The 288,358-nt window shown below is 38.4% G+C and overlaps 3 protein-coding genes and 1 long non-coding RNA gene across 6 annotated transcripts; 2 read left to right on the top strand and 2 right to left on the bottom strand.

The window, feature by feature from the left end:
• Nucleotides 1-47,774: 47,774 nt before the first annotated feature.
• On the bottom strand, nt 47,775-82,687 carry lrrc38b (leucine rich repeat containing 38b). Its single transcript, XM_067430984.1, has 2 exons — nt 80,519-82,687; nt 47,775-50,084 (listed from the first exon to the last, which is right to left on the bottom strand). Exons 1-2 carry the CDS (start codon nt 81,144-81,146, stop codon nt 49,837-49,839), a joined length of 876 nt encoding a protein of 291 aa, XP_067287085.1. The 5' UTR covers nt 81,147-82,687; the 3' UTR covers nt 47,775-49,836.
• On the top strand, nt 76,389-79,281 carry LOC137058327 (uncharacterized). Of its 2 annotated transcripts, XR_010900652.1 has the most exons (3): nt 76,411-76,786; nt 77,187-77,663; nt 77,751-79,281. It is a non-coding gene; the product is annotated as an uncharacterized lncRNA (long non-coding RNA). The 2 variants fall into 2 exon arrangements; XR_010900651.1 differs by having other exon boundaries at nt 76,389-76,786; nt 77,187-79,281.
• Nucleotides 82,688-123,652: 40,965 nt separating the features above from the next.
• On the bottom strand, nt 123,653-287,996 carry ephb2b (eph receptor B2b). Of its 2 annotated transcripts, none has more exons than XM_067430810.1 (16): nt 287,846-287,996; nt 212,204-212,289; nt 203,479-204,163; nt 164,009-164,164; nt 161,782-162,117; nt 143,950-144,074; nt 142,568-142,730; nt 140,556-140,664; nt 140,231-140,295; nt 137,700-137,822; nt 137,368-137,615; nt 133,348-133,563; nt 133,105-133,254; nt 130,288-130,481; nt 127,656-127,811; nt 123,653-126,506 (listed from the first exon to the last, which is right to left on the bottom strand). In XM_067430810.1, the coding sequence occupies exons 1-16, from the start codon at nt 287,898-287,900 to the stop codon at nt 126,398-126,400; spliced, it is 2,976 nt and encodes a 991-aa protein (XP_067286911.1). In that variant the 5' UTR covers nt 287,901-287,996; the 3' UTR covers nt 123,653-126,397. The 2 variants fall into 2 exon arrangements, with proteins under 2 accessions (XP_067286911.1, XP_067286912.1); XM_067430811.1 differs by having other exon boundaries at nt 212,210-212,289.
• On the top strand, nt 245,706-248,968 carry LOC137058643 (PE-PGRS family protein PE_PGRS33-like). The gene is made up of 2 exons (XM_067431994.1): nt 245,706-246,942; nt 247,051-248,968. The coding sequence occupies exons 1-2, from the start codon at nt 246,413-246,415 to the stop codon at nt 247,754-247,756; spliced, it is 1,236 nt and encodes a 411-aa protein (XP_067288095.1). The 5' UTR covers nt 245,706-246,412; the 3' UTR covers nt 247,757-248,968.
• Nucleotides 287,997-288,358: the final 362 nt, after the last annotated feature.

Genomic DNA, 288,358 nt, shown 5'->3' with positions numbered 1-288,358 from the left:
GGCCCACCCTTTGCAGCTATGACAGCTTCAGATATTCTCTGAAGGCTTTCCACAAGGTTTAGTGTGTTTATGGGAATTTTTGACCATTCTTCTATTTGCGCATTTGTGAGGTCAGGCACTGATGTTGAATGAGAAGGCCTGGCTCGCAGTCTCTACTCTAATTTATCCTAAAGGTGTTCTATCAGTTTGAGGTCAGAACTATGTGCAGGCCAGTCAGGTTTCAAACCACCAAACTCATTCATCCATGTCTTTCTGGACCTTGCTTTGTGCAGTTGTGCACAGTCATATTTAACAAGAAGGGTTAATCTCCAAACTGTTCCCACAAAGTTGGGCGCATGAAATTGTCCAAAATGTCTTGGTATGCTGAAGCATTAAGAGTTCCTTTCACTGGAACTAAGGGCCCAAGACCAACCCCAGAAAAACAACCCTACACAACATAACCCCCCTCCACCAAACTTTACTCTTTGCACCGTGCAGTCAGGCATGTACTGTTTTTTTGCCAAGCCTGCCAAAGCCCGACTCATACATCATATTGCAAGACAAAGAAGCATGATTCGTCACTCCATAGTAGACGTCCCCACTGCTAAGTCCGGTGCGGTGTGCTTTACACCACTGCATCCAACACTTTTAATTGCATTAGGTGATATAAGGCTTAGATGCACTTTGTGGCTGAGTTGAATTTTTTTTATTTCAACCACTTCCATTTTGTTATAATACCACTAAAAGTTGACCCTGTTATATTTAGTATTTTAAAATGAATATGTTACTTACTGTTGCCTATAAGTGTGTGCTCCAAAACAATGACACAATTTGCATTTAGAAGATTCAAAACTTATAGTATCTCCCTTCCGCCAATATCAACAATTTTGATGACATCACACTGCACTTCAGCTTCTCATCAAATTTTCTGACCAATCAAATGCTCTCTAGAATCTGAAGCGTCCCACCCCCAAATAGACGGTAAAGCTGGGGCTGAAATCTGTCTTATTTTCCACACATTTAATATTTTCTACATGGTGAATGGCACATAGTGCACTATATAGTGGATAGGAACAATTCAGACAAGTAAATGTGCTTTTGTTTCAGGCGAATGACGTCTGGATTCAAGTTAGTTCCACATGCACCGCCAAGCACACACACACACACTATCTGTTCCGGTGCAGAGACATGAGACTAGAGCACAGAGTGGATCATATCCAGACCACAAAACTTATCAGATCCATTTGAATTCTGCACAGAATGCTATTTTTCAAAGCAATATGGAAGAGATTATGATCAGAAAAATTTAAAGATTAGGAGAAAAATGCAGTTTTACAGAGCCGAAAGGCTCTAGTCAAGCTGTGATTTAAACTTAACATTATTGGGTATTTTTAAAAAGGGGTGGAGTTGTCCGATACGCCCACCGTGTCTCCCTGTTTCAGGGTAAATTACCTCAACACATTGAATAATGCTGCATGTTTCAAGGCACTTCAGTGGACCTTTAAAGAGTTAAAGAGTACTTCAGAAGAGTTGAAATATTGATATATGGGCAACTTTTATCATATTTTTATAGTGCTTTGTTTCTTTTTTATACTTTAAAGCTTAGTATACATTAACATTAAAAGAGCAACCAGTAATTTAGTTTTTTCTTATAAAAAAAATCAGTCATAACATTTTGGAACAACACGAAGGTCAGTAAATCAAGGGAAAATTTAAATTTTGGGGAAAACTGTGCCTTTAAGATGTATATTCCTAATCTATGTCCTGATGTGTGGTTTTAGCAGAGAATGAACAGTTGCATGTTCCCATATCAGACACTACACCTGGTTGTATCAGAGTACACAATGCTATGCTAATGCTTCCTCTATAGATGAAGCATACAGAAGAGCAGTGTTCTTATCAGCAAGCATCTTTCCTATGAGCTGTGGTTAACTTCCACTCCCGCTATATCTTTTTTTTATTAGTGTCGCTTTCTGGAACACCGTTATCACTGTGGTAGATCAAAGCAGGAACAACAGAACCACGAACATCACAGCCAGGCGAGAAATTACATAAAGGCTGCGCCACCATGCCAGATCACGTCGGCTTTATGACCAGACTGTTTATTACATTCACACTTACATCTACTTACAAGAGCCTACCCCTTTGAAATTGCAATGCAGACAAAGACTTGACATTGAATATGTACGCTGATCTCTGTATGTAGTCACATGTAGTAATTTTTAATGCATGTGCGCTTTGCATATTAGTTATTAAGTAATTCACTCAAAAATGAAATGTCTCAATCAATTTACTCACCCTGTGACTTCTGCAAACCACAAAAGATTGGACATTGGACAGCACTGACTTTCACTCACACGTCTTTCAAAAATATCTCATTTTGGGTTTCAAATAAATAAGTGCATACAGGTTTGGAACAACATCAGGGTGAGTAAATTGCAACTTTTTTCTGTCTCTCTCTTTTCTTAATGCATCCATTATAGTGCTTTAGGGTACTCTATGTTATCATACCCATGAGTTTAGCCAGCCTAGAGGGGAAGAAAGAGATGTCCAACATGCTTGGAAACCAGAGGAAAATGCAAACAGACAGAGGGAGTGGGGTGCATGGGTTAAACACAGTTTATGATTTGGCAATGTATTCTGGGGTCTTTATGAAGGCCACCAGGCCGCAAATTAGGAGCCTCCTCTAAAAGTGCCGCTCCCAGATGGATCATTTCAGGCACGTTATTTACGACCCAGGCCACTTCCTTGTCAGTTATGCAACCATGCTCTGTTCTCAGGCATTGCACCAGAAAAAAGAAAAAAAACCGTCCCCCTTACTGCCAGAGTCCGGAGTTAATCAAGCTAGGACCATTATTGGGTCATGAAAAGGATACAAGCACTTCATAGCAAGCTAATGGGGGAAACAGCTTAAAGAGCTTATGCACACTTTAAACACGCAGATCGAGTCATGACTAAGTGAGAGACCAGATGTGTTTGAATGCCTTCAGTCATTAATAAACACAGACTCAGAGGTCTTCCAGAGGAAACAAAGAGAGTTACCTTTCTGTGACCTGTTGCACTGTGTTTGCTCCCGATGGATTTATGGGCCCCGTTTGATGTCAATGTAAGAACCCATGTGGGAACTAAATCAAAAAATGTGACAGATTTCTCACTCAGGGTTGCGCTCTCCAGATCAATAAATCTGTCACTTCAGACATCATTGGTCCTTTGGGGAAGACTTCTTCGCTAGCAATTGCTTTGAGATAACTGGGTTTACATGCAAAGACGTGTGGCAGCTCTGGTAATCAAATCGTCTGAGGTCAGGGCTCGCAAAAGAATATAAAGATGTCACAACCAAGGTACTCTAAATATGATTACACCAAAGCATTTCCTACCGCAGAATAAAAAATAAAGGTAATAGAGACTTGATCTCACAATTTTCTCGCAATTGTTTACATCTCGCAATTCTGACTTTTTTTCTCTGAATTTTGTAATATAAACTTGAAATTGCGAGTTATAAAGTTTATATACATCTCAAAATTCTGAGAAAAGTCAGAAATGCAAGATATAAACTCTTAATTCTGAGTTTATATCTCTTTTTTTTCATAATTGTGAGATATAAACATTATATTCATTATATATTACTCACAATTCCGAGTTACAAAGTCCAAATCTAAGGAAAAAAGTTTATATCAATTCCGAGTACATAGACAGCAATATAGTCCTCGTTTAGGCTGTCAGTCCAAATCCGATTTTTATAAATCCATTTCGAGCTACATTCATATGTAGTTTAAAAACACCTATTCAAATAGCATTTCTGGAAATCTTTTTTAAGTCTGAACGCTCTGGGCTCCATTTCCAGAGTCAACTATGGTCACAAGTTCCGTCGTTATCAACATAGTTCAACAAGTCTGTGTTTCCCAAGACCATCGTTCCAACAAACATTCTCCACCACCTGCATGACATGTTCATCCTACATGGTTCAACGACTAATTTGCAACAATGTGTTTCCAGAAAACAATCGTTACTAGCTAGTTCATTTCTTTAACGATGCATCTTTGGCAGTTCAGCAGCGAGTTATGTCGTTGTACGAAAAACGCACCCCTTATTTCACGTGGTTTAGGTTACTTTCACATGCCACGTAAAGGCAGATGTTATTATAGAAAACATTCTGAAAGCCGCTTCAGAAACATGGTTGTGTTGTTGCAAAGTTCCAGTTGAGCAGATGATAAATTTATAAAGGCATTTTGAGTTTTGAAACCAGCGGAAACGACAAAATAAAGCCACACATATAGCTTTGTTTATAGCTACTTTCATCTGGTTCTGCAAAGTGAGCCTCCGTTGACTGCGTGTGCACCTCATCCGTTTGGGGGTGTTTATTAAGCTGACGGTGTGAGCGGTAGTGTGCTTTGAGTGCTCGAGACCCTATTTTACATGATGGTGTGCAGCAAAAAAATTTGTAACCTTCCGCTCGGCTCCGCATCCGAAAATGCACAAGTTTGAGGCGAATCTAGCTGAGCATGTGTACCTGTCTACAATAATTCTCGCTGCTGTTTCCTGATGGTTTACAGAACAATTACTTCAATTCGCCCTCTGTCGTTTCAAAGAAACGTCACCCATAGGATTCTGAAGAGCAGTTCTAAAGTGTAAAGTAGGGTCGAGCTGGCATCTTTGCAGCAGGTCCCTCCCGGATAACTGACAATGGGCAAAGAGGCGGGACATGGCTGGAGCTGAGGTGACGGGATGACTAACAGACAGCAAACAAACAGCAATCCACCTGGCCACGCCCTTAATTATGCAGAACCTTAAGGCTTTGATTTATGATGCAAAATTAGCTATTTTTACTAAAACCACAATTTGTACCAGGCTGTAAACATTTTTTTTTCTGCTGAACATTTTAACATGAGACTTAATGAGATTCTGCTCCCTTCTGGAGCCTGTCCCTAGCGCTCAGTCGATGAATTGCAGTTTAAGTCACTTCCGTATTGGCTTCAAGAGAAAATGAGAGAGGATTCCGCTTGGTACTAACATACACATCATTTACACCGTTTTACATATAGAGTCTATACTAAAATGACATAATTTGAAATATTGATTTATAAAGTGAACGCCAAACTCTTGTCGGGCCAATCACATCGTGTATACAGTCAGTGGGCGGGGCTTAACATAATGACGGCAGAGTTGCACTTGCTTACTTCCAGTAAACACAGAAGCTGGTGAATTGCGGTCTTTCTAATCAGCTCTGACCGCGGCTCTGGAAGACTTGAGTTTAGCTTTTCTCTGAGAAAATAACAAAGAACGGCACTGGTCTCAATCTTAGTCATTCTTAAGAAGAGAAGATGTGTTCGGAGTTTTGCCGACTGGATACGTCGAAAGTTTAATCTGTCAACGAGCTCTGCTTCACCTTCGTTGCTCTGGTTGGTTGTAGCTATATCCAATTACGTGCACGATGTGCAGAGGGAGTTTGAAAGACAACCGTTTATCCCACCTTTCAGACTGAGGCCTTTAAATGGTGAGTTTCCAGACCAAACATCTTGATGTGGGTCTGGCTTGTCAGGCTAGTTTTACCTGTTAAAAGGTAGAGGCATAAATATAATAAAACTAAAGACTTTTCGGAGATATGAAGGATGCAATACTAGGTACTCAAGATTGACATGAGATTGACAGAAACTGAGTGCTTCACCCCTCCTTTAAGAGACAGCTTTTTCTGAGTTCTGGCTGCTGGTTTGAGATGATTGTTGGAGGCTGGATTGCCTGTCATACAAAAAGGTACATAAATTCATAAATGGGTTAAAAACACTTCCCTCTCCCAAGGCCGAGGATACACATCCGTAGGGGGTAAGGAGCGACACACAGCAACCAGTATCATCGGCACAGGAGCGCACATCCACAATGAGTCCCCGTTCTTAAAGTCCATCAAAGGCCAAAATAAATTCTGCACAATCGTCAGTATCCTGGCAGAGTGGTGTTCCGAGGAATTGGTGACACTAAAGTAAATTTCCCTCTTCTAACTCCACTCTCTCACACAAAGTTAGCTGGCTATCAATCTTCACCTCCGGAGGGCTTATTAGTCCAGAGAGAGCCAAACGGACCCCACACGTCACCACCTCTGAAAAACACGCTCTCCACTGCTCACCTTTTTTTAAATCTCTTTGTGCGCTCATTCACAAGTGGATACAATCAAGCAGTCATCTGATCACACAATGATGACACTCTACAATATGATACAGTTCAGTAACATCACACGAGGTATGTTTTCCTGAATACCAAAACGATTGAAAATAAGACACTTATATCATATGACAGTTCCATAAACAATGAATTAACATTAAAGCTACACTGTGTAACTTTTTTTAGGTCATTCTTAGCTAAAAACACTTAGTTATTTCAAATATATATGTGCTCATTAATGTATATTTACTTCTTTCAAGTAATAAAGTATTCTCTTCTCGTAAGTTTATAATATGCCATTGAAAATACATACGGGTGAGGGGTTCGAATGCCGGTCGCCATGTTGTCCCTCCATCTTGAAAGTTCATTAGCCAAAGAGGGACATACCCGTAAATTCAAGCTTCGCCTTTCGCGTTTAACACTTGATGGCACTCATGGACGAGGTCAACCTGGAAGCCATGTTAATCTTGGACTAAATCGGCCACCGTAGGAGTTAAAACGAAATCAGAATTGAGAGGAATCGAAATTAATATACACTGGATAGTCATATACCTTTACACCGCTAGATGGGGGAAAATATCACACAGTGTAGCTTTAAGCATTTACTTTTTAGATGCAATATTGACTGTTTTTGTTCCATTTCAGAGGTGAAAATAGTTCCAAATGAATGAATCAGCAACGAATCAATGCAATGACTCATTCATTAAGACCAGCTGCCACCTACTGGCAGTTTAGTTTCATGTCTTTCCAGCATTTTTTATTTGTTTATTCAAAAAATATTTCAAAATTATCTCATAGTTTAATGCAGTTTTAATTATTCAGTGTCAATGACTTTGATTGGTAACAGCCCTATAGTTTCTTATTGTAATTTATTGATCAAATTTAACAGTATAACATTAAAGCTGAAGCATAGCCTATTAGAGAAAAAAAGTGTTCTTTATGAAAGGTAAAAATATCACATGCATAATGTTTTGAGTCAATCAACAAATGCACTTATCTCCCGGTGTAAAAAGCATTAGAGAAAAGCAGATCATGTCAAACAAAGATGAGGCCATACTAACAGAACAAGCACATGTCAAAGACTTCCCAGTAGGCACTTGAGGTTACACGTTTGTAACCACACCCCACATAGACAAGACTACAAACTGGTTTTATAAATATTTATTTCTCAAAATAAAACAGTAAAAGAACACAAAACACTATGCAGTAATGACTTCACTTGTCCCAACAACCTCAATATGTTCAGAGATAAAATGCTTGTTTTGAGTAATCAGAGTAAAGACTGCTGGGTTGGGACACAGACTGGTAATGGGCTTGTGCTCACTGCAGACCACTGAGATCACTTGGTTGGGACACTGACTGGTAATGGGCTTGTGCTCACTGCAGACCACTGAGATCACTTGGTTGGGACACTGACTGGTAATGGGCTTGTGCTAACTTCAGGCCACTGGGCTTGACCACAGAATGGTAACAGGCTTGCGCCAACTTCAGTCCACTGAGGCCACTTGGCTGGAACGCAGACTGGTAGCGGGCTTGTGCCGACTATTTACTATATAGCTTAAGAGTCTGATAGTGGTATCCTCCATGGCCAACCAGAAATACAGCTACCATCTCAGCAAAAACTTGCCATCCAACACATACTAGTGATATTTTTTTTATTTTTTTCTCTGATTAAAAATAATTCATTTTCATTCATTTTTTCATTTTTTCATCATTTTTTAAATAATTTTTTATAACTGTTTTAGTTAACCTGTTCTTTTCTTTGGTTATCATCATTTTATTATTTTTAATTCTCTTTACATGGTATTCTTTTTCTTATGCATTTTTTAGCCCTATTTTAATTCCTTTCTATGTAAAGCACTTTGAATTGCCATTGTGTATGAAATGTGCTATATAAATAAACTTGCCTTGCCTTGCCTTGATTACTGAACAGAAAAACAGCACACAAACTGTTAAATCCCTTTTTTGGGATTTATTAAAATATATATTTTTTATTTCTTAATACATTTTAGCATTTAAGGGAGCGGTACTATGCTGGTCAAGCAGATATATATATATATATATATATACATATTAAAATCTAATTCATTCAATGAACAATGAATTCTAATTTGTGATTTCATAATGTTGTATGGCAAGCATATCCTTCATGTCAGTGAGTTACTGTTAGTTGATAAATCAAAAATAGTGCATTGCTCCTCCAAAATCTAATCTTATAATTCTTATCAGAACAATGATCAAAACACATATGGAGTAGATCAGGACCATTAAAACCCCCAAATCTTCACAGTAGTTTCCTCTGGGTTAAACGTATAATTCAGTAACATTAGGCTTTTGATTTACATGCTGTATAAAGTTTGATGATTGAGTTAATTTACATGTGTGTGTGTCACTGGAATAAAAGCAGAGGATTCAAGAGCAAGTGAACAATTATCTTTATTGATAATGCAAGAGTAGTAATAAGAGTCAGATGAAGATGTTGTGATGTTGTCGCTAACACTGGCAGCGCAGGGACCCAATGGACAACCCAGATCTCCGTGTCCATGCAACCATGTGTGAAGACCGCTGGTGAAGTGACGAATCCCGTGAGTGTGATCCTCCAGGTGAGAAGTGAGGCTAGATCCACAGCAGAAACAGAGAAGGTCAGGAAACATGCACCGGACTAATCCTCTGGAAACAGAGCAGAGCGATTCTGCGAGAGAGTAGCAGAGCGATATCCGTGCACAGGTAAACCCAACAGTCCTGCTGGAGAATAAGAGCATGCCACACACACACATCCACCTCTTTTGAACGTCGCCGTAGGACCAAAATATCTAAAATTGGTAATATGGCTCTCATATGACAAAAATAAAAGATGTCTTACTCGTCAAAATGGGCATTTTAATGTAATCGTATTCGTCCATTTAAGCAAAACAAAAAAAGAGAGCTCAGTTTAGTAATGGCATGTGTGTATGCGCACAGGAAACACCGTGAAAGTTTCTTTTGCGTCTTCTTGCATGCATGAATTGTTTAAAATCATTTGAATGTTTATGAAGACCGCAGACATGTTCTACCTGAAAGACTCAGGAGGCGAGAATAACATTTGAATAAGATTTAATTACAGTTATTTACAATGACAATGAGTATCACAGATGAAATGATAGTTCTTTGGCATAGGCCCCATCCAAAGTTCGAATCCGGTGGGTAGCGGATGCTTGCAGTTCCTGCCTGAAGATGAAGGTAGGAGTGGAGTAGCCTAATGGGTGGGAACAGAAATTATATCCTACAGATGACGAATAATGATTGGCTTGAAATGAATGACGTGACATTGGAGTCTTCCAGGTAGAACTAGGCTAGAGCTCTATAATTTCTTAGCCTGGATGCCAGCCGAACATTAGCCCCGCCCACAATTTTTTTAGGACGGGCAGTTCCGTCTGGCCTTGCTCCATATGCTCCATGGTTGCCTGCTAAAATTTGCACTCATGGGTCTATATATCACATAATAGTCGCTTCAACCCGCGGACATAGAACACCACCAGCGGGGGGAAAAAACGCAGACATGGCAACACAGTGCAGTTGAGCTCTGTTGACATTTGACAATGCGTCCCTTCGTTGCTCTGATTGGTTGTAGGTCTATCCAATTGAGTTCTTTCCTGGTTCGGTTGAAACACGCCTCATAATCACAGCCCAATGGAGCAGTTTCAGACTCATATTCTGATTAGAATTGAGTATGACCACGTCAGGCTACTAATTTCTAATGCTGTTTTTCTATTTCTAAAAAAACATGTATAGATGTACAGTGTCTCCAATCCACTTTAAAAAAGCTTTATAAACCTCATAGATCACTTTTTTTATTATTATTGCTCATGTTGTCTGGAATTTTTATAACAACTTACATTGTTTAAAAATTTTGATTTATGAAGAAAACATGTTCCTAATTCAGAATTCGCTCTGAATCCCATCTGGACATAGTCTTTGACAAAAATACGATTGTAACGGAGTTCGTAGTTATGAGACGAAGGAGACAACCGTTTAACAAACTTTAATAAACAAAACTCAAACTGAAAGTAAACACCCAGGCAGCCCCTCACAGACAACTGCCGGGCACACACATAATAAAACATGAACAAAACACAACGGAAACTCCAGGCCTCGTCCTCTCTCATCCTTCACTGTTGTCGCTCCTCCTTTTATGCGTCCAAGGTCCTCCATGAGACACGCGACCGGTGTAACACGCTGCTGGCGTCATTATCACTCACCATCGGACTTGTCCGTTTTTTTTGTTTTTTTTTGTCAAATCCTCATTTCACGTATTGATAATAAGGATGCATGAAGCTAGAATAAAATGTTTTTTAAAAATGGAAAGGGTTAAAGTATACAGTAAAAGATGTATTTCAAGTTTAAAAAATAATACCTAAATGGGAACATAATTAAAGTGCAAAAATAATAAGCTAAATAAAAAGCTATATGTTATTAAAGAAAACTTATACAGTATGAATCTACTAATATACTTTCATAAACTAAAAAATGTGCTGCAAGTATTTAACTACTAAATATACTTTATATAATATACTTTTAAGTAACTTTAAGTGTAACAGTTGTACATTTTGTGTACACGACTGGTTTACAACTAAATTTTGCATTTGTTTTACAATATAGGCCTACAAATTAATTCATTAATAGTTTACTAGTTAACTACTTTTCTGTCAGTATAAGTCATACTTACTGTAATTGTAATTTAAGTATATTTCTGAGATGTGCATAAAGTATATTTCTGAAAAGTAGCAAACATAAAAAGTTGACTGAAAGTATACTTTCTTATTTTTAGTTTAAATGAAGTATACTAGTAGCACACTTGAATAAACTTATTTTTGTAAGGGTCTACAAAATAACTTGATGAAGATAGAATGTTAATATTTGGGTAAACTATCCCTTTTAACAAACCACACCCATGAAAAGACTGAAAGCTTTGCATGGACCATGTCTCAAATCCCAAACACATGCAAGGAACTGAAAAGGTGAAAATAATGGATTTTAGTTGAAACTAGAGATAGATAAAATACAGAGAAACTAGAGAAAATACAGCTGGAGATGAAATTTAAGCAATGGATTTTATAGAGTTCAGGCCCAAAATAAGAATGTCTTGCCTTTTACAGGCCTATTATTGAACATGTCCCAAAAATAACAGATGCCCTTAGTATGAATCACTCTTCACTGCCATAATACTACTTACCCCACACACTCCAACACCACCCCAATTTTCACTCAAAGAATACAAGTACTTTTTTTCATGGAGGGCTTAGCATAGGCAGACCAGACTGTGTAAAGTCTAATATTTCTAGTAATCTGCATCTATTATACAAATCTATATACTTGTTCCTGTAGAGAAACAGATGCTTTGGATGAAAGTATTGTCAATTACATAAACATAACCAGGGCTTGACATTAACATTCGCCAACCCACCAAATGTGGGCTGATTTCAGCACTTACTCCTACAAGCAATTTTAGCAGGTTGAATTTTATTTATACATTTTCATTTGTAGTCTTTTAAGTCATTCCCCACCATTACAGGCTTTCCGTGTTGTCACTGTCATATGGTAGGGGGTGCTACACACCTTATGAAAGAGTCTGATCAAAACACAGGCGAAGAAGCAGCAGAAACAAGTAAAACTGAACATGTAAAATGCTGTTTTTTTTCATTAAAATAGAAATAAATGCATGAAGCTAAATATAACCTTTTTTAAGCGGGGAGGGGGATTATCAAAAATGCTGGTGGTGGCTGACAACAAAAAACTAGTGGGGAAAAGAGTTACAACAGCATTTGAAATAAACTCAATGCAATCGTAAAAAATCCCGATTCTAATACTTATTTTGCGCAGAATAAACAAGACCAGCTGCTATTTCTCACTCTCTCCTCTCTCTGTCAGCGAACTAACACACAAACCGACCTCCCACTTCTTTTATTTGCTCTGTATGATTATTGTAGGTGTTACAAGGCTTACATTTGGGAGTGGGATTGCATGTATTGCACATAATATTTACTCATTCCCACATATTTTGAGCTTACACCCAAACTCTGTGCATATGAGCTGCCTCTTAGTACTAAATTGAGTTCTTTTTTCATTGCTTATTGTGCTTAAACTGTCAAATACACACAAAATAATATCAAAATGATGGTCTTGGTGTGAATTTAAATAAACACAGTCAGTTATGTTTTAAGTGAATGTAAACAGTTGAAAGAAAACATGTAACAGTATAATGGATCTGTGTATCAGGCATTAAAGTGACAGCAGCCTAATTTACCTACTGCCAAATTATGAGATAATATTAAAATGGTAAATGGACTGCATTATATAGTGCTTTCAACAGACCCATGGCCACCAAAGCGCTTTACATATTGCCTCACATTCACCCAATTATTCACTGGTGGCAGTGTCAGCCATGCAAGGCGCAATCCAGCTCGTCGAGAGCAGATGGGGTTAGGTGTCTTGCTCATGGACACCTTGACACTTGGTCAGATGGAACCACCAACCTTCTGGTTTGTAGACCACCTACATGAACCACCGAGCCACTGCCGCCCTAATATTATATAATATAAAAGATATCTATATGGCAGTTTTCCCCATGGTATCAATGTCAAAACTGTGACTGGGTGGGTAATAATTTTGGAAATCTACTAGTCACAGTGGCTGGTGAACAAAAAAGTTAATCTCAAGCCCTAGTCTGAACATAACGCTTTGTGGCAATACACACTTTATTTGTAGAACTGGAAAGAAGATTGTCAGGTCATGATGGTACAAGAAGGGCTTCTCATTCTGTCAGGAGGAAGTGACAAATGAAACCCAACAAGTCCAAGCATTTTTTTCTTGTCATTGAAGCCACTGAACAGAAATAGCATGCATATTGAGATCTTAAGTCATATTGTGCAGGATATTGGACTTGTCTGGACAGAAATTCCTTTCGATTTTTCAACCTGTTAATTCAAAATTACAGTTCAAAAGAAACCAAATAAAGTAAGTTTCACAATGATTGAGTGTATTTTGAAACTCCCCTTAATTTAATTAACAGAATGATGGTTTCTTAACACTGCTGTAATCTTTGGCTGCTGGTTTTTTTAATCGGAATCAAACATAAATCTACACGACGGGGTGGAGATTATGGCTCCTTTAACAAGTGCAATATTTCTGAATTTACTGCACTTGTAACGATAGAAGGAAATGACTTTTGGAAATTGTACAAATGTGTATCAAAGCAAGGACCTGTAAACTGAAAAGAGTCTTGAAACCATACTACAAAGGCATCGGATCTTGGCAGCTCATGCCTCCATCTTTCCGAGTTGTCATGTTTCGAGTGATGTGAACTGAAGATGAAGACAACCATGTCATTTACTGGAGCAACCCAAAACCCGCTGCATGACCCCTTTCCCCTGGCTGCCACCGGCAGGCTGGATGGGGATGAGTTTAGCTGGGCTGGGGCTTGCTGGAACAGAGTCTTGGAATCCCCACATCTGGCTTATATCTGTGGCTTACGGTCATTTGATTTTTGGCTGATGGCTTCCAGCAGTTCCACAAAGGCTGGATTGTTCTGAAGACTCAGGGCTTTTCTTCTCCACTCAGCACTGGCGCCGGTGACCACAGCTGGGACGGCTTTTCTCAGACGCGGTCTCAGTCCCGCAAGGACTGGAGACAGGAAGGAGATGAGCACAGCCCACTCAATGGGGACACCAAGCTCCTATAGACCCTTCCAGCATTTACTGTAAAAAAAAGTCAAAATAATGTCAAATTATTTTCTGGACGCCCACCCTACTTTGATTTACGACGGCTATGATGTTCCAATAATTGAATGGATTTCATGTAGAGAAACTGTTGTTAAGGCTTAGACCAAGTCCCATTGCTCTGGTGCATTCCACCTCTTCAGACCCATCCTCCACTGTTTTTCTGCAGTGCATTGCAGGGCTGACAACTGGGTTCAACTTCAGGTCAAGCTCTCTGCTTGACAATGAGCAACCCAGTCTTGAATTGGAGCAGATCAGGCAGTTTTCCCATAGGGTTCTCACACACACTCAGACTAAGGGCTTAACTTAGTGGCCTTTCCCGTTTCACTGGCCATGCCACTGGAGATCTCAGCATTCTATCTCTCTGAAGACCTTTGTAGGCTTTGTAGACCTCCATCCGGCTGTGCTCTTTCTTAACAGCATCTTAACTTTCTTAACTTTCTTAATAGCCAGAACAAGGGCTATGTGAGAATTCAGTGGAAAACGACTTAAACCAATGTCAAATTATTTCTCATTGCTGCTAAAGTAATTCAAGTTTTTTAGAACAATTTGGCACACTGAAAAAAATAAAATGTTCTTAATCAGTACCTGTCTTGATGTTCAATACAAATATAAGAAATGTAAATATATATATATATATATATATATATATATATATATATATATATATATATATATATATATATATATATATATATATATATATATATATATATATATATATATATATATATAGATATATATATATAGATATATATATATAGTCAGTTAAGGGTACATTTACACAATGTGTCCTTAACTGACTCTTTCCCCGCCATTTATGGAAATTTCTGTAATATGTGAGAAGTTTATGAAAAATGTCAGAATTGTGAGATAAAAAAAATTGCAATAGCGAGAAAAGAGTAAATTACATTTTTTTATTTTTTCATTCTGTGGTGGAAAAAAGCTTCCATAGTTAAACACCAAATTAGCATATGAGAATGATTTCTTAAGGATCATGTGCTAAAGACTTATATATTTTAGATATATAGATTTTTTTTTTTCTATATTCTTTTGAAGATACAAAAGAATATAGAAAAAATACATTGTTATTTTCTGCATGTACATTTATATTATTTTAAAAATTGTATTAACTCTGGAAAAAAAAAACAGATTGACAAAATAGGAAAACTATAGCACTTTTTTCCCCCTCCATGATATCAGTTTCCCAGGAAATAAATTGACGAGACTTACTATAGTGACTGTAGCAAGAAAGAATGGCAGTAAAAATATTTTTAAAAGAAACGTTGTTTCTTTAGCTCTTTTGTAGGTATTTGCAGGACAGAATGTGCTGGTGCAGTCGAGCCAGCAGAGGACATGGATCCTACACATTTTGTGTGTGAACTCTGGCTGAACTCCTGGGTTACTGTTTCAGGCACGCTCTGACAGCCTCACCCCAATGACCCGGCTCGCGACTACGCAGTTCACCAAGAGGTCCCCTGTTCATGCACACCAGTCCCATCAACCCCCCACGCTACCCTTCCATTATGCCCCACTCTACCCTTTGCTCTGCTCTTCAGTTCCACTTCTCCCCCCTTCTGTTTGCCACAGTCAAGGAGATGGGAATCTGTCTTTGTTGGGTCTTTTAAAAATGGACACAAATGTAAAACAATTTGTTTTGCATACCAGACATACTGGTGACACAAACTCTTGCTGGGAAAAAGCGAGTTCAACGAAAGTTTAGATGTCATCTAAAGTGCAACATTTGCATACACATCAAGCTTTTAGTCCAGGATGTTCTTGTACAATAATATCAACAGATTTCAAAGGCTTGTCTTGCTATAAATGGATAGGAGAAAGAAATAAAACTTTGACCTTCATTTTAGCAAGTCAGGGTATGCTATAACTCAAGTCATTTATCTTATTTTCATAGGCAGTAAGATAACCACAATAAGCCTCCAAGGTAAAATTTTAATACAAAAGCAAGTAGAAATATAAAATAAAAAAACTCATCTGAGAATTTGTCGTTAAGAGAGGTGTCACGGTTTAAAACCACTTTTAAGAAAATCTTTTAGGGTTACTGTTTTAGGCTTAGCTTTCTGTTTGATGTGCTCAATCAGACAACGTCAGAAAAGTAAAATGGGATTACGAAGTTGGCAGCAGAAAAGTAAAAGGTTGCGTTTCAAAACCAAGACCAAACTTATTGCCCTGGATATATGAATGAAAAGCTAGATGAAGAAACCACATTTTCAGCTCAACCTGTGAAGGCAGAACTCCATGTAATACCAGCCAACACATAAATCAACTGCAACTGGGTTCTACAACACTAATGGCAAATAAAACAGCAAGAGAGCTCAACTTCTCCACTCACATCTTGATTGATGTCTCGCAAAGTTCACACTTTATAATGCCAGGACAATCTGTCTTCCGCAATCACTTAACTTAAACCTCAAAGGCAAAGGCGCTTCCTGCACTGTAAAAAAAAGTTACAGCCTGAACTGTTTAAGTACAATCGACTTGGACGTTTAAGTTATTTCAACTTAAATCATATTAAATTGACTTTTGAAAAATGAGTTGCATCTTGTATAACTTATTTTTAAAAAGTTGAACATTTCTTAACTTATTTTGATGAGTTAAAACAGTGTAAAAACACATGTTGCCATAACTTATTGAGCATATCATTTTTTATAGTGTGTGAATTGTATTAGTTTTGTTCAAAATAATGAATAAAAAAGTAATACAAATGTAATTATCATTAAAAATATATCTTAAAATTCTACTAAAAAACCTTTACTTTCATGCATTTGTTGGCTCTTGTGTTATTCATTATGTAATTTCATAAAAAAGCGTCTGCTAAATTATAAAATGTAAATGAATAAGAGCTTATTTATGTGTGACTCGCAGGCTTTTGCAACATTATATGTTAATTTTTATTTCTATGAATAGAGCCAGATTTTAAATTCACACACATCATTTTAAAGCAGCTTTTCAGTAGCTTCTACTGTGTGGTTGTGCATAAAAAAGCCTTTCAGCGAAGTCCCTCACAACACCTAATTTATTTTTTTATTTATTTTCAGTTTCTTTAATCACGAACATAGTCCTGAGCCCCAGGCTTCAGTCTTTGTCAATAAACGCCTGCTTAATGCAGAAACATGAGTTTCATTTGCAGTGTCACTATTAACTCACTTCTCTGTGTAAGCCAACTCCTCATCTCATTATCTCCCGGCCAACACCCTCCATTACTGTCCCGGGAGTGACATAATGGTATGGTCTACTTATTCAATCAAAAGGCTCCTGCTGGTCCCGTCTGTGCAAAGTGCCAGATAACTGAGGCCACCCCTGACTCCTGAAGCATTCAGTGACTGACTGTCTCCTCTCTTTCTTAACCCAGGGCAATATCTGTCTCCATCACCATATGGTCAAACAGACTCTCACCTGGAATCGACAACCTTTTAATATCACGTCGCAGTCGCTGCTTTAATGATGTGAACAAGCTGCTCGGGGCTCATTTGTTCTCTTTTGAGGTGAGACATTTGATAATTTTACTGATAAATTAATATTTCTATACTAGTTCATCTAAATGAATGATCCAAGTCCATGCAATCCCCATGCTCTCTGATTTAAGGCCAAAATGTCTATCAAAAATATAAAGAGGGTCAGTCAGTACTCTAAACATTTCTCCTTTTTTGGATATTTATTTAGTCATAGTCTCTTGGATAAAACAAGACATTTTAACTAACAGAAAATAACATAAATCGATTGAAAGGCAAAGTGACACATTATAATGTACAGAATGAAAAATGAATATTAATTTGCTAAAGCCTGCATTTAACAGTGCTATTAAATTATTAGTGTTTTTAATTATTCACTTTTAACAGAGTGCTAAATCATGGATATAGTAGTATGTAAAAAGGGGGGACAAAAGGATAACCGTTAACAATAAATGTAATATTGACCGATAACAAATGTGTTTTGCATCGCTATAGGGATCCCAAGAAGACAAAATGCTGTACTATAAATGTCATGCTATGAAAAACACATGAAGAGGTGCAATACATTAAAACCTTCATCCAAAAGGCTGTAAATGAATTCTCAAAATATTTTCCCAGCATTCTCAATTCAGAGAAGTTATACCATAACATGTTTGCATTAGAGGGTCCTGAGGGGCTCCCTTCCAGGTCTCACGGCCTCCACAACGAGCCCCTTCCACCATGCGTCGTTCCTCCAGTCAGCCAGGGAAAGACCTGAACTTGAGATGACCCTGCTGAGCGAAATCCCCGTTGGGTTCATCTACAGGCCACTGCATCGTTCCCTCCCGTCCTTCCCCCAGCTCCACTATCATTCCTTGAAATTCCTATTTCCTTTGGTCTTGGAGTTGAATTCAATAGACATCTGCATAGAGGACAGCCCCCTCCGCCCCATCGCTATCACTCCAACCCCCACCCATCTAAATGCTGTCCCTCAACTTGCAGCCACTCCGTCTGACAGAAGGATGAGATCTAACGTGTTTACCACACCCCCATGACACCGCCGATTCTCTTCCCCGACTGCAGGTCTCCTGTACTGACACATGTATAGTGTTTGTTATTGTCAGTGCAGGCATGCATGCATACATGCACTCCTGTCAGCAAAAAGCTCTGAGTCAGTGCTGTGCATGAGGGCGAGCGTTTGCACCTCATTAAAAGAAGGGCAAAGGCTGCTGGAAAATCAAGAGTCAACGGAGAGGAACTTCTCTCTTTCAGCACTCTTTACATGTGGTTCAAGTTACCAGTTTCCAAAGCTTTTTTCGTCACCGCTCTCTTTCAAAGAGAGACATCAGAGGGTTTACTAAAGAACTATTAAATATTTCTCAGAAGCAAAGTAGCAGAAAATTAATATTTGATGTTAAAAGAATGTTTTGGGTTCAATACAAGCTTTTTCGTTGCAGTTGTGTTAAAATATTAAGTAATATTTGAATTCTGATCATTTAAAAATATATTTTATTGTTTTGTTTGCTTGCTTTTGAAAAAAGTCCTGCATGCTTACCAAAGTTACATCTATTTAATGAATAATACTGTAATAACAGTAATATTGCGACATATTATTACAATTTATTTATTTTTAATAATATTATTGTATTTATATTGTAACTTATTCCGATGCTGACAAAATTTTATTGGAGCAAGCAGCCATTACTCCTGTTTCCTGCATATGTATACAATTATATATAGGTTTTATTAAATAAATATTATTTATTTATTTATTTATTTTATTTGTATATATATATATTTTTTTTTATTAATTTATTTTACAGTGTGCTTGTATAATTTATAATACCTGGCCTGTTCCACTTCCACTGTTAATGTGTTACTTTAAAAAAAAAAAAAAAAGTTAGTTATTCACTTTTATTATTAAATTGGCAATTGATATTATGCCAAAAATGCTGTCCTTACAGCTTAACTTCTTTTGAACCCGGAACATTGCTTTAAGCATCACTTAAAGCAAGTCATTTTAATCATCTGCACATGTTGCTTTAAAGAAATGCTTTCTTTATTCTCTTTTAAATCGATATGAGAAATCTGTGGCAAATCACTTTGAAAGTCTGGAGTAGGATCCATTGAGAGGATGCTGCAGTGAGGGAAACCATAGCCATGCTCTGCTTAGATGAGGGTGTGGGCTGAGCGGTGATTAAAGACAGAGCCATGAGTGCCTGCCCGAGACTTGGGAATGCTATTAACAGAGAGTGCCAAGCAAACGGCCAGCAAACTGCTGCAGACTTTTCCAATTAGCTCATAAAAGACCTATCACAAAGCAAAGTCTGGTAGGAATAGTCTCAGAGAATGGACTTTCATAGCAAAGCAGGAACATGCTCCCCAAGAGTCCTTCTAAACCCAACCCCCTCAGAGAGAAGAATATAGGCAATGAAAAAGATATTTTAGTTACCTTCTCCCTGACTAAATTGCTCCTGGAGAGCAGAGTGAATTAATACATCTTAAAATGGCCCTTATGAAAATTGGATTTCCATTAAGTACCGTAGCAAGGAATTTTAACAAGGTAAAAGGCCAATGTCTTGGCAGCCAATATATGCTTTTTCCTGCCATTAGAAAAGTCTAGTGCTCATAATAGGTGCAAATTAGAGTGTTTTCACAAAATTAACCTCATGGCTGTCGTTAATTTAAAGCAGATAAGGCATTGCTATTAAATGCCACAGTAATGGGAAACGTCTCCGTATAAGAACAGCACATGACTCACAAAATATATTCAGTGCATAAAAGAGGACAAATCGATTACAAAGTGTGTGATTCTTCAATGTCCACGGACAGAAAAATAGATTTTAATTAACACTTGGACGTTATCCTTTGTCATTTAGCCTAATATAGCCTCCAATTCTCTGTTTAAACTAGGAAAAAAGCCAGACGAAGGACATAAACGATCTACAACACTAGCATTAAATCAGCAGATATTCTTGAACTTCGTTCATTTATTGCCAATTTCTGTTTGCAAGGAAGGTTTTAAACTTTATTCATATTGAAAACATCTACAACCAAAAATGAGCAAATTGACAACATACAAACTGATTTAAACGTATATAAATAAAAGATTCCAAGGCTATAATTAATTTATTTTTTGGCAGTTGCACCTTCTTGTGGCGCTATCAGTTTACTAATGTTGTCTTGACGTCATTTTCCTGCGACTGTAAAGTCAGTCACATGGCAATTTAGGCTTCAGGTGATTGCCCTAAAACAACCTGCATGATTCTGCCGCGAGAAAGACGACCGACTTCCAAACAAAGTATATCGAGGGTTCTGCACCAGCTAATCAAGTAAAAAATAGATTAATATTTACACCAATAAGCTTTAAAATCTCACTGTTCTCAGAGATCTCATTTTTAAGAGTGCTTTTTTAATGTATGACAGTTCTTGCTCAGACAGGTCATAGAATTGAAACCTCTCTTGTGCTTTGCTTCCACTTTGTGGTGACATTGAGTTTTGCAGCCTTAGTTACTTATCGCAGTACATTAGGCTATATCTGTATACAGTGCAAAACTATTAGACCGCAAATACAGTCATAACGGAACAGTCATAATGTTTAATAATGGTCATTCAGGACAGCAGTTGCAGACCAACTGTTTCAGACCAGTCTGCAGAACCATACATTACAGGCCGACAGCATAAGTCTAAAACAAACTTCCGGTCTGAGACTGCATGCTGACTTACAATGTTTTGATCTCAGACTGAAAATTACGGTGGACATTATAGCGATCGTCTGCGCATGTAGCTATATATAATTTCCAGTAAGAATGTATTTCTTTTTTGTGAGGCTGAGCTGTTTCCATATGTCATCATCTAACTAATGCATCACAGCTCCGTGGACCAGCACTAGAAGAATATATAACCTTCCATTGAAGCTGCTTCCATTGCACCATAACTTTGACTGACGTGGGTCATCACCCGATCAAATTTTAATGTGTAGTGATTGAACGGCCACGAGGCCCAGCAATTGCAGAAAGTGAAACACTGCAGACAGTTAATTTAGACAGCTAACGGGTAGTTCACCCAAAAAGTTAAAATTCTGTCATCATTTACTCTCCCTCAAGTTCAACGACGTGCAGGGTGAGGTGCTCAAATGTAACCCAGATAGCAAACTGACTCCGGCACGGATCCGCCCCGGAGTCTTTTGCTATCTGGGAAAAAATATGCAAAAGCTAGCTTATTTATAGTTTTCATTCACGTGACTGTCCTGGAGCCAAAACCTCTATAGAACTGCAGAATATGTACGTTTTGGGCACTTTTATGATCCATAGAAGTGTGCCATTTGGGATCCATCCATAGGCACACTGTGTTTTGTTTTGAACTCATTGGTTGTGTTCAGTTATCTATTAATAAAGTCCGTTAAAGTCAGTTATCTATTAATAAAATCTATTAATAGCATGAACTGTTCATGAGGTTTGTATATAAATGTATTATTGCATTTAATTTCTTCCAGAATTCTAAAAATAGCTTCTTTTCTTTTTTTCAGTTTAACTGTTTTAATATGACCCAATAAACCTAGCTTTGCAGGTTTACACTAACTGAGTCTGCCTAGCCTACCACAAGGTGCCGTCATATGGTACAAATAATTTGGAGCTTCAGAACACAAGGGGGCAACCTTACATGAAAACAGTTCATCCAGCTATTTTCAAGATTTAATAATAATAATAATAATAATAATAATGCATAAATGAATAGAAGAATTTCCCTGGCTGATAACCAAAAGGTTAGTGCTCAATTTGGACCTCACCTTAATTAAAATCTGAGATATTTGAGATATTACTAAAGACATGGTTTACTCAATACTGAACACATGCTCTCTTTTATACCTCACGTTCCTAATTTATAAATCAAATTTCCAAATGTTCTTAAGCAGCTTTCAGTGTAGACTTTCATCCACACTTCCATCCACGTTCTTCTCAGAACCTAAATCTGTAGTCCCTGAATACATTTCCTCAGCTCAAGGCCGGTGTGCTGATTTCCAATTGCTATACTTACTGTATAAGGCTGTTGATATAAGTGAATGTGAATTTTTTTTTTTTTTACCAAGGTTAAGATTGCTGTGGGTTTGTAAGACCTCGGGCCCCTATAATGGTGCGTTCTGGCAGATGTGATTAAGCTCTCTGACATACTGCATAAGTCTGCCTCTCTCTTACACATACACAATTTCATTTACACTTACATACGCAGTGTTTGGGTATGGATTACACTTGTTTATTTGATCTCTGTATATGCTGTGCTACGCATTTATAGGGTAGTCGTACTGTTTATTTCAGGGAGAAATAATGAACAAATGAAATATGAAATTAAACAAGGTGAATGAGCCAATTTTTAGTGATCACTCGGTTCTGCTTGAATTAAGGAGCATTTTCCAATTTTAATGAGGTGACCTGCATTTTATTAGTGGTAAAATCCAATAAAGGTGGTTATTAATGACCAAACAATCCTTTTTGCACTATACTGTAGTTATTACATCTGAAGCTATGTAACAAAAACATTAAATGTTAACGTGTAAATCATATTTACCCTCAGTTCTAAGATCACTGTGCTGCAGTGATCTGTCAGTTTGATTGACATCAGGGCTGAATCAGGGTTTTTGTCCCCATAGTGTAGTGACATTCAGCTAGTCTGACAGCACACAATCTAAGACAAGAGCCAGTAACACGATTTCTCTGGGTTAGATTAGCTTCAATCATCTTTCTAATTCTTTTAGTGTCAATAAATGGGGAAACAAATGCACTCAGTGAATTTCTGAACGAAAAAAAAAAAAAGTGATTGGCAGCATCTGAAATTGCATATTTTTCTATAGTAGGCACAAAAAAAAAGTATGTGACAAAATAAGTCCAAATTCGCACTACTCATAAAAAGAGTAGTCAGGCAAAAAGTAATCAGATGACCTACTACCGAGATTCTGAAGTGTGCGTAAGATGGACACATTGGGCAGTCCAATACCCACACTGGCAGACTTGGCCACTTGAGAGCACGTGCACGTGACAGGAAGTAGTGTGTAAGACTGTTCCATGTCTGAAAAATATCAATGCGCTGTACACCTAGAGCACATTAAGGGCACTCATCATACACTTCATGCAATTTGATTCCAGGCGTGACCCAAGTGTTTTTTGCTGGTTTCAGACCAACGCAGTTATAATTTTCTATAAACTTCCTATGAGCATGCTGGTCTGAAAACAAGGTGTTCAGGTGCATTGTATTTAGCTCCACAGAAACACGATAGCTGCTTACTAAAGGAGCTTATATATATATATATATATATATATATATATATATATATATATATATATATATATATATATATATATATATATATATATATCCACTACTTTCCCGAACTCTGACCTTTCCAATGATCGCTATGGCAATGTAGAACACGCCGGTAACGAACTTCCGGTTTACGTTAGTCTGTACTGTTATCAGCTAAACGCTTGTTGTATTATCAGGATTCAGGAGTAGACTTTTACAACAACGCTTCAGGCAAAATGATCACATGTCCCAGATGGTCGCATGGATCTGACTATCTGACAAGAACTTACTAATATCTGTAGTTATGCGGCGGAGACATTTTGCCACTGTGGTAGGCTTGGCTGTTCCTATAAACCACGCGAGAGTTACCTTCCGTCCATGCGCCTGTAAATCGATTTTATTTTATTATAAATAAAGGTTTATTTGTTTCTAGTTATTAATTGTTCACCCTCATCCGCATTCACCCATCAAATATGAGCCCGCGCCGCACTCGGTTGTGCTGGGTCCCGCGGGAGTGCAGGTCCCTATTTTTAGGCTGTTAGAGCGGTATTGCTACACATTAAATCTGTAAATTATTGAAATATAAATATTACTTCTACATCACAATTCTTGAGTTTATTTGAAGTTTGTTGGGCATTGAATGGAGTGCGTGGGGTGCTAGCAACATGTCAAACGGGTCCGTTTATGTTGCATGGCTTATGGAAACAAGTAACGTTAGGTTTCGGAGGTGTGAGACCCAGACGCTCAGCGGCGCTCAGCGCTCATTAACTCTGGCTCGAGCAGCCTTAACTCGGCTTGTCCTTCTGACGACTGCCGCTGCCTGGCAGAAGTCCCTCCCATGACGCAAATTCGCGTTTGTTGTGTAGGGAATGAAGCGAAAAGAGTCAAAATGTTCACGCGTCCAAGTTTGCGCGAAATGCACTGTTTATTCGCCACTCACGTCTGGCGTGAACGCAGCATAACTGTTATGTATGCTAAACCGGAACTGAGATACCGTCAACCGGAAGTTTCGAGTGTCATGGCGATGCCCACTAAGACTTGCAGGAAAGTTGTGGATATGCTGTGATAGACATCGTAGGTAGGCGTAGATCAGCTGACAGTCTGATTCGAACTTGAATAATTTGACCTACCAGCATCAGATCCTCTCCCGTGGTCTCGTGGGATAGTAAAGTGCCCATCCAAATACCCACAATTGTGTTTTTTTTTTTTTGCTTGACAAATTGTCTACTTGCATGATGTATTTACAGAATTTGGCCAAAACGTTCAAGCGTGTGAAGACCACAAGTTTTTTAAGATTTTTTTTTTTGCTCAGTGGGACACACTTAAATCTCTGCACCTCTGGGTCTAAAGGGAAAAAAAATTGATGAAAGAAAATGTTACAAATCAGTGTGTCACTCGCCGATGTGATGACGTTCAAAAGACCCAAACAGAAAGATGTTTTCCTTCTTAATGACACCGAGCGTCCGATTTGATTATCATGATTCAGAAAATGAGCAAATGAGATCTGGAGTTTTTTCCACTGTTTATTTGCTACCAAACTATGGTCTACGGTCTACCACCAGATCTATCAGATGAGAAAACAGTAATTAAATTCAAAACAATATAAAACATGTTTGGTCCCTTACTAACTATTCTAGTTGAAATGTACGCCAAGCCCTACTGTAGTTTGCAGCTCAACCTATTTCTGTCTCTTCCTACTTTTCTTACACACTTTCATAGATACACTCAGAGGGGACATGCGACTTTGCATCATGTGCTAATTAGCTCAGACAGGCCTCTGAAGAGAGCCAGAGAATGCTGAGTGAGACAGGAGCACAGCCAAAGCCAGGCCACTCGCCGGTGTGTAGTTTTCACTCCCAAAATCTAACAAAATTGAAGGCGACGTTATCAGCCTAATGGTTTTGTGGCAATTGTTATGATTTAATTCAAATGTTTTCACATTGAAATGAATGCATCTTTTCCCATTTGCTGTTTGCATCAATAATGTCATGAAGCCATAATGAACCTTGCTATTTTTAGAAAGAACAGTTTGCACATTGTCATATTGTGTAATTAGAGCTAAATTAGAATGAGGTGCAAATGCATTCAGAATCTTGCTCCATCAAATAGGAGCACCTCGTTCCCAGCAGCAAGCAAGTAACACAGACCTCACTAACTGAGAACATCAAAATAGTAACTTAATCCTAATATATCTATTTGTACATATATGTGTTTGGCTTGTAGCCTAAAGGGCTTCCAGGCACGGCACATTAGCTGCCGTGAAGTTATTTCGTTCTAAGTTAATTTGCCTGAGTTTTTTCTCCTCTCGCTTTCAAGCATGCTTGCACCACCCGCCCACTGTTTGTTATTTACATTTATTTTGTATTCACCCATAATTCTCTTCTCTTGCTCTGGGCCACTGTAGCAGAGTCCTAATTACACCAGATTCATGTGCACCGAGGTGGGAAAAAAACAAAGTTGACCTTTTCAGGTATATGCGCTTCTTAACATGCTTTGCAACTTATTGTAAGGCTCGGGGAAATAAAGTAAAAAGGTGTAGATGATATTAGATCTTCAATAGAACAGCAAGTACGTAGTTTGAGTGTCTGTTTACCCTCATTTAATAGTTAAATCTTGGAGACCTTGACATTTATAGCGTAAAAAGGTCCTTGCTGAAAAGACAAGTATTTGTTGTGCCTATTTGACTAATACAGCCAATGCTGTTCAACTTCAAAACTAGCTGGCTCACCATGGAGACCTTGCTGGTTAAGTTGTAACCAATTTAAAAAAGGAAGGTAGTTAAAGGACTCTTACTTTGAAAAAAGAAAAAGGTAGTACCTACTATTCCCCACTAAAGGTCGTTTTCTCCGCAATTAATATAGTAATAGACAAAGGAAGTAAGAAGCCATTTGAGAGCGAGTGGAGAAAAAACCAAGGGGGTAATCTAGCGCTCGGAAAGCGTTCCACCCCTAGTGGCGGCCATTGCTAACCAAGCCATCACCTGCTGTTAGCATCCCATTGACTCCCATTCATTTTTGAGTCACTTTGACAGTGAATAACTTTACATCTGAGACGTTTAAAGACTCCATTTGTGCATTGTTTATTTCTAAAGAAACACGACAATGCATAAAAGGCTCCGTTACCTTGTATCTTACACTATCGCCCCGCAGAAGCTGTTTTTGTAAAAATAGGCTAACGATTGCGTCATAACCAACGCGACTCTGTCGCACAGTTGAGAAATTACCGTATAGACCTGAGGAGACGCTCGCAGGCAATCTTTTACTGTCTATGAGGCAGTCGGGGGGACGTGGAGACATAAAGTCTGATAAAGTCAAGCGGGAATAATGGGGAGAAGCCCATAGTGAGCCAAAAGCAACGGGAGAAAATATTTAAACAACGTGATTCAGATTTCACTTTCCACAACTACTAGAAGACTTACAACTGTCAGACAGGAGGCTCACGTCACATCTACGTCGTCAAGCTCAGTCTGAGCCTGCGCAGTTCGCTCAGCCATCAGGAAGTGAGCGCCCCTTGGTTGACTTCATTATTTCGCCGTTGACGTCAATGGGGTCACTCTGTCCATTTCTTTTACTGTCTATGGAAAAAACCGTGGTAGATTCAGAGCACATCTATCTTAAAAAATGATTAAATAGAGAAAAAAGTTATTTTCCGGTGATTATCAGTGGGGATCTTTCACACTCAAAGAAACACTCACACTCAACACTTTCACACTCAAAGAAACTCCGGTGAGTGTTCCTCTGTTGTTGCTCTGTAATCGTTTATATGTGTTCAATTCATGATTTGTAGTAAGAAATATGATCAATAACAAACATGATGAATGCATATTGAAATGTACATGTTACGAAGACATAAAGATTGTTTTGTCATAAAACCAATCGGAGTTATTTAAATGTGATGTTAAAATCAAGTGCGTCACAGGCCAATTGATTTGGGTCATGCAAACAAGGCCATTTTGTGATAGTGTGCTTTGTAAAATAAGTTAAATTAATGCAGATTAAGAAAAAAGAGTAATTTCATCTTAAATATCATGTGATTTATATCTGTTCTCAGATTAAGTGAATGTGAATGAGTGATGTTCTCTGCATTGTGCAGGTTGTTTTTTTTTGTTCCTGTTGTTGATGCATAGGCCTACTATGGAGTCAACCTCGGACCATTGTACGGCGAGCCAACAGTACCTAACGGATGTCACAACGCAACTTCTTGATTTTCTGGATTGACATCAGTATCCTAAATCTGTCATCAATTCCTGAATACAGTTAAGAGAGTACAACACGCACACTTTGGATAATTTGAGCGAAACTAAGTTTAAAACTACCCGGGTGGTAGATCTTTTTTTTCTGTCACGTGACTGTTCTATTTTTTTCCTACTTTTTCAACCTCTTCAATATTTTTTCCCGAAGGATCTGACTTTTTCTTGAAAAAAAAAGAGACAATTAAAAAAAGACACCTAGAACATATGGAAAAGACTGAATTGTTTGGGAAGACATATTTTATTTTCCATAGCAAACAGGCCTGATTGTGTTTTCTGTTACATTTATTGTACAATTGCAACTGTCGTTTCAGTGGACAGTATTGAAACAATACAATACATTTTTTTCTTCTTCACAAGTAGTAGTGAAATTGCTGTCTCAAATCCTCTTTACGAACTTAGATATTATGTGTCATGTTACTGTGCCCAAATTGACCTGATCTGTTCATTTATAACTACTCATTAGAGTGCAGTTGCGCAAGTGTTGCAGTGGCCTGGAAGGAGAACAGAACAGATAAAACAGAGATAGCATTGTCTCTGTTACATTGTCTCTGTATCGTTATATAGGCTAATTGCTATATTACAATTCTAGCATACTTTGTTGTAAATGACAATGCCTGACAGTGTCACTGCTAAATACTCGTTATATTTTACTACATACAGTACATTGCATATTGATTCCGCCATGTTTACACACCGCCCAACTCATACAGATCAGGGGTTTAAGAAAATCCCCAACTTCCCACTGGTATTTACGACTTCGTGGTGACGTTCATGTGCGTTCAACTTGTAAATACAATCTTTACTAAATTAATTGAACGCACCAAGGCATTGTGAAGTTATTGACGGGTCTTCATGCTTTGTTAGTTATTTGCATGTTGCAAGTTTAATCTGACCTATAATAATATGCATATTAATTTATCACTACTGCTCAAAAGTCTGGGGTAATTTTTTAACACTTGCTCAAGGCAAATGTTTTATTTATTTTTTTCAGATAAATATTTTTTTGTAGTCTCACATTGCCAGAAGGTCTTGACTCTATCGCAGTTTTCATTGGCCAAGGACCCACCAAGAGGACATTTGACTGACATACTTTCAAGAACGTTGTGCAAGTTTACTGCAACAATGGAGCCGCGAAAATTCAGCGTTTAGTTGATCCTGATAAGTGGTCACTGTAACCATTGTAAACACGGCGGTGTTCTTTTCCACAAGGGAGTTTGGCGTCACGGCATTTGTTTCAAAGCGGACTGCTAAAGAACGGAACGCACACGTCCTGTAGAATTCAACCAATCAGATGGTGACTTCGAAACTCCTTAAGTGTTTTCAAGTGGCAACCTCCCACAGTCTCTCTTGAAGCCAATACGGAAGTGACTTAAACTGCAATTCATTGACTGGCCACTAGGGTCAGCAGAATCTCACTAGATGGGAGCAGAATCTCATTGAGCTCCATGTTAAAATGCTCAACTTTAGAAAAAAACATGTTTACAGCCTGGTGCAAATTGTGGTTTTGGTCTAAAAATCTAATTTTGCCCTTCATGACAACTGTGAGGGGGTTTATAACTAATTAGTTTACATTATATAAAGTCTTAAAGGTTTGCATAATTAAGGGCGTGGCCAGGTGGATTGCTGTTTGTCTGCCGTCTGTTAGTCTCGGCTCCGCCCATGTCCCGCCTCTTTGCCCATTTTCTATTATTCGGCAGTGACGCACAATGATGTGCTGCTAAGATGGCAGCGGCCCTACTTTATGCTTCAAAATTGCTCTTCAGAATCCTATGGGTGTCGTATAAAAATAGAAAACAGTTGAAATAATGCTTCACAATATTACTGTATATTACTGAACAAACACATGCAGCCTTGGGCACCAGAACAGAATATTCTCCGCTACTCTTTTTTCACCAGTGTTTTTTATTTCATTATTAGTTTTCTGAACATGCAGTATGTCAAAACAAAGAACAAACATCTGCTTTTAAACAACAACAAAAACTTCTATCTTCATGCATTCCTTATTTCTTTTTTTATCAACACTTAAATATGGGTAATGTGCATTAAAAAAATAAACATTTAGAGCAAAAAGCTCTAAAATCGTGTTTTTGTCAAAGACTTAGTCAGGAAAGGATTCAGATCGATGATCAAAGTAAAGTCCATCAACACTCCAAAGCTTGCTCAGTCCTATAGCTCATCCTGAGTAAACATTTCCTTTGGTGACATTATAGGCAGTTTTAATTTATACACTGTTTTATATTGATGATCTCTTTATTGTTCATATCCATTTGCCTACATATGATATATCACTTGTTTCTGCTACTTCCTGTGTTTTAGTACACTAATAGCGCTCCTACCTTTTAACAGTAAAAACACGGAAAGCCGGAAATTCCGTTTTGGAAATTGGCGGAGAAAGAGTTAAAAACATTAAATATATTACCAACCTCAAACTTTCCAATGGTGGCGTATTTACATGCTTTGTAATGTCAAAAAGCATAAAAATTCATTTTAATTTTATTTTTTTATAATGGGGGAGGAATTATAGCTTTCTTAACTTTTGCTTTGGTTGACTGAAGTTAACCTAATATAGTATTTTTGTTTAATTAGTTTGCAATCAAAATTATTGCAGTATGTCCCTAGACCCCCTGCTGTACAGTTTGCACATTGTAAATTCAACACCTGTCTTCATTATGTAGTTACTCTGCTTAATTTCAAATGACAACCTCTGCAAGTGTAGATACACACATTTAATTGTTTTTAATAGCCCATAATTACAGTGCTGAATGATTAAATCCAGATTGCTGAAACACATTCAAATGTATAGGGGCGATTAGTCTCATAGCTCATTGAGTGAGGGTAATTTCTGAAAGAAAAATCATTAGACAGTATGTAAGAACAAGAGCTCCTGGCCAGTTCGCAATGTTCCATTTACCTGTTCTTTAATGCAGACTCAACACTTCTTAACTAAGTTTAAATGGGCCATATGAATCTATGCTCTATTTTCAAAAGCTTTGGGAATCAAAGATGTTTGCTTGCACACTCCAACAAGTTTGCTTCTCCTAGTTAGTAAGGTGATATACTTTTCAGAAATGCAGAAACAGCAATAACAGTTACACTTTGGGGCCTATTTTAATGACCTGAACACATGGTCTAAAACGCTTGGCGCAAGTGCACTTATGGCGTGTCCGAATCCACTTTTGCTAGTTTAACAACAGGAAAAATGGTCGACACCATTATATATATATATTCTTGCATCTCAGGGAGAATATTTTTTAATTTCATATATAATATATATATAAGGGTTGACAATAGATATATATATATAAGGGTTGTATATATATATATATATATATATATATATATATATATATATATAAGGGTTGACAATATATATATATATAAATAAAGTAACTTGTAATCTGATTTACTTTTAAAATCAAGTAATCTGTAAAGTAACTAAATTACTTTTAAAGGAGTCAGTAATCAGATTACTTTTTCAAAGCAGGATTGCCAACTCTCACGCATTTGGTGTGAGACACGCTTTCAGGCTTTGTGTCACGCTCTCACTCCGCCCAACTCAATCGCACGCCAAACTGCCAAACCTGCTTTATATTAAACAAAGCTAGGCCCTTTTTTAAAGCTACACTGTGCAACTTTTTTAGTTTATTCTTAGATAAAAACACTTAGTTCTTTCAAAAATATATGTGCTCATTAATGTATATTTACTACTTTCAAGTAATAAAGTACGCACTCCACTCTATGCAGTTTGGCTTTAGAGCCAATTATTCCACCGAAACTGCTACTTGCTTCCTAACTGAAAACATCCGAGCTTTGTTGGATCGAGGTGGCGTTGTTGGTGCTGTTTTTCTGGATCTCAAGAAGGCTTTTGATACTGTTAATTATAAAATCTTGTTGACAAAATTAGCCAGTTTTAATTTTTCCCCAGAAGCACTTCAATGGATTGAGTCTTACCTCACTGACCGCTCCCAACATGTTAGAGTCAAGTCATTTAAATCAGCGGCCCTCAGTCTATCCACTGGGCTTCCTCAAGGATCAAATTTAGGACCTTTGTTGTTCTCACTTTATATAAATGATCTCCCGTCTGTCTGTCCTGATGTTTCTGTTCAGATGTATGCTGATGACACTGTAGTCTATGCTCATGGCAGTAACATCTCTCAGGTATATGAGAAGCTCACTAACTCCATGGTTAAAATCACAGCTTGGTTAAAAAACTCTTGCTTGCTGTTGAATGCATCGAAAACAGTAGCAATGTTTTTCAGCAAGTCAAAAAATAACTACACTGCTGAGCCTGATGTCTTTGTCTCAGGGGAAAGGCTGCAGATTGTGTCAGAATATAAATATCTTGGGGTTCTAATTGATTCAAAGCTTTCATTTAATTCACATGTAAAAATGATCTGTAAAAGAATCAAATTCAATGTCAGTAAATACAGACACATTCGCCATCAAATGTCCACACAGGCAGCAAAAATGTACATGCACTCTATGATTTTCTCACATATGAATTATTGTTTACCCATTTGGTCACAAGCTAGTGTCACATCTCTGAAACCTCTTCAATCACTTTACAAACAAACTGTAAACATTTTGGATAAGAAACCGTGCATTTCTCATCATTGTCCAATATTACAAAAACACATATTATTTAGCTGGGAAAACATGGTAAAATTTGCAGATCTATGTTTTTTCTATAAAATTATTAATGGTCTATCATCCCCTCCACTACGTCAGTTTATTAACATTCGAACGACTGATTATAGCAGAACCAGAGGTGCAGCGAGGGGAGATTGTATTATTCCTTTTAGGAAAAGTGTATTTGGCAAAACAGCTTTTTTTGTTCGAGCTGCTACTGAGTGGAACCTTTTAAGATTCAGATAAAGCAATGGTTAATAGATAATCAGAGCTGTCAACATTAGCCCAATACTAGACCTGTTTTCGCTGCCTCCTGCTTGCTTCTTGCTTTGTGTGTATGTGGTCATGTATTTGTCTGATGTTGGTCCGTGTTTTTACTGTACATCTTTACTTAGTGCTTGTTTAAATTGTATTGGATTGTATCCACCGGAACACGATCCACCGGAATAGAGACCACCAGAACACGATCTACCGGTACAGGGACCTCCGGAACACAATCCACCGGAATAGGGACCACCAGAACACGATCCACCGGAATAGGGACCACCGGAACACAGTCCACCGGCATAGGGACCACCGGAACACGATCCACCGGTACAGGGACCTCCGGAACACGATCCACCGGAATAGGGACCACCGGAACACAGTCCACCGGCATAGGGACCACCGGAACACGATCCACCGGTACAGGGACCACCGGAACACGATCCACCGGCACTGGGACCACTGGAATATGATCCGCCAGTATAGGGACCACCGGAACACGATCCGCCGGCACTGGGACCACCGGAATACGATCCGCCAGCATTGGGACCACCGGAACACGATCCGCTGGCACTGGGACCACCGGCACAGGGACCACCGGCACAGGCACGGAGGGAGACTTCCTTCTCCTCCTCCGTTTCAGGACCACTGGAACACGATCAACCGGCATCGGGACCACTGGAACACGATCCACCGGCAGCGGGACCACCGGAACACGATCCACCGGCAGCGGGACCACTGGGACCACTGGAGTGGGGGCAGAGGAAGCCTTTCTCCTCCTACGCCTCGGGGCCACTGGAGCAGGGACCACCGATCTTGGGACTGCCAGGGCAGGGGCCATCTCCCTGGCAGCTCTCTCCTGCTGGCAGGCGATAGCTTCCACCATTGCCTCAAATGTGCCTCCGTCATATGCCCTTCTGAGCCACCACTCCATGGGCTCATCTAGGGCATAATTAAAAAGGTCCTTGAGTGCAGAGTCACTGAGCCTCAGCCCCTTGGCTGTCTCCAGGAACTTCTTTGCAAAATTCCTAATCTCCATTCCCTCCTGGTGAAGTAGGTGGAGGACTCGAAACCGTAGAATCCTTTAATAGTAAGGACAGGTGGTGAGCGATTCCGGAATCGAGTCCTCTCTCTGCTGAGTCCTCAACATGGTTGGATCCTTCTGTCACGTCTAAACACGAAGTAAAACTGGTGCGAGGACTCAGGTGCAGAGAAAGATAATTTATTACAAAATAAACATAAACTCAAAACAAAACCCACAAGGGGGAAAAACACATAATCATAAAACATAAACCAAAGACTCAAACCAAAGGAATCACGGGGAACTGGGAGACGTAGACGAGACATACACAAGGATCCAACCCAGACTGACAAACACAAGGAGATTATAAAGGGAACAAACAAGGCAGATAATGAGGGAGAACAGGTGGGGCAAATAAACCAATAAACAGATAACAAGAAGGGCGGGGTTGACAGTAGCACATGCAAGACATGACAAAACCCACATGTGCACACAAGACAGGACAGGCATGTGACATTATATAAGCAGACACAAGGGAATATTAATGAATTCAAGCACATATAAAATGATATGACCCAAGAAATGTTTAAAATAGTGCTAAAATAATGCTAAGACACCCCTCCAACCAGAACTTAAAAGTTGACACCCTGCTGTGGCAACACTGCCCACGGAAGAGATATATGTATATCCCTCACAGCCTCGCCTTCATTCCGATTCATAAAAATCAAAGATGGCCCTGCTTTGACTAAGGTCTATAGGCAACAATCAAATTTTTAAAAGTCATCCCCAGTTTATTAGAATCCAATGACCATAGCATCCTTTTATTCAATATGTTCTTTGTGATTGAGCAGAAGGCTTGTGAAAGGACATGCTTTTGATGAATGGCTAATAGATCGACCTCATTAAGAATGACAATACTGATTGTGAAATGTGGTTAGTCTCCCTCTCTCTTCCTGTCCGTCTCCCTTCCTGTTTTCCCCTGTCCAATCAGTTTTGCCACGCTGAATTAATCTGAGAAAGACGAGCAGACATCAATCACATTAGAGGGATGTGGCCTCGGAGGAACATCCTATTAAAGCTCATTCACGTTGTACAAGGCCACATCCACCATTTTCAAGCCAGACAAAATAGTGTCAAAGCTTGATAGATGATTAGAGCGAAAACCAGACGGCAAAATTTTAATCTGACGATTACCCGCAATCTCCCTGTTGTTTGTACAGGCTTTGTTTCCTACATGCGTGTGATATGTGCATTGATGGATTCCTTTTCTCCCTTCAAATGTCAGGTTTGTCAGGGGTCAAAATGTCAGGTTGTTGAAAGGTATGCGCCAACTTCCCACACGCATGATTCAGGTCACATGCGCTTTTTGCATCATAACAAAGCTGTCCTACGCCCTCAATCTGTCAGGAGCGAATGGGAGGTCTGCTCTCTGGTGCAGCTAGACATCTGTAATCCATCTTCTTCATGCAAATGTGAGAATTTCATGCAATATATGTTATGAAAGTAGACTTTAGGTTATTATTCACAAGTCTCTGTATATGTAATTCTGCTATCGTTTTCAAATCTGTCACTGTGTGATATTTGCACAGATGGCGACTGTGGAGAGCATGTGCTCGAGCAATATATCATATAAACGTGTGGTATTTTGATGCCACTAGTGTGTATGTTAGGCTGTGTGTGATCAGGTTTAGGTCAAATAATGTTGTCCTTTTTCACTCACTTGCTCATCTCTTGTGGTCTGTAGCTTTAGACCCTCTGTACACACTCAAACACACACTGCTCTTGAACTACCAGACCTATTGATCCACTTGTTTGTGTATAATTCTCGGTCTTATTTTTTCTCTTTTCCCTCCTACCGTTGTCTTCCCAGCGGTCTACCGTGTCTGTCACCTAATGAACCACCCCATCAGCCTAATGCACTCAATCAATATTCATGAATTCATAGCATTCCTCTGCGGTATTTGCTTTATAGGCGCGCGCATATATTGTATTTGTGTACAATATATTTTATATATTTGTACACCATATTTGTATTTTAAAAGAATAACACTTTACAAGAGGTCTCATTTATTAACATTAGCATACATTAACAATGTATTAATTAACATGATAATTATCATTCGTTAAGAAATACAGCTGATCATTTTTATTCATGTTGTTGGTTCACTGTGCATTAACTAATGTTAACAAATACAATTTAGTTTTTTAATATGCAACATTTAATAAATGTTGAATTTAACAATAACTGAGATTTACCAATGTGGTAACACTTTACAATAAGGTTGTATTGGTTAGCATTAGGTAATGTGTTAGTTAACATGAATTTACCATGAATAATCTCTGTTCAGCATTAATCTTAACTCACACATTATTACATCCATTGACGTTAGCAGTGCATTAGTTAACATTAGTTAATGCATTAGTTAACATGAACAACACCTGTAGCTTTACTGTTTTTGTCTGTACATATTTATATTCATTTACGTAGCAGTTGACACACACTAAGGATGAACATTAACTCAACGTATTACTCTAAAGGTAAAAAATGCTGTTGTGTACCATATCAGCATGATTTAATAATAAGGTATTGATTTGGGCTGTTGGTAAACATATTTCTATCGTGGAATCCATCTGAATATCAACGGATAGGTTCATATTTATACACACTTTACTATCATTATATACATTCAACAAAGCATTTATTAATGGATTTTGAGGACCTTATTAAGTGTACACTATTTCAACATTAACTGATGTGTTACTAACATTTGTAGTCTCTTTATTAACATGACTTACACATTTATTATTATTTAATGCTTTTTAATGAACCTACAAATGTAAGATTAACTGCTGAACAGTGTTGTTATTCATGGTTAGTTCATGTTAACTAATGCATTTACAAATATTAACTAATACAATCGCATTGTAAAGTGTTACCGTAAAAGCAAAAGTTGTAGGCTATTTGTTAAGTATCAGGGACACACAATAAACAGCTGTATTTTTATTAACATTAACAAAGATTAACAAATACAGTAACAGATGTATTGCTCATTAATAGTTCATGTTAGTTAATACATCAAGTAATGTTTACAAATGAAACCTTATTGTAAAGTGTTAACATTATCTTAAATAAAGAACTTGACCCGAACTTTGTAATGGTAAATAAATTACAAATGTTAAAAAGAAAAATGCCAATCTTACCATTTTAAGCATTCTGACCTGTAAATGAGGATGGAGGAGCAAGTTACGGCCTCAGAGGCTGCAGTGCGGTAGCTTGAGAAACCTACTTTACCTCAAGTTTAAGCTCAGACCAGCAAGCTTTTGCACAAAGATCTCTCTAGAGGTGTCCGCTTCTTTCTTCAGCATTCCTCGCTGCAAACCTCAGAGGTTTCTAGGTCATCTTATTTCTAATTCACTTCACATTGTTTGCTGGGGGAAGACATTTATAATGTATATATGCACACTTACAGTGTTGAAAGTATATAAATTAATACGCTGCTGTTCAAAAGTTTTTAATCAGCAAGATTTTATGTTTTTGAAGAAGTCTCTTATGCTCACCAAGGCTGCATTTATTTTATTAAAAATACCACAACAAAAAAAGAACAGCATGTATTTTAAATAGAATATTTTGTAACATTATAAATGCTTTTAGTCAATTAAAAAAATTAATGCATCCTTGCTAAATAAATGTATTCATTTCATTAAGCCCCCCTACCCCAAATGTTTTTTTGTTTTGTTTTTATGGTAGTGCAATGTTGCAAAAACTTTCTATTTCAGATAAAAACTGTTCTTTTTAACTTTATGTTTAGCAAAGAATCCTTAAAACTGTTATTTTACATTTTAATAATATTTAACATTATTATTTTTTCCTTCTTTTTTATCAAATACATGCAGCCTTGGTGAGCATAAGGGACTTTTTTAAAACAAATTGAATGCCAGTGTAATTCATAATATTCATAGATTATAGATTTATTTTACACTGTATTTTATTTCTGGTTTGCTCAACGATCTTATACATTGCGTTTGTGTCTATATAAGTTTTCTGTCTATATGGTTCTGAAATGTGCTGCACTGAATACTGTAAGTAAATAAATATGTAATATTATTGCATTACTATTTCCGGACTTTTTTATCATTGGTGATCTGGCGAAAGTGGGGACATTATTTTAAACAGACCCTGCAAAATGCTTAGTGTATATTAGTTGTTATGAAAAACGCTCACTGTGCCATTTTACAGAGAGAGAATAGGATTTCATTTACATCTCATGTCTACTGGCTACTCATGCACGTAAAATCCTGAAAGTATTAGGCCTACGTTCGAGAGAGTGTGAGTGTGTTTGTGAAAAATAGAGGTCACGCCATCTTAATCGGAAGAGACTTCACTGTAGTGCGTTTTGTGAATCACAACTAATGAGAAGAGACTGAAAGTGACCCTGAGAACCTCCTACCTGCTCTTTAGCACTGAATATAGAATCAGGAGATGGAACATAATCAGACAGATCTCCTGAAAATGGAACTTCCTTAGTGTGCGCAGGACAGACAAGGAAGCAAGTGCAAACAGCTTCGCCCGTGACTCTTCCCGCCTCTCCCTCCTAGCTCACGCTTCGCCATCCCACCGTGCAAGCCTCTGGCCCTGTAGCCATGGTAACCAAATGAAGTAAATGCTTGCAGGAGGGCTCTCTTTTTCCACCCTTTATTGCCTAAGTATTCTCACCATAGATTTTTTCTAACATCAAGTTTATGGAGAGCCCACTTGCGTCACTGTATTACTTTATGGTGCTTTTCGAAGTCATTGAAGAGCCATGTGGACAAAATCCAAACAGTGAAATCAGGGGCTGACCATCTGGTCCATTATAAAACAGCAGTGTGGGCAAACACCTGTGTCACATGACCCAAATGCATGCCACTTCCTCGCCACAGCTGTAATCTACATCAAAATACATTTTGTGAATGCAAACACTGACTTGGAAATTACATTAATCCATTTGTGCATAGAAACTTATACAAGAAAAGTGGTTGTGAACTGCTCAGTTTGCATACATACTCAATTAAAGTTTCACCCAAAAATGAAAACTATCCCATGATTTAATCCCCCTCAAAGCATCCTATGTGTATATAACATTATTCTTTCAGACGGATAAAATCGGAGTTATATTTAAAAAGTCCTTCTGAAGCAAATCGATGCGTTTGTATAAGAAAAATATCCATATTTAAAAGTTTATATAGTAACGTTTCGGCCGATCGCCTTCCATATTCAATTTATGGAAAAAGTGTTGAAAGTGCCTCTGCAGATCAACAGGCTTACTCTACTAGTTACGCTTGTCAGACGTCCCGTACGCATCTTGAACTGTGAGAAGGCACTTTCAACACTTTTTCACGGAAGGTGATCGGCTGGAACTTTACTTATTTTTGTTTTAAATATGGATATTTTTCTTACACAAAGGCCTTTATTAACCCCCGGAGCCATGTGGAGCTGGTTATTTGACGGATAGATGCATTTTTTATGGACTTCAAAAACAATGCAACAATTACTGCTATTTTAAAGCTTGGATTAGCCAGGACTTTTTAAATATAACACTGATTGTATACATCTGAAAGAAGAATGTCATATACACCTAGGATTTCTTGTGGCTGAATAAATCATGGGCTAATTTTCAATTTTGGGTGAACTATCCCTTTAAGGTTTCACAAGTTTTCATATTTGGTTCTCTATGATAGATTTAAGGAATAGTTCACCCACATTTAAATGTACTCACCTTCATGTTTCAAATCTGTTGTGTTCTCACTGAAAATCTTGCCTTCTGATGCAATTGTTTTCTTCAGATTTGATTTGAGAGCAACCATAAACAATAAAAGGGATACTTTTCAACCAATTATGACTTACATTTCAGTCTGTTCAGATTCATTGCCTTAGAAGACTTACAATAGCCCTTAGTCATACAGACTACCCTCATGCTGCATTTTATTGATTTATTTATTTTGTCTTTTTTGGAGCTTGACAGATGTGGTTACTATGGACTGCTGTTGTATGGAAGGGCTGCTTGAAGATGATTCTGAATAAAAAATAACAGTATACAGTTTAAAAAGACATGAGGGTGAGTAAAAGATGTAAATATATATGTGTCAATGGTCAAAATATTTGATTATAAGCATTCTTATAAATATCTACTTTTATGGTCCTCAGAAGAAAGAAATGCATACAGATTTGGAACAAAATGAGGGTGCTCACAATTTTCATTTTGGGTGAGCTATCCCTTTAATACACAAAGTTCTGAATCAATATTAATTTCAACACCTGTTAAGTGACAGTTGATTTTTTTGATAGGTTAACTTCCCTAAATGCAGATCAAGCCAAACAAGCTGCTATTGATTACCGAGCCCATTAGAAGTTCTCTGTGCTCCGGAAAGACTGGACATGACTGGACAGTTCATTTTCACCCGTGGAATGATGTCACAAATGGTAATACTGGGGTGTGAAATTATGTTGTGGCTGAGCCCTTAGCATTTAGTACCCAATTTCACATTCATTGTCACTAAAATGACAAAAAAAAATCCATTACAGCTATGGCTAATCAAACTTACTTGAGTATCACTCAAACACGTCTGTTTCACAGAGATACATTGCTGTTCATAAGAAATGGTAAAACATTTTTCTTTTAAAGAAATAAAAGATCAGTCGAAAATAGTTTACTGTTTAATATGATATTGTATTTCATGAACAGTGCACTGCCATATGGAGTAAAAAACAAAGTACTGAATGATGTCGCCATTGGGTCATGCTGGAACAACTCTCATTTCATTTCTTCCCTTTTTTGTACTGTAACTACATAGTAGTTGGTTTCTAGGTACATGGTGTTCAGTTAAGACTGAGAACAAATATACTCCACGTTAACACACATCTTTACTACATCGCTCAGTGCGACAGTTGTGACACAGGATATGACTGATGCTTTTCAAATGACACATAATGAATTGATAGACAGATGGTACAGCGATGAATGAGTATTTTACTTGCAAAGTTACAATTGTAGACAATGAAGCAAAGTATTGATGTAAATTTCACTGCAAATATGAAATGAGACCTGTAAAATCAGCTGTTCTGTTTGTAAAAACTTTTAAGTCATGGGTTCCTTCAGGAATTTCAAATGAATTAGCAGGTTTCAATTTATGATTTTAACTTTCTTTAGTGTGCATGGAAAAAGGTCTGCAAATTTCAGTCCATTGGGAGTTATTGAGCTCTATCAGTAAGCACTAGGGGTTGATTGGGACACTTTTTCATTTAAGTCATTTTAAGTCATCCAATCACCCTAAATTCACCCTATTTCTGAATTCCCCGAAACGCCTCATCTTGAGTTTTCTTCCGAGAATGTACTCATCACAATATTCTTTATGTAAACATTTCTGGCCCAATGGCGGCATATGCAAAAAAGGGTGGGGGCAGGGTGTGGGTGAGGCCTGGTTGAGTAGTTGGCGTTAGTAATCTTAGTAGTCATCATTTAGGCTTTGTGATGAAAGTCGAGTCGACGTTGACCAGTCGTTGATGACATCATAAATGAACAAATAAGCCTGAATCTTACATTACATTTATATGAATGTATTAGTGAGAGAGATCGCTTGTGAATTAATTCTACCTGGTAGCTTCTCTCTACTAATAGTGAAGCTGTGGGTTTAAATTACTAAGCAATATATGCTAGAACTTTTCAGTTTCTTAGCTATTTTATTGATAAATCACAGAACGGTGTACTGAATGTTTATGTGTGCGCGATCTGCACTGATATATGTGACTGTGTGTGTGTGTGTGTGTGTGTGTGTGTTACAATGCAGCAGCAACTTAGTTTAGAACGGTGATTAACTTGCGTGTATAATCAAATATATCTTGTGGGGCACTCTCAGAGTATGCATTTATTGGTCAATTTAAATCTACACTATGTAATTTTTCCATCTGCTAGAGGGCGCCTATTCAAAACAAAGGCGTAGTTTGATGACGCCAAGTTTGAGCACAGAATCTTGGGACATGTGGTCTTCACCTCACAGACGGTGGAAAATAATCGGGCTAGGACTCGGGTAGAAATCATGTTCATGGATGCGATTATTAACATATTTTAGTATGAAGCAGAGCAGGAGCGAGTGTTGAGGAGCTGAGCAAGGCCGCTGGAGCAATTGTTGCTGAACACAGCTTGTGGACAGGCTGCACAAGAAACAGGACTTTTATTATGACGGGACACAGTTACAGGCGCCATTTCCGCTTTTCTTCCAAATTATGTTAGGACGTTACTCTGTGCGTTCGCTCAGCGGCTGCTGTGACACTTCTTGCACATTCTGCCAAATAAAACTGGAAACCAAGGACAGGGGCGGAGCGGGGGGGGGGGGGGGGGTTATTTTGAGCTTAAGCCCCGAATGTTTTGTCAAAAGCCCCGAATCTTTTAGTTAGTTAAAGGGGGGGTGAAATGCTGTTTCATGCATACTGATCTTTTTACACTGTTAAAGACTTGGAATCCCATACTAAACATAGACAAAGTTTCAAAAGTTAAGGTGGACGTTTGATGGGAGTATTTCTTTGTCAAAAATACTACTTCCGGTTAGTCATAAGTTTCGGCAAGTTTTTTGAGATCATGCGTCCCCATTGACGTTAGTGGGGGCGGAATTTCCTTGTATGGGCCTTACGGACAATTCTACCGGAAGCGCGTGAGAGAGAGCGAGGGAGAGAGCGAAAGCAACAGGCTATGCCCATCAAAACGCTGGTTTGTAGGATGCTGGACAGGTGACAATTACACATAGCACATAACAATGTCACCAAAAAAGTGGGTTTTTGGTTGCCAGACCAAGACAGTCCTGCACAGATTCGCCAAAAACCCCGCGTTAAGGCAACAGTGGATGTAATTTGCTTTTCCGGATCAGCAACTGAGTTGCACGAATGTTTATATCTGTTCGCTTCATTTCGGTGCCGACTGTTTCATAAACAAGGCCCAGCTTGACGCCGGCTTTTCCAATCGCCTAATGCTGAAGGATGGAGCAGTCCCAACGATAAAGGTCCTAACGTTAGAACCGCAGGCTGTGAGTAAGAGTGCTTCAAATGTCTGTGTCTTTGCCTATGCTCATCAAGTAGCCCAAACATGATCACGTATAGTTAATTGATCAATGGAGCATGCGATGTGTAGTGCGTGTACATTTGTTTAGCTGGCCACTATATGTGTAACTTTATGTTTGTGTATTGTAAAAGCACTCCAAACAACAATACACAAAGGGGGGAAATATGTTGAACTAAATAAGCACGCTTCTTCATTCAAATGCGCTACTATTCCGTGTCTATCTATGTAAACACTAGCCTGCGGTGCAAAACCAGTCCGCTTACTAACGTTACAATTGTCTACACAAACCACGCGTAAACACACAAACACACGTGCACAACTGCACTTCCCACATGTACACCTTCAAAGACAAAAATACGACGATATAATTCAAGTATAAATATGTAAATAACACAAGCCGCTAAGCATATTATATAGTTAGTGTATAACTTGTAACTTACCACATACAGACGTCCTGCTCTAGTCGTTTTTGCTGCTGCTCCTGTTCAACTGCAGCCTCTGGGTCTGATTCCGGATCATAGATGTATGGCTGTATCTGATTAAAAGCCATATTTTTTTTTTGAATAAAGTTTTTTTACCGCTGTTAGGGATGACGCTCGACTCAACACACAGCGCGCTGCTGCACACGTCATTATTTAGCTCCGCTCACACGACACGCCCCCACCCGCTCGGCTTTTTTCGGAAAGACTCGGAACAGCGCATCTTTCTTATATAATTATTAAAAAAATAAAGACTTTTCGGAGATATGCAGGATGCAATGCTACTCTATAGGTACTCAAGATTGACATGACACTGACTGAAACTGAGTGTTTCACCCCCCCTTTAAAAAAAAAAAAAAAAAAAAACTTAAACGTTGCTTCATTTCCTCTCAGTCTTTCAGACTGGAGCGGCAAAAAATTAAACAAAAGCTCCGTGTGGCGGTCGCCAATGCATCGCACATCACTCAGCTTGTTTGCCAATGCCAACTAACGAAAAAGAATATACATCATCTTCTTCGTCGTTGTCATCAGGGATTGGCGGGCTTTTGTATTTCACCGGCGTCGTAGTTAACTATTGTTAACATGGACATTACACATTTTTTTAAAAGGAACACTAAACCTCGACGGCCAGAGAGAGATTCTGCGTCAGACGAAACAAAGTGTTACAGGTTTGTGAATCCGCTGTTGTAACACTTGAGTTACATGACTGTATTGTTGGCTAGCTAGAGTTAACGTTGGGTTTTACTTATTAAGGCGAGACACGACAGGTGAAAACATGAGATTGAGATTTTGGGCAACATGTAAGCTTTCATGTCAAAATAAAAAAAGGCAACATTACACATTTAAGGTGGTTATTTCATTATATTTTGTCACCATGCGCCTTTAGATTTCTACCTGAAATCATCCAAAGTTATTCTAACGCGAGCTCCCGTGCCGTCTCCATTCACAGAAGCATGTCATGCCTGGTATCATAATAAAGCTCTCCGTCTCACACGCAGCGCTGTCTAATCCAAATATGGGCATTTCCTTTGTAGAACTAACCAACCGCGAAAGTTTGCAGCCGAAAACCACATCTGATTGGTCATGGATTCTGATGTAGCAAATTTGTCAGCTAAGCACAAAGTAAACCTAACTGAACTCTAAAGATTAATAATGATGTTTACACCAAATTCCAATTTTACCTATGCAGGCTAACTTAAAAATAGTCAGATAATGGTTGCCTTTTTTATTTGCCAGGGGTGAAAATTAGTCATCCTTAACATTTTTGGTGTTTTGGATTCACTACAGCTGGAGAACAGTTAAATACAAAACTACAAAAACATTTTTTTTTACTGAGTAGCATAATTTTCCCAGATAGTATATAGATTTTTAGGCATTATATTATCTTAAACAGCCTGAAAAATAGTGCATTTAGCTGATGTAAATGGGAAAAAAAATCTCCCCGGGGGAGTATGCCCCCGGACCCCCCTAGGTTTGGGCTAAGCCCAGAATGTTTACATCGTCTGGCTCCGCCCCTGACCGAGGGTAACGCAGATATGACGCAGTTGACAGGCGACTCCCTCAGCCTTCCTAGTTCCTTGGTTGAAATAGCAATTTTCTCATTATTTAACAAAAATAGGAAACATTTGGGATATTGTAAGAACTCAACTGAACAAAATATATAACACTGGCCTGGTGGTTTTTAGATATTTTACTGCAAAAATACTACATAGTTTACCTTTAAAGACAGAAATTAAAATTGTCATTAATTACTCACCCTCCCTTAAGACCTTCGTTCATCTTCCGAACATAAATGAAGATATTTTTGATGAAATCCAAGAGCTCTCAGGCCCCTCCATAGACAGAAATGTAAAGAACGCTTTCAAGGCCCAGAAAGGTAGTAAAAATCTTTATTCAAATACTCCATGTGACTTCAACCTTATGTTACTGAAGCGGTGAGAATAGTTTTTCGTGCAAAAACAAACAAAAATAATGACTTTATTCAACAATTTCGTTCTGCCTGTGTAAGTCAGTTTCTGTTGTAAATACAGTGCAGCTCCAGCGCATACATTGTGGCGCCAGCATCGGCTGTCGTAGATCTCGAGAGCGCTGCATTATTTACAACGGAAACTGATTAGGAGACTGCACAGACTAGAACGAAATTACAGAATAAAGTCATTATTTTCACACAAAGTATTCTCGTCACTTCAGTAAATTAAGGTTCAACCACTGGAGTCACATGGAGTATTTTAACAATGTTTTTTATACCTTTCTGGACCTTGAAAGGGTTCATTAAATGTCTAGGGGGAGGGGCCTAAGAAGCTCTCGGATTTCATCAAAAATATCTTCATTTGTCTTCCGAAGATGAACATGACATGTCAATTCACATGTTTGGAGTAACACGAGGGTTTAATGTGTTTAATGACAGAACTTTAATTTTTGGGTGAACTATCCCTTTAACTGATTGGAAAGAGAGCGTAAATGTGGACTTAGAAGATTTATTATCCTGTTGCGCCCTCTGTAGGCCATGATCAGCGACTAGTCAATGTCGAGCTTAAAGCATCATGGCAGAATATTAAAATCAACTAGTCTGTGCAACCTCTAGTAGTGTGTTGAAACTCACGGTTATGGTCGGCGTGACATTTCCAAAACATGCACTAAGCAGTTGACTTAGTTGACGAGGCCTGAATCCGATCTGAGGATATTGGAATAGATGCGTTTTTTTCCTGATTACATGTTCACGTCATATCCGATCTGTGCTACATGAGAGGGAAAAAAACGGAATTGGGTCACTTGAACCATCCAGTGTAAATGCGGCCATAGAGACCAGAACTAAACAAAGCGTTGCTGACCAACTGAGAAGAGAGGTGCTGAAAAAAAAATTAAATATGTTTTTTGAACACTCAAAGCATGAACATGATCTATAGTTTCTAGACCCAAAGAAAATAATTCAAGACTTCTGCTATTCAAAAACTTGTTCGAAATTCCAACAGGAAACCATGTAGAGGTCGGCCTACAAACTGAAGTCATGACTAAACAGCTCCATTGTCATGGCATATGAAGTGTCTATAGCATTTGTTTATAAACAGAATTTTTATTGATAATACCTCATTTAACTTGCAAATACATACAGCTATAAATATTTGGGTATATATATATATATATATATATATATATATATATATATATATATATATATATATATATATATATATATATATATATATATATGAAAAACAATCATTCAATATGACAAATATTATAGCTGCAGGTCTGATTTCTGCTGATGATACCATGCTACAGTCTAGCTTTGAAAGATTGTGCATATGGTCAACCGTGTCCTGACACTGAAACATTTACACTACATTAATATGCATTCGTGCTTCTTACATCCAACACAATATGATGGCTGGGGTTGTGCGACTGGAATAGAATTCATTTAAAATAAGACGGCTATTGAATCACAATGATTTCTTTTTCCATCCCCAACATTTCACAGATCCAATTAATTATTCATGCTCTGCAAAAATGAAGTTGTGATACCTGTCTGGGAAGGGGAAAAGCTATATATTCTCAAAATAGCACATCCAGAGCATCTGCTAATGGACAGCAAGAGGGATGGGGAAAGATATTGGAATATTAATGAATGTGATTAATTGTGCAAAAGACATTAATAAACTAATTCTTAAGACACATGAAGCCCTTTTAAATAAGGATATGAATGAAGCAAGATGTAGAAGTAGTTATAAAGGAAAACAAAAACAATCAAATGTCTTTTTCTGACATTCGAAAATCGTTTACCCCATACGGTCTCCTGACAAAATAATATTCATGGAATAGACAGTATTGATGGAATTGACATCATGAACAGAAATGTATGCCATTTAGTTATACACTGTATTATTATTTTTAGTTGACAGACACAAGACAGCAATCTGAAGACACATGAATGTACAGTGACCTCAAAACATATTTGGACACTTACAACATACTAACATACTTCCCTTTTCTGCAATTTTTAGCAATTGCTTTTTTCCACCATTTTTTCTATTTTATTTTTATTCTGTATAAATGTAATTTAAATCTTCATAAATAAACAAATAAATTTTTTTTTTTAATGAATTATTGTTTTTCATTCCTCATCATTCCTTCGGGTGACTTTGACCTAAAAACATTTTTTATTTCTTTTTATTGAGTGTTCATCAGAGTGGTCCAGTATCTTAGGACTTTTGTCACACTTGAACCAAAAATAAAGCTTTTTTTACTTGATTCAAGGAGTTTATGTGGTTTAGTGGTTGTAATAAAAAAAGGTAACAAATCCTTCCCTCGTGGGTCAATTTGAATCCTTTAGGAATCAATGGAATGGGAGGAATGCTTCAGTTAAAACAAAATAATGCTCAAAATTAAAAGTAAACTAAAAAAAAAAAAGTTTTACAATTTCTACACATTTATCTGAATTCATACTGAAGAGAGAAACTCAAGAACTGATTTAGGACCCAGTGGAATAGCACATTTGCTCCACATAGAGCTATACAGTAAAGCCATCTAGTGGCAAGAGTCATGAAATATCATGTTATATTATCATTTTTTTCCACAAGAGGTTGGCAGAGGCACCCAACTTGACCCAATGTGAGATATTTTGAGCTAATTTGAACTGGCTATACATAGCCTGACAAGCCCGACCCATATCAAGATGTTTGGTCTGGAAACTCACCATAGACAGGGCTCAATCCGAGGGGCGGGATAAACGGTTGTCTTTCAAACTCCCTCTGCACGCGATAGGATAGCGCTTCCACCAACCAGAGCAACATGAAGGTGAAGCAGAGCTCGCTGACTGATTAAATATTCGCCGTATCCGGTCGGCTAAACTCCGAACACATCTTCCCTTTTTAAGAATGACTTCAGTGCCGCTCTTTGTTCTTTTCTCAGAGAAAAGCTTAACTCCAAGTCTTCCAGAGTCGCGGTCAGAGCTGATTCAAATGACCGCCGCCGTTCGCCAGTTTCTGTGTTTACTAGAAGCACGCAAACGCAACTCGGCCGTCGTCATTATGGCCCCGCCCGCCGACTCTATACACGATGTGATTGGGCCATCCAGATTGTGAGGAATACAGCTCAGAAGGGTATTGAGAGTTCCTAGACGACACTTGCGGGCAAATTAAATTGGCTGCCGCTAGGGTGCGTCTATATTTCTAGGCTAGGCTATACATGTATTGGAGAGTTATTTTTAAATTTAAGTTGAAAGAAAATAAATTAAATTATTTATAAATAAAATGTTGATAAAGTCATTTAAAGGTACATAAAATCCCCTTAAAATGCATTAAAAATAGAAACAATATTATCAAAATGTAATGATATAAGCTTTTTGGACAAAAAAAAAAGTATAATTTAGGGCTTTGGGTCATTTTAACCCACAAGAGAAGGATTTGTTACAGGACGCAAGGAGAGGATGTGGGTTAAACTAAACACACGTTTTTGTAACATTTTGCGCTTTGCTTGGTTTAACCCTTTATGTATTGCGATGACACTATATAAGTTTGACTTAAATGTCCAAATACTGTTTAGGCCCACTGTATTCCTTTTTCAAATATACCTTTAAGACATGAATAATACAATGACAATTGTAGTATGTACTTATCTCTATCCCATAAATATTGTCTTTAGTCACATTAAGGGTAAATATGTGAGTAGTACCATAATTACGCTAAATAAATGTAATCTTGCTAAGATCACAGATCTTCTTTAACGAAAAATAAATCTATATTTCAAAACACATTAACCTCAGTCCCTCAGTCGAAGCGTTCTTTGGCAGATCTGGGCTTAACCAGTATACCTGGTGGTTTGAGGGCAAGTGTAACTTAGGTAGAACCATTTTAAAGTGCTGCATTTGACACGGCTATTCACATTAAGCTATATTCTAAACGTTCAATTTCAGGTAATACTTTCTAAAATCTCTCTAAGCTCATGTTATATTTCCTCATCCTTTCAAAATTGAAAGAAAATGGCTTCCATCGCATATACTCGGCTGTATAAATCTGAACCATTTGACTTCTGACTCACCTAGCATGACGTTGTATAGCTATTCTTCGTCATCAGTGTTTGTCTGAACCATTGCTGCCTACCTGGCTAATTTGGCACAATCAACAAGTAGCACAGTTGTATTCTGCTAACTTTATATTGACTACATGAAGGGAAACTCTACGGAAAACAGTATTCAACAACACTGAGGACTCTACTGCGGGACAGGATCTCAAAGAATTTCCTTCAACAAGTAAATCCCTGGATGTTTGCATACTAAGGCTTACTTTTATACCAAATATCCTTGGATTCTGAGGTTACTGCATCCATACTAGTCACTTTATTAGCGCTGCCACTATCAATCAGGCTATTTCTGCTCAAGTTCCACCTGATGTCTGTTCAGTCATGCTGTTTGTTTGAACTCTGTCAAGAACTGGCAGCTCTGAATCATACTGAAGGTCGTCCAGGCTCCCCTCTCATTCTTCGCTCTCCTCTTCGTCTCCTTTAGCGCCCTTGCTCCAGCGCTGAAAACAGTGGACGGTGGATGCCAGGAAGAAGCTGGCCATGATGGCGGCCACCGAGACAGAGATGCCCGAGAAGATGATGATGAAGAAATCAGTGAGGGTGAGGGTGATCTGGCACTCCCGAAAACTGTCCTGGGAGAGCTGGCTGAGAGGCACACGGCGTCCATCGGTGGGCAAAGAGCACTCCATACCTTCTATGCCTGTTTAAGAAACACAAAAACATAATACATATCTTAGTAAGTATTGTATTGGCTCCACATTACAATAGTTAGATTAATGTACTTAGTTTCCATAAAACAAAGTTTTATGAAAAGCAGTTGCTTAGACAGATTTAGGCCTAAAAGCACAAGTGTAGGTCTTCATCTGACTGTGCACTTTCCTGCATGGGCTGTTGGACGACTGGAGTATAAGATTGGTAAAAGGGCACATTGAGCAAGAAAGTAGTTAATTCAAACAATTTCTCATTCTAATTTTCGAGTCAGAAAGTTTTAATGTGGCTTAACAGCCTAGATTTAAAGTTAAAGAAACGTTTCTTAAGCTGTAAATCAGCACATTAGAATGATTTCTGAAGGATCATGTGACACGGGGCTCTAGGCTCAGAATTTTTGGTCTGAAACCAGACCAGAGCGCTGTCAGATATACAGCAAAAGGTGTAGGACTGTATCGATTTTGTATTCCTTAAAAAAAAAAAAGTAAATATATCCAGCAGGACCTGTGGGTGAGGAGGTTAAAGCGAGTTGACGTCGTCAAAAGTAGTGCTACAGAGAAGTATTCTCAAAAATGTCCATCTACAAAATCATAGCAGAGCATAATTATCTTCAGTGGAAATTCGAGACAAATATTAGTAAACTTAAGGTCTCTTTTGAAGATCAAATTCATTGCCAGTTACTGCCTGAAGTAAAAGTATTATACAAGGAAGAGACAGAACTTCTAGTGTCATGTAGGCTACTGATCATATGTCAATGGAAGAAACAGGAAAAGCAAAACAGTTGTAGCAGGATTTGGATTGGATTGATCATTACCGCAAGTTTAGTTTGAGTGAATGCCTAACGTTAGCTGAGTAGTGCTATAGTCTACAGCGCGCTATCCTTTTGACCGTCAGAAGCTCCCGTCTGTGCCATCTGATCCGACTCAGAACAACAGAAAACAATCATAGCCTTTTTAGTTAGATAACAGGGAAATAGACCAACTACCAGAGCCTAACATATTGTAAGTCAAATGTTACAGGCCCCGTGCAGAGGGCCGTGTTTGCAGATTAGAAAATTCCTGTGAAAACAGGAAGAGAAATGAGGAGACAGAAGCGAATGCGTGTGTGTCGCGCACAATCTCCAGCAATTGTTTATTCAATGTTTTTTTTACATTGTAAACCAATAAAACTGTATCAATAAAATATTTTCTTTTTTTCCTTAATGTACATCTGTCATTATTTTTCCCTCTGTTAAAACAATGCACATTTCACATTTACCTTTTTTTACCTCTTTTTTCACAAACATACTTTTGAGCTTTTCACTTTACTTCTTTAAATCTACTCAAACAATTTAAGAGGCATTTTATGCATAAACAATCATCACATGACTGAAAATGTAAGTAACTGTATATAAACCATACACATTTAACATCTGAGTTACTGATTTTGATAATCACATCTGCTACCATGCTACTGTAACATTAGTTTTCCCTTCTGCATTAAGCAGGAAATATTTGTATTACATTCGTTTGCACAGAAATGTCTGTTTAAAACATTTAACTGAAGAAGTGCATTGACATTTGTGCCACACATGAACTCTGACTAACCAACCACAAATATAATAGGGTTAAAGAAATAATGAACGAATAAACCTGGTAACTGGAGCCTGTGAATTAAATACATATCACGAGCACATGCGAGCATTTCACAAAATGGCGGATGCTCTACGCACATTAAATATATTCACACATCAGGACATTTATACACAATACCTTTGTAACATCAGCATACACATAGTAATTAAATGACTCATGGGCATATAGTTTTGTTGTAAAGAAAGTAATACCTGTGAAAACAGGAAGAGAAATGAGGAGACAGAAGCGAATGCGTGTGTGTCGCGCACAATCTCCAGCAATTGTGAGGGCGACGGCGCACAATTCTCCTCTGCGAATCCTCCGCTCACTTTCAAAATAAGAGTCCCGATCTCACTTTGCAAAAGAACAATGATTTATACTGGACATTTTACATATAAAATATAAGCAGAAAAAGGGTAAAATAGTGTATATGGAAAATAAACGTTTTCTTTCAAAAATCACAATACCCAAAATGTGTACATACTTTAGGGTGTCACATCCTCCCTGACAAAATGAAACAGGCTCCAGTTACAGAAACTCACAATACTCTTTCACCTTTTCTTTTCAATATACTGGAATTGTAGATGTGAAAGGTCTAAATGTGTTTATGTCAGTGTAAGGTGTAATTTGAAAGGAATGTGGTGCAGGATAAGGTGTTGTCCACACCGGTAAGTATGGTAGTGTATAAGCTGCTACACCGTTGAGTGCAGTTTGGGGTTGTATTGAGGGTTGACCCAGTGACTCGTATGTGAACATTCTCTTGGGTTTTCTTTCCCGTGCAGAGCGTCTTAGTATAACCGGATCCTCTTCCTCAGGATATTCTCTTGCATCACTCATCCGAAGACTCTCGATTTCACAGTCTTCTTCACTCATTGGTGAGAATATGGGGTACTGAGCAGGTTCATACACTGACTGACTACTGCTTTGGGTATCTCTCCCTTGTAATGACATGCGTCTTTGATTTTGCTCTCCACTTGCAGGTGCTGGTGGTGCCACTTCTACCAGAGGATTCTCCTGATTTGGTTCTGGACTTGACAGGTAAGTATTCTCCCTTCTAGGTTCGGCCCAACTTGAAGGAATCCTCAGCCAATACTCTCCAGCGTCATCCTCATCCGAATCAGCCTCTTCTCCACCGTGGTAAGCAAGCTCCTTGATCTGTGTCTCTCTGTCACTTTGTCCGTTTTGTTTCCGTTTCACAGGTTTCCCAGGATCCGATGGAGTTTCCACAGGTAAGTCATTTACCAACAAGAGCAGGTTTCGATGTAGAGTACGTGTTCCCTTCTTACCTCCGTTCTCAGGGCTCACCTTGTACACTGGGTTGTCAGCCACTTGCTCTTTAACCACGTAGATGTTTCTCTCCCAGTATGGTCTGAGTTTTCCTGGACCTCCACGCTCACTGAGATTCCTCACCAATACCCTGTCTCCGGGTCTTAACACAACACCTTTGACTTTAAGGTCGTACTGGGCTTTGCCTCGTGCACTTGCCTGCTTGCTGTTCTCACTCGCTATTTGGTATGCCTCGCCCATCCTTCTTGCCCACTGTTCGGCAAATCCTCTGGGTGTTTGCACCTCGTCTTCCTCAACTAGTCCGAATATCAAGTCAATAGGAAGGCGAGGATGACGTCCATACAGCAGGTAGAATGGGGAATACCCAGTTGACTCGTGACGGGTGCAGTTGTAGGCGTGTACAATCTGGGGTAGATGGTCTTTCCACTTTGCTTTCTCTTTCTCAGCCATTGTTCGGAGCATCTGCAGAAGAGTCCGGTTAAATCTCTCAGCTGGGTTCCCTTGAGGGTGGTATGGGGATGTTCTCGAATGACGCACTCCAGCCAATTGTCGGAGATTCCGGAAAAGCTCATTCTCAAACTCTCTGCCCTGGTCGTGATGTAGCTTTCCTGGGTAGCCAAAGCGAGGGATGTAATCATTGAACAATCGCTCAGCCGCTGTCCGTCCGGACTTATTTCTCGTAGGGTAAGCTTGAGCGAATCGTGTGAAATGATCAATGACAACTAATATATACTCATATCCTCCCTGACTCTGCTCCAGGTGCAGATAATCGATGCAGACAAGTTCCAATGGCGAGCTGGAAGTTATACACCCCATAGGCGCTCGAACATGGGTCACTGGTTTCTTTGCTTTGATGCAAGGGCACCTTCTGGTGATGTACTCCTCTACTTCTCTCTTCATATGCGGCCAATAGAACCTCTCTCTCATTAAGTGGATTACTCTTTCTTGGCCTACATGTCCCATCCTATCATGAAGTTGCTCCAGAGCAAGTTGTCTATACTTTGTTGGCAAAACCAGCTGTTTCCTTCCAGTCACATGCCTATACAGGCATCCATCTTCCAACGATAGCTTGCTCCACTCTCGCAAGAGTTTCCTGGCTGGACCAATCACTCTTCTCCTAGTGTCTTCATCCGGCACCTCATTTGTCTCTTTCATCTCCATTATCTTAGAGATCACTGGATCATCCCTTTGAGCTTTCGCGAGTTCAACCTTGCTTACAGGTGGCAACAAGGGGGTAGATGAGGATTGGTCTATGTCTGCGTTGGCCATTCTGAGTGCTGCAACCCAAGCCACATCCTTCTTCCTGGCGGCATGAGTCCCATCCCAGACTGCTCGTACCACCTCTGGGGACAGGTCCTCTGTGCACTCTGTGACATATTTCTCCATGTCAAGAGGAAGGCGTGATAGCGTGTCTGCATCAATGTTCGCTTTGCCAGGTCGATGCTTAATATCAAAGCGAAAATCTGACAGTTCTCCCACCCAACGATGGCCTACCGCATTCAGTTTTGCAGTGCTCATGACATAGGTCAACGGGTTATTGTCAGTGTAAATGGTAAAGTGAGGGGCATAGAACAAATAGTCTCTAAACTTCTCGCATACCGCCCACTTTAATGCCAGAAATTCCAGCTTCCCACTGTGGAGTCGGTAGTTCTTTTCAGCTGGAGAAAGGGTCCTGGAGCCGTATGCGATTACCCGTAAACCTCCATCCTGGTGCTGATAAAGGATAGCCCCGAGGCCCCTTTCCGATGCATCAGTGTGTAGCACGAATGGGAGGTTGAAATCTGGGTAAGCCAAGACAGGGGGATTCACCAGCATGTCAATCAGCTGGTCGAGTGTTTTCTGGTGCTCACTTGTCCATTCCACTGGCGTTCGAGAGGGCATCTGGGGCCCCTTTCTCTTCCTTTGACTGTACTGATTTGCTGTTGCCCCTGGCTGAGTCTGGAGTAATTCATAGATTGGTTTAGCCACACGTGAAAAGTCTTGTAAGAATGGCCGATAGTATCCGAGGAATCCCAGGAGTCTCCGGACCTCTCCTACTGTCTGGGGTCTGTTACTCTTGAGTGCCATCACTGCTTCAAGATCATGAGGATCTATTCTCACTCCTTTAGCCGACACCAGGCGACCCACATACCGGACTTCTTGGCGGAAGAGTTCACACTTCTCAGGCCTAAGTTTTACTCCATAGCGCCTAAGGGTCTGAAGAACTTTTTGGATTACTCCTACATGTTCCTCAAATGTCCGAGCATAGCACAGCACATCATCAAGATATGGAGCACAGCACTCATCTCGAAGGTCGTCCAGCATCTCCTCCATGCTGCGCTGGAATGCCGCAGGTGCATTGGACAGGCCGAATGGAATCCTCACCCACTCATATAGCCCCCAAGGAGTGATAAAGGCGGTCATGTGTCGCGATCCCTCGGCTATGAATCCCTGGTGGTAAGCTTTTCCCTGGTCGAGGATGCTAAACCAAGAATACCCTCCCAGGGTGTCAATCAGGTCTTGAATCCTCGGCAAGGGGTGCCTGTCTGGTACGGTCTTCCGATTGAGGAGACGATAGTCCACACACAAGCGCAGTGAGCCATCCTTTTTACGAACACATACTACTGGGGCAGAGTAAGGGGATTTAGATTTTACAATCCACCCTTTTGCCAGAAGGTCTTGGATGTAGTCTTTGACCTCCTTGAACAATGGCTTGGGTATGGAGGAATAGGCACGTTGTACGGGAATGTCATCTTTAAGATTGATGGACATTTGGAGACCCGGGATGCAGCCAACATCATTTCCATCCCGAGCAAAGGATGCAGACTCTTCGTACAGCATTTGCCTAACCACTGCTTGCTGATCCTCGTCCAAATGATTGAGACTGACAGGTGGGTGCCACAAGGTTGGGCTTTCATCCATCGTTGCCACAGATGCACCATGAACCTTCCAACTCGCCGTTGTTTCCTTAGAACTGTCCACTTCCAGCACCGTCTCAACAGGATGGACGTACCCTAGGGTTGTGTTGCGAGGCAGGGTAATGTCGCATGTAGAGTGATTGCCGATAGGGACTGCAATGTATGAGCTCTTGAATTCTAAAAGTCCTTCACCTATATCCAACTGCTCCAACTGCACATTGTCCTCATCTGGCTCAAACAGGGCTATTTTGCAAGACTGATCCATTTTGGGGGGTACCCTGCACTTTACCCATGCTACCTGACCTGCCGGTATCAAAACGCTGTCTCGGTTTACTCTCAACCGTCCCCACTGTCCGCTGTGCTCGGGAGTCTGCACAAAACTAACTAGGGTCTGGGCTTTCTCACTGGATACTGCTATTGTACTGGACAGCAATGAAACTAAGGTAGGAACTAAACGCTCTGGTTGACCCTGAATTAGCTCTTCCACCACATTAAAGCCGAGCAACGGCCTCTCGATTGGGATGTGGCTTACCAGAAAAGGAACATTAATTGAGAGGTCGGGGTTGTCGTTTCCTTGCAAGTTGACGGTAATGACAGCCCACCCATCAAAGGGTATTAGATCTCCATTGATGGCATAAACTTCTAACTTTTCTGTCATTCCCATTAGCTCCACAAGAGGCCTTACTTCTACAGTGGGTAAGTATTTGTCTTTCCAGACTCGATCGATCATGCTTACTTGAGCCCCGGTATCAAGTAAAGCGGTCACCGCGAGGCCATTGAGATTACACTGGGCCAGTGCTTTCTTCCCTATCAATTTAACAATAGTTTCTTTTTTTGTTCCGGGCGGCGATGGGCTGTCAAATTGCTGATACAATCCTGTGTCACTGAGAGTCTGGTTTTTACAGCACGGAGATGCTCTTGGGGATTTACATTTTACGGAATCAGATTTGGCCGCCGAAATGGAATCCTCAGAGGTTTGGGACATAAGAAACTCGGTCACTGGTCGTCCCTTGACAGTGGCCGTTTTCCGTTTCCCTGCGGTCTTTGTCTCCGGAGACATCCTCGAGCCCGGTGCCCCTCTTCGCCACAGAGAAAACAATGAGTGCAGTTCTGATGTCCGGCTTCAACACACTTGGGGCAACCCCGGAGTTTTGCTCCTCGCTGTGGAGGGTGACCTCTCACGAAACATTGACACGTATGTTCAGGTTGTGGCCTTAGTGTTGACTGGCGCATGGAATCTACCATACCGGTGAGTGCGTCGATGCGAGCAGTGAGTTGTATTATTGGGTCGTTTTTAATTTTCTGACCAGGCACCTCTTTTACTCCTCTGTCAGGTTCATTTTCAAGTTGGGCAGAGCTTGCATTGCTTTGCTTGGGACGAGTTACTGGACCCAACCTTCTCGCTCGCTCATTTTCATCATTAGTGATTTTCATCACATTTCTCACGATTGCTTCATCTGTAACACTGTGGTCAGCCAGCAGAGGTTTAAGCTCACTCCTTACATCTTTATACTTGTGCCCCAGGCCCTGATATACAGTATGAAGGAACACGTCTTGGATTGTGGCTGGGCTGTACCTCACATCTGTGTTAGACTGTTTGATAGCAAAGAGTATTTTCTGCTTAAGGCCTATTACCCTGTAGAGAAACTGTTGAGGGGTTTCGGTCTCCATCTGTTTTGCACACATAAGTTCCTGAAATAACTCTGTGCTGCTTTTGTCCCCTAGGTGTGACTGAAGGAATCTCTTAAGCTCTTCCACTGTCATATCTTCCTTATTCATAATCATTTCTTTGAAGTTACCTGGTTTGATGGCACGTAATATTCCCCTGACTAGTTCAGCTTCACTGAAATTCTCTTTAACTCCATCGTCAATCTGTCGACACACATTGGCGTATGTGATATCAGATGCATAGTCACCAATTTGCCCCCCCTGTATCCTAAATTCACGACGTTGCAGGCAGGAGAGGTCTCGTAACGAGACTAATTTTTCAGTGGTTCTCTGTGAGGTACATTCCACATTACTACTATTCAATGGCGTGTCACTGTTGTGTATCATGGGTGGGCTAGTGGTGGAGTACTGTGTATGTGGTGTAAGGTACTGAATGAGTTTTCTGCTCAGCTCTTCAAAATCTGAATGTCTGTCAGTAGGACTGATGCTGGGATTTGTGTCTAACCCTCTAGCTTTCCCCAAGTCAGATGTAGTTTTAAGTGGTTCTACATGTACAGTGTCTGTAGTGATCATGTGACCTGTAGAGGTGCGTGTATATGAAGTAGGTACAGGGCACACATCAACATCAACATTACTTTCAACCTCACCATGACGATGACAAGGCTCTGCAGCACCATGCTCTTGTACAACAGCCTCCACAGTCCCTTGTAAAACCAAAAGTTCAGTCATACCTCTGTCCTCTGATTCTAACAGGTGAGTGCTGTACATGAAGGCATTGATGTATTCAAGACAGCCCTCTTGGTCTTCAGCGTCAAGTTCGGAGAAGTCCCGTTCTGGTATTGGACCGATGCTTTTGGCGACTTGGAAAAGTTCAACAGCGGACAGGTTGAGTAGCCTTTTCCTGATGTCCCAGACCAGGCCTTTGCGAACTCGATCAGCCATGACGACCTTTTCTACAGTCCCTCGAGCCACTCGCGCAGTCACCAGCTTTATGGACCCCTCTCCTCACTGACGCCCTCGCCTAATGGACCACTGCATCAGCGTCCACACTCCGTTGGTCTTCAGGATCAGTTTTTATGGATCGACTTCCGTTGGCATCTGGAGCCGATCCCGGACGAGCCCCCACAAATCTGTTACAGGCCCCGTGCAGAGGGCCGTGTTTGCAGATTAGAAAATTCCTGTGAAAACAGGAAGAGAAATGAGGAGACAGAAGCGAATGCGTGTGTGTCGCGCACAATCTCCAGCAATTGTTTATTCAATGTTTTTTTTACATTGTAAACCAATAAAACTGTATCAATAAAATATTTTCTTTTTTTCCTTAATGTACATCTGTCATTATTTTTCCCTCTGTTAAAACAATGCACATTTCACATTTACCTTTTTTTACCTCTTTTTTCACAAACATACTTTTGAGCTTTTCACTTTACTTCTTTAAATCTACTCAAACAATTTAAGAGGCATTTTATGCATAAACAATCATCACATGACTGAAAATGTAAGTAACTGTATATAAACCATACACATTTAACATCTGAGTTACTGATTTTGATAATCACATCTGCTACCATGCTACTGTAACATTAGTTTTCCCTTCTGCATTAAGCAGGAAATATTTGTATTACATTCGTTTGCACAGAAATGTCTGTTTAAAACATTTAACTGAAGAAGTGCATTGACATTTGTGCCACACATGAACTCTGACTAACCAACCACAAATATAATAGGGTTAAAGAAATAATGAACGAATAAACCTGGTAACTGGAGCCTGTGAATTAAATACATATCACGAGCACATGCGAGCATTTCACAAAATGGCGGATGCTCTACGCACATTAAATATATTCACACATCAGGACATTTATACACAATACCTTTGTAACATCAGCATACACATAGTAATTAAATGACTCATGGGCATATAGTTTTGTTGTAAAGAAAGTAATACCTGTGAAAACAGGAAGAGAAATGAGGAGACAGAAGCGAATGCGTGTGTGTCGCGCACAATCTCCAGCAATTGTGAGGGCGACGGCGCACAATTCTCCTCTGCGAATCCTCCGCTCACTTTCAAAATAAGAGTCCCGATCTCACTTTGCAAAAGAACAATGATTTATACTGGACATTTTACATATAAAATATAAGCAGAAAAAGGGTAAAATAGTGTATATGGAAAATAAACGTTTTCTTTCAAAAATCACAATACCCAAAATGTGTACATACTTTAGGGTGTCACACAAACAGCAACAGTCACTAAAATAACTACTCAATGGTAGGCTGAGGCTCAATTAAAAATGATGGTAGTAGACTAGGGCTACATCTAGACCAAGGTCAGGCATTTCATGTATCGCTATCTGCTGAATTAGTTAATCAGTCCCTCAATAATCGTGTTAAATATGTCTGAATTCCAAGTAATTTACTAGCATTGCCATAGGAAAACTTTGGCTTTTGCCACCCGGAAGAAGGTCTATTAATGCTGTGACATCATGGTGAATGGTCAAATAAACAAGGCTTTCTGCCGCAGGTCTAACGGTCAACAGGCTGTGCTCCAGACTAACCCACAAAATGTAGACGTGTTACTTTAAAAAAAATAACCAGTCAAGATGTGGATTGAGGTAGGCCTGGTATTTTTATTTGACGAAAAACTTTTCCGGTTCTTTAAACGGATTCAGTGTATTTTAATTTTATTTTGATAATTATTTAGTGTAGGCTTTTTATGATTTTATTCTGTTTTTCTCTTTTGTCAGAAACGCTGCAGGTGCGTGAACATTTGATAATGTGAATCCAGGTTCTGTTGTTGAGCTGTTCTGTATGTTCTGCTGTTAGCACAGTAAAATAAATAAAAAATATGTTTTTTAAATGGAAAAAGTATTCCTAACGGGTCACAGACACTCGCCAATTGTATTTTTTACGGCTGTCAAAATGAACGTGTTAAAAACGCGTTGACGCAAATTCATTTAAACGGCACTCTTTTTATTATTGATTAACGCAGCAAGCATTTTTTGTTTGATCCGTGGCCTGTAGTTGGAGAAATTGAGATCAGCCAGACGTAAATGATGCAGCAGCAAACATTAATAGGGAAAGAAAAGGGTTAATAATAACATTACTCTGAAACAAGTGCAGTTATAGCCTACATAAGCTACCATATTTTCTGCTGAACTTTTATTAGAAAAGTGTGTTTTTTCACTGAACACATACTTTGCAGTCCGAGCGCGATGCACTGAAGCTCACTCTCGCTCATGTCCGGTAAATCATTAATACCATCACCACTTACAGTACATGTGTTTTACTGAATTAAAAACATAGCTACCATCGGATAAAACGCATACACATGTAACTTTTCTGAAAAAGAGCGATCCCGAGTCCGTGTTTCTCTCACTGTTCACGTGAATCGTGGCACAGTTCGGCACACACACACACACACACACAAAATACCGACAGTTCAATAAGGAACATGCATCTCTTAAAGGGGCCAAGCTATATTCCTAGTCGTGGAAAATGTACCTCCTCCAGGTATGGTGTGGTACTGGTGCACTCACAGGTCACAATTCAGAACAGCTTTCACATTACCAATTTTTTATACAAACTGTGCCCTGTTCTGAATTAAACTTCCAGTGTAAAAACTCCCTTTATTTATATTCTTAAAATGAGAGAAATCACTGCTTATTCTGAATGTTCAAGTTTAGGCTTAAGAGATATGAACTAGTTCTTTGAAAAACATTTGTGACCTTTGACACGTCTAGTCTTCATGCTCTGAGTATGGTTTCACTAATAATAAATGTACATTTGCGTAAAGCATGCATATTTGTCCATACCCATGTTGATTAGAGTATTAACATCTTAAAAACATATCAATTTAAGATACATTTAGAACTGATAAAAATGTGCGATTAAATTGTGATTACTCACGATGTAACTCATGACAATATGCGATTAATCGTGATTAAATATTTTAATCGATTGGCAGCCCTAGTTTTTTTATTTAATGCCAATTCACAATTCTAATCTCATCAGTTAACCTTTAATAATCGATTAATGAGCATCGGTTGTCGGTTGGGAAAATGAACCGGAATGAGCATCGCTAGTCAGGATACACAGTGCATCGCAGTTTGTTACATATGGGGCTGCATAGCTGCAGACCAGTCAGGGTGCCTTTTAGTTTATATCCAAGGACTGGACAATTTCACATTATAGCCATTTAGATCAGATTCATCTGACACAAATGGAAACCCTGGACTCGTTTCAAGAACTTTTTGAATTTTACACATGGAAATGAAATGGCAGGGGGCTTATGAGAAGGCCTAAAATAGCTCTCATGTTTATTTATGCCACTATTTGACCAGGACAGGAGTCAGACTGTCAGCCCTCACTCATTTAAAACAGAAGTAAAAGAGACACACACATGCACACACTCTCAGTGTGATCCTGTTGATTCACTGCTGTGTGTTAATGAGACTGAATCAAGGGCATATGAGACATCCACCGCACATAATCATGAAATCCACAGAGAGGAATATCCGACAACAGCTTTCAGCTGCGCGGAGAAATATAATCAACTCACATTATATAAATGTAAATTATATATTTGTGTATGCGAGTAGATGTTAATAAGAGTGTGATTAGGGTTTACACAGAGGAACCTTACAGAAAAAAATGCATCTTCATCTAAATGAGCGGAAAATAAAAAGAAATCAGAAAGGAAAGTAAATGATATCAAGGCTGGCTTGTTTTCTTCTATGGCTGAACGCTTAAATGCGAGACATAAAACAGCAGGAGCATGTCATGAGATCCAAAGATGATAAAACAAGCATTGGGCTTTTTCACTCATTTCTCTCTCTCTCTTTCTCTCGCAGTCAGAACGTGCAGTCTCACAGAAGAATGGGAGTGATGACATGTTCGCTCTCATTGCTTTTAACTGCCAGGTCATCTGATGCAGTGGAGCGTGAAGCTCTGTGTGGGAGATGTAACTATATCCAGAGCGAACTCACAGTTTGTGTGGGATAGCTGCACAACGGCAGAAGTGTGAATCTAGCTTCTCTCATTTTCACTTGCTCTGAGTCTGTACTGTAAAACATTGCAAGCATGTTACATGCTTCAACAAATAATTTACAGTAATTACTAAATTCTGCATTTTACTGTGAAATAGATAACCAAGATTAGGGGGAGACCAATAAGCTCAAATGGTGCATAATGTAAAACAATGAATAACAAGCAATGATGGGTCAACATATTTTTTACAATAAATATTCTGAACATTCTTACAAGGAAATCAATTCATGCATTTCAGGGAATACCCATAAATAAATGGATCAAGTACAAGGGCTTATAGGTATTCCTCTATATATGGGATTTTACCATGCAAGAAGAGCCGGTTATTTAACAGTTTATTAAAAAAAATTTAACCATATGGTGTTATTGGGGGGGGGGGGGGGGGGGAGCTACTATGCATTAACTTCACTATATATAGTATTTTATTGTAAAACAAAATGCTTAATTCAGCATTATTAAATATTCATTATTTTACGTTATTTAAAAACCATTCATGTAATATAATGAAGATTGATATTTTACAGTAACTATATCCAGAGCTATCCAGCTATATCAGTACATGGTACATGGTTTTTACTCATTACACAACATTTAAAAAAACTGATTCATGTTGCATGCAGGGTTGCCAAAAATTGATAAAAGATTTGCTGTGATGAAAAAGTGATGAAAGATTTGCTAGCTGTCATGGGAGTTCAATAGTAATTTACCATAATAGTACTGAAGTTAATTCCAATTCAACGAGATACTGTTATTTTACAGTATATAAAAGCATGATAAGTAGTAGCCGTCACATTCACAGTCAGATGTTTTACAGTGTGTATTAAACTGACGTGTAATTTCATTTAAAATGATTTGATGTAACAATTAAAGCCTGTGAAGACATTTTAAATATAGGTTGTCACAGTCATGGCCTCAGCCTCAGTCCTGACACCAGCCAGCCGTGAGCATCTATTGCAACTGAAACTCATGTTTACAGAGGAAACGTTCACAAAGGATCATTCGAAAAAGAAAACCTGTTGGCTAAAAAATCATGTACAATTGTGGATTTGATACAATCCACAGGCCTCGAGGTTGTCAAGATATTATATCCTGGATGATATTAGTCTGATATCATGTTCTTGTGGCATTAGTCACCAGTTCTCAATGACAACCAGGACTATCCATCGCCAATGTCACCTGTCCCTTACTATAGAGCACCATCGTCACAGGTCATGGGATTAAAGCCGCAATATGTTGCTTTGTAATGTTTTTTTTTTTTTTTTTTTTTGCTTTTGTGTGTAATCTAAGATCTGGAAAGTTAACTCATATTTAGTCTTTCACAAAAAAGATTTGTTCTATCGGACAGAGAAAACTGCTCCAGACCTGCCTAACATGTTTTTGGGGCACTTACATACACACTGCGACGCAAGTGTATTTTGCTAGTTTCCGCCCGACACAGTTATCATTTTCACGTATAGTGCCACGTTGTTTAAATAGCAAATGCACTTGTGCCCATCTGTTCGCCCATGGATTGTTGGCGCATTGCTATTTTTAGGCAGCTGAACTCGACTGTGCCATTGACCAACAAAACGCAGTATTTTATATGTAATTTAAAGGGTGTGTTAGTAATATACACCTAGGCGGATACACAACATGCTTACACTCTGCTTATTACACACAAACAGCAGCACACAAACAGCAGCACACAAACACAAACATTTTTAAATATAGCAAATCCGCCAAGGTGCAAGCGCAACTGGCTTTTAAAGGGAATGGGAGATGAGACTCTGATTGGTTTATTGCACGTTACACCCAAAACCTATGAATCATAAAGAGACTAGGTACAACACTTTTGGACCATTTTTTCCATTGTTAAACTTGCAAAAGTGGTTTCGGAAAGGCCTGAGTACCCCTACAGACCATGCACTTAAATAGTTGAAATAGGGGCCCTATTTTAACTACGGTCTGTAGGGGTACTTAGGCCTTTCCGAAACCACTTTTGCTAGTTGAACAATGGAAAAAATGGTCCAAAAGGGTTGTACCTAGTCTCTTAGATGTACTCTTAGAGAACCTTAGATGTTATTTCTGCAAATGTCTACAAGTAACCCCTCCTGTTCCAACCGCCCGCTCCAAGCGAGACTCGAACCCGGGTCTGCCGGCATGAGAATCGGACAGGCTAACAAGGAAGCTAAAGGCTGCAACCTCTAGCATCAGTCACTAGAGCATCTCTTGAGGTCAGTGGAGTGAGGTTTACTCGCACAGCGACTACTAGCTGGCCTCTGTTACATACGTCACAATTTCAAATATTAGCACAATGCCCACCTAAAGCAATATGTGGTGATAAAGCAATAAAGGTGAGGCTTCAGTATATTGTAGTGCTGTTACCATGTCGCAATTGTAGTAAATACATTTCTGAAACACGCTTGAGGCGTCTGTCCAATCACAGCGCACTGGATCAGCTATAGGGCTTTTAAGAGGGGTAGACTGTTTCAGACAGACTGGGAATGAGACTGCAGTGCTGCAGTAATGTACAATATATGAAAAAATATATGTTTTTGAACATTTTAAACATTAAAGTATTAAACTCATATATATATATATATATATATATATATATATATATATATATATATATATATATATATATATATATATATATATATATATAACCCAATAACAAAAAACAGAAACAACATCATATGGCGTCCTTAACAACTTTGTCATGGTTGTTGACATATATTAAGGAACATAACGTTGTTAATGTTTCCACAGAAACTGATATGTGGTGTTGTGTTAAATGACTAGCTTCCAAGATAAACACGTTCAGTGGGCTACATTCCCTGCAGGTGTAAGGCATGAAATGTTGAAATGATTAACCCACAGGTGGAAGTACCGGGGGAAGTCGAGCTAAGAGCAGGTGGGTGGATGATATGGAGACAAATGTAATGGAAAACCTCAAACACTAGAGTGGTGCATGCTTGGAGTTAAGCTTGTGTAAAAATCACTGTAATATACAAATTATACATAGTTTTAAGTCAAAAGGTTTAGGGGGTCAAGTAAATTAAGATTATTTGACAGCCTTGATTGTTTTTTAAATATTTTGCAAATGATAAGCAATTTATTTTTATTTGAACAATATTATTTTTATTAATGCACTTTGATAGGGTTTTTAACTTTAACTGCTGCTCCGACTGCTGCTTGTTTTTACATGATTTGGAAACGTGCTGTATTTCAATAACTATAACATACATGTATTTATAAAGTATATTTTAGCAACAACAAAAAATGCATCCAGTGACCTCACAGCATTTACATATGACTTTCTCTTTCATCTCTAAGTAAGAGTCTATGTATCAGCATATTGATTTTCACATCAGAAGAAGTCTAAATGTGAGCTTGGACAGTCCATGTGTTTTAGTGTCAGATTAACTCACTGGAGGATGAAGGCGATAAATGGCCTGCATTTATATTCACAGTTTCCTCACTCATTCACCACTCGGCTAACTTCAGACAGTGGCCTTTGGCACTTTAAGAGGCTATTCTCTTTGATCATGTGATCCTCACCTGTCTCTCCAGCTTGATTAATGTCTCTTAACGCTTCACATACACCTGCTCAATATAATTATTTTCTTCTATTTTCACTCTTAGGAGATGGAGAGCATAGGCTGTGTTCGGAGAGAGATGAATTAATCAATACTGTGTTGACCTCAGAGCATTGTGACCTGGTTATGTTTGGTAAATGATTTATTTCCGTCACACGTTACTGTACTTGCCTGGGCAGCCTGCTATATGGGAGCTTTATTTTGCAGACATGAGGTTTCTGAAATTTCAATAAAAATTATATGTCCTTGGGTGCAGTCCATGCGCCACGGTTCAAGGAGATGTTTGAACACGCTTCGAGATTTATATGTTGTGTTCATGGAGGGCACTAAATAGGCAAAAACAACTTGTCCTAAAGAGCCTGTGGAAATTTCCGATATGTTTGTTTTTCCGAATACAAAGTTCAAGTTTATTTAAAGGATCTGTTCTACTAAGGATGTTCTGATTGATACTGAGGTGTCAGCATGTTCCCCTACCATAAAAAAGTAAGCTGAAAAGTGGAGCAGCTAATATTATTCAGAGCCCTTAAAGGGGAGCGTTTGATTTTATTCAGAACATATAAAAGGGAAGAATGAGTCAGAACAGTTTAAAGGCAGTTTAAAAAGCAGTTTAGAGGGTTTCAATATGATAATTAGCCTGCGAAGCTAGCCTGAAAATCCAGACCCACATCAATGTGTGATGTTTGTCTGGAAACTCACCATTGACAGGGCTCAATCCGAGGGGCGGGATAAACGGCTGTCTTTCAAACTTCCTCTGCACACGATAGGATAGCGATACAACCAACCAGAGCAACGAAGGTGAAACAGAGCTTGTTGATAGATTAAACATTCGATGTATCCGGTCGGCAAAACTCAGAACACATCTTCCCTTTTTAAGAATGACTTCAGTGCCGTTCTTTGTTCTTTTCTCAGAGAAAAGCTTAACTCCAAGTCTTCCAGAGTCACGGTCTAAGCTGAAAGACTGCCGTTCGCCAGCTTCTGTGTTTACTAGAAGCACGCAAGGGCAACTCGGCTGTCGTCATTATGTTAAGCCCCACCCACCGACTCTATACACAATGTGATTGGCCTGACTAGAGTTTGGCGTTTACAGATCAGAAGGTTATTGAGAGTTGAGATGACACTCGCGGGCAGATTAGATTTGCTGCCACTAGGGCATGTCTAGATATAGGCTACTGCGAAGCCAGACCCACATTAAGATGTTTGGTCTGGAAACTCACCATTGACAGAGCTCAATCCAAGAGGCGGGATAAACGTTTGTCTTTCAAACTCCCTCTGCACGAGGATAGCGCTATAACCAACCAGAGCAACGTGACGCGGAGCTAGTTGATAGATTAAACTTCCACTGTATCCAGTCGGCAAAACTCCGAACACATCTTCCTTTCTTAAGTATGACTTCAGTGCCGTTCTTTTCTCAGAGAAAAGCTTAACTCCATGTCAGAGTGGAGGTCAAAGCAGATTCGAAAGACCGCCGTTCGGCAGCTTCTGTTTTCAAGAAGCACGTGGAATTGTCGCAATTCTGCTGTCATTATGTATAAAGCCCGCCTACTGACTCCATACACAATCTGATTGGCTTGACCAGAGTTTAGTTCTTCCAGCTCACAATCCAATGGAAAGTTGCTTGACTAGCCTAAGGTGCGTCTAGATTTCTAGCCTAGTGGATAAAGAATTTTATATTTTTATATTAATAGTATTTATTTTCCGATTATAAAATAGCATTTTTATATACATTTCTTCACATAAATCAACTCACTTAGCTTGTAAAATTTTCCATTTAATAATTTTGTACGGATCCTTCAAAAGTATGGGGGTTGGTAAGAAGTTATTGAAAGATTTCTCTTATGTTTACCAAGACTGCATTTATTTGAACAAAAATACAGACAAGAATAATATTTTGAAATATTATTACACTTTCAAAGAACTCTTTTTTATTTAAATATATTTTAAAATGTTTTTTGTTTTGTTTTTCTATGATGGTAAAGCAGATTTTTTTTTGCAGATTTTCTCTAGTCTTCAGTCTCACATTATCCTTCAGAAATCTTAAATGTGCTGTTTTGGTGTTTAAGAAACATGCTCAAAAATGCATCAACTGTAATATTTTAGTGGAAAAAAATATATTTTTTTCAGGATTTTTCCCCAGGATTCTTTGATGAACAGAAAGCTCAAATGAACAAACTTTTGTAATATTATAAATGTCTTTACTGTCACTTTTGATACATTTAATGCCACCTTGCTGATTAAAAGCACTATTTATTACACTATTATACATCTTTTTCTTCTTCTAATTTTTTAATCTTATAAAAAAATCTTACTGTCCCAAAACTTTTGAACAGTATCATTATGATACTGATTAAAATACATTAATATCCAACTAAATATGTCCCATAAAACTTCAGAAATCGAACTTTTACTTTGTTTACCCTGCCACAATCAATGTCTTGTTAGAGGAACTATAAAAATACAGGTATATGAATCAGTATACAGTATATTTAGGATAAATTACTTGTGTATTTTACTTCAGGTGCATGTTAACATTGTAAATGCTGTAAAAGAGACTAGGCCTTTTCACACCCTCGGCTGTGAAAGCAGAGCTGTGAACACTCAGTGGTCAGATTCCAGGATAGCGCTAAGAGGCCCAGAGGAAAACTATCACACTAGCTTGCTTCTAATGAGAACTTCTGAGACGAGCTGTGCCTAGACGCACTCTCTCTCTCTCTCTCTCTCTCTCTCTCTCTCTCTCTCTCTCTCTCTCTCTCTCTCTCTCTCTCTCGTGACTGTCAAAAGATAGTCTTCTGTCAAACATGTGTCCAGGATTTTCTCTGACCTTTCAACCTAAATAAGTTTTGCTACAGGGAGACAGCCTGGTTCTGTCAAAAAGAAATCAGTTTTAACATTTATTCTGACCCTGTTCTTTATTTGGGGTGCATTTCCAAAGAGAATGGTCTGTGCGCATTCCGCAAAAGCATTGCTAGCCAACTATAGTCGCAAGTTCCGTCGTTATCAATATAGTTCAACCAGTCGCATTTCCCGGAACTATAGTTCCAACGAGCATTCGCAAACAGCATCGCAAACTTGTGTGGTTGCACTTTAGCTTTGAAGGATGCAGCCTCTGAATTGAGACACACACATATATTACACACACACACACACACACACACACACACACACACATATATATAAATCTGTGTTTAAAATTATGTATGCTTTATAATTATGTATATATGTATTACATTGTATATATAAAATATATTTACAATGTAAAAACATGTATGTTAAAGCTGCAGTCCGTAACTTTTTGATGTTACTAAGCAGAACTGCATGCATCTTGAGGAAGAACATTGCAGCCGGAACTACTTCTCTCTGTTTATGTCTATGACGAGTCACGCAGTGACTGTGCTCCTCCGCAGCGGTTCCTACCAGACCGGTCTGAAATAGTCCCAATATAAACACTTTATATAATGATATAAGTTTTCAGAGTAAGATTAAAACACTATTCGCACAAAAAACACAAAAAAAGTTACTGAAAGCAGCTTTAATACACGGTAGTAAACATCAGTATAAGACACTCATTATAAAGTGGGACCAAATACCCTAATATCATTTACTTCTTTCCTGTATAGTGAACCCTGCGGCATTATACAAGGGAGTGAACGAGATAGGGATTCAAATGTCATCAAGCGAACGGCCAGGTGATTGCCGGCACTTGATGGATTACATTCAAAATTAGCGTCTGGTAAGAGGAATGAATGCTCCGGTGTAACACACTCTCTTGCCAGTGATTGATTTACTCGGCTGACGTGAGCCTGATATTGGAGTCTGGCATCGTCCCTATCTCCAACTCCATTCAGACCATTGACTGTAGATGCATGAATAGGCGGGTGTGCATTTCAGCATATTGACAACCTTGCCTGACCTCAGCTTAACTCTAGCTTTGCTCTCTACCTTGTAATACACTGCACAAGCACTCAAGGGCTCTCTTTGGAGGTACAAGTATGAGCTGTTTGATTGAGCTCTAAAAATGGTACTATTCTGCATGTATTAGCATTTAAAAAGAAAATCACTGGAACAGATGAAGCTCACACAAAGGTCAAGGGGAGGTAGAGAATTAGCAAGTGAGATATTATAGTAAAGAAGCTTTCGGTCCTGTGTCAGCAACAGCCATGCGTGACTCATTCAAATCAGGAGGGGTTTCCCTCGAACAAGGGACTCACACACATGGGATAGCTAACAGTGGTGCAGTTATACATACTCCGCATGCCTTTTGCAGCATAAAGCCTACAGTGAAGTTATTTTAGCATGCAAAAATAAACACTATCACACTTATGGAAACATGCCAGCAGCCACCAGCAGACATGACCCAGAGCTTGATTACAACCGCAGTGGGGGCAGAACATACCGCATGTATTTAAAAACAAACTATGTGCCGAGGATTTATTTGATCTCTGTTACATAATAAAGATATATCGTATGCAGAAAGTACAGCATGCCAGTCGATATGCAGCCTAGGACATGCCAGATGGTGGAAATTAATTTAATTATAATGTTGGTTTTTTTTGTGCCATTTCTGTCCACCTGTTTAATTTATTATAACAGGTTATATTTTGATCACTTGATTAAATAGAAGACAGTAGGCGGTAACCTAAAGTCTTTTATTCAAGCAGATTGTTTTATGACACAGAATGTGAATCAACTTGTTGAGGTCACGGGTTCAAGTCCCAGGAAACATTTACAGTTAAAGTGATAGTTCACCTAAAAGTGAAAATTACCCCATGATGTACTCACCCTCAAGCCATCCTAGGATTATATAACATTCTTCTTTCAGATGAATACTATCAGAGTTATATTTAAAAATGTCCTGGCTAATCCAAGCTTTATAGTCGCAGAGAATGGCAGCTCAGATTTTAAAGCCCAAAGTACATCCATCCATTATAAAAGTAATCCACACGGGGGTTAACGAAGGCCTTCTGAAGTGAATCAATTGTTTTTTCTAAGAATAAAAACCATATTTTACAGATTATAAAGTAAAACACATAGCCTGACGTGGTCATACTCAATTGTAGTCAGAATATGAGTCTGAAACTGCTCCATTGGGCTGTGATTATACAGACCAACAACCAATCAGAGCAACGAAGCGACGCATTGTCAAATGTCAACAGAGTTCAATTGCACTCTGTTGCCAAGTCCACGTTTTTTCCGCGGGTTCTTTTCTATGTCCGCGGGTTGAAGCGACTATTATGTGATATAGACCCTTGAGTGCGAATTTTAGCAGGCAACCTTGCCAAAATAACACACATTTTACACCCCAAACGCCATTTTTTCCCCGAAGAACCCCCCAAAAAGCTATTAGGGCTAGTAGTTGGCGCGTTTTGTTGTAAAAACTTGGCAACCCTGTCTGCACGCGAGCTGAAATCAGGCTGGAATACACGATCTTTGCCAGTGTTGTAAAATAATTTAATGATACACAGAGTACTTACCCAACATGATCGTCCTTTCTGAGAGAAATTGTGATGGTGAATGCATATACAAACAAGCTCTCTGTTTAGGATTCGATCAAATATAATTCTAGCCCCTTTGATGACGTGCATGATTACGTCACTGTTGATCATCTGTCCGTCATCGTCTAAAGCCCGCCCTGATGATTTCATTGGTCCAAACTGTTTCTGTTCGGGGATAATTACTACTCTATGGAGCAAAGCCAGACCGAATTGCCCGACCTAAAAAATGTGTGGGCAGGGCTAAGTTTGGCTGGCATCCAGGCTATAAAATACATGCTTTAGGATGCAATTTACGGAAAAAGTGTGACTAGCACAACAAAGTTTGCGGTTCACACCGCAAGTCCTAATGCTCAATTCTGATTATTTGCTCAGATCTGATTTGTTGTTTGGCTGTTCACATTACCTTTTAAAATGTGGCCTAAATCTGATTCCAGTGTGAACTGTTTCAGGTTTCAAACTAACCCTCATGTGCAAAAGAACAATATCAATTACATCAGACGCAGCACGCTGTTGCACTAAAGTTCGGGAGGTTATAGAGGAAGTAAGCATTTTCACTTTTATTTAAACATGTTTGTGTAATGGAAGTCATAACATTAATGAGCAGGTGCTGAAGAGGAGAAGAATGAAAAGAAAGAGAGCAAAATTGGTTATTTTGGCCTTTTGTCACCTTCCTTTGGCACTGAAGCCATGTTTTTCTGTGTCCCCGTTCTTCCATTTCATGTGCTTTAAAAAATGGAGCGGTTACGGTAGGATCCTTCTAGTTTAGCTTGAATTGAAGTATCTCCCCATATACTAATTAGGTCTAACACCTCACTCTCCCTCCACTGACTCGCTCCATCGCTGTTCTCCATATCTAGTCAAGTTTTTAATGTTACTGTCTGTGTCTGTTGTGTCTAGGGCTAACTCGCTGGTGCATAATTGTGACAAATGTCGACATAGATTGACATAAAATACACATCATATCCGCATTAAATCCGCTTTGGTTGTTCACACTGCGGCCGCATTGGAAAAAAACAGATCTGGGTCTGATTCAGGACCACATGTGTACGTGGTCTAAATCTGATTTGAAAAAATCTGATCTGGGCTAGATTTGAGTAGATTTGACTTCAGAAGATTTGAGTGACTTCTGAAGAAGTCTGACCTGGTCATTTGACCCCCAAAAAATCAGATTTGGGCCACTTTTGCCTGCAGTGTGAACGGGGCCAAAGGTCGTCAGATGTAGCGTAATGAACTGCAAGAGGCACTACACTTTCTTCGTAAGTTAAATACAGAAGGAGGTCTGCCGGAAGCTAGATATTTTACTGTATACATTTTTAAATATGGATATTTTTCTTACAAACCCATCAATTCACTTCAGAAGGCCTTTATTCGCCTCCTGGAGTTGTGTGGAGTACTTTTATAATGGATGGATGCACTTTTTGGGGCTTTACATTTTTGGCTGCCACTCACTGCCATTATAAAGCTTGGATTAGCCAGGACATTTTAAAATATAGCTTTGATTCTGATTCTCTTCTGAAAGAATACACCTACGATGGCTTGAGGGTGAGTAAATTATGGAATCCTTTTCCTTTTTAAGTGAACTATCCCTTTGATCTCACGGCAACGAATCATCTCAATCTGAGTGTGGTTTATAAGGTTTCTGTTAACACGTCTTGGGTGGAAAGAGCTGGTTGTAAAGCAGTTAAAACGAGTCCCTTCAGGTTCCTTTTTCACTGGTCAGGGCAGTCTGAGGTCACAGGTGATGTTAATTATAGATGCGCTTTGTTTTGTTTCAACCATGAGCAGTGATGACAGCAGTGGATCATGTTTACACTTGTTTCCCTCATAAAAGATTCATAGCGGAGACTGAGGCTGGACTGAGAAAGTTCCCTAAGCACATTCTCCCGAGGACACTTTGTGAACAAAGAGTAAAATAGTCCATTTTCACATGGATTTCATATTGTAAAACTTTTATCATGTGCATTGCTTAATCACAAGCAGGCATATCATGGGTCTACAAATTGTCTTTCTAAATACACGGTCACATTGTTAAAAAATATGCACAGTTGGTTAGATTAAGGGGGGCAGGGGTCATGGGCAACTCTTCTTATCCCACTCTCATTTCATAAATCGCATTTGATCCTCTTCATTAAACGAATTGATTGACACGTTTATGTTGATTTTATTAAAAAGGCACTTTATTCTTATTTGTATAATACAAGGCCGAGTGGATAACATCTGCTCACTTTCTGAACGGATTTAACTTCACAATATTTATCCATCTGTTAAATGACACGCCTAGTGACTAGCTCTTTGCCTTCATCTACCAGACATAGTTCAAAGGTCACAGAGTAACGGGCCCAATCATCCATTAAATCATTACATCATCCATTATCCAATGTAACCCACTCTGCCAGGCTGCCTAGTCTGTGTTCAGGGGCGTATGATCACATGTGCACATGGGAAATCAAAATGTGTGAAAGAGTACTAGCACAAACAAGCTGAGAACAAGCCTGTACTAGCTACACACCGGCCACGATAAGCGTAGAATCAATGGTGTCAATAAAAGCAGAGCCATATATGTCTCTGTCTATGTTTGTGTGCGTGTGTGTATGTGTGTGTGTGTGTACAGACACTGATCAGGCAGAGTGAATAACACTGAATATCTCTTCATCACGGCACCTGTTAGTGGGTGGGATATATTAGGTAGCAAGTAAACATTTTGTCCTCAAAGTTAATATGTTAGAAGCAGGAAAAATGGCCAAGCATAAGAATTTGAGTGATTTTGACAAGTGCTAAAATGTGATGGTGAGAAGACTGGATCAGAGCATCTCCAAAACTGCAGCTCTTGTGGGGTGTTCCCGGTCTGCAACGGTCAGTATCTATCAAAAGTGATCCAAGGAAGGACCAGTGGTAAACCAGTGACAGGGTCATGGGCGGCCAAGGCTCATTGATGTACGTGGGGAGCGAAGGCTGGCCTGTGTGGTTTGATCAAACAGACAAGTGGCTGTAGCTCAAATTGCTCAAGAAGTTAATGCTGGCTCTGATAGAAAGGTGTCAGAATACACAGTGCACCGCAGTTTGCTGCGAATGGGGCTGCAAAGCCGCAGACCAGTCAGGGTATGAAAACGCCAACAATGGGCATGTGAGCATCAGAACTGGACCACGGGGCAATGGAAGAAGGTGGTCTGGTCGGATGAATCATGTTTTCTTTTACATCATGTGGATGGCTGTATGTGTGTGTCGCTTGGACACTATAGTAAGGAGGAAAGCCAGAGGAGGCATATATATATATAATTTTTTTTTTTTTTTCTGCTTCTAACATATCAACTTTGAGGACAAATATAGACTTTAAAAATTGTTCCCTGTGACCGTTAGCTCAAGTGATTTGGTCTTGATATAAACCAGGCTTGGCAGTGATCGACTGTAATGGGCTCTCATCTATTCTGATTGCTGATGCTCACAGAGGATTATCTAGATACTCTCTACTCTCCAAACGAGTCTCCATCTGTCAAACATAGTGATGCCGCGTACTTATGTATTGAACACACAAATACAGATCGCATATAGTATGCTATTGAACTGAAGTGCATACTTAACATTTCAGCTGAACATCAGTTTGCATGATATGGTAGATAATTGCATCTGAAATGTGAATTGCAATGGCAGAGAGGTTGAGAAAAAAAATAGTCATTCTGGGATCCCACAATGTTTCTAATGAATATGACTATTTGAATATCTAGGGAAGACTAAGTCTAAAGCCCATTACCAAAATCAATTTTAAACAGAAAAAAAATAATGTCCATTTTTTTAGAAGCTATAAGAAAATTTGATTGGACCTGACCCAAGAAATCCTCTTTCAACCAGGCAATGCAAGATGTCTCTATGATAATGACAACAACACACGAAAGAGAATTAAGTGCACAGTCACAAAAAAGTACATAATTCAATTACTAGAAAGAATACAAACAATACAAATGGCCCTTTCTCAAAGATACGGAAATCAAACAAACAATATATTGACCTCTAAAGGCACTTTTTGGAATTCAATCAATCCATTAAATGCTTATAAATGTCACTAATAATAATGACTTTGAATTATCAATAATAGTATCATTAATTTAATATTGATTTCATTTTATTACGAGATATAATGAAAATCATGTAATTAATTTGATTACAATTTTTAATAGTTTGACAGTAAAAAAGTAAACAATGACCTAGAAACTCAACGTTGGGAATAATGTAGTGCTGATGATCTGAGATCAGAACAAATGTGAATTGCAGGATGTAACAGAGTCCAGAAAAATGGTGAGAGGATAATCTACAGTAATATTTTCAGTTTCTAATCCAGCAGTTTCTTTCCCTTATCATTTTTCTCATGCAGCTCGAAATAGAAGGACTGATAGTTCCTGCTGCTGGGAAATCCATCTTCTCATTAAGAGGATAATCCACGGTGAGCTCTGATAACGCAGATATGCATTTGCGAATTGTGTCTGACCAGCGCAAAGTATCTCGGGTGAGATCCGCGGTTCAACGTAAGGGTTCAAGAGGGTAATAAACCATTCCTCTGACAGCTACGACGTTTATTTGATTTAAAATTCCATTTTCCTAAACCTTGAGGCAGAATACACCATTTCATTATACACTACTCAATTTCTCCAGAGAATTTACTATCTCATATCTTCGTTTTGAAATGCAATGCACCAAGCATAATCTACTGTATTCAAATCAATAATTGCAGCAGTTGTTGATTAGATAACAACACATCAGTCACTAAATCTTAATGAATTAGGGTGATACTCTCATTCATCATATCATCGTAAGTGAAGTCCGTCTCTAGATAAATAAATTGCCTGTTAGGACTTGCTGTCCATGCACAGTCCAGGCGGCTCTTTATGTCCGCTCCAAAGGTCATTCTAGGCTGCTTGTGGTTAAAACCAGCTGTCCTGAACTATAAAACCAACTATCCTGAAGTCATAAGTGCATAGTAATGCAGAACTAAGTGGAAAACATGAGGTGAGATGTGCGCTCCTAACTCAATTTCAGAGTGCATCTACGGTGGGCCTGTTGGCGGGTACGCCGGAGGCCTGGCTCCGCTTTTGGCTCCCCGTCTGCTGCTGACGCTGATGCTGATGTGAGTTTGGCTCCCTTCTCTCGTACAATTCATTATTACCCTCTAATGACTGCTTTGAAAACCCATGATAAATGTATTTGTCAGAGCCACTGAGGGATCTCATATTTTACCCAGTGCACAAACTTCTTTTTAAAGACCAAACTGAAGTGGACATTAGCGAAAATAAGGACAATAGCACTGTGAAATGATAGTCAAGATGATTTTCTGTTCATTGTGCTTGCATCAGAAACTTTTACCAAAGACTAGGGCCTGGTTTCACAGACAGGACTTAGATTTAATCAGGACAATGGCCATAGCCATCTATGAGGTCACCAAGATATGGACCTCTGTATTTTTCAGAGGCATGCCATTATGCCACCTTCCTAATATTGTGTTGCTCTCCCTTTTTCTGCCAAAACAGCCCTGACTCATCAAGGCATGGACTCCCCTAGACCCCTGAAGGTGTTCTGTGGTATCTGGCACCAAGATGTTAACAGTAGATCCTTCAAGTCCTGAAATGTTGCGAGGTAGGGGCCTCCATGGATCGGACTTGTTTGTTCAGCAAATCCTACAGATACTCGATTGGATTGAGATCTGGGAGATTTGGAGGCAAAGTCAACACCTCATACACGTTGCTGTGCTCCTCAAATCATTCCTGGACCATTTTTGCTTTGCTGGAATCCTGCTGAAAGAGGCCACAGCCACCAAGGAAATACCCTTTCCATGATAGGGTGTACATGGTCTGCAACAATGCTTAGGTAGGAGGCATGTGCCAAATTAACATCCACATGGATGGCAGGACCCAAGGTTTCCGAGCAGAACATTGCCCAAAGCATCACACTGCGTCCGCTGGCTTGCCTTCTTCCCATAGTGCATCCTGGTGCTATGTGTTCCGCAGGTAAGCAACAACTCCGCTCCCCACGTGCATTGCCCATGACCCTGTCACTGGTTCACCACTGTTCTTTCCTTTGGACACTTTTGATAGATACTGACCACAGCAGAACAAGAACACCACAGAAGAGCTGCAGTTTTGGAGATGCTCTGACCGTCTAGCCACCACAATTCGGCCCTTGTCAAACTCTCTCAAATCCTTACACTTGCCCATTTTTCCTGCTTTTAATACATAAAATTTGAGGACAAAATGTTCACTTGCTGCCTAATATATCCCACCCACTAACATGCCGTGATGAAGAGAATTCATAAATTTGCCTTTCGCAGTGTCAGTAAATGGTGGGAGATGTAAGTAGCTAAACTAAACATTTTGTACTTGATAGCTGTTTTAGGATTTACATTTTTTTTAACAACCTACAAAAATAATCACTCAAACTAATAAAATTATAAGATAGTGAATGTGTAACGTTACATATTGTGAATTAATTTACTTAACTTATTTACCTAGTGTTCGTGGCCTTCAGTGAATATACTTGTCTAAGAAAATGCTTTATAAAATATAGGCTATTTATTAGTTGACCCTTTGTTTATTTTGTTCTCTGACGCAGACGAAAAGAAATTGAAAATAAATTCACTATCAGTCAAAGCTCAGCTTTAGGAGGGGAAGACACAGGGCAAGAGAAGGAGACTGAGAGAAAAAGAAAGCCTTAAAAAGAATGATGTAAATGAGGAGGGAGTGATGGAAATGAGAGAGTGATGAAATGAGGAGAGAGCAGGTATGACAAATATTCTACTGCCCACCAACATGGTTTTGAAAGCTATTTATTATAAAGAATTTTGGCCTTCAAACATCTTAAAATCCACATATGTTGATCAGCAAAATAAAACAAAAATTAGTATAATTTTATCTCACATTTTAGGGCTCACTGATTTTAAACTTCCAGCCCTGGCCAAGACTTGGGCTTTAGATAAAAAACCGGGCATTTGTATGTTTCACAGCACTCATGAGAACTGCATTTTATTAGCCATTGTGTGGTTACTTTACAAGGGCAGCTCTTAATTTCTCCTTTCGCTAAAGTAAGGTCATGTACACATGTAAACAAAGCGCAAGCAGCTCAGCTAAATAACACCTAATGGAGCTCTGGGGCTGAGTGGTGTTTGCCCATTAGATACAGTGTTTGTTCAGAGTTATCTATTTTCCATTTTATCCACAGAGAAATGATGAGTAGGACTGCATATACAATTTCAAGTTGTAAATCTCCCTGTCTTCTTGCAGTATAATCTAGCATGTAGATAGATTGAGGGAGATAGGATCATTTTATTCACCATCTGATTTATGGGCTTATGCTGCTTGTGAGTTTGATAGGTTACATGTATTGATGTATACAATATTTATTTAAACAGAATGTGAGAAATGTTTTATATGTATCGAGAAAAAACAAACAGATTAATGTTTTTGTATTTTACTTCATCTTATTATTTGTAAAATATACACTAATATGTATTTACTATTCAGTCTCTAAAGGAATTTATGTCTAACTTTCAGCAATATAAAGAGAGTAAATATGCTTCTTTCTAATATTTATGTTGATGAATATCAAATAAAGTGTCTAGTGGAAAATCTTGATTTATTTCACAGAGCTTTATTTATCAGAAAATGTACCAAATCTCTATATAAGCAGTTTTTTTTTTCTACTATTGCAACCCTTCTCCTATGAATGATGCTTGCTCTTTAATATTCTCTCTCGCACTCGGTCTCACAAAAAAAATGTATGACTATGTCTGAGTCTGGAGATTATACCTGAACATTTATCCTAAAACAAGCATCTTTTATACTGAACTACACTTTTAAACAGTACTATGGCTATATACCAAGGTACATTGAGGGTATTAATATCTTACTTTAATATACTGTATATTACGATACAAAATGATATTGTTTTTATGGTAGGATTATTATTTTTAAAAATAATGCTTGTGCCACAGTACAGAACAAAGTTACGGTCAATCATACATTAAATACCTTAAATGGACAGTTCACCCAAAAATTACAATTCCATTATCATTACAAAACTTCATGTTGTTCCAAACGTCTTTCTTCCAATGAACATAAAAGAAGATAATTTGAAGAATAGTTTTTGTACATCAAGTAAAAGTCAGTGGGTCCAAAACAACACAGGAACCCATTGACTTTCCATGTATGGACAAAAACACAGAGACAGTCTTACAATTATTATTCTTTAATGTTCCGCTGAAAAAAGAAAGCCATACAGAACATTACTGGAGCAACATGTAAGTGAATTAATTATATTCATATTTTTGAGTGAACTATCACTATAACCTCTGTGAACACTACCACAAACGAATCACAAATCAGTATAAAGAGGTTTTTCCATCACTGTAACCCCAATGAAAAGCAGAGCAATATCCCAGCAAGAAGCAATTGATGAAAGTTCCCATATAAATAGCACGTCCATAACCGACTGATATATCACACACACAAGCACGCTGGTCTGGGGGGAATAAGCAGGTGTTCGGCATGCGTAGCATGCCTAATGATCACAAACCACATCCCCATACGGAATGCATAATGTGAGCTCTGTAGAGGATAAGGGCACCACAGCATACTTAAACATCGCACAATGTTTTGGCACTGTCCTCATTTATCTGTCATTACTCTGGAAATCCCTTGTAGTCATTGAAGGGGTGGGAGAGAGCTAAATTTAGATCAGAGGAAGAGGTCCCTTGTTTAATCTGGAGTAATATAAATAGCTAAGAATCTTGTCGTACAGTAAGATTAATGCAACAGTCAGACAATGCTCAACAAGCTAAAATAGTTAAAATTCAAATTCAAGGACTTACCATTGGGAAGCTTGTGACTGTTTTCCACCAGCCAGGTAAATAAGTTGGCAAAGTTGCAGTTGCACACCCAAGGGTTGCCCTCTAACCTAACGACCCGAAGGGAGGGCAGCTGGCTCAGGGCACTCACCTGTAGCCCAGACAGGGCATTACGTTCTAGTTCTAGTTCACGCAAGGAGGTAAGACCCATAAAAGCATCTTCATTGACCATGCTCAGGTATGGGTTGTTGCCTAAGCGCAACTTAATTAGGCTCCTCGACTCTCCAAAAGTCCCTTTGGGGATCTCGGTTAGGTTGTTGCAACCGAGATCCAGGAAAACCAGCCTGGAAGAAGTGCTTAGGGTGCCCGGCTCAATGTGTGAGAGCGAGTTGTTGCGGAGGTCCAGGTAGACCAGGTCGCTGTAGAGCACAAGGAAGTCCGAAGGGATTCGTGGGATCCAGTTGTCCGCCAACAGCAGCCTCCGCACGTCCAAGGGGATCTCGTCCGGAAGACGGGTAAGTCCGCGGCCGCTACAGTCCACAGTGTGAGGGTCTGGGCAAAGGCAGGTGGCTGGACAATTTTCCCCTTGAGTCAACAAAGTGAAGGAGAGCAAGGCAAGGACAGGCTGGAGCCGGTAGACACATGGCAACATGGTCAAGAAAGAAGGGGAAAAGAGAGGGAATAGGGTTCTGGGGTGAAGGGGATCAGGGTCAGAGGGCAGGAGATTAGGAAAGGGGAGGGGAAGGGGAAATCGAGAAGAGAAATAGAGGAATCAGTGCCAGCGCAGGAGCATCCTGCCGTCCTGGGCAAGAAATCTTAAGGCTTGCACATGGAGCAGCTCGAGCAAGACGTGGACGCTGTTTTCCAAGAGATCATGTAGCAAGCAGCCCTGGAGTGATGAGCAGACTGCTGGCTTTGAAGGCACGAGGGGAGGAGAGAGAGCGAGCTGTGGGAGGGAGCACGAAAGCATGAGAGACTGAGAGAAAGGGGTGGAGAATTCAGCAGACAGAGGTAAACAGAGACCAGAGAGGCAGAATGAGTGGAAAATCAGAAGCACGGCAACGTGGAAGAGGAGGGAGGGGGGATCTTCCAGCCTCGAAATTAACCCGCGCTTGATCGAAGTCTGACACAAAAGGATTCAGCATAGAGAGGCTCTGCCATGGTGAGCAAAGAGTGAAATGTTTGCATCCCTCCATTTGTCTCTCAGCTGAGTGCAGGAATTCATGCTCGGCCGCCGACTGTTAACATGACCCTTGGCACTTTGGAGCCGTTGTAACTGAGCTGTCATGGTCCTAATGAGGAGAATTCCCACAGAGAATTATATGGCAGCGGTGCGCTCTTCCCTTCTCTTTCCTCTTCTTATCTCCCTTTCGTCTGGCTCCCGCGTGCCGTGCGATGCCCAGGCACGACTGTGTCTGATGAGAGGTTGTACAGCGCGGTTTTGCAGCTCTGTTGCTATGGTGAGGAAATCCGAATATCCACAAAGAATTTGTCGGCATGCAGATTAGAAACCGGCGTGGGGAACGGGGGAAGTCTATCAGCATGCTGGCTCACGGATTTCACTGCTTTTGTCCTGTGTTGTCGTTGTCGTTTAATATGGAGGGATGAGGAGACCATGCACTCAACACGTGATGTCACTTCCTAGTAAGATAAATGGTCACACAACTGCAACAGATTTTACTTGCATTTATGTTCTTGTGCTCTTCCACATTATAAAAATCTATCCAGGAGAGAAAAAAATTGGACCCACATAACAGATTCTAGTAATTCCCTAGGCTTGACCTTCATATGACATAAATCGATTTTCAAACCAATCCCAGAGTTTTTCAAAAGCGAGGCAAACACAGATTCAGCCCTGTTTTATTGTGTTTTACTAAACAGACATCAAAGTTAATAAGGGAAGATTCTGGATGCAAAGGGCACGTCTTCATTCATTTAGCTCTCGTCGGGCAGTTCACTCAATCATTGCTGCTTAAAGTAAAGGACAGCTAGACAGGATAAGACTCTCACACAGCTCCTTCGGCATCTCCAGACAGGCAAATGGATTTAGGGAAGCAGTATTCAGTCACGACACAAAGAAAACCAGGAAATGACATGAATTGTACAGGTGAAACATGGCATGGGGTCACAAACATGTCGGTCTGCACTCGAATAATGTTTTTAAAGTTGTGACCCAGAATGTCATATTGATTGTCACATTATATATATATATATATATATATATATATATATATATATATATATATATGTACAGTACATGACATTCAATTACACACAACTATAGAATTCACTGTTCAAACTGCCAAACTTTTATATATAAAATTGAAAAATAATTTTTTTGTTTTCAATATTTACTACCCTATTTTTTTTCCCTGTATTGAACTTACTTCTGTGAAATATGTCTGAAAAAAGGGAATAAAAAATTTGTCAAAATCAATGATTGATTGGATGTCATTATTTATGTTTTGGACTTATGAAATTCTTCCTTTGTGTGACTGGAATTTATTAGACAAATTCAATTCTATATTTACATCCAATGGGGGCATACAGTAATCCCTTTTTCATAATAAATGTGTGAGACGTTTACTATTATACACAAATTCCATTTTCATGGTTTCACTTTGGTTAACTCTTTTCCCACCAGCGTTTTTTTTTTTTTTTTTTTTTTTTTTTTAAAGCCACCGCCAGGGTTTTTGAACATTTTTACCAAAATGCAATAGCCCATAGAATATTTTGTTTTATGAATATCTGAGTATGCAATATGTAAAAAGACAGAGCTGACCCTCTTCTTTTAAACAAATAAAAAGCTGAGAAAATCACGTTTTTGTGAAAGACTGTTTCCAGATCAGATTCAGAGCAATAATCAAACACAGATGGAGGAGATGGAGTCCATCAACAGCCCTAATGCTTCACAGTCCTGTAGCTCGTCCTGGGTCCACATCTCATTCAGTAACATTAGGCAGTTTGGATTCATATGCTGTTTATTGATGATGACATGAAAACACGGATACCAGGAAAATTAGTTTTTTGGCTTGATGCGTTTTTTCATAAATAACGGAAAATTCTGTGTTTGGCGGGGAAAGAGTTAAAAGTGACTGCAAAATGAATGAATATCAATTGATATAGCATTCAGTTGCTTTCTTACCTATAACACACTGTATGTGGCCTCCTGGAAATACAGGCAGGATCTAAGGCCCTGTCCCAGATGGCACACTTTATATGCACTTTCGGTCTTGTGGACTAATGGCTGCCGCTTATGCATGAAGATATGTGGCCTCGATGCACACTTTTGCTGAGTCCGCAATGATTCCGGCTGTATGAAAGTGTGGACTCAAAACAGAGCAGTTCATACAATACAAAAAAAGTTAAGATGTATCTAGAACATTGGTCATGTCTTCATAATGGTGTATGCTCCCAAAGGTAAAGTTCTCTATTGAAATTCCATAGTTAACTTTGCATGCGTAAAATTAAGTCTCCTCCTGGTCCAAGGAAAGGAAGCCTTTGAAGGATCACTCAAATTATGCTCGGAATGAGGCCATATTACCATAAAACTGCACAATTAATTAGATGCCCATGGAAAATATGTAGGGGGTATGCATGTCTGTGACCGGGGATTGCAATCATTCCATTCCCTATGAATAAATACCACACTTTATATGGGCCAAGCAAACTCTTTTTATGACAGGCCACATAAAAAAAGAATGTCTTTAAATGGAAATATTTTTTATATATTAGGAGGACCATGTCAGATTATAAACCAAAGAATTCTGTTTCTCATTATTGATTTTTGCAACCGGTTGCCACGTAAAATCAACAAAAGTAAAGTAAGTTAAATAAGTAAAGGTTCTTCACCTACTTCCAGTTCTGCATGTACTAGGTAAGAAGTTTTCCTCTCCTTTGGAGAAAAAACAAATAGATACATATTAAAAACAATAGTGTGCCAGCATGACTATGAAACTCAAAACAACATATATGGCAAACCTTTAGAAAATTATAATTAATTGGCTAAAAATTATGTAATAAAAAGTATAATCTTATGTAAATGGGGTATGTGCAGCAATTTAATTATGAAAGAACTTATAAGAAGACTAGAGTACAAAGAAACATCAATGTGAGTTTTTTTCTTTCATTCAAGGCTGCAACACAAATATTTATTTTGGCAGACATGATTTGCTCTATATTAGAGAATTGCCAGTCTGCTCAGGTGTGCAGACAGCTGTAAATGTGGCCTCTGAGAACTATAAAACCAGGCCTGACCTCTCAGATCGATTGAGCTTGATTGCGTGCACATCATACAAATCGGGCATATTTAGTCTTTTGTCTCTTCTTCCTTTTTTTTTTGTTTTGTTGTAACTGTTGGTTATAATAAAACTAAAGACAGGACAGTTCTTGTTTTTTTCTTTGTTCCATGGCTCTCTTCTCCAAGGCAATGACAGGTCATGAAATATTACCTGCAACCTACAATGAGCAGTTCTTCCCTCTCTTATGGTTTTGGCTCTGGAACTGAGGTGCTATGCTTTGTGGGTGGATTTAGCGGCAGAAGATGCTAATGCAACGAATAGCTTGACTATTAAAACCGTTAACTGCCTAAAACTTTAGGAAAGTGAAAAGGCAATATTTTGTGTGCACTAGATTACGACATTAAATAAGACATTACTGAAAATGGCATGTGTCCTATCTTTGTGAAGATTGTTAAACTGCAGGTGTCATGATGAAAAGTAGGTTTTGCCAAATTATCTACTGATATTATAACTTGATGTTACAGCTCTTATACATAAAGAGGGTTGGGGACACCACAATAGCACATAGCTTTATAAATCTGTAGTTATCTGAAGTATTTATTGTTATTTTTACCTGAGAAGTGAGATTGTCATTCTAAACATGCCAACTGATCTAATTATCTAAAACAATTAAAAGTGTTAACTTTCAGAAATCAAAAGTCTGAATTAATGAATAATACCTAATTCCAAGAATTACTACAAAAAATATATTTACAGAGTGAACTCTTCATAGATATAGTGACAGCAGCCTAATAAACCAGTTGCTGTGATGACTATTAATGTTAATCAAAGAACAAAGGTAACGGAGAAGATTTTAACTTTAATAAAGATTAATCTATATTTAAATCATTATTTATGCAGCACATTTTAATAACTTTATTCAATTTCTATATTGCTCATACAGTGGGGCAAAAAAGTATTTAGACAGCCACCAATTGTGCAAGTTCTCCCAATTAAAAAGATGAGAGAGGCCTGTAATTTCAGGGTATTCTCACAAAAATGCGTATAAATACTACGAGTGTGCAATGTCGTGGAATGTATTTGCCAAAACTCATTTTGGCGTGTCTATGGCACGCTGTTTTTCGCGTGCATATGATACGCATTTTATGGCGTATTATACATACGAACCCCCCACCACCCTAAACCTACCCAAGCGCGTGTCATATATACGCCCCACCACCCTAAACCTACCGAAGCGCGTGTCATATATACGCCATAAAGTGCGTATCATATGCACGCGAAAAACAGCGTATCATATGCACGCCAAAATGAGTTTTGCCGTATACATTCCACGACATTGCACACTCGTACTATTTATACGCATTTATGTGTGATCGGGTTGGTAATTTTCATCATATAAAAGACAGAATGAGAAAAAAAATCCAGAAAATAACATTGTCTGATTTTTAAAGAATTTGTTTGCAAATTATGGTGGAAAATAAGTATTTGGTCCATAACAAAAGTTAATCTCAGTACTTATATATCCTTTTTTGGCAATGACAGAGGTCAAATATTTTCTGTACGTCACCACAAGGTTTTTACACACTGTTGCTGGTAGTTTGTCCCATTCCTCCATGCAGATTTCCTTTAGAGCAGTGATGTTTTGGCTGTTTTGACTGTCGCTGGGCAAAACGGATTTTCAAAGATTTTCTATGGGCTTGACTTCCTGGGACTTGCTAGGCCACTCCAGGAACTTGAAATGTTTCTCACGATACATGGCCCGTTCATTCTTTCCTTTACACGGATCCTGGTCGTCCCTGGTCCCAAAGCATGATGTTTCCACAACCCATGCTTCTCAGTAGGTATGGTGCAACTCAGCATTATTTCTCCTTCAAACACAACAAGTTTAATTTTTACCAATAAATTATATTTGTTTCATCTGATCATATGACATTATCTTCTAGATCATCCAAATGCTCTCTAGCAAACTTCAGACGGGCCCGGACATGTACTGGCTTAAGAAGGGGGACAAGTCTGGCACTGCAGGATTTGAGTCCCTGGCGGCGTAGTGTGTTACTGATGGTAGCCTTTGTTACTTTTATCCCAGCTCTCTGCAGGTCATTCACTATAGTGTGGTTCTGGGATTTTTGCTCACCGTTCTTGTGATCATTTTGATCCACACAAGGTGAGATCTTACGTGGAGCCCCAGATCAAGGGAGATGATCAGTGGTCTGTATGTCTTCCATTTTCTGCTAATTGCTCCCACAGTTAATTTATTCACACAAAGCTGCTTACCTATTGGAGATTCAGTCTTCCCAGACTGGTGCAGGTCTACAATTTTGTTTTTGGTGTCCTTTTTACAGCTCTTTGGTTTTGGAGTTTAGAGTCTGGAGCTTTGGAGACGGTTTGATGTTGTGGACAGGTGTCTTTTATACTGATAACGGGTTCAAACTGGTGCCATTAATACAGGTAATGAGTGGAAGACAGAGGAGCCTGTTAAAGAAGTTACAGGTCTGTGAGAGCCAGAAATCTTGCTTATTTGTAGATGACCAAATACTTATTTTCCACCATAATTTGCAAATAAATTCTTTAAAAATCAGACAATGTGTCTGTCTCTATGTGTGTACCTATGATGAAAATCACAGGCCTCTCTCATCTTTTTAAGTGGGAGAACTTTCACAACTGGTGGCTGAAATTTTGCCCCACTGTATATGAAGACCGTAGGTAAATGGGTTTATAATAAAGATTGTTTTAAGTTCACTTAAATTAATATCAGTTGTTTTTTTTAAAAAGCCTAATACATTTTTTAATTGATAGTTTTCAATGATACTATAATGTTGAATGTCTATCATTAATGTTAAAAAATACTTTTCTTCGAAACATCATAGCTGTATTAGTATCAGTGATACTGACATTCATTCATAAAAGATGCCCTTACAACAAATATTTAAATATCTAATTATCTTTAAGTTGTTTCTACATTTATTCAGACTAACTGTAAAATTATTACAATATAAAAATATTAAAAACCCCAATTTTTTTTTTTTTTATATAGACAAAGAATAATTATAGGAAATAAATTACTAACTCAGCAGACCCTTTGTATTGCTGATGCATTGATAAAGGGCAAGTCAACCAGAACTGCCCAGCATGAGACGATGAATGAGCTGGTTTGGGTCGGTATATGAGGGCCAGCTACTGGGAAGAAGCAGGCTGAAAGCTCCCCAGATGCAATTAAAGCCCTGCACATCAATAAGTAATGAATGTCAAGTGCAGCATGTTGTTTGGCTTGGCAGGGTGCTAGTGGCCCGTGGAGGCGGATGTCCAGTGCAGGATGGGCCGGAGGGTGGGGGTAACATAGAAACACCAGGTGTTGGTGGATGTTGCCCTTTTATTCTGTTGCAAGAGCAGCTTTTTAAGGGTTATCTCACAATAACGATAAGCATCTGGACAGAACTAGCTGGTCCTGGAACAGAGCAAAAGGGCAATGGTTTCCCAGAGGAGGGAAACAGAGGCTTTGGAAATATTTGAAATGTCACCTCCCTTTGAGCCGATCTCGGAATGTGGTGGACATTCAAAACGCTCAGGCAGCTGTCAAGATTAAAGCTGTGGGCAGAGTGAAAGGATACCAAGTTTGCTCCAAGTCGGGATAGTGCTTCGATATCAGGGATGAATGTGTTATCGCGAAGAAGAGCAGGTGACGGAAACGGACACATCTGATCCTGAGCCATGATAATGTTGATTCACACAAGTGTGCCTCCTTAAAGCGTGTTACATAACTCTTCAGTTACAGACTATAAACAAGAGATATATTACCCAGCAAAAGTGATAGCTTCTAAAAATAATTTTGACATTATCATGTGAATAAGAGCACAATGAACACAACTGCCACACAAGATGTATGTCATGTGCTAACATAGAGCTTCATAAATACAATCTCATCTCTTCCATCTTCTGGCAATCCATTACATTTCTTTGTGTACTCACTGTGGATACAAAACAGCAATAATCTAATGTCCTAAAGCTGGCGTACTAATGTCACTTCAAGTGTAATATACCTAAAAGACATTCTTATTCTTGAATGCTCTCAGAAGAGTTGTGTCTCAAGGTCAGCAGTGCATTGGGCAAATGAGCTCAGACAGGAGGCAGATGCAATGGGAAAACACAACAATCTCTGATATAAAAAAAAAATGCTTCAGAACAGATGTTCTTGCACTGAGTTTTAGTACAACTGTCAGTGAGATGCCTTCTTAAATAGACAGTGCACCCCAAAATAACAATTGTGTCATGATGTTATTATGCGCAAAGCTACCATAAGTGGAATAACACAGTACCATTATAAAATTTAGGGTCGGTAAGATTTGTTATGTTTATGTTTTTTAACAATAATGCAGTAATATTATACAACCTTAAATAACTGTTAAAATCAGTGCCGTAAAACCAGACATTGAGGGGGTCAATCCCAAATATTTGAAATTCTTGCACTGCTCTCCTGCACTTAATTACGCAGTGCTCTGTATGTCAGGATGACAAAAAGGATGACAATTTTAGTCTGGTCTGCCTCAGGTCTTACGGCGCTCGTCAATGTCAAAAATGATTGAGATGGCCAATCAAATCAAACTAGGCGGGGTTTACGTTCTCTTTGGCTCGCTCACAGTCTTCACACAGACAAACGCATCGATCTGTCACTTAATGCCGTTGCGGAGACTTCTTTCTGGTGAAATCACAAAACAAAATGCACACAAAAGTGTCCATGCTCTTAATATAATAATTGAACATCTCTGATTTTAATGGGGAGGAAATAAATAATAAAATAAAAAAATATATATTTTTGAGGGCGGATTAGAATCTGTAACCTTTAACAGTGTTTACACAAATTCTACCACCAGCCCACTAAGGAATTCAAATGTTAACAGCAGATCTATGTATTTATTTTCTAGCAGAAAGAACTCACTGTTCTGTTTCTTTATGCTTTATAAAAAATTTTTTTTATAGCTAATTCGTTTAATTACTGCATAATTAAGGGTGTGGCCAGGTAGATTGCTGTTTGTCTGCTGTCTGTTAGTCATCACCTCAGCTCCGCACATGTCCCGCCTCTTTGCGTAATTGTCAGTTATCCAGCACTGCTAAGATGGCAACGGCCAGCTCGGCCTTACTTTAGGCTTCAAAGCGGCTCTTCAGAATCTAATGAGTGGCGTCATGTACACTATACGGCCATATTTTTTTTTACTGTACGGGTACAGTCTACGGCCTCGGTTTAAATAACTGTTTAGAAAGAGAGTTTAACTTGAAAACCAAATCATTCAGACTAATTTTGTAAACAGGGTTAACTGATTAATTGAAACAGGGTGTCCGCTGGGTTTTAAAAAGTATTAAAAAGTGATAAATCCAAATTGTCAAATTTAAGGCCATTAAAAGTGTTAAATGTGGTCTCAGAGGTCTATGTAAATCTATGTAAATAATAGAAAGGTCGCTGATTAACACTTGCAATTCAGTGTCGTGATGGTTTTAAAAAATATTCTGAAGGTAGTAAAAAAGGTATTAAAAAGTAGTAAATTTAACTTAAGGATTGCTGTATACCCTGTGAAAAGATATTATTAAAATGACATGGTTTAGACCAGGGGTCCTCCAGAAGGTTCTAAGGGGTCCCCAGAAAATTTCAGAGAATAAAAAGACAAAGCAATTATGGATAAAGTCTACTCTACTGTTTAGTTTCTAAATGTTTCTCTCATTTCTTGTCGTATACATACTTTCCAGAATTGTAACCGTTTGCTTTTTCATCTTTCCCCTTTAAAAAAGTCTCCTTTATCTCGCTCACTGGGGTTGTAAGGCAAGAACATAAACTGCTTACATACATTTATTGTGAAAGTTGAAATGTTGAAAACAAAAATGTTTTATCGAAAATGTTTTTCAGGTTTATACATCCAAGATTATGTATAGCCAATTTAAGTTGGGAAACAATATGTTGTATTTATAAACGTCACACTTATTATTTATCTAACAGTTAAACTGTTTTTTTCTTACATAAAAATAGATGGATTTTAGGAAGGGGGTCCGTCATAAAGGTTCATCATATTTGGGGGTCCTTGGCATCATAAAGTTTGAAAACCCCTGGTTTAGACTACTTTGTGATAGTTTAATGGTGCTTTTTGAAGCTTGAAAGTTTCACCAGCAAGTTAAATGTTTTATATAATTTTCTTAATTTACATTCCACAGAAGACAGTCGTAGGTTTTGACAAGGATATGAGCGCAATTTCATTTTTGGCTGAACTATCTCTTTAACACTAACTAATTGGCATTGCCTGATAACATGCGTTTTGTTGATTGTGAGCCTGGTTAAACCTTTCCGCTTTTATTAACATTGCTTCGTCACTAGAATCAAGCAGAGACTCTGTGGCAATGCAAAGTGAAGCCTTGTTCTGGGATCACAGTGAGAGGAAATTAAAAGTATGGATTGTGAGGGTACCACATCGATTCCCTCGCGGTTGGGACGTACTGTCTCACTCTCTTTATCTGTGTCACATCTCAGCAGGGGGAATGGGTGCAAATCACTCGCCTCCCTCCACCACAGGAACACCGTTAGGCGAGAATGACACAGTCCGCCTTGAGATAAAAAGTACCAAAAAAAGGATAAAACAAACAGGGCAAGCTAGAGGTGACATCCATTTAGTTTCTCATTCCCTCATCACGTTGTTTGCCACCTGCCCTGCCGCCCGTCCCCTGAGTGTCCTCGTTCGTCTGTCTGGCTGTGGCTTGCTAGTCTTCGGAATTAGCGTCGTATTGCTGGAGCCGCATCTCAGCATCCTTCACACCCGTGCTATTACAGGAGGCGTTTATGTGAGCGTGACAGCCAAATGATGACAGGGCTATCAAAGTGAGCTCTGTGTTTTTCTCGGCTTCAGCAGATGTCAACTTCTTCAGTGCCACTGTATTTTGCTTCGTAAAGAGGCCACGTTTATTTTTTGCTAGTCAGTATATTAAAACAACAGCACAGTGTGAAAACAAGCAGTTTGATTGGTAAGGTGCAACCTTTTCTAGAACGTTAACAGGCATTGGAGTAATGTGGATGGTGTTGTGGGTGCGGCACTGGCCCTCTAGTGGACAAAAACATAATTGTTTTGTCCACTAATTTGTTTTATGCATGTACCTGTGTAATATTAATAAACAAACAAATAAATAAAATACTATAATTATTCAGCAGACAGTATATAATATAAATTCTAATAACATTTATTATATTTTTACATTGTAAAATTTATGTATTTATTTTAATACATTCTATATGTCATTTAATGCATTTTTATCAGTAGCTTGTACCAATTTTCTTGTTTTTTATATGTATATTTATCTCTCTTTATTTTCCTAAGTTTTAGTTAATTTAGTACTTTAGTGCTCTAAATGTCAAAAAATTTCATTTAATATTTATACATTATTGCAGCTTATTTCAATAACTTTTTAAAAAGGATAGTTCATAGATGCATAGATAGCTATGCAACTACCACTTTGACAATTCAAAAAGTTAATGAATGAAGAGATATAACTAATATGAATATAATAGAATTGAGCGCTATAGTCTAGATTTCCTGAAGAGACTTGTCATCTTTATATGACTTTCATGAGGGGTGAGTAATTAATGAGAGAATTTTTGGGTGAACTGCCCCTTTAAATTTGGTATAGTTTTAGTAAACAGTAAAACTGCAATTATAATTTTATTCTTTTAATTCAATTTCAAAAAGCACATCTGGACCTGCCTCTGAAGCACTCGACACCTTTGGTTGCATGAGTCGACTGACCATAATTTTCTACAAAGCCCTAGCATTTTTCATCCCTGTGACAAGTCATTCCCAATGAAATTAATGGATTTGTCTGCTGCGACGTGTCTGGAGGGCATTGTGTATCTGAAATGAATATATAAAGCATCATATTCTAAGTGTCACGATGCCCTGCCATCACAACCACATCTTCAGTTAAATGCTGCACTGTCATAGCGGCTCTGTGAAGCAATTTCTCCACCTATAGAGCCCAATTAGTCAGCCATTAGCCTTGCCAGCAGAAAGTGATAGATTCAGAGCAGCTCATTTTCCACCAAGGCCAAAGGGCATAAAGGTTGTCCTCCCCTCTATTAAATGTCAGCTGCAGAGGATAAATAGTATATTATACTTCCTTGCCATAGCAGTAATTTCAGCAATTTTATTTCATATAGCTAAAGATAAAAAGGTCACCAAATACAGACTTGCTCCTGTTAATAGCCATGCGGCTGAAAGCTGAAGCAACAGAGCATGAAATGGGGAAAGAGACACCTTCGGATTCAGAGGATTTTCGTCGTTTAAGGTATGGAAACCCTTAGAGTTAACAAGTGACGGCTGACTTAATGCAGTGCAACAGAGGAGACAGAAGTGAGAGTGACAGGAGCATGTGACAGCACCCAAGCTTTCGTCACAGTTTTCGTCACGAGTGCACATTTCCCATGAGTCCCTGTAGTAAGCCCACACTAGTCCAGGGCTTAACCTCGTCAGCACCCAGAGTGTCCCTGAGGTGGTAACTGAGGTGACTGCTGATGGACATGCCTGCTCTTGCTTGCAAACGATTTCTGTTTTGCTGAGCAGGACATTACATGTGAAATAAGGTTAAAGGGATAGTTCACCCAAAAATGAAATTTTGATGTTTATCTGCTTACCCCTAGGTTTCAAAGATGTGGGTGTGTTTGTTTCTTCAGTAGAACACAAATGGAGATTTTTAACTCCAACCGTTGCTCGTATAATGCATATCCATAGGGTATTTTTATGAGAGTCACAATGAGAGTAAAAAACACATAGACATATGAATATAGACATATTAAAGGTGCACTATGCAGCTTTCGTCCACTGGAGGGCGCCTATTCAAAACAAATCGTAGTTTGATGACGCAAAGTGTGAGCCCAGCATCTTGGGAGATGTGGTCTTCTCATCACAGCCAGTGGAAAATAGGACTCGGGCAGAAATCACATTCATGCATGCGGTTATTAACGTTACTGTAGTCTAAAGCAGAGTAGGACCGAGTGTTATGGACCTGAGCACAGCTGCTGGAGCGATTGTTAAACAAATACCCGCCTCGCGAATACCGGGACTTTTATTATGACAGGACGGGACACATTCGCCGGGCGCCTGCACAGATCCGCTCTTCCGGTTATGATTTTGAGGTAATGTAGCTCTGTTTATCATATTAGATACATTTAAGTGTGTTCAAAACGATGTTATGACTTTACTCCGTGCGTTCACTTGTTCACTCTGCTAAGAGTAAAGCGCTCCTGTCAAATAAAAGCTGAAACCGAGGGTAACGCAGATATGACGCAATTGACAGGCGACTCCCTCAAATGCAATGCTGAAACGTCCCTGTCCTCAGTTAAAATAGCAATTTTCTCACAATTTACAAATAGTTGGAAACTTCTGGGATATTGTAGGTACTCAACTGAACAAAATATATAACACCGGCCTAGTGGTTTTTGGATATTTTACTGCAAAAATACTACATAGTTCACCTTTAAACCCTGTGGCCCGTGGCGACACATTGATGTCTTAAGACACGAAATGATTGGTTTCTGCGAGAAACAGTATTTGTTATTTTTTTACCTCATATCAGACGAATCACATCTATATTCCCAATGCCATTACTTATGTCGAAGAAGGTCAAAAACCCGGCGCAATCACGTATATATATCAATCCGGCGCAATCACACATATATATACATACATACATATATATATAGAGAGAGAGATTCCTCATTAGTGAGGTATGAGGTATCTATGTAAATATATATCTATGATCAGTGTTTTTGACCTTACTGGAGGTAATGGCATTGAGAATACTAGATGAGATTCTAGAAAATTCTTTAAATGCTAGAAAATAACACAAATACTGATTGGTGTCTCACTGATCGTTTCGTGCCTTAAAGGGGTCATATGCACATGCACTTTTAGAAGCTGATTGTATGGAAATGTATGTAGGCAGTGCCTGTACACAACCATCCTATAATGATAAAAATCCATCCAGTGTTTGTTTTTTTAAATCTCCTTATATGATTTCTCCTGTCTCACATCAAGACGTTCCACAATGTGACATCACACGGTCAGACAACCCTCCCACTATTGTTGATTGACAAGCAGCATTTCAACTCAGATCCGCCCTGAGCGAGCTGTTATCATCATAGTCCGCCATTGTTGATACGCTGTTGGAGCAGAATGGCGTCTAAGCGATTGAGGTGTTCTGTTCTTGGGTGTGTAATAATGAACACAGCAGTCATTCTGATGTTGCTAAATCGCTGAAGAAGCAGTGGCTGAGTTTTGTTTTTTTCCATGCTTTTATGTTTGCGCGAACTGCAAAGCATTTCTCACCAGACTGCTTTTAAAACTGAGGGTTAGTATAAAGCAGGTTTGGCTAAGAAGCTGCTCCTGAATAAAGATCTGTACCAGCTCTTCGTGTTCCTGCTGTATCTCCAGAAGAAGTGAGTGTAGTTTGAAACGCTTGCACGCCTAACGATAAATGCAGCTAAAGTTTACAGGGTAAGTTAAATTAGGCATGCTTTCTATGTACAACGTTCTCAAAATAATTCATAATCCTACGTTTATAATGAACAATGCCTTATGGTTATTGTGTTATTACAAACTGGGTACGGTGGTTTTCAAATGTGGTAACACTACATTAAGCTTAATGTAGTTGGTTTATAACGGTGTCTGTTACTGTAAAAAAAATTGTGATGAAACAGTTATTACAATGCATACATCACTGACAAACTTACATTAACAGAAAAAAAGTTTGTATTGGCATTAGGTGTAACATCAATCTGTCAATTAACTAACGAATTCATCAATAAACACATAGCATTCGTATCTCACTACGCTAACGTTACACTGACAGAACATACAAAGAAAAATTAGAGTGAAATTACATTAACCAACCATTCAGAAATGTCCTGTTTAGCCTTATATGTCGAATTTCCTTTCAAGCTGTCATCTTGTCCCGGGACCGACTCCGGTTCAAATTGATACAGTTGCACAGATGTGTCCTCAGAGACTCGCCATTCTTTCCCCTCAACTGTTGTCTAGGCAACGCGTATATGTGTGGTGTGTCAAAGCACCTCACAGAACAGAGGGGCGGGGTGAGCAAAGCTCATTATCATTTAAAGCCGTATGCTCTGAAATGGCTTGGTGAACATGAGTGTTTTCTTACAATGCTAATGGGAATTTTTTATTAAAGTATATTACAAAGTTTTCATTTAGACACTAAATAATCATATTAACTTGTACAAAAATTACATTATATGACTTCTTTTAGACATCAATGTATCGTCACGAGCAACAGGGTTTAATATGGATTCGTATGTCTATGTGCTTTTTACTATCATTGTGGCTCTCATAGAAATATACCCCATTGACATGTGACAAAATGTGTTTTGATTATTATTATTTTTTAATAAGCTGAAACTCATAGCTTACAGTAGGGTTGTCTTAATTTCCCTATGATTTGATTAAATAAATATATGCCGGTTATTGCTATACATTTTATTTTTTCTGCTCTTACCTGGATCAAGCTGGTCTCTGGTTCAACTGGTTTAGCTTATCAGCTGAAGAGTGCCTAAAACCCGTAAAACAAGCCAACAGACCAGGATAGGAGACTAGCAAATTACCCACAGATTAAGTGTTTTTTTCTGTAGAGTTTGGTGGTGGGTTCTTGTAATATGGGCCAGTGTGCAACCACCTAGCAACCACATAGCAACACACAAAAAACACTCTGAACACTTTTGGCAGCCACCCACGACACTCCAGCATTGTGGTCGTGAGTTCTGCTCAGGCAAACACAACTCACATTTTCATCAGGAAATGTAAAAGTCTAGTTCTAAATAATTATAGTAATTGAGGTGAGCTTAACATCAAAACATTGGATCATGCCACGTTTTAACAGATAATAACATACTAAATGCTACAACTGCTGACAATGACGGCTATTGCACCTCACCTTCCTCAGCTCTGTCATACTACAGCAGCACACACACAAAGATGGCACAACCTGACCTACACACATGTATTCACACACACATCCCCTCCCGTGGCTGCTCCGCTTCACTTGGCTAATCGAATTTGTCTCTGTTGCAGTTCTTTTGGTTCTGGGATTTGAGATTTTTTGCCCATGAGCGGAGTGAGTGCCCCATGACATGTCATTATTCACTTTTAGTTCTTTTACGTTTAGCTGCTCCCAAATCTCTCTCTCTCTCTCTCTCTCTCTCTCTCTCTCTCTCTCTCTCTCTCTCTCTCTCTCTCTCTCTCTCTCTCTCTCTCTCTCTCATATATATATATATCTTTTTCCCTATATAGCTGTCTCTCTGAATTAGATGTTAGCAAACAGGCATGTAATTAGCACTGGCAAACTGTGTCCTGCTTCCCGAAGCGAAGAGTAAGATAGATGCTAACCAGCTACATGTTGAACCCCTTTAGGTCTGTATGCTCCATTAGAAATGCACTCACCCACTGTTTTTATCTGTCCACCTGTGTTGTGTCATTCCACATGGGACTGTAAGGCACACCTGGATATCTTGACACCACATCCTCTACTGTCAGCTTTGCAGGAACATGGGAACACTTACACAAACTGCTAGAGAAGACACAGAGCTGAGATGATGCTAAATGTAGTACTTGCGATGAGCACACTTAAAGAATAACCAGGGTTCGTACACCTTTTCAAAGGTAAAATTCAAGCACTTTTCATGCACTTTCAAGGTCAATTTTAAAGATTTTTCCAGCACCTAACACCGCTGTAAATTACAAACCAATACATTGTCAAAATTATTATTTAGTGTTATCACATTAAAAAGAAAATAATGCTATAAACCAAATTTGTGTTTCGTAAAGCAGAAGGATCAGATATTTAACCAAATCACAAGTTTTATTTATTTTAAATGTATCAATGTCTAAGTAGACTGTGCTTACTATCTAACCTGCCTTTGGGGTAATTGTAAAAACAATTACCCTAAACAAAATCACTCGACGGGTTCACTTCACTTTCAATTCATTTATTGAAAATTTTTAAAAATGCAAACATTCGTCTTTGAGGTAGACAGTCAATCAGATTCAGCTCATTGACCTTTTCTATTTTTAATTAATTTCTTTTTTGTGTGTGTGTATGTCTATTAAAAGTCTAGGCAATCAAATATTTCTTCTGAAGAGATGATAAATAAATATTAGCTTATATGATAAAGCTTAAGCTTTTTTACATAAACATTGATCAATTACCATTACAATTATCTCACAAATATGCTTAGCCTACAGTGCATGTTCTACAATGGGGTAATTGTGTTGCAGTAGCTTACATAGAGCACAAGAAAGCTTGACTTCAAATGGTAAAAAAAAAAGAGAACACGGTAATAAAATAAGAACAAATAAGCAAAAACAATAGCACAAATAAATCAGGTAGGCCTAGGTCTAACTGTATTCAGGTGAGAAACTTAATTAAAAAAATAAACAAGTTATCAAATTTAAAATAACATTGGATTTTCATTGTAAAAATGAAATATGAATCTGTTAAAGTTAAACAAAGTTAATCAGTAAAGAGCAGCAAGTGATCTTTTGTCTTTTTGTAGTTTGAATAACTGCTGCCCCTTTAAGACCAGACGCAAGTGTGGAATCAAAACACTGTTCCTGTTACTCATTCTTCCTGAACTGTTTAAGACATAGTACACATTGTACGCGATTTCGGACGCAGCCTGTATTTACGTTAATACAGATGAACAGTGTAACATTTTTGTGTGTATTTGACCATTAATAAGCTGGGAAAAGGAGCTATTTTTTTTTATTACTTGTATGTCAGAGGTCGGCTTTATAACGGTATGTGCGCACTTCAGATGAGCGCAAAATCTGCGGGAATTTGTAGAATTATGTCTAATCCTGTGCGAAATTCAGACCAATCACACTAACACACTGTCATAAAGAAAAATCCAGCAGTACGCGTCGGCACGTTAGTGTACAGAGGGTTAAACGATCGGCCAGAGAGGAGAGCAACAGGTGTAAAGAGGAGAGGTATCGTTTCGGATATTTCATTATCGATGCATATCAAAAATATCAGTTTTTTTGACAGCAAAGTTACTTGTATGACCATCTGACATTTTTATGCACTGAGCTAACGTCTGTAGGTTTTAATTTGCAGATTTGTGGCTACGTTCACTGCCTATTCCACAAATGAACATGCCATAACGGATATGTTAATCTTACATTATCACATTATACATAAGTAACGTTACACTGTCACTTATGCGAATTCCTAGCTAGCAGTTAATAGGGCAAGTTAAACAAATAGGCGCTAATGTGTAACGTTAGGCTACAGTAAACTACTTTAGTTAGCTTACTTGAAAGTCTATGACTTAGCCAACCTTTCATGTGACTCGAAAGAGCAGACTCGCCCATAGTGAAAAGCTGCAAGTGTTTTTGCAGACTTTACAAGAGGCACTTCGTGGGGTTTGTGCCAGTTTGATCCAAAATTCGTATTTAGCATCTTTCAGCCAACGTTCAATGAAACGACAACTTGGGGGCGGAGTCACACATGGAAATAGACGGGCAGATCGCGAGCACAACAGGTTTCATTTTATGCTCTCCAACATTTTATTTCTACATTTAATAAACAAACTATTTAGTCAGATAGGTATTTGTTGTAAAATAAATAGTTACAATTTCAAGCATTTTTAAGCACTTTATCCAAAATTCAAGCACTTTTCAAACCTTGAAAACACAACATCAAAATTCAAGCACTTTCAAGGATTTTAAGCACCCGTACGAACCCTGAATAACGCACTTCCCGAACACACTGTGATTACTGTATAAAACTGTACTAAATATAAAATGTGTATCATCTAAATCTAAAACTCAACAGCATTTCAAATAATGAAAAGACAATGCAGAAAATCTGAAGGAAAGTGGCGGAAGACAAAACTTGTAGTCCATTATAACATCTATAAAGACAGCCTTCATGCTTTCAATGTTGAACTAGGCAAAGCTAGACAGACCTTCTTCCCAAATATTATAAACAAACACATAAACAACACGTGCACTCTTTTTGCTACTGTACACAGACTAACAAACCCCCCCCCGAGTCACATTCCCAGAGAAATGCTCTCAGACAGCAAATGCAGAGAGTTTGCTTCCTTCTTCTCAGAGAAAATCAAAAATATCAGAAAGGCAATCAGCACATCCTTGAGTTGCTCTGGGGTCAGACAGATCAGACCAAAACCTCAGAAAATTACTATGTCTGATTTCGAAACAATTGACGGTAACATTTTAGAGGACACAGTACAGCACCTTAAAACATCAACCTGTGCCCTAGACACACTCCCCACTTCTTTTTTCAAAAGTGTGTTTAACTGTTTAGAAGCAGATCTCCTAGAAGTGGTGAACTCCTCACTTCTCTATGGTACTTTTCCAACCGCCCTTAAAACTGCAATAGTTAAGCCTCTTCTGAAAAAGAGAAATCTGGATAACTCCATACTGAGCAACTACAGACCAATCTCAAATCTTCCCTTCATTGGCAAAATCATTGAAAAAGTTGTTTTCAATCAACTAAACAAATTCTTAAACTCAAACGGATTCTTTGACAATTTTCAATCTGGTTTCCGACCGCATCACAGCACAGAGACAGCGCTCATAAAGATTATAAATGATATTCACTTAAATACTGATACAGGGCAGACAAAACATCAATTTTGGTTCTACTCGACCTCAGTGCTGCATTCAACACTGTTGACCACAACATACTTCTTGACAGGCTGGAAAACTGGGTAGGGCTTTCTGGGAAGGTCCTCAGATGGTTCAGATCATACTTAGAAGGGAGAGGTTATTATGTGAGTATAGGTGACCATAAGTCTGAGTGGATGTCCATGACATGCGGAGTCCCACAAGGGTCAATTCTAGCACCACTCCCGTTTAACCTGTATATGCTGCCACTGAGCCAAATAATGAAAAAGAACAATATTGCTTACCACAGCTATGCTGACGACACCCAGCTCTACTTAGCACTATCACCTAATGACTACAGCCCCATTGACTCCCTGTGCAAATGCATTGATGAAGTCAACAACTGGATGTGCCAAAACTATCTTCAGTTAAACAAAGACAAAACCGAAATCACTACATTTGGAAACAAAGATGAAATTCTCAAGGTGAACGCATATCTTGAGGCTAAAGGCCTGATAACAAAAAATCAAGTCAGGAATCTTGGAGTGATTTTGGAGTCAGACCTGAGTTTCCGTAGTCATGTCAAAGCAATAACTTAATCAGCATACTATCATCTTAAAAATATTGCAAGAATTAGATGCTTTGTCTCCAGGCAAGACTTAGAGAAACTGGTTCATGCTTTCATCACCAGTAGGGTGGACTATTGTAATGGCCTTCTCACCGGCCTTCCCAAAAAGACCATTAGACAGCTGCAGCTCATAAAGAACGCTGCGGCCAGAATTCTGAGCAGAACCAGAAAATATGACCATATCACACCAGTCCTCAGGTCTTTACACTGGCTTCCAGTTACATCTAGGATCGATTTTAAAGTACTATTACTTGTTTATAAATCACTCAATGACCTAGGACCTCAATACATTGCAGATATGCTGATTAAATACAAACCCAACAGATCACTCAGATCAGCAGGATCAAATCAGTTAGAAATACCAAGAGTTCACTCAAAGCAAGGAGAGTCTGCTTTTAGCTATTATGCCAGCCGTAGTTGGAACCAGCTTCCTGAACAGATCAGATGTGCTCCAACAGTGGTCACATTCAAACCCAGACTCAAAACACATCTGTTCAGCTGTGCATTTACTGAATGAGCCTGTGCTATTGTACGTCCGACTGATTGCACCTTATCTATGCATCATTATTTAAATTATTTTTATAACTGTTTTAGTTTACCTGTTCTTTTCTTTGGTTATCATCATTTTATTATTTTTAATTCTCTTTACATTGTATTATTTTTCTTATGCATTTTTTTTTTATCCCTATTTTAATTCCTTTCTATGTAAAGCACTTTGAATTGCCATTGTGTATGAAATGTGCTATATAAATAAATTTGCCTTGCCTAAATATATTCAATGCCACAGGCCCTCAAATTTCAGTTTTCTTTAAATGTCAGGGACCTCTTTTCTAAAAAAAATAAAGGCAGTTTTGTATAATATTGGTTAATAAAAAAGTTTGGTAAATATATTTTAAGTCTCTTGATCAACAAGGCTTTGTTTAAAACAGTAATATTGTGAAATAAGCTATTACAATTTAAAATGACTATATTCTGAATATATTTTTTAAATACAGTGTGATGTTTCAGCTTTGTCATCAGTGATGACAAAGCTGAAATTGTTCCAGTCTTCGATTCAAGTCAAGTCACCTTTATTTATATAGCACTTTTTACAAGTCTAATTGTTTCAAAGCAGCTTCACAGTGTTAACAGGGAAATAACGTTAATGCAACAGAATTTGATTTGGCTGTACAGGCGCTCTGGTGAAAACACTGAAGTTATCCAGCTAATTTCAGTTTTCATATAGTGTCAACGATGGCAGATCCAACAGAGCAATCCAAAAGCCAAAGGCGACAGTTGTTTGATGAACTCAGAAAACAGGAGACCAGGTGCAGAGATGGTAAGCTAACAGGCTAGCGAAATGCTAACGTGTAATAGTGATTTAGATTAAAAGCTAGCGATGTCAGATTTAATGTGGTAGGCAATATTAGACAATATTGTGATGCGTAGGTTATTTTAAGCCAGTGCAAGTAGTTTAACACGATACCTCAGAAAGGATTTAGTGTTAAAAAGGTTATTATCATTGTCAATGTTTAAAGGGGTCATGAAATGCATGTTTAATTTATGTTTCCTGTGGTACACTTATGATGTATAATTTTTTACATCAAACATTGTCAAAATTTAGAAATAAAAGTCATGTTGCTACCCTGATTTATGCTGCCTCCACGTGCTATTGAAAATTTGATAATTCCGATTTCTGAAGTCGTGATTACGAGATCATTGCATTCACGTTTCAAAATGTGAGAGCGACGTTCGTATTAAATTTTTACCTAGGAAACTCATATTTACGATAATTCCGAGAGCACTTGTTTGAAAGCTTTGTTTGAAGGGGCGTGTCTGCTGCGAGACTGTTGTGATTGGCTGACATCTTTGTATGTGAAATACCTAAGTATTACTTTTGTAACATTGCTTGCCTTTATTTTCAGTTTTGATAAATGTAATGCATCCTTGCTGATCTTCGACCAATTGATCATTTATTTAAGTCTGGATTGCAAGGTCTAGTCTGCAAAGGGTGGAAATGTTCTGAGAACGGTAGTATTAAAATAATAATAAATGAGTTACAATTTACAGAATTTAACATTATACCCATTTTAGTCTGCTTTCTAAATAAAAGTTAAACTAAAGAGAATAACTAGGGCCTTTTCACAAAACATTGCGCTGTGTCCTTATTATGCACCAATATGCAAAACAGCTAAAAGCTGAACTTATCTTCAGAATGATCCAGTTTTCAATGGCAAAACTAGTGCAAGTAAAACTGACGACTTGCAGCTGCTATAGTGAGCAGCCCCCTCTACTGGTCAAAACCTACACCACACGACTAAGGCAATTTCCTAAGCTCTGTTGCTCAGGCTTTTTCCACATTTAGAATTGTTTCACTTTGCAAGCTGTTTTAAATGCACAGTACAAAATGTTTCCACAGACTGCTCCAGCACAATGATGCCGTCTGGTCACTCAATCTCTGGGTCTCAGTAGATTGTAGAAATACAAAGGGCATGCTCGGTAGCACAAGGCGAGCCACAGACGAGACCATGGTGTCACATCAACAGCATCTGTTTTTCCTTGGATTGCAGAACTTGGTAGAGCTACAAAGACACTTAATCTGTTTATGATAAACTGAAAATGCATTTCTCTGTATTTTATGATCAAATGTCTAATAATCTATAATGAGTTCCTAGGAATAGTGAGATTTGGCAAATGTATTGTAAGTTTCTGGCCCTATAACTTCAGAGAAGCTGGACAGTGTATGCTGCGATCCTGGCACGCAATCTCGGTGGCTCGGCTCTGCCTGCGAGGGATCTGGCACTCAATCTTCCAGCAGTGCCAGCATACTCTCCATACAGACACACTGCTCTCCTAATGCAGGACAGAGAGGCTCTCAGCCCTGCTGTACAGGGCATCTTACATCACATGCTCAGTGATGTGGCTCTTTGTACCCTTTAAGGACCTACTTCTATCTGTTCCAAGTAAGTGGTTTTCATCTGAACATCTGCTGGGATTACGCAGTTTATTAGCCGCATATGGTGAAAGGCTGGAATTTCAATAAGCATTAGTGGTGGTCTATTATTTATGGTTAATTAGAGGTATTTTTGCAACATGATTTTTTATTTATATATATTATAATAATATTAACATTTTGTTTTTTTTTTTTTTTTTGCTTAGCCTGTCGGAACGATTTTCCCTATTACAAAAAATGGGACGTTCCTCAAAATTAAGATGCGTGTATATATATATATATATATATATATATATATATATATATATATATATATATATATATATATTCAATAGCCCGTCGTCAATTATTCCTTACATTATTTAGTGCTGTCAAATCAACTAAATCTAACTACCTAATCTAACTAAATGTTTTGTTTACATAAAATCTGTGTATTATATATATATATATATATATATATATATATATATATATACATTCATACATACATATGTATGTGTATATACTGTATACACACTATATAAATACATACTGTATCAAATAAAAAAAGTTGGGGGAAAAAGGGGGATGGAAAATACGGTTTGTACGGTATAAAAACCATTACGCGTATGGAATGTCCCCTGTGTGTGTGTTTTAGTGTGTATATGCAAATATATATCCCCATTTTAAGGAATGCTCAGGTTTTTTATAATAAAAAATATATACTTTTTTAAATTTAATCACAACTCACACAAGGCTGTATTTTGACACGGCCCAAATCACTCTCCTTTCGATGAAATAGAGGAATATAGTTTCAGGTTATTATTTACCCTGAAACTACTTCCATTTTGTACCATGCATTTGTGTAAATTGCCTCCTAAAGCAATACATGCATGCTTTTTATATTCTAAAATCTTCCTAATACTGCTTCAATGCTGTTTACAGGGTCAAAAGGTCGACTAAAGAGATGGCTCGAAAGAATGACATCATTAACATGCCGCCACCAGCCAAGCAGGCAGAGGGCAGACAGGGTGGGAGCTGCGGGGTACAGGCCAGAAATAAACCAGAAATGGAAATCTCCTGCTCTCTTTCTCCTCTCTATCATCCCTTTTGACCCCTTTCCTCTATGCCACAGCGACTTTACTGATTTAAAGCAAATCTCCTGTAACAGCAATGAACCTCAGAATACCACTTGCGTGTGTAAACTGTCACAAATGACCTTGGTGACACAACATTCAAATGAACTTTAATTCCTCAAGACTAACCAAGTCACAAAGTCTTGCAACTAGAAAGGGCAAATGTGAATTATGCTCCCACTGAATAATTTCCATTAAATTCGGCTGGTTTAGGATCAGCCCTAGGACACCCTGGCATGTCGGTTGCCACGGAGATAAGTCCCCTGTGTGTGAGATGTGACGTAGACTGCTGCGATTTAGTATTCTGCTCCCTCCTTACATGGTAGTAAAGAATCCCTCTTTGGGAAGAGAGGCCACGTGACACATCACATCACTCTTTTTCAGAAAGGACACACAGACTTTTATCCATGTAATAATCAAAGACGTCCTCTCGTCTAGGAAAGTGACACCAGAGATGTCCATTCAGCCAGATAGGCTGCGGGTAGAAGGATGGGCTGTCAGTCATGGTGACTAAGCTGTGGTACACTTGATGAAAAATGTGACATTTGAGTGGTTGCTACATCTTGACCGCCCAGTGACAGAAGCAGTGTTAGCAGTGTTAAGAAAGACTTTTTTTTTCAGGATAATTAGTTTTGGGTGACTTCCAGTATATTTCTAGACATTAACCAGAAGGTTATTGGTTTGACTAAGGAACAAAGTATGAGCTATTACTGTACAGCATCAGTTTTGGTTTATTAAAAAAAAAAAATAGTTATACTCACAGTGAATATTATTGAGTTATGTAAAATATATCAGGATGAAGCTGACAATTTGAATATGTTAATTTGAGAACTTATTACATTCAGAAATTGAGAATTTTTTTATGCACTATGGAAATTAACATTTAATTTTTTATTTTTATTTTTATTTTTTTATCCATAAATAGAGAACAGTTGCTGTGCATGTATGGTGTGAGAGTGGCATACGTAGGTTAGTTGTCACAACAAGCAAGACAGTTTGGCATGGAGTACACTAAATCTCGAACCTCTATAAAAAAATTACATTAAATAAAATAAATAAAAAACTTTTTTAAATACTGCAAAGAGAGGAGAGTCTACTGCCAGATATATGACCACTTTTGCCAATACTGATAACCAATAATTATTTTTGAAAGCCAATGACCAATATATTGGCCGATAACTCTAAAATACAAACTTCTATATAATTTTTGAGAGCTTGAAATATAAAATATAAGCCTCCTAATTAGTCTCACATTAAAACAATTTCTAATTGGACCGATACCGATAACATTGATAATGAACATTATATTGGTTGATACCTTTATGGTGGACGATATATTGTGCATCCCTAGAAATATATCAGTAACTTTATAACTATAATCTTTGGCCTCTGGTTATGACTTGAGGCATTATTCGAGTTTCGGTGGAAGACTAACCGCTCTGACGCATAAGGTATTGACGAATGCGAAAGCGTAGAAACAATGCCGGTGCCATGAGAAACCCTGTCCCCCTGTGAAATAGTGTCCACTTAGGACCCCACAGCCATTCTATTGGCTGAAATCATTTTTAATAAGTAATCTGTTCAGAGTTTGGATTACAATTCTTACAAAATCACGTTTTGATTTTTGTCGTTTAAATTGTCATTAATGTCTTTCAAATCATATTTCATATACTAGCATATAACTGAAGCTATAAGTTGTGAAATCAAGAATATTTAATTCTTAATGTTTTTTTTAGTTAGCAGCGTTCGTTGTAGCATAGCATAGATCTACCCGATTAGCTTAGTTTATACACCACAGTTGCACTTACTCTACATCTTAAAAGCGCTAGCCCGGCTTTAATGTTTATACAATTAAAAATCCTGTTTATGTGTTATATAATCTATTTATTTTGTGCATCTGTTCTGTATATTATTGTTTTTTTATTCTTTATTATTTACATTATAGGTACATTACTATGTTAAGATTTTGTATTTGTATTATTACTTAGTTTATCAATTGAAATAATGTATACTATTTTAAGCATGTTATTGCTCTTGTTATAGCAATCAATTACATATTTCAAATAAATGTTATATGTGTACTTAGTAAAACAATGAATTCAAAGGTTCTTTTTAAACAATTACTTGTCCAGAACCATGTATAACAGCTTTTGATCAGGCATTTAAAACAGCTACCACGTTGGGTTCTAAGTGAACACTATTTCACAGGGGGACAGGATTTCTCATGACAGGTGTCCTGTCGTGAATTAGAAGTCTAAAACGAGAATTTTTCAATACAAATGTCAAGGAGTACAGCCCTTGTTGCACAGCCATTTTTGTTTGAACTGCGAGAGTCATCTACTCTCACCTAAGCTTACGCCATATGCCATACACGTGAGTGTGTCCACCCTAACTTTCTGACCCCCCTGAAGACCATTGCGTAATTCGCAGTTTCGCACCCTGGTCAAGACTCGAGACACAGAAAGAGCCTGTGAGGGTGAGAACTCGCTGATATGTGACAGCCATTTTACTGATGAAGGGAAGAGCACAGCTGTGTTCTCTCAGATAAGTCCAGTCAAACTGATGACAGAGAGAGATGTGCAGGAGGAGGATGCTGTGTGGCATTCTGAGTTTTAGCCTACATCAAATCCATCTGCATCTGGATTTCATTCATATCATATCATATGTTTTATATCAAACATTTGAAATCAAAACATGTTGGAAATATTTTTTTGTCATTTCTTCAAGGTAATTTTTGTCACTAGATAAGGAACATAGTATTATTACGTTTTACATAGGAATGATTACATTTAGAATTTACACTGAATTACGTTTCAGTGTTGTTATATTTAGCAATATAACACGAGCATTCATGCAAATTACATAGCAAAAACTATAGCCTACATCTCCATTACGAACATTTGTAAATCGCGTCCAGTGTCAAAATATTTACAATAAGCCCAAGCACTACACTGTTGCAGATTAGGATACTAATCAACTATTCTCTCTAACTATAAAGTTAGAAGAACAAAGCTGTGTAGAAATTATTTTTCACCTCAGGTGGTCACTCAAATGCATTTAAAAATAGGCCTGCATGAACTTTAATTGTCAATTAGCCCACAACATCAACAAACAACAGCACGTAAAATGGCTTAGCTGATATGAATGAGCCAGACGTCTGGAATTGGAATTGGAACTGAAAAGTGTTGCCATTCCCAGCGGGCTGATGGAGTTTCTCTTCCGTGTCAATGCGAGTGTGTTTGCATAAACATCAAGGGTTTTTTTCAGCCTAGGTATTAGCCTACTCTTGCCTAAAACAGATGTCAAGCATTATCCATAACACATTATATTTATTTAAGGGCTTGAGATGTTATAATCCCTTTTGTAATTATATTACAATGAATAACACAACAATAACCTACTTTTATATAATATAAATAAAATATTTAATAATTTCAGTGAATTTCTGCAACAGTGAACACATTTCAAGCTTTGAACAGTGTTCAAATAAAAGAAATGTATTAGGTCTTAATTAATTGTATAAACTATAATACTGATCTGCTAACATTATCGCTATATGATAAATTGAAATGAGCTGATAACATCACCGTTTTCTCCATGACAACTGTACAGCCAAATCAAATTTGTTTGCAATATTGTCCTGTTTAACACTGTGAAGTTGCTTTGATACAATCATCATTGTAAAAGCGCTATATAATTATAAATACAGTTGACTTCAATTAAAGGAAGTGTATGTCAGATTGTGGCCAAAACTACCACTGCAATCACTTTCAAATGACTGTAGAGCGATGTCTCCCCCTCCCCCTCCCCCTGACTCCAGGTTGCCAGATAAGCTGAAGGATCCAGCAGTAAAGTTTGTAGCTTCAGCTGTGGTAACTAGAGCAGCGCTGGCAACGCAGATGCCGGAACATTACTGACTTTGTGATTGATTTTTCAATAACAGAAGAATATGTAAGTGGTATTTGGGTTAAAAGTCATAATTAACATGATAATAAACAGCTGTCTGACTTTATCATTTGTTGGCATGACATGGTTAAGATTCAGATGGTAAATATCATATATTAAGTTAGGTGTCCAGTTTAGAGATAATCCTCATATTTATAATTAAAAATATGTTAACAATCATATCATACAGCCACATACAATATATTTAGTTGTTACTAAAACTTAAGTATTAAAGTATTATGGAATATCAGCTTCTTTACTTAAAAAAAAAATATTCTGTATTTTTTAAAATGTTTTTATATTAACATATTTTAAAGGTCCCGATCTTCGCGTGTTTTCAAAGCTTTGATTATGTTTACAGTGTGCAATATAACATGAGTTCTTGTTTTGCGTGTAAAAAAACTGTATTTTTCACACAATTTACTTATCTGTACAGCGCTGTTTCCTCTGTCCTAAAAACGGCCTGATGATTTCCTTGTTCTATGAATTCCCTCCTTCAGAAACACGTAACGAGTTCTGATTGGGTCAGCACTTCCCATGTTGTGATTGGACAGCAGCTTAGTGCACTTTGCCCAGAAAGGTCCCGCCTCTTACCATAAAGGGGAGATGCAAGCTGAATGCGCTCTTCTCCACGTGGGAGAGCAACAAGACCACGCCCCCTTTTTTGCGTGTTCTTGTGGGCGGAGGGTTAGTCAACAAACGGTTCTAGTGACGTCATTACATCCCTGCACTTCCTGCTGTAGTCCAAACCGGCCGTTCGCTGTAGGCTTTGAAAGGGAACTTCTGTTAAATAAATATCTCGCTTGGCATTGAACTTTGAGCTTTATAGTTTTACAGGTATTATTTATGCTCTAACAGCAACATTATAGCCTGGCAAGCCAGACCCACATCAAGATGTTTGGTCTGGAAACTCACCATAGACAGGGCTCAATCTGAGGGGCGGGATAAACGGTTGTCTTTCAAACTCCCTCTGCACACGATAGGATAGCGCTACAACCAACCAGAGCAACGAAGGTGAAACAGAGCTTGTTGACAGATTAAACATTCGCCGTATCCGGTCAGCAAAACCCCGAACACATCTTCCCTTTTTAAGAATGACTTCAGTGCCGTTCTTTGTTCTTTTCTCAGAGAAAAGCTTAACTCCAAGTCTTCCAGAATCACAGTCAAAGCTGATTCGAAAGACCGCCGCCGTTCGCCAGTTTCTGTGTTTACTAAAGCATGCAAACGCAACTCGGCCATCATCATTATGGCCCCGCCCACCGACTCTATACACGATGTGATTGGCCCGTCCAGAGTGAGGGGAATACAGCTCAGAAGGGTAATAAGAGTTCCTAGACGACACTAGTGGGCAGATTAAATTTGCTGCCGCTAGGGTGCGTCTAGATTTCTAGGCTAGCAACATTACACACCAACTAAAGTTTGAAAGATGGAATCACGAAGAATGGGACCATAAATATTTATTGAACAACAATACATTTTCAAAATAAACAGAAAATAGGCTACTGCAATCTTTGCTAAAGAGAATTTTTGCACTAGTATGAACTTAGACATGATTAAAATTGCAATTTTTCTTGCCTTTAGCCCCATTGTACCCTATGATACAACTCAATTGTGTTTTTGTACCCTATGATACAACTCCAATTAGTGCTTTAAACAGAGTGGTTGAGAATGTTTCGGTGACTCACATATTAATGATGTGAAATCAGCCCCTATAAGTAGGGCAATAGGCCTATTTGAGGGGACTTTTGGGCCCTGTATACAAGCTATACATACAAACTTTTTGCTCTCGTGGTACTTTGGCGCTAAGAGAGCTAAAAGAAAACTAAAAAAAAATTATCCAAATAGTTACAAATCAACAAGAAAAATGTATATTAATAAAAGTGTAATTTTATTGATATTTATTATAGCTATAAAACAACATTTTTATACATTAGGTATACCTATACATTAGGTAGAGGCTATTCGCTAGTAATGATTTTTGTCTTGAAAATCATTCCCCACCCACTGGCCCTGCTTCCTGTGCAGGCAGTGCTGTAAGGCTCTCACAAATCTAGTGTTGTCCTCATAACTTCCCTGACCAATTGGCTTGCCGGGCTCTGCCAAATGACTCAGCTGTCCCCTCCAGGATCCAGCCCATCGCTCTGCCAGAATAATGCCACAGATAACGGCTCCAACAGGGGCCATTCCTCCACGGAAGCCACTCGACCATCATTCACTCTGGTAGGCTACAAAAGGGATATAGAAAATATGATTTAAATGAGGGGTGCAGATGGATTTGCCCTTCATCAACATAAAACTGATGAGTATACGAGTGGTTCAGTCTGTTGTGGAAGCTTTCGGGATTGATGAATAAGGGGCCGATTGTGACTGAAGCGAGTAAAAGAAAAGACACTGAGACCTCTCAATACAGTCCAGTCCACCCTTCTAGAATCAATATTCAGCTCGCTCAGGGTGTCGTGTTCACACAGACACGATTCTGTGCCCAGCAAAGTAACTAAAACACAACATTAAAAATGAAAGCTATTAATCTTAACTTTTAGATTGCAAGGGAATTCATAGCAAGCTGTAATTGATATTTTAAATATTATAAAAGAAAACTGCACAAAAACAGACTTCTGCTTTGTATGGTATTGCTTTTATAATAAACTGTGAATGATTGATGTCTCTGCTACACTTCAGAGAACATCTACTCTGCTTCTGTGGATAGTTTTTACTTGAATGTACAGAAAGATAGTGAGGCAGACATTTTAAATTTTTCAAACCCAACAGTTTGTCCATGTCTGACACGAACGTGGGTTGAAACAACCCAGCATTTTTTTTATGAAGGAGAATGCCTATGCACAAACCCAGCCCTGCTTGAAAACAAGGTGTTTTTTTTGCGTTTGCATTTCCAAAATTAATTTGAGAATTAAAAAATGAAAGCATAATTATTTAACCAAAAAGCAAATTAAACAAAAAGATGAAATCATTTGAATACCATTGATAATAGTCTTGTGTTAAATCAAGCCAAGGGAAAAATACAAATAAAGGGGCTCTTGTAGACAATGAAGACAATGCTGCCATCTGCTGGTCAAACGTACTTTAAAATTAAAAAATATTAAGTTGGGCAGAAGCGAGTGGCTCCTAACCCTGGTCCCGGAGGACCCCGAGCACCGCACATTTACCCATGTATTTACCTATGACATTTACACGACAACGAAGTTTACTAATAACGGGAACATTTTTTTTCTTTTTTTCTGTACAAAAGACAACGTTTTCAAAACGAACCACATTCACTGAAGCATACAAAAATACATAAAATGTGATAGGCCTATTTTAACCTAAATAACAGATGTCAAATCACCATGCACTTTTTATAGAATTCAGAAATGTTTATAGGCTATTACCACACATGAAATTATTTTTTCTTTATGATAATGCATTATCTTTATATATATATATTATGTGGGGACAGTTGGTCCCCATGAGGAAAAAATAGCTTATCAAAATTATGTTTTTGCTGTTGTTGTTGTTGTTGTTATTGTTGTTGTTTTAAAAAAATGTAAAAATGCAGAGTGATGGGTAGGTTTACGGTTAGATGATGTGGAAAGTGTAAAAATCACAATTTCTATGGAAAGTCCCCATTAAACATGGAAACTCAATGCTCTCCCTCTCTTTCTCTCTTTCTCTCTCTCTCTCTCTCTCTCTCTCTCTCTCTCTCTCTCTCTCTCTCTCTCTCTCTCTCTCTGTGTGTGTGTGTGTGGGTGTGTGTGTGTGTGTGTGTGTGTGTGTGTGTGTGTGTGTGTGTGTGTGTGTGTGTGTGTGTGTGGTTTATGAGGACACACATTTGTGTAACTACATGGGTATTACACTGGTATTACACTATAAATGTGGTTTATGAGTACATATCAAATGTCCTCATAATTCAAATGGCCTTGAAAACATACTAAATGATGTTTTTTTGAGAAAGTAAAAATGCAGAATGTTTCCTGTGATGGGTAGGTTTAGGGACAGGGGCAGTGTAAGGGGATAGAAAATACGGTTTGTACAGTATAAAAACCATTACGCCTATGGAGAGTCCCTGTAAACCACATAGACCAACATGTGTGTGTGTGTGTGTGTGTGTGTGTGTGTGTGTGCGTGCGTGCGTGCGTGCGTGCGTGTGTTCCTCAGTTCCTCAGACACCTAATGTGGCAGGAAAGGTTGTGCAGTGGAGCCCACAGGTTACAGCCTAATATAGTTTGTGCTGTTTGTTTTGATCAATAGATGGCGCTGTTGCTATAGAAACTTCTATTCCTGTTATTCGTATTACATTTTACTAATTTTTAAATGTTTGGGGGAACTAACCCGAACCCATGAAGTTTTTGCTTGTTAACACAAGTTTATTCATTGTTATGTTTGTAAACAACGTAGGCTTATATAGGCTTATAATAAAGAAAAATGAACCTAAAATGCTAAATAAATAAATAATGATCCTTCTCATTCTTGCTCCCTGTTCTGATATACCCACAGATTAACACTAGAGAGCGACAGAGTAGTTTTATTTTTGCGTTGTGTAGGCCTGTTTTTTCTCCTCGCTCCACCACCTATTTATTTTTCTGCCAGGGTGGCAGATGGCCTAGTGAAAACAATTTAGTGCCAGAGAAGTCTTTAATGAAGCTGTAGCGCATGTGTTGTGAATACATCTGAAGGGCATTAAAGACTGTACTGATGTGTCAGTGTTTTTTTCGCCTCTGCTGTCTCTCAGTGAATGTGCGCATGTGCCCGGGCTGAGTTACCCAACGACCCAGAGTTCATCGTGTTAAGTAGGTCAAACGCAGCAGGTCAGACTCGTCTCTTGAGGAACGTTCTATCGTACGCGCGCGCGCGCCTTTACCTCACAGGCTCACACACTCCATAGTTCACACAGTGTTAAATAGGTCAGTCACAGCGGGCCAGATACAAGCATGTCGACCGTGGAAAAATTTGTTCTCTAAAGTGTGTAAATATGTGAGCGCTGTACACATGAATGTAAAGTTATTTTCATACCGCTCTAATACAATGAAATCTGGTGTAGGTCTGCTGTTTTGAATCATTTCACATTTAGGCTACATTAAATATTTAGTTGACGCTTTTATCCAAACCGACTTACAAATGAGGAGAATAATAGAAGCAATCAAAGCAACAATATACTAGTGCTGTGACTAGTCTGCTAGTGTAGCAAGCATACACATAGCACGTTTTATTAAATAAAAATAAATAGATATTTAGAATATAGCCAAAGTGTTAGTATTAAGGGAATTTTTGATGCAATGTGTAAAGACCAATACAATTAATATTGTGAATATTGTGTAATAGAATAATTATTCTATTGTTACTCACTATAGGCTAACTCACTGTTAGATGTATTTATTCCCTTGTATTATTGTTAATGTGTTAATAGTGTGTTAATATTTTATTATCTAAATAACGTTTTCAATATTATTCTTATTCATTTATTTATATTCATTTATTTTTACATGGTTTTTTCCCCATGGGTCCGTTATATAAAACAAACATAGCCTATATATGCATCTAAATATTTTTTTTTATTGATTTATATAGTTTAATCTTATTGCATTTTTTTGTTGTTACATCTTTGATTCAGTCCCCAAACTATTAAAGGAATCTATATATTTTCATGCACAGTCATAATTTATACTGCAAAAACCAATGTGTAAAATATTAATTGAAATATTTTGCTTATTTTATTACATTCCCTTATTATAGTGCTGTATTGTTAGATTTATTTATTATTTTTTAGGAAATATTTTATTATTTATCTTAATATGTTTAATTCAGTTTCATTTATTTATTTATTAGACTGTATTTCATTCCCATCCTGAAACATTACAGCTTTATATTTTCATGTGCAAAGACCCAATATATATATTGAAAAAATTAATATTGTGTAAAATATTATTGGACCATTTTTTTCCCCTATTTACTATAAATAAGAACTGTTATGAATTTATATTAAATACTGTATTATTTATCTAAATATATTTTTTATTAATTTATATAAATAAAAAAAAATCAAAGGCATCTATATATTTTCATGCATTAAGGCAATTTACACAGCAAAAATCAACGTGTAAAATATTATTTTAAATATTGAGTTTCTTTTGTTACATTATGATGTTCTTTTCTCATAATATAGTGCTGTATTGTTAGATTATTTATTTATTAATTAACATTAAATCATTTTTATTTATTCAAATATTAGATGTTATTGGTCTAATCTTGTTTTTATTATTTATTTAAATGTTGTTGGGGTTTTTTACACTGTTTTCCTCAAAATACATTCTTTGTTCATTAGTACACAATTCATGCAAGTCATTTTCTATTTTGTTTAATACCAATAGACATATTTCCATCCTTTTTTAAGCAATTAAATAATGCCTTACCTCGGTTTTTAATGTTTCACATGTGCTGAACACTGGCACATTATCATTCTCATAGTTTCCATCTTTCACCATTTCTACCTTAAAAAAAAAAAGATAATTCAGTTATTATGAACATCATCAGTACTGTATCTCACTGCCTCCCTTTTTCTCTGGCTGGCAAATGGTGTGTGTCTGGGACAAATTTGCAAAGCATTTGGATCTCTGTCTTGCATTAAGTTCCTCCACAGACCTTCAAAAGGCTCAGGTCTTTGGTTAAAGTTGGAGAGATGTGCAGATGAGCTCTGGTAATTGTGGGGTGGAAGAGCTCCAGATCATCTATCTCAGAGTACCATCAAAGATCTTTTAGGGATTAAGTGTTTAAAAATGGTGACTCTCGAAAGGAATGTGCTTTGAAAGAGCAAACGGCGGACCTCTTTAAATACATCTTCATTTTCGCCTGTGTCTCTAAATTCTATCCATGATAAAAATGGAAGCAAATCCATTCCCCGTGAGTCTGTTCCACATAAAGCCTAAAGAACATTTTCTGCTTCTGTTGACGGCTGCTGCCACTGAAACCAGAACTGACCGTGACCGTGTGCGGGATCTGCTAGTTTTGCCTAAAACAATTATGAAAATAATTCCAACTGCTCAATAATTCACTTTAACTGGACGACTCAGAAAAGAGCATATTGTAAATAATGTATGCATTGCATGTTATATTATACAAATGATGACTAGTTCAGCTGTACTGCAGTGTATTATTCCATGAATACATATTCCATTGAATTCTATTATACTATGAACATTAGAGACCTTTCTGCCTAAGTATTCTGTTTCTGTTAATGGCAGAAAGCCAGTCCAGGAAAGTTCTTGTACACCGTTGACATTTTTAATGCAAGCACTGCAATATTAAATGACACTTGCGGTCAAAACTTCTTCTTTTCTTCTATGTTTTTCTATTTCTGTTTTTCCATATTTATTTGCATGCATGTGTACAAAGTTTATTGAAAAAATTAATTCTGAAAATTTTTAAATAGTATCATCACCTACTATCTATTTATTATAATAACATTTTTAAATGTATTTCAAACGTTTTATTTTATTTATTTATTTTTTTATATTTATTTTAAGCAATGTTAAAAAATAGTATATGTCTTCCAAACAATCTCTTTTGTACTAATTCATGCAAATTATACAAAATAGAATGTTTAAAAGAGTTATATATGTTAATAATAATTATACTGCTTCCAAAAGTTCAAGCTCACTGTAATAAACAACAACAACAACAACCTCTAATAATAATAATAATAATTATAATAATGCATAATAATGTGGCTTTCAAAAAGCTCACGGTCACAGTACACACAACAAATAAACAACAACAAATAATAGTAATAATAATAATTATGTATATAATAATGTTACTAATAAGGTCACTTCACACAACAAATAAACAAAATAATAATAATAATAATAATAAATGTATCATAATGTAGCATTCCAAAAGCTCAAATATGCACTACCACCCCCACCACCACCACAACAACAACAACAAAAACAACACTATGTTCACTGTGCACACAATAAATAAAAAAACACAACAACTAATAATAATAATAATAATAATAATAATAATAATAATAATAATAAATATATTTACGAGAAAAGAGAAAAAAAATGTCCCTGGAGCATTTGTATCTGATCAGTGTCAGTAATTAAAAAAATAATAATATATACATTTGGATAATTTGTCCATTGAGAAAAAAAATATTTATTAAAAAAATAATGGTAATAATAGCCTAAGTATAATAATAATAGTAGTAGCCTAATAATAAGTATATTACTATTATTATTATTATTATTATTATAATTATTAATAAACTTACCTCATGATGAGAGTCTTATAGAAATATGTTGTACTTCAGGTAGATGTTCTGGGGGGAAATTCAAGCACACTGTAAGTAAATGATGAAGTTTAGACTCATCTCATATGAGCAACTGCTCTCTCACACAGTCTCAGGGACTCTGAATCAACTGTTTGACAGCAATCTGGCACAATCAATCCACACCTGTCATAACTGCCCCGATGCTGAGCAAATCTGGGAAAGTTTGTGTTTTAAATTCATGAACTGAACATTTTCAAAATGTAATTATGAAGATGAAATGTTCTGACGCCCAGGAGAGTAAGAACATCTATTTATGCCACAATTCATATTATTAGTTTCGGAAATAACAAAAAATTATTAAACACCAGGGAATTTTATATATATATATATATATATATATATATATATATATATATATATATATATATATATATATATATATATATATATATATATATATATATATATATATATATATATATATATATATAAACAATAATAATAATTACAGGTAGCCTACTACACTGCCCTTAAAACAATGATTTTTTTTTTTAGAAAAATAAAAAATAAAATAAAGATAGCCTAGTAATTTGTTCTTAAAACATTGGCAAAAAGGAAATAAAAACATGTTTTAAGGATGTGTAAATATTTTCAACAACAAAAAAATATTTTGCACTGTATTTTCTATTTCACTCTTACCGATTTTTAAATCATTATTCTGCATTATATTTTGCTAAAGTATTATAGGATAGCCTAAATTATGTGGCCCACCCCCACCTAACCATATTTTCCTGATAGACATATCAATATTTAGACGAACTATCACTTTTATGCCATGAAATGAAAACTTAATGTAACATCACGGGTTGGACTTTACTATCAAGACTATCATAGTTCAGTTTATTTTTTCACACAACATGATTTAACATGAGTAATGGTTTCCCGATGCGAAAGCTGTCGTCGTGAGCTCAAGTGGTCGTTTCGAAGGGCTCACACTCTCTGTAACGGTTCGTTTGAAAGGCGTTTCTAATATTTGACTGTATAATATTTGTACTGACAGAGTGCAAATATGAGAAATGTTAGGGATGTGGAAGTACGTCTTCTCAGCATGGGATGATTCAGCTCAAATACACACGACCGGAGCAAAGCCAGAACAAACGATCCGCTTCGAATGGCTTCCACTCGTGATAGATGGAAATTCACAGTACGACTTGGCCGTCGAATTGAGCCTGCGTTTCAGTTAGCAGCACACGCCACGACCCGGAGAGCTCACAGATTGCGCTTTGATTGACCTGATCCTCTTTTAAATATCTGCAGCTCGTAGGCCTATATGCGGAACAATGAACATTAGCGGTCGTTCAAATCTAGGCGAATCGGCGGCCCGCACGGCCCCTTTTTACATAGATTTGTAGTTTCCTTTTTTCCTTAGCATGATGACCACATCGTGAAATCTTTTAAAAATGTGATTCAAAAGCAATGATGTGTGAGTGCAAACCGTTCCGGTCATCATCGCCACGACCATGAATGAAAAAGCAAGGGGCGTTTCCATTAATCTAGATATTTCTGGGCATTCGCGTCGAGTCTGATCACTTTCATGTGCATTCCCAGTGAAAGTTGATCGTTGGGTTTTGGGTCCCGTTCTGTTGAGGGTCTGGCGCTGGTGCTGTTCCCGCTGAGCCCGCGGTGGCAGCGGTTAACAGGGCGTAAAGGAGGGGGAAGCAAAGGCGGTCGGGATTAGATGAGAAGAACTGTTGGGTTGTCAGCGGGTTGCGCACTGAACTCCTGAACTCCCACTTCTCCACGCAGGAGCTGCATGCCAGCCTCGGCGAGGTCAGCGAGAGGTCGCGAGGCTTTCACACATTGGCCCGTTAACGAGGCCTCCGAAGCGGGGCGAGCTGTGAGGAGACACTGGGATCCGGTCGGAGAGAACAGCAGGAGGGGGAGAGCAGACTAGCGCACTTTGTGCAAACCCAAACACCCCACAGGAACATCAGCACAAAGGCTGCAGCATAAAGGCCGGTATGAGGAGTGATTTGGGGCGTATAAATGCCTTCAATGTGAACTTTCTAAAGAGATATTTCACTGTACTCCATTCTACAACTGGATCTTTAAACCATTTAAATGAACATCAGGCTCAGTATAAATTAGGCTCAGTAATGTTACCACCACATAAAAAATCGTGACAGGTGATGGTAAGGATCTTAGGCCTACTATGGAAGTGAATAGGGCCATATTTAGTTTATAAAGCACTTACCTAATACGTTCATTAATTCTGATAAAATGTGTTATTTTAGTTGTAATGCTTTTAAACTCATTATAGGGTTTTTTACATTGTAGCTGTGCTCTTGAAAGTATTTTGATGTCTTCATTAGGGCTGCACGATTTGGGGGGAAAATAATTGTGATTACTCTAGTTAAAATTGCGATTTAAAATGCGTTTTTAATGTAATTTTTTACAAATTAAAGTTGTGTAGGCCTATATAACATTTTGTGTTGACTAACAATAGTTATTATGATTATTATTATTGCTAAATAAAAATATTTAACAAAATAAGAAATATTACTATTACAGTTACATTTTCATTGTCATTAATGCATCCACAGTGGGGGGAAAAAGTCCTGTAGCTACACTGAAGAAGAAAAAAAAATGGATTGTCATAAATTGATTTAAATAGAGGCATTATTTTTCTTATTTTTACCCAAAAGTTTCATTCATAGTGGAAGCCAGATGGCGCCCTCGAGCAGAAACTCTGCATCTGCCTCAGAGAAGTAATCGGTTTCAGGAAATCCCAAGCGGCAACCATAGACAGTAAAAGAAATGGACAGAGCGTTCCCATAGACTTCAACGGCGAAAAATGATGTCAATTAGAGGCACTCACTTCCTGATGTATTATACGCTGAGCGTACTGCGCAGGCTCAGACTGAGCTTGACGACGTAGATGTGACGTAAGCCTCCTGTCTGACAGCTGTAAGTCTTGTAGTAGTTGTGGAAACTGAAATCTGAATTACTTTGTTTAAATATTTTCTCCCGTTGCTTTTGGCTCACTATCGGCTTCTCCCCATTCTTCACTCTTGACTTTATCAGACTTTATGTCTCCGCGTCCCCCCAACTGCCTCATAGACAGTAAAAGATTGAGCGTCTCCTCAGGTCTATACGGTAATTTCTCAACTGTGCGACAGAGTCGCGTTGGTTATGATGCAATCGTTAGCCTATTTTTACAAAAACAGCTTCTGCGGGGCGATAGTGTAAGATACAAGGTAATGGAGCCTTTTATGCATTGTCATGTTTCTTTATAAATAAACAATGGACAAATGGAGTCTTTAAACGCCTCAGATGTAAAGTTACTGTCAAATTGACTCAAAAATGAATGGGAGTCAATGGGATGCTAACAGCAGGTGATGGCTTGGTTAGCAATGGCCGCCCCTGTGTATATATATATATATATACACACACGCACACTTTTATTTAGGATTTTTTTTTTAGAAAATACATGGAAATTAATTTTTCTGATTTAAAATTAGGTCACAAACATGATAATTGAAAAAACATACTGAACCTGAACATTTTCTTTAAAACTTTGGTTTATACTTTTATCTGAAGCAAATGACACTGCATTAAAGCTATACATTTTTCATATGCATTCCTTGGTAATTCAATCCATGACTTTGGCATTGCTAGTGCAATGTGCTATCAGGAAAACAAAAATTGAGTCTCTCTCTCTCTCTCTCTCTCTCTCACACACACACACACACACACACACACACACACACACACACACACACACACACACACACACACACACACACACACACGAATGCACACACACACAAAAACACAGAACGTTGTATAACAGATCTCATTTCATTTTTTAATGAGGAGAGTCAAGTTGGGCTTTTTTTTCAATTTTTAGAAAATAAACCAATAACAATATTACAAATAATGAAATTGTTACATCATTCACAGGGTTACAGTCAAATGTACATTTTATACAGCAAAACAGGACCTCCAATCTCTGTCACAGTGGTCCAGGTGGGCAGTGCTCTATTTGGGCTAGCTGAGAGAGAGAGAGAGAGAGAAAGAGAGAAGGAGGGAGGGCGAGAGAGAGGGAGGGAGAGAGAGAGAGTCTGCTGCCCTGTAATGAAAACCAGGTCTGAGAGACATGCGGAAGAATGCACTATCGCCTTCCTAACACCAGAGGGTGCTGTGGCCCTACAGGCACTACAGCTCGGTTAAGGAAGCCATTTTCTATCCCAGAACATCCCACCATATTTGGAGGGTGCAGGCAGAAAAATATGGACCAATAAGAGCGAGCCAGAGCCAGCTTGTATTTACGTTCACAGTCGCACATAATCATCATAATAATGGTTTTGCATTGGTATTATGCTTCGGCGGTAGCTGCGAGCATATGCTGTTCACAGCTTGCTGTCACCCAGCTTTCAACAAAAAGCTTTAAATGGTGCACGGTTCTGTGCTGATCACGTTTTATCTTGCCAGAAGGAACATTTGCAGTTCGCATGTCCACATAATGGCATGTGTATTGGTTATTTTCACAAGCCATCTGAACAAAAAGGGTTCTGAGTTTTAAGAAATGACTACGTACCATCTTTCCCAGCACTTTTAGAGGCCTAGAGCTGTGTTGTGGTAGAAACTATATGTTTAAGGTGATAATCCATGTGGAAAAAAACAATAAGAAGTGCTTAAATCACTCAGCGTGACATTCTTTCACACTCCTGACGCCACGTCTCATTTGTCTGTGGTCTACATAGTGTTCTGTTAAACGACAAATGAGAGAAGGAGACATATGAAGTAATTAGTCCCCTACCGAGAAACAAACTTGAGCGGTTAAAGATGCAGTGGAAAAACAGTTACACATGAGATCGTTGTGATGAAATATTTCTATGTAAATACAGGTTTGCTGAAGAAAATGTGTAGTAAACGTCAAGCATGTCATAATCTTTCAACATATCGATATCTTAAAACAGAAAGGCTCATTGACTGCTAATGTTCCTTCGGATCTCTCGATGCAAAGTGCCAGGAATGGCAAGAAAAACGCCTTTTTGCAAATAGCGAAGACCCATGAAACTATACTTATTTCATTGGAAGGAAAAGGAGATGAGGATCAGGAATACAGGATATCCCTTCAGCACTGGATTTCATTCAAAGCTCTGTTAATCCTGTGCTGTTAGGCAGATTTAAAATGCGCTGTAACTTGCGGGCAGCACCTCTAAATGTTGCTGAGCTACTGCCATTAAAGTCTAAACTTCTGAATTTCTGTAGGTCATTTTTTTTTTTAGATATACAGCAGATACTTTGCTGCAGCTTTGAGTGACAGTGATTGTCCTAGGAGGATGTTATTCTGAGGAAGACGAGGGATTCAGAACCTTAGTCTCACACTGCAGCAGTGACACTGAGAAACCATTAAATATTGAGAGGATGTGTGCTGGACAGACAGGCACACCATCGCTGGTAAAGTTCTATAATGTGAGAATATTCTGTCTTTCACCTCTCTGACTCACTCCCTGTTCTAACCAGCTTCTGCATATGGCATCTATACCATGAAAAACAGGTGTGGTGTTTACACATCTTTAAACGTATTACAATGTATTATGTAAATTATAAATAAATAGGTCTTTTTTTGCCAAACAGAACATTTTGTCCGACATTTATTTTACTTACATTTTTAGTGTATTTTATACAAATTATTTCATTTTTTAAATCAATAGTTTTTAAGCTCTGCAAGTGATGGTAATTTTGCCAATTGTTTGATATTTATTTTTAAGTGGGCTTTATAGCAAATATTCAGCACAATTCAAAAGTTTGGGGTCAATATATATATATATATATATATATATATATATATATATATATATATATATATATATATATATATATATATATATATATATAATTTATTCAGAAAGAAAGTATTACTCTTATTCAGCAAAGACACTTTACATTTATTTTTAAAAAAGGGGTGGTGAGCATAAAGATTTATAAAAAAGATTTATATTTTAAATAAATGCTGTCCAAATATTGAGTACAATTCAAAAGTTTTGGCTCAATAATATATATATATATATATATATATATATTTAAATAAAGTATTACTCTTATTCAGAAAGGACATTAATCAACAAAAATATTAATCAGCACAACTGTTGTCAATGATTTCTGATGGATCATGTGCTTGAAGACTGGAGTAATGGCTGCTGATGGCCATCACATCACATTAATAAATTATATATTAAAATATACCAAAATAGAAAAGAGTTATTTTAAATTGTAATGATATTTCTAAATATTTGTTTTACTGTATTTTTGAACACATAAATGCAGCCTTAGTGAGCATAATAGAATAGAAAAAAAAAATCTTACCACCCCAAAACTTTTGAACAGTAGTAGTGAACCACTGGCTGTGATTTTGCTGTGCTGAATTTTCGCTTGCGTGTAGACGGACAAATTACATGTTGCTGGTTAGGACAAGGTGCTAAGCCCAGATTAATTTGCTTTCTCCCTGTAACCTCCTGCTGGTGATAAAAAAAGTTACCAAAAACTGAGAGCTAAAACTTAAGGGCCACTTAGTTTGTCGAGCTCACAGGAAAGTAAAACACTGTCTATCTGGACACAGATGAACGTAGATGTGGTCGTCTCTCAAGCCTTTTGATTTGATCACTACTTATCTCAAGAGTTTACACCTGGGATGTCCTGTCTGCTGGACGCAGTGTTTCTTGCCCAAACACTGCATGACAGAATCCTCATTCTAATGGAAGCATTATGTAATGGGAAGAACAGAGAACGGTCAACACCATCTGATTAGAACGTCATCAGCACTATGGACCTTACCAACACTGAACTGACCTCACAGTGCTGCACGTTTTTCACCAATGCATGTCAACCCTGAGGTTATGGAATAAAGCAAGCCCCTCGTCGGCTGAGCGAGACGTATATTGTTTACCACAGTGACCTTAATGCTGGTACATGGATGTACCTGCACGTGCAAACACACAAACACACTCGCACACACAGACGCTCCAGCATGGATGAAGATGCCTCCGGCCCGTTCATCTCCACAGCTGCTTCTCTCAGCCCATCCTAGTACAAAACGAAAAGGCCCAAAATAAACACTGACAATAGCGACTCTCCATTCAGTTTCAACAACACATTAAAAAAAATGAATCTGTACACTAAAATCCAACACAGCTTTGAGGAAAAACCTCTTTGGGGGGAGTTTCTGCTTCAGTTTATATACAGTTTTATTGTTCTTGTGTCTATGGCATGAGGGTGAAAGAGCTCGGAGAGTACTGCAGAAGTACCTTACCATGGAGAACGGTAGGAATCATGGGTGTATTCTTTGATGAAAAAAAAAATAGAAATAAAACCTATACACATTAATGTACAGCCGTTATTGTGTGCGATTTGTTGTTTAAATGTCCTATGAAACTCCGGCTTAATATCATGAGCCTTTCAGATGTCAAATTTGAGTTTGGCCCTAATTGGTGAATGTAACAGTTCAAATATGTCATACATTAACAATATCCTCTTATAAAACTATGCTTCGCAATGAACAATCACTTCCCTTTTATGAAAATGTCCTCTAACTGCATACTTTATCAGATATTAAAACCCCTAAACACCTTATTATAAAACATCTTTTTTTTTTTTTAAAGAAATGATTTTGGTGGCAAAAATATAAGCATATCAACACAGTGATCTGCAAAGTGTATCAAATCCAAGCTTCCTGTGAAATCAAAGTTTCGCACCACACATGCTCTGCTGCTCCATGGGCTCCATACGCACACATGCACACGCACACGGTTGGGATCCAAACATAAAAGAAGCGCATAGACGATGTGGAGACCACACCGTACTTGCACTCGGGGTCCTTCTCTGTAAGCAGTTCACGGAAAGAACTCGCTAAAAAAAATTGTATGCAACTGCGGGGGAGAATATCTCATGCCGTCTCTCAAACTAAATCATCTTAGCCCATGACAAAAAGGAGGAAGAATATAAAAGATGACCCCCTCGAGTCATATACGCACACGCACACGAAAGAAAATCCATCAAATGTCAATGTAGATCCATCTAATACTGAAACTGGAACTAAATGTTGGACTACATCAGGCTTGTACTGATGACCTCACAATGTCAAGTGCATCTGATATGTACAGGACGAGGTACAAAGGGATGATGCTCGATTTGGCAGGCTGTCATGACATCTGTAAAAGATTTCTTTTTCTCCCCCCAAGCAATGAGAAATCTGCACCACAAATTCAACACTGTGATAACTACTTTGACTTTTTTTTTCTCTGGTTGTCTGTTTGTTTGTGTTGATGTAATTTAAACTGCAAAATGACTGAGTCTCATATTTTCTTCAAGGCAGTATCAGCTGCCAAAATGAAGTCCCATTTCATGGTGTTCAAATACTTTTCCCTCGGCTGAGAGGGATCTAGGTCCCGTGGGTTGTCCCGTGTGTGTCCGCTGAGCAGACAGTCTTTCTTTCTATTCAAAACGTTCCTAAATATTATAAAGAAAATCAGAAGCATGTATCGTGAGGTGAAGTTTTGTATCTCCTGTTTCTTCATTGCCCTTTTAAAGGGTAGCCTTTCGATTTAGTCCACCATATTCAGTCCGCAAGTTTACACCGATCTATATATTTTATATAGATTCCTAGTTTTCATAACTTTAAAAATTCTTTACAAAAAACTCTTTAAAAAAGACAATAAAAATAAAACAAAACAAAAAATTAATAAAAGAATAAAAGTGGAAAATGAGGAAAATTCACGGGAAATAGGGGGCGGAGCCAATTGCTGGCAGACTGAACGGTCATCATGTGATTGGTGGCGGCTAAAGCTAAACGATCAGGTGTTGTGACCATATTTTCCAGACACAGCTTTCCCGAGTCGAGCCCATTAGGGTGTCTGGGGGTTAATGGGGGATTCAGATGTCACAGATGGAGAAGGAGAGTGTTTCGGAGGAGGGGGCAGGTGGATATCCTAGGTGGTCCAGAAGGAAAATCAGGCTTAGGGTCTGTGGTTGCCGCCCCATCCCTTCACGTTGGCTCTCTGCCGCCTCCTCTTGTCCTCCCAGTCTAATTGGGGCATGTGGTCAAACCTCTACCGATTGGATCTGGTTCATCTGGGCCCTCATCATCTGAACGCTGTTGAGGATCTTCTTCTGATGACCTGCTAGTGTCACTCCGACCCTGAGAATGTCCCTATGTACAAACACACATAGAGAGAAAGAGGCGAAATTAAACACGAGCGCTCTGAAGCATACCATAATGCTGTAGTAACACATTTTTATACACTGGCTTCAGCACATTATGCCAAAGTAAACTTAGCATGTTAGTTCAAGACTGAGTAACCGGTAAATTCCTTTATCCCTATCATCCTCTGTTTGTTGCACAATCTAAACGTCTCTGAAACTACAACACCTCCTTTGTTTTCACTGCATGTCTGGTTTGGCCAGGTAACAGCTGAGGTGAGGAGAGGAGAGGAATCTAAGCGTGCATTTCTCTGGCTCCCATTTCCACTGTGACTGACATCCAGCAACAAAGATGAGAAAATATACCTATGTTTACTTCTGAATTTAAATCCAGACAGTGTCTAATCACAGAGAAATGGTTTCAGACTGCATTTGATCATTCATTTTGAAAATAGATAATGGCGATAATAAGGAGATTGAACAGTGCAGCTACACAATCACATTGAAATTGAAATCATAATATGGGCTTGTGCATTTCTCATTATACTGCAAACAGCTGTCGTTTACAGAAATGGTAACACTTAAATAAGGTTCTATTCTTTAACTTGTAACATTAAACATTTTGGTAACACTTTATTTTAGGGTTCAGTTATTAACTAGTTGCTTATTAGCATGCATATTACTAGGATATTGGCTGTTTATTATTACTTATAAAGCACTTATTAATGCCTTATTCTGCATGACCTTATTCTAAATACCTTAATCCTACACAATACTTAAACTTAAATGCTACAAAAACTACCTTATTAACTATTAATGAGCAGTAAATTTGGAGTTTATTGAGGCAAAAGTCATAGGTAATAGTGAATGTGTTCCCCATACTAAAGTGTTACCAACATTTCTTTACTGGTCAAAAATCTTACTGACCTCAAAATTTTGAATGCTAGTTTGGAGTCGGTAAGATTTTTGACCAAAAGCAGAAAATCTTACTTTTGAAGATTTTCTGAAAATCTTGTATGTCTTATATCTTAAATCTCATAGAGAGAGAGAGCAAAAATAAGAATTGTTTGTCAGCACTTATGGAGTCGAAGATGCCCTGCTGAACTGATCAAAGCATGGCTGTTTTCCAAATGTTGTCTCTCGTAGGTATAGCACTTACTCCATGGTCATCTGGGAAACGAGGTCGAAGCTGGTGAAGTTGCCATTGGCAAAGTTGTCTTTGTACTGGCCCATCTTAATAGCGTCCAGCCAATCATCCACAGTGCTAAAGCTAGAGAAGTCGGGCACACTGCGGTCTAGCAAGGGCAAATGCACACTGGAAGACAATGAGAAAGAAAGAGACATGAGTGACATAGTGTTGCAGTAAAAATAGCCTTTAGCCACCAAGAACACACTGAAATCCCCCCAAACTGTATATGGTACATTCCGAAACTACATGTGGTTCACATTTATTTGGCATATTATCATCATTGCAAAAAAAAAAAACTTTTAATCTTGTGCATATTTTTGGCAATTGTGACACACTTGGGATTTTTGAGCTATATTATTTCTTGGGTCAATATAATTCAATCTCTGGAGAGGAAAAAAGGATGTTAGGGAAAAATTTAAGAGCAAAATATCCTCTGCCCTGTTTAATTCTTCAAAAAATGCAATTAATGTCCCCAGATGACTGTACTTTCTAGCAACATTACTGTAGCGTATAAGCCTTGAGGCAAAAAAGAGCTGGTGGGAAGCGCGCAAAACCCAAGTCTCTCACCATCAGCGTGATGACAGAAGAAACTGGGCCACTTAACAATTGTCCACAAGAAACTGACTAGAGTGTTGCCCACTGTTACTTTGTCTACCAGCTTTACTATTGTTTGAAGTTCATGATCGCCTGAAGCTTTCAATAATGATTTGATCTATTAAACCCAGTTGATTTTATTTATGTAGCATTTCAAATCCAAAAGAAATAACTCACGGCATCAATAAAGTCTACCACAGGTATCAAAACTAAAAGCAAAGCATTGACCCCAGACTGAAAACAGTATGGTAATAATTTTGAAGGAGGCTGTTTAAAGACATTTCTATTAAGGTTCATATTCCATTTGGTTTTGTAAATATGCCTTGAAAGATGCGAGTGAGTCAGGTCTGGCAAAAGGTTAGGCGTAGAAAATTCCCCCTAATATATGAAATGCACAGATATACACTTCAGTGTAATGGCGAGGGTGTCAGACTAATCTTAGTACTAAATACCTTTAAAAAAAAAAAACTTCAAAGCAAGTAATAAAGCTGTTTTTGTAGCCACACATATATCATGTAACATGGATGGATCTGCACTCCTCTCCAAACAATACAGTATTATGTATGTGCAGCGGTTAGACTGAAAAACGTCATTACAATCCCTTGATGCTGCCCTGGCATACCATAGTGTAAAGTTTCATGTCTGTGTCTTTACTCCTTTCCAAAAAGGCAGTGTGTCTCCATAAACTAAATACTGTAGAAACTTGTTTAAACATCTCTGTGACTTTCTACATAAATGTGATTTATTGCAATGACTATTGCACACTACACTGCACAAGTAAAGTTATGTCAGATGAGTCAGTTTTAAATGTATGCCCCGTTTCAAAGCCCAGAGAGCTGCCTTGCCTTCTAGGTAGTAGCAAGTGCAAGCGCAGCCTTGCAGTTTTTGGAATACACACGTGAAGTGCACAAAAACTTAATTCACAATTGGTTACAACAGAATTTGATGTTAGCATGAAGCTCTAATAAGCATTAAACCCATTGTACAGATGTATGTGACCCTGGACCACAAAACATAAGGGTAAATGTTTTGAAACCGAGACGTATACATCATCCGAAAGCTGAATAAATAAGCTTTCCATTGATGTATGGTTTGGATAGGACTTTGAACTATTTGAAAATCTGGAATATGAAGGTGCAAAAAAAAAATCTAAATATTGAGAAAATCACATTTAAATTTGTCAAAATGAAGTCCTTAGCAATGCATATTAATAATAATAATAATAATAATAATAATTTTTATATATTTACGGTAGGACATTTACAAAATATCTTCATGGAACGTGATCTTTATTTAATATAACTATACAATGTATTGTTGGCTATTGCCACAAATATACCCGTGCAGCTTATGACTGGTTTTGTGGTCCAGGGTAACATATTTGGTATTTAATTTAAGATTTTTTTTCTCTCCAAAAAATAAAAATAATAATTGTGTTGTTTTCTCAAAATAAGGTATCTTAGAAGGTAGCATAATGCTAAACTAATGATTATTTTACTAATCAATTATCAATAAATCTGATGATTTATTCAATTTATCAGATGAAAAATTTTTTTTTTAAATTATAATTGAATTTTAATCCTACAATTGTTATTCCACAAATACTTAATATGGATACAACTGTAAAGTCATGTGCTGAAGAAAACCTCTCAAACGCTGGTATACGCATTAAACACTTTAGTTTGAAGCGCCTAATACAATGCATTCTCATGTTTAGGACATCAAGGGTCAAGCTTTTTCTCACAAAAGCTCACTCTGCATCCTCTGCTGTTTTCCACGCATGTCAAATTCACTTCTTTAATGTGATATTTTCCTTGAATAATGCGAAGACACGATTAACTGAATAGTTTCTGCAGCCTTGGGTGATTCCTATTTTTTGAAAAACCCTTCACATCAGTGATGTGATAAAATGCTGTCTGGTCAGCGCAGCCTACTAGGTTTTACAACCCCCGACTCATCCGCTTCTGATAATCCTAGCAAACTGCATTCTGCATGTTTTCTAACTCACCCTGATGACAGCGGAGTCATGGCCTTCAGGCTGTTGGGGTTACGGATCATCTTGTCCAGGTTGTTGACAATCTGGCTGAACTTGGGCCTGTTGTTGCGGTCTTTCTGCCAGCAGTCCAGCATGAGCTGGTGGAGGGCGCTCGGGCAGTCCATGGGAGGGGGGAGCCGGTAGTCTTGCTCAATGGCGTTGATGACCTGCAGAGGGAGACACAGATCCATAAGGGTCTCTAGCCTGTTATTAAAAGAGGCGGAGAAAGATACGCTTGTTGCATCTCAAGCACTATATATTAAAATTTCAGTGGCAGTTGGAAACGATGGCGGGAAAGAGAGAGGGATGGTTTTGGGAAATGACATTAGCCAGATATGAACTCAGGTTGCCAGCATAAGCACCACAACCTAACATGGCGGCCTCACTTTTTAAATTATTCCGCACTATTAACATCTTTAATTGCTTCTCAGGCCTGGTGTCTGTTAACGATTATAAAGTCTGTTATAGTGTGGGCAACATTAGAGCTTGTTAATGTGTAACACTACAAAAAAAATCCCATGTTTAATCAGAATCAGTACGTTTAATTTTTGGACTTGTGACATTTAAAGTACATAACGTATAATGTATCACACTGAAATTAATTTAATGCAAATAAATTGAATGTATTGACACAAAACATTGTTTTGATAGGAACTGTCGGCATGGCGCAAGGCAGGTGGCGGTAGATACGAGCCAGCGTCTGGGCGGGGGGGTTGTAACACCGCAGGAGACAGAGGATTGATCTGCAGTCTTCATAAATGCACTGTGATCATTATCTGGGTCTTAGGGGGACACAAGGAAGCCATTTGTCATTGGCCACAAACACACACACGATCACACTCACCCTTCACACTTACACAACCACACACACACACACTATAAATAAGCGGTCACAGTCAGCTGCTATCTAAATACCTCCTAAATCAGCTAATAGATCTTGATTATAAGGGTGCTGATAACAACAATTTGGCAGTACATGCGTTTCCTCTCTGATCAAATTTGAAAAAAGAAGTCTTAGAGTTACTAAGTTTTTTGGCAGCATTCAGGCTGAGTCTGGCTCCCTCCCGCCCTACTCATTTCCAATCATGCAACATCTGTCAGATTAAATATGATTAACACATGGCCTGTAATATACACGCTGACTAAATTGTACATTTGGAAAATGTGCTGCAAATTGTTACAGGAAATCAGGAACGTCACTTAAATAAAACTTAAATACATCTCTAGCAAATGAACTGCGTAGCGTCACTAAATGTGCAAAACAGACATGGAGCGTTTATCCGAACTCAGCCGATGGATGTATCGTCACATTTGAATGGAACAGGATGCTTCAAGCGGCCTTGGTGGCCAGGAACGAGATGCATGGCCATGAAGTGGAAAGTGCGAGCAGGACCCGAGTGAGACCCGTCGTTCCCCAGCTCATTATCGTAGCCATTACGGCGCTCCATTCAAGGCCTGATTAATCTCATTCAGGCGCCTCAAACGGCCAGCCCGATGGGAGGACCGCGACGCTATCTGGAGCTGCTAATAAGATAACAGGCGAGATCTGCGCTCCCTCTTAGCGCATTAGCGTTCACACTTTCAATTTGAAACTATTTTCATTATGTGGACCCATAATTTGCCTTTTCCCAGCCACCCAGAGGGATGCTAGAAATGGGAGCTGTCTTCAAGGGCAGGGACTGTTTAGCATGGCACCGTGCTTTGCATGTGAAATCGTCTTTTTGTTCATCAGGAAATGAGTGTGAAGTACAGGTGAATTTTTGTGAGTGATGTATATAGAAAGTAAACGATCCCCTTTGACACAATAGCTTCAAGACACTCTCACGGTCACATGATGTAGCCACGAAGAGCAAATGTTCTCCAATACAAACACAAATACATTCCAAACATCTTATTTAAATCCCCAAATTTTGATTTCTTGACGCAAATCCCTTTTGTCTTCTTCTGCATTCCGAGGCCAATGGGACGTGATGATCACTGCGGCTGTTTCTGCAAAGACTGATTGCGCTCATGCAGTGTTTGGGGTCTGAGGTTTGGCCTTGCATACAGCAGAGCAGCACATAGGCAGATTTACGACGTTCTCTCTCTGCTGTTTACCTTAGCCTCTGATTCAACATTGCTGCACAGCACTCATCTATCACACGCTAACATACGGCAGCCAACTAATAGTCTCTGGCATGAGCGTTTGACAGTGCTTCTATTGGAAAATTGTTTTATAAGAAATTGGTGGTTATACTTAATAAAGATGTAGGATGTGGATCTTTGAAAAGGTTATGAGGTTGGAGCACGAATTGGAAGAATTGAATAACTGACTAAAAGTAAAAATATATATTTATAACTGTGTATAACAATATGAATTAAAATTATTTAACGATAAAACAAGCTGCAGAAAAAATGTACACAACCATTTAAGAGTTTGGGGTTGGTAAGGTATTTATTTATTTTTATTGAGCTTATTAAGCAGCACAACGTTGATGGTCACAATGTTGATGGTCACAACGGCCTTCAACATTGATGATTAATAATGTTACTTGGGCACCAAATTCACATATTGGAATGATTTCGAAAGGATTGTGACACTGAAGACTGGCGTAATGATGAAAAATCAGCTTTGCCCTCAGACGAAATAAATTACATTATATAATATATTATTTTTCAATAGAATGTTATTCAATAAAAGAATATTACTGTATAACTCTATTTTGATGTCATGTTTTGTTGAGCATAAAAGACAACGAATCTCACAGACCCCAAACTTTAGAACAGTAGTGCAAGCACTGAGGTACGTACGTCCTGATTGGTCATGTCCCAATATGGCCGCTCTCCATAAGACATCACTTCCCACATGACAATCCCGTAGCTCCATACATCACTGGCAGAGGTGAACTTCCTATACTGGATGGCTTCTGGGGCAGTCCACCGAATAGGGATCTTCCCACCCTGTATAAACCCAAATCGAAAACATTAAATCATCTAAAATCAAAGCACAAGTTTGAATGAAAGTTGCCAATCAAATTAAACAACAGTTCTCACCAGTGCACTGGTATAGGTGGGGTCAGAGGTGTCATCCTCCAAGAAGCGGGAAAGTCCGAAATCGGACACCTTGCAAACAAGGTTACTGTTAACTAAGATGTTGCGGGCGGCCAGGTCCCTGTGCACATAATTCATGTCTGCGAGGTACTTCATCCCAGAGGCGATCCCTCGTAACATGCCCACCAGCTGAATCACAGTGAACTGCCCATCATTTTGCTGTAAAAAAGGACAGAAAAGAGTCATAAAGATAAGGCATAAAGATATAAAGAAAGTACCCATAATTCTCAATAACAAAGAAACAAGCTGGATTATTTCCCAATAAAAAGACTTTTTATATATCGAGTTGATTAATTAGACACAACTTTTCTTAAAAACAATTCATAGCCCCACTTCTTATGCAAGGCTTCTGTAGAGAGGAAGTGCACAAAAAAAGAATTATCTGAAATTGTGCTACAGTTATCTCTTCTGTGCAACCTACAAATCTCAAACAACAGAAATAAGGCAAGAATAAAGCTGTGGAAATCCCGATTAATGTCTAATGTGCCTAGTCAGATAAGAGACTGAACAATGCTCAATGAGTCGCGTCTGGATTGGGTTGGCTATGCAAACGCTCTGGTGAGTATTGATAGAGTTTATGCTACGCAATACTAGATCAGACATTCGATGATCAATGTGGACCCGTGACAAATCTTGCAGCTGTTGACCATGGTGGTCAAAAAGCCCTTTGCTCATGAGGAGGTCCAGCAGTTTTTGACCCAGCTGTGCTTGCAGCTGCTTCCATCTGCAGACCCTCCGCAGACAGCCATGAGGCAAGCAGCATTCAGCTTCTGATCAGAGGAGACGAGGGCAGCCGGCGCAGTGTGGACAGACACGCACGCGTCAAGTGGAGAGAGGCGGAAAGCACAGGACGGTGCATGAAAGAACCATGAGATGTCTTCATTCTGTGTCGCATACAAACCCTTCCTTCTCTGAGCTGCGTGTGTCACGCTCAAACCCTTCCCCCATATTAAGTCGACTTCATCGAACTTCTCCTCACCCTCCACAGCAATTAAGCGGCATCCATTATTCATAAAGCTGAAATCCTTTGCAAATACAGCCTGGCACTCTAATCTGCTCACAGTGTTTGCCTATAGTTTGATTGGAGGGATTCTTCACCCCAAAGTTATTTGGATCTGCAGTCTGAGCAAGCAAACATTCTTTTTATTCCGATTAAACGTGAATTATTCTATCTGTGCCATTTCTTCTCAGACATGTCTTTGCTGCCGGTTCTGTGAAGCTGTGCTCAACTTTTCAGTTTGACGTTTCTCAAATCTGTTTGAAAGTTTGAGCAGCATACCTTTTTGAATTTCTCTCTCTTTTCTTGGTTCTTAATCCACCACAAAACAATAAGGGAAGTTGGATCAATGCAAGAACGACAGGTTAGCATAGAGTCTCCCTCGCTCTCTGTCTTACAAGAGCTGCATCAGACTCATATTCTAGCGCACTAACATACACTAACACACAATGTTGTCATCTGCTGTCATATTGAGGTGCCACAAAAGACGTGTTGTTTTCAAAGAATTCAGCGTTCTGTCAGAAATCGATGACAGTCTTGCAAAAACAACACAACTGTGCGGCTGCACAAAGATCTGAGGCTTTTCAAAGCTCTTGCACGCCACCAAACTGACATTATGAGAGCAAAAACACATTAGCTGGTCTTTTTCAAATGTTTTAACAGAATTGTGATTAAATCAAAGTAAACCTGATGTATGAGGTGTTTGTTGTAATTTTTCACTCTTACTTTTACTTAGCAGACATCAATCTTTTCCTCACGCTATGGCACGGTAGGGCATGTGCATTCTGTCATTTGGGGTGGAGGGTGGGGGGATTGCAAGTATAAACATGAGCGAAGCAACTGGCTGGCCAAACAGCTAAAATAACATCAGAATCTCACAATTACAGAGGTTAGCGAGAGCTGGATCTGATTGTGGTGAGAAGAAATAAATTCAGTTCAAATGTCTAACAAATGGCGGGTCGTTTGGTTCCTGTTTACTTGCCTTCATTTAAACGCCATAATCATAGACGTTTCTTGTTTCAGATAATTACACTTCCTGAGCCTAACACCCCGAAAAGCTATGCGTCAAGGATAAAATAAGTTTTCTCTCATGATAGATCAGAGGCAAAGTCTTGCTAATGAGCAAAATAAATCATTCCTTCCCCAAAGATTACATATTTACATAAATCAAAGGCATATTTTCAACACAACACACAGTGAGGCCAATTAGCAGCGATCAAGGAATCCGGACACCTATTTTATCCACATCAGCTCTGCGTTGAAATCGAATTGACGTGTGCCAGTCATAGACTGACAGCAGCGTTTTCTTCTCATCCCCCACGCGGTTCTGTAAGCGGGATTTGGATGGTTTTAGCACTCAGTTAATTATCTGAAAGCGTCTGCAGGGATGGATGCTGTTACGGGAAACTGCAGAGAGATAGAAAGTACTTTTCTAATGCTAAGAGTTTTCAGATTAAAACTAGGGATGCACCGAAATGAAATTCTTGGCCGAAGCCGAAACCGAATAATAATGAAATGCTTGGCCGAAGACCGAAGGCCGAATACCGAACACGGTGTTTCGCATTTTTTCCATTTATTTGGCAATTTTTTTTTACCATTACAATAATTAAATAGTAAAAATTTGCTTTTTACTATTTTGTGTTGCTTTTCAGAGAAATAAATCAAATAACAAAAATACAATTTCAAAATATTTATTTAACACTGAATTTTTTTTAACATTCCAGCAGATATTATACAAACTAAGCACAACATAACTTAAAATAAATAATTAGTAAAATAAAAAATATATTTTTATTTGGCCATCTTAGAAGCCCCCCTTCTTGAATAGCCTATGTTAGGCCTATAACTGACTGCTGAAAGAATGTAACTCTGTATGTCTACAACAACTAATGTGCATTGAATAGTGCAAAAAATGTGGATGAACCCACAACAAATAAATAACTGTCTTAGACATAAGCCTACTTAGCCTACTTCTTCAGGAAAAGTGGCAGGTTCATCTTTATGAAAAGTAGCTTCTCTGCTTTCTCACATGAAAGTCGGTTCCTCTTCTCATCGATGACATGAGCACTAAATTTCAGCACTAAACAGTGCTTCCACACTGCTGACATGTTTGCTGCATAAAGCACGCAGCTCTCACTCTACGTGGGTTACTTTTTGATCGCGTCATTAAAAACGTCATTGTTCGGCCAAAATTATTCGGCCTTTTTACTTATTCGGCCGAATGCCGAAAGTGCTTTTTTTGGCTATTTTCGGCCGAATAATTTCGGTTGCCGAATATTCGGTGCATCCCTAATTAAAACACTATGGATAATTTTAATATGGATAATGTGTTCTACGATATAGGATGGAAGTACAAATGGCGGCTCAGTTTATAATACACACCGCTCATCCGATGCTTGTAATGCATAGAACGAGGCCGAGAGAGCGTGACCAATGTGAAATGAGGGCATGACTAAACACAGAGCAACGATTCAACGATTTCTTTAAAGAGACCGTCTTAAAGCAAATGTTAGTGTGGCAACCCGTAGAGATGAATGGAAGAGTATTGAGCTTATTACAACAGTCCTACAGCTGGAATCAATACTGAGAGTAGATGTTTGCGGCAGGGGGCAGCTGGGTATTACAGAGAGACCCTGTGGAGAATTACCTGATGGACAGCATGAGAAATTAGGGGCGAACATTTGTATGATGTTCAGCATGCTGATGTGCATACACACCTGCTGATGTTAGATTACACTTCAATGCAACCAGAATTTGAAGCATGTTTATGTTAATGAGCTTGTGTTAGCATGGGAAATCCATACTAGCTTTAAAAAACTGTTTAAAAAAAATGATCCACAAATGTGTGACTCATTGTCCATTAGTGTACAACAGATATTATTATAATGTATAGTATGGTAAATTAAAGATTACATTTAACAGGTATTATAGTTTAGTCATGTAGTTTGCATCACAAAAATCCTCACCCTGAGAAAGGAGTCCAGTGAGCCATTCTCCATAAACTCTGTGATGATCATGACGGGGCTGCTCTTGGTCACCACTCCCTCCAAATGGATGACATTGGGGTGATCAAACTGCCCCATGATGCTCGCTTCGCTCAGGAAGTCTCGCCTCTGCTTCTCTGTGTAACCTGACTTGAGTGTTTTGATGGCCACAAACATCTCTCTCTTTCCTGGAAGCTTTAGGTTTCCACTGCATACTTCTCCAAATTCCCCTACGGATGTGGATGGCTCTTTAGGTCAAGAAGCAAAAAAAGCTTGATGGTCAAACACTGTTGGATGTTTTGAGGTTTGTTTACCTGCTCCAATGACTTGCTCAATTTTCACACATGAGATATCAATCTCCTTTGCAAACTCCCTCACAGCTTCATTGGGGTCTTCGTAGGTAAATGGATCAATGTAGATTTTCATTCCTGGTGACACTTGAAAAAAAAAACAACAAAAAACAGCTATAATATTTCAAACCAATTTAAGAATACTATATCAAATACTAAACATCAGAACAGTCAGTGTAAATGCGGGAAAGCATTAGTGGTCTTAAGGAATTTTGGAATAGCTGGCTTTCTAGTATCTTTGGATTCTGAGCATGACATTGGAACAGTTCATGACTGCAGTCAATGGAGTGTAACAGCATTCACATTATTTAATGTATGTATCAGCTCTGGAGTGTCATAGTCCCCGATGGAGACCATTTATCAGCAATTTCCATTGCTGCCTTTCAAATGGCTTTTGATTGCAGGTAAATTGGCTTAAGGTTAACTTAACTCTGTTGGGACTTATTCCTGCCTTAAATCCGATTATTCAACCTCTTGGATCCAAATCTAAAAGGTATTTTAATAGACATTGTGTTTTCATGCAGCTAGAGAGTTTTTTATTGGTGATCTGGCAGACATTTTGGAATTGATAAATGTATTCTAGCAACAGACAAGAAGAAGATAAATAGAGCGAGAGAAGTGAATGGCATCCAACATCAAAGGATTTGTGAATGTCAAACTATAACAAATTCATGAGGTTGTAGTGTATGTGTTACGCTGGAGAATGTTCTTCTGAGCAGAACTCGCTTTTAAAGGGATCGTTCACCCAAAAATGAAAATCTGTCATCATTTACTCACCCTAACTTTGTTCCAAAACAATGTAACTTTCTTTCCTTCGTGGAGCACAGAAGGAACTATTTAGCAGGATGTTGATGAGAACAAGGTGACAGAATTTCATTTTTTAAAAACTATCCCTTTTTTAAGAGAAAAAAACTGGGTCAAAACTATTTTAAAAAAGAGAGAATAACGTATCCATACTCTTCCAAGACAAAAACAGGTGAGAAGAGTGAGAATTAGAGCACTTTCTTCTCTTGAACACTAATGGATGAATTCTGACCTTGATTTTCTAGGTTTTACCAAAACTCTTCCAGAAATTATTTCAATAAATACAGCATTTTTAAAAGTCCTTTACCACTGATTACACTGTATAAAAGCAGTTTGAATTGATAAGGAAGGGCAAAGAAAAATAAAACTTGAGGAAAAGAGCCAGACCATTTTCATTCAGCAGAGTGAGCAAGAGAGAGATAAACTATAAGCCCTCAGAGAGAGAGAGTGAGCAAGAGCAATCGAGCGAGCTTAGCTTTAAATTATTGCCTCGGGAGAATCTTAAAGATTTATTTCTATAAATGGAACAGCACTCCAAGGCTAAGACTGTATTTACTGAAGTATTGCTTATTTTCTGACTAATCTTTGATGGATCTTACTAACTTTGAAACACCTGGTGCTGAGCTTTTTTTGCATTAGCTTTGTGTACTGCTGTGATGGGAAAATGAACAAGTGGCGGAAAAAGAATTGAGAAAAAGAAACACGAACAATGAAAACGCTTGTAGGGAAAGTGAATAATGTGCTTTTTTATGAGATTTCGCAGATGAATCTTGAGAAACTGAGGTCTAACCTTGAGACAAATTGAATTTACCAAATATCAGAAGAATCTCATCTAGTATTCCCAAAGACATTACTTCTGTCAAGTAAGGTCAGAAACCTGGCGCGATCATTCATATATATATATATATATATATATATATATATATATATATATATATATATATATATATATATATATATATATATATATATATATATATATATATACACATACATACATAGATTCCTCGTTTGACCGATCCGCGCAGGCACTAATGAGGAATATATATATATTATATTATATTATATTATATTTTCGCGCCACGTTTTGACCTTACTCTACAGAAATAATGGCATTGGGAATACTAGATGAGATTCTTCTGATTTGAGGTAAACAAAAAAATGGCATTGGGAATACTAAATGAGATGTGTCTGATTTGAGGTAAACAAAAACAAAAATTAACACATACTGATGGAGTTAAAAATCTTATTTTGTGTTCTACTCAAGAAACAAACACACGTACATCTTGAATGCCCTGGGGGTAAGCATATAAACATCAAATTTTCATTTTTGATTGAACTATCCCTTTAAGAACCTCCAATGTATTTGTATGCCTGTTTGAAATTCTGTAAGATAGCTGTTTGTATAAGTTATACACTACCATTCAAACAATATTTTAGCACCAAATCAACATATTAGGATAATTTCTGAAGGAACATGTGACACTGGTGACTGGAGCATTTCCTGCTAAAAATTCATCTTTGCCATCACAGGAATAAATTACAATCCTTTTAAAATGTGATGTTATTTTACATTATTGTTGTTTTTACTGTATTTTTGATAAATGCAGCCTTGGTGAGCATAAAAGACTTCGTACACATTAAATGTATACAGAGTGTGTGTGTAGTACTGTCAAGTCCTAAGTACTCACTGTGGCCGCTTGTGTAGTGCTGCAGCTTGTCTGTGTATTCTGAATCCGCTCTCTCGAACCCACGTCTGAAGGAACAAAGGCAAACAGCTCTACTTGTACTGTTTAAAAAGGTGCTAATGCCATGAAAACAACATTAACTACTGCCCACCATCATCTTGTTAACACAACCTCATCATTAGAGTTTTTACAAGCTCTGCTGCCCTGTAAATGTCCACTAATGAAGCAAATGAGGACAAAAGTGTGAGATTTTGACATGTTCTTGGTGTAATTGGGGGAAAGTTATGCTAATGGTTTACATGTTTAAAGCACACTGAGAGGAACTCACCGGTTGCAAACGATGATGATGACCACTACCGCAATGAGAAAGACCAGACCAGCAGCCGCCGAGCCAATGATGAGAGGCAGCTTCTCTTGGATGCTAGTGTTGTATTCCTCTGTAGGTACACACACACACACACACACACACACACACACACACACACACACACACACACACACACACACACACACACACACACACACACACACACACACACACACACACACACACACACACACACACACACACACACACACACACACACACACACACACACACACACACACACACACACACAATCCAAAAGTTAGCACTTCCTGACAAATCCCAGCAGTGTGTCTCTATATATGATGTAGCCTGAAGCAAGTTCAGACTCCACTGAGGCACAGGAGTCATGCAGTGTATGTCTACACAGGTGAGAGACCCTCACTTCCCCACTTTCACAGTGGGGAATTTGAGACAGGAAGCCCTGTGCAAGATACCTTCAGGCAGAAGGGGCTGTACACTTGGACTCCTTGGCTCCAGCAGCATATGGGCAGGCGATAGAGGAAATGTGTTGGGTGGTGTGTGTTGGTGCAAGACAGACGGATTGGGATGTTGGGAAGGCCTGGGGAACTTTCTTTTTCCCTTCCTTTACTGCCTAGCTTTCTCGTTCTCCTCTAGTTGTTTATAATTACAGACTATTCGTTCACAACACAGACAAACCCCTGGGCTCACTCTGCAACCCTAGAGGCTAAGTAAGATGCTAGCGTGCTAGCAGATTTTACCACATTTAAACACTTGCTCCGAGCTCCCAAAAGATGATGCAGTAAATAAACAAAAACCTGAACTTCATTGGGTCTCGTGTGAATTCAACTGCACTGCAACTTCCCTTTTAATCGGTTTTAAAACTCTTGGTTAAATCACTCCAAATGAGCGCAGCCTGCTGGCATGACACATCCGTGTTTGGAACACCTTGCTGAGTTGCTGTCTCTCATCATGCCAGGAGAGAGCTCAGAAGGATAGATCAGACTAATTCTGAATCTCTGCTCGTAATAAGCGGCTTAGAGAGTAAGGAGCCATGAGTGAGCAGCTGCCTCTGAATGAGGAGATCTGGGAAGGGCAAAACGATGGGCGGCCATCCAATGACATGTTTCAGCTACCATTCTTCCTCTGAAAAGTTTTGCGAGTGGAACAGAATCTAAAAATGTCCCAAACTACATAAGCAAAACCGTATTATTCATATAAAAAAATTTTAATAATAAATTAATTTATTAAAATAAAATAAAATAATTAAAATATTTTATTTATATTATTTATACTATAAAATGTGTAGTTTATTTTAATTACAAGTTTATAGTTCATGAACACTACTGCTCTGAAGTTCTGAAAGCTCTGAAGGGGTCAGTAATATTTTTAATTTTAGTTTTTAATAAGTATCTTTTTTTTAACCAAGGCTGCATTTATTTTACCAAAAATATAGTAAAAACAGTAATACAGTAATATTAATATTAAAATGTTTTATATTAAAATATAATTTATTACTTTGATATTATGCAACCATTACTTTGGTTATATTATTGAACACAGTTGTGCTGCTTACTATTTTTTGTGGAAAGTTCATAGAACAGCAATTTCTTAAAACAGAAACCTTTTATAACATTATAAATGTTTTTACTGTCACTTTCTTTCAACAAATCTAACTGACCTCATACGTTTGAACGGTAGTGTATTTGTAAAAAATAATATTATTAAAACAATTTACCTACAATTTTTGCCTACATTCTTAATTTGCTCCTTAGATCTAATCAGACACATGCAGCAGAAAGAGGACAACATTTGGAGATGATAACATGGATCATAATTAGATTTAGATTTTCTAGATTAACTATCTGCTTCAGCAAGTCAATTACACACAGGCCTGCTCTTAAGATAAGAAAATTATGGGCTAAATCATATGCATGTAATTTATTCCCTTGAATGCCAAATTTGAAGAGGTGATTTTGGATTTTGGATCAGCATTTTGATTAGATATTCACCCTCAGTCATGGTCTGGAAGTACATCTTGCCGCTGTACCGTCCGAACCCTGCCACTGTACGGGCTCGGACCTGGAAGACGTAGATGCCTCCGGGTTTGAGGCCACGGATGACTGCAGTGTTGGTTTGACTCTTTATTATGGAAGAATTATGCTCCGTCTGGTCCTGAAACAAAAAAGGGTAAATTCAAATCCAGTGGTGTTTTGGTCACAGGTTTTTCACACTAGAAGACATCACAGGAGTGCATATGGCTCTCTAACAGGGCCATCTATTTCATCAAACCCCATCAGGAGAGCTCGACTGAGGGTGCTGGGCAGAGGAACAGTGGCTGACACTTTCAGGCCAGCCACGATTCATTAGTCTGGGCTGAAAGATGTGGCCACTGTCGCGCCGCTTAAGTGTCTGTTTGTGTAAGCAAAGAAGAGAAAGAGTGATAGAGAAGGAGAAGCAGAGAATGTAGGACTCAGTGTGTGTGTGTATACATGTAATACTTGAGTGCTCCGCTTTTTTCCTGTCAGCTCTATTTCTGAGCTCTGATGTGAGCTTTGCTGCAGTGTTTTGCAGTGTTTTGACAAGCGGTCCTCAGCACTGTCTGAGAAAGGAATTATACTGAGGAAAGTGTAAGAACAGGAGCAGAGCCCAGGGGACAGTCAGCTTGTGTGTGTGTGTGTGTGTGTGTGTGTGTGTGTGTGTGTGTGTGTGTGTGTGTGTGTGCGTGTATTACAAAGAAAGAAAAGACACAAAGTATCTGTTAAACTATGCATGTTGTATTTAAGGGTGTGGTTTGTCTTATGTGTGTCAACCAGCGCAACAAAGCGAGCGAAACGGGAGACTGCAAGAATATCGGCATACTATGTGGGTGTGCGTGCTTCTCAAGCACAAGTTAGCGTGTGTGTTTTCTGTGGCCTGTGCTGATAGAGCGGAATCTGTAACTGAAATATTTGTTTTACTGCAGTGAAATCTCTGTTATTTTAGCCACTGGTATCCGGATCGAACCACAACAGTCTGCGACTGCGTTTGTAATAACGTTCGACAGAAGAAGAATTTGCTATTAATGTCCGACAGCTGCCAAAACCCTCAATTATTACAGAAATCTTACATTTTATCACAAAGAACTTTAATAAAAATAAAAATAAAATAATAAAAAAAATCAGTTAAATTAAAAATAAAATAAAATTTAAGAGTGCACAAATAGGCTAAATAAAAAGCACAAATTATAAAATAAAGTAAAATATTAAAATATTTGTATTTATCATTATTATATTAATAATTGCATTTTTATCTTGTGCATTTATAAAAAACAAAAATGGATACCAATGCTTATGAACATGATAAATGACATTAAAAGTGCATTACACATTACTCAAGTGTGTTTATGTGGTACCTTCTCATAATATTGCAGCTCATAGTCGAGTATGACCCCGTTGGGCTGGTCAGGCTGGGACCAGGAGAGAGTGATGCTGTCAATGGTTCGACTGACCTGATGCATAATAGACACCGTAGAAGGAGCTGGGAAACAAAACAGAGACATATTATATGCGGTATTTAAAGAATGATGCAAAACAAGTTTGTGTGATTAAAGAGATGTAAATTGCACTGTGCTGAACCACATAAACAAGGTGGAAATGGGAATTTCCAGGCCAGGCTCTGTCTCTGTTTCACTTATTTGTCATGGTTCCTCAATGCAATATAATCTAGTCTGAAATCTCTTCTCTTTTTATATTCTCCTCAAAAGGAAGGCAGACTAATTTTTTGTTGTGCTGAAAACAAATAAAACTAGGTGCAATTTTTACTCAAGAAAACTACAATTATGGTGAACTTAACAGGTAACAGGTATTTTGTGTCTTTGAGTTCGTGAATTATAGCGGTTATTTTTCATCAGAACGCTTGGTAATTATGGGGGAAAGAGTGTCAAACCATATATTAGTGGCTCTGTTGTGTCGGACTTGTCCAACCTGACTGCAGTACAAAAGAATGTTTCCCTGTTCATTACTGAAATAAAGTTCAGGGTGTTCCTAATGGCCATTAAGCATTAGAGCGTGGCATACCGGGTCAGAAAAACTCAATGGAGATGCTCGGGAACGCAGTTGGAGCTGTGTGGGCTTTGGAGAGGCTGGGATTTATGACCCTTGCCGTCTCCAAGGCTCAGGCCCGTTAAGACACGGGCCTCTACTCCGGCACACACTTCTCTAAGAAAAAGCCACTCTGTGAGAAAGCCTGTCGCTACTATCAGCTTGAGCTTTCAGTCTCCGGGGTTGAAGGAGAGCTTAAGTGGCTTATTCGTGTGCTTTTTTCCCACTCTTGAGAACCCAGAATGAGTTGTAAATCTGTCTCAAATGCACAGGTGATAGAGAAGCTCTCGAGTCCAGTGCTTAGAGCAGCACTGTTTATTTTCAGCAACTTTTCTCCCTGGGGGTATCACAAATATGAAATATTGTCATAAAATTGATTATGATCAATAAATTAATGAGTCTGTTTTGTTCATGTTACTTAACCACTTCAGCTCTGCACCACCCCCCCCCCCCCCCGACCCAAAAATTGCATCATCATAATCTTTTTAAAAAATCTATAACTCGCGCATCACAAAAATAGACTTATATGGTATAATTTGAAAGATTAGAACCTCAGCTTTCTTAATAACCCAATAACTTCTGCATTTATATTACATAGAAGACAATAATACGGTCTGAATTCGACCCCCCCGCAATGACCCCCCTTGAGAAAATCATGCAAATAATATAAAATTTCATATTTTTATCACACAAACACACTTAAAATAGACAAGTCATATATCAAATGAAAGCTATTGGCCTCAGGAATATCGCTAATATCGCTAATATTAATTTCACTGATCCAATAATTTACAGTAAATTTATTATCAGAAGAATCACAAAGATGGAAATGACTCCTTTAAACAAGCAAACACATGAGTCATATTCATGTTCGGATCACAAACTCGTTGTAAAGCTACTAGCCTCAAACGCCACATCAGCTTGTTCCTTAGGTTGTTTGCTTCAAAATTATACTATTTTTACATGTCTGTGAGCAAGCATGGCCAAATGACACTGTAATATGTCACCGATGTCCAGACAAATGCTCTTATTATTGCTAGTTTGTTGTTAGCCACAATTTCTGATTATGTCATCACATATTGCATCATGCGACAGAAAAGCTGAAAATCTCAGCTCTTATATAATCTCTCAATAATGTCAAATAATTGTGATCAGGCAACTAAGATAATAATCTATTACAATAATATATGATATTATAATAATCACTGCCTAGTCTGACCTTTGGACATTCATTTATCAAAATATACTTGGAAAAAGTTGTGAATAATGCTGAACAAGCTATAGTCTTATTGTCCCTGCCAATTAATAAATATATGTCAGATGATAATGAATGGCTTCCCCGAACCCTGAGCACTACTGGAGGGCTTTTGAATCCTTGGACCAACCAAGAGCTGTGTTCTAAAAGGCAAGCGACTGGTAGCATCTTGTCTTTCTTAACGCTGGTATGCAGTATCAACAGAGGACTAATAAGGCAAGCAGTCAGGCTTCCTCTATGCCTCTATATAGGGAAACATATGACATCCCATTATATACATGCATACATACAAACATACATACATACATACACACACACACATACATCTATGTGCATATGCACATATGTGCTTTGTGCATTTACATTGCACCCAGCCTGTCGATGGTTATCCAATCTGGGCTAATGCAAACAAAGTAAGAACATGTACAGCAGTTCATAGGAGTGAACATATGCTGATTTGAGAGAGTTGAGAAGGCATATTATTGCGGTTTTCTGGGTATTGGGGGATGCTTTCCTCATGCTGGAATGACAGCCGTCTATCATAGAAAATTAGGGGCATCACAATTCAAATAAAGCAGTAGCATCATGGGTAAGAAAGCCACATCTTACAAACCCTCTTAGCGAAGAAAGTGCACTCACAGCAATGATTATCACAGCTAGTAAAGTGTTTGTTCTGCTTTTTCAGATTTCCAGTTTTTCCACACAATTGCCCTCCACGGAACAGCCGATGAGGACTATTTATCTGCAAGCCTAGGTGCTTAACTTTTTCCTGGCAGACTGAGTGTTAGGACACATTGGAAATATCACACTATGTGCCACACGCGGTCTCTGTGCAGAAAACATAAACATAAGGAAGAGATAACATTTGCATATGGGCGCGAGGAAAACAACCAGATGGAACAGAACAGTACTGTTTAAAAGTTGGATGGAATAATGGTGAGCTTATAGAGTCATACATATCCAAACAATTCATTGGCTATTTATTCATCACAGTGCTGGGCATCAACATTTATATGGGCTGTTCTTCTGGACCCAATATGACAGACACTGGGGATTTTGCACCCTTTATGACCATTTTGCAACAGTTTCTGAGACCTAATTATTTGCTGTAAGCCAATATTTCTTTACTTCAATGTCTTACAGATCCATAATAAATAATATACCAGGTTTACCAAGTTAATTCCACTCATATAAGTTTATTGGTCTGTAATGGGGCATAGACTTGAAAACACACACAAAAAAAAGCCAATTCTTGAGTTCTGATCCAGTAGAAGTGCCTCTCAGCCATCATAACTTACAGCAAGCCACATTACGCTGAAATATTTTTTAGAATCCTAATAGATACGAAAATTCAGGGGGAAAAATGCAGAGATTGTGGAGAAAAAAAAGTCCATTATGCTAATCAACACTTTATAAAATATGTTTGGGGTCAGTTAGATTTTATCTTTAAAAAAAAAATATATATATATATATATATCAAAATGGCAGTGAAGACTTTAACATTAAAGAAAAAAAATCTTTCAAATAAACACCATTCTTTTGAACTTTTTTATTCATCAAACAAATCCTGAAAAAATGTATCATGGTGTACATAAGAACTCTTTTCAAAATTGATAAGACATTTTTCTTGAGCACCAAATCAGCATATTAGAATGATTTCTGAAGGATCATGTGACTATATATGGCTGCTGAAAATTCAGGAAATGACAGGAAAAAAAGTTAAACTTTATTAAAATGGAAAAGAGCTATTTGCATTATTAAATTGCATATATAACAAATCTTTTTAATAAAGTCATCATTTTAATTTATTAATTTATATACAATGCCTACACATACGCATTTACATGTTATATCAGAGTAAGTGTCACCTGAGAATGAGTTCTTAATTATAGGTGTGTAATGAGTGATAATTAGGGACAGGGCGAACAGTGAGTGAGCAAAGTATCAAAAGCTCGGCCCAATAATCATATAAAAGGTTGTGTTATGGAATGTTCACTCAACTCTATTGGCTCTCCACTACGGGTCTATATAATAGGCTTGGAAGGCATGTGGATCTCATTTGGAGCCGAATTGTGGTGTGGAAGAGCGACGTAGTGATTTGGTAAGGTTGGTAGAAGTAGCCCTTACAGGTCAACGCTTATAAATTTCATCCACCCCCGTTGACTCCCCAAGCCCCTTTTACGGTAAAACTTCCCCACAGCAAGCTTTTCCCAGCACAATCTGACAGCAGCTGCTGTTCCTCTATACTGTGCAGCACCGTACACTGCGAGTATTCCCTATTTACGAGACTCACGTCCAGAGAGAGCCAGAAAGGAGGGGAAGAACCCACTGCATTTGCATGTAACTTTTAGCATGGTGTACGACCGAAAAAAGGCAGACAGAAACAGTGCGTCTGGCAGGCGTCCCTATTTCCCATCTGTATTGGATTGAGGGTTTTAAGTCTCCACAGAGTTTCCAGTGCTGTAAAGCAGTGCACCCCCTTTTCAGTTCATCAAGCTTTAAACCATCTGCACTGGAAAAGATTGAAGTATTAATGTACTCGTATACACACCATAAGCTAATTCAAAAATAGGCACTTCAGCGTCTTAAGAAGATTTCAGACACTTACAGAGAGTTTGAGTCTAATCTGAAACCCTCTGCATGGTTTCGCTGCTTAAGGAACTCTGGTGTTCAGGAAAAAAAACCTGAACAAGCCTGCAAATGGCAGCTGTCCAATGACGTGCATTAGCGTTTCTTCTTTTATGCTAGATGCACAGTCAATATGATGAATGTCGACTGCCATCTGACAGATCTCACGATCTTTACAGACAACCAGAGGTCTGTTGGCACATCCCAGCTAAACAAGGGAACCTGTTCAACTCTTGTTCTTTCTGTTAACAGAGAGGAGGACAAATTATATTAGCGTTCACAATTTTGTTATCCTGCCATGACTTATTTGGGTCAAGACTTAGCACAAGGACAGTTAGCTAATCACATGTTTCCAAGCCGGTACGTGATTTTATCCTAGGACTTTGAACTAAATAAAAACCTAGGTAATCAAATTCTCATACATAAATACAGACACAAATACCACAAAAATCTATCCATTTAATGTAACATCTTCATTTGTGGAAGTTTGGATAGATGTAGAAACGTAAATTATTATCTAAAATGTAGCATTAGGTGTTTAACGGTACATCATTATAAAAAATGTGACGATCTGTATGATTCACGATATAGAGTTAATGATATAGACATGATGTACGTCATCACTTCCGATACACTTTGTAGATGGATGCTACAAAAGAACGAAAACCAGAAAAGTGCAACTTTTGTGCTCTCTGAATTTTTTCATTATTCAAAGTACCCATTCACCTCACTGGGTTTTGATATTTGAAATTATGTCTTTTAAATTTAATACACTATCATTCAAAAGTCAGGGTAAGTTTTTTTTTTATTATTACTTAAAAGTAGTTTTTTGCACAGCAAGGCAACATATATTTGATCGAAAATACAGTAAAACAAGTAATATTGTTAAATATTACAATTTTAATAAAACATTTCTATAGCCATTACTCAAGTCCTGTCTCCAGTGTCACATGATCCTGAAACAAATCCAATATGCTGATTTGGTGGTCAAGAAACATTTCTTATTATTATCAATTTTGAAAACAGTTGTGCTGCTTAATATAACAGAATGTGTTTGTTTTTTGTAACAATGTCAAAGTCTTCACTGTCTCTTGATGAAATTAATGCACCGTGGCTAAATAAAACTTTTAATTTAGTAATAACAATACACAATTGCATTTTTAACAACTTATAGTACATTTTTTTACTGACCTATAACAGTGTGTATGTGTGTGTGTCTGTGTGTGTGTATGTGTGTGTGTGTAGTTAATCTTGAAATGTACAGTATGTGCAAGGAAAGGAAAAAGGGAAAGAAAAGCATTAGTTCTTGGTTGGATATTTTAAAGGCTTGAATTTCAGGGTTATATCAAACAGCCGTTTCATATAAATTACACTGACATTTGTTTATGCCTTTTGTCTTTTTAAAATATTTCAGAACAACACTTTTAACTTTTTCACTTCCAGCAATAAATCAACATGTCTAATTGAGCCTTTGCACCTGTCACTGCAGTACTTTGTTAATCCAGGATGATTGCAGCAAAATACAATGTTCTTTGTGAATATTATTGGCCTTGATTAAACAACAGTGATTTAAACACCAAATCCCTGTTGTATTGTATTTACTGCTGCTGGATATACGAGTGGAATGTTTTCAATCATCAAAGCGTTTGAAATTGGCAAGACTTCAAACTTTTGACAATACTGCACTTATATTGTAGTTTTTTCTGTACACATGCATAATGAAATGGATATTTTATGCACTGCTCAGTGCTTACTGCATAGTCAACAGCTCCTGTGGCCTGCCCTGAATACTTATGAAGGCCTATTCCCTGGCTAATGCAAATGAAACAACTCTTACTTTCCTCCAATGACATCTGATGTGATTAGTATGCAACAGCATGTGACAGGACGAGAGCTGTGATTTTGGACTCTGCCAGTGCTCCAGGTGCCCGGTGCAGTCTCCTGCCCGGCTGCCCCATGACCCCACCTGGCACCATCCATATGTGCCCTCTCTGCCACCTTCTGTCACAGTGCTCCCACACCAGCTACCCCCTTTATATTTGTGATGCACGGCATGAAAAGGGCAGCCTTCTCGGGGAAAGATCCATGTCCGAGGTGGGAGGGGAAAAAAACGCAGGCTAGCTCTTCATTACAGGTGGCAATCGACATCCATCTGAAAGCCTCAGTTAAGCGAGTCCATATTGAATACCGAAATGGATGTCTCTCTCTGCAATAAGGTCGAGACAGTAAAATACAAGAGTGCACTTCTCAATTATATAGCAATAGAATCATCTAGCTCTGTATCGCCACTTTCTCCAGAGGCTGCCGGTGGCATCACTGTCTCTGGTGGCCCGACAGGAGTTCGCCAAAGCAATTCTGAAGATAATTAAGTCATAAATCTTCCACCAGCACCCGACAGCGCCCAAGCCAGATTACCAGACCCAACTCTGCATAATGTAATTCAGTCATACAATGATTCCCCCATCTGATAAGGAACCAATTCATTTCCTCAGGTATTAAGCAAAGCCTGACACATGTGGTACTGCTCACCTTGGGCTAATGAAATGGATAAACAAACAGTAGCTGGAGTGTATAATGCTGAATGACGCAATAGAGTACAGAGCGAGCTGGCAGAAGGAAACAGCATATGGGTCGGCCGTTTATCTGGGTGCGCCAGACTCTCACACAGAAAGCTAATGGCCGGGAGCTAATGTTGCCAGGAGTTTGCTGTGATGGACAACAACTGTTATGCTCAAACAGTGCGCTAGACTGGAAACATACTAAACAAAAATGGAATATAAAGAAAAAAAATGACCATCTGTAATAACAATAAAATTGATGTACCACAAAGTAAAACTGTTTAAATTATTATATGTAAAAGTTCAATTGATCACGATGAAAAACAATTGATCACCAGGTTAAAGCATTAAGTATTAAGAACTAACAATAAACACACTTTTAAAGGGGTGATGAATTGAGAAATCAACTTTCCCTTGAGCTTTTGATATAGTAAAGGTCATGGTAATATAAGAATATCCTCTACGTTTCAGAGCTGAAAACTTCGTTGTTAGTCAAAGAAAAGCTTTGATAGACACCAGGCTCAGAAAATGATCTTATGCTTCATTCTTTCGTCATAGCGCTATGAAACACACCTCCACAACACGTCTAATCCAGTAGCTCTGTCCGCCCAGGGCTCGCAAAGCCTGATGGATCCAGGGCTGATGAATCTCATAATATTCCGTTCTTGAGCTGTGCTGTTGTCTCTCTCGACTTGATATTTGAAGGGCGGCGCGCGCAATTCGCGTTTATATCAACCGATCGTGCGGGCTATGTGTAATATAAAAATAACAGTCCAATCAATTGCGGGTGGATGAGAAATAAATCATTGTGTTCGTTTGATAAAGACGTTTACACGCCCTGTGATTGAGAAAATCATTCCGGTTGCCACTTTCAAAACAATCTCTCCCCTCCGTCATGTGAACTGACAGGGGAGCTTAAGCTCATTAAATATGCAGATCTTATCCAATTCTAGCTGTGGGCATTTACTTCCAAGTCTCAAGTGTGGCACGCCCATCAAAACCCAGCGTTTTGGAGAGAGCTTCAAAACCAGTGTACACTGATAAAAACAACTTGTAAGATTTACTTGATAAAATCTTTGTAACAATTTGCACTCAGTTTTTCTAAGTAAAATTTACTGCTGCGATATCAAGTACAACTTACTTGCCAATATCAAGTAAAATGTACTTAACTATAATGTAACATTTGCAAAGACATTAAGTAAATGTTACTTAATTATATTTAACTTAGCATGTTGTATTTATTAAAGGTAATCAAGTAAATTTTATAAATCTGTATTATTTACTCTTATGAAGTAATTAAGTAGATTTTATAATGTTTGTCCATTTGACATTTTGAATTACTTAGTTGAATTAATTTATATTACTCACTATTATTATGTAAATGTTGCTATTTTAAACCAAATAAATGTAATAATTTTCTCTGCATCAAATACATGTATCACAAATCACACATAAATACAATAAAGTTGAACAGTTTATTATGTCAAAATTTACAATTAACCATTAAATCAGTAATGTTCACATCAACTGATTAAGTAGTTAAGGTACATTCATTATAATTTACAATAACTGTAGAATTAACCATGTATGGTTCAACTAAACATCAGCAGCCAACAGTGGCATAACTAACATTAAAGGGTTAGTTCAGCCAAATATGAAATGTACCACATTTGAGACTAAAAATAACGAAAACTACGACTTTATTCAGCATTGTCTTCTCTTCCGTGTTTGTGTTCAATCCTCAAATAAAGATTCAAACGGTGAAGAGAAGCCAATGCTGAATAAAGTCGTAGTTTTTGTCATTTTTGGACCCAAATGTATTTTATATGCTTCAAGAGACTCTAATTAACCCACTGATGTCACATATGGACTACTTTGATGATGTTTTTATTCCCTTTCTGTACATGGACAGTATAGTGTGCATACACTTGCATACGCTCTCGGACTAAATATTAAATTTCCTAAACTGTGTGTGAAGATGAACGGAGGTCTTACGGGTGTGGAGCGACATTAGGGAGAGGAGTTAATGACAGACATTTCATTTTAGACTGAACTGAACTAACTTAACCCTTTAATGACGAGCACATGCATAGTCCAGCTGAAACAGAATGGTCACTTTTCCTTAATGCTCATTCATCGACTGGATCCTCTCGATCAGCTCCATGGACGACCATCTTAAGGATATGTTCAGCGGCAACACTGCGACTGTCCTCCTGCATACAGTTTGTAAGAAAGAAAGAACACAATTCCATTTAAGAAATAGAATTACATTTATAACATTACATTTTATTTTCATTAAAAAGGTGACCGGACCTTCATGTCGTTAGCTCACTAAAATAGAATTGCTGACATTCATGCACTTGTTGCTAACGTTATACATCAATGCTTATTTGGTATCAGAGTTCACCTGCCATCCAAACTTTCCTTCTTTAGTGCAGAGTGCAGACTAACTTATGCTTTGATAAAATAATTGCTGTGAAATTTTCAGTGGATATAAAAACAACTAACTTAGACACTTTAAAAAAATGCTAACATTAGCTAGAGGACACACACACAGGCAGCCAGCACTTAATCACGGCCAGCTAACATTAAATTATTTTGAAGTTAACCAGACAGGGTGACTTTTTCTACAAGAACGTGGCTAACTACATTTAATCCCCTCTATCTTTGACTAAACACCAGTCTCAACTTTATAGAAGTGGATAATGCTTTAGCTTTAGCTACCGTTATTGTGATTAAAACTCACTTTTAGTCAATTTTAAACCGTAACGTCTATGCAATAATCAAACCATCAAAACGAAGTACATCGTTATCACAAATCTAAAATAGAAAGGTCAGAACTTACCCAGAATAAGTCAGCCATGTAAAAGCGACATCCCAAACCGACCGTCTCTGCCACTGAACCGGGATCTTTTTGAGCAACAACAAAAACGGGGCGGGCAGATTCAAACAAACACAGATTCACTTTGCTTTTCAGATTAAAATTTACTTAGTATTTTTAGGTGAATGTGCTGTGACTATAAAACATTAAATACTATTTGTAAATATATGGTAAAATGTACTCTTTCTTCTCAGTTAATTCATTACATTAATAAATTGTGTAAATTTTACATGAGATATATAGTTCCAACTTAATCTTGATTTTACAATGTATAAATTACATGAATTAATGTAATAGATTTTACAATACCACAAAGTCATTTTTTTCAGTGTAGAAAATAGCCTATTACTTATTAGTTATGATGTTTTTGAATGTAAAAACCACACAAACATCATTAGTTGACCTCAGACAACAGTATAAAAAATAAAAAATCCAGTTCATGACACCTTTAACCAACAGCATTTTAATCTAAGTTGTTAGTGCAATTAGGGCATGTCCGAATCCACTTTTGATAGTTTAATGACAGAAAAAACAGTTGGCATGCTAAACGCATGGTCCAAAAGGGTTGCACCTAGTCTCTTAATGAGTCATAGGTGTTTTGGGCATAGCGTGCAATAAACCAATCAGAGTCTCATCTCATTCCCTTTAAAAGCCAGTTGTGCTTAAACCATGGGGAATCCGCTATTTACAAAGAAGGATTTGTGAGCAGAAAGACTTCGCTTCTCCAGAGAGGAATCCTTTTATTTTTAATATTTAAAAATGTTTGTGTGCTGCTGACATCCTTGTGTGTGCAAGAAGCAGAGTGTACACGCGTAGAGTAGCTGCCTATAGGGGCATATTACTAAAACGCTCTTTAAATAACACAAAAAATACTATTGACTTTAGTTCAGGTTTTTGTCATTTTCAGTTGCCTCAAATTAGCAACACGCCCACAATGCACCTGAACACACCTTGTTTTCAGACCAGCCCACCGATGAGCGAACGGGGGTACTTAAATTTTATATATTGCAACCATATTTGTTAAATGTGTTTATTCATGTTTTTAATTTTTTTTTGGTATTAAATGTGGTTCATTGGTTTTAGAACATTATACAATATTTGGTTGATTCGTAAAACCATAATTAAACTAATTTATAAATATCTCTCTTGCAATATAATGTGCTGTAATGAATTCAGTACATGGCAAAGGATGAAAAGCTCAACCACATGAGGATTATTTAATATTGTTGACAGAATTGTTTTGTTTTTTTTAGTTTCCATTCATCCATCATCCACTGGGAAGAACAGCAATGTGTATAAAGTAAAGCTGACCAAGCCTTGTGGCTCTATTTCTCTCCATTCATGGGGAGAGGCAAGTTAAATGACCCTTTCAGTGGCACTTGCCAAGTGCTTCCCGACTGTAGGCAAATCAGAAATTGCAGGCGATATGTCACACACAGCTCTAATAAAACTTCCAGAGATAGGGACACTCGGGCGGACATTTTCTATCCTTGCTCTGATAAATACTGGTCTCAGATGTGTGTGTTAGAGTAAAGTGAAGGGCCTGGAGTCCGTTTGGGTTTACTTGATGACTGATTAACCTTGCTTGCCCTGTTGATGCAGAGCTGCAGGGGACAAGCGAAGAAAGCCAAGCAGAAAGGAAAGGTAAAAGCTGTCTTTGTGTCTCCAGCTGCCTGACACAGACATGCACTATTACTGTAGCTGTCCAGAGCTCATGGCCTTCATTCCAGTTTGCCTCTGTAAAATTGCCTCAATAAAACATTGTGCCTTTCTTCAATACAGCTTTGTTAAGCTTTCTGGTAGGCCATAATTAAGACAAATCACTAAACTAATAAAGGAAAAGCATGATGTTTCTGTTTAGACCTCAAATGGACACTGATCTAGATTGCTGCTTAGGCTTTAGTCACAGATCAACACACTGTGATGCAAGTATGGACACTCAAGCCACTTGTATGCATGTCACTGCATTATAACTTAGTATCAAACCAAGTGAGGAATTAAAAAACACATGCCTATTAAGCTACATAAAAACAAATAATAAACAGGTTAGGTTTTCATTATAAAACAAGATTCAGTTTACAAAAATGCAGAAATTAAATGTCCGCATTGTAAGTATGGCTTAAGTGCATCCTATTATTTTTTGGGCTCCACTGTATCTATAATTTTCATTCAGGCTACTTCAAACTGGATATATTTTTATCCATTAAACTCAAAACCCTTGAAATAAGTGGTTGGCATATTTTTCCCCCTGCCATTTTATTCTAAGTTTGAAGGCCTTCAAAAGATTAAAGGACCATTGACACAGTTTTACAATGACTAAGTTCATTTCAAAGGTTCTTCTCTGCTAACTTTTTAAAGCATAAAGTGTCAATATGTCCCAGTTGAAATAGCCTAGATTTTATTTTTATAAGATTAGTGGTTCTCATCTAGTTTTTAAATGGTGAATTAGCATAATGCTTAAATTATTTTTTATTTATTACATAAAAAATGCCTTTACAAACGAACAGTGTTGATTTACTGAGTGCAAATAGCCAACAGCTAAACTATTGTTTTAACTCTGTCCACCTATATATTTATGCTTTGTGTGAATAACATCTATCAGTATTTGCCGTAAACAACTGACTTATATCCTGTGGAGAACCCTATCCCACCCTGTTATATAACAACATCTCAGGAAAATGGTATGGGGTTCTAATCAAAATGTGACTTTCTGTTCCACAAGTGAACAGGGAAAGAAATTACTTATCAATGGTCCTATAAAATATTAGATATCCTTACGAAAATCTTGCCAACTATTACTCCCATTATTACACTTCTTTATTTATTAAATGTTTCTCCAAGAACACGTTAATATGCAAGTGTATACAGTTAATATGTATAAGTGTATAAAGATGCATTACATTGAATGGAAATACCTATGTATGGCCAAAAAATCCTCATGAAAAATTACATGTCATTTCATATTGTAAACAACTGGTGTATAAAACATAAAAACATAACATGACATATATATATATATATATATATATATATATATATATATATATATATATATATATATATATATATATATATATATATATATATATATATATATATATATATATATATATATATATATATATATAAATATATATATATAAATATATATATATAAATATATATATATTTTGTATATATATATATATATATATATATATATACACACACACACATTTTTTTTTTTTTACATTTGTTTCTTATGCTCTAAACAATGCAATGACATGAAAATACTACATTTAAAATAATTTGTTTTTCTGGGCCTTAGGAGGTAAAAAAGAAATTCCTCTGGAGTGATGAATGGCAGATAAAAAGTGAACCATAGCAGCTTTTTGCAGTTTTACTCAATACTACATTCTGGGTCATAGCAGAGAACAACAACCTGATACTTAGTGGGCAGTCTGGACATAATTCATCAAGATCTGGGAAAGAACTCTCCAAGGCCAAGATCATAACACTCTCCCCATAATAGCAGTGTTTATGAATTGTTCATCCCTTAATAAGTGTGCTCGAGGACAGTTTAAGCCCATGATGTATCACGCATAAGTATAACTCAGGTTCTTAAAAGACCGTCCAGCGTACAAACATGCACTCAGAGTTTTGTTTCCTTTGTCTGCTGTTCTTTTAGCCGTTTGAGTCAATTTCAACTGTGTAGTGTCTGTGTGATCATATTGGACAGTGTGAAAAGGCCTGGGAGAGGATGATAGAGGCATCTGTGGAGAAACTTCCTGAAAACAGAGCTGGAGAACAGAGAGAGAATGCAGAGATCGAAAAATAGAAATTTCAATTAGCACCTACTGCAAATCTCCTCATCGAACCTATGATCTAAAAAGGAGGCCATTCGCATTAGAAAACAAAAAAAATTCACAGCAATCACTTCTAATTATCTTATTTGTTTGTTTCGCTTGCAGAACATACCTCACATCTTGAGCAGCCGATCTTAAAAACGTGTCTAATTAAAGCTTGCACATGGATACAGGCAAAACTGCACACACACAAACTACTGTGAGCACAAAACGTAAAAGGGGGAAGCTCGAAGCCGCCTTTGCTAATGAGGGGTGACAAGATGTTTATGTAACCTCAAAGCCCTCCAATCCAGACAAAATTAAAGGCCCGGACAGCCTGACCCAGGCCCCTCAGTCCTACTGCCCTGTCCCAGGGGGCCCGGGCTGCTAACAGGGAGCTGGAGTGAGTACTTTCACAGCTCCCCCTGATGGAGGTCCAGGGCTGCTAATCCAAAGTGACAGGCGGAGCGGGGGTAGAACGTCCCTACAGAAGGGAGGAACTCCACAACGAAGAAAGCACGGGTTAAGCAGGGCAATGCAGAGTGAAAACATATGGAGAACAATCTTTCTATAAAAATGTATATAAAAGCAATAGCAATTCATTACATAAAAGGCATTAAAGGAGCCTTAATCATTGAAAATTGGACATTTCATGCGCTCTGAAATAATAAAACGTACTAAGTAGACCTACTCTAACATTTAAAAAGAAATAGTTCTAATCAGTCCATTTACTAAAAATGTATGTTTAATTACTTTTTTTCACGTAAAAATGCATATACTCGGCCACCTGGCCCACCATGAAGTGCTATTATGTGGCGGTAGCAAACAACAATAACAACATGATAATAATAATAATAATAATAATAATAATAATAATAATAATAATAATAATAATAATAATAAAAAGTATAATAATAATTATCATCTTAAATAATGTAAACAATTCTTAAAGTAATTTATTGCACACTATATAGAATATTTCAATTGTTAAATTTGTATTGTATATACACTGCTGGTCAAATGTTTTTGATTGGTAAGATGTTTAATGTTTTAAGAACAAGTTTCTTATGCTCACCAAGGCTGCATGTATTTTACTAAGATGACAAAAAAAACAAACTGTAATTTTGTGAAATATTATTAAAATAACAGAAAATAAAACGTTTGATCAATTTAATGCATCCTTGCTGAATAAATGTATTAATTTCTTTCCCCAAAAAAGTAAATTTATATTTATTGTACATAAATACAATACAACAACTTTTGAATGGTAGTACAATGTTGCAAAAGCTTACTATTTCAGATGAATACTGTTCTTTTGAACATTCTATTCATCAAAGAATCCTACAAATAACGTTAAAAATAACTGTTTTTAACATTGATATTAATCATAAATGTTTATGGAGCAGCAAATCAGCACATTAGAATGATTTCTGAAGGATTATGTGACACTGAAGACTGGAGTAATGATGCTGAAAATTCAGCTTTACTATCACAGAAATAAATGGCATTTTAAAATATATTCAAATAGAAAACAGTTAGTTTACATTTAATTATATTTCACAATATTACTATAAGAGACTTCTTCTAAAAACAAAAAATCGTACTGATTAAAAGGTTTTTGAACGGCAGTGTATTTTTGTTGTTCTTATATATAATCCTGTCTGTAACTGTCTGTCTGCCTGATTTATGTTTACACCCCAGTTTCACCCAGAGGATCAATACCCAACTATCCTTGCTTGTACTAGTAAACCGCATCTTTCTTTCTAAGATCAGAGAGAAAGAAACCTAAATGTGAACTTTTTTGGGTTGTCAGTCCAAACAAAGCATTTACTGTATTGTCGACACAAAGCTAAATCACAAAACATAACCACCCATATTTACACATCAATGACTAATAGGAGATTTCATTCCCACCCAGAACGAAAGCACCAAAGTACAACACCCAGGGCTGCCTGTTACTCATTTCACATGCAAGGAGACTGCAATCACTGCAACCAAAAACAAACGCTAATTGCAAGCGAGAGGAGGAGAAAATAGTCATAAAAGCAAAAATAAACAATAAAAAAGATTTTTGACATGGGAAAAAATCCTGAGTGACATTCTAAGTGTACCTCGGGGAAAAATAGTGCTATAATTATATAATAATAATAATGAAAATACCCCTTTGAGAAAATAATGGGGTTAAAATAAATGAAAAATTCAATTACAAATACTACAAAAAAAAAAAAAAGACTTATTTTTTATTTGCAGGCCCAGTATGCTTTTATGAGCAGTAATGTAACATAAATGTAAGGTTTGGGTAAAACGGCACATATTCTCGGCGATTCTCCAAGAAGAATATGTGGACTCATAAAGCTTGGGGGAAAAACGTTGGCTTTTGTTTCAAAGATGCTGTTCAGCTGACTCATATGAATTAAATCTAAAAATCCTTCTGTTTCCAGCAGATCAGTCGTTTCTTGTTCAAAGAAACATTGAAAGCCTCCATCATTCAGCTCCCATGGCAATTTCACATACATTCACAAGTCCCCTAAATGTCTCGAGTGCACTTAGTGTAACTGTTGAGAGACTGAATGTAAAAAGTTGAAGTCTTTACAGGATCCCCCTGTCAGTTTATGAGAGCAGGTCTGAATCCGCCCTTCGACTCTTCTAAGACCTGCTGCGCACATGTGTGTTTTTCAACTCGAGTTTCAGTGAAAATCATTAACACATTGTATCTACACACTCACATGTTTGTCATAATTGGATTTCAGTAGCTGTCTGCATGAATGTGAGTGAACTTAGATAAGTGATGATGAGGACACAACATATGCTCATCTACTCAATCACCTCTCTCAGCTTGCTTTGGTCTCATCAGTTGTAAACACTCAGAGGATGCAGACGATCCATCTCTTCCAGCATGCTTTCTGCACAATAGATTGGTTAAACCCTACCCTGACTAATGCAAATGTCAGAAAATTGTTGAATTTTGAACTTAGCAATGTGTCACAACCAATTAAAATACAGTCAAACACTGGAATGAGGAGCTTTACCAGGCTAAGGCGGAGATGGGTTTTGCTGTCTGTAGTCAGCAGGGATGAGGAACATAAAATAATGGCTGTCTCTGTTTGAGCCCCAAAGAGCTCCAAGTACCGATCTGGCACAATCAACCGCACATTTCATACAGACACTTAAAGTACAAATCAATGCTGCAGTCCCTCTGAAATAATTGGAACACAGTAATCTAAACCACAATGGCATGGCATCAGTGGAAAAAAGCAGACTTCTGTTGCCTTTGCAATGGCAGCTTCTGATTGTGCTATGTCTCGCAGGCATGGCTGTTGCTTCAGGAGGTGGAGGAATGGTTTGTTTAATCAGTAGCAAGAAGCTGTTTTTCATTAAAAGTCATCATTGGCTGGAGAGATCCTAGGCTCCGGATAATCTGTCCCACTATGGTTTGGGTCCGATTCAACGTGGATCACGTTGAGTTTCTGGGAATTATGTCTAATCTCATGGTGACATGGTGGGACGTGAGCCTAAAAGTGTAATTGGGATGTAATCTGGAGGTAACAAAGCGAGTTACAGAGTATTCTGAAATCTGTTTAACGCTCTATTACACATAGTGAGTTTAGACTAGCAGGCCGTTAAAACGTGAGGGTAAATAAACAATGAAAGCATAGATAGTTATTTTAGAAAATCTTTACCAAATAACTGCCCAGTGGTTTACCTGAACAACGAATCGGCCTTATCTCTAAAAATCCCTAAATAATTAGGCTGGTTTCAGATTCACCCTAGAACTTTAAAATGCAATGCTAAGTCATAACAGCAAAAAAAAAAACATCATGGCCAATGTGATCCATCCCTATTATGCCTTCAAACAAGTTAGCAAAATATGAAAGGTTGAATTTAAAAGAGTTAAAGGAGTATGAGCACCCAACATGGCAAGGTCCTGTTGCATCAAAGCACCTGGTTGAAACCAAAAAATACAACTAAAATAGAAACCTGTAGAAGTGTAGACTTACCAGCCTGGTTAGTAGTGATGTTGACTGATGCATATTGGGGTGAATAAGGGCTCTGGTCTGATACTCCGTTGACAGCCTGGACTTCAAAAGTATACTGGGTGTGGGCCAGTAGATCACTTATGAAGACCCGGCTCTCCGTGAGTCCCAACTGCCGTGGAACGAACTGCACGTTGTCCCCACAACGCGTGCAGCCCCCTCTGCCACCTCCGCAACTCTTGCAGATGATGTTGTAGACCACGTCATCACGACCACCAGTCTCCCGCGGAGGATTCCATTCCAGCATCAGTGACGTCTCGTTCACACTGGAGATGACATTTTGAGGAGCCGATGGCACAGCTGGAAATACAAACAAGATTACAAATTAAAAGACTAAAAAAACTACTGCTATCACATACATGATAGGGAGCGATTTTGCATGGCTACTTTTGTATATGTAGATTATATAGATTAATATCTATATAGAAATTAAACAATATAATTTGTTTCATGTCATTATATATATATATATATATATATATATATATATATATATATATATATATATATATATATATATATATATATATATATATATATATATATATATATATATATACCTAAATACATTTATTTAACTGTATTAATACATTTGTATTTGTATATGTATTTTTAATTATTTTTTAGTAAAAATTGAAAGTTCTATCAAACCTAAAATCCTGCTTTTCCAGTAATAAACAATTTAAACAATATTGAGAGTATAGTAGTGTGACCAATAAATTAAAGAAAGGAGGTAAAAGAATCAAGTAATGTCAAGTCGGACTTGAACACCCGATACCCAGTTAAACTGCACAGCCTAAACGTGTCAGAAAGTGTGCTAACCACAAAGTCATGGCTCATTTTCAAAGCGGTACAGATTAATACAAAGAAACAATGTGCATTGTGTGCAATTCCATGTGCACGTCCTAGCATATTTCCATTATGCTAATTGAAATTATGATAACATCTCACAAATCACAGGCTTACTTGGGTCTACTGAAGCGGTTTCTTCCGAGCTGTTCTTGTGTTTGTAAACATAATTTGCATTTGCTCATGCACACACAGTACATTTGAAGAAGAGTAAAAGCAAACCAAACAAACACACCTTCGAGGTCTCGTCCTGACTGACAGCCCAACTAAAGCTAACAATACCCTGTGTTTATCTTCAGCCGGCATGTGCTCCCAATTACTGTGGGTGCTCCTCTAGGGCTAAGTGAGGTAATCAAGAAACAACCCACTGCCTTTTGCCCTTTTAAAAAAGCCCCCCCAAAAAATGAAGCCTCCAATTGATTACCTATTTACAGCTGTGAATCATTAAGAAGCATCTCTGTCTTGAAGCTACGGCTCTGTCGCACGCAAAACTGTTTCTAAACATCCCATTCCCAGGTTAGTGGGCGGTAAAGGCTGCCGTTTCCTCTCTTTAATCAAGCCAAGGCCCACTGAGCTTCAACTCTGCGACACGATGCTTCTCTCTTATTCACAACAGCTGCTCTCCTCCCAGGGCCAGGCTTTTGCAAATGGCTTTTGTAAAAAAGCTGTCTTGTTCTTCCCTTTCTTTCTCCTTTTTCTCTGCCCCCACCTTGCCTTTTTCAGGGAGAGACAAAAACATGCCGTTCACAGCAGCATAAGGAGCTGCCCGTCCTCTCTTTCCTCGTCTTCGTGGCCTCATCTGTTTCAATAATAGGGTAATTTTTCTTTGCCTGATCTGTAGTCAGTGGGAATGAAGAGAAAAGGCTGCTGTTTGCATGTGGTGGAAGAGAGGTGTGCTGTTGAATATGCTGTAGGGGTAATGACAATGAAAATGAGCCAGAAAGAGCTTTCCTAACATCATTGGTACGTCTTATTCATTTTAGTGAATCGGTTTGTATTGCTGGATTAAGTTAAATCAGTTTGGATTTTTTAGTGCCTCAGGCTAAAAAAAACAATTATTAATTTTGTAGCACAATATTTATTTAGTTCATCATGTGTCGCAATTGATTACAGAAATTGTTTTATAATTTCATATATAAGTGTTTCATTTATTTATTTAAAATTTGATGCTTTTATCATAAAAAATACATTTTATCTTAATTTTGTGCAAGATAAATACTCAAACATTAAAATACTCAAACATTCTTTTTTTAAAAACACATTCAAAATTCAAGTTTAAAATCTAGCTGTAAAGTAGATTTTAAACTTTCACGTGGATTGAGAAAAAGAATAGAGGACGCACTTGTACAGGGCATCTCTAAGGGATCCGAGTCTGTGCGGTAATATCCATTTCGGCAGACACAGTTGGTGGCTCCGTCGTTGGTTGTGCGGCTGTTGATAGGACACTGCAGGCATTTCTCGTCACCTTGCGCAGTCTTGAAGAACCCTGAAGGACATGCTGAAACAGAGATAGAGAAAAGGATGAGAGAAGGACCAAAAAGTGAACTTTTCAATATTACATGATTGCCAAGTGCCGGAGGACGCCAAAGAAATGATGGGCCACTGTAACACACTTTAGAGCGTTTCACACATAGCAATATAGACAGGTAAACATAGCATGTTCAGTATATGGGGCTGAATAATTCAAATCCTGTGCTTTTTCATGACACACTAAGAGCATTCCACTTCCTGATGTGATCTGCTCATGGATGTCCTCACTTTTATAATATAGGTTGACATCTCTGTTGGTGTTAGCAGGGCCGTGTTATCCTAATGGGCAACATGGGCTGCAGCCCAGGGCCCCAAACACCAGGGGGCCCCCGAGACAATTCTCTTTTGCGTTATCCTTTTTTTTTTTTTTTTTTTTTGGGATCGAGGTAATTATGCATACGTTGAGCATCGTTGTCACACACCCGAATCGAGTCACAGCGGACACCCAGTACATCGTCACCTCAACATGTTGAACGAAAATGTAAGAAAATATGACAGTGGCAGGCAGGGGCGGACTGCTTAGATCTGCAACGCAAATAGTTTGATCATGAATAGATCGCCTGTTATACGCCCCAATGTTTTGTGCTGGACGCGCTGAATTAAAGTGATAGAATGTTGTTATATCTGGGGGTTAGAATCCCTTTTTAAAATAAAATGCCATGTCAACCACACCTTTTTGAGTGAAAAAGTACATAAAACAAGGAAAAACTGACTGGGACTTGAATGTATTGTGAAAAGCAGACCTCCTAAGCCAAAATGGAGTCAGAACTGATTTGCTTTGGATTGCAAAGAGTTTTAAGAAAGCTTTTGGACTTTGAAGGCATATTCTCAATTCTTATTCTTTTCAAATATATCATTATTTGCTGATATTGTTAAGTTTTATAATGTTAAACAAGCGTCAAAGTGAGTCACTATGTCCTTGTATTTATTGAATTTACCCAACTGGATGAAAGTCAGTAATACAGTCAGCAGAAATTCAGTCATACGGGCTTGAAAGCACGACAGCAGTTGTATTTTTTTTCCCTGTTTTTGGGTTAACTATACCCACAAGACCACCAATGTGTATTAAGGGTAATTTCTGGTTTACATTGACTATGTTTGTTGTTTTAATCGCTGTTGCTCTACCAGAGAGCAGGAGTGTATTTTTATGTGTGCATACCGGAGTTCCCTGGAGGCCTTTCAGACCTAGTGAGTTTTCATGTTGTACTTCTCTGTACCAAACAAACAAAGCACTTCCCAAAGAATTGGATAACTGACAAGCACTTGGCCGGGATGAACAGAATATTGCTGTGAAGTACATCCCCCAAAACGAACCCAACCCTGAGTGCAAGCGAAAAAGACCACAGCCAGCGACAGCCCGCATCTACACACATCTGGAAAGAGCCTTGGCTCACCAAGTTTTAAAAACCCCGTCACCCCGTTCCTAATGGGTGACCTTGCTTCCACGCCAAATGATTTGAACACACCTTCAATATCTGAACCGTTTTAGGGGAGCTAAAAAGCAATAAAGCACAGACGCTTCGGTCTCCATAGTCTAAGCTGGCAATCACGGCAAGGATTTGCGCAGCGGGCCGGCCAAGGAAAATGTCTGTCGACGGGTTTATTTGGAGAAAGCAACTCCAGTCAGGGTTCAGCCGTGCTCTTAAACACGCACAAATAAGCCGGACTGTACATCCGCAGAGGCGGTGAGATCACATTCTTACAGCTCAATTACAGGGGGCAGAGGTTAACTAGTGCCCAGTGGTCATTAAAGGGGGGTCTGTTATTTCAGTGAAATGTTTCAGACAGAAAGGGTGCTATTCCTCATTTCCTCTCACCTGCTTGCCACAGACCGTCTCTCTCGATCCCATTTCAACACCCTGGCAAACCACAGGACCAGCTCTGCATCCAGGAACACTTTAGACTGCCATACACGGACACACAAATACACGTTTTTACATTCCCTCTTTGCACTCAACACATCCGCGCTCCTTTTCTTATTACAAAAAACACCCACACACTTTTTCCCTCTTAAGAGTTTAAGCAAACTTAGTCTTTCCCAAATCCAGCTGACAGGTTTCTTTAAGCCTCCACCAGGAAACTGACAGCCTGGTTCCCCAGAACACACACACTCACACGCGCAGACAAAGGTGTAAAAGCATGGCTAAATATCCCAGAATCCCAAGTGAACAAGTATAATAAACGTTAAGAAATGTACTGCTGGAAAAAAAAAGCACGATGTGAAAGCGATAGAGCACCTCGGTTTAATATTAGATTTGACATGTTTTTCTTTTCAAATGATTTATGGCAAAACTAGCCATGTGTAAAGTGAAATATGAGGCTTGTGTGTTCAGAGAAAGTGTCATTGGAGTCACCGAGACAAGCACAACTGCAAAGCTTCAGGATTTAGGATGAAACTCGGATAGAAAGGTAATCAAAAACAGCAATGGAAAGCAGACTGGACCCAAATGGACTGAGCTCAAAGAGAGAGAAAACAGGAAGAGAGGTAAAACTCTAGCAAGAGAATGCTTAAAAAAATAAATTCATTTATTTAAAAATATACATAAATGCATTTTAAAGTGTGTATTAAAATACATTTCATAATTTTTCTATGATTTACATTTTTAAACCATTTTAATATATTTTTGGGGGCACAAAGTCAAAAATGTCAGAGTAATATAACTTTTTTTATTAAAATAAAGAGGGTAAAGATTAACCAAATTGATTTTTTTTTTTTTTTTGGTTCGACACTTTATTAAAGATAAATAAATACTGTAACAAATGTACTGCTCATGTTAGTTTATACATTAAAACTAATGTTAACATGAGACCTTATTGTACAGTGTTACCAAAAATGTTATTTCTTAGAAAAATACATTTATGTGATTCATTGCATATTATTAGACTATTTGGAATAGAAAGTTCAATAAAATAAGCATTTTATGACAAGGTTAGTCCAGGTTGCAAAATATCATGTGGTATGATTCCCCACATATGATTATGAACTAATAATTCATGATATTTGTACAAAATAATAATAATAAATAAATACATAATTATTTGGAAAAACATAACATTTCTTGAAAATTGTAACATAATAATAATAATATAAAGAGTACATTTCTAAGAACTGGGCACAAGTGTTTTTAATATTTTTTTAAAGAGGTCTATTTAATCGTCATTGAGCCATTAAGAGTTGTCTCAACACCTTATCTTTCAGGTTGACGTATGTTAACTAGTGTTGAAAGGAAAATTATGCGCCTTCACTACAAAAACAAAAACTGAGAGAGCCCGATCCCCCCTCCACAAACTCTGCCAGTCTCAGAGAGGGTTAGCCTATGCCACGCTGATGAAGGAAGGGGGGGAAGGCACTGAGTATCCATGCCTGACTCCACCACTTGCCGTCTGGGCATGACCTTGCATGTCTCCATACTTGCTTCCAGATGGTTCCATCCAACCAAGGGAAATAATGTCAGCCGTGCTGAAAACGTGGGGACTGTGCTAAACATGGCCGTCGAAGTGGACGACTCTGCTCGCAGAACTACGCCAAGCAGAGGAATGCAATTTGAGTATGGAGAGAAAAACAGTGTCAGCTGTAGCCCCAGGGACGATAGAAAGCCTGATTAAAGAGCACATCAGTGCTTTGATACCGCTCGCATCCAGATTAGAAACGGTTGCATTGTTTGATCACAAAGTTTCAGCATGGAAAAAAATATGGATGTTTTGTTTTTCTTGGCACAACTGAAATCTGTTTGTATTGAAAATAAATAAGGACACTTTTGAGACATTTTGGACCCTTTGGTCTCTTTTTCACGAGAGTGATTAATCTGTAGCAAGGAAGAGATGAAGCCATTTTAAAATACTTTCTTTGCTGAAAAGATCAGCTTATGTACAGCAATAATTTACAACAGCCGGTCCATGTGGGTTTATGCTGGCCTATCTGACCAGCATTGTCTTTAAGCTGGATGATTAAGAAAGGCGTGATAGTTAAGCTTGAGAAGCTTGAGGTGACATCAGCATTTACAAACTTATTCTGGTGACCGGATATGTTCCTTCATACATTTGTCATTTCCATCTCACTTAACAATTATGTTTTACAATGTAATAAACTTGAAATTAATAAAAATGTTTTCTTAGATTTGATGAAAAGGAAGTTTAAAACAAAAGCATTAAATTGAAACATGTTTTTTGTATCAATGTAAAAGTATTTACTATCACTTTTGATCAATTTAATGTATCTTAGACTGAAAAAAGTATTTTGAAAATGTTAACTTTACTAACTGAGTCTATGCATTTGAATAATAGTGCAATTTGAGAGAGAAAAAAACTCAAGTGATAGATGTATCAAATTAATAATTATAAATTCATTACACAAGTTTGTGAGAAAAGTGCAGAGATATAGAGTGTAACGTATAAAAATCTGCAGGCCCAAATGCGTTTCTAGTTAAAGAAACACTCATATACTGTCAATTTGATCCAGAACACATCAAAGAGGTTCAAGACCCGCCATCAAAAACTTAGTTGTCGCATTTCAGTGACTACGGTGAGAAGCATTGAACGCAAACCGCCTGGCACTCTTTCAAACCTCGCCTTGCTTGTGTTTATTGCCTCTAATAACACGTGCAGACCGAGGAAAAGGTAGCAGTGGCATAATGGCAGGCTTAGAGGGCTGTGTGAGTGAAATCCCGTTGTGAACATGTGCTCGGGTGCCAGAACGCTAGTCATGTTTTATTACAGGTAATTCGCTGGCGATTTCAAAGATTGCCAGAGCGTTTTCATCCGGTCTGATTTACGTAGGTGCTAAAGTAAGAGGTGTACACGCAGATGGCTGCATGTGCGCTGGAGCCGGTTGGTAGCGGGGCAGGAATGTGTGTGTACATGTACCGGCGGATATAGCTCCTCCAGCTGCGTCCAATTCAGGAGCCTGGAGTGCAAACATCGGCAAAGCCTTTGAGGCTGGCATTTCCATCATGGCTGCCTGTGCATTACGTTGGATTCTCTACAGACACTGCTGGCTATGAACAGTGTCTAATCCAGCTAAAGTCACAGTCACTTAGGGGGTGGGAAAAACCTGGTCACTCATGTGCATATGCAATGAACACTTATGTACCTCAACCCATACACAGTCACATGTCCTTTGTTCCCCACCAGAACAAAAAGGCCTCTTTGTCTAGGGTGACTGTAGCAGTGACAAACTCCCCTCCCTTTTTTATGCTGCCCGTCTATTCAGCCACTCAAAAGCTGGCTTGAAAGTACTGCATTTAATGAAAGCAACATTAAAGAGAGACCAGGGACAGAGGTGTGTGTGTGTGTGTGTGTGTGTGTGTGTGGGCCTGTGTCTGTATGTGAAGAGAGATGCATGGAAAAGAAAAACAGAAAAGTGAAGAACCAAGGGATGCTCGGTTTTGTTTGCACAGCAAAAAATGTGCTGAAAGCAGGGAAATGGGGCAGAGTCTGAGGGGTTTTCTGTATGGATGGGGGAAGTCCTATTGTGAAACAGATGGGTTGTGTGCTTGTTACACATCATCTAACTGTGCTTTAGAACAGCTTGATATTTAATCAAACCTCAAAATTAATTTCAAATGACCCAGTAGTGCTTAGAAACCTTCTTCCCTCAATGTATTTTTCATTAAATGATATTCTAATATTAACCAACACAAATATTTAATTGTGCATTTCATTAATTTTTTGTTCTATTTAGATTACCCTTGCTGATAATTCATAAAAACACTAAAAGTTTAATAATCTAAATAATATTTAGCAAATCTCAAAATGAATGTCAATCTTTCATACTGAACATTATAATTTTGTAATGCCTAAAACCACTTGCATTTAAAACCAGTGACTTTAATGTTTTATTATTTATTTAGACAAAATAGTGTTACATTTTAATATTGCTGATTCATAGGTTATCATTTATAACATTTAAATCATTTTCAGCTGATCACATTGGCCAGAATTGTAATACTGTGCATACCTAGCGACAATAGTCCTTGTTTTTTTGATGATATTGAGGATATTCCACAATATGCAAATTAAGCAATGAGACTCTGAATGGAAGTGCAGGCAGAGTCCTCCTGATATAATTCCTACTAGCATCACAAAGTACTGAACTTATACTGCTTTAACTAGTAGTTTACAACATCAAAATATTCAATATAATATGCAAGGCGAGACAATATGAACAGACAAGAGTGGTCTTTTGAATTCTGCAGGGTTTTTTTTTTTACGTGGCCACACAGGTCTACACATGAAAAGGTAATAAAAAGTGCAGCATTCACCATCTCCTCAAGTGAGAGAGTTAGAGAAAGAGCTCAGTTTAGAAAAGCATCAGTGGGTCTTAGAATTCAATTAAGACTCAAGCCTGACCAGCTAATTCAATCAAGACTGTGTGAAAGCAATTAGACAACTGGCATTCGGCTCACCCCACCACACGGGCATAAATTACAAATTTATTTCCCTCTCTAGGTCTTCTTGTCTGATGCAATTAACATGGCAGGAACATGCCTGCCCAGCCTGTTAGTAAGGGACCAGGCCATGGTCCTGAGAATAAAGGAGAATAAATGATCTCCTCAAGGTCTCCCAATGTCAACTCTGACTCTGTCAGGTCCATCAGTCATAGTAACTGGTAACACAAAAAGAGTTGAGTTAGACATAGGTTAAGCAGTGCCATATGCTAGGCTGTCTTACCACAGTATGGTCAGAGTAGACACCATATTTAATTTGACATGAACAAAATCGGGCAGCGAGGGAGAGAAGAACAGCCTATTCAGTATAAACTTTAACAAGACTTTTCAATTTAAAGTGGACAAAAAAATTCAGAATATTATGCATAAATGTGGGTCATGAATATTAGATATGACCTAAGGCTTAAAAGACATGTTGTAAAGGCTACTTGGAGTACTTCTGTCCTTCACTACCAGGTTTTTTTTTCACATTCAATTGCATTCGCTGACCTATTCTGACTGAAAGACTGCTACAGAAAATGAAAAGTCTTTGACAGACACAATGTGACAAACATTTATATCTGAATATATGTACTTCCCTGCTACATAGTATGCAATATGCAGCATGTCCATATACTAAATATTAATGAAACAATAAGGAAGTTCTGCATCTACTGAGACTCTGGAGTGTTCAGTCAAAGGATACTATTAATATGGATGCTATCCCATAAGACCACAGGAGCTGAGCAACCATCAAATTTCGAAAACTGAAAGAAAAACAAATGTGTCTGGATGTTTAAACACATGCCTGTGACTCATAAACCCCGAGCTCATGGCCTCGTGAGACTTTTTTGAATGCTCCAATTTGCTCAAAACTCTGACATACACGTGCAAACTTCTAATCAGAAATTAGGGGATACATCCCCCTTTGCAGTTGTTAGAGCTGTCTTCAGACAGGATCTCTAGCCCAAATCCGCCCAGCAGGCGCCGCCGCCACAAATTAAGAGCACCGGTGGAGTGTGTGTAGAGAGAGATTACAGGGAAATGTGTGTGGCACCTGGGAAAAGAGCTCTGCGGAGCGCCTGCAACAGCTGGAATGTGCATATGAGTGCGCGCATGTGTGTGCGGGCGTATGTATGAATTCATCTAACATGCATGCCTCACACTTTAGATCAATGCATGGTCCCCACATGTTGCAGTCAATAAACGCATTCAGAGAGGGGGTGGGGGTGGGGGGGCTTTTCTAGCTCAAAAGGTTCCTCTGAAATCTTCAGACTATAGTGAAAAAGTGTGTTGTAATAAGAATAGATCAGAACTGACAACCTACTGTACTGTGTGTATGGGTTTGTCCATACAGACAATAAAAATGGTTAAATAAGGTTGCAACTTTATTTTGATCTACACACACATTTTTACAGTATATGGATATCATTTTATTATATCCAAATACTGCCAAATGCCCAAATTCATAATATAACAATATAAAATAGGGCTGGAATGATTTGACGTAAAATCAAAATCTCAATTAATTGAACATTTTATCTTGATTACCATTAATGAAGGATTATTTTGTTCTTTTTTGCCCTCATATATAGTTCACTGATACAGCGTTGTACTGTAACTGAGTACAGGTTTGTACTGTAAATAAATATGCTCTGTAAGTAAGTACTGTATTGTACTGTAAGTATATTAAAAGTGGGGATAATTTGTTCTAATGAAAAAGTGCAGTTCTTTGTGATTTTAAAATACTTGAAGGAAACAGCTCACTTTCAGCAGTTATTGTCTATGGGTCATATCATTTCTTACAGATTTCTGTTTGTTGTACATCAGATACAGATAAATTAGCACAGCAGGCCTACATTAGTCTACATTTATTAAATGTAAAATTACGTTTAATCTTTTTTTTATATATATATTATTCATGGATTTAGCTTGAGAAGGCACAGTGCAATTTATTATCATACACATATATTTAAAAAATGAAAAAAATAATTACATTTTAATAATTTCTTTAGGAAACACTGGTTTCACAAAATGACTCTCTAAACATATCCAACAGGTCAGCTGCAGAAATGTCTGTTTAGTAGGTAAAAGGACAAAGAGGGCAGGAGGACACAGCAGAAATGCTGCCTCAGCTGCATTATAGGCCTTTACCGTAATGACAGAGAGAAACAGGGCATCTCATAATGGTCCACTCTCTTAGCTCCTTCGTTTGTTGTCCATAATTTGAAAAAATGGCAATGGGCACATTAGTATTTTAGAGAGGAAGATGGATTCTGGCAATCATCCGATCACAAACATCCATACATTGGGAAAAGGAAAACATAAAGTGAAAGGAATGGATTTCTAAAGCTATATTTGTAGCCCAATTTTCTCTCTGAGTCGAAATTACAGGAATCAAAAAAAAAAAAAAAAAAAAGGCTGCTAAGAAACCGACAGACAAGGATCAGTTGGTGTAGTTGGATTGCTTGACAGAGGTCACAAGAAAGGTGGCAGGCAAAAATAATCTGTACACCGTCAAGTGTACCACACACACGAAACCATTTTGTATTGCCTCCTTCACTGGAGTCTATTGCAGAAACTTGGGGAGGGGCAAAGCCCAGCAGTCACATTTATCTCCATTAAAGAGCGATTGTCAATCACAGCACGCTATCCAGTGAGATAAAGCGAAAATCTTGGGGATACAGTGAACTCTAGGTGACTCACAGAGCAGTGAGATGAGGGCCACAAATGCCACACAAACACAAAGAGCTCACTAAACTCCAGTAATTTGATTACATTTTCAGTTACAACAAATGTAGTATTCAGCTCTGAAACAAGCTGGACTTGGTGATCCAGCCTCAAACCAAACCGTTCATCAAAAAGGAGGTCAAACTACACAAGCATTGCGTAAAGTACCTTTTATCCTCTATTGATATGCCATGGCTTCACCTGACACACTGATCTGGACAATGGATGCTGCTATTGTGACGATAATGTTACGACAATTTGTAACCGGAATGGGTTCTGTCTACACCTGTCCTTTCCTTTCCTCTAGGGAAAGACAATGAAAACCAGTGATGACTGGTGGTCTCGTTTTTCAAGATCTTTGTTCACTTGGTAACAGGTTACAATAGGCCACGCCCTCTGCTGCAAGCTGACATGGCTTATTTGTGTTTTACTACTAAAAGTACAACTAGCCATTCAACATAATGATGAAATGACCCACCGTAGCCCCAGGGCACAAAAGCCAAGCCCCTTATTAGGATGATAAACAAACAGATGAATCATGCTATTTTGGGTCTGAACACTCATAATAGCTGGTTAGTCGCATCAGGATGCTTTATGAGTTTTGACTGCGCCTGTCAAATCCTTGGCCCCAAAACTCCAAACGTGCCCTTTCCTCAAGGACGGGGAAGTTGCCAGGGCAACCGCAGCCGTTGCCATGCATGGCCCTCCCTGGTTGTGCATGCATTCCATGTTCTGGTCAAAGGCGTGAGATGCCTCTTTCAGGAGGGACGGAAGGAGAAGGGGGAGGGCTCTCCTCACTGGAAACCAAGGTGTCTTCATGACAGAATTAAAAAAAATTGGAGGAGGAAGAGGTGTAGTTCTGAAAAAAGGAAGCAGTGTGAAGGCAAACAAAGAGAATCAGTGAGGCAGAATGGAAATGGGCCTAGTTTTCTTAAACGCAGCTTTGAATCGCTGCATGGCAAGGCACTGTTTTCTCTGTAATGGGAGGCGTTTGTGAAATTATGCCATCGCAATGTTTTTTACCTTAATGCTCAGCCGCACGTACAAAAATCAATACAAACACAAATAAGTCTTCCTCGAAAAGGACGGCAGTTTGTTCCATGGGTAAATAATAGCTGCAAAGTGGGGAGTCGGCACTTGATGAGAAGCAGAAATGAAAGAGAGAGAGACTTAAGGAAATCGAGAGAGTCAAAGAGAGAGCGGCAGTAAGACAGACAGGAAACGAGGGGGCTCTATTGTTGCCCGGCAGATGCAGTGTATAATTGACAGAGACTGTCTGTGCAGCGTCCAGTGACAGTGGCGGCCTCAAGGTGGGGTGCGAAATGATGGGCAAGCGGCATAAAGGAGCTGTGTGTTCCCTGTCACAGCGGACAGCAGGAGAGGAAAAGGAGGGGACTGCTGTGGGACAGAGGATCTAGGGAGAGCAGCTGGTGTCCAATCCTGTTGCGATCCCTTCCTACAGACATAAACACGGATGCGAGCAGACGTACCCATGCACACAAATGCACTGGAAATGAGTCTAGTGGTGTTCATTCGATTCCCGTCTTGTTTCTGTTGCGAATCCCAGGAGGGTATTTATGTAAGATTATATCAGTTCTGACCAAAAGTTTAATGAGCCTTAGGGGAATCTGACCTCTATTATCTGTTTAATCTGCAAAAACAACAGCTGCATAATATATCCAAATGCACACAAAGCCCTACGCATAACGTGTACTAAGCAACTGTTTTTATATATCAATATTATATAGCCTATAGCAAAATCAATTTGTGTCCATTTGTTTGTTTATTTGTTTTTTTTATTTAAAGGGATAGTTCACCCAAAAATACATGTTCTGTCAGGCAAACATGCTTGAGCTTCCGTTTACTACATCTGATGTATGAGTTGATGAATGTTTATATGTTAATATAAATGTATATAATAAATAATATGATATATATTATATATATATATATATATATATATATATATATATATATATATATATATATATATATATATATATATATATATATATATATATAATTTACATATATAATTTATATAACATATAGTATTTATATAATATATAAATACTATAAAGCTCTCAGATTTCATCAAAAAGAACTTTATTTGTGTTCTGAATTCTTTCACATTTGGAACACCACAAGGGTGAGTAATTAATGAAAGAATTTTAATTATATTTAGTATTTTTGGGTGAAATATTCTTGGCTTGCAAAAGTATTCAAACCCCTTTTTATACAGTTTGTTATGTTTACGTTAAACCATTTTTTCATATTAATCTCCAACCATATCACAAATCGATTTCTTTCTATAAAAGATCTGTGATAACTTTGCAAATGTATTAAAAATAAAAACTAATAATTGCATTGCAAATGTATTCATACTCTTTCCTGGGACACTTGGAATTTAGCTCAGGAGCATTCCAATTTTGCTAGATGTTTTGAGTGAAGTTGATCTGCGGCAAATTCAATTGAATGGGTATGTCTTGGAAAGACACACAGTTCTAAATAAAAGGACTAACAGCTGAAAATGCATATCAGAGCAAAAACCAAGCCAAACCAAAACCAAGGTCAAAGGAACTGCCAGTAGAGCTCAGAGACAGGATTGTATAAAGACACAGATCTGGGCAAGACTACAAAAAAAAAATCTGTTTTGAAGGTCCAAAGAAGCATGTAGCCCACATAATCCTTAATGAAAGAAGATTAGAACAAGGACTTTCCTAGATTTGGCTTCCTGGCAAAATTGAACAATTGGTGGAGAAGGGCCTTGGTTAGAGTGGTGACCAAGAAGCTGACGGTCGCTCTGGCTGAGCTTCATGGTCATATGGAGATGGGAGAAGCTTACAGAAGGACAACCATCACTGCAACATTCTACCAATCTGAGCTTTATGGAAGAGTGGCCAGACTCAAGCCTCTCCTCAGTGAAAACACACGAAAACCCACATGGAATATGGTCTGATGAACCTCAGTTCCAAGCATCAGGTATGGAGAAAAATATGCACTGCTCATCACCTTCACAATACCATCCCAACAGTAAAGTGTGGCGGTATGATGTGTATCATGCTGTGTTTTTTTTTTTTTTTTTTCTTCAGTGCTAGGGAACACATCAAAAATATAGAGTTAGCCTTCATGAAAACCTAGAACCTCAGACTGGGCAGAAGGTTCACCTTCCAACAGGACAATGACCCTAAGCCAGGGATGTCCTGTCCTGCTCTTGGAGGGCAACTTTCCCGCAAAATTTTGTTCCAACCCAAATTAAACCCTCCTAAACCAGCTAATCAAGCTTTTACTAGGTATACTAGAAACTTCTAGGCAGGTGCATTGAGGCAAGTTGGAGCTTAAATCCACAGGACAGTGTCCCTCCGGGACAGATTTAGCTAAGACAATGCAAGAGTGGACAACTTTTATGGACAACTCTGGGAATGTCCTTGAGTGGCCCAATCTCTGAGCTTGAACCCCATCAAACATGTCTGGAGAAACTTGAAAATGTCTGTCCACCAACGGTCCCCATCCAACCAGACAGACTTTGAGAGCATAATTTTACATGACCAGAAGGTCTGGTTATGCAAAATGCAGATGTACAAAACGTGTCACATCATTCCCCAAAATACTTGAGGCTGTAAAGGTGCTTTAAGTACTGAGTCAAGGGTTTGAATACTTGTCAAATTTACTTATTTCAGGTGTGTCTTTTTTCTTCTTTTTTTCTATAAATTTGCAACGTTTTTTTTTTTTGCTTTGTCAATATGGTGTATGGGATGTAGATTGATGTAATTCAAGTAGTTTAAATTACTTTATTTAAAGTAATTTAAGGTAGTTTAACATAACAAAACGTGAAAACAATGAAGGGGTTTAAATACTTTCACAAAGGCACTGTACTGTACTGTACACACACACACACACACACACACACACACACACACACACACACACACACACACACACACACACACACACACACACACACACACACACACACACACACACACACAAACAGTTCAATAGTTTTGGGTCACTAAGACTTTTTGTTTTTGAAAGAAGTCTCTTATGCTCACCACAACTACACTGATTTGATAAAATAAAAAAAAAGTTAAAAGTCACAGTAAGACTGAAAAATGATGATTGTTTTCAATTTTAATATACTTTAAAATGTAATTTATTCCTGTGATGACGAAGCTGAATTTTCAGCAGCTATCACTTCAGTCTTCTGTCACCTGATCCTTCAGAAATCATTCTGGTATGTTAATTTGCTGCTCAATAAACATTTATGATTATTATCAATGTTGAAAACAGTTATTCTGCCTAATATTTTTGTGGGTAAATGTGATTAAAAAATATTTGTCAGGACTTGATAAATCCTCAGAAAAATCTTGCTTTTAAACAATTGGATGCATTCTTGCTGAATAAAAATATGAATTTCTTTCAAAAATATATCTTACACAAACGTTTAAAAGTTTGGGATCTATTTAACAACAAATTCTGAAAAACAGTTAACGGTTAAAACGGTTTATACAAAAATATAAAGCAGCATAGTGTCTGTTTGTTTTTTACATTGATAATAATAATAATTTATGTTTCTTGAGCAGTAAATACATTTATTAGATGATTTCTGAAGAATCATGTGATCCTGAAGACTGGAGTTATATACTGAAGAAATACCAAAGACTGGAGTACATAGACAGACAGACATAAACAGACAGATACCTTTCCTGCACAAAATGATGGCTTTAAGTGAAAACCTGTATCAAACCACATCAATATTCAGCATTTATTGTGTGCTTCCCTGAGGCGTCTACACCTGCATTTTCCTGGGCTGGTATTGTTCGTCGGCAATTCATTTGAAGGGTTTAATGGTGGCTATTTAGGGGTGGAATACATTATAAGTGTCAATCATCAAGGCAAAGAGAGGTTGCACTCCTTAAGCGCATATGCTTTACGTGCATTGCATCAATTAATTAGCTTATAAATTATGGGTTTTACTGAGAGAGAGAGCGAGAGAGAGAGAGAAAAAAAAACACTTGCCTGTGTTGTATGTGCCCCCAAAATGTCTTCCCCTTCAACACTGTCTGCTTAACCCTGTTATAGAGACTCTGGGGCCGGCTCTGTACTCCTGCATTTGTACCAATCAATGGAGCCTGTTAAAAGCAGACCCTGGGGGTCAGGGAAATTAAGCGTCTCTGCTTGTGTGGAGAAGGGGCCAGACCAGCACGAGGTGCGCGGGGGGATGAGCAATGCTCCTGTTGCTATGGTGACAGGGTGCCAAACTACTATTCGCAACCTCCTTCATATTGGCCGACTGGCCCTTTGAGAACAATGGCATCTCCATGGCATGGGGAAGGCCATTATATAAATGTTAGGCAGAAGTATGTTGAAGAAATTGGGATATTTATATATAAAAAAGAGCTTTGTCAAGCTTGTCAGGGCAGGTTTTCAAACTTTTTGATGCAAAGGCCCCCCAGATATAATTACCCACTTGTAGGACCCTCCGAATAAAATAAAAACAGCTATATACCTTCATGGATAAACACACATTTAATAAGAATATTATTATTATTATTAAACATATATAAGGATATTAAGAAGACCACATGTTAACTAGTATTACCTATACTAAAAAATGGCATTTAGATCGCCATTACACTAAATGTTATGATGTGAACGATCATTAAAAAAAAAATACATTTACTAAATCAAGTTAGACCAATAAAAGTCTTATTTTAAATTAAACTAAATCAAGTAAAGCCCTAAAATACACATACACAATTACAATAAATAATGATTAAATAAAAAAATTTCCATGAAACCCAGATTAAAACCCTGTGTTTAAAAGTCAGTGTAATGAGTCAACTCAGATAATGAAAAATATAAAACCAAGTTTAGATTCTTTCCAGGTCAGGTCAACGGCTCTCAAAAGAACAATTACGTGTGTTTTTATTCTGTTTGGACCACACACACTAAGAGCACGAATTGACCTCCTAAAATCAGTTCACGCTGGAATGAAATATGGGACATTTTTCCCACAAAAGATAATGTGTGCTTGGTTTACTGTTGTAAGGAGACCATATCTCATGACAAGACTCCAAACACTCCACTGTGTTCCTAAAATCCCACCTGAAAACAATAATCATTTATGAGACCACAACACAAATTGTTTCCGGATAAATGAGTGTGAGACATCCACTCATACGTCTGTGCATAACTGCTCTTTTAAACACAGGTGCACATATCACGTAACATAATTGTCACCGTAACTTTCTCACTACACAACGTGCCAAACCGCAAACTCGACACGATCCTTCCCTAAAAACATTTCAACTTCCAAAAACACTATAGAGTTGTGCATGATGAAAGCGTTACCATGGGAATGGAGGCCAAGGGCATCTCGGAATTCAGCAGAGGCTGATTAGGAAGGGCCAATTACGACAGGTCCAGCTGTCAATCATCATAAACTGCAAATTCATCAAACAAATGCTGAACTCACAGAGCCGCAAATCAGACATTCCAAAAACATGTACCTGTCATATTCACACAGACTGGTGCAGAACTCAATGCCGGACCCGTGACAGCTCATTACTGTAATATGAGCTCATGGTGGTTGTTTGCCAGAAGGTCACTTTTAAACTCTGTGTGAGAAATGAGTGTTTATATATGGCTTATATATATATAGATATTTATTTCTTTGCACTTCATTTGTTGGCTGAAGAATTTTAGCATTGGGAAGAGCAGTTGAGTAAATATTGGGTAAGCGCCAAGTAAAACATATATGATCACTTGGACGTAAATGCATACTTACTGGCATCGAAACGAGTTTAAAATCTCGTATTGTGACCGCAAAAGGTCACTTAATCTAAACGAAGCATAATGAGACTCCCGGAGGTTCAGCCCGGAGACCGACTGTGACTGAGAAACTAGCAGGATTAGTCTAAGGTTTCTGGAGCTAGTAGGATTAACCCAAAAGGCCTGACAGGGCCGGTTGGACGGACAAACTTCACAACAAAGATCTTTCTCCCTCGTGTGAGAAAGACATGACAGTTGGATGCTGCTCGGTTACGGGGCCACATGCGGCTAGCAAGGACGTACCGCTCACAAGGCTGCCTGCCAGTACAGGGAGAGAAAGAAGAAGAAAAACAAGACAGAGAAAAACAAAAAACACAAATAGTGGCATTCAAAGATCATTTAAAGGCTTTCAGTAGATTGCATCAGCAAACCTTCACCAATGTGATGGGATTTAAATTGGGGGTGGATCGTTTAATCCCAGCTATGGAGCCCAGATGAATGATCCGTGTCCGAGCATGGCTCTGGTCTACTTTGGCTTTTGCGTATGCTGTGTATAAACACAGAGGCCTCCATCATGCTTTACAATCTGTGACAACATCCACGGTCTTTATGGGCTGGACCAACTATTTAAGGTCCAGTGACACCGAGCTGAACCGCAACAATTAACCAGGCGCCTACTACTGGAAGCACATAACGTTTTGAGCTGAACATGTTAATTGAGTCTATTTCCAGAGAGCTTGAAACAACCTGGGCCTCCCAAAGGGTCAAATACCTGCTTATCAGCACAACTTACAGGTCATGCCCAGACAGGCTCAATTAGCCAGCACTTCAGCTTTGTATAGGACGAACGGTGCTTTCAGCGCACACGCTCCATATCAACAGAACCAGGGCGTCAACTGACAAGCAGAACCCTACAATAGCCTGATTGTGGCCTGTGCTGAAAAGCCAAAGTGGGATACTGGATGAAAGATGGATTGTAGTTACAGGAAAAGTGCTTTGTCTGGATGTGACATGCACGTTGCTAACACTGTACCATTTTATATTACAGTTATATAAATAAATATCCTGGCTCTTCCAAGCTTAATAATGGCAGTGATGGGGACCATGAGTTTGAAGCTTAAAAAAGTGCATCAATCCATCATACACATTCTCCATACGGCTCCAGGGGTTAATAAAGGCCTTCTGAAACAAATTGATGGGTTTTTGTAAGAAAAGTAAAATATCTAGCTTCTGACATACCGCCTAACATATTCAATTTCGAAGAAAGTTTAATACCTCTCGCAGTTCAATGTGCTTATACTACGCACCAGTCATATGTCATGTCAGTTAAGTTTTTTTTCCACAGGCCTTTATTAACCCCCTGGAGCCATGTGGAGTCTGTTTATGATGGATGGATGGATGGATGGATGGATGGATGGATGGATGGATGGATGGATGGATGGATGGATGCACTTTTTTAAGCTTTAAACTTGTGAGCCCTATTCACTGCCATCATAAAGCTTGGAAGCATCAGGATATTTATTAATATAACTGATTGTGTTCATCAGAAAGAAGAAAGTCATATACACCGAGGATGGATTGAGGGTGAGTAAATCATGGGCTAATTTTCATTTTAAAGTGAAGAAATCCTTTAAACCATGTGTATCACATGCCAAACTTTGTAACATCACAATAGGGATTTATACCGAGTAAAAATATTGATTTTCTCAATAACAATTTTTCATAAATTTGAACATACCAAGCTAGAAGGTTCCGTGTACTGCAAAATAATGGCAAGAAATTTAAAAAAATATGCAAAACTGACATAGCTGAAATGAAAATGAGAAATCAAATATTGTTGTAACAAGGACATTGACTGTGCCAACAGCTATGTGCAGTGTCAAAAAACAAACCTTAGAGGCCAACCTCAAGAGCTTCTACTTTGATGCCTTCTCGACAACTTGTTTAATTTCCATTAATTTCTCTGGCAAAAGCATCTAAAACAAAACATACTGTTGGCATGTATGCTTGAGGTCTTATTGAAAGATCTCATACATGCTTGCAAGACTATTCATTTTAACTAGTCAGTGGATCAATGTTTACCTTATGCAAATGGCTCACGCAGTGCAGCATCAGCAGTCTTTGCTGTTTCTGGCAAGTTCTACGCTGAGTTGATGGAGAGTGTGAGTGGAGAGAATGTCGTGCAGCTGAGATGATGAGGGTGAGAAACCAAAATGTGCAAAAATTTTAGCCTGGTACATGAACTGAACAGTGAATTGAAGCAGTCCAGATATACGCAGCACCAGAGGTTAAATTATAATATGCTTTTTAAATGTTCAGCTTTGCATAATTTCAAAATAATTGCTGTTCCAAGATCATATAATAAAATGTCATATGCATTCATTTTACTCTGGCAAATATCGCATGCAATTTTATTCTACAAAAATAATAATTTAGTGGATTAGAACACGCATTATCAGACGAACATATGTATACATATTATGTCGTAATTTAACTGTATAATGAATTTCGTTCTTCTTTTTATTTATTTATTTTTAATTTTATTTTTTTAAAGAACTTTTCTTGCCCATAATATGATATTATGACATTCTTCAAAATATCTAATTTTGTGTTCTGCAGAAGAAAGCCTTACAGGTTTGGAATTACATGAGGGTGAGTAAATGATGACAGAATTGTATAACTAGGTTAACCATTCATTTAACGCTAAAATATTACAAACTGTATGTCAATACATATAAAACACAATGCAAATACCTCTTCAGCACATAATTAGCATTCTTTACTTTTATAACATCTAAGCAGTTTTCTTTTGTGTCATCGGATATGCTGTAAGTGGGGGACAACCAAAAGTTGAACTTGGAACTCTCACAAGAACGTGGAGAGAGAGGGCATGGGAACTGTGTTGTCATAAGACCGGGGTGCATTCATTAGCGGGATCAGTTGTACATAAACAACCATTAATACATGGAGAAGGTATGGCTGCAAATCCACTGCCCCGTTGGGAGATCATAGCGTTCTGGTGGGCTTTGCGATTGAGCCAAAGTGATCTGCTGGCAAAATAGGTCAATGTGTGGAAACATGTCATGAAGGAACCCTGTCCCCAAATCAATATGTGACATTCTATTTATGGTAAAAGGGTCACAAGGAGGAGCCGTTGTATCTGTATGGGGAGGGAGTGACATCATCAGGGCCTTATGCACGAGTCAGTTGGCACTTATTTTAGACGCGTATGACTTACAAATGTCTCCTCAAAGCTCCTTTCCACTGAGATTGAAAAATCTCCCGTCGCTTTTGATCGTGCCAAATTCCACTCAGAATGTCAAAGTCAACCATGTCCCGTGCCGTTCAAGCCCAGTCAATGATTTATTACGCTCACTGTCGTTTACTACTCACATCTAATTCTTTGCTATTGCTAGTCATGGAGGATTGAGAGAAAAATTGCTGAAAATGTTCAAAAGTATTATGTACACTACTTCACTACAAGCTTATTCAAAGTTGTAAAAACAAAACTACAACACACCAGCCAGTTTAAACAAGACCAGAACGGAGGGCACACAACATGACTCTTTGATCACCAGGAGTTGTTCAATAATGCTAATGTGTTGTACTAGAATCAGCAAAGCCATTCATCATCACACAGCCCTATTAGACAGGACAGTCAGCAACACAAAGCACAGTTTGCCCCCACTAAAGGGCTGTATAGAAATATAACATTACACATACATATACATACTGTACACCTAATGTTACCTAATTTCTTAATATATTTTTTCAATGTGTATGTGTGTGTGTGTGTGTGTGTATATATATATATATATATATATATATATATATATATATTAGTGCTGTCCAATCGATTAGCCACAATTAATCGCATCCATTATAAAAACTTTTTTTTTACATAATTTGTGTGTATAATTATTATGAATACAGGGCTCATCATTACACCTGTTCACAATCTGTGAATTTTATTCATTACAAAAATAGCTTGTCAAATTTTATTGTTTGTGTGTGTTAGTATATATAAGGAAATATAATTATATAAGGAAATATAATTTATTCTGAAGCAATAGTCTCACCCAGTGTTCAATCAGCCCTGACATATTTAAATCTGCATATTTGCGATATTTTTTCCTTTTATAAAGGGCATTTTTCTCCTTAATCTTATTAAAGGAGTACTTCAGCGCTGGGAGGATGAATCTGTATTTAAACTGGGTCATCAATGTAGTAGAAATGTGAAATTATTTTTGAATTTGGTGCTTTCTAGACTGAGAAAAGACAGAAAATGTATTTTTGTCTCATGGGGATGAAAGACTACAATTCCCAGAATGCTTCGCTGCCCTGTGAGGCCATTCCCAAAGCCACCAACTTGATTACTGTGACTGAGTTAGAGAAGACACTACAATGAAAACTGAACGTGTCTGTTCAATATAATGAGTGAGTCACCGCGCGAGTATCACAGCACTGAGCACTAACTGCAGGAGTCAGATAAATGAGCTCATGAGCTCTCTTGTTGAGAGCTGAGGTAATCGTGACTACACTCGCGGCACACATTCACAACGCGAGTTCAGTCTGGCGCGTTTCAGTAAATGCCTTTGCAAGCTTAACTTTCATAGAAATTAATTAGAGAAGTTAAAACACTTACACTGCTCACCATAGCTCCGTTTAAATGAGTGCCTGTAGCTGCGAGCTGAGCTCTGAGTGTGATCTCCATCCCCCATGCACGGGTTCAAAACATGTGGAAATGGCTCCCTCTGCTGGCTGTAGTCTTTAGCCTTTGGCCAAACATTCCCCCTATGATGCAAATATCATCAATTTGCGTCATAGGAGGAATTTTTCCAGAAATAAAATGCATAAATCTCTTGTCTCAGGGGGATATGATGGGGGAAAGCACAATCATTTGAATATACTCCAGGGTTTCTATTGATACAAAGCCATATGCTAATCGCTGAAGTAACCCTTTAAATATAGGCTATGCTTCAGCTTTAAAGGTCCCGTTCTTCACGATTCCATCTTTCAAACTTTAGTTAGTGTGTAATGTTGCTGTTAGAGCATAAATAATACCTGTAAAATTATAAAGCTCAAAGTTCAATGCCAAGCGAGATATTTTATTTAACAGAAGTTACCTTTCAAAGCCTACAGCGAACGTTTGGACTACAGCAGGAAGTGCAGGGATGTAATGACGTCACTAGAACCGTTTGTTGACTAAAACTCCGCCCACAAGAACACGCAAAATAGGGGGCGTGGTTTTGTTTCTCTCAGCGCTTGCATCTCCCCGTTATGGTAAGAGACGGGACCTTTCCGGACAAAGTGTGCTAAGCTGCTGTCCAATCACAACACGGGAAGCGCTGGCCCAATCAGAACTCGTTACGTGTTTCTGAAGGAGGGACTTCATAGAACAAGGAAATCATCAGGAAATCATCAGGCCGTTTTTAGGACAGAGGAAACAGTGCTGTACAGATAAGTAAATTGTGTGAAAAATACTGTTTTTTTACACGCGAAACATGAAATCATGTTATATTGCACACTGTAAACATAATCAAAGCTTCGAAAACAAGCAAAGAATGGGACCTTTAATATTATATTATTACATTTTATCAATAAATTAGAATAAGAGACTACAGTGCTGTTTACAATCAAATTAAATAATTTACACTGAAAAATTATAACTGCTTGAAATAATGTTATGAGTTTATATATATATATATATATATATATATATATATATATATATATATATATATATATATATATATATATATATATATATATATATATATATATATATTAGGGCCGGGACTCGATTAAAAAAATTAATCTAATTAATTAGAGGATTTGTAATTAATTAATCGAAATTAATCGCATTTTAATCGCATATAAATATTTGACCTGAGAACAATGAGAAGTAATTTTTCACATGTATTTTTAGTATACCATTGAATAATGACTGAAAACATAAGCTTAATCAACAAAATATTGTTTATTTATTTCAGTCCAGCAGACCAGCGCAATGTTTGCCATTAAGTTAAGCAAAAGCGTATTTGTGATATTTGAGGCTCGATGTGCTGCGGTGATACACAAATTCCTTGTTGTATAGCTTGCACACTACCATGCTCTTGACGACGCTTCCATTCTTTCGTTTTTTAAAACAAAATTTCCCATCCACGGGGCCAAGCAAAGCAGTCTCATCAGCTTTTTCGTTCATGTTCACGCATGCCCTGCGTCTCAATCAGCTCCCTAGTTCCCTAGTCAGGGCACTGATCAAGACATAAGTCAATGGGCTGACTCCCTGATCAGTGCCCTGACTACTGAACTAGGGAGCTGATTGAGACGCACCCGTGGTTTGTTGTTGTAGTTGTCGCGCTAGTTGGTGTTCCAGTATAATCGGTCCGTCGAAACTGATTCATTGAAAAACGTTCCGCGGTGCAAAAATAAATGCGGTTAAATTGTTTATTTTTTTGCGTAATTAATTAACGCGTTAAAGTCACGTAATTAATTAATCTTAATTAACGCGTTAAAGTCCCGGCCCTAATATATATATATATATATATATATATATATATATATATATATATATATATATATATATATATATATATATATATATATATATATATATATTAGAGGCAGGACTTTTTTTTTTTATTATTATTTTTATTTTTTTTAGCCAGGACTTTAACGCGTTAATTAATTACACACACCAAAAAAAAAAACAATTTTAACCACACTTATTTTAGCACCGCGGAACGCTTTTCAATGAATGAGTTTCGACGGACCGATTATACTGGAACACCAACTAGTGCTCACGAGTCACGTCATGACTACAACAAACCATAGTGAACATGAACGAAGAAGCTGATGAGACCGTTTTGCTTGGCCCCGTGGATTAATTTACAGAATAATTTTTGCATTTTGGTGATATAGGCTATGCTTCAGCTTTAATATTATATTATTAAATTTGATCAATAAATTAGAAAAGAGACTACAGGGCTGTTTACAATCAAATTAAATAATTTACACTAAAAAAATGATCACTGCTTGAAATATCACTTTTCACTTTGTGCATTTTGGTGATTCCCTAGTTATCTTATGTTATTGGCATTTTAATCATGCTACTTGTCCGGTCGGGCAAGTAAAACTCTCTTTCACTTGCCCCTTTAAAAAAAATCGACTTTTTTTCCCAGACAAGTGTTAATGTTTAGACCTGTGTATCAGTGGTCTAGGACACATCTAAAAATATTCCTTATATGTTGTACCTTTTATTGTATATCATCTTTTAATATAGTCTACTTCTTCCGATAACTATATCACAAAGAGAAATATGCCCGGGGGGGCAGTGGCTCAGTGGTTCATGTAGGTTGTCTACAAACCAGAAGGTTGGTGGTTCAATCCCCAGTTCCACCTGACCAAGTGTTTAAGTGTCCATGAGCAAGACACCTAACCCCAGCTGCTCCCGACGAGCTGGATGGCGCCTGACATGGCTGACATCGCCATCGGTGCATGAATGGGTGAATGTGAGGCAAAAATGTAAAGCGCTTTGGATAAAAGCGCTATATAAATGCAGTCCATAAATAAAAACCTATCCAGTATCCACAGCTTACCTTGTATGGTTGGTTGGGTTTTGAATTGAAGATGTTGATATATCATCATAATCCTAAATATCTGTTATTCACTTTCAAACAACAAAAGTGTAATGGCGTTCTGTCATCTTTGTCAAGACATGTTTCTTTCTTATATGTGTCATAAATTGCAGTTTAGGCAATTTTTAATAACAAAAAAGGGGGAAATATTTCTAAAAATGTATGCGTGTGTACTCAAATATCCTAACTGTAACCCTATAGTAAAGTACATGTAGTTAGATAATATTACTCAGTCATTACTTAAAATCAAGTGTAACCAGAAATCTTACTTTAATTCAGCAATGATGGATTAAATTGAGCAAAATGACAGTGAAGATGTTAATAAGACATTACAAAAGATTTCCATTAAAAAAAGGCTGTTGAACTTTATAGTCAAAGAATCCTGAACGAATGCATCATGGTTTCAACAAAATACTAAGAAGCACAACTGTTATGAAATGTTTCTTGAGCACTCAATCAGCATATCAAAATGATTTCTGAAGTATCATGTGACACTTTAGACTGAAGAAATAGCTGATGAAAATTTAGTTTTTGCCATCTGAGGAATAAATGAATAGAATAATTAATTTCATATTATAATATAATTTCACACAATTACTGTGTTTCTGATTTTTTTTTGATCAAAAAAATGCAGTCTTGGTGAGCATAAGAGACTTATTTTAATCTTATATATATATATATATATATATATATATATATATATATATATATATATATATTATGTGAGTGGCAGTCAGAAAGCACATGCGTGCAGCAAGGCATACTTCTCAGGCATTTTTATCATTGTTGGTTAGTATCGACCAAAGCTATGAGTTTTTTTCCTTTTTTCTACTTTCCCTTTGGTTTCACCAAAAAGCTTTTACAACAGCCTTATATTCATACTTAGCTTGCAAAATGCCAGAGGGGACAAAGAGAGTCATTAATAACAGGCTTTAATCCATTCCTGTCGGTCCTCCTATTCTAAAGCCAGCCTACTCGTCTGAAGCAGGCTGCCAGTTTGGTGAGCCACTGTGGTGCCACCACACAGTCTGCTGGCACTAGGTTGAGAAAAGCAAGCCGCCTTGAGAGCACGTACAGGCGCCTCCTCGCCCAGCCCAAACCTCCCCACATACCACTACAGTGCCAGTAGCCTTGATTCGACAAGACACTGGACCAAAACAGACTTTGCATACATACTCTCTAAAAAATGCTGGGTTACAAACAACCTAAGTTGGGTTGAAAATGGACAACCCAGCGGTTGGGTAAAATGTTTGCCCAACGTACTAGGCAGTTTTATTTAACCCTGATATTGGGTTGAACTTGGGTTGATTTTAACCCAGCATTTTTAGAGTATATGTATACGGTCATTCGCTTGCACTGATATAAAGTACAGTATCATTCTGAACAGCACTTCCTGTTGTGAAGGAAGATATATAGTCATAATATCCAGTCCAGTCCACAATTTAGTTTATTCTTACACAGAAGAGATAATCTGACACTTACACAGAAGAGACCATCTGAAAGGGACCAACTATATAATGCTAATATAGATTATGGACCCTATCATATAACCATCACAATGCTACAACAGACGCAATGCAAGTGTTGTTTGCTAGTTTCAGCCTGACACAGTCGTCATTTTCACGGTTAGTGCCACATTGTTTAAATAGCAAATGCGCTCACTTAAGTCTGTTTGCCCGTGGTCATGCTGGTCTAAAAACGAGGTGTGTTCAGGCATGTCCATTGACCAACAAAAACCTAGTCTAAAGTAGTGTTGTCACGATACCATATTTTTGACTTCGATACGATACCAGACTAAAATACCTCGATACCGATACTAAATCGATACCATGGTAAAAAACAAACAAAAAACAGGTGATATGAATAATATGACAACAGAACTTATTATTCATTGTTTTATTTTTTTAATCTTAAATGTAATCTTAAAAATTAACTTGGCCAGCATGTTCCTGCCCTGGTTTTTGGCCATTCCCTTCTGTTATTGCTGTAACAACTGCATGCCAGTGTGAAGATCTTTACAGAGATCATCATTATCAATCATGTCATTCACTAACCTTTCTCTTCTCAACAGGTTGGGATGACCAAAATCTTATTTTATGATACGAGTAATGTAATATTTTTTAAATGTAATCTTATAATTATAATATATATTTTTAATTGTATCTGTTTTTAAAAATAAGCCAAAAATGCAAATTACAAACAATATGACAAAAACAGTGCTTTATTTTTCAGCTTCATTGGGTCTATTTAACAGTAGCAAGTCAAGAAAGAAATTAAATAATTAAAAATAAAACTTCTTACTTAGTCTTCACTCTATAATTTAACTATACACTGATTCTTAATAAATATATTTTAGTTATTTAGCCAAGCATGTGGTGGTTTTCTATTTTTCATTGTTTGCTTAACATTAATCACAGAATATTAGGTCTGGCTTAAGACTTGCACTGATCTAATTACCTCAGCTGTATACTCTCACTAAAGACATATCTGACTGTTTATCTGAATACTCGCCAGACCGTGCACTTTTACATATGTTTGACCATTCAAACCCAAATAATAATCCGCGAAAGAACTGAATGGCGATCGCATGTTTGTTGTCTGAAAGGCGTGTGCGCGCGCTTCAGGTTCAGTAGCTCTAGCACCTCCCGTGCCATGCTTTTTCTCCTCATGCGCGCATATTTCTGTTGCTTTCTCTGTCATGCGCTGCGCATATATATTTAACTCCTTCCAATGTTTAGTGAACGGTGGAGGCAGAGCTCTGCACACACGTCCTGACACCTGCTGTCACACATCCATGCACATTATGAAAAACAGCTCATGTTAGCGCTGTCCAACCTTAAAGTACCGGTACTAATAATTCAAGTACCTGTACTAATAAAAGTCCATATCGTACCGTTTGTAATAGCAGGGTATCGCAATACTTTTCTAGTACCGGTATATTGTGGTATATAGTCTAAAGTCAATAGTGCAGTATTGTTTGTGTTATTTAAAGGGTGCGTTATAATGTGCGCCTATAGGCGGGTGCACAACGCTTGTAGACTGTGCTTATTACACACACAGGGACGCGCAGCAGCACACAACAATTTTAACAAAACTTTAAAAATAAAAGGATTCCTCTCTGGAGATGCATTCAGTCTTTCCGCTTGCAAATTTTACCATGTAAATAGTAGGGGTGGGAATCTCTAGGCACCTCACGATTTGATTTGATTCGATTACAATTCAGAGGGCTGCGATGCAATACGATAATAAAACGATTATTGGTGCATCTTTTTTTCTATACAGATTTTCTTTTTTCCTCACTTGGTACTTTTAAAGCAAAGTATTTTTAATGACCCCTAATGAATTTACTTCCAATATCTTTAATTAATAAAACAAATGGAAGTGATTTTACAAAGGAAGGTTACATCTGCCTGAATATATCCCAACATTGCAAAGAACCAAGAGGAGTGTCTATAGCAGCATACTTTAATGCAGACTTCAGCATATTCTGAATCACTAACATAAAGTCATAACCAACACCCTCCTGTAATGTGCAATGAGCAATATAATCCTGCAGACAAAAAAAATCAACGCTTTATACAAAAATATAGAATTCTGTACCAGCAGCTCTCATATAAAAGTAATGCTTGTGGAGCATATTCTGGATAACTAGTAACATGCAGCTGCTCTTATACACAAATCAATAATAATCTAAGAACTATGACTTAACTAAATCCTGAGCACAGACACATTTTTGCTGTATGCCACAATCAAAAACAGCTTTTATGAAATGAACATCTGAACACTAAATGAACATCTGCAGAGAATACGGACGCTAATCCTCGACCATAACATTTGCGATAGAGTTTGTAATTTGCTTTACCCTTTCTGAGCTGGGGGAAAGTTTTGACAACATCGATGGTCCTCTGATTGGCAGCAAAAACCGGTACAACCGAGCGTTGGAAACGTTTAATATGGTTTCTCATGTTTGTCGTGTTTCGAAAATATTTTAGTTTAGTTTGGCATGACTTGCGTATATAGTGGATCTTGTCCAGGTCATTTTTATAGAAGCCAGAGTTCTTCCATACGTGCTTTTAATGCAGAGGGTGCCGGTTGGATTTCTCGCTCAGCCATCATGCTTCTGTTATGTGCACGCCACAGACGGTCCGGGTTGCGCCTTTTGCGTTCCATCAACATTATGTCATCAACGTTTAGAATGTTTTTTAGATTAGTGAATCGTTTCAGAATCGTCCAAGTCCGTATCCGCTGCATCTAAGAATCATATTTTTCCCCCAGCCCTAGTAAATAGCTAAACCGCCATGGTGCAAGCACAACTGGCTTTTAAAGGGAATGGGAGACGAGACTCGGATTGGTTTATTGCACATTACGCCCCAAAACACACCATTAAGAGACTAGGTACAACCCTTTTGAACCATGTGCCTGGCGCATAGAGCATTTGTTTTTTTCTGTTTTTTTCGTTGTTAAACTAGCAAAAGGGGATTCGTACATGCACCTGTGCTATGCACTTCAGACCATGAATTCAGATTGTTAAAATAGGGCCACTGATTTTATTTAAAAACATAATTTTGAGTCCTGGCTGACTAATTAAAAATAATTATTAGAAGGAAAAAAATATTACTTTCTGAAGCAAAATGCATGTGACAGTCAATAAACAGACTGTGGCTGTGCTCTGAGGCTGAAACTAGAGATGCAGAAACCAAAATGTGAGCCAATATTGGTGAATGAACATAAAAGTGCTCAACCTTCTCACCACAATCCACATTTATTTTAGAATAAATGACTATTTTAATCTGAATTAATCCAGCTTTCTTTTGAAACAGTACAATACTGTATCATATTGCATCCAGAGAATTACGGCCTTCCGCAGTAGACCCGAGCAATGCTTATACCTGTTGGACGTTTTCAAGCCAGCATCACCATCATGTGGCCTCCTTATAGGATTCCTGTCCCACATTCTGCAGCTCTCCAAGCACCTCAGTATCCACAAGGCCACTATTCATAATTGGAGATCGTCCAGGCCTCACTTACCACCCCACATTCTATTCCATCATTAGAAACCGGGTATTATCGTATTAGTCTTGGAATGTTCCTTTTCATGAGAACTCTGTCCCACATGCAAAGAGAGATAGTGTGCAGTCAAATTCAGTCTGTTCTTAATTTATAAATTCGAATGCTGAAGAAAAGCTATAGCGAATCACTGAGTCATATCGGTTTTCTCCATGATGTCCGGCACGTATGCTTTGAATTGCCAACTGTGCTAAGTCTGCAAGCAAGCCAAGAAATTCAATTCAATTCAGTGTGCCCAAAATCTGCTGAGAGACTGAAAATCCAAACATAAAAAAGAAAAGACACGGACAGCAAAATATATTAATGATTCGCAGCATTTATTTATGTACAGTGTGTTTGTTTAGCATTACACTGGAAGGGAACTGAAAGAGGGATTACCTATTTAATTCTAGTTTACTGGGCACACAAGGCTTTTCATTATGTGCGCTGCTCCAGAAGAATGCACTCCAGAGACATGCTGCATGGACCACACAGCTTTTTATTTTATTTTATCCATACACAACACATGCATTCATTATTGCTTATTCTTTTTTGGCTCAAACATTAGCCTATTAGCATCTCAAACAAATCCATCTGAAAGTATAGGGCTGAAACAATGTTTTAAACTGCAGTACACCACTTGAAAAGGCCTTCTTAAGTGCAAAAAAGCAAACATAAACCAGCAGGAGGCAAAGCTCGACGTCTATGAAGGCGACAGAGTTTCGGTGATTAAACAAGTGCTCTTCAAGAGGACACTGCCTGCGTGTGCCAAATAAAACCACAGACAAGTGAGAAGCAAATCGTTGCTCAGGACGGGATTAATTTAGTGTCCGCAGAATGTTGAACTTGGCAAGATATCGCTCAGACTGTGGCCTGTATTAGTTGCTGTATATTTACTTTAGCCCTTATAAAATAGAGTCCAAAGAAGACTCACTTCATATTTAGATTTATATATCTTCAAGCAAACAGCAGGTGAGTATGTGACGGTATCCTCCAGATGAACTCCATTTCCTAAACAAAAGTTTAGCACAGCGGTGGTGAGAAGATATCCATCTCACAGCGTGAGGCTCTAGATGTTCACAGAGTCTAAGAATAGCTCATTAGATTGCGTAATTTGCATTGCAGTGCTTGGGGCAACAAAACATTTCATTCTTAGGCTTGAATTTGAGCAGCAATTGATTTTTAATTATTTATTATCAATTTCAAACTCACTACAATTGTGCTTGGTTTGACACTGAAGACATCATAGGCATCAAACCTGGCACAATTTAAATATGCACAAAAGGAGTTATTAATATGTCAACGCAAATAACATGTATGCTGAACACTGACTGCCAATCTCCATTGGAATATAAATAAATAAATAAATAAATAAATAAATAAATAAATAAATAAATAAATAAATAAATAAATAAATGTTGGCCATGTTTTATCTAAAGCCGCGTTTCCACCGCATGAACTTTACCCAGGAACCAGGAACTTTGGGGTGGTACTGGGTGTGTTTAGACCGCAGGAACCAGGGTCTAAATGAAGTTCCGGGTAAATATTTCCCCCTCCACACGGCCCTGCTCGCGAGGTAGTACTTTTTCAAAGTTCAGGAACTTTCGAGGGCGGGACTTGGGCGCTGAACATGCTGATTGGTTAGCTCACGCAGCATTTTATTTCAATCGGCATTTTTAAAAGTGTTTTGCGAGGTTCGTTCTGCGTTCAGTAAATATCATTCTTCCTCTCTGTCTGATGGCGCGTGTTCGTCTCAGCCATCTCACGTTCAATATCCGTAGCTGATAATAATATTGTCATTTTAAATCTAGCTTTACAAGCTTTCTGAATATGCTAGTGCTCTTTTCTGTCATTGTTAATTACCTCTTTAGTAAACCTATACATAACCAGCAAAAGCAGCACAGCTTGAATCTCTTCCATACTCGTTATTAATTTTTTTACAGTCTATTTTTAACCATGTAAACGACCTGACCGGTTACTTTTAAGTGTGCGTCCTTACAAGATGTGACAGCACGCGCCGCGCTCATGTTGGCAAAAGAGGAAAGTTCATTTTTCTGAGGGGTAAACTTTTTATTTCGTAAGTTATGAAGATAATGTTGGAATAAAGACACAGCGTATATTGCCCCAGGTACTTTTTTCTTTAACTGCGCCTGACAGAAGAATTATTTTTTTTCTGAGATGATTATAACACTTTACAACAAATAAATAGCTTATATAATACTGTATTAGTCCTGGTGGCCGTTAAGAGTTGCAATGGCTACAGTTAACACATTCCAGCTGGTGGAGAAAACAGCGTTGAAATTTTTGATACGGCAGACAACTGCATGTGACAAAATGATTGCCATTGAAACTCATCACATGTAAATACCAGATCAGTTTAGATAATGTCTCATGTAAACAGCCCACTAAATCTTTCAATCGGAATGACAAAAAAAGTGTGCTTGTAAATGTGGCTAGTGTCGCGCAAAAATGATTACTGTCCGTCACTGACTTAAGGAGCAGTCGCGCGCAGTCCTACATCACCGGACTCATTTGCCTAATCTTCACGGAACCTTAGATTGCGGTGGAAACGCAGACAGTTGCAGGTCTGGGGGGAGAAAAGTTCCTGTAAAAAAAGTTCCTGGTACAAATTGTTCCGGGTAATTTTGGTGGAAACGGGGCTTAAGATTATGTTTAGGTTATAACATTTCTGATTGCAGTAGGAACCCTGACACTTTTCAAATCAAACATTCTCAACTGTAAAGTGTGAAAGTAAGTCTTTGCTACCTATGGTGCATTTCACAGGAGAGTGATAGTGTAAGGTACTTACTATTGCTCAGGGAAAAATCTGACGTAATCTCTAAAGGTTAAGATGCTAGACTTTTCTGAGGAGGATTTTAGGTGAATCTGCTCAAACTGAAAAGCCGTAAGAATCCAAAAACTAGACTGTGTGTACATTTTGCTTGGATGAATCATGCAGTGTTAATCTGCAGAGGTGCTGCAAACAATCCCACAAATGAATTCTACTAATGACAAACATTTGTTTCTCTATTATCATTCATGATATTTGGCAGCAACTGAGTAAAACAGTTCACCTCTATTCGACCAACACTGTTCATAGCATGTTTTTATTTTTCAAATTTTGACCTTTTGCTTTTTGGTCCCTTGCTCCCAAAGCTTTTACACTGCACTTTAAGCAACAAAATATTGAAGGGTTAGGAAAATAGCTCTTCGGAGACCTGCATTGTCTGAAGAGCTGACAGCTGATATTAGCACAGTACGTCAGCCCAACTGTGAGGCATCCATTACCGATGATCCAGTCAAGGGGTGAACACATGCTCTTATCTTCTGCCCTTCACCCACTTTCTTGTTTAATCTTTAATCACCATATAAGAGGGGACTGGAGACATCATGTAGGGAGACCTTTTGTCAGCAACGATTTCTTATTTTAGAATCCATTACTACTCTGCAAATCTATCCCCATGAAGAAAAGAGGCACTCCTTTAAAGACATGTGGCTTTAAGCACAATTGCAAGTATCAAGCACTGCTGTGAGAATCGCCCAATGATAAATATCGAATGTTTTAGCAGAGGAAAGAAGAGCATAAAAATAAATATAAATATAATTATATGTTGTTTTAACCACATCTAAGACATAAATGTATTACAAATATTACAATTAAATTAAAGATGCAACCTTTTTAAGTTCTCTTGAGCCACATGTGGAGCACATCACACTGAAGTAAAACCTTTGAGAACCTAGTGTAACAAGATCGCCTAATTGATCTTTGTAAGGTCATGTGGCGGATCAGGAAACGACACACTTTGTAGCCTATATCCTTCAGAGCATAGCTGGGGGTCAACAGAGTGCGAACAACTGGAATCCTGCAGCAAAGATGGTCGCAGCGTGACACAGATAGCAGCCCTAGCCTTGCATCAGCATGAGAGCCATCTATCAAAATCTCCAGAAAAAAGGCTTGTAGTGTAACAAATTCCTAACCCTGCGCTAACCTCAAATGTCACTAAAGGTTAAAGAATTGCAATTTATATTGGCTTGCATGTCGATTGAATTCATCCATCACCAGTTGCTGTCGTAGCGGCGCAACAGCTGTACTGCTATTTGATCCTGATTTCTTCCCCAGAATCGAATGGTATTTGTGACAAAACATGCCCCGCTTTCTGTAACCCCTTGTTCGTTATTTGCCAGCGGTTAGCACATACTTGTAGCTCTTCAGAAGACACATGCCCTGTTTCTTTTCTTTCGACCCGTGACGAACTGATACTGCATCCTGTCTAGGCTTTTCAGTGCTCTGAGCATGAATCAAAACAGATGAAAGAGATCTCTGGCGTTTGTGAGAGGGGTCCCATGTATGATTGGAAAAAAACATCTACATTTTGGGTTTTAAAGGAGATCAAGCCCCTAACCTCTTTTCCACCTCAACCTAGTTGTGCTAGAAGAAACCGTTCCATCAGCAAAGACCTCTTAACCCTTTTGATTTTCATCTCTGAGAACTCATAAGGTGTCCTGAAAGAAAGACAGGCGTGAGAAATCCCTCAAATGAACAGAGATGCCACAGAATAGTGATTACAGCCTCTGAGGATCATGGGACTCCAACAACGTGAATCCCAGTGGACATGTGAGCTAATGACTGGCTGCTCGAAAACGCATGTGGAACAAGTTAACACATCGTGCTCCCTGAGCTCTGGGCCGTTCCCAGTCATTCCAGTCTGGCGTTATCACTTACAAGGGAGTGATGAATGTGCTGAGAGAAAAATGACGAGTGTTCCTCAAAGGAGTAAGTGTGGGTGGGTGAGTGGGGAGATATCTTTAGCTTTTAGAAAAGTTACATCTCTTCAGCTTCAGAAGGAAGGGGGGAAAAAAAGAGTAAGAAAAAAAAAACACCTGGACAAGCTGAAATGTCCATTACGGCAAGGCAACATGAAATAAAAGTGTATCACTACTCCCCTGGGTCTCGGTCGGTGGGTAGACAGCTCCTATGGTACTTGTGATCCTAATCCTTGGCTAGCGCAGAGGAATCTTTATTTTCTGGCCATGCAAGCGACGAGTCTAAGGACTCGACTTGTTGGCTTTACCGTGTGTCTGCTGTCACCAAGAGCACTTTGAGCTCTTTGTCACACTCCCACTCCCAGTGTTGGGCTCTAGAGTGAACAATTCAGAATGAGAGGTTTTAATTTCACTGCTTAATGTTCTTTACTTTCCCAATTAGAGCCCAGACTGGAGGGTTGGCAAGAGCAGAGCAGTTAGGAGCTCAGCCATAAAAGCGTGCCATGGGTCACATGTGGATTGAAGCTGTCTGAAAATGGCTGCTAAAAAGGCCATATTGTACATACTCAATAGGTGAGGGATAAGGTAGAAAAGAAAGTCGAGAGGTTTGTATTACATTGTGGCCATGCTATTCTGAAATGTATGTGTCCGTCAGCAGGAGATAATGCAGAAAATTGCTCAATGAAGTGTTGATGGGAGGCTGTGGTAAGAGGCCACTTCAGTGAAATAGCACTACAATCCATGGTCATGGGATTATATGAATGCTCGTGACTGAATACTTTATTAGACAGATTGAGCACTAGAGCTGTCCAACATTGATTTTCTTTTATTGTTCAAACCTCCAGCGAATTAATTGACGTATGGTTTAGATTTCATATACAATTTCAAAAAGAGCTAGAAATGCTCATTCAACAACCCAATCAAACAAACACAATTGCAGCATCAAGTTTTGGTTTGGCAAACTGTTAAGAAAAACAAAAGTACAAACAAAGTGCAAATACTCCTTTACACCTAAGACATAAAGCACTATAATCAACAAAACATGTTACAATAAAGTTAAACTTTGTTTATGTACTAATAAATGTTAACATTTCAAGTGATATAATGAAAAAAAGTATATTAAAAGGATAGTTCACCAAAAAAATGAAAATATCCCATGATTTACTCATCCTCAAGCCATCACCATAGGTGTATATATATAGGTGTATATGACATTCTACAGTCAGAGGTATATTTAAAAAATGTCCTGGCTCTTCCAAGCTTTAAAATGGCAGTGAATGGCAGCCCGAAATTCGAAGCCCCAAAAAGTGCATTCATCCTTTATAAAGGCTAGATGTCGGAAGCTAGATATTTGACAATATATTTTAAAGTTTTAAATATGGATATTTTTCTTACACAGTTGCATCCATTCACTTCAGAAGGCCTTTATTAACCCCAGAGCCATGTGGATTACTTTTAAAATGGATGGATGCACTTTGGGCTTAAACTTTTGGGCTGCCATAATGCCTGGAAGAGCTACATTGTTTAAAATAACTCAGACTGCATTTGTCTACAAGAAGAATGTCATATAGGCTGACACGAGGGTGAGTAAATCATGGGGTAATTTTCATTTTTGGGTGAACTATCCCTTTAATGTTAATATCATTTTTATGCTCAAAATAAACTTAGAATAATATTAATATATATATATATATATATATATATATATATATATATATATATATATATATATATATATATATATATATATATATATATATATAGTGTTGGAATTCTTGTGACATATTAAATAAACCCAAACATTTCAGCTTTTGTCTGGGGAATGGGTCTCTGCAAAGCCCTTCATTTAAACACTGAGGTCTGAAAGATGATGATGGGACAATTGTTTGTTTTGCTTCCTGAACCCCTGGGATTTCAGGCTGACCATACGCATTGCAGTGCCCCACGTTTGCTGTTAGCCAATTAGAGCTATCATTAAAAGCAGATGCTCCATGGAAAATAAAGAGAGCCACAGCGGCGTCTGTGCATCATGGGGATTTCTTTGAAAAAGCCTTGTCTATGTGGAAGGTAGCCAGCACCAGGAATCCAGAGGGATACACTGTCCTTTACTCCTTTCCTCAACCTCTATATCATCAGGACGTGGTTTGTCTTCAGCTTTTTTATTTACAGTATTGAGAATTACTGTAAGATTACATCAAACCTCAGGCTTAATCTTCTGTCTATGAATGTGCCACCACTCCACTGTCTCTTACTTCAATTCAACTCAAGCCTAAAACTGTGGTGGAAAACAAAAGTATGGTGCAAATTATTCATAGCATTATTATTTATGTTTTTACCTTCTCAAGTGTCGTCTGCTGTAGCATTTTAATAACAACGGCTTTGAGAGATTTCCCATTTATAATGTCTAAAATGTAGATGCCATAAATAAAAAACATGTAGAAAGACATATTTCACCATAAGGGAAACTGCGCTGTATCATTGCAGAGCCATAAATAAACTCTTGTGGATCTGGATCACACGACCACATTCTTGAAGAACGTACGAGTAATGCTTACCACTGTAAAACCTGCTCGCTCTCTTTCATCAGACTCAAGTTCATGAGAACTTCTCAACAGGTGGAAGGTCTGCACTCAATCAGTTTTGCCAAAGCAAGCACTTTGTCTTTCATCGACAATGCTATGCAGCTTAAAATACCTTCACCAAGGAGTCCCCCCAGTGCCGTTGCATTTGTTTGTGTTCATTTGATGTTCATGCCTAATGGGTATTAGTCGCAGTAGACTGCACAAAACACTACTTTCAATTACCATTTTGTCTTGTTTTCAGTTTGAAAACTGCTGAAAAAAGGTGTCAATGCTGTAAGACAAAAATACATATTAAAAATAAAGTCTCTGAAATAAAGTCTTTATATCAGTATTAATATGCAGCTTTGCTTCTCAAGTAAATCGTTTTTTTGTTTTAAGGTTATTTTTTTTGATATTTTCGCAGGAAAATAAGTAAAAAACAACCAATTAAAACTTTTTTTGCAATGTACATTTAACATGATCTCTACAGTTAGTATTATATTCCCATAGTTTACATTTCTAAACCCATGTTCCATAGATTGTGTAATCATATTACAATTTGGGAAAAATATGAGTATTGTTTGTTGACCTAGAGCCCCTAACCATAGTCTTCTATTATATCTTTCTGAGTATTCGGCTACCACTTCAAATGAACGTGTTCTGTGAAGAAGACCCTGTGCATCTCCAGAGAGTCCACGTCTTACACAGCTCTAAACGAAATCGGATCTGCCTTTATAAAGGACATTTCTGCTAAAGGAACCTGGCTTGCTTACTTGCTTAACTTACAGCGCCTCCCTGGGAGGAAATTTAATATTGTTAGTAAAACAATCTCAATTCGCTGACAAGAAGTCAATGCCATCGCAAGCATAAATAAATTGGTATGTTGTCAATATTTTGACAGACGTCATGTCGAAGAATCGTTATCTGTTGAAAGCGCTGCAGAACACTTAATTGAAACGTGCATAATTACGCACTCGTTCATAGAGAGGTGTCTGCATAAAGTGTTAGTGGAGTTGTGAATGTAGCTGTGAGACGGATCTTTCATCTGCAGATCTTATGACCTCTCGCAAACCAAGAACGTAAGCGGACACCGCGGCATCCCGGCGAAAACATCTTTCACAAATCAATTCATTACGCCCAACTCTCGCCAGTTAAAAAGCCTCTCTTTCTTGAATCAACCCATCCCCCGACCACTGACCACAGTCCTGACATTGTCTCACGCAGCGGTATCAGCTTTCCCTGCCGGAGAGATAAATGGCTCAATGAATTGAAGGCAGACCTCGATCAAAACCGCTTATGTATAATAGACAACCACGAACAATAACCTTGTTTCATATTAAATTATTTTATCTAAAAAATAAAATCTACTAAATATAGCATTTGCCCAATAATAATGTTATGGTTAGAGTTGGGCAAAATTCTGAATTGCAAAAATTGCACAATATAGGCAGTGCTAATCGTCAAACGCTCATCATAGCTTTCTCTAACCTTAAGAGTGCTGATCCAAGGTCAGTTCTAGTGCCTCATTAACAATATTTAGCGCATGGGATTAGCTGGGATACAAGATTAGAGAAATTATATTGCATTAGCACTCTCTCATCCAGATTTGCAATCAGGCCCTGCTGTCTTAAAATATTATGAAATATTACTCAATGCATTAATATTGACTAATGCTTTATGAATATGAGCTAAATGCTCAGTGATTAGGATCATTATTCTCTCTGTTAGGAGCAAGTCTTAAAGCAAAACACTGACAGTGTGATTTAACAAGCACCTTTTTATAGCTTGTTTGATTTGACTATGAGCCTCTCCATTATTCTCTCACAATTATATTGTTTTTAAACCCAGGTGTTTACAGAGATACCTCAAGTCCAAGCAGACTCTTGAAATATTAAAACCATAGCATGCAGTAAATTACATGAAGGCCAAAAACAACCAAATGTGTATAATTATGTCAGCTCTTCAATTTAGAGTAGACAGCTTGACGATTTATCGGCAGGTGCTCCTGTAGAAGGATTGTGACCGTACTCATTAACGGTCATTGAATGCATATCGGCAGAGCGCCGCCCTGCTAGTGCCTGCAATGAGCGGCTATTATCGCAGCTCATCCTGGACTAGACGGGGAGTCGGTGTGGTAATTACAGCCGGGCTTACCAAGAGGCTGAGCGAGTGTGTGTGTCTGTCTGTGCGAGTGGGTGCGGAAGGGCGGGGGGGGTCTGAAACACAGGTGGGCGTTTTATTGTGTCGTCTGTGTCAGCGTGGAGCCTGTCTGAAGGCTGTCGTTGCCGTGGGAACAGGACCCGCCGTCGGGCGAAACGAGAGCTCCCGCTGTAGAGCGAGTTGAATTACAGGTGAGGCAGGCTGAAGGAGAGGAGCACTGGGGTTTGGATAAGAAACGATCAATATGCTCACACACTGTGAAAGGGCCAGCTTACATTGATGCTGCACAGGGATACTGTGAAAGGGTAAAAAACAGCCATACTAACCACATCAACATGTTTGAGTTGCCTGGGATATCACAGTGAAACCACAACATCAACAGTGGGCCATTTTTAGAGCTTCAGCTTGGTAGGAAATATGTGCTGTAGCTTGTAGGTCATTTCAGAACACATACTAAACAAACATCTAAAAATCCTACAGTATGATTAATGTATCACGCAAAATTGAGCAAAATAAAAGCCCATCACACCAAGAACTGTAAAGATACCTATAACGATTACAATATTAGCATCCACACCAACACACTCAATATCGTTTGATTACAACCAAGCGCTATTATGTTGTCTGCCTCTTTAAAGCAGTATGGATTCACATTTGCTGTCAATGTTTTTATCATCCATCCACTGAAAAATATATAGAATTAGAATGTAGCTATTAGAATATTCCAAGGACACCAAGGACCGTATGATAATGATATTGATATAGTTTTAAAAATCGTCACCATAACTATAACAATATCATTGAAATTATTTATAAATATAATAATTATGTGTGTTTAATCATTTTTAAATGCTGTCATTTTTCTTAAGCATAACTGTAACAAAATATTGGCTTTATGCTATAAGAAAAAACAAAATGTTGCCAAAATATACATTGTGAGAACAAGCCTTAAAATATACTGCAATTTTTTTATTATTATTATTAAGAAATTGTATAATATTTTAAGGATGTTAGATGTTTTTTGTGAGACTATGAGAAAAATGTGCTGTAAGACGACAGATAACCAAAAGACAAGCACACAAAGACTTCTGCTTTTTAGGGTCAGTAGCAGCTGTGACCTAAAAATGAAAAGAGTTTTGTGCAACATGACAAGACTAGACATTAGAAGAAGAGCATGCTTACCTCTGCAAACAGTCCCATTCTCCACAGCCTCGTGCCCTGCTTTGCACATACAGCGACCAATAGGGACCATCCACTCTCCATCTCCATTACAGTACAGTTTAATGGGAACGTCGACCTCCTCTGCATTAGGGACGCACACTCCCCTCGCCGCCACCAGTGAGGTGCTCTCTGCTCCTGAAAGTGTCTCCTGAAATATCGCTCCATTGCGGATGGTGCGAGGGCACTTCCGGTAGAACACTCGCACGGCGATCAGCGACATGCACCCGCCATAGTCCTGGAAGGCTAGGTAGAAACCGTTACGGGAGACGGGGCCGAAACTGCGAACCTCTGTGTTAATCTTCATGACGCGCCCACCCAGGTCTACTTGTGAGAAGCTCTCGTCGGCCGCTATGGTATCCACCTTGATCCAAGGGTTTTCCATCCATGGGGGAAAGACTTTGGTGGCCGTGTCGGTGTCTGATTCATAGTAGTAGAGGTTGAATGTTTCCTTGCAGGAACCAGGGACTTTTGGGATGCTGCTGCAGTCTCGTACCGAGAACTTCATCTCCACATGAATGCGCTGAGCACCTCTTCGGCGGATGTACTTGGTGCGCACCCAGTTATTTTGGTTGGCAACGAAGACATTACATACCTGATAGGTACGAATGGTGTTCATATTCTCATCGTAGCCACTCACTTCTTCCCACTACAAAGAAAATGAGAAAGCAAAGGTTTACAAATTGGTTTTACATCCAGTTTTTTTTTTCTCTAGACAAGGAGAAATTGGATGGGAATGGGAACAATGCTTCAGTTCATTTACTACCATGGTTACTCTTTTTTTTTTTAAATGTATTTGTTTGAATTATTAAATATGTGCTCATACCTACAGATAATACAAACAGTCAATCCCTTCTCCTAGTTCTAGCTAGATTTAAAAAATGACTTGACTGCAGAAACTATCATGTTATAGACACATTTGTATCTCTGCAACAGATCTCTGGAGGGCTTCACAAGCACCTGAACCATTTTCAGCAGCTTTCCCCATATGCACAGGCCAGATAACTGAGCACATGAGGATTGAGGTGGGAAAGAGAGCAAAATTCTCTTGCTAGACTGCCAACAGACCCTGGCACTAGGCATAGAAAGGGCTGGCGCTGGCGTGGGTTTTGTGTAGACCCCCACATGGCAGTGCCAAGTGATTCTGGTCTCTATTTATTTATTTATTTCTCTCTCACTTGCTCTCAGTTTCTTGCACTGTATAAAAATATGAACTATTAATATAGCTCAGACAGAAACAAAGAAAAGTTGATACACTTTGATGTTTAAACAGTCATTTATTTTGTGCTCTGCTGCCTATTTTCTGTCTTCAGGCAGCTTAAAATGCAGCCAGCACTAGCATTATTAATTTCTTTCCCTCACAACGAGAAAACAACTGAGCATAGTTTATCGAAATTAAACAAACATGCTGACTCAACAGTAAAACAGAGAAAAAAAGTGTATTGAAGGGCTAGTTTATCCAACAATTCTGAGACGAGACGAGACGAGACGAGACGAGACGAGACGAGACGAGACGAGACGAGACGAGACGAGAAGAGAAGAGAAGAGAAGAGAAGAGAAGAGAAGAGAAGAGAAGAGAAGAGAAGAGAAGAGAAGAGAAGAGAAGAGAAGAGAAGAGAAGAGAAGAGAAGAGAAGGAAAAGCAGAACATTTACCTTCAGCTGACCTACTGATCATTAGTGTAACAACTCACATAAACATTAAAAAAAATCCATCCTGTTGAACATTACAAACCTAAGATAATCAAATTATACGGAAAGCATTTGATAGAGTGAAAGAGATTTCTTGTAAAATTTACAAGTATATATTGCACAGACTAAAGCATGAAGGGTACACGCGCCAGGGACTTCACTGCTCGGCCTAAAGTGACTCCAGATGACTCCATTGTGGTTTTCAGCCAACTTGCCTGCAATCAAGCCACAGGCTTACAGCACTAAACAACTCAAATACCAGGCAAATAAGTATTGACCTCGTCCAACAGGGAAAGCCCTTTTCTTCACCTTTTTTTTTTTTTTTTTTTTGTTCGCACCATGGCCTCAAAGCCCAGCAAGAGATCACCCAAACCCTCTCCAAAACACCCTCTCCTTGAGTGTCTTACTCTTCACTTAACAGCTGACATAATTTCCCAAATTAGTTGCTGCTTAACAAGGATTTTGACAGAGTTTTGACAGACTGGGGGAGAAAGTCAAGCCTTTCCAAGACCTCCATTCTATCAAATGATCTTGGACTAATTAAAACAGCTTTCTTTCCTAGCAGCTTTTGTTCTTTATTCCCATGCCTCTGTTATTCGGCTGAAATGAACTGAAATGATTCTGGATAGGATTGTGGTCATTAACACTTGCACTTTGTGTGTGTGTGTGTGTGTGTGTGTGTGTGTGTGTGTGTGTGTGTGTGTGTGTGTGTGTGTGTGTGTGTGTGTGTGTGTAAAAAATTAAGTTTTCCATCACTTCAGCTCAGTCCTTTCAAGCAGCCAGATGTGTCTTGGGTCACTGGCAGCCATTGACCTTGCCACCTTTCTTAAGGATGACACATTCTTCTATGAACCAGAAAGAGGAGTAAGAATGAAGGGTAGTTAAACAAGAGAGGACAGAGTGTAGCATCCTCTTGTTTGTAGTCTGTCACTCTGACTAATCAAATCAGAAAGAACTGATATAAAAGCAATGTTGCTAATGAGAGCCTGAGTAAGCGCGTACCACATGATGGTCCAACAAACGGCCTTTAAAAGGAAAGAATCCCTTTGTGCTGTCTCCGCTTCCCTGCCACTCTTTCATCAGAGGCAAAGGGGAGAACCAAATGAGAAATAATAAGAGCCAAGCGATCAAGCACTGAGTGTGAAATTAGAAGAAACATCCTTATTTCCAAAGGTTTTCTCCAGGACTTTCAGTGGGAGTGTGGCTAAAGGGTGACCATGTGTTTTAAGAGGGATTAAATGGTGAGTTCAGATAAAATTTTGTAATATGGAAGGCCACAAAAGAAACCTCTAATAATAATAATAATAATAATAATAATAATAATAATAATAATAATAATAATAATAATAATAATCATAATAATTTATCATTTAAAATAAAAAAACAGGTTAAAATCAATACAATTATTAATTTAATCTGTTAAAAAATAAATAAAGTTGTATAAGATGTTAATTACTACTCATTTTATTTTATTAAATAGTCAACAGTTATGTTAAATCTATATATGCTGAATCTATGGGTAATGCACCACTTCCTGCTGAATCTATGATATACTGCTCTCAGAAGTGTGTCAGGGCCTTTATCAAAAAGTATGTTAAGACCCACAAGAAGAGGCTGGCTGCCCTCTTGTTAAGAGGTCAGAGCCTTAAATAGGGGGGCTCTTCTCCAGTGGTGCAACACCGACCTCGTGTTCCTATTTACTGGCACCCAAATATAAATCTATGCCACCATTAGGTCTAAGGACTGGAGCTATGCTTTAAGGGTCACAAGCAAATATAAGAAAGACCATTATAAAGACTGCTAGTGCAGAACCCAGAGCTTCGGTCCACTGGATGAGAACACATCTTGGGATTTATGGGCCCCACATGGTCTTGATCTGCAGTCTTTCAATTATGACAAGATAACTATAGTCTGTGTTCTTTTCTTACTCTAGTGTCCTATAATAATTCAACTAGACATTGCAAGCTGTTCAAATTAAGCCAAGCATCTCTATATATCATAGTTCACGTTAAAGGGATAGTTCACTTTAAAATGAAAATTCTGTCATCCTTTACTCACCCTCAAGTTGTTTCAAACCTGTATGAATTTCTTTCTTCAGCTGAACACAAGAGAAGATATTTTGAAGAATCTCAGTAACCAAACAGTTAACTGGAGCCATTGACTTCCATAGTAGGGGAAAAAAATTATATGGACGTTAATGGCTGCAGTTAACTGTTTGGTTACTGAGATTCTTCAAAATATCTACCCTTTTGTTCAGCTGAACTTAGTCCAAACCTCAAAAATGAAAATTCTGTTACAACCAAGCAAAAAGGCCCCCCTCGTTTTGCTCCCAAACCGGAACGCGTCGTTCATTTTCAGAACACAGATTACGATATTTTTGATGAAATCCGAGATTTCTTTGACCTCTCCATAAACAGATATTAAATGAAAACTTTCAAGGCCCAGAAAGGTAGTAAAGAGATTCTTAAAATAGTCCGTGTGACAGTGGCTCTTTCTTAATTTTATGAAGTGACTGTAGCGGGGTTTGTGGATGGGAGGAAGGAGGCGGGAACCGCGAACGTTTAACAACTTTTAATCAAAACAATAAACAAAACGAAAGTAACGCGGGCAGCCCCTCACGAACGACTGCCCGAACATATAATCCAGGCCTGGTCCTCTCTCCTTTCACCGTCTTCACTCCTCCTTTTATGTTCCCGTCACTCCGCCGTGAGACGAGACCGGTGTAGACGCACACGCGCAGCTGGCACTCATTAGCACTCGTCACCGGCCCGCTCTCACGGCCCCTCGCCTCGCTGCTTGCCACAGTAAAGAGAATACTTTTTTTGCTCAAACTAAAATAACAACTTTATTCAGCAGTTTCATCTAGCCTGTGTCAGACTCTTAAGCTGTTGTGTTGTACTGCTCACATGAACAGCGTCGGCCAATGGTAAGCCAGCATTCCGGAAGCGCTGCACTGTTTACATCACATCAACATTGTAAAAGTCTGACAGAGGCTAGAAGAAATTGTTTAATAAAAGTTTTATTTTGCAGTAAATTTGTGCTTAACTTGCTAAAAACACTTTATCAAATAAAATCACAACATTCTGGTAGGAACCCAACAGCATGAGTATTTATTAAATTAAAAGCAGTTCTGTCTTGCTGTCTTTGGATGCAAGAATGTGTCCTCAGTGAACATCCTTAAAAATGATAACACTTTGGCAAACAGAATGTTTTAGCTATATGACTAATCTTATGTAAACAGTGTCTTCGGCATAGCAAAGTATCTCATTTCAATAAATCATGCTTTAAAAAAATGGAAGTCTCAAATGAACTGAATTAAACTTGTAACTTGCACTGGGAAAAGGAGCTCTGTGATAAATGGCACACTGTTCTTGTGGACAGAAGTTTAGAAACGATAACTCCCCTGCCACCCAAGACGAAGGAAAGTTCACAGCCGAGCTGTGATCTATAAGTCTCCCAGACAGAGGCTCTCTCGGCTACAGTGGAGCCACACGCTTGTGCTGAATTATGAAAAAGGCTTGCTCCAGGGGATGCAGAAGTTGGCCGTGATCAAGCTTTTGTGTTATATTAATTGTTCCACTATGACACGGCTCTGAACTTTTATTTGGACTTCTGCGTCTTTTACAAATAAACTGTCAGAACCTTATGAAGTTTACATGAAGCCAGCAATTAAAGCTCTCCCAGGGCTGTCATTTGTATTCAAGCATTTGTAACTAGTCGAGTGGTGCTGATGAGTCCTGTGAAATATGCTGACTCCACATCTCACTGCAAAGCGCTCTTTGGACGCAAAGAAATACATTGTAAATCTGCATAAATAAATAATTCACGCAGAGGGGCGAAAGGGAGCATGTATGACAGCTCCTGAGGGAAAGTTTCCCAATTTGCCGTTGTAGGAAATCTGACAGACAGAGTCACATTGAGACATTTGTCCTGAGGGGACATGTGGGACAAATGACAACCGGATATTTCAGCTAAAGTGCAGTGGGATTACAACCCTAACCAAGATACTGAGCTCCCCACCATTAGAGAGATTGACAGAGAGACAGAAAGTGATTGAAAAAAAAATGAGAGGCGACCTACAAACTGAGCCGTCTATGGCTGTCAGCTTCAATTACCTCTATCCACTGGTAATGCACAACATGTGAAGTAAGACAAACAAGCTTCCTATTGCTTCTTTAACCCTTCTGTCTATCTATATCCATGTGGATCATGTTTACATAACTCATACGAATCAAGGACATGACAAAAGAGTTATGCTGGTAAAGGGCAGCTTATTTCAATTTTGACATGTGACCACACAGACTTTTTATTCCCTAAAATAATACAATAGTTTTAGACCAGTCCACATTGAAATTGATTCTTGAACCAAATTATTTACGGTGGTTCTGAAAGGTTTGTGTTGGTTGAAACATTTGTTTCTTGACAACTTCATGTAGCTCATGTCATGCCAATCAGAAATACTGAAACGACATGGTTTTAAAGAAGGAAACCACATTTTTAAGATAAGCTAAAGGGATAATTTGGTTAGTGCTGTTTTGGACGCCACTGACTTTCATTGTATGGAGAAGAAAAAACAATGACATTTTTCATAGTATCTATCGTCTTCCACAAAAGGAACATTTCCATTTTCGGGTGAAATATCCCTTTAACAGCGGGCATTTGTGAGCATGTTCCCCTTTACAACATCACATTTCATTGTTCATTATTCCTCGCAAAACAGACAGAAGGAGTTCATGAGCATGCAAATAAAGTCACGGATGATTAATGACTGGTAGATCTGGACCTTGAGGCAGTCAATTGAGGGCCACACTATCACACTGATTAGTTACACAAATGTACTAGCTTATTTTCATGTTCTGCATCAGTAAGCAATGAGTCCAGATGCATGACCAAAACTCGGTTTGAACATGGTGGCATTTACACACATTTGTAATGTCTCCTGCAAACGCTGTTCTCTAACTAAGCCGGTAATGACTTAATTTACAGCCTCATGAGGATGTGTACAGACTGCTCACACCATAGCGTAAATTAAAAACAAGTCATCCTAAATAAAATGTTTACTTGACATAAAATGCTCCCAGTGCTACATGAGGGAAAATAGTATTTTTACATGATAAAACAACCATTTATAAAGTGGCCTTGAAATAGCTGAAAATACGTTAAGCTTTTGTTGACTTAAATTGTGAGGTTAACAGAATGAATCGAGGTTTACATAGCGCTGCTTACTGAAAACGCTCTCCAACTTGACATTTCCTCTACCACTTCGTTTTTAGAGTAAACACAGTGTTATTGTAAAGAAAGAGTCTGATTCTGTATAGCTGCTCAAATCAAGGATTGCAGGCCACTTTACAGTTATATAGATGGCCAAGAATTTAATTAAAAGCCAGTAAATTCCAACTTTGATTTCAAAAGTCTGTAAATTATTAAAAGACATCTGAAATTGTAACATAAGAGTTTGAAAAGCTGATGTGCAAGTCCAAACAAGTCACTATGCAGACATGTGGAGTAATAGGTACAGTCAAAAATAATAACAGAAAGCACATGAAGTATGTGCTCCTCACACCTGGCTATGATAAAGGGTTACCATAAATCTTTCTTTAATGTAGGTGTTAACTTCCATAATTACACTGTTCAATGCAGTATATTGCACCTACATAAAACATCAAGGGGTAATACATTCAAGACACAAATGTGAATGAATGAATGAATGAAAGAATGAATGGGTGAATGAATGAACAAACCACATCTGGATTTTTTCTCCTTGACAGTTCGGCAACAGGGGTTTGTTTTGCAAAGCTATTCAGTGGCATGAAAGCCAACTGCTGATAGAGTGCTCTATATTTTGACTGACACTGATACTTTCGTTAAGCCCACAAGGCTCTGCAGGGGTGTAAGACAATAACTTAAAGTCTTTCTCTCTGTAAGGTTTACAGAATCCCACCTGTTTAGTGCTGCTGCGGGGAACCACCATGCATGTCCTGACTTTAGTTAAAATGTGCAATGTCTTGCTGGATACTATTCTCTGTATCTATATAGAGACTCTAAGTATGTGGTGTCCGAGGGAAAATTGAAACAATCACCACCATTCCTTGCTGAAGAATCCATTTCCACCAAGATGCTGGGGCCATTTTGCATTTTCTACATTTCTGAGTGTGTGAAACAGTGAATACGTTTCACGATATTTCATTTCACACTTTATATCAAGACTTTCCCTTTGTCTGTGTAGCTATTGAGAAAGTTTTGTTAATCCTTCAGAGTTGTACAGATGAAAAAGATTTGATGACGGCATGACGCAAAGCATGTGTAATTCCGTTTCTTTTGTTATAGAGGAAAAGAAGAGGTGAATCTTATTTGGTGCAGATTGAATCCAGAGCCTCAGACCTACAGACCCCAGACCTCTTTGTTCTTTTATATTGATTACTCTAATCAGTATGGGGGGGAGAAAGCTGTGTGCCCTCAGGTTCGAAGAGAAGATGGTGAGCAAAATTATATCTAAAGAACTTTGAAGTTGCTCAGCCACATTGTCAGCCTTCTATCCTCTTTTCTTCCTCCATTTTTTGTCTCGGCCTCTCACAGACTTCTATTTTTATTTTACTGCTTCCAGACGCATGGAATGGTATAATTTAAACCATCCCCCCAAACAGACACAGAAGCATAAATAATTGAATAAAATAGGGAGTGGTTTTTTAGAAATACACCAGCAAATTACTCAGTAATATATATTTTCCCCCAGATCTGTTCAGGAAGAACATAGATCCTGGTGTGGGGGAGGAGACGATTAATTACTCCCTGACCAGTGGGTGCTGGGCAGGCATGAGCCTTGATGGATGAAACCTAGTCTTTGTGGCACTATATGTTAAGAATTCATATCCAGTTTCTGACACAAGCATCAGAGAAAGTAGGATTAATTGATCATTACATGTAACCTCAGTAAATTGCATGCAGTAAAAAGACCAACTTAATTAGAACTAGACATCTGTTAATATAAAAGACACTTACACTTACACTATTGTCACTTGTTCCCGACACTGGATATACTGTCCAGCCAAGCTCTGCGGTCGCTGTGGTGGAATCCATCAACATTTCTATGGAAGCAGGAGGAAACATAAAAAGGTTATACATCCAGGTCATGCTTTGTATAATGTTCAATGTCTGTGAGTTCATTCATGAACAGATATCAGCCAAAGGATCAAGCAATCTATCGTTTATCCTCAATAAACATAGTGAGGAAAACTGCTAATGTTGTCTCAAATAATTCCGAGAAGTTCCTAAAATACAAATAAACCCAGAAAGAAATAGACTCTGATGTTCTCCCCAGTCTTTGCCTAAGGAAATGCTGGAGAAGTATAATAAGCTATGAATATTTCATATATTTTCATGCATTAACATCATTCTTTATCCAGACATTTATAGAGGCTTGTGATACCACTTAACCAACTGCTCCATAAAATACTATCAACACGTTTGACACGAATCAGCCTTAAATCTGTTACTATATTACAGCTGTCTCTAGTAGTAAAGATGAAAAATGCTATAAAATCAAGAAGGGAGCAGGAAATAGTGGGTTCTGCTTCTCTGCTGTGTGATTCAACCAACATATTTTACAGACAACAGCCCACTATCAAGCTCCACCACTGCAGAGGGTTACATGGGGGTATAGAGGATGTAGGTTAGCAGTTGGACAATGATGAGATACCCTCTAGAGACACTTTCAATAATGACATGGCAGCATATTGATCCTGGGAAACTATAATCTTTTACAGACTTTACTATGCCTAAGCAGACAAATGCATGAATATCCAAAAATATGCATATTGCATCCTTCTAGCCATATTTACATATATTTACATATATATCTAAATTTGTGTTCAGATTAACTCCTATCACAGTTCTAGGGCTGTTGATAATAGGAGTAATAGCATATACTTGAGAGAAAGGATATTTTTGTGGTAATAAAAATATATGTAATATTGATATATTGATATATTCTCCTGTGTTGGTGTAGGTTTCTAAATAATTTTGAATTTTGAATTTTGAATTTTTTGATTTTCAAATCTGATGAAATGGTGCACATCATGTTCCCAGATGAACGTTATAGCAAACCAAACGCCACGCAAGGAAGTGATAACTGTTCACGTGGAGCAGCATTTACAGTGAATGAAGCCAATCTGAGACGCATGTAAACCATGTAAATAAAGTGCATATATATTAAACCCTCTGTGCATATTTATTTAATTATTTATTTATACAAATCATTATTTAAGCCTTTGTGAATGTACAATATCACTATGCTATAGTATGTTCATTAAATGGTTTCAATATATTGTGCAGCCTTAGAAAACTGTCCAATAACGATGGATTCATGGATTATAGTCCGTGGACTGCGCCATTTTCCAGATATTTTGCTGATTACTCAACAGGGGTAAATTGTAATCAAGGATATTTTTAAATCGAGTCCTCAAATTTAATCTAGGAATCATGACAGGCCTACACAGTAGACAGTTTGGGTCACCATTTATGGGTGTACAGGATTTGAAACCACTTGAAAAGACTATTTTCATGGCGAACAAGGAAAGTTAATTTGAATTTGGTTTGCTCATACTGCATGCTAATATGAAAGCTAATTAAACTATTGTAATTAAAATATAATTCTGCTGCCTCCTAATATTGAGAGGGATTAAAATTTGTAAACTGTGCTTGCCGCTGATGCTAAATCCACACATTTTATATAAATCTAGTAATGGTAACACCAAAAAAAAAAAAAAAAATTCACTAAACAGGTATATTACTGTTTCTTATCAATATTAAGCATGGATATAATGGCTTTTAAATCAGTTATCACTCAAAAAGCTCCATAAATAGCCCCTCTATGTACATTTGCATTAAATATTCAAGAGTACATTCATCTCCCCTAGATAAAACATTGATATTCTACAGTTTGTAGAAATATAGTGAGAAGCATTGTATGCATGTCATAAAGAAACTGCATATTTGAGTGCTCCTGTAAAGGGAAAAAATTATAATCAGATGAAAGATGTTTGTTTCAGAAGATCAATCTAATAACAATTATTACAATTACTCCAGCTGTTCAATGTCAGGTCAGACCTTCAAGTAACAAGCTTAGCCAGCCTTTCACCCACTCGTTCTGTGCTGAGACTGCTAGGTTTTGAGGGGGGAAAAATCTAGTTACTGGAGGCCAGTTACTCTACTTCTACTGATTAGTTGGTGTTAAAGAACATCCGAAGTAATTGGGGTCAAAAAGAACACATTTTGCCGTCTGGGGTCCTCAGAGGCACGGGATGATAGTTCTCAGTTCAGATTGGCCGTCAGTCATCCCATGTGAATATTCCATGTTATCGCATTGATGGCTTAATTAATTTCCTCTAGTAATTAGAGTAAGGCTAAGTTGTAAGACTTTTTGAGGGAAACAGAGGAAGTTCGGGTTTTATCACAGTCGAATGCAGCTGTTTTGACTTCCTTTTACAAGCAACAGAGTACAAAACGTCTTTCAAAAGCCTCAGCTTGAGGCCACCATAATTACCAGTCTTAGCTATTGGAAATACTTATTCATTTACAGAATTTTCATTAATCTTGCATTAGGCTATTTGATCATTTTAAATGCGCTTTCAAGCACTGGTTGCAATTAAGACGGGGCCTTGAAAACGATTGAGATTTTGAAGGAAAACAGTAAGTGTACTGTTTGGGGCTGTGCAGAGGAACGCAGCATTTCGGCATGTCTCTAGATTCCATCTGAATTTTATTCCAGGAAAAACCAAAGCATTCAATGAAAAAACTACATGTGGGTCCAATTTATTTTAAAAAGGACATATTCCATCTCTTAGGAACACAAATTTAAGCTAAATTACATTTGATTATCACTAAGCCTAAAATGTATACTCAGATTGCTATGAATAGACATCCAGAGTAAATTTCATGAGTCTAAAATGAATATCTGCTTTCAGTTGGTACACAGAGGTGAAATCAAAATACAATTATAGGCCATAATAAACAATGGAATTGACAAAGTGGCAACGTGAATTTTCTAACATCATGCCGAGTACTTGTGGGCATGTGGTCCTTTATAAAGCACCATGAGTGCATTGACTAGCGGTGAGGTAAACATTCTTTCCCTTTCATAAGCTCCTGTGCTTTATAAGCTCCTGCTTTTCGCCGTCTGGAAGAGTGATGCACTGCCTGTCCTGTACCGTGCAATGGATAACCCCCCAACCAGAGGCCTCTGCGTACGCAGAGCCAAGCTAGAGATTTACGACTCCCCGCAGTTATGGCCGTACCTCACTGCTACGTCCTGCTTCCAGCTCTTCATCCTCTGTGACGAGGTAAACTAGAGGGGTCTCTTGGCTCCACAGGACTCTCTTATGGACTTTTTGAAGAAAGTAGTGGATGTGGCACCGTGAGAATTGAATGTGTTTATGCTCACACCACGTCTGGAGGCGACAACACATTCCAACCTGGGCCTATAAATAAGCTTGAGTCAGGAAGGCTCAGCACAGACACCATTCTAAGACCCAGGAGGACACGTGAGTTTAAGCTTTTCAACAGGAATGAAGTTATGAATTGTGAATGTCAATATGTAATGGTAGAGGAGCTTTCTGACTTCTTAGTAAAATACCTTCTGGAGTTCAAGACATTTTTCCTGCTTTACACTCAAATTACTCAATTTTTACCTGTGTTTGTGGTCCAAATTGAGCATGATGAGATACTAACAATGTGTACTGCAAAATAATTGATTTACACAAAAAAGCACAATCTAATTCAGGAACAAATTACTTTTATCTGTTCGTTTAAGTGAACTAGAAACATACAGTGTAAATAATATAGTCAGATTCATGCACAAATTACTCTTTTGAACTAGCCTAGAAATCTAGACGCACCCTAGCGGCAGCAAATCTAAACTGCCATGAGTATCGTCTAGCAACTCTCAATACCTTCTGAGCTGTAAAAGCCAAACTCTGGTCAGGCCAATCACATCGTGTACATAGTCAGTGGGTGGGGCTTAACATAATGACGACAGAGTTGCACTTGTGTGCTACTAGTAAACACAGAAGCTGGCGAACAGCGGTCTATCAAATCAGCTTTGATCGCGACTCTCAAGACTTGGAGTTAAGCTTTTCTCTGATAAAAGAACGGCACTGAAGTCATTCTTAAAAAGGGATGATGTGTTCAGAGTTTTGCTGACCTGATACGGCGAAAGTTTAATCTATCAACTAGCTCCGCTAGTTCTCTCCTCTTCTAGCTGGCCTTCCGGTATGCACTATCAAACCCTTGTAACTGATCCAGAATCAGTTACAGAATCAGTGGTGCTATCCCACAGAGGCATGAAATCACTCTCACTGGCCTTTTCCTGGACTGTTCCCACCTGGTGGAACGACGACCTATCTTAATTCGAGCAGCCGAGTCTGTAACCATTTTCAAAAAACATTCTTAAGACACTTTTCATTTTTATGTTTGTTTGATTGTGTGTTTGTTTGTTTAAAAAAAGTGTATGTGTACTCAGCTAAATTAACTGAGACTTCTTATAGCACTTGCAGGCTGTTGTCCTTGTTTGTTTAGTTGCTTCTATTGCTCTCCCCATCTATAAGTCGCTTTGGATAAAAGCATCAGCTAAATGATTACCAAATCAGGCAATATGTATTGATAACTCAGCCCTTGTTTTCACTGAGATTTAGAGTGCCATGGCATTTCATTTGAAGGTTAGATAGGCCAGCTGTTCATTGCAAGGCTGTAAACAAAAGGAGCCTCTGAACACCAGTCCACGTTAATTGATAGGAAACAGGATCCTTTCAGACCAGGGATTACTGTTGGGAAAATTGACTGGTCAGCAGCTATGCTCCTGAGCCAGAAAAAATGGCACCTGTTAAAATCGCTGAAGTTATTTGGGGAACGCTGCCATGTAAAATGGCTACACGGATCATTAATAGGAGGGTCTGTTTATTTGGGGAGGTGATTAGGGTTTGAGCTGTAGACCACAGAATGCCACACACACTCTCTTGTTGCACAGGCACTGGACTGTAGCCACTTCACAGTCATACACTCAGTGACCTTGAATCTAGGCCTGTTTCGAAATTTGCTTCAAGAAATGTCAACTTGGAATGATAAATGGAAAGCCTTGAGATGATAAATCCATTTCCTAAAAATCCCTAATATCTCTAATACCTATGTATGTCTGTGTCTGATTTTATATACTCTCTGAAGGATGCTTCCGGAGAAACCGGCTTTGCTGACTAACTCAATTATGTGGGTGGGCTAGTTATGACAGAAGACCATGGTATCATTATTCTAAAACTTGCAGAGGTGTATGTGGAGAGACTGACTGAAATGTTTTGGCAGCAAATGCCCAACAAACCTCCTCTCGCCCTTGGATAGAGCATGGCGGTGCTTCAAACAAGTACTGGCTTTGAAATAGGCCAAAATTCATATCAGTGACTCATAACCAGCATGGTAACACTTCAGAAAAAGGCTCAATTTGTTTTTTGTTTTTTTTTACAGAATTATTCATCTTGGTTTATGTTTATTAATAGACATTATTTTTTTAAGATATTTAATACATTTATTTAGCAAGTATGCATTAAACTGATCAAAAGTGACAGTACAGACAGACAATTATAATATTAGAAAAGATTTAGGGATATTATATTAGGGATGTACAGATGTTTCGCCACACAATCGGTGTTGGTTGATAAAAGCTATAATTTTCACTACAGGCTGATTGTTTAAAAACTTACCGATTATAAGGAGATTATATCCTGTCTTTTAAAAGAGGATGGGAAAATGTGTCAGACTATAGCTCATACTGTGTGTGAAAAAAAATCTCTCATTTTGAATTTAAGGCTGTATAGACAATAATGCATTAACAGTAAACAAAAAAAAAAAAAATCAAGCCAGGATTGCCAGGTTCACATTTTTTTTCTTACACCAAACATTATGTAGAGACTGAGAGCCTCTAATAAATCGCAAATAGCTTTGTGCTTTATTACTTCTGATAAGAAACAAAGTTTTATCATGAAATTCAAACAACAAATGGTGTTATGACACCCTCAAATGTGACATGAAAGATCACCATGGTGCTTCATGTCAAGTCATTTCTTCCACTTTAAAACAAGTTAAAGCATGAACAAAACATGCATGAAGTCCATGAACATCAAAAGGTATGTTGAAAGATACCATACATGAGACGTCAATAAATCAGCTTGTGAACATTATGAATTAGCGTTGCATTTACATCAAGAACGTTATCCATCTATAAAAACACTACAGCTTATTTACTGTTAATTATATGCATGTTTGAACACATTTACCATTAAGCCAAGTGTTTATGAAAGCTACCTTATGTGCAACTGAGTTGTAGGCAAACATTTCAGTTTGATTTGAGTGTGATTATTATAAGCCCATCTAAAAATAAATAGCAGTTGAATATAATAACTCTCGTTCATATCCAATATCATTCTGAAAAATCATTTCTCTCTCTGTATCAGCAGCTACATTTAGTATTGGTGCATCCCTTGATTTTAAATAAATGCTATTCTACTGGGATTTCTATTCACCAAAGAATCCCCAAAAAATTGTTTAAAAAAATAAAAATAAGACAAAAATATTTAGCAGCATAACTTTTTTCAACATTGATAATAATAAGTAATGTTTCTTGAGCACAAAGTCAGTATAGTTGTGAGACTGAAGACTGGAGTAATGATGCTAAATTGTAATAATATTCACAACATTACTGTTCTCACTGTATTTATGATTAAAAATAACAAAAAAACAAACGCAGCCTTGGTGAGCATAAGAGACTTGCTGACTAATAATTTGACTGTATATGCACTAATGTTCATTGTTAAAAAATAAATTAAAATTACATGCTCTAATTAAATTTGAAATTATTGAGTTCAAATGAATAAATGCTGTACAAAAGTACTACTACAAAGCACTTCAGACATAGCCTAGAAATCTAGACCCACCCTAGCGGCAGCAAATCTAATCTGCCCGCGAGAGTCGTCTAGCAACTCTCAATACCCTTCTGAGTTGTAAACGCCAAGCTCTTGACGGGCCAATCACATCGTGTATAGAGTCGGTGGGCGGGGCTTAACATAATGACGACGGCCGAGTTGCACTTGCGTGTTTCTAGCAAACACAGAAGTTGGCGAACTGCGGTCATTCGAAATCAGCTTTGACCGCGACTCTGGAAGACCTGAAGTTAAGCTTTTCTCTGAGAAAAAAACAAAGAACGGCACTGAAGTCATTCTTAAGAAAGGAAGATGTGTTGGATTTTTGCCAATAGGATATGGCGAATGTTTAATCTATCAACGAGCTCCGTTTCACCTTCGTTGCTCTGGTTGGTTGTAGCGCTATCCTATCGCGTGCAGAGGGAGTTTGAAAGACAACCGTTTATCCCGCCCCTCGGATTGAGCCCTGTCAAAGGTGAGTTTCCAGACCAAATATCTTGATGTGGGTCTGGCTTGTCAGGCTACTTCAGACACTAATGCCATACTGATTCCCAGTGCACCTTATTTTCCCTGTTAGGACACAAAATAATAGCTAATGATTAAGATTAGCCCATTTTGCCATGATTAAGAAGAACAGCTCTCTTTGTCAGTTTGTCTTGAAAAAGAGAAACACTAATGTAAGATTTGCAAATCCTTTGATATCAAAATGTTTCCTCATTAGCAGCAGCAGTACTGTACATCTCCCTGGCACAGAAACAGGCCTGTAGCTCCAGGCACATGCTCCAGCACAGATTAGAGGAGTCATCTCTATATGCAGCCATTTGTTCCTCACAGGCATGTAACATCACGCTGTTCTCCCTGAGACACACCTGAAAAATTAAAGCTAGTTGGGGTGGGAATTCGCTAGAATTAAAAGGAGCAGTCAAGGCATCGGAGCGAAAACTACATTGCTGCTATTCAGGGCAAGCAAATACTTTTACATGTACGACAAGAAACCACAGAAGACGCAATTAATGCAGGATCGATGTAACACTAGGATCCTGCTGCAATTTACAGAAGGGTCCGGAGAAACCATTTCATCTGAGTGGCATGTGTACGTGATAATGATGTTCATATGTCATGTTGAAGGGTAGAGGCCCGTGCGGTTGGAATGATGAGTGAGCACCGCTCCGCAGCTCTGACGTGCCCATAGTCGTCCAGAAATCTTTCAGCACAACGAGGGTCAATTAGGTGGAGTGCACATAACCGCCGCATTACAGAACGGCTTTGTATGGTAATTGAGTCCGTATGCCCGAGCATAAGGCACCAAGAACATGCTTGGAGAGTGAGGGTTTAATCCAGGAAGGTGGCAGATACCCAAACCCCACCAGCGTTACTTTAGGGGCTTGTGAGGACCAAAACAGAATCTGCTATACTTTAGATACATCTGCCGAGAGGTCTCGCTCTCTCAAGGAGATTTATGAATGCTCTGGGATTATGGTCGGGATACTAAACGCTGAATTTAGGGGTCAGATGATGATGATGATGATGTAGGGAAGTGTGGAGGGATGTGGAAGGGTAGGCAGAAAAAAAAGTGGACTCAGCCAACACAGAGTATCGCTGTGTTTCAGAGGAAGAGGAAGCAGGCGGTTGATTTTGGCAGTGTGCGGATCCTTGTGAAATATGCTACCACACAGTCGGCGGAGCGTTCCTGACTGCTTGACACAATGATGTAGCTCTGAATTCCCAGGGTTCAACACAGGACAGGCTACGGTAATTCTCCATTCTTACATAGCCGACTAGCACATCATTCAAGACTGCTTAGGGTTGAAAAAGAGTTATATCAAAATAGAAAGTTGGGAAAACACTGCACATTTTTTATCTTCCACTCACACACACTGACAGATGCCTCCCCCTCCCCCTACACTCTCTCTCTCTCTCTCTCTCTCTCTCTCTCTCTCTCTCTCTCTCTCTCTCTCTCAACAAATGAGATGTCCTTGGCTACTCTCTAATTTGTGTTTGTCTCAAGGCCAGTCCCTCAAATCAATCCCAGCACCTCTTTAGCAGCTTGTTTAAATGGTGTTTCTTCATTGAAAAGCTTAATTATTTACTTTGAATGTGCCACACAAGGGGACCACGCACTGGTAATTGCAAGCTGCACTCACTCTTTCCCTTCTTCAAACCCCTCTCGCTTGTGTTAAGATCCGGCTTCAGATGATTGGCTGTGTCTGACAACAAGACGAAGAGAGCTGACAGACAAACTGCCTTTCCAACCGATCGCTATTCCAAAGCAGATCAGAACACAGACGATGGACCTTACATCATGTTGGATTATAAAATGGTATTCTTCCTGCCAACCATTTAAGCACTGTGGTCTTTCCATGCTTCGAAATATGTTTTTGCTGTTAAGAAGCCTAGATGGTGTGCCGCCAACTTGTGAGATGCTAAGGGCTAATGTGTTTTGGTTTTCAAAGAACACCGTATTTAAAAACCATTACAGCTTCTGCAATGTAAATCAAGTGTCATAAATGAATCATTCTACAGTATGGTTACATAAATATACTGATGTGAGCAGGAAGATTTAGATTTAGAAAAAGGGCTGCACAATGTATCAAAATAAAATTCCAACTGCAATTATTAAACTGCAAAAGGCTACTTTTTCCCATAATTTCATTCCTTTTTGTACATAGAGAAGTTTATTAAAAAATTTGCCAACTACACACAGCTTTTTTTTTTTTTAGTGGGGAAGAATAAAAGCTAGAGGATTTCACAAGGCAATGCCATTTGAAAGTATGACAGAAATGTATTAACGGGATAGTTCACCTAAATATATTAAAATTACCCCATGATTTACTCACCCTCACTCCATCCTAGGTGTTTATAACATTCTTTTATCAGACGAATACAATCATTGAGTTATTGCCAAGCTGCAGTAAATGGCAGCCCAAAATTTGAAGAGCAAAAAAGTGCATAAATCTATTATAAAAAATTATCAATACAGCTCTGGGGTTTAATAAACGCTTTCTGAAGCGAATAAATGGGTTTTTGTAAGACAAATATGCATTATAAAGCTTGGAAGAGCTAGAACATTTAATTTTAAATATATAACTCAGATTGTATTCATCTGAAAGAAGCATGTCATATACACCTAGGATGGCTTGAGGGAGGGTTAATTTTAAGTTTTGGGTGAACTATCCCTTTAACTTTGTGATGCAACAACCTCAACAACAACAACATTTTACATTTGTTTTTTTCCACCATGATAAGGGTTTAAGGATTAAGCAATGCCATACGAAAGTGAGTTAAGATGCATATCACTTTGCAACAGTATTTTTTAAAGGTGTGATGAATTGAGGAATCAACTTTCCCTTAAGCTTTTGATATTTAAAAGGTCATGGTAATATAAGAATATCCTGAAAGTTTCAAAGCTGAAAAAGTCCTCGCTAGACAAAGAAAAGCTTTTATAGACACCAGGCTCAGCAAACGGTCCTGTGCTTCATACTGACGTCAGTGCGCGACAAAACACCGCCTCTACCGCGCCTCTAATACACTAGCCTCGCCCACAGACTCATGGAGGACTCGTACTAGCTGGTCAACAACAACAGATCCTAATATTAGGAATATGTGATTGAACTTTATTTTTAATGAAGTTCCAGCTCACGTGGGGAAGACATGTTCACTTAATTTCACTGCAGAATCGTTTGTAAACAAATCTCTGGTCGATGCTGGATTTGGACCCGACAGGAGGAATGGTGCAACACACCATGTGAGGAAAATGTGTTTTTATATGTAATAGTACTGCATAGTTATAGATCGTTTTGCTTATGTGTACGTGTCTAACAGAACATTTCATGTTCACTGAACTGACAGGGGAGCTGAAGCTCATTAAATATGCACATTTTATCCAATCCTAGCCGTGGTTGTTTACTTCCAAGTCTCCAGTGGGTCACGCCCATCAAAACCCAGCGTTTTGGAGAGAGCCTCAAAACCAGTGTAGAAAATAGCCTATTACTTATTATTTATGATGTTTTTGAATGTAAAAACCACACAAACATTATTAGTTGACATCAGACAACAGTATACTTTCTTTTTAAAGCCAGTTCATGACAACTTCAATAGAAATAGTATAATTGTAAAAAATCTAAATAAATGAAAGAGCACACCCAAGTCTGACAGGTGTTTCTACTGGCAGAGTTTAAAAAAAATTAAAAATGTTAATAAAAGTCTAATCACCAATACAAGATTAAATAAATGTGTCTAGTATAGCTCAATTTTAAGATTAGACACAACAATTTGCTTTGTTATGTTAAGTCATGCAGCCCCATTTCTAACAGTAAGCTGAAATTCTAGGAATAGGAAAAAACCTAATTTGCAAGGGTGTGGAAGATCAATGCCTTCTGACAGGCTTGCACCCAAGCAAAAATACCTGCAAGGGAACTGACATTGTAAAGAAGCATGAACAAGACTGCACTAAGCTGACAGATTTGGAAACATCACCATGCATCGAGTTGATGAAAATGATAATTGCCTGCATCCTACTCCTTGCCCGCAAGCCATAGACCAAAGCAATAACGATTAAAAATGTGTATATTGTACATTGTGCATGCATCATGTACACAGAGGAATCCAATTAGTCATGGCTGTGTGGTTTGGAGGTTTGCAATACATGCTGATTCCTTTCTTCTGACTGAGCGTGGCCTATGGGCTTCTAAGTGTGGGCGCTCTGAACAAGGGATGTATGCTCTAGTCTCGGTGACTAATGACCGGAGATGCATTGTATTCCAACTTAATCTACTGTACATTGTGACAGGAGAATAAAGATATTGTACTATGGATTTGAATTGTCGCACATGGGACCATGGGACCTTCAGGTTGACCTTAAGAGCAAAATAATATATTCCAGTTGCATATCTATCTCTTTAGGTTTATCTTGTGTTATGAGTTGCATGCACTTTGAATAACCCCAACAGGGAGCACAAAGGTAAAGCATTCAAGAGCTTCTTTCTTCATACTGCTCTGTAATAAAACCCCTTTTATTGTGGTCCAAACAACCATCAACAAATAAACCCTCTCTTTGCCTGTGAGATTACATTAACCAGTCAATTCTACTTGGTCATTAACCTGCCAAAACAATGGTGTTTTATGAGCTAAAGGGCCTTCACAACAATCTGTAAAATTTGTTAACAGTCAGCGTAATTCTGTGCTGGCCTCTTCTCACTGAAATGGGACCCCCAGGAACCACTGTCCTCCACACCAGCCAAGAAAGATTTCTTGGAGGAGGAAGCCGCAGATGGGCCGCTCGCGAACTGTCAGAAACAGACGCTGCTCTACAACACCCTGTTATGTTCCAGAACCAACTGCAGACAGATAAATATTCATAAGAGTGAAGGAGACGTGTGGCTACAGGTTTCCTCTCTCTGATATCCTCTTGAATATTTAAATCTGACCATAAGGGACCCTAGACTTTCCAAGTTAACCTCAAAAAGGTTTGATCTCCTTATGCTAGCTTTGGGCAAGCATTACACGGCTGTGTATTTACATTCATAGATTTGGCAGATGCTTTTATCCAAAGTGACTCTCAGCGATATACGTTTCTCATTTTACCAGGGAATCAAACCACTGACCTAGGTGTTGCTAGTGCCATGTTCTATCAGTTGAACAAATATTGAGGCTGCGGTGATTTTTAAGGCCTCATAATTGTCAGACATTTGGAACCATGCTAATTTATTGCTAGCACTATCTGATTTTCAATTACTGAGATATCTCAGAAAACATACTATAAAAATCTAAAATGATTAGTCTGGGATCTATAATGACAAAAAGGCCAAGAGGGTAAAGGTCAAATATTGATGCTGTACTCACCTACCCTGGAATTTTAAATGTGCCATTAAACACTAATGAAAGTGAACACTTCACATCATGCAGAATAGGCCCTGTGGCCGTCTAACGCCTCAGAAGAGGGAAAACAGAACCATTCAAACATGAATGGTTTGAGTTTAGGCCTGTTTGAATGGTCATGATGTCACAGCAGCCTGAGGATGGATATGGTGGAGCAATAGCAAATCTAATGCATGCATGCTATCACTTCATAAATAAGCAATGTTCATGCCATGACCTTCACAAATGTTATTGGTTACACTTTATTTTAGAGTGTCATTGTTACACGTTACATGCAGTAATTATACATAATTGATACCCTATATTAAGGTTAATTACCCAGTACTTAAATGTATAAAACTGTAACAAGGAACCCTTAAAATAAAGTGTAACCAGATTTTTATATGAATAAATAATAATAAATATAATGAAATATCAAAATAAGAAATTCAAAGTTTTATTTAAATATATAAAATTCTAAATATTATATATAATATTAAATTATATATACACACACACAAAATCTCTCTAAGATAAAATAAAAAAAATCACTGGAAAAATTAAAAATGGATTTAAAGTTTAGGGCAATTAGTGCTCATTTTGAAGGCTGTAAGAACATGGTCCCAGCTCTTTCCTGATGAGGCTGTAAATGTTTAATGAATGCCAAATAAATAACTAATTTCTTCATGCACCAGTCTCACGTATCTGAATATCTACAGTGTATGTCACATCACGTAACCCAACTGAGCATGCTTGACCACGCTCTACCATATGTTATTTGGTCTAATATAAAAGGATTAGCTTACTCGATTTCAGAAATAAGTCAATATCTTGCGGGCTTTCTTTTTAGCAGCGATGTGTGTGATAAACCATGTGTGCGGAGGGGATACTTCATTACCTTTCTCTCTTGTTCACATTAAATCCAGTGAATTGAACACAATGTTTTTTAACATGAACACATGACGCTCCAAAGAGTTTTGAAATATAATAGTTCAAAAAGAACACATGAAATGGAACTAATGTGAATCTGATTTTATTTTGCATTACTTGTGGAGTACATTTATGGTTTGCATTAAACACAGAAAATCAATGATAAACTGACTGACTAAAACTATCCTATTAAAAAAGTAAAATATGCAAAACACTACCAAACCTTTTCAAGGCCACAAATTATACTCAATGATGGAACAGAAAAAGTAAAGTAACCAAAAAATGTAGGTTATTCAAAAGTAAAATGGCATTCAGTTGTTAAAATTAATTAAAAAAAAAAAAAAGATTTGCACAGCAAAAAAAGAAAACCATTTACTAAGTAGAGCTCTGAAAGTCATGCACTGATTATTCTGAACATTCAGTGCATGCTTCCTCAAGTATCTGAGGCCATCCTTAAAAAATATTTTGGTTTGTAGTAACATAAAAAAATAAAAATAAAAAAAAAGGTCGGTAGGTAGGTCAATTTTTTTCTTCTTCCAATTTTATTGTAAAAAAAAGTAAATTTTTGGTGATTGTGATTACGTAGGTATGAATTTAAACAAATTAGCATATCGTGACCTCACTGACTGGGTCTTCAAGCCGTGCCTTCGGGCGCATAGGCTAATTGCAGGCTATATAGACCACAAAAAAATTGAAATATTTGTCAAAAACATGTTTATTGCATACATTTCAGGTTCCAACCACTGTCATTGACTCATAGCTGTCAACACATCCTTTTTTTCCGGGTTTCTCACGTATTTTAGCTCTTTTCCCGCTGTCTTCCCGTTTTAGTATTTTCTCCTTGTTACATTCTGTATTTTTACGCTTGATTGTGTTCACTCAGAACATGCAACTATCTGTGTCTCTGAAGTGGCTTGCACTTGTTGCTAGAACAACGCATCTGGTGATATAGACTAGTGTATTTGAATATTAAAAAGCAAAAAGTTGTTTTTATTAATTAAATTAATTAAGTAGCTATAACCTACTCTTTACTGGTAAATGTAACAAACATCACAGACAATGGCAGACCTTTTTTTTTCAGACGTTATTTTATTTTTGTAATATTGTTGTACTGTCTCTCAGTTTTTTTGAAGAGACACTGCCCCTCTTTCCTCCTTCTTGACAGCCTACATTTAGAATAATAGCTTTGATTAACGTTAATGATGAAAAAGGTTTAAAAATCGCGATTGTTTGTATTGTTTTTCCTGCCGTCGAGCCACAGCCATTAACTAAATCAGTGTTTCCCAAACTTTTTTCAGTCATGGCACCCTTCGAAAATTTTCTAATTTTGTGGCACCCCCATACATACGTTACGCTAGGGGTGTAACAGTACAGATTGCTCACGGTTCGGTTTGTATCACGGTTTTAGGTTCACGGTTTCAGTACGGTTTGGTATTTGCCATGCTGAGGGAAAGAAAGAACTACTGTCAAATAAAAATAAAGAAAATAAGAACAAAAAACTTAAATACAAGCAGCAGCACAAATAAATACTATTGAGCAAAGATACTAATAAAATAAACAATGCTTTTCAGATTTTTCAGGTAGGTCTAACATTAGTTTTTAGGTAGCGAAATGGAATAAATGAATCAAATGTAAAATAACTGCACATTTAGCTGTTTAAATTAAAAATAAATCCTTATTAAACTTACAAAAGCTATTGAATCAAGAGCAGTGAGTGATGTCCAAGACTTGAACAATAACTCAATATCTGCGCGCTTTTGGACGAGCGCACAGAGACAGATCTTCTCACACTGCAGAGAGTCCTCATTCGTGTCTTCTGGCGAATATACTGAGTGATGATGGCAAAAATGACTGGTCATACGGCAGCACTCGCATGCATTGAACACAGTTTACAAAGAGAGACCGTTTTGCCCACGTTTTTCTTTAGCATAGCCTGTCTCTGAGGAGCCAGCATGTGTATCCATCGACAGAACCATACATAAAGCATTATTTTTCAAGTTACAACCAGTGCCACCGCTCCCACCATGCGCATCACGTGCTGTGCGTAACTTTTTTCGAGCAAAACACACGCTACTATGCTATATATATGTATCTATGGTTATGACAACGACATTTCAGACTGACAGATACAATATAAACGTTTTTTCCGCCATTTGTTACTGTTTTGTACACGTTGTTATATTAATTATAATTCAAATTCTGTTTTATTGGCCACAATATAGTAATGATGAATGTTGAGTGGGGCACTTTTGATTAATTTTCAAAAAGGGCAGGGGCTCAAACCCCCACAGCCCTCCCCTCCGCTCTTCAGTGCACTTGCCTGGTTTGTGTAACGCGTCCATGGTCCTGACTCCTGTCACAAAATGCGGCAAAATCTCCGACAGGGCTTTAATAGTCTAGAGTTACAGTGAATGAGCGTATGAGCCGAAACGAACGCACAGGCCATAGTGTGACATCCGTTAACCATAGTGTAAACATAGATGACGTCTCAGGTTTTTCTATAAAAGAAAGAACGTAGCCTTCGTTTTATGTAGGCCTAAGCAATTCATATATTTATAATACTTACTAAAATATAATTCATATTATTTTATTACTTTTGTATTAGTTGTTTGAAGAGTAAAAAAAGAAATTGGTCAAAAGCAAATTTAAAGCAAATTTACAACCGGCAAGTCAGTCGGACTAAAAGGAAAAAAATAAAATAATAATTGAGTCGGCCCTAAATTGACAGGGTTGGTCGGGTTACGGCAAACAAGAATATTTTTAAGGATGGCCTGACTGGAGTCAGTGGTGTCTGTTTTTACTTAAGAAGGGTCATTATTAATAACCTTGTATTAAAAGGTAACAAAGCCTAATAATCAAACAAACAATAAGACTTGAGTCTAAAAATATGTACAAAAATATCTTGCGAGCATATGTTCAGTTTACAGAGACACCGCAGTTAACATTAACACCTAGCATAATTACAGCATGCTAATCAGCACAGCGACTAGGCGAAGGCATGATGAGAAGCCATTTAGAGCAACAGCTTTTACACCCGATAAAGAAAAATTAAAAGTACTGACCTGCTGGGCTGGATCACACCCTCAAATTACCCCCCTGGGTAATCCATAACCATCTCCCAAGTGCAAATTATTCAATCTGCTACAGTACGGAGTGTACTGCTGACACCCAATATGCTCATAATGCCGTGGCCTCATTACAAAAGCCTCTCTTTATTACCTGCAGCTGCGATTATGAACTTTACCTCGTTAATATCAATTCTGAGGCTTGATAATAGGTAATGGTTTCTTTCGACAGAGCGAGATCCATGAAAGACACAAGGATAGATTTTCTTGTCGATACTTTGAGGATGGAGGCACACAATGCCACTGGAAGCGGGTTTTAAGGGGTCTGATGCGACAAGATTATCTCCTGCCAGTCGATGGAGTGAGGTCTGCCAAAAAACCACTTCATTGATATTTTTCAGCATGTAGGCCAGGGTTTCAATGTATAATCAATGCAAAGCTTCTTCTTACTATCCATAGTAGTCTCTATTAAACCATAACTGGACATTATGAAAATGACCACTTGTTCAACAAATGAGGATTGAAAGTGTGATGAGGTGGGTACAAACGCAGTGGATACGCTGAAAGAGAACAGAAACGGCGTTATAGATAAGAACGATAGCCTGGAATGATTATTCTTGCGGGCTGACAGAAGCAGTGCCTTTAAGCTGTTATCCAGACCACAGGCTGATGTTTTTATCTCTTCAGGATTTTTTTATGGGTGGACCGTATCAGTTGCAGCTCCATCATTTTTCCTGACCCGAGGAGAAAAGCAGCGTTACTCTTCACACCCGTGACCACTTAACCAGGATCCCCCTTACCGAGGAGTTGCACGTTAAAGTGAAAACCAAAAATGAGTGGAAAGTATAAGTGCTGTCTCGCTGCAGATTCCAGGGCCATGAGTTTGCTCGTCATCCCTGGATGAGTTATTGCTCCCTGTGGTCCTCTGGGAACTATAAACAAGAACCTCTGGGGCGGCCTCCATTGCAGACTGTGTGCACTGGACCATTATGTATCCGCTAGCCTGTTGCACCACCCAGATGACACTAGCCAAGCCCAAACACAATTCTGGAAAATGACAGACAAAAAGTGCTCCAGGACATTAGAGTGACCTTTTACGTCACTCTGGACGAAAACTAGCTTTAGATTTACTCAGATACTCGAGCCAAATGACAGAGAGTTAAAACCCGTTGAGGGCTCTTATATGACTAGCACTAATTCAATGCTTGCGGAACAGAAGTGAGGAAAGAGGCCCATGAGTGTGCAAGATTTCTGGGATGGATCTCGGTGCAGCTGTGGAGTGGGAAGCACAATAAGTAGGGCAGCAAATTTATCGGGAACTTTCCTTGGAAGACCTTAACTGATGAGTCTCGGTCCGTAAACTCCCTCAGACGGAATTACTAACAGCTGAGGTGGACGACACCCATGTGAAATCTGAACTGCACAAAAATGCAATATCATAGAAGCGCCAACGCAAACCATGCTTGCATTTTTTTTAATACTTTGGACTCGCAACATAATTAATCAGGAACAAAAAAAATCAGTCAGAGGAAGAGAAAGCCGTTTGATCTTCAAATCCCAAACAGTTAAAAGACCACCAGACATCAGTGATTCTAATCAGTCGTATAACTGATAGGGCTCATTGCTTATCTAATGTTATGAATCAAGAGTTAAGCCCTCAAACAGATCTTGCACACAGGCATGTCCATAATTCAGGATCTGCGCTGGACGATCTGTGCGGGCTGGAGCTCCTGTGATGAAGGGGTCAGTCAAGTGGATTTAGATTTCTGTGCTTCTAAGCGATTGAGTTGACAGAGGCTTTCAGGACTAGTGTTAATTTCATTAATGAAATATATGATGAAAAATGTTTGACGAAGAGCTTGTCCCATGACTAACACAAGATGACAAAGTCAATGACAAATAGCTGTGACTGTATCAACCTGCAAAATCGCTGAAGAAAAGACCAAAACTTAATTTAAAGATAAAAATAGGGATGCACTGATACCCATTTTTTCAGATCCGATCCGATATTAAAAATTCAGAGTATAGACCGATACCGATACTAAAGCAATACCAATCCAATACCAAAGCAGTTTTGATACCAATACCAATGAATACCAATGTAGAATTTCTATACCTCAGTCTGTTTAACTGATATCACTGTTTTGTGAGTTAAACACAATCTATTAAATACAGACAACTTAATTATAAAGAAGAGGGAAAAAACCTAATAAAAAACTTTATATAAATCACAATCTATGACAAACATACTACTATAGACTAGATGGTGAATAAATTAGATTAGCGAATAATTCAGCAGCAAAAGTTACAAAACCATGAGTGCACAATAATTAATATATTAATATTAATATATAATCAAAACATTTAGTGGGGGAAAAATAAAGAAAATCATAAAAGTGAATAAGTGTAGCTCTAAATCTGGTAAAATGTTAGACAAAATACATTCATGAAATACTAGTAAATATATTTAGAGAAATATGGCCTATATACTATGAAATTACATTTATTTAAAATGTATAGTGCATCTTTTTAATGAGGCGGCAACATATTATAGATTATTTCATAGGCAGAACAAGAAATGCTATTAATAATCTTCCATAACAAAAGTATTATAATAGAGTGGCTCAACACAGGTATGCACATCCCATGTGCATGATGATGCGCTTGAAGCAACAGAGTAGAATAATAAGTGCATATGCGCGCCCAGGATGATCCGCTTGAAGCAACATGGAGTCACAACGCGCTGCACTCCGTCCGCATTGAGAAGTTCAAAACACAAAAGAAGATATTTTTTTGAGAAATCATAGACCGTTATCAACAGATCAAGCATACTAACAAAAACAATGATAATCTTGGAGAGAGTTTCATCGTGTTGACGGTCGTAACTGAACGCGACACACAGTTGAAAGCTGACTGGAAATTGACTAACAGCCGCAACGAAGGGAAGCATTGACATGGAATGGCTTCAGAACACTTATAATATAGTGCACAAATTGTTTATGATGCTTTATAATGTTTTTGTGCCTTTTGTGGGGCACTGGGGCTCAACAATAACAGAATATTATACGCACAGTATCAGATTTGGATTGGTCCTGTCTGTCCGATACCCGATCTGGCAAATAATGGCGGATCGGAGCCGATACCGATCCTGAGTATCGGATTGGTGCATCCCTAGATAAGAACGTTAATAAATCTTTAAAATAATTACACAAAATATTACAGATTGCTGTACAAGCCTTGTCTTTTTATCACCAGACCAAGCTTAATTTAAAACTGAACAGTCTACTATGTATTTTCTACTGCACAAGAGGTGATAAACAAGCATTATTAAATGACTCCGTATGCAACTGGATAGTCCTTCAACCAATCAGACCACAAGAGGCGTGACCAACGGGGAACGACCCATCGTTTCTCTATCTGTCATCGTGTTAAACCCAGCAATAGCGTGCCAGTCTTATTAGCATTTGCTTTTCTGTTAAAAGGATATATTTTCTGTATAGTATTTTAATAAATCTTTTTTAATAGAAATACGATTTTCTACGTAAATGAAAGTCTTATTCAGTCAGTCCATGTTCTTTCACGAGCCGCTTGCAATGTTTGCTGCTTCTAAATCTGCGATCAAACCTTAAAAAAAGTGAAATGTAACATGGTGATGAACAAACATGGATCTCAACTATATTGTTTGCGATTGTGGTTGCTGAATAAACGCAGGTACGCAACCTCTGTGTCTTTTTGGTGCTGTTTTAATAGAAAAATATGAATTTTAACATTTGAATGACAACAATCACTGTAATGGATAGATGTATGTATGGATGGATGTATGGGGCTTTATATAGCATTTTTACCTATGTACTATACGGTCAAAGCGCTTTAGGTGCAAACAAGATATAGGTGGAGAGGATAGAGAGTGATAGAGCCAGTTCAGTTTGAGAAAAATAATCATTATCAGTTTAACAACAATGCAACATGATTTTTTTTCAACAAAAACAGGAAAGCTAAACAGGTTTACTTAATATGATAATTCCAAAAAGTACATTTGAGACAGGACTAAGACTAAGAAATAAGTAGCTGACAAAATGAACACTATTCAGGCTGTAGCCCACTCCCTCTACTCCTGGAGGAGTATGGATCAACTGCTCATTCAGAGGGCAGACGTGAGCCTAGGCAACCTTGGATGTGGTATAATATTGCAAGCTGACAGAGAGCGTGCAAACAAAACAGGGGCTCAAAAAACTGGGGTAATTGATCGCCAGGAAGGGCAAGGGTAAGAAGTTTCCCCTGAGCAGAAACAGGCACAAGCCTGTTTGTCAAGCCACTCTGTCACCTGAAATTATCCAATGAAAGAGTTCGCACAGGACAGACAAAGTCTTCGACTTTAAAACACACATAAACGTTTGCTTAAGACCTGTGTAATGCGCAGACAGATGGTTTGTTTAAAGTCTGGAGTCTATGTTCTTTTTGTTCTGACGCTTGCATCTCCAATGGCCCTTCGTTCACATTCCTCAATGTTTGCTCTCGGTCGATTACAGTCACTTAGGTTGATTTAGAGGTTTAGTTTGCTTATCTAGCAAGAGGCATAAAAGATCTGTGTTTTGACCGCTAAATAGACCTTAAGGCACATCATTTCATTGCTTAGCCTTAATGCTTTAAGCACTCAAACACCGTAACGACAAAACAAGTAGCCTAATGTCTAACTATTAAATCATCTGAAAAAAATCTACTTCAAAGACTATCATGGTAATGAATAAAATGTGCCAAAAACATTGATTAAGCAATGGAACATCATGCATATTTATTGGGCAGTGTATTTCTTTTTACACCCTCTTCTGCTAATGAAAGATGGGCCATAATAAAAGTGTCAGTAAAGTCTGGCAATAAAAAAATGGCTAACAGAGTCATCCAACATTGTTTTGGCAAAGCAAAGCAGCACCATCGAATAAGGTGCTTTATCAGAGACAAAGCACAGGGTATCTGGGTACACAGTCTGCTGCGATTGCCAAGTTGAAGAAAGAGATACCATTTTCAAAACTGTTAACTACATTCCACAGACACAATGCTGCCATTAAGGTATTAAATTTTTTTTTTTTTTTTAAACCCACTACTGCTTATTTACATAATATATTGTGATACATCATTTAGCTATGATATCCTCCTCCAACCTAGAATTTTAATGTGCTGTTTGAAGTGAACGAGTGCTAATCACACTCAGAATCAAATGTGCTGCAGTAGGCTTATACTGAATAAAACTCAGCTTTAAAACCAATGTGATCGTATAGTACAGTTAACAGCTGCCAACAAAACTATTTTGTGTTAATGGCAATTGGATATTTCTGCCAGCGTCTGAATAGAGACTCTGAATTTGAATTGCATTAAAATGCGCAGTACTATTTAAACATTTAAACTGTGACGGCTATCAAAAAAAGTGCATAAAGTCTCTTTTAGAGACAGTTGGACTCTGCATGTATCTTAGTAATGCCCTAGGACATCTATTTCCCATCATGCAAGTTCCTGCCTACTCAAAAGGGCGAAATTAAATAAAACAAAATAAAAAGACATTTTCTCTCTGGCTTTTCAACACTCGATGCTCCACCTGAGAGGCAAATCTAGTCGAAAAGGCTATTGTTCCATATTGTGGCACATTCCCGTATTCACGGAACATCAGACAATACCACACAAGAGGAGGAGCTTTCTCTGCGTTTCTAGGGGTATGGCACAGGGGTATGGCTCTACAGCCTTTTAAAGACGCTGTCATTCCTTAAGAAAGTCTTCAATGCCAACATTCACTGAAAGAGACAGAGACAGGAAGCAAGAAAATAACTTTGATTTGTGTGTGTCTGAGCACTAGAGTGTAAAGATCACTCTAATTTAAAATTTGCAATCTTCTGCTATGTATCTCTTTAGTACTTTCTAAATAATATGACAATCAACAGGTGCCTTAAAACAGAGAGAGAGGATGTTTTTATCTGCCTACTTAAAAATGTGCGTGCGTGCACAGAAAATGCCAGAGCACCAGCTCCGTGTTCGACTCTAAACAAAGCTGATGAGTGATTTATGCCCCTCCACAGAACATAATGAAGCTAAAAAAAAAAGAAAACCAGCACAGAGCAGAAAGCGGCCAGTATGACTGAGCGATTCAACGCATACATATCACACCCAGGTGCACACAGTCAGCTGGACAGACAGAGAGAGAGGGAAAGAAAGGGAATCAGAGAGAGATAGGGACAGAGGGTTTAATTCACTGGCTTGGCTGGGCAGTGGCCTGGGAAAAGCTGTGAGAGGAAAAAAAAAATTTGTGGATTGGCATGCAAATCAGGTCTGCATGTAGACACACGGAGCTGAGCGGGACTTTTTGGAGAACCAGCGTTCACCTCCCATTAATATCACGCGCTCTTAATGAGGAGCTGGGGGAGAGTGGCGGAACAGGTGTCGGAGCAGCTACAGAAAGGGAATAAAGAGGGCAAAAGCAGTGATCCGCGAGGAATGTCTATGTGCGCTGGGACTGGTGTGGTGGGGGCGGCCGCAAATGTGCCCAGTCTGAGGGGGGACATGGCTGGTGGCCCACAGGAAGTTTAAAGTTTGAACGCATCTTGCTCGAGTGTGCACGAATATTCATATGCAACTGCATACACTACCATCCAAAAGTGTGGGTTTGTTAAGATTTTTAAAGCCCTCCGTAGTCAATGATGTTGTCCCTTAAAACTCATCTTTGATCACCAAAATTACATATTAAAAAGTTTTTTTCCTGTGGAAATAATTTATTCATGCTTTAAAATAGACTGATATGTAACTCTTCAATACTTCATTTAGTATACATGGACTCATGAATATGCAAATGAGCCCCATCTCCACTCACTTATAAAGACTCATCTAAAAGTCAATGTATAAGAATGGTAATGTGTGCATCGCTCTTTACAACATTTATCATAACACTGCAATATACTGTAAATCATATATTTATCATATCAACAGAAAAATATAGTAACCTGGCTTCTGTTGAAACTCCCCTGCTTTGCAGCATAGTTAATGATATGCTAAACCCCGTCCACACGTTAACATGATTCGTTACAAGGTAGTGTGTGACGTAAGAAACAGGTGATTTCCCACCGCTTTTTGAGGCCTCTTTATTTCACTGCAGAAATACTCAGCAATGATGCTGACTTATAAATTTGTACTTGATTAGTTTGAAAACATATTACAAACTAAGCAACAAAGCACAAGTCATTTGAACAACATTAAAACTAGATTTTCACTACAGGGGTCTGCTTTAACCTTTTTAATGTTTTAAAGTCTCTCAAGGTCACCAAGGCTACATTTATTTGATGAAAAATATATAGTAAAAAATAATGCATTTAAAAATGTAATTTATTCCTATGATGGCAAAGCTGAATAAGTCCAGCTACTCGAAAGTATAAGAAAGTGTCACATGATCATTAATAAACCAATCTAATCATTGTGATTTGGTGCTCAAGAAATCTTAATTTTTATGTACACTGAAATAAGCTGTGCTGTCACTTTTGATCATTTTAATGCATCCATGCTAAATAAAAGTTTTATTTTTGTATTTTATTTTAAATCTTACTGACCTCAAACTCTTTAACGGTAGCATATGTTTATGTTAATTTACAGATTTGTTTTTATTCTTCAGCTTGGTTTGGAAGAAAGCTGTGATGTGGCTAGTCATGTGATTCGTTTCTCATAGATGAACCATCTTTAGGATAAAAGCTAACAAACAGGAAGCTCTTTTTTTACAGAAATGCTATTTACTTGTCTCTTTGGGTGAATGTGAAAAAGTGGGTGAATGACTATAATAAAGCACTATACAACATCCTAGTGTGGCCAGGCAGGAAACGTGGCCATCTGAGGTTCACGTCCACATTAAAGGCGCAATGAAAAGGGAAAATGTTTATTCAATTTTAGAAAATCTCCATCAAGGTCTTCCGTGTTGTTTTACTGCGTTTACAATCAAACGCTTGACGATTTACAGTCTCTACTGTGCTGCTAACTAGACCGCAGTCCATAAAGTATGCTGTAAATCCAAAATAACAATACAAAACTGCTACATAAAACTTGAAATGGGTCTGCCAGGCTTAGACACACTAATTTGATATACCCTATAACAAGCATCCTTGGTCCATCGCCCAGTCCCTCACATTCCTTTCATGACAGGGTGCACACGGCTAGAATACAAGATGAGAATTTTGGTGCCAACTTCAGGACAAGATATTTAAAGAGACGGGATAACAATATAAGAATCTGAACCTTAATGAAACTGACAGGGGTGAGATTCTCCAGGGGCCGCTAAAGAAGCCACGCATTCCAGCCTCAGCTGAATGGCACCTAATTATTGACCACCTTAATCAATAAGTAACTATTCGAAAACTGCAGAACATATGCATATCTTGAGTACTATAATGGTGCACTTTATTATAGTATTCAAAAAGTTCCAAATAATGAAGTGCTCTGAAATAAAATATATAAAATATTATTTCTAGATGCCTTTCAAGACACTCAAAGACACCTTACAAACTTAATTACAAACAATATAAAAGAGGTAATTTATAATAATATAATAATTATAATTATGCATGTATAACTAATGAAAAGATAAATCTAATAAATATAAATGTAGAAATATAAATGAATATATGCGTTACATACACACATCCTGAAAAACTAGTCCCATCTGAACAGGGCTTTGGCCTGTGTTTATTACTTAGTTGATTAATATTGTTTATTGTGTGTGTAGAAAAACAAATAAAGGATATGATGAAACACGCCACGGCTCCTGTATGACACAAGTGGCTAGACGCTGTCACCATTCAGACAGAAAAACTGCTGTCCTGTTTATTTTCACTGTATGCATTCTTGTCATGATGATACAATGGAACAAACTCTAGTATAAATCTTGACCCTCATGCATCCTTGCACAAAAATATTGCCAGTATTTCAAACCAACACATAAACCACCAGGAAAAACTGCATTCTTGCACGTCTTCCTCTATCAAAAATTAACACTCCATCATAAAAGTCCAGTGAACTAGAAAATCAGCACAGGGTTTTCCAGAGCATGTGAGCGGGACAATGCGCCGAGCCCTCTCCCTAGTGACCAGAGAAGGTGTCTACTGAATAACCACTGACAAGCCCAGGATTGAGATGAAGGCTCAGAGGTTAATTGAGTCTCTGTGCTGTGCCTTCCTCTGTGTAATTTACTGTGATTAATGCAGCAAGGTTACTGTCAGACTCATTTTTACAAATCGGCCAAAGTGCAGTAATTAACTGCAGTGCTGCAAAGGAGCTGCAAATGTGGCTCCGCCAAAACATATTGGGTTGCTGATGAAACAGAGGCCTGGATCTTTCCTTAATTTGATTTAGGGCTGTGCAATATATCGAAATTATCAAAATACCGCAAATGTACATATCACAATACGCATATCGCAACGGCACGCAATATTTGAATGATTTTAATAGGCTACTTCAACATTGTGAAAAGTGTACGTTTTAGGTCGGTATAGCAGAGAATAGAATGGGCAAATGCTACTATTACTTATGTGACTTGTTTGACGTTAAAAAGATGTATTATACGTAATAACTAGTAAAATAGTAAAAAAATAAAAATTAAAAAACTTGCAGTTTTTCGCTGTCTGACACACACCGAAACGTGCGCACAAGCGCTGCTTCTCAAAATACCTGATTTAAATAAACACATATTCTATTATTCGATTAATATGAACCCAAATATTCAAATACAATATTTTGGAAAAATGCCCATGCCTAGATTCAACACACAGACATCAGTTTTTCAGCAGAAACGTCATTTTTGGTTCATCAAAACTAATTAAAGAATCCTCTGGTGCTGTTTTTGTTATGTTTTGTCACTTATTTGCACACCTGTACTAGCTGCATTTCTGATTTGCATGCTTAACAACATGTGCCAAGCACAGCTACAGTAAAACATACTAGCAAAGCTGGTTTTAAAGAAAATAATAAAGAATGGCATGATTATTTAAAGCTTCAAGTACAATCTTTGAGAAGGGAGATATGAGGAAGCTGGAGTGTGAAAATATTTCTCAGATCTTTGAAGGTAAATGCAAACAGTAAGAGACAGTAAATGCAGAAGGTTTAAGGAGGTAGTGACGGCTGTATCTTTTCTGCCAGAGGGCCGGCAGCAACCTCACCATAACCTGACTAAAATGGCAGCCGCTGAAACTTTCCATTGGAACTTTCTCTGGTAGCTTAAACTTTATTTCAATGAAAATCTCCAAAGGCACAGATCATAGCAGACTCATCAAAAAGGCCTTCCTGCCTAACAATGCATTTTCCAGAGTGAACGTTTCATGTATCACGTTATAGTCTTCTCTTTCTCTGTATTGTCAGAACGAATGCTAAACAAAGAAATCTGTTGAAAATAAAAAGTGGTTTGATTTGTTTTTCTTTCTTTTTTTCAGATGCACCTGTTTTGGGGCAAATTCAATGTTGTGTCTGCCAAGCCCATTGACTCCTATCAGTATCTTTTCCCAATGAATATAAAGAGGAATGACAAATGTGTCCCATGGCTGAATAAGTTATGGGTTCTGCAGATGACTTTAATTTAAAGTCGAGGTGACAAAATGGAAAAAAAATCTGTCTTGCGACCAGCTTGCCTGTGTGTGTATTCTTTTATGATACGGATGGCTGTATTCCCTTGGCAACAAATTCACTAGGCTTATCGCTGGGAGTGTGTGTGTGCATCAATTTTCCAGTGTGTTCCCTTCACAGGGGTGTGTGCCTGCATAAGATGTGCGCATTTGCCAGCACACTCATTATAACCTTGTGTGCAAATCTGCGTGTGCACCCTCTCCCAACCTCTTTATTTTTTAATTCTTTAATTAGCATATACTTTTTTTATAGTAGAATACAAAAGATTCCAACAGTCTTTTTTTCTTTAGTACAAGGAGAAGATCTTGGCAGCATTTAATGCAGAAGGTCTTTGCTAGAGAAATGGAAACCAGAGAAAACAAACAGGAATCCTCTCAGATTTCTCTCATTGTGACGCTGACCTCGTTTCTCTCACTTTTACAATCTAAGAGGCTGCAGACGAGGGAACAGACTAGTCAAAGAAACCTAATTTCTGGCCAAACGTGCAAACGTTTTACTTGATAAGTAACGTGAGTGGCTCGTTCTCACACAAGATTAACTTTAAATCATTGTAACTTGATGTGAGCGCTTTAGACAGCATTTATCATTAACACCTGTTAACCAGATTAGCTATTCAGAGTGGGGCGGGATTGTTTAACAAGGCTATAGTTGCATGCCATCAATTTAAAATTAATCATTCGCTTATGACAATTGTGACAGGAAAGTTTACTCTAATCAAATGTTGTGCCAAAACGTACAGTGAAATCTGATCCCTGCCGTTTAGACGAGACGTGTTGACCTGATTTTTAGTTTCTACAGTTTGAAAGATTGAAATGTTTTGCTTACAGTTGGCAGAGGCCTTTTCATAGTCAAATACAAATTCATTCTATAGCCCTATTCGGATGGTAATTGTTTCTCACGTCCGTAAATTAAATTTGCATGCCACCTCATTGATAAGACTTGTGCATTCGGATGGTGATTTATTCATAGTTGAGGAGCGAGTTTTGTGATGCTGCGCACCTGTGAACCTGCTCACGTGCTCAGTCGAATAATTGTCTGCTGAATTGTCTCAATAAAATGTCATATGCTTGGAATAATTAGAATAAAATCATATTTAATTTAATGATTGGAAAGTATTCATTATTTCAATATCCTGTTTAAAAAAATGTGGAAAAGAGTGGAAATAAGTTAACAATGCTGCAAATAATGTTAATTACTGCCTTGGTGTTTGTCAAAAAACAGCTAATTCGGTCTGGGATTTTTACGTGGGTGGTGGGAGACAAGCACTCACATTCTGGATTCAGACTGCAATAAAATCACTGATTAGCCCCATACCACTAGAAACAATTACCGTCCGAATAGGGCTTATGAATCATATAGTACTCACTAAGGCAACCATGATCAGTACTATTGCACATCCAAGGGGCATGGTTGAAAAAAACATAGCTCTAAACTGAAAATTAAAACTTTGCCCTTGTTCTGCATTTATTGGGGAATAAATTATACCGACATCATGTCTTTTTTGTTTGAGGGGTGTGCTTTTACTTTTCTAAATGATATAACTTACGATTTTCACCTGACAAATGATAAAATGGGTGGGCTTGGCTTAACCCAAACAAAACAAAAAAATCAATCCAAAACCCACAAAGAAACACCCTAGTAACCACACAGAACAATATAGCAACCCAAAACACTCAGAAACCACATAGAATATGATAATAGTACTCAGAACACCCAAACAACCACAAAGCAATGCCCTGATAACTACACGGAACACTCTTGCAGCACCCTAAATCTCAGAACACCCAAGCGACTGCTTTTAATGTGACAAAATCATTCAGAACAGCTTAGTAACTGCACAGAAACCTTAGCACTGTGGTGAGGACACCACTAACATATCTTTAAAGATTGTGAAAAGAACTGATGACATTTACAGCGAACTCATTTACATGCAGAATGAATGGAAGACAGGGTATCTATGTCTGCGGTTCTGCCAAAGCTCTGGACTCAGAGCTGTAGACTAGAGTAAGCAGCCAACTGCACTGAGCTCAGCTCTTGAGGGAGAAGGATGAAGGAAATGGCAAATTGTTGTTCCTAATTAATTATGATGAATTTGCTGCAAGATTACAAAAGATAATGCCCATGCTATTATGGAATTACTGCCATTTAAGGTTTGAGATACAGATTCTTTAGTGTGTGCGTGCATTCAGTAGGGAGGTGTGTATTTGTGCATGAGTGTGAATGGCTTGTTTTGGCCCTAGGGACTGTGAGTGAAGGGGAAATGGGGGTTAATTAAACAATCAGATGTAAATACATGGGCAGGTGGTCTACTGTGAAACAGAACATAAAAATCCAATCAAATACAATAACAGCTCCTTAATCCATAGCCTGGCATGTGCCGTCAAAGCGCAGACGCACTTCAGCCTGTTTTCTTGTCTCATTGGCCCTGATGCAGTCCACTTTATTCACGGCTGGCCAAAAAGCCTATCTGGTTTCAAAAACACTAAGCTACCTGTGAGTGGGCCATCTCACAGCATCTCACAAAAGCGGTTGTTAAATTTTTCTGTGGAGCATAGGGTCCCTGATGCATTTTTAGAGTGACTAAAACTCTGGGTTGGTGTTCCATTATTGGGGGTTCAATTGTTTGCCCTTTAACGCTCAGTGATGCAGAACCGTGCTCTGGGCTATTCGTTCCCAATGAAATGTGGCGCATGGCGTGCATTCCAGCCCTGTCCCCGGCACTCCAAAAAGTGGACAAATGTTTGCTGTGTGACGAGCCGCTAAGCCTGCAGAGAATGACACCTCTTTCTTCAGCCCCTCACTCTCTCTCACTTGCTTTCTCTATCAAACTCACTCTCTATCCATCTGGACAAAAGCTATGAAAATGCAAAATGCTTGACCATTCCACTAGCGTTCTTCCTCTGTTCAGACTTGCCCCTTTTGTCTGATTAATACCTTCATGTCTTTCAGAGTGTCCCCTTCCCCCTTTGCCCACTTTAGCCTGAGCTCCAGCCCCCCCAGCCCTAGACGAGCCATGCTCCTCATTATACTGCCCGCTTCCACTCTAGTTCCCAAGATTAGGCAAATGAGCTCCTCAACACAGTCTATAGACTCCCCTCAAATTGCTAACTCTTTTCAAAAAGTCTAAACAACAAAAAATGGGAAGGACTGAATAATAACTACTCTCCTGTTTGTCCACCCGAGTCACAAAATGCAAGGTTCTCTTTCTGCCTGACACAGAAACCGTTAAACTTATGACAATGACGGCTGTTGCAGCGGTGATGAATAACTTAAAGCTCTAGAATACACAAACAAATTTAGAGAAAATCCTGAATTTACAGATTTACACTTAAAACTCCTTATGAAATCAATGGACATGTGCTTCTTTCTGTCATGTGACCATATTTCCAAAACAGCAAGTTTGTCTGAGAGGGAGGGACAATGTAGCCTGACAAGCCAGACTAACATCAAGATGTTTGGTCTGGAAACTCACCATTGACAGGGCTCAATCCGAGGGGAGTTATAAACGGTTGTCTTTCAAACTCCCTCTGCACGACGTGCACGCAATTGGATATAGCTACAACCAACCAGAGCAGAAGGTGAAGCAGAGCTCGTTGACAGATTAAACTTTCGCCGTATCCAGTCGGCAAAACTCCGAACACATCTTCCCTTCTTAAGAATGACTTCAGTGCCGTTCTTTGTTATTTTCTCAGAGAAAAGCTTAACTCTAAGTCTTCCAGAGTCAAAGCTGATTCGAAAGACCGCCGTTCGCCAGTTTCTGTGTTTACAAGAAGCATGCGCACGCGCAACTCTGCCGTCATTATATTAAGCCCCACCCACCGACTCTATACACGATGTGATTGGCCCGACCAGAGTTTGGCGTTTACAGCTCAGAAGTGAATTGAGAGTTGCTAGACGACACTCGCTGCAAATTAGATTTGCTGCCGCTACACTCTAAACAAAAATGGTGCTATATAGCACTAAAAATGGTTCTTTGGCTCGTAATCATAGGGGAACCTTTTTCAGTGCTATATAGCACCTATCTTTAAAGGTGCTATATAGCACCTTTGTCAAATGGTGCTATATAGAACCATAAGGGGTGCCATATAGCACCAGGAGTGGTTCTTTGGTTCGTAATCAGAAGAACCTTTTTTGGTGCTATATAGAACCATAAGGGGTGCCATATAGCACCAGGAGTGGTTCTTTGGTTCGTAATCAGAAGAACCTTTTTTGGTGCTATATAGAACCATAAGGGGTGCCATATAGCACCAGGAGTGGTTCTTTGGTTCGTAATCAGAAGAACCTTTTTTGGTGCTATATAGAACCATAAGGGGTGCCATATAGCACCAGGAGTGGTTCTTTGGTTCGTAATCAGAAGAACCTTTTTTGGTGCTATATAGCACCTATTCATCAAGTAGCTTTCTAGCACATTTGTCAAATTAGAGGTGCAATATATATATATATTTTTTTATATATTGTTTTTTTTTTAGATAGTAGGGACCATTATCATGTCAGACACGCTTCTGATGTCAATAAGCTTCTTAATTACAACTTTTACTTAAAAGGTAAATGATAATTCTTACCAAATTGTGGTTTTAAAGATTTAAAATACTGTATTAAATGCTTTCTGAGAAACAAAATAAATTACACTTTCAAAACCATTTAATTGATTAATCTTAGTAGCAAATAAAATCAGTGCTGACAAGTCAGGGACTATATATAAACATTACAATATACCTTGTACACACATATAAAAAATGCAACACACTTGAAATATGTACATTTTTGAAAAAGAGACCTGTTGTGTTTTTTTACAAAAAAAATTTATTTGGAAAATTTTGAGTTTGTAACAGATTAATGAGTGAGTGGAATTGCTCAAAAACTTTAATACAATCACATGCAAACTGAAAAAAATAAATACATAACTGGAACACTGGAAGAAAGCGAGAGAAAACATAGAACCTTAAAGTCTACTCAAAGACAGTAGTTGTAAACCCTTCTACAGGTATTATAGACCTCTTATGATTACTTTTCACCATTTGAATTCATTCTACATACAGATGTATGATACATACACTCATGCATTCATATTAACTAATTTATAATAGCTTATTATATACAAGAAAACTGCTTATACAACCATTTGCAATCAGAGTTAAAGGGTTAGTTCACCGAAAAATGAAAATTCTGTCATTAATTACTTACCCTAATGTTGTTCGTTTCCCAGTCTTCACCTGTCCAATTTTGGTGAGCTTGTGCAAATTGTACCCTCTTTTTCCTATTTGTAGTGGAAATGGGTGGTACCCGGTGGGGTCTTCTGCTGTTGTAGCCCATCCGCCTCAAGGTTGTGCGTGTTGTGGCTTCACAAATGCTTTGCGGCATACCTCATTTGTAACGAGTGGCTATTTCAGTCAAAGTTGCTCTTCTATCAGCTTGAATCAATTTTGGGTGAACTAACCCTTTAAGCTTTCAAGCCATTTGCAAGTCCTTCAGGATTTTAAAAACAATACATAAACTGGAAAAAAGAGAGAATATATCACTTAAATCTGGTCACAGATTGAACTGTACACATCTTTTATGGTGACAGGAAGTCCGGCTCCATCCTTTTATTTTAAAACGACAGTCCAAAAAGGTCAGTGTATTTTTGAGTCCTGTAGAATACTGGACTCCAAACACAACACACACACAAGAGTAGGCCCCAGTGCCATTGAGATGTCCTCACTCTCCTCAGTGATTACCTCGCCATCCAAAGTGAGTAAAATGTGGTCATACTGCAGGGGATGACCCTCCCTGCAGCCTTTAAGCACCATCTTAGGTGTTGGGATGTCAGAAGGGCTGGTCTGAGCATGGCCCTGGAGGAGAGGAAATAATAGCATTAACCATCTTCGCATATTTATTTCTATATTGAATGTAATTGTCTCTTCAATTTAATAAGATAGTTTGAAGAGACCAACAAACAAAAAAAATAATGTTTGAATTAAAATAATTTGCATAATAAAATGCGAGTGTAAGTAATAGGGTAGTGCTTTGATTAGATTGTGCTTTACACACTAGTAAACTGTTCAAGGCTCACCTCAACTTCAAACAGCAACCTCGGGTCATCCTTCAACAGTGCAGGCAAGAGCAAAACAGTTGGTTCCAACTGTAGGCCTTTAAACAAAATAACATCATTAGATTAACATAACATGGGGGATGCTTTTAGCCAATACTTTTTTTGTTTGTTTTAACCTTCATTACTGTTTAATGCCCAAGGTATATTTAGTTTTTTATATGTACGCTTAGTCGAACGCACATCCATTCAAAGTATACTTAATTTGACTAGTACAAATACACAGGCATTCATCACATGCACATTGGGACAAGTTGCAATACCCCTCTTTGCCTACAGGGGTCCATAGGGAACAAAGGAGGACAGACATGGGAGGTAAGTGAAAAGTCTTTTTTGCAACGATAGGAGAACAAATCGGGAATGCAAAACAAGCATGGATGAATGTCAGGTGATACAGTGTTCTCTGTGCAGGTGGTGTGCGATGTAGATGACTGGTTAGTAGGAGAACCAAGCAGACAACACAAGAAAAAGAAGACAGATGACAGGTCAGGAACAAAAGGTAGGTTTCTCAGGTGAGTATAAAAGTATATAATATAATTTTGCACTCTAGTGCAAAACCAGGCCTGGTCTGTGATGCTTCTCTTTGTCGAAACCAGAGAATATGGTGGCGTGGAGAGAGCGCAAGTAGGGTATGCTAATGAGTGATAACGATGGTGATAATGAGGAGTGGGTGTAGATGTGGAACAAGAGGAATGCTGGGGTTGTTCGAGGGCGTCTGCATCCTGGACTCATTATGGTTCATCAGAGCAGGTTGTCTCCAGGATGGTACAGGGAGCCGGTTGATTTGGAGACCAGGGCGCAGTTGGCAGTTCTGGAAGCCATGGCGGTGCAGGCGGTTCTGGAAGCCATGGCAGTGCAGGCGGTTCTGGAAGCCATGGCGGTGCAGGTAGTTCAGGAAGCCATGGCAGTGCAGGGGGTTCTGGAAGATCATGGCGGTTCTGGAAGCCATGGCAGTGCAGGCGGTTCTGGAAGCCATGGCGGTGCAGGTGGTTCAGGAAGCCATGGCAGTGCAGGGGGTTCTGGAAGATCATGGCGGTTCTGGAAGCCATGGCAGTGCAGGCGGTTCTGGAAGCCATGGCGGTGCAGGTGGTTCAGGAAGCCATGGCAGTGCAGGGGGTTCTGGAAGATCATGGCGGTGCGATGCAGGTGGTTCAGGAAGCCATGGCAGTGCAGGGGGTTCTGGAAGATCATGGCGGTGCGATGCAGGTGGTTCAGGAAGCCATGGCAGTGCAGGCAGTTCTGGAAGCCATGGCGGTGCAGGTGGTTCAGGAAGCCATGGCAGTGCAGGCAGTTCTGGAAGCCATGGCGGTGCAGGTGGTTCAGGAAGCCATGGCAGTGCAGGGGGTTCTGGAAGATCATGGCGGTTCTGGAAGCCATGGCAGTGCAGGCGGTTCTGGAAGCCATGGCGGTGCAGGTGGTTCAGGAAGCCATGGCAGTGCAGGGGGTTCTGGAAGATCATGGCGGTGCGATGCAGGTGGTTCAGGAAGCCATGGCAGTGCAGGGGGTTCTGGAAGATCATGGCGGTGCGATGCAGGTGGTTCAGGAAGCCATGGCAGTGCAGGCAGTTCTGGAAGCCATGGCAGTGCAGGCGGTTCTGGAAGCCATGGCAGTGCAGGCGGTTCTGGAAGTCATGGCGGTGCAGGTGGTTCAGGAAGCCATGGCAGTGCAGGTGGTTCAGGAAGATCATGGCGGTGCAGGTGGTTCAGGAAGCCATGGCAGTGCAGGCGGTTCTGGAAGCCATGGCAGTGCAGGTGGTTCTGGAAGCCATGACGGTGCAGGTGGTTCTGGAAGCCATGGCGGTGCAGGTGGTTCTGGAAGCCATGGCAGTGCAGGCGGTTCTGGAAGCCATGGCAGTGCAGGCGGTTCTGGAAGCCATGGCAGCGCAGGTGGTTCTGGAAGCCATGACGGTGCAGGTGGTTCTGGAAGCCATGGCGGTGCAGGTGGTTCAGGAAGCCATGGCAGTGCAGGGGGTTCTGGAAGATCATGGCGGGGCAGGCGGTTCAGGAAGCCATGTCGGTGAATGCGGTTCTGGAAGCCATGAAGGTGCAGGTAGTTCGGGATGTCAAGGCAGTGCAGGGGTTGGAGCCGATGTGTGTGTGGCCAAGACACATATGCTAGCTGCATTATAGGCACAGAAATGTCCTCTGGGATAAGAGTAAACTCACTAACTAGAGTGGGCTCATGGACTAGAGCCTCTGGACAAGGAAGGTAGTTGCTACTGGATCCTAGAAAAGGAAGTGAATTGAAATCATTGGCCATTTTAGGACACAAGTTCAGACGAGAAGTAATTTTAGGAAGGGAGTTCTGACAAGGCACCCATCTTAGGATGAGACTCTGGGGCTGGCTGTAAAGCATACTGGGGAACAACGCTCTCCAGTGAATTTCCAGCTCATGTTTTCTTTTTGTGGTTTGGTCTTCTGTCATGCACAAGCAAGAGGCCAGATAAGGGGGATAAGTGAAACAACAAGTCTTTATTGTAAAGATAGGATAACAAAGTGGCAATGCAACAATGATGCTGGTTTACTGAAGACTTAGCTGGTGGTGATACGTGGTTCTCTGTGCAGGTGGTGTGCGATGTAAATGACTAGTGATAAGAAGATCCAAGTAGACAACGCAGGAAAAAGAAGACGGATGACAGATCAGGAACAACAGGTAGGTTTATCAGGTGAGTATAATAGGTAAGCACTCCAGTGCAAAACCAGGTAGGGTCTGTTATGTGTCCTTTTTGAAGAGACCAGACCAAGTGGTAAAGTGAAGAGAGCTGAAGTTTGGTGCGCTAATGAGTGATAATGATGGTGATAGCTTGCAAGTGCAACCACTGAACCCAGCGAAGAATGAGGGATAGTGAATTTAGGCCTAGTCCACACGCTCACTGGCATTTTTATAAACGGAGTGTAACGCCACACCAGCGGAGGGGGTCCTTGCCTGAGTATTGACTGTGTACCGCTCCCTTTGCATCTACTTGCACTTCCCTTTTGAACTGGCCTGACAAGCCAAACCCACATCAAGATGTTGACTCAGACTCACCGTTGACAGGGCTCAATCCAAGGGGCGTGATAAACGGTTGTCTTTCAAATTCCCTCTGCACGCAATAAGATAGTGCTACAACCAACCAGAGCAACGTGAAGTGGAACTAGTTGATTAAACATTTGCCGTATCCGGTCGGTAAAACTCTGAACACATCTTCCCTTTCTAAAGGATGATTTCAGTGCCGTTCTTTGTTCTTTTCTCAAAGAAAAGCTTAACTCCAAATCTTCCAGAGCCGCGGCCAAAGCCGATTTAAAAAAACCGCCGTTCGCCAGCTTCTTTGTTTACAAGTTGCATGCGGAACCTACACAAGACCGCACATCTGCTGGAGTGCCGTCAATATGTTAAGCCCGCCCACCAACTTTAAACACAATGTGATTGGCCTGACCAGAGTTTATTTTTTCTAGTTCACAATTTTATGAGTTAATAGACCACACTCGCTGCAAATTAGATTTGCTGCTGCAAGGGTGCGTCTAGACTTCAAGGCTACTGTGAAACAGCATTTAGGAAGAAACTGTGTGTTTGCACATTGCGATTGCCAGTTCATCTGGTATTACCTGTTCAACTGTCTGTACCCATTTAAAATGATAGGCAACCACTGCATTTTAATCACAATCCCAACACAGATGTTAAAATAAGATTGTATAATTGTTCTCTTTTGAAGCAAAAACAGAATGTTCAGACTTTAGCTTTGAGAAATGATGCTACATAAAACTTCATAACAGGCCCAGAAAAGAAACTGCATGTTAATTTTCAAGTCAATCCGGGGTGCATTTCCCCATCGTTAGCCAACTATGGTCGCAAGTTCCGTTGTTACTGACATAGTTCAACGATTTGGTGTTTCCCGACACCATTGTTCCAATGAACGTTCGCAAACTGCATCGTAAACTTGTGTGGTTGGAACGACAGCTCTAGACCTTTGGTTAGAAGCATAGTTTCTTGTTTGCATGACGTGGACTTAAAAGGATACTTTACCGCTTTTTTCACATTAAACTATGTTATTCCCTTAACTAAGACGAGTTGACGCATACCTCTCTCGTCGGAGTGCGTGCACTTAATCTCTCTGACGCGCGCTGACGATCTGATAGCATTTAGCTTAGCCCACTAAGCCCAGTTCATTCACTATGGTACCAAACAGAGATCAAGTTAGAAGCCTCCAAACACCTCCACGGTTTCCCTATTTAAATACAGTTACACAAATAGTTGAACGATCAAGTATAGTGACACAAAATAAAATGTGGTGCTTTTCTAAGCCGATTAAAAAGGAGAACTATAATGTATGGCGGAATAGCACTTAGTACTCAGCGCAGTAAAAAGTCCCGGGTCAAACATCCTACCTCACATCTCCCCCTCCCCCCATTGCCAGAAATGAGAGGGGGAGGGGGTGATGTGAGGGACAATGTTTCAGCCGGGACTTTTTTCGAATACATACAAATGTCCTTTATGTATTATGTATATGTATAAGGCCATATTAAATGACCTTTTTTGAAGAGTGCGCATGTGCGGACGCGCTCTAGGACGTAAGAAAGAGTCTTTGATTGAATCAGGAAATGAAGCAAAATAACTGAGAAAAATAAGAATTAGGCCTCAGGTGCCATGTCCATAATTTATAGCAAAAGATCTAGCATGAATTCTATCTCAAAATAATTAATTAAAAGCAGTTATTACTCCACCACCTGCGTTACTTTGTTATACGGGAAATACACTCCAGACCAACAGAACTGTAGGTAGACCCAATTTCTTGTTTTGTTGAATTATAGCACCACCCTAATTACCTTTTTTTAGCCTGCCATCTTCACAGTCGCCAATCTTTCGCCTGAACTTGTCCTTAAGGGGACTCTGTGAAACTTGAAGGCCTCTGTTCCATTGCAGAGAGCTGTGTAAGAATTTGTTGGCTAAAGTAAAAAAAAGACATATTAAAAAATAGTCATACATAAGGAGGCAATCAACACACTACTGTACTTACCATTTTCACCAGTCTGAAACGAGTCTCCTCTGTGCTATGGTTGGACACAAAAATTTTCCACACCATCCTTTCTTTGAGGAGCTCTATGTTTGGTTGAAGCTTCTCTAGATGTCCCCTAATACTTTGTTCATCTTCTCCTGCATCAACCTATAGCGGTATTGAAATTGGTACAAATGTGGGTACAAATACAAAACACACTTACACAGGAATCTATAAAGATTCATAAAATTTGTCTTAGATGAACAGACACCAAAGTTCTGCTGCTACACCAAATGTGAATTGAGAAAGTTTGTTTGACAGCCACCATTTAAATGTTTATACTTTAAAAAACAAATTTGAGTAGAAATATGTAATTTGTTTAGCAAATATTTTAACTTTATTATTATAAAAAAAAATTGTGTAATTTAAGTGTTTGTACAAATCTGTTCAATTTTACCTTCAATATTATAGTAGGCTTCAACTGACTCCCATAGTTTACAGCATCAGTTAAGAGATGTGTATCCTATTCCTTGAGAAAATTTGCCATGCATGTGGCATACCTGTTATGTAGCCAAAAATAATCGATATTGAACCAAGCTGTTCTTGTGACAATTAATTTAATTTAACTCTTAATTTTTTTTTAAATGACATAAACTAAATAGTTTTTCAATTATCACAACTGTTATAACAGAAACACTGGCACTGGTTATTCAATAAACAGATATTACTGTTACTAAACTCTGCTCAAAAGAAATGTAATTACAAATTGATCCATATCGTGATGTGTATCGTATGGTGACATTGATGATGCACAGCCTTAACTGAAAATGATCTTCAAACCAATTCATTAACAGTTACATGCAAATATGCATGACATGAAATAGGCCAATGTTAATAATTAAGCTAATGATAAATAGCCTAAATAAATAGAGCTAACGTTAACTTTTAGCCTAACGTTAAAGAATTTGTTGTTTGCTTCCATTCCAGTTACATTTGCATAGAAGTCTTTGACGTAACCTTACACTATGTAATGTTACACCTCTTGCATGGAAGATTAAATACATTATTTGAGCTTTAAACGGTTAACATAAGTAGGCTTGCATTTAATTTTAACTTAATAGTTAAGAAGTTGTGCATATGTTATTTTTATTTCATATTCACTAACGTTACTAGACACAGCATCCATGGGAACGGTGCAGCTATATAAAGCCCACCTCTAGGACCGTGGCTGTCATCTCTATCAGAGATTAAAAAAAAAAAAGTTAGTTAGTCACGAAACGAACGACCACGTTAGCCTTAATTATTACTTAACGTTACACTTCAGTGTTAGTTAAGCAACAAATATCCCTAACCGCATCTCCTTAACGTTAACGTTAAACCCCCCTCTGTCTCTCGAGCTTTGTCGGTTGACGTTACACCAAAGACGTTTCAGTGTATTTGGTTGAAATAACTTAACGTTACTAAAACGTTACTGCTGCAACTCTGGCTCGAGTGTAAGAAATTATTTTCCTTTTTCTTTTTGAGCGTCACTAGGATGTTATTCGCTTTGTTTATTGGGAAAAAAAATCGTTAACTAAGTTAAATTAACGTTAGTCAACACAGTTGGTCAGGCTCCACACAGTCTGCTAACATTACTCAAAACACGGTACAACATTTTAAAATACCAACAAAATTTCCCCCTAACAAGTAACTCAACTTTAATAGCATATTTATGTGACAGTTGGAGGTATGACACTCACCTGGGCAAGATTCTTTCTCTCTCCTCAGTCTCTCTTCATAACGACGCCGGCTCCAAAGCCAAAGGTCCAACGAGCAACGACACAAATGACGCAGTTTCTCGAGTAGGACCGCTCGCGCACAAACAGCGTACATCTGATTGGTGCGTTTATATATATATATATATATAAACGCGCCAAAGATGTGTGTATATATATATATATAGACTTCCACCATCAGCTGTTTTTTGTTCACCATCAGCTCTGTTTCTGTTCACCATCAGCTCTGTTTTCTGTTCTGTTTTCTGTGTTGGTTGATTGTTTGTAGTAGTTTTTACTTGTTATTCATTTTTTGTTGTTATTCCCCCCCCCCCCCCTTGTTGCACTTTGAGATTCTTCGGAATGAAAAGTGCATTATAAATAAAATCTATTATTATTATTATTATTATTATTATTATTATTATTATATATATATATATATATATATATATATATATATATATATATATATATATATATATATATATATGTATGGACATCATAATATTTTATTAAAGCTAGACTACACAAATGAACAAAACATAAAATTAAAATAAAATAAATGTTAAGATAACTTTGTTTTGGCGCTGTAAATAACATTTTATAGTGGTGTGATAAAGTGAAATCAGTTTCCAGCTGAGAATTTTTTTTTTCAAGAGGTTTTTTATTATTTTTATTTATAATGTATTGGGTATTAATATAATAAGCGATTGAATGGGTGATGATTTGAAAATGGTTCAAGTGTGGATTTGATTTGGTAACCGTCTACAGTTATAATTTGTGTGTATTGAATACCTATTGTGTTTTAATTTTAAAAAGTTGGGCAGGCCCCATATTCATTAGCTTAATTTTTAATACCAATGCCAAAAAGCTGTTTTGAATCACTTTGCTGGGGTCAAAAAGTGTTGTGTTTGAGGGCTCTGAAATATTTAATTTGGGGGCCTTTGGGCCAAAAAGGTTGAGAACCATGTTAACTTCATGTGAATATTATTATTTTATTTAATGTTGTTTTGTAATCAATTTCCCAACTAAATTAAGAAACTAAAAGAGAGATAGAACCTAGAGGGGCTTTTTTTAATTTATGACAGTGGTGCTATATAGCACCTTAACCACCCCAAAGAACCACTGAAGAACCGCTGAAGAACCACACAGGGGCTTTACAGGTTCTTTATATGGTATTGGTGCTATATAGCACCTTATCCACCCTAAAGAACCGCTGAAGAACCACTGAAGAACCTTTTTTTTTTAGAGTGTAGGGTGCGTCTAGATTTCTAGGCTAGGGACAATCAGATTCTAAAGAGTGATTGGACAAATATCCTAACATACAAATCAACTAAAAGCTAACACAAAGACTAACATACTAAAAACACACTTTAAATTTGAATTCATGGGGACTGTTTCTGAGACTTTAGGCATTTGTCCTACTTACATTTTGTTGAGTTATGCAACCGTGTTGTTTATTCTGCGAGAATGACAGAGAGAAAACACAGTGGTATGCTTTGATTCGCCTTATACAGAGCAACATAAACAAAACCCATGTTCCTGTGCATCAGATCTGAAAGATGTCACAAGAATGACAACCGGGGGGGGGGCCTTTTCAAAGCCTGTCCAACTAACAGGCATCTTCTTTTTCCCCTCTCTCCCCCTTCTCTCTGTCTGTTTCTCATATCTAGATTGGTTCTCAACTGACAAGGTCATAGGTCAGTAAGCAGCAGCGTGTGTGCATGTCTGTGTCATGGTGCCTCAGGCTGCGATCAGGGCTGCAGTGAGCAGTAAAGGGATGAACACAGCACAGAAGGCAGGCTGGAAAACCTTGACATGCAAAAACAGAAGATCTGGAGCCTTTCACTGTAATGAACACAATCTGCTGATGGCATTGTGGGTTTACAGGCCATGTCACTTGCCCTTGGTGTGTGCCAGTGATCACTGATTATATAACTGAAATACAATGCAAAGAAAACTTCACCAAAATAAATTAAAATTATGTCATTTTTTATGCACGCTAATTTTTTCCCCCAAGACTTTTCTGCAGCATGCAAACAAAAGATGTTTTGACAATGCCACTCTTTTCACTTAAATCTCTTTCTATTCTGGGGTTGAATACAGAATGAAAGGATGACGCTTAATTTTCAGATGATATATTTAACAGCACATTTCTAAATTAGTGCACACATAAATTTATGCTTGCAAATATATGTCATAAGAGGTTTATGCAGTTGTTAAGTGGCCCTCTCAGAAGCTACTTGAATCCAAAAAATGGTTCATCAAAAAAAAACATTCCGCCTGAATCCCGCAGAAGTGATTTGGAGATGTTTAAATCACTGACGGACCATAGTTATAATCCATCAACAGGGCCAAAGACACTTAGACACCTAGAGATGAAAAATAATAAATACATTTTGCTATAATACTCCACAGTCCAAAGTAGTGGCATCTAAGACCTGAATCGAATAACATTCCTAGAGAAAGATTGGATTCTGTATACATTATATTTTACACTGAGTAAAATGTCAAGTATCTAAGTGCCTCTCAGACACAAGCTGCCATCTTTGGCGTGAAGAATGCCAATCTCACCCTCTTCTCCGGTACTCTCTACAGTCTGGCATCCTCTCAAAATGCAAGTGCGGCTATTGAGAAGGTGACAATAGGCACAGCATGACGAGACATCCTCCTCTTCAATGTTCAGTTTTACGTGGATTAATCAGTAGAAAAGCTCTCAGCGAACTTCCACAAATGCCGGACCCGATGGTTAAGAGGCACCGCTGCTCTTTAGCGTGAAGGATGTGCATTAAGAGAGAAGGAAAGAGGAAAAGAGCAGGAGAGAGAGACGTGAATGAGAGATGAGAGAGTGTGGTGATATGTTCCCCGCTGAGGTGATAGATGCACTTATGCAAACTGAGGGGTAAATCAGCCAGGACTTGCCTGGCCTGCTGTGCATAGACACACCGCATGTCAGATTACATTGTGTTGGACTGAAAAGCATGCTTGTCCAGGTGAATACAGAAGTTGGACTTAATCTGGGAGTGATCAGCGCCAGGAGGAAGGGAGGGTGAGGAAAGCAGTGTGAGCTGAGGCGGTATAGCCGACAGGGTGAACCCTATTTATCACACTCAGCTGAACACCATTTTCGCCTGAATTCAGGCTGGAACAGTGCCAATGCAGCACTCGTATAAAACTGGGAGACGAAGAGCGAAGACACCTTTGAGTCCTCGAGTATGAATAAATTCAGCTGTTGGCACATAAAATTCCTCTATTTTGTGAGCATGGTTGTGGACGCTGCACATTATGCTGTGAAATGGCAAAAAAAGGGGGAAATAATAGACTGCGTTAGTATTTTGTCCAGTACATAAATGCCTCAGGGTGATGTATCAAGCCTAGGTGACATGCAATGTAGCGGAAAAAAACTATAGCACAGGGATTAGTCATCATCGCCTAGGTTTGTAGACATCACTGAGCACCACTACATTTCACATTGCCCAGAAAAAGCAAACAAACAAACAAACAGGACATTATATGTATAAACACCACAGCTCAGCATGTTAAAACATGTCGTATACTGACAGTCCACAGTTCTGAGAACAGGTGTACTTTTATAGCGACTTTAAAGGTCCCGTTCTTCGCGATTCCATCTTTCAAACTTTAGTTAGTGTGTAATGTTGCTGTTAGAGCATAAATAATACCTGTAAAATTATAAAGCTCAAAGTTCAATGCCAAGCGAGAGATTTTATTTAACAGAAGCTCCCTTTCAAAGCCTACAGTGAACAGCTGGTTTGGACTACACCCCTGCACTTCCTTCAGGAATGACGTCACTAGAACCGTTTGTTGACTAACCCTCCGCCCACACGCAAAATAGGGGGTGTGGTCTTGTTGCTCTCCCACGTGGAGAAAATGCGCATTCAGTGCTTGCATCTCCCTGTTATGGTAAGAGGCGGGACCTTTCCGGGCAAAGTGCGCTAAGCTGCTGTCCAATCACAACACGGGAAGCGCTGGCCCAATCAGAACTCGTTACGTATTTCTGAAGGACGGACTTCATAGAACAAGGAAATCATCAGGCCGTTTTTAGGACAGAGGAAACAGGAACATTTACAGATAAGTAAATTGTGTGAAAAATACTGTGTTTTACACGTGAAACATGAACTCATGTTATATTGCACACTGTAAACATAATTAAAGCTTCGAAAACACGCGAAGAACGGGACCTTTAAATGCAATGTAAGCATTTTTAATGACTGTTTCATGATTTTGAAAAGTCTGTATTCTGAAATATTACTACACTTTTGAAATAACGGTTTCTATTGTATTATGTATGAATTTAGTCAGGTGATGGTAAAGCTGAATTTTTAGCAGCCATTAAGGCTGTCATCAGTGTCACAAGATCCGTTAGAAATAATTATAATATGCTGATTAAGTGCTCAAGAAACTATTTTTTATTATTATTATTACCAGTGTTGAAAAAGGTTGTGCTGCTTAATATTTTTTTTTCTTTCAATTCTGACCCTATGATCATTTACCTGAGAACAGTTTAATCAACAAAATTACTGAGAAAACCATTCAGCTCATATTTCACAAATAAGGTCCATGTTGTGCTTTCATGTTTGCTGACGTCTTTAAAGGACAGGGTTTCAGAGAGAGGCAAGATAGAAAAAAATGCCTTGTTGTCGTGACTTGTTGCTTGTTGAGTTGTTTTAAAAATGCGTACAGCACATCTGTAACAAGTAGCTAAACTATCTCTGAAAAAGCAAGTAAATAGAAGAGTATATTGCAATCCTGCAGTCCTTCTGCTAGTACCTAGCAAATAGCACTCTCTTTCCTTGGCTATCATGCCTATTTTTAGACTGTAGTTATTGTATGGCAGCCCTGCCACATCTCTAGCAGTGTGAAAGGTAGCTTTTGAGCCACCATAGGGCTTGGCCTGGTGAATCCTCCTGATAGTACAATTACTGCCGGAGAAAGTCCCAGAGAATGAGACATTTCACTCATGCCTGCATTAGTACCACCCCCAAATGCTTTATTAAGTCTGACCTTTGCAGTTAATTATTGCTGTTTTCCAAAGCAAGCATCATTAATGCTATTGCAAATTCTTGGGGTCAGGGATTTGAGCACATCCCTAACCCTATATTAAATTTCACTATGTAAGTCATCATGATTGATAAATCATGTGGCTGGCTTGTTCAAGAGAGATGTGCTTTTAGCTTTCTAAGCCATCTAACACTTATGATTTTCACCTGGTGGGCAAGATGTTTGCATAGACTTACATAGCCATATGTAGGGATCAAAATATCAGAGACTTGTACATGCTGAGATGCATTTAGCTGTATACAGAAAAATGTTTTGTGTCTGCGTTTTGTCCAGACGGATCCAGCATTTTGGAAGACAGAGTGTATAAATCTGAAAATGACACCCTTGCGTTTATGTTTACAGCCAATCGTTTATTTTGTGAAATGGTGATGTAATCACTACACCTCTCGCACATGCTCGAAGTCTTCTTCTCAGATTAAATAGGAAGAGCTATGGCTTTAAGCCTTAAGCTTTTGACTTTGACTACTACCCTCCTATCAACCACCCAGAACGTCCTATCAACCGCATAAAAGTGTTAAAAATCACTCACGGCAACTTAGCACAGCAACAACCACCACCCATAATATCCAAGCATCATATTTATTTTCTTAAGACAATGTAAAAATCTTTTATTTTTTTATATCTCACAACCTGGACTCTTTCACTTCACCTCCATGAACAAGAATACAAAAAAAAATGTTTAATTCACCAAAAAGGAAAGCACAAGCTCATGGATGACAACGCAATCTCTATTTGATTCCTTTGAAGAGTAGATCACCGCCTTCTCAATTTGAGAGGTGTAAAGATCAAAAAGGAGCAATGAGGTGTGTCTTAATGGAGGATATTTTCAGCTCAGACTGAATAGTCACAATTTTGTCAATAAATACAGCTGTGTCTTTCTGTGGCACACAAATTACTGTAGGTCACTTCTCTTAGATAACACATTTAGCATCGGCACTGACCAAAAATCGATCAGCGTTGGCTTGCCTCGCTTTAGAATGCAGCCCTGTGCCGTGTCAATAATCCTACAAATTACAGAGTAATCCTCCTGTAGCTGCTGTTCACTTCATTTGAGCGAATAGATTATGTCCCATTGCGAACAGAATGGCTTTTGTGTCATATAACAGACATCCATCTTTCCAAAGCTATAAAGTTTTTTTAAGTCAATGTGAATTGCCATACTTCCATAATTTGATATATTTCTTATGGGAACAGGGAATTCAATGAGGAGGAAAATGTAGACTTTGTATCAGGAAAGGTGTGTTAAACAGCACAATAGACAATGAGTTTGCGAGAACAATATCTAAATAGCTATTTGGCTATTGGTCAACATTTTTCCACTAGCCTACAGTGAGTGAGCTCAGTGAACATTATTATTATTACTTGGTTATCTTTTACAAAAACTATTAGTGTCTCAATAAGTGTGACAGCATTACATTAATTTGAATACAAAAAGAAAACTATTGACTCACTTGAACAGTCTGAACAAATGTTAAACCCAATCTTGTTATATTTTTTGCACAACCTGCCCAAATCATCCAAGATCTGTTTGTAATCAGCGTGAAGCAGGACAGTGCTACGTTTTGATGGAGGAAACTAATGCGACAAAGTCTGAAATTTTTCTAGCTACACTGAAAAACTCTGTTTCTATCAAAGCTAAGAGCATTCCTCAGACAAGCTCTGCCAACCAGCACTAAAGCGAGGTCAAGGTGTCACTTCCCTTCCCATTTCTCATCGGCGGGTGTTTGTGTCACAGCTTTGAATGTAATTCTGTTGGGACAGAATATGTAATTGGGTTTGACTGAGTGTGAGTATTATGTATCTGTCTCCAAATCACTGATGATTAGGCGTTTGTTTGATGTGTGAACATAAGGTTTCACTTAACGCCGAGAAGTCCTTGACAAACTTCACGTCTAGCCTTGTACAAAAACACAGACCATTCCTGGTTTGATTTTGCGGACGAAGGTACAATCATTGCGAATGAATGATGGGGACAAGGTTAATCAAGGCTGGTACTATTTGTGAGGTGTGCTGAATATAAAGATGGGCTTTGACTTCTTGTACCTCAAAGCTATGTTCCTTTGAAGTGCAAAACTAAAAAATAGGCTTTCAAATATACTTCCAAGGAAATAGCAATGGCAAATTCGACATCTAAAAGAAAAAAACATTTTTACGAGATTATACAAAAAGATCAAACAATCATACTGATGTCTAACCCTAGAGTGTATACACTAAAATTGACAAAAATATGAAAGTTATTAAATAGATGTATTCATGTGAATTACATTCACTTTGAACAAATAATCTGGGAGGACAATTTTTATTTATTTATTTTTTGTGGACAAGATTTGAACCTCTTTCAACCAACTGAGCACGTCTGGACCATGTGTGCCAACCGCTCAGCCAAAGCTCAGACATGATGTTGCGTCTTTGTTAATCAATATCGTGCATCATAAACTATACCGAGGACAATCTGGGAATGGCGAGATAGATTTGCATCTTCCATACATCTATCTACAGCTTCCCTCCTCTAGCAGTCTGACAGCGTGACAGCCCTCCGAGGCCAGTCCAGGGCAGATGGACCACACTGTCAGGGTACAGATGAGCCACGGCAAGACATCAGAGAGGAAGCTAGTCAAGCAGAGAGTCCAATCTCCCAACCAGGCAAAAATCCAGCTATAGCTTGACTCACATTACCCAACAACATCCAATCCATTTAGCGAATGGAACCATCAGTGTCCAAAACAGCTATAATGACTTGAAAAGAGCAGATTAAAATTCAAATTTTCTTTCCAGAGAGCTTCTTACCGTCTGAATCCATGTTTGTACACAAAATGGGGATGAAATGATCCAGCAGCTTCCCAGCCAATCAGTTTAGGATGCTGACGTGTGAGCCTCGCCATTCTCGAAATTGGGGTCATTGTTCACCTTTATCATCACTTAAAAAACCACTAAGTAAATAATCTAGAACGACAGACAAAAGAAGAATCCCTGCGTTGGTTTTTTACATCTATTTCTGTCGATACTTCAAACACTTACTATGAATAGCACCCTAAGCTCTCGCTCCCTACTCTCAATCAATGTGAAAACAGATCACTGCAACAACAAGGCTGACACATATAATCCTTGTAGACTAGTATGCCATAGAGCGCTAGTTCTGGATTAGATCCAGCAGAAACATTACCAGCGCTTCAGGCGAAGAGTCAAGTAAGTATAACTCTCCGTCCTGACTGAACTCAGTTCTTGGTATCCATTCCACTTTTCTTCTGTAGTATTTTTTGTGCCAGTTTAGATGTTGAATGCCAACTAGAGTGAGTTGCCAGAGGTCTAAAAAGCACAAAACACTAAAACAATGGCTACAGCATTCCTTCATGCCAGATTTAAAGATTAATGCTCAACCAGTGAAGGTGCACGATTAGAAAGTGTGCACGACTGACCTGCATACATCAGTTAGAAGTTTTTAATTCCTACAAATAGGATGGTCCTTTGTAAATTAAAAAACAACACATCTGGTTCCAGTTGTCTTGGCTTACCTAATGTGGAGGTAATGTAAGGTTGGCTACATCTTCGAAGAGTCCATCACTGCTTTTGCCATCCGTCATCAGGCACCATTGGGGAAGGTTCAGAGAGTATCAGATGCATTCCAACTCCAGTCTTAATTAGAAGACTAGAAATTATTTTCCTGCACACAGCTAATGCTCTGAACATACTCGATCAGTGTAATGCATCGCCCTGCTCTGGTATGCCAAGACGGACCTGAGTAATGAGCATATTAAATGCACTGCTGACAGAGAAAGCAGTTTTGTAGCTTGTGTAGAACGGCGCTTTCCAACAAAAATATTTGATTATTGTTTGCTGAGATTCCCCCCGATTTCTCAGACCAGAGTCCTGCATATACTATCTATCTCAATTCGAACAGCTGCCTCCGAGCCCACAAAATGAGAAAGGCAGAGGTCGAATTTGTCAAGGACTAGGAGACTAAGTGCCTGAGATGTCTTATGTATAAGTGTAGTATAATATAAGTAAAATAAAAAAACTCTGTTTAAAGTTAGTCTTACATGGATCAACACTGATGCATAACTACTTTGCTCTATATTAGGGATGTTAACAATTAAACAGCGATTGATTTATTGTCGTATAATACTTTTAATCAATTATCAATTAAGCAGGTTCTTGCATGTGTGTGCTGCTCAACCGCAAAACAGACATGAGGAAAAATGAAGCAACTCTGGGACCATTTTACAGCTGGAGTTACACCATCATGATTATAAAGTTTGCATGTGCATTCGAAGCCTTTGGATTGTGCAAATCCAAGTTGTAATATTGTGTTTATTTTCTGTAGTCCTATCTATATCTGATTTATCCCACATAGGATGCATTTGGTTAAGGATTAGAGCGGTAGTAAAGTGTGCCGGTGATCATCTTTAGCTCAAACAGCAATGCACAACTAATAATGACTATAATTGGGACTGTCATATACATAAAATTATAAAAAGAGCAATACTGTAATAAAACATTGTGAATAGTTTAATCGCATTGCTCCAGGAAGAGTGCGTCCACAACATGAGTCACGCAGTCGGAATACTTAGTGCAAGTTCACTTCTACATTTGCTTCATTTTGTTCAGATGTAATTTGTAATATTATGTTTATTTTTTATATCTGATTAACCTCATATAGGATGCGTTTCTTTGAACTAAATAATGCACTAGCAAAGAGCTTCAGTGGACTGGTGTTTATTCAGCGAGTGCAGCAATGCACAATTAATATGATTGGGACTGTCATATTACATAACATTCATGAGAACAGTATTTTAATAAGTCGTTACGAATTCATTGTGTTTAGTTGCCGTGTCCAACATGTTGTACCAGGAAGAGTACGTCCACACATTCTGAAGAGCACACATCTGAGGCAGCATTAGTGACACATTGTATTAGAGGTTATATTTGATTATTAAATAAGTAATTTGATTAAATGATTAATCACATCGACACATTTTACAACCCTACTACCCCTTTATATAAAAACCCTTATATAGATTAAAAACTCTTCATTAATTTGGTGAGGAACATAGCGTTTTGAGCAGCATTTGCACAACGTGTCATGCTGTTGGCTGTAAACGCATATTGCAGCTGTAAGGCTAACAATTACGTGATTAATTGATCATTCATTTACACAATGATTGATCATGGGAATTTTTGTAAATTGACATCTCCAAATATAAAAGTCAATTTATTTATACACACACAATTTTAAAAATAGCTGGAGCCTTTACAGACTGTAAAAGATTAGTATAATCACTTAATCTGTTAGGTTGCTATAATATTTTTATTAAACCACAGAAAAGGATAATGCAAAATAAATTGGTGAAAGTAGCTGCCAAATAATATGGCTGCCAAGAATTTTAATTTTGGTACACCACTAAATAATTAGGATACACAGTCAAAAAAATGGAATCAAAAAACAATTTTGGCTTGCACTCATTGTACATTGCAAAAAAGGTTGAGGGCAGTTGTAACCTGCTGGTTGACTTCTGTCACACACCTTCCATTAATTCAATTTGTGCAAATGTGTAAAAATTGTGCAATGCACCAGCAAGAGTGGAAAACACAGTTTTGTCCTTCAATAATGTGAAACATGAGGACTTATTGCACACACTCAAATCACCTGAATAATAACTCAAGCTGCCTCACCTGAGCAAATGCAACTTTCCTTGCAACATACACGCAAGCAGCAGCATACCGAGACTTGTAGTGTAAAAAAAATGCTGTTGTCAAGGTCTTAAATTAAAATGCTGTCATCAAGGTCTTACACCAAACATGTGAGGAATGCAATTGTAAATATTTTCAAAGGCTTCAAAAGGTTTTTTTTAAATGAAGTGGACAAAGAGTGACAAGGACAAATTTTAAGCCCTCAAAAGTTGAAACAAATGGGCAAACTTTATTCTGTTGTTAAAAAGCATTAGTTGAACGTTTTAAAATGCTTACTGTCTCACTGAAAAATACCGAAAAGCTTTTAGCGTAGATCTCACAAATGGAAACCACCACTAGTAAACATGGAGAAAGTTCTCAATTACTCTTTACAAAGAGAGGTGCGTTTTTGTTGTTGTTGTTGTTTTTTTTTTTTTGGACAAGAACCAAAAAGCTGTGAGCATTGTGTTCTAAGAAATGAATCGAGATGCCAATATCCTTTCTGTGCTGAGTTGTATGAATGAGTCAGGGGCTCTCATGCAGTATTCATATCCTCTACAAAAGATTTTCTTGGCTGATAAATATATCGCTATCTGGACATGGACAGTCTCATTTTCAATGGACAGCAGGGCAAAAGGGAGTTGAGGGTGAGATAGGAACCTGTTGATTCTGTTTTATATTATTTTCCTCAGTGTCAAAGGCAGCGACTCTGAAACAGAAACCAGATGCTGTCTGTGTGTGCCCATCAAAGCCAGACTAACAAAAACTAGAATGCTATTGAATTCTCTCACACACCTGCCATTAGAGTTCATTTTGTACAGAAGTGTAAATATCGTGCAAAGCACAAGAGAGAGTGCAAAACGCATTGGTTTTTCCTTCAGTAATGTGAAATTTGAGGACATACTTTCACCCTCACAATATTACACACTCTCCATTCACCTGAACAATAACAAGTTGCCTCACCTAAGCAAATGTAACTTTCCTTGCGACATACAAGCAAGCATAATAATCACACTCTCATTCATTCAAGTGTGCTTTTAAACAATTCAAGTACGATAAGACGCAAAAGAGAACTTAATTCGGTATTGGAGCTCTGTCTGTGTTAGGGCTAAACGATATTCTGTTTTGACATCGACATCATGATGTGCGCGTGAGCGATAGTCATATTGTCGGCACATGCGATGTAAAGGGTAGTAGCCCATGGTGTATTAAGAGAACGGTAACACACAGTAAAAACAAGTTTGTTGGTGGAGTGACATGCACGTTCCGCGTGCCTGCACAGTGAATGGTGCTCACTGCTCACGGCCAAACATTCACTGCTAAAATGGATCCCAGGATCCGCAGCAAAAAAAAAAAAAAAAAGGTTTCGTACCAGAAATCATCTTTTTGGGACTACTTTGGCTACAAAAAGGAGCATGTTGACCAAAAAGAGGTACTTTGCATGGAGTGTCAGAAAGTTGTGGCCACAAAACAAGAAAACACCACCAATTTGTCTGATTACTTAAAACGGCACCACAAAGCTCTTTACGACGAATACAAAGCAGGGCTCGACATTAACACTTGTGGATTGACATGTGGATTTTTTGAAGGGACAAGTGAAAGAGAATTTTACTTGCCTGACAGACAAGAGCCTGATTAAAACAAAAAATAACTAGCAAATCACCAAATGCAAGAATGTTTATGCATTATTTTAGTGTAAGTGGCGATCGATAATATATAATGAACTGGCGATAATACGGGTCGCGCTGTTGACGCTCATGCAGCCTTTCGAGGAGAAATCACAACACGAGCGTTTTCCTGAATATCATACCGACTGAAAATGACACTGATTTCATATGACAGTTCCATGAACAACTAATTAACATTCACTTAAAGTCACTTACATTTTAGATGCAATATTTAGGGTTTTTGTTCTATTTCATTAGTGAAAATCGTTCACAGTAGACCCATAAAGCGTCTCACTCACAGCAACAAGTGTGTTACTGAACGATTCGGCGTTTGAATCAATCATTTGAATGAACGACTCAGTGACTCACTTATTAAGACGATCACCTGCTGCCACCTACTGGAGGTTTAGTTTCACGTTTACACATAACTTCCAACATTTCTTTTAGTCACTTGTAATGAAGCTTGCTTATTAGTGAAATTATTAATATCATGGAATGGTAATTATTGACTTTAGCCTGGATTGATGGCTCTCAATATCGCAATATATATCGTTGGGGAAAAAAATATCGCAATGTACTTTTTTTCCAATATCGTGCAGCCCTATATCTATATGCATATATAAATTACTGACAATAATGCAATAGCAACAATTTTCTACTGATAAAACACTGAATATAAAACACAAAAAGACAAATAGCCACTGCCTGTCCAGAACTAATGACTTTGCTTTTGAGGTAATGGAATCTTTTCCCTTCATCATAATTTAATAAAAATATATTAAAAAAATAATAATTTATATATATATATATATATATATATATATATATATATATATATATATATATATATGTATATATATATATATATATATATATATATATATATATATATATATATATATATATATATATATATATATATATATATAATTAAAATTTGTAATTTGGTGATAGAGTCCTCCAACTATTCTTAAACACGAGGACTGCACTTCACAGACGGATAAATCCTTTGGGCAGTTTCCTCTGGAGACCACGGATGCCTCTGCATTATCTGACATAATGTGGGTTCTTTTGTTCCCCAGAGGAGTGGAGAAACACTATTATGAGTATAGCAGTTGAAAATGTGTTGAATAATGCATGGCGAGTTAATTAATTCACGGAGGTGCTTTGATCGAACAGTGCATGTTCTTACCACCCTTCCCTAGAGAAGGATTTCAACCCTGTGTCTAAACCTTCTCGGCAGGGAGGCCCTCCGCTGTTTTCCCTGACACACACACACACAAGAGAGAGAGAGCAGACAGGTTTGCCACAGAGTCTGGATGATTGTCATTCTTCACCTGTAATCCTTCCCGACACACGCGCAAACACAATTCTCTACAGCTACGACTGGGAGTGTGTGCAACCCCATAGGACAGACGAGGCCTGCCTTTTTTTGTCTTTTTGTCTCTCTCTCTCTCTCTCTCTCTCTCTCTCTCTCTCGCTCTCTCCCTCCCTCCCTCCCTCCCTCCTTTGTTTTGTGCAATTGCCTCTCTGGTTCATTCGCCTGTCTGGCAGCTTTGACACACGGAAGGTGAGAGGAAACCCGAAGCGCTAAGACTCCCACATCTGGCCCTGGTCCCTCAAAGAGAACACGTGTTCTGTGATGGCCCTGGGCGAAATCGTGTCTAACCGACAACTTGAGCCAAAGCTCTTAAATCTTTTGGCACTGATGAGGTCTTAATACAAAGCAGAGAGACAAGTAATGTTTCCTCCACATTGATCCAGCCACATTGGCCTATTCCTGTTAATATTTCACTCTTTACATAAGCAGAACGAGAACCAAAAAAACAGAAGCAAAGAAGCAGTTTCACTTAGATGTGTCTCCTGTTTCTCCTCCCTGGAAGACTGTATGTGAAAGAAACAGAAAGAGAGGGCGGAAGAGAGCTCGATTTCCAAAGAACAGAGAGTGGATAGAGACCCAACAATGGAGAATGAGGTGGCAGCTGAGTGCCCATCTTTGAGTGTAGTGGATTGTGTTGTCTAAGAGGTCACTGAGCATTGCCCTCCAGCTACACAACTCAAGTGAGGCAGCTTAAGACTCTTCTCTTCCCTCGGTTTCAAGGATTTGAAGATGCCATCTAGAGGGTGCCAGCAGCAAAGCAAAATAGTCCAGAAAAAAAATCTTATGAGTACATGCTTTGTGTTCACACCTGAAGCGGTTTTCACCTCTCGAGTGGAGTGTAAACCAGGCCATTAAACAATAGTTTGCTCCCTGAATTTAGAAAAGACCAACCTTATGCTAGCTTCCCTGGGCTGCCAGCTTCCCATCGGAATGTTCTGTTAAAGTGTTTTGAACTTGCCAAAGGATAAAAAGGTTAAATGTGGATCCATTAGGAGAAGCAGGGGAGCTGCCAACAAAGGTCTCCATCCATTATTCAAAAAACATGGCCTTCCTGAAAGCAAACATTATTTATGATGTGCTGCAGATCTATGCCAACGACATGTGCCTATCATTAAGCTCTGTAACAACCAGTAGGTGATCTGAACCATGTGATGCTGCAAGAGTTTGAAGAAAATCAATTTGTTTTTCTTGCATGTACATGCAAGTGTTTCTGACCAAGACCAAATTCCTGAGAAATGCCTTCCTTTGGGGATGTCCTCAAAGACATCAAAGAAAAACTGTTCAAAAAGAGGCTAAATAACATCTTTATTTATTTATTTATTTATTTATTTATTTATTTATTTATTTATTAAAATGCAAATTGTAATCATGGTTAGCTTAAAAAATAAAACAATAGCAGATGTGTTTATCATACAACTTTCACACAAAACGTATAGCAATTGGTGACTCGAGATGGAGACACTTTTTCTGAATGACTTCTTCGTTACTTCGATCCAGAATGATCTGATCACACATTAGGGGTCGAGGTTGAGACTTGAGACTGTTTCCAAAATGCAATTTATAAAAAGCTTTTTAGTAGGAGAGTCACTTATTGGGTCATTTTCGATAGTTATCAGCCACTTGGTGCTTGCCAAAAGTGAATTGCATTTAGGTTGTTCCATACAATTTAACAGTCTCAAGTAATCACACTGAGTACATTTGTTTGGTGAAGTATGTTTGCTTTTAAAATGTGTGAGAAGCTTCTCGTTATAGCTTCTTATGATTTTAGGCAGCAGCGTCTGAAGCTGTATACTACACATGTTGAGCACATGCAAAATAATATTTGAAAGATAAATCTGACTGATGGGACATGTGGTCATAGGCCTGCAAACACTACATGAAGAGTGAGATTTAATGACTTAATTAAAAATGATGGGCACCAACCGCAAGGCAAGTTGGCAAGTTAAGTATGCATGTCAGTTTGTTGATGTCAGTACAGATTCAGCTAATGCTAATATCAAAATGGCTGCTTGTGGTTAAAAAAAAAAAAAAAAAACTTGAGTGTAGCTGCAAAGCATTATTATTACTATTAATGGCAGCTCTAAACTTTGGTGTATTGCATGGCTTTCTCATTTCCAACATTGCTCCAACAATGATAAAATGGTCTATAAAATAAGCACTTTCTCAAGGTCCGAACAGAACATCCAGTTTTAGAGTTTAGAGTTTTCGAACTGTACCAACAATATTTGGCAAATTTCAATGTTTTAAAAAAGTAAAAATAAACAGCATTTAAATAACTTATTGTGCCATGCTTATTTCAATAATCAGGTATAAACCCTGCCAAAATGTTAGTCAGTTTGCCATTATTGTTTGTAATTAAAAAGCTAATTATTATTTTTAATCTTTAACATTAACTGCCAGATAGCGTTAATGAATTTACACCAAGAATTTATACAACTTTATGCTGATTTTGGTCTAAAACCTCACACTCTCAAATGAGGATGGGCGATATGACCAAAATCTTTTATCACGATACAAGTAATTTTATTTCATGATAATGATATCATATAAGGGAGATAAAACAATATAATCATATATAATAACATTATATTGCAATAAAATTTCCCTTAATAAAATTATAACAAAAGTTTGATTAATGTTCTGTATAATGCTTGTGTGCGAAAAGTGGGATAAAACAGCACTTCTCATTTGAGCCACACCACCATTTGTGAGCTAGGATCAAATGGCAGCACAGCACAATTAAATCTGTTCATCATATAAAGCGATTGTCTCTTCAGAAAATTTGGACTTAACCGCTAAATTCATAAAGATTCTCTTTATGAACTTTTTAAAGCATCCAAGTGGTAGTTGTGTAGCTGTCAATGGATGGACAGAAATAATATAATTAAAAATATCTTCATGTTCGGAAAATGAACAAATGTTTTACAGGTTTGGAACGACATGAGGGTGAGTAATTAATTTTGGGTGAACACCAGTGGTGATTTAATGTGTAACAATGGTTTATCATTTACTAGTTGTTTGTTGGGGCAGCGTGAACTTGTCTAAGACAGCTATTTGCTTTATGCTTAAGATATTTATGCTTTAGATGTCATTACTGTAGATTAGTTAATAGTGCAATACAAAATCTGTGGCTGTACACTAAACATAAACACTTTCTACAACCAAGAAGAAAGCCTCTTTTGGTAATTTCCTTTTCCATAAAAGGCTTTTTACTTCATTGAAAGATTCTTGTGCTAAGGCTTTCAAATTGATTTGTAAAGCAATAGGTTTAGACCACTGTATCAAATGAGCAGTCAGTCTGTATGAGGCAGCAACAAATTGGCAGACCACGGTAGCAAACGACAGATGCACAATCTGTTTGCTACCATTTTTTTAAAAGCTTTGAAAAGCATGGCAGTCATCAGTGCACCAGCCATATTGGCAAAGCACTGAGGATACAAATCCAAAAAGTTTAAAGGTGTTAAACGATATCAAAATGTAAATGCAATGTCAAAAATATGACATGCCTTGTGCTTGCTAACAATTTTCATAGATTAAAATGACCACATTAGTCATTTACTTGACATGTACAGGGATGCATAAGGAGTAATAATCTGCCCAACAATTTGAGTCACCTGACCCCATCTTATATACAGTCGAGGTGTGGCCTTGTAGTTCAAAGGCTAGCCGTGCCCTTGACCCGGTGTTCACACCTCATGCACTAATCCAACTTCAGGCCTCTCGTTTCCAAGCGCACAGTCTCCCAGCCCAATCCTGCAGGTGCTCCGTCAGCCATATATCACCACGCAACAGCCTGAGCCATATGGTCCCCACAAAGAGCGGCCTCGCACGGTATATCAGAAGAAGCGTGGGCCCATTCTTCATACCAGACAAGGGGAGGGGGGACGTTGTTGGAATAAGTGGCCTTTCCAGCCCCATCCCTCATAAGACCCAAGCAGAGAAGAGGGACATTTAGGTAAAACCCAACATGTTCTGTGCCCAAACTGTGTAATCAAGAACATGTTTTTCCAATCACTCTATGAGCCAGGCCCCTCTGATGAGAGAGAGCCCGTCGAGGGACTCGTACGGTTACCACATGCATGCAATGTGTCTGCCACATATCACCGCAGGCCGCAGAGAGAAAGCGAATGTATCAAAAGACAGGCCTGCAGGGGGAAGAAGCCTTCATCTCACCAACTCCACACACTGTGTTGAGTTTTGGGGGCGGCCCTTAATAATTCTCTCTTAGCCCACCAAAAACATCAAACGCAGATTTATGCTCTCGCTTAATCAACGGCTACTGTTTAATTCAGCTAATAATAAAAAATACCCCCAGACTGATTGATATAATACATAGGCGCTTTGCCAAAAGGGAGCACAGAGAAAAGCGCTGTTTCATATAAATGACTTTCCTGGACCAGTAAAACGGCACATGGCGAGAAATCAAAGAAATTAGTTTTAAAGGGTGAGAATGATCTTAACAAAGAGAGCCAAAGCTTAAAAGATTTAAACATATGACAGTTGAGCCAGTGTAAGTCTCGTTCATCAAACACAGAGCTGTGTTTTATCAAAGTGTGACTCTGAAGGCTTTTGTAACAAAGGAGAAATCAGGTCGCTCAATGTTGTAATTGATATGCCAGGCCACTCCTATGGGGACGGTGTATCTTAAACAGGGGAAATTGGCTGGGTGGTATTGTTTATTTCCCTAGACTGATTAGGCTCACTTGACGCATGATGAACAGCACAGGTGGCAGAGACGTCTATGAAAACAGATAAAATCCACACTGAATCGATCCAATTTACAGATTATTCTATACGACCTAATCCTGAGCATAAATGTCCTTGCCCTGAAGTGTATTCGCACAGCCACTGTGGTTGAGCATGATGCTGATGGATTGTGGGTAATGCTTGGAACTGACAACCTAGCTAAACCTATGCACATGACATCTTGTCTTAGTGTCAGATAAAAACAGCATTCAGCATATGCGGCATGAAAAATAACATTCTGCACATTAACGCCATCACATGACATTCATTTTCATAGAACCACCTCAGTCACATCCTCCTCTTCACATTTATTCCCCCGGGAGGCTGTATAGATTTTCCAGCTGCCTGCCTGGATGATCCATGATGATTATTATCTAAAAGGTAGAGCTGGTGGAAGGTATGGAAAATAGTCATCACTCTTTGCTATGCAATATATTGCGCTCCTGTTTCAGCGAGCTGTGTTACTTCATGGCTACAGTGATTCCAGGCATTGTTTAACCAACCCCAAAGGACACATAACTTGGCTAAAAAGAAAAATCATTATTGGAGAGACATACTATCAATTTAAAAAAGGAAACAAATATACCTCTTATTTTTATTATTGAGGCATCACATTTTCTATTAACAATAATTGTTGTTGCATTCTTGAGCTTGAGCTCAAATAATGCAGACTGATCTCATGAAATGGCGCATGATACGCCAATTCATATGCTATTTTCGCGTGCAATCAAGACGCATAATCGCTTTTTAGCGCGTTTATCAACGTCGTTTGGCCTCCATCGACTTACATTACATTGTGATTCCGTGATGATTTAAAAGCACACACACACGTTGTGTTTTTGTGAATTGTGGGGACTTTCCATAAGCATAATGGATTTTACACTGTACAAACTATACATTCTATACCCCTACAGTGCCCCTGCCCCTAAACCTACCCATCACACACACACACACACACACACACACACACACACACACACACACACACACACACACACACACACCCACTGTCCCTGCCCCTAAACCTACCCATCACACAAACACACACACACACACACACACACACACACTGACCCTGCCCCTAAACCTACCCATCACACACACACACACACACACACACACACACTGTCCCTGCCCCTAAACCTACCCATCACACAACACACACACACACACACACACACACACACACACACACACACACACACACTGACCCTGCCCCTAAACCTACCCATCACACACACACACACACACACACACACACACACACACACACTGCCCCAGCCCCTAAACCTACCCATCACAAGAAACATTCTTCCTTTTTACATTTTCAAAAAAACATAATTTAATATGTTTATAAAACCATTTACATTGTGGACACACACTAGTTCTGTCACATTTTATTCGATATTCGATAATGCATTCAAATATGACATGAAATATCCGTAATCGAACTATAAATAAACTATTCGGTTTTTAAAGTGCCATGCAGTGCATTTTTTCCAGTCTATAGGTGCGTTTACAAGGAGCACTGTAATCGGTTTAAAAGTCCAATCTGAATGAAAATGCTCCATATAAACACCTCAATCGGAATAAAAATGCCCAAATTGAATGAAATTGTAATCGGTTTTGGAGGGGTGGGATAAACCTTTTCATGAACCGATCAAACTAAAAATGTAACCGTGTAAACGACCTGACCCGATTCGTTTTGAGTGTGCTTCCTTATATGACGTGATATAGAGCCGTGCGGCCACCACTACTGAAGAGCCGGCGCCGCGCTGACACCAGACTATAATGATGACAAAGAGAGGAAAGTTAATTTTTCTAACACCGTGTCCTAACTACACGACGTGACGCCCAACACGTGATAAAAGGTATCTTTTCCATGCTGTTCTGATTGGCTGTGGTTTTTGATTGATTTGTTGCATCTGGTTGTCACATCGCGCCTGGTTTGGACAGACAAGTTGCTTTTTGCTGGAATCTAATCGTGTCGCGTGTAGTTAGGACACGGTGTCAGGGATAAACTTTAAACTTTTTATTTCGTAAGAAGTTATGAAGATAATGTTGAAATAATGACACAGACACAGCCTGGCTACACCCTCTCATCTTGACAGCATTTGTCCAAGACATTTTTTTACTTCAACTGAACCTGACAGAAGAATTTATTTTTTCTGAGATGATCATTACACTTTACAACAAATAAATAGCTTTTATAAAACCGTATAAGTCCTGGTGACCGTTGACAGTGAACACATTCCAGCTGCTGGAGAGGACAACGTCATTTGACAACGTAATTTTTTACACTGTAAAAAATTATTTAGAAAAAAAGTTACCTGGTTGCCTTAAACTTTTGAGTTCATTGAAATAAAAAAATTGAGTTAATACAATGAACATTTTTTGAGATTCGACAACCTTTATTAAAATATTAGTAAAAGATTTTGTAAGCATATTGGGTAATTGTGTTTTTTATTTTTGATGATGCAGTGAAACATGCCAAATAGTGCTATTTTCATGATTTATCACATTTTTTATGTGGTTCAGATACAATAATATTTTGAGTTTCTATTTATTAAACAAATTTCTTTCATTGTATCAACTCAAAAATTTTATCTTAATAAACTCAACATTTTAAGGCAACCAGGTTACTTACTTTTTCAAGTTAAACCAACATTTTTTTTTAATTAATTATTATTAATGTTGGAAAAACTTGTGCTGTATAATTTTTTTCCAAGATTATTTACTGAAAAAAAAACTTTAATAGAACAGAATATGTTTGCAACAGAAGCATTATAAATGTCTATACTGTCACTTTTGATCAATTAAATTTTTTGTGTCAAACTTTTGACTGATAGTGTATGTGTTCTTATTTTAACAATTCATACGATGAACTGAATGACATTGACATTCCTAATAAAGTTAGTAGCCAAGTGACGAATTTTATTTGCAAAAAAATACTTCGACTACATCTGCAAGTATCTTTTTGACTGTACATAAGACAACTGAGGCTCTTCCAAAAGAGGGTTTCAATGTCTAGACACATTTATTAAGAAAAAAGAAGTTAATGCCTCACTAATTCTATTGAACAGCACACCCACCTGCTGCTCCTTACTAAGCTCAACCCACCTGCGGTGCTTATTGGAGATAATTCAGAGAATAAGGAAGTCCACCATGAGCCAGCCCTGATTGGACTGCATCTTAATACAGCATATCACTACATACACTTCTGTTGCCGTGACCCCTGGCTAAAAGAAATATTCTACCCACCTTCAATTCCAGCTTTGAATTCATTCTGTTTCTATTCTACTCTATTCTAATGGCCGATGTGAAGCTTACTAATGTAAACATACAATTATACACAATTAATTGAATCAACAAATCATAAACATTTAATTATGCCTTCTAATACGATGCTGGGATCTCGACTTCAAGTAAAAACAACAGATAGACTTTCTGAAGGTTCAAATTACTTATGAATTAATAGGAATACAACAGAGTATTACCCTGTCCCCGCCCGCCCGTTCTGAGTGCAGTTAAGTCACAGCTATGGGCCAAATCGCTCAATTATCTCTGCTAATTCCCTTGGTGCCAAGCTAATGCAATTATATGCAAACAAATAGCTCCATGGTAACACTTTTTCTCTCTGGTGCACTTCGCCTTTCAGCGACAGGTAATTTTGATTAGCTTGGCCTGTCGAAAACAGCCTGGGCATCCAGTACTGGAGAATTTCTAAACACAAGTGGAGGAAAGTCAAATAGCTGTATTTAATTTCAAATCATCCTTTATTAAGCGAAGCAGGAAAGTGGCAATTGGACCCCCTACATATTATTTCAACATAATTCTGTCACCAGAGGGACCGTAGCATGCAAACTTAGATTAGCCATGAAAAAGTCACAGGTGGCCTGGGAATGGAGTCCGGGTGTTAATCCTGTAAGGAGAAGGCTGACACATGGCTGCCTAAAACTGTGTTTGTTCCAGTTCCCATTGCATTGCCAAACCAGTCTGATTCTGCGTGGAAGTGTGGAAGGAAAAGGCATCAACGTACAAATAATGCAGCAATCATTGAATGTTTATACTTAAGAAAATGAATCCAAGTTGGCTGCTTATTCCCGTGCCCACAGCTCGATTGATCGGAATGCAGAGAATTCACAGTTTGTTTAATTATGAAAAAAGCGGGAATACGCCTCTCAACAAGTAAAATCTACTGGGGGACAAAGAAGGCAAGGCATCCATCATAGCATTGTAAGTCAAAAAAAAAAAAATGCATCCTGTGGCTAACAGAGACCCTTCCACTCCTGGAAAGAGGAAGATTTCTGGTGCCGAGTGCAAGTTGTGACCCAGCCCTGAGCAATGGGAGAGTCAGCGTCATAGTGGTCCGAGACCATTGCTGCATTCACCATTGACAAGGATGAAAGCAATAACATCAGGCTGAGTTATAACAGGACTAAGGGTCACATCCCCAAAGAGACGGTATAAGTCAAGCCGTCAGCCCTCCAGCCTGAAAGAGAGGATGTATGCAGTCAAAGCCTGGCAGACGTCATGCGGTGGCGGAAATGCCAGGAGACGTCAAGTGTGCATGCAGGGTAACAGCAGTTCAGGTGAATGCAGCTTCCCTTTGTGATGCAGATGAGGACGCAATCAGCCTGCCTTTATCTCTGAAGACAGACTGTACTCTGGGAGACACAGAACAGCGCTGCACCAGTTCAGAGGAATTGTGTTTGTTGAATGCTTTGATGAAAGGCAGATGTTTAATAGTGTGTGCGAACAAAGTCTGACCTCCTGCGAGAGCACAACTGTCACTAACTTCAGCTCACGAGGATTGTTCTTAGAAGGACAGTTGAAACAAGAATAAAAATACTGTCATAATTTATTCACTCTCATGTCATTCTGAACATGTATGACTTTGTCTTCTGTAGAACACACAGATTTTGAAAAACTTATTTTGCCCAGAATCCAAAACGCACAAGGCTGATTTATACTTCTGTATTGGACCTACGGCGTATCCTCTACGCCACAAGATACGCGTTGGTTTTCTTTTATACTTCTGCGTTGTTGTCCGCCTCAATATGCATACATGCAGACCGCTAGTGGGCAGTTTCCACATGCATGCTGATGGTAACCCCCAGTCTCAAGGCAAACGCAGAAGAAGTGACTTGTTCACTGTCATTGCATGCGTTTGAGACGCACCCCCAGTGATGGCGCCAGATAGCGGCTTTTCTTGCACCTTGAGTTGTTGTATGTAATACAAATTAAGCATCTCTAGTTGATGAGTAGAGTACCATAAGAGGCGATCTGGCACTGAATGTGTTTGTGAAATCATGCAGAGTGCTCGTGGCTGCTGTTTTCAGGTGGCTCGTGCACTGACTATTCATTCCGTTAAAATCACAAAACGAAATGCACCCATTGTGTTGTGTCCCTGTTCTTGATATACAATCACTGATTGACAGCTTTGGTTTTAAAGAGAAAATAAATAAACTATACACAGCGGATCTATGTATATATTAAAAATGTATATTTTCTAAACACACTGACTCCTATTGGGGAGTGTTGTTCTGGCAGAGTCCCAATCACAAAATACATTTTTGGAGAGGTGCGCATCAGAGTACGTTGTAGGGTACGCGGCTAACACAGCCTATGAAGTTTAAATTGGGCTTTAAGCCTATTGGCTTGTCAGGTAAACTGACAAAACTTTCATTTTTAGATTTCTTTTAGATTGACAGAAAAATGTGTTTGTTCTTTCAGAAATGACCGACCGCATGAGAGAATAATTTGCATTTTGTCACAGATGCAGACAGGATGATTCATTCATTTGTTTGTTTGTTCTCTCACCCTGATTTTATAATTGGCCACTTGCATTCGCATGTGACACTGATCCAATATATTCAGCATCAAACTGTATCAAGTGCATGTGATTACAGCTATCAAAAATGTTATTAAAAATTGTTAATGTGGATACTAAAAATAGCAAACGGCTATCGGATTCCCAAAAATACCATTGGTCCAATAACAGTATTTAAGTAGCCTTGTATGCACAAGGCGAGGGCTGGTTTTATGCAATTAGGCTCCTTTAATTAGGCCCTTAAGACAACCAGCCAACTGAAACTCAATTAGCTAAACTGCTCCCATTGCCACAAGCTCAATGTACAGTAAAAATCACATTCAGTGGTCCATAGATGAACTGAACAAAAATCAATACTCCAACATCATAAATGTGACATCCAACACACTCCAGGTGATGTTACTACATGTTTGAGGTCTAGGATCACTTGCAGCATGACGTGCATGACGGATGTTCATCCCCTAAGACCACCTTTTAACTGGGCGTATTATTATGGCTACATAAACATAGAATGAACAATGGGAGCTTACATATGCATGAGTAATTGCATTGCTCACAGCTCTAAGGAGTAAAGGACTGCCTGCATATTTCATTTTCAATGTGTTTTGCAGAATGCTTAGTAAATTGCAGGAGACAGTTTGCTCTGCATCTGGTTACAGTAAAGATAAACGTTTGGTTCTCGCAAACTAGGTCGATGGGAATGAGAGAGCAATTCTGATCCACCAGTAAGCACTTAGACATGATTAAATGGATTGATTAGGATGCATTAATCTATGCACGGACATAGATTAAATGATCTAATCATGCCATGATTTAAATATGTTCTATGTAAAGTCTCTTTAGCTCTGTCCTGAGCCACGTCATGAGCCTTGTCTTGTACTGCAGATTGAAACAATTATCACCTCAAGGTAGAAAAACACCGCTATCATTTAGCCGTTTCAAGAAAAACCCACATGACCTTCAACCACACACTCAAGCGATGCGCTGTAAGTAGTACAGTATTCTGTAGCATACAGACCCTCATTTGTCCTCTCGCTACACTAATACTAGAGTCAGCGAAGCTCAGGTAATGGTCAAACTGCCATGTTATTGTTATGAGTAAAGAATACAGGCCTTTAGCTTTGAGACCCTGTGTAAAGCAGAGAATTATCTAAGTATATGTACAGAACATGAAAAAGATACAAGAATTTTAATTGATTGTCGACAGCTGTATTCATGTTTTGTGCACCTTACAATTGTAATTTAAGTTTATATTTTAGTAAATATTAAAAATAGTAAAAAAGTAAAAAAAAAAAAAAAAAAAATTAACAAAAGCAGTAGGTATGTTGAGTATGCATTACAACAAACTGAATTGTATCATATGTTGTGTAATAATTGCTTTAACAGGGTTTCAACTGTAAAAAAGACAAAACAGCTTGACAACAATGTCAAGTAGTATTACATTTACCTCAGAAGTCATTCAGTGTCAACAGCTGTTAGTGCGCTAGAAAAATGAAATATTTCGCTAAATATAGTCTGTGCACTATATTAGCCTATATATTCATTATACTACTTAAAGGGGTACTTCAGCGCTGGGAAGATGAATCTGTATTTAAACTGGGTCATTAATGTAGTATAAATGTGAAATTATTTTTTAATTTGGTGCCTTCTAGACTGAGAAAAGACAGGAAATGTATTTTTGTCTCATGGGGATGAAAGACTACAATTCCCAGAATGCTTCGCTGCTCTGTGAGGCCACTCCCGAAGCCAACGCTACTAGTTAACTGTGACTGAGTTGAACAACAGACACTACAATTAAATACTGCAAGTGTCTGTTCACAGCACAATCATTTGAATATACTCCAAGGTTTCTACTGATACAAAACCATATGATAATCGCTGAATATGTCATGAAAATGACAGCCACTGTGTACACTATACATGATTTCAATAATGAACTGGAGTAAAAACTACCTTATGTGAACTTTACATGTTTTGCAATGTGTTATGTACGGTGGCCCAGTAGTGCAGCCGTACTAAATTAAACCACAACACAACGAAATTGCCACAACACAACGGAAACAAGCCACAACACAAAGAAATCGCCTCAGCACGACGGAATCGCCACAACACAACGAAATCACCACAGCACGACGGAATCGCCACAACACAACAAAATCACCACAGCATGACGGAATCACCAAAACACAACGGAAATGCTCCCGACCACGAGGGGGCTCTCGGAGTGCAATAAAGTTAGTTTCCCTTGCCATTGCTCTATAGATTGACCAGTCTTAAAAAGATATAAACACTACGATCAGTTTTAAGTGTGTAACCATTGTATATCGACATGAAATATCAACTCAAAATCACCTACAGGCATTATAGCTGCATATTTATACTCGAAAACACTTTTACACGCTGCCATGGCGCTTGATGCCCAAGGGAAGATCTGCCAATTTCACCATGCAGTTGAAACATGTAATTTGTATGAATTAAAATTACTTTTAACATTCAAAAACAGACATGTTAAAATCCCACAGCTTTTTGTATTCTAAAAAACTGACTCAGGGCATAACATTAGAATTTGAACATTTAAACAGAATAAAAAAAGTAATTTTAATTAATAAAATTATACGTTTCAAACACTTGGTGGAATTGGCAGACGTTCCCTTAGGCATCACCAAGCGCTGTGATCGCGAGTAAAAACGTTTTTCGAGTATAAATATGCAGCTATAATGCCTGTAGGTGATTTTGAGTTGATATTTCATGTCGATATACAATGGTTACACACTTAAAACTGATCGTGGTGTTTATATCTTTTTAAGACTGGTCAATCTATAGAGCAATGGCAAGGAAAATTAACTTTATTGCACTCCGAGAGCCCCCTCGTGGTCGGGAGCATTTCTGTTGTGTTTTGGTGATTCCGTCATGCTGTGGTGAGTCCATCGTGTTGTGGCTCGCTTCCGTTGTGTTGTGGCTCGCTTCCGTTGTGTTGTGGCTCGCTTCCGTTGTGTTGTGGCTCGCTTCCGTTGTGTTGTGGCTCGTTTCCGTTGTGCTGTGGTGATTTCATTGTGCTGTGGCTCGTTTCCGTTGTGTTGTGGCAAATTCGTTGTGTTGTGGTTTAATTTAGTACGGCTGCACTACTGGGCCACCGTAGTTATGTGTTGATGACTATTATTTCTAAAAATAAATAGCAACTGAATTTAGGCTAATAGTTTGGGCTCTGTTGTTAACCCTTAATAGCCTATTATAGTAATGTGCAAATAAAGGCTCCCTATATAGTACACAGCATTATGTTTAAGAAACTTTTAGTTATAATTGAATTAAATTAAGGACAAAATTTGTTCAGTAAACCAGTTTAATACATATAAATAAAAAATATATTTATAGCTTTCTCTCCCCTGCTGTACCGAATCTTCAGTTTTGTGAACCATTACACCCCTACGATATACTGATTCAAACCCCAGGAAGCTATGGGAGCTGATTGAGACACACCCAGGACATTCACAGACAACGAGTCCTCTTTGGTCTTGACACACTTAAATGGTTTATAAGCATTTGAACGAATAAAAGCGTGATCATAAAAAAGTAATGATAGCCCGAAAAACGAATGTTGCGTTAATTGCTCAAAAATATTTTTAACGCGTTACAACTGAAAAAATGTATTGCATGGGTTAATGCAGTACTAATATACAAACCTATTCACTGTTTTACTGAGTGTTCACTGAAAAACTATTTGGGCAACCCAAAATTGTCCATGTATGTTATTGCTGCAAAAATGTAAAACATTGTAGTCTTCACTAATTATGATTAAGTCTAGCGCATCTTGGTGTTGTGTTATGGAAGAAGAAGAAAAAACGGTTGTATATCAAAATATTGGATCATTAACATTTTAATTTTAAACACAGACATTGATGCAAGACCCAGTCTGAGCTTTGAAGGGAGATAGATTTCTATTCCACTGGGGGGGGTGTGAGGCTCTTTTTGGATATAGAGTGACATCACTCTTCGGACTGATCCAGAGGGGAGGGAATGTGGTAGAGAGCCCCTCTGATCCACCTCTGATGCTCACTGGAAACTCCCTTTATACTCCCTTCAGTCACTCTTAAAGCACTTGGAGGAAACTGCCTGGACATGACCAAAGAAACCTATATTGCAGTCAAATAATTACAGATAGTGTGAGATCCAGTGCTTGTGGATCACACGGACATGGTCAAATGCTGAGTAATGAGCATAATTTTGGCATAGGTTTGGCATAAAGGTTGGTAGTTATCACTAAAAAACATTTTAATATCTGCTAAATTGCCCTGTCATAATAATTACCCAGCAAGATGAGTTAACTCTGACTGGTGTGTTTTGTTTAAGAGATTGCCTCGCTTAAACAGAAGTAAATTTCCTTGATATGGTGATTGTTGACAGAATATGAATTACTTACATTGCTGAGTACACAGCCATGAACACTAGAACCTGTTTATAACAGCAAGTGCAGAACTGACACACTCATGAAACAAAAACTTCCAAGGCCGACACTGTCAAAGATAGCATGCTGTGTTGAAAGCGGCTGTATTTCTACAAAAAAAAAAAAAAAAAGTCTCTCTGCTGTTCCAGACTTTCTGCATGGTTAAGGTAGCCCTCGGCCGTTCCCTCGAAATGTGACACTCATCTCACTAGAGAAACAACTGGTACCAGCACTAATTGAAATTTTGCATGCAAAGTGACAATAGCCAGGCACTGGGTAGCATGGATTAGGCGCTGAATGGAGGCGGATTCTTTGTGAACGCCACTGTGGAGGCTGACGTGCAGACGAGCTCCCTGCATCTGCTCATTCAGCGGACCGAGAAAACACAGGTTTGCGAGCAGCCGCTCAGGCCATCCTTAAAAATATTCTTGTTTGCCGTAACCCGACCGACCCTGTCAATTTAGGGCCGACTCAATTTTTTATTTTTTTCCCCTTTTAGTCCGACCGACTTGCCGGTTGTAAATTGGCTTTAAGACCGACCAATTTCTTTTTTTACTTTTCAAACAACTAATACAACAGTAATAAAATAATATGAATTATATTTTAGTAAGTATTATAAATGTATAAATTGCCTGGGCCATACAAACGAAGGCTATGTTCTTTCGTTTATAGAAAAACCCGTGACGTCATCTATGTTTACACTATGGTTAACGGATGTCACACTATGGCCTGCACGTGCGTTCGTTTCGGCTCGGCTCATACTCTCATTCACTGTAACGTTAGACTTTTAAAGCCCTGTCGGAGATTTCGCCGCATTGTGTGACAGGAGGAGTGGCTAGGAGTCAGGAGGACCATGGACACGTTACACACACCAGGCAAGTGCACTGCAGAGGGGAGGGCTTTAAACCCCTGTCCTTTTTGAAAATGAATCAAAAGTGCCCCTCTCAACATTTATCATTACTATATTGTGGCGAATAAAACATATTTTGAATTATAATTAATATAACAACGTGTACAAAACAGTAACAAATGGCGGAAAAGCCGTTTATCTTGTCTCTGTCACGCCCGTTTCACACATACTCCGTCTGCAGTGCGTGTGCGGTGCGTGTTCCGTTGCGTATGCGTTGCAGGAGCCCCACACCCTGTAGTCCTTTCGCATATGCTGCGTTTGCAGTCCGCAACTGATCCGCTTTTACATACCACAAACACAGCATTTATTAATGATTTTTTATTTAAAATCCAGAAGTTGTTGCTGATTAATTCATATTTATATATAAATATACTTTAGATTTAGCTCACACAAAAGGCAAAACATTTAAACATAGGTTATAGCCTAAAATCATAAACATTTTAAATTAGAAACTTACAATAGTCTATTCAAAAACAGCCGACTCTCGTCTTTTCTTTCGTTTTTAAACCCTTTGAAAATAAATCCTGCAGGTCAAAAATAACTTTGCATTTCACCTCCAAGAAAGGACGAGTGCTCTCCATTAGCTATGGCACATTTTTTACCTAAATGCCAGGTAAGGTGTCGTTTTGTTGCTTTACTTGAGAAAAAAAGCCATGTGTTGACTTTGAAACAAGAGTATATTTTAAATGATATGCATCCGTGTCGAAATTAATAGATTTTCGCGTCAGTACATGTTTATTTTAATGCGAACAATGTTCTATCACTTTAATGCAGCAACGCAACGCAGCGCAGCGCAGCAAAAAATAGACTTGGTACGAAAACGATCCGTGTACTGCTGCAGACGCAACGCTCCTGGAACGGACTGACGGACCGCATCCGTGTGCAGTGTGAAAGCTGTCATCCGTTAACATGGGTACGGAAAAAAATACGCAATGCACACGCACTGCAGACGGAGTATGTGTGAAACGGGCGTCAGTCTGAAATGTCGTTGTCATAACGCGTTGCTATGGGTAGCGTGTGTTCTGCTCGACCCCAGCGCGTGGTGGGAGCGGCGGCACTGGTTGTAACTTGAAAAATAATGCTTTATGTATGGTTCTGTCGATGGATACACGTGCACTACAACAGCGATAATAAAAGAAAAAGTGGGCAAAACGGTCTATCTTGGTAAACTGTGTTCAATGCATGCGAGTGCTGCCGTATGACCAGTCATTTTCGCCATCATCACTCAGTATATTCGCCAGAAGACGCGAATGAGAACCCTCTGCAGTGAGAGAAGATCTGTCTCTGTGCACAGCGCGCAAATATTGAGTTCTTTCAAGTCTTGCGTTTGAACGGATAAACTCACACAAAAAGTATGTCAACATGTCGATCTTGATGAGTATCCATCAGACATAGTCTGTATATGCCTTTAGAGAACTTTTTACAGTCGAGAAAGACGATGCATATCTCTGTATTAGGTCTTAAAGGGGCAGTAGCCTTTACTGCTGTCTGTCAAACAAAAGATAAGGACATCACTCACTGCTCTTGATTGAATAGCTGGTTATAGCTACTTAATTAATTGAATTCATAAAAACAACTTTTTGCTTTTTAATATTCAAATGCACTAGTCTATATCACCAGATGCGTTGGTCTGGCAAGAAGTGCAAGCCACTTCAGAGACAGACACAGATAGTTGCGTGTTCACAATCGAGCGTAAAACGACCCCTTTTTACACAATCGAGCGTAAAAATAAGAAACATATCACAGGAAAATACTAAAACGGGAAGACAGCCGGAAAAGAGCTAAAATACGTGAGAAACCCGGAAAAAAAGGGAGGGTTGACAGCTTTGAGTCAATGACAGCTAGCTGGTGGTTGGACACTTTTCTTTAAGAATGCACCTGAAATTTATGCAATAAACATGTTTTTGACAAATATTTCAATTTGTTTGTGGTCTATATAGCCTGCAATTAGCCTACACGCCCGAAGGCACGGCTTGAAGACCCAGTCAGTGATGTCACAATATGCCAATTTGTTTAAATTCATACCTACGTAATCACCATCACCAAAAATGTACTTTTTTTTGTATTAAAATTTGAAAAAAAAAAATATAGACCTACCTACCGACCCTTTTTTAAATTTTTTTTACTGTTACTGCAAACCAAAATATTTTTAAGCATGGCCTCATTTTACCTTTATCTAATCCTGCTTCTGAACCCCTATCGCCACCTCTCTACCCCACACTCTGCTTTTTGTTACCTTCCCGGAAAACTGTAATGTCTGCGTATGCTGCAGTGGCCCACACTCGGTGTATAGTTGGAAACGGACAGGACACATTTACATTTGAAAGCAGATTATTCAAACTTGGCAGGCATTTCAAAGTGGAAGTGTTGATATGAGGGCTAAAACGGCTATGTTAACAAACAATAGCTTTAATTATCCCCTCTCTCTCTGTTGTTTAAGAGTGTTATGGAAATGGTTTTGAAAAGCTTAGCTGAAACAAACTTTCCACTTGTACAAATGCTAAGCAAAATTTAGTCGCTAGTATTTATATAACTTTGGAAAAGTCTATGATCAAATGTAATATTTTGATAGCTGACCAATACGTTCTCCGATGAAAAAACTGACGTTATAATTAAGAATAATCACCTCTTCAAGCTTATACCACTACGTATTTCTTGGAATCAAAAAGTACACAAAGCAGAACTGAAAGAAATATGGAAAATATTCTGATAAAAAAATAGTATTGTGGTACTACTTTATCAAGCCCTTATTAAAACCAGCTGTATGCTATTTTTACCCTTTACCCTAAAGACAAACGTCCATCATGTAGACAAGCACATCAATATATAATCAGCGTTCAGATATTTGTATACAGTATGGGAACAGGCGCAGCTGCTTATGGGATGTCTCAAGATGAGAAAGAATTCACATTGTATCATGACATTATGACAGCAAAATAGAATGCACGCTGGGAATATTGAAATAGCGAGGAATCTTTTGAACGACTGGTGTCCTACTTACAATAGATGCAAACTCTGATGTGATAAAAACAAAATGCAGCTCGGCTGTGGCCTCATCCATGGAATATCCTGCTTAATAACCTTTTAAAACCATGAAACATGTAATTGTGGTATGTAAGATCACATAATACAAATCCGGTAGATCTAGTAAAATTCTATTTTCTAAATCTGTAAAATACGATACGGAATACTGTGTGAAAATCTTACACTGTGAACTAACTGAGACGCAAAGCAGAACAGCTAGCTGCAAAAAGAAAAGGGCAAAATCAGACAACTTTGAAATAAAACAAACAATTTTTTTTTTTTTACCTATCCGTTGAAGACAGGGGCACATGACAGAGGGACTAATATTAGCATAATACAAGAAAACTTCAAAGTCCTTTAGACTGCCAGCATCATTTCAAAATGAAAACACAATGAAGAGCAGAACCATATTTTATGGTCACCTACAGGGGAAAATGTGTCTAAATGTGCATATGCAAATCCTATGTGGGCATAAAAAAAGCATTTGAAGTACTTTATTCTTACACTAAAGAAGTCTCATACTCCAGAGAAACAGAATCTTATATCCTGAGGGTCACCACACAAACCTAATTCAATTATACTAATAATATTTCAAACAGACAAGTACACACAAATTAAATACAAGAGAACTATTCCATCCTCACAACAAAATCCATTTCAGTTGGCACATCACAACTGAAATAAAATTCTAAAATTCCTTGAGATAACGTAGAGTTAGCGAAGAGGATAAACATGTTGTATAAGGATTTAATATGACGTCAAATCTCACCAACCCACCTCCTCCTGCCTACCATCACTTTGTTTTTAAGGTCGAGGCAGCGTTGACCTCTTTTTCAACTCTCTATTTTTTTAATGCACAAGCGCCATGCTTTAACACCATTGGCTGCAATACTAGGGTGATAGACAGAGAAAAATGAAAATCGACCAATCACTCCAGGGTTTAAGCGGAAAAAAAAAAATCTTGATTAGAAGACAAAGAAAAAAAATTATGTTTTGAAATGTTTATTTCAATAATTATTTTTTTATATATAGCGTATATATTTTTTTCCTAATCAAGATTTTTTTCTTGTGGATCACTTGTGCACACACACATACAGCCGCAATCCAAACAACACAAAAGTTAGAATCTCATAGGAAGCAATGTTGGAATCATAGACTAATTTAAACTTTTCTGAACAGCGAAGGTGTTACTAAAAAACATATACATTAAGAAAAAGAAAAAGCTTGAACAACATTTGAAGACCATGAGGCCTCTAAAAAAAATCTGAAAAATGTGTAATTCCTTTATTAAAAAGGCTTTCTCTTATGTTTTATTATAATTAGCTACTGTACACACTAGATGATAGTAAATGACATTTCAACTTAAATTAAATTGACCCAAGAAAAAAATAAGCAAGTTTATTGGAAAAAAATACCCATAAAATATTTGTCTCCTTTGTTTAATTGACATTTGTTATAATAAATAATGATCCGAACATAGCTTAAAAAAAAAAAAAAAAAAAAAAAATGAAATCCCAGAATAACATGAACTAAAAAAAAAGTTATAATGATGAAGTAGGCTTGTTATGGTTTACTGCTTCATAAAAATGTATTGGCAACAGAAAAGGGGCAGTTGTGCAGATCTGTTGATTGAACTCGTATTTAATTAAAATCGGGTTGTGTCTGAGTATGCAAATGTTTTCATTTTATTATGCATATTTAATTACTTTTAACTACACCGCAGTTGCTAGCCTTACTGTGTTTTGAGCATGCTAAAATAGGCTACTTGATGAATAAAGTCCCTCCTTTTAAAATCTTCAGCCTAAAAGTACAGAATCGAGTATGGCTATATTAATCCATTACATGACAATAAACTCAAGTATCATTAAACTTGAGAACTAAAGCCACAAGAGGTTCCTATAATACCAGCAGTGCCTACTTAAAATTCATCGAGTATAATTCACTGGACACAGACACTTCAAAACGCCAGGGATTGAATGTGTGGTCAGTATGTGAGAATAAAGGACTGTATTTGGTTGTTTTCTAAATGTATGCTCACTGGAAACCGGTTTCATTGTCCAACATGCTGAGTCCAGCATCACCATTTCAGCTCTGAATACCCGCTGAACACAAACAACACGAGAATACGTTACAGGGGAAATATATATTAATAAAGAAAAATGAATCAGGCTAATATAAATAGAGATGTGGTTTGGGTTTAATATTTCACCTCGCTGAAATTATTGTACAAATAAGGGGCGCGAATCTCGTGCATGGCTCGCGCATGCACACGTATCCACGCGTGGATGAAAATGACCGGTTTAATTCTCATGAAAAGATGATTAATATATTACTTCTCAAACTCATTCTTATGCTGGTCAAATATATGCGTTTCTAAGACACCTGTGATGTTTTTGTATTACTATAGTTCGTCTGACAGGACCAGCCTATCAACGGAATACGTTCTTGTCAGGGGGAATGCAACCGTTAAAAATGTCACATTTGCCCCAGTATCATTCCACATTCTTTAATTAGCGAAAAAATGCTTTCGTATCTTATTTCTGGCATGGCATTCAAAACTAACGTGCCGTGACCGTAAACTCTCAGTCTGTCGGCAAGATGCTGGACTCGCAAAACACGGGGAGAAACATCTTACCTTCAACAGCCAGGACCGATGGTAGTGTCCATAAAATCCATAGGATATCCATCATTGGTTTCTTGGGGGTGAAATTATATAAAGTCCAGACATTCAAATAAATTGTGCCCTGAAAGCCATTGATATCAGACGCTGGCGCAGACCGGCAGACTTTCACCTTCCGTTGAATGAATACGATGCCATAAACACACAACTAAAATCCAAAGCGAGTATGGACGAGACCAAATCAGTCAGACGAGGGGGGACGGTGGTTAGAAGTACCGCGTCAGGTCGGCCTGAGGATGAATGTGCATGAGAAACGTCGCTTTATGAATACGAAAATCTCGTACTAAAGATTATTTCATTGACAAGAATCGACCCGAGCGGATTCCCATCGGTTAGACTACAAAAGCGTGAAGCCATCCAACCCTAAAGCGCTCATTTCTTCTGTCCCACCTGTCAATCAAAGCAAGAGCGTAACTATTCAGCCTTATCAGCGGATGCTCGGTAGAAAATTTGTGACAATTGGGGAAT

This window comes from Pseudorasbora parva, chromosome 22 (genome assembly GCF_024679245.1).
Source record: "Pseudorasbora parva isolate DD20220531a chromosome 22, ASM2467924v1, whole genome shotgun sequence".
Lineage (NCBI taxonomy): Eukaryota > Metazoa > Chordata > Actinopteri > Cypriniformes > Gobionidae > Pseudorasbora > Pseudorasbora parva.
Note: the sequence above shows the minus strand (reverse complement) of the source record. Positions and strands in the feature narration are given on the sequence as shown.

Excerpts from the sequence above, each read along its gene's own strand:
- lrrc38b (XM_067430984.1), bottom strand. The coding sequence starts at position 81,146 with ATGTTGCCATGTGTCTACCGGCTCCAGCCTGTCCTTGCCTTGCTCTCC. Across the intron at positions 50,085-80,518 it reads CAGTCACAAGCTTCCCAATG|GCATAGAAGGTATGGAGTGC; the intron begins GTAAGTCCTTGA and ends TTTCTTAAACAG.
- LOC137058643 (XM_067431994.1), top strand. The coding sequence starts at position 246,413 with ATGTGGAACAAGAGGAATGCTGGGGTTGTTCGAGGGCGTCTGCATCCT. Across the intron at positions 246,943-247,050 it reads ATCATGGCGGTGCGATGCAG|GTGGTTCAGGAAGCCATGGC; the intron begins GTGGTTCAGGAA and ends ATGGCGGTGCAG.
- ephb2b (XM_067430810.1), bottom strand. The coding sequence starts at position 287,900 with ATGATGGATATCCTATGGATTTTATGGACACTACCATCGGTCCTGGCT. Across the intron at positions 162,118-164,008 it reads CTTAGAGATGCCCTGTACAA|CTGTGCCATCGGCTCCTCAA; the intron begins GTGCGTCCTCTA and ends TTGTATTTCCAG. Across the intron at positions 130,482-133,104 it reads GGGACATGACCAATCAGGAC|GTCATCAACGCCATTGAGCA; the intron begins GTACGTACCTCA and ends CTCCCTCTGCAG.